Source organism: Martes martes, assembly GCF_963455335.1.
Source record: "Martes martes genome assembly, chromosome: 18".
Classification (NCBI taxonomy): Eukaryota; Metazoa; Chordata; class Mammalia; order Carnivora; family Mustelidae; genus Martes; species Martes martes.
In genome coordinates, this window is record NC_137906.1 from 11,918,797 (window position 1) to 12,137,702 (window position 218,906).

General features: G+C 54.2%; 4 protein-coding genes and 1 long non-coding RNA gene across 5 annotated transcripts; 2 read left to right on the forward strand and 3 right to left on the reverse strand.

Moving 5' to 3' along the window:
• Positions 1-31,083: 31,083 nt before the first annotated feature.
• On the reverse strand, positions 31,084-67,619 carry WIPI2 (WD repeat domain, phosphoinositide interacting 2). Its single transcript, XM_080829710.1, has 12 exons — positions 67,342-67,619; positions 61,028-61,110; positions 43,705-43,874; positions 42,095-42,191; positions 41,634-41,731; positions 41,146-41,238; positions 38,003-38,073; positions 35,515-35,622; positions 34,614-34,778; positions 33,691-33,798; positions 32,854-32,984; positions 31,084-31,770 (listed from the first exon to the last, which is right to left on the reverse strand). Exons 1-12 carry the CDS (start codon positions 67,413-67,415, stop codon positions 31,658-31,660), a joined length of 1,311 nt encoding a protein of 436 aa, XP_080685836.1. The 5' UTR covers positions 67,416-67,619; the 3' UTR covers positions 31,084-31,657.
• Positions 67,620-84,287: 16,668 nt separating this feature from the next.
• On the forward strand, positions 84,288-197,715 carry RADIL (Rap associating with DIL domain; the record flags this gene model as incomplete). The annotated part of the gene is given in 21 exon segments (XM_080829898.1): positions 84,288-84,334; positions 106,275-106,356; positions 107,768-107,928; positions 109,980-110,054; positions 112,714-112,735; positions 112,737-112,815; positions 113,542-113,611; positions 135,283-135,878; positions 173,677-173,909; positions 175,448-176,086; positions 178,194-178,231; positions 184,041-184,201; positions 188,311-188,423; positions 189,599-189,836; positions 190,552-190,724; positions 194,252-194,402; positions 195,312-195,502; positions 195,665-195,959; positions 196,628-196,767; positions 197,011-197,150; positions 197,431-197,715. Coding segments are annotated over 21 exon segments (3,750 nt in total). The 3' UTR covers positions 197,537-197,715.
• PAPOLB (poly(A) polymerase beta) lies at positions 146,445-148,373 on the forward strand (the record flags this gene model as incomplete). Its single annotated transcript, XM_080829899.1, has 1 exon — positions 146,445-148,373. The coding sequence occupies one exon, from the start codon at positions 146,445-146,447 to the stop codon at positions 148,371-148,373; it is 1,929 nt and encodes a 642-aa protein (XP_080686025.1).
• Positions 192,876-199,657, reverse strand: LOC308359155. The gene is made up of 5 exons (XR_013968385.1): positions 199,520-199,657; positions 198,800-198,966; positions 198,054-198,211; positions 197,352-197,574; positions 192,876-195,243 (listed from the first exon to the last, which is right to left on the reverse strand). It is a non-coding gene; the product is annotated as an uncharacterized lncRNA (long non-coding RNA).
• Positions 199,658-200,326: 669 nt separating this feature from the next.
• AP5Z1 (adaptor related protein complex 5 subunit zeta 1) lies at positions 200,327-210,570 on the reverse strand. The gene is made up of 17 exons (XM_080830704.1): positions 210,460-210,570; positions 207,783-207,920; positions 207,506-207,692; positions 207,065-207,209; positions 206,779-206,891; positions 206,151-206,319; positions 205,640-205,780; positions 205,312-205,349; positions 205,067-205,229; positions 204,427-204,605; positions 203,682-203,824; positions 203,212-203,352; positions 202,433-202,544; positions 202,113-202,210; positions 201,465-201,597; positions 201,173-201,387; positions 200,327-200,924 (listed from the first exon to the last, which is right to left on the reverse strand). The coding sequence occupies exons 1-17, from the start codon at positions 210,498-210,500 to the stop codon at positions 200,654-200,656; spliced, it is 2,427 nt and encodes an 808-aa protein (XP_080686830.1). The 5' UTR covers positions 210,501-210,570; the 3' UTR covers positions 200,327-200,653.
• Positions 210,571-218,906: the final 8,336 nt, after the last annotated feature.

Consider the following 218,906-nt stretch of genomic DNA (forward strand, 5'->3'; position numbering starts at 1 on the left):
TCCTCTCGCTCTCCTGCCTCAGTTTACCCGCTCCCAGTCTCCAGGCCTGACGTGCTTACCGACTGTCTCCCACTGGCCCCGCGTTCCCACCTTTCCCACTCTCCACAGAGTTTTTACTGGGACCTTGGAGCCCGGAGCTGTCCTGCTTCCAGGCTGGTCCAGGGACTGGCGGAACTGGCCCTGCCAGCTGGGGACTGCCTGGGCTGATGGACACCCACGAGCACAGAGAAGAGGGTCCGGGGTTCTCCGTCTGGGGGCTGGGAGGCAGGCGTAACCCCCGGTCGGCTCAGTGCTTATCCTGAGTGTCCCCCGGCCCTGGGCCTCCTGCCACATCTGGAGCTGGGGGGTGGGTACCAGGGGGGATTTAGGACAGAGCTGGACCTGGTTTGAATGACCGTGGCCTTGGGCAGGATCCCACACAGGAGGCTCAGAGCTCCCAGGCCTTGCGCTCCAGGCCTCCCTGGGCAGACAGGAAGGCTGGGGAAGGAGCCAGCGCCAGGCAGTGGTCTACAGCAGTTGAACACTCCCCCCCCGCAGTCCACGCAGGGCATAAGCCCAGCCCCGGAGGATGCCCGAATCGCAGACCCCTGACCCGTGTTCTGCAAAGCTTCCCAAGACGCAGCGCCCCGGCCGCGCCTGGCCACGCCACCCGGGAAGGCGGATGTGCTCAGCATCGAGCCCGGAGGTGGCCCCACTCCTCCCTCTGGCTCATCGGGGAGGCAGGCAGCTGCCGCCCATAATGCCAACCTCAGCCACTGTCCCCATGTGCTGCTCCGGGGCCCTCTTGTGGGCAGGGGGCTCTGGCTTCCCCTGTGACAGCCCCAGGCCCCTAGGCATGACCTCACTGGTGGCAGAATTGGGGGGAGCACTGAGGTGGCTTGTCTCCACCTCTCCCGGCCTAGGCCAACTCGCTCCCTCCCAGACCCCTCAGTCTCTACACCCACAGCCTGGAGCCTGATGAGCTCTTCCCCCTGCCCATTCCTCCTCCTCTCCTGTGCCTCTTTAGTTAAAATTTAAGAACATGCACGTGGGCTTAAAAATCCAAAACTGGGGGCACCTGGGTGGCTCAGTCATTAATTGTCTGCCTTCAGCTCAGGCTATGATCCCAGGGTCCTGGGATGGAGCCCCGCATCAGGCTCCCTGCTTAGCAGAAAGCCTGCTTCTCCCTCTCTCACTCCCCCTGCTTGTGTTCTGTCTCTCTGTGTCAAATAAATAAATAAATAAATAAAATCTTAAAAAAATAAAAATCCAATAGTGCACAGGCTCCTCTCTGCTCCCCCCACCCTGCCAGGACCCCTCCATGTCCACCCATGGGCCTCAGTTTCCCTACCTCCCTGTTGTGGACAAGGAAGGTGAGACAGTACTTCACAAATTGGGGTGGGGGGGTGGCTGGGGGGTCAAAATCCGGGCACTGCTATGGGCGTAAGCGGGCTCCTGACCCCAGTCATCATTAAACCCAGGCTCACGGGCCCCCAGTTTGCACAGAGAGCCAAGGCCAGAGGTCATGCAGCTCGCATTAGAGTCCCAGCCGAGTTGAGCACCTCTGGCACCCCCATTTCACCTGTGACTGAGAGGACACTGCTCCCGAATGTGTCTGCAAGGCCAGGCTGACCCCTCTACAGCGTGTCCCCCTAGATGGGCCAAGGAACCTGAATTCGATTTAGAAAGCCAGCCCGCTGGCCCTCCGTAGGCCTCATACTCATCCTGGGCCACAAACCCTAGCCAGCAGGACACCCTTGGATGTCCCTGGCCCTCTGTGCCTAGGCCCATTGAGTTTCTTTGCTGCTCCCCCACAGCCAAGCCCACACATTGCCCAACTACTCCCTGCTGGTTCTGCCCACAGAAAAGGGGGTTTCAAGGTACCAGGCTGCCCTCTTCCTGCAGTTGCTGCTGGCGAGGTGAAGGCACTGGCCACAGGCTCTGGGCGGCAGCTCCCACAGCCCAGACCCACCCCCTCCTCCCTGGCCTCAGTTTCTGCGGGTCCCAGGGCTGGCAGCACCCTGCATCCCCCAGGCTGCTTCCGTGTGGCCCTATCAGCAACAAAGTTGGTTCCCAGCCCTGCACCCCTAGGCAACAGACAGACTCCCCAGGCCACCATGAGGTGACCCCTGGGCACAGGCCCTGCCTCTTACAGCGGATTTTCCAAAAGCTAGGAGGGAGCTGGCCGGGGGAAGAGGCGAGATGGGGCAGAGGAGGGGGTCCAGGGAGGAACTTCAGGCGAAGGACCCTCTGGGCACGCCTAGGGAGGGAGGTGGCTCCCAGACCTGGGCACGGCCTGGGACCACTGGCCACTCTCCTGGGTCTGGGTCTTGCGCTCTCAAATGGACTGATGGGGTGGGGGGTGGGCGTGCTGGCCCGGTCCAGATGCTCGATGGGGCATCTGGTAGGAGTACCCTCTTCCCAGGACAAGGATGGGGTGGGGTGGGAGATTCGGGGTCCCCGGAGCCACGTGCCCCCGCTCCAGGACTCAGCTGCCCCGAGCCGGCGCGGAGGGGGAGGGGGCGCGGAGTGGGGCCGCGCGCGCCGCAGACAAAGGCTCCGACAGGTCTCCGCGTCCCAGCCCATCCCCGTCCCCGCCCGCCACCTCCGCGGTGACCGCTTACCTCGGCACGGCCGGGCCCCGGGGTCCTCGGCGCGCCCGGCCCAGCCTGTGCCCGCCGCCCCCGCGCCGGGACCCCTGGGCGCCCGCGCCCCACGCTCCGCGCTTCGGGCCCGGCGCAGCCGGTGTCCTCCGCCGAGTCCGCTGTCCGCCCGGCCCGGGTCAGCGAGCCTGTCCGGGGGGCGCAGCCGCAGCGGCGAGCGCGACGGGGGCTACCGCGCTCCGCCCTGGCCCGCCCCCCACGCAGAGCCCCGCCTGCCTGCCCCGCCCTCCTCGCCCTCCCCGCCCCCTCCCCGCGCGGAGCCCCGCCCCCGCCCTGCCCATCCCTGGGAGCCCGCAGAGGCGGGGGCGGGGCCAAGGTTGAGGTCGTCGCCCCCATACCCTAGGGAGGGGCGTGGTGGCACCCGGCCACCCCCGGGGTGCCCTGCGTCGCATGTAGCCCGCCACCCCCACTGATCTAGCCCACCACCTCCCCGCATGGGTGTGCAGGCCCACCACCCCCGTGCCCACCTTCTCCTGCCCTGGGTCCTCTGGGGAGGGGGCAGGCCTGCCGTGCCCAGATTAGTGGGTGCAACAGGTCACGCGGGTGGCCAGACTCAAAGTTTTGAAGGATGAGTAGGAGTCCGTGGGCTGGAGGCCGTGAGGTGCCCGGATTCCCGCCAGGTCGAGGGGTTGACTCAACCCCTGTGCCTCTCCCTCTCATGGTCCCCACCCCTGCCCAGTGTCTCCTACCCCCAGCTTGGGAGCCTCGGTTTTCTCCCAGGTCGATGGAATTATAACCGTCTCTCAGGGCTGAGGGTCCCAGCTCGCACACTTCTGTCTGAGCCTCAGTTTACTCTTCTATAACGTGGTTTAAGAGAAACACTGTGGAAGCTCAGGGGACATTGCAGAGAGGAGCCCGCAGGGTCCCTGGCAGAGGACATGAGCCAGTGATGGAGGGGGATGTCCATGCAGGGAAAGGGGTCCTACCACAAGGTGAGAACAGGACCCAGGTGAGAGGTGGACAGGTCCTGGGTCCCGCCGGGGCTGGGAACTGTGTCTGTGGGAATCAGGCAGGACTGGATCACCAGCACGGGGTCAGAGGAAGTGGCTGCTAAGGCCCCCGCCAGGCTCCTGCCTGGATGCCTCCCCTAGCTTCCCAGCAGATTTGCTCCTCCTGTTGGGGTGAGACCCACCTCTGCCACCCAGCAGTTAGCCCAGAGCCGCGGTTGGCACCGTTTCTCAAGGCCTTGCCCGCCCCTTCTGAAAGACCGTCAGCCCCCTGCGAGTAAGCCCTTGCTTGACTTCTGTCTGGATTCTCAGCCATGAGCCCTTCGTCTCGTGTTGTTTGGACCAGGAGAGATGGCCAGCTGATCGAAGTGATTGATCTATTTATTTATTTGAGAGAGAGAGAGAGAATGCAAGCAGAGAGGCAGGCAGAGGGAGAGGGAGAAGCAGACCCTCCGCTGAGCAGGGAGCCGGATGCGGTACTCGATCCCAGGACCCAGAGATCATGACCTGAGCCAAAGGCAGACGTTTAACCGACTGAGCCACCCAGGTGCCCAAAATGACTGATTTTAAAGTGCTTTCCCCATGGGTCTGGAGCTTTGAAAGGGCCTATGCAGGAAGCCATGCCGAGCTCTCCTGGGTGTAAATAAAAATTATTCAGTGTGTGTGAGACGCTGCCCTAGATACCGGGGACACGTTGGGGGGGGTGTCTCTGCCCCCAGGGGGCGTCAGTCTAATGGGGGACGCTGGCAACAAAGAAACAGACATTTTGGGAAGCATCCAATGCCGGCAAGACAATAGGACAGAATGGTAGCCTAGTGTGTGACTGTTGGGATTGGGGTGGGCATCATCGCCTAGTGGTCAGGGAGGGCCATTCTGGGAAGGTGACACCTGAACAGAGTGACGGAAAGGAGCCCATTGTGGGGTGGTTTGTGGTAGGAATGTTTTGGGCACAGGGAATGGCCAGTGCAAAGTCCAGGAGCCAGAAAAGGCTCATTATATTCTAGAGCAGAAAAAAGGTCAGGAAGAACCTTCCGGTGAGAGATGGGAGGTGAGGTCAGGGCAGAAACCCAGACCGAGGGGGGGGGTCTTGTTGTCAGTGGGAAGGAGTGGGGGCCCCCCAGAGTGGTTCAGCTGGAGGAAGAAGCATGACCCGACCTGGGTTTTTAATCCTTGGTTGCTGGTAGGAGTGCAAATTGCAACAACCCTTCTGGAAAGTAAATTGGCCTAAAAAACGTGCTTACCCTTTGATCCAGAAAATCTAGCCCAAGGAAATAATTCTAAATGCAGTAAAGGCTTTGTACCCAAAGATGTGTGTTGTAACAGCCAAGCTTTGCAAATACAGCCCCATTACCCTAGGAGAGTGGGTAAGTTAGAGTCATCGAGGCGGGGGACAGACAATGTGATCGTTATATTTGAAAGACCCAGGGAAGCCAGTAGACTTCTGTGTAACCACACTGAGGAGTCTTTTTTTTTTTTTTTTTTTTCACACTGAGGAGTCTTAAGTCGCCCCTGGGATGTATGATTCTGAGGTACCCCCAGACCGTGGAACCGGTGGGGGGAAAGTGGTTAGAGACATAGAAACAGGGAATGGGAAGGAATACAAAAGACACTTGGCATCTAGGCCACAATATTTTTTTTAAAAAATGGGTAAAATCGGGGTGCCTGGGTGGCTCAGTGGGTTGAGCCTCTGCCTTCGGCTCAGGTCATGATCTCAGGGTCCTGGGATCGAGCCCCACATCGGGCTCTCTGCACAGCAGGGAGCCTGCTTCCCTCTCTCTCTCTGCCTGCCTCTCTGCCTGCTTGTGATCTCTCTCTCTCTGTTAAGTAAAGAAATAAAAAATCTTTAAAAAATGAATAAAACATTAAAAAATGGGTAAAATGATATTCTGGGAAAATAAAAACGAGAAGGCAGCCTGCTCCCAGAAGAGAAAGGAATCTACCTAGAACAATTACTAGACAGGACCTAGAGGATTCTGTTGAAGATCGATGGTCCCCTCTGCTCGAAATCCCAGGCTTGGTTGGGCAGGTTCACAGAACTGCAGAATTTTACTAAACTTTTAAAAAAGGAGCCACAGCATGGGAAAAAAAAAAAAAAAAAAAAAAGAAGAGCTTCTTCGACCTGACAGGTTTCTCTAGGAAGACAACAGACCTGTCTCACCTGTGAATAGCCATATAAAATCCTCAATGAGATGGTAGCTAACAAAATCCACTGAATTTAGCAGGCTCGACCACGTGGTACATACAGGGATGATCTCGTATGAAGAATGGTTTTGCCATCACGTGTCTCGGGAACAGGTCAAAGAAAAAACACAGGGTCACGGATACGGACACTGAAATGGGTAAAATACCACATTTGGCTGGCCTTTGGTAAAAGACAACATCTATTCCTAATTATTTGCGGACCCTAACGAAATGGGAATTAGTGGGCTTTTGTGTGGACAGCAAGTCAAAGGCACAGGTCTTAAAACACAAGAAGCAAGATTCGGGTGACTCTGGTAGTTTGCTCGTCTGCCTTCTCCCATGTCCAAGTCCTCGCTGATAACGTTGGACAAGAGAAATAAATAAGACGTTTAAAAATCGGAAAAGAGAAGTCGAATGATTGTTCTTTGTAGGCGACAGGATTATATGGCTGGAAGAGCCAAGGGACCCAGATGAAAATCTTTTGAGGGATTTCTGCAGCTCTCCCACCCGAGGCGCGAGAGACCATCGGAGAAAGGAAACGAAAGAAACGATTCTTTGACATCGCCAACCCAACAGATAAAAATCCCTGGAATAAGGTTATTTTCTAAAAAAAGATTTATTTGTTTATTTGAGAGAAAGAAAGAGAGCACAGAGGGAGAGGGAGATTCTCAGGGGGACTTTCCGCTGAGTGCAGAGCCTTACATGGGTCTCGATCTTACAACCCCATGATCATGACCTGAGCTGAAATCAAAGAGTCGGATGCTTAACCGACTGAGCCACCCAGACAGCCCCTATCCCTGGAATAATGTTAATTAGAAACGTCCAGTACACATGCGAAAAACTTGTAAAAGGACATTGACAAAAAAAAGAAAAACCTTTGCCAGGCACCCAGAAGAAAATAAATAAACAGAAAGGCATGCCCCGTTCTTCCGCAGGAAGACTAAAAAGTGTGAACATGTCATTTCTCTAAATCGATCCTCTGATCTAACATCATCCTAGTAAAAATAACAGCAAGATGTCCTTCCTTTGGAATTAGATAAACTGCTTCTGGAATTCATACGGGAAAATGAATTTGCAAGAATGAGCCCAGAAAAGACTGAAGGAGAAGGAGGAGGAGGAGGAGGAGGGGGAGGCGTCGAGATAAACTTGCTAGATAACCGCACCTGAAACAAAGCTCTTGTCCCATAAGTGTGGGCTAGACTTCCACGAGATGAGCCAATCAAGGGGACAGAAGGCAGTTCCAGAAGTCAACCCAAATTCCTGCACTGACAAAGGCAGCTTGATGTATCCGTGAGAGAAAGATAGATTATCCTGTGAGTGGTGTTTGTCACCATTGGGTGACAAGCTGAAGACAAAATAAAATAAAATAAAATTGGATTCTGATCTCATGCCTTATACCAGACCTAAACCAGAAACTATGGGCTCTGTTTCTCTGGAGATCCTAAGGCAGTGTGAAAAACCATGGTGTTACAAAGGGAGGGAGAGCATACACGGGTGTGCTTGCCTGCACACAGATTGTTCTGGAAGGATGGTAGGTTGGCAGGTAACAGCGATGGCTTTGGAGAAAGGAGACTGTGGGGCTGGGGTCAGAGAAGGGACAGTTATTTTCACTGTAGCCTTTTTAAAAAAAATTTAAATTCAAGTTAATTAAAAATTTTCTGTAGCCTTTTGTAAGCTTTGAATTTTTTGTTGTTGTTGTTAAGTAAGCGCCAACATGTGAGGAGCCCAACGTGAGGCTCGAACTCATAGCCCTGAGATCAAGACCTGAGCAGAGATCAAGAGTCAGACCGTTGGGCGCCTGGGTGGCTCAGTGGGTTAAAGCCTCTGCCTTCAGCTCAGGTCATGATCTCAGGGTCCTGGGATCAAGCCCCGCATCAGGCTCTCAGGGAGCCTGCTTCCCCTCCTTCTCTCTCTGCCTGCTTGTGATCTCTGTCAAATAAAAAAATAAAAATCTTTAAAAAAAAAAAGAGTCAGACCCTTAACTGACTGTGCCAGGTGCCCCTAAGTTTCACATTTTTCAAGTGGGACACGTGGGATACACAATTACACACCCAGAATATTCCCTCCACATGGAGAAATGACTAGAAGGAAATGTAGCAAACTACGAACTGCGTTCCTGAATGTTCCTCTCTGTTTCTCCACCATTTCTACAAGCCCAGGTCAATTTGTCATGCTTTTTGCTGCGTACATGTTTCTCGTGGAAAATGAAACGTGTGTTTACATGCGGAGATAGACATCTTATCTGCCTCGCCTGCCTGGTTCCCACGCTCCCCGCATCCTGGCTCCTGACGACACCGAGTGATGGGAGGACTCGGGGCTGAGGGACCCCCGGGCTGGAATAACGGGAGAGCCTTCGGGGTCTGGATTAGGACCAAAGTCGCGGCCTGTGATTGATGTTGCCTAGTGTCCAAAGGATCTGAGCAGAGGATGGTGGTGTGTGGGGGGATTCAGGGCTGTTTTGTGGGGGCTTAAGGGGCCATCGGTAGTGGGGGGGTGCCTCTGAGAAGGTCTCAGAGCTGAGAGGTGCATCGCTGGCTGGGTCAGAAGACTTCCTCGGGTGCTCTCCAGCTGTGGGCTCTGCAGAGCAGGAAGGAACCTTTGGTGTCAAGGAGGAAGTGGGGCCGGGATTCCCCGGGTGGCTCAGTCAGTTAAGCATCTGACTCCCGATTTCAGCTGGGGTCCTGATCTCAGGGTCGTGAGATCGAGCTCCTCAAAGGGTTCTGTGCTGGGCACGGATTCTCTCTCTCTCTCCCTCTCCCCTTCACTGTGTGCATTCTCTGTCTTTCTCTCTCTTAAATAAACACAGAAATCTCAAAAAACAAATAAATAAATCTCCCAGCTCCCCTGTGACATGGGACCATTAGCGTCCTCGCCCAGGTTATGCGTGAGGCCCAGAAAGGTCCCCGGCTGGTAGGTCCACGCTGAGCCTTGTGGCTTTGGATCCTGTGCCTCTGCTGGGCTCCTCTCTGGGGGGCTCTGTGCAGCGCCAGGAAGGGGCTAAGTCTCCGGGCCAGGCCTGCTGTGGCATGGCAGCCCGTGGCATGCCTGTCCCGTCATCTGGGCCCCTGTGGCACAGCCAGCTCAGTGCCGGGAGAGGCGGTGCTGGGATCTGCCTCGGCCCCGCCAGCAGGGGTTTGCCTCAGATCTGCTCAGTCAGGCTGATATGATTCCTTGAAAACCTCGTGGGCTTTCTGTGTATCAGATTACAACACCCTCCAGTGGGTAAAAGCCACACAGGCACATCGTTCTGAGACATCCTCTTTCGGTTTGGGGCTCTGGGACATGGCACTTAAGAGTTTTCGGAGACTTCTAGTTGAGCCAGGAGGGTCCAAGTGTTATGATTCTCAGAAGCCTTCCCGTCTCCCCGAAAGTTTCGAGCCCAGCCTGCAGGGTTGCTCAGCCCCGTCTGTTACTCCAGACAGTGGCACCTTGGAGATTTTGCCGTGTCCACACCAAAACCTGGCCACAGCCCGGGCATCCCCCAGCAGGAGATGAGTACCTAGACGGTGGTCCTTCCAGACCATGGCTTAGTTCTCAGCAATAAGAGGGATCACACGACTGACACCCCAACAATTAGGAGGCATCTCAAGAGCGTTGCAGTGAGTGGAAAGGCGTCATGGGCACAGAAGGGCACACACGCACTCATATGAAGTTCTAGATGAGGCAGTGCGGCTCTAAAGCGATGACGATGGTGGTCCCCCTCGGGAATCGTGGGGGGCACAGGGGGCTACCTGGGGTGACAGCGATGTTCTCTATCTCGGCAGAGCTCACTGTACACAGTGTGTGCATCTGTCAAAACTCAGCCGGTGTCCCCATTACATTTGTGCATTTCATTGTTGGTAAATTCTGCCTAAAAAAAAAACCCCACCGAAACAAAACAAAACAAAAAACCCACCAAAAAAACCCCCCAAAACATAAAAAAACACACACACACAAAAAACCCAAACCCAAACCAAATATCGACCTCTAGCTAATGATGAGCATGTTTAGTGGTGAGGTTCTCTGCCACTGACTTAGAAATGTCTTAAAAACAAGATGGGTTGGTGGCTGGCGAGGGGGACCGGGGGGACGGGCAGCTGTCCCAGAAAGCTAACGGAGCAAACACAGACAGCGAGCATATGGGTGCTCTCGGCCCCATTTTTCCGGATCTTCTTTATGTTGGAAATGTTCATAATAAAATGTTGAAGGGGAAAGAAGAATAAAGAGAGCCTCGCGGTGCCCCAGCCTGCCCGGCACGGCTCCTGCGGGGCTCTTTCGGGCCACCACAGCAGCGCCATCTGCTTCCTATGGAGCTCAAACCTGATTTAGTCCCAACTTATTAACTTAAAGCCCATTACAATCTTCCCATCCACCGGTACTCGCAGCCAAGAGCCTGGGGCCTGTCCAGGACACAGCCTGGGGTGGGGGAGAGGGAGCCCCCCCAGGGCGGAGGGAGGGACGCTGCGTGGGCTGCTGTCCATGGATGTGCCTGGCGGGGGCCGGGCTCAGCAGATCGGGGAGGGACGGGGGTCTCTGCTCCTCCGTGTCCGCCTGATGCAGGAAGTGGCCTTTGCCGAAGTCACCTCCTCTAATTCTTGCACAGAAGGGGGTGCCCCCTGAGCCCCCTTTTAGAGGTGGAGAAGCCAGCAGGTGAGTGGCGAGGTGGGGCTCCCGCTGGGAAAGGAGGCTCTTGGCCACATATGCACCGCATTTCATGGTCACAGTGGCCCCAGGACACCAGATTACAGAGGCACCCGAGTCCCCAAGGACCATGGCGGCAAAACCTATTTCTGACCGCGGACAGAAAGGCCCCTGGAGTTGCCCAGGTGCCGGCCCCAGAGAGGAGAAGGCCCTTGGCTGTCATCCCCCGGCGAGGACACAGAGTTAGCCCAGCACACCGCCCCTGTCTCTGTGCAAGGACAGCGACGTCAGGCTTGGGAGAAGAGGAGACCCAGCCATCTGGGCAAAAAAGGCAAATCAAATAAACAAGCAAAGCCCATAATTCTCTCCTGAGAGGGCAGAGACACCCGTGCGGTGCTGAGCGGGGTGGGATGGGGGGAGGGGGGTGGACACGTAGAGACAGCAGCCAGCGGCCAGGCTCTGCTCAGATTCTCACCGCGACTCCGGGAGGGGAAGCTAGGACAGAGCGGGGAGGCTCCTCTCACACAGCCAAGCCAGGTTGACACGCGTCCCTCCTCGGCCACCCCTGTCTGTCCTGTGGGTTATGCCGTGCCCGGGACCCCTACACCCGAGGCCTGGAGCTCAAAGGGGTGGCACCCCCTGACCAGGCTCGAGGACCGGGGCCCCCAAGCCATAAGAGGGCTCCCAGGTCTCCACCCCTCAGGACACCCCAGGTCAGCCAGCGGCTGCGATAAAGGCTCCCGGGGCTGCCGCCGCTGGAGGCGGGCCAGGATGACAGAAACTGCCTGGCCTGGCTCCCAGAGCTTTGAGCAGGGAGAGCTCTTCATTATGGCTGCTGTGGGTGAGGTGGGGGGTGGGGGAAGCTCGGGGACCCTGGGACCTGCGGGGAGCCCTGGCGCCACCCTCCCCGCCTTTGGCCTTTGGCTCCCCTGCCCACCTGGCCCATGTGCCACCTCCCTGTCACCCCAGCCACACCCAGTCTTCCTGTGGCGTCCCCTCCCCCACAGGGAGGCGACTCCTTCCCAAGCTTTACTCACAGAGTTCCCTCTACCTGGAGGGCGCGTCTGTCATCGCAAGCTCCCCTCTACCCTATCAATATCCGTTTGTCTGCAAAGGTTCTGGGCCACCGTCCCCTCCTCCAGGGAGCCTCCCCTGACTTTGGTGAGGTAGGGATGACCCGGAGCTCTCACTGGGTATCCGGCATCATCGAACCCTTGCTGCAATGACAGCCTGATTTACAGGTGGGGATGAGGCCCAGAGAGGGGAAGGCATTTGGCCAGCGTCACACAGCTAAGCTGCTCTCTGTGTCTCGGCCCAGGGCTGGGCCTGGAGCGGGGCAGGGGTGGGGGGGCGCTCCAGAAATGAAAGGGGCTGTTCACAAGTGGACTCTTGTCCATGGGGGGCGGGGAGGGCAGAGTGATGCCAGCCCATTCCCAGAGTCCCTACACCCTGTCTCGCGTCCCGCTGCTCTCACGCCCATTTCACAGATGAGAGAAGGATGCCAGGGAGCCCCAGAGGCTGGCCTGGGCTTTCCCAGCTGGCCTCCGCAGAAGGGGCGGAAGCAGGGCTGGAGCCCCGCGCCTGTCTGCGCCTCGAGCTGGTACCCTGCTTGCGGCCCCGGGGCTCTGGGCCACACCTGCGCCACACCTGGGCCTTACCTGGGGCTTGGGGCGCTCCGTCTGAGGCCTCTCCGGTGGACTTGGAATTTGCTGGTCGGGCACGCTGTTCGCGGGAGCCTTTGTACTCTCTATTTACAAGAGGAGGCTTGTGAGCAAATTAGCAGGGTAACCAGGGAAAATGTTTGGCTTCCGTGGGTGGGAATTGGAGCCATCTGTTCCCAAGCGCCGAGAAAACACTGGAGCAGTCACGGGGGGCCGCGGGGAGGGCTCCCTAGAGCCCGCAGGCTGTGTGTCCCAGGGCGGGGAGTTCACCCTCTCTGGACCTCACTACCTGCCCTCTGTAGAGCCGATGGGGACCGCACAGCTGCCACGACCTCAGAAGTCGGCCCGCCCGCCTCCCCTCTCCGCCTGCACACCCCCAGCCCCTGTGGTGTAGACGCGGCCCCTCCCAGGCAGAGGAAACGCAGGAAGCTGACAGCGAGGACAGCTCGGGCCTTCCCAGCACCAGCTTCTGGGGGTTTAGCTACCATTGGATTCGTTTTGTTCCCAGACTGAAAATAGCTTTATTGTTTCCTCTGACTATAAAGATGGTAATTCACCAACCCAGGGAGGTCAGCCGAGTGAGAGGCGCTGCTCCTTGGATGGGGGACATCTGTTGAGGGGGCTATGGGTCTAGACGTTTCCGTGAGATGCTTGTCACGTCTGGGGGCCTCGTGTGCGGTGAGATCACCGACCGGGAGACGGCAGAGAGAGACGGAGGGGGGCCACCCCACCCAGGACCCTTTGGTTCCTCGTCAAGGTCCCTGGAGACTGTCCCTCGACGTCTTGTCCTTTCCTCCGCTCAGGTGAGCAGAAAGCTTGAGTTTGAGCCTTGTCATTAGACGAATCTGAGTTCAGCCCGGGGCTTCTGCCTCCCAGCCGTGGGACCGCTGAGCAGGGCTCACTTGCCTCCTTGGCCAAGATGAGATCCTGACAGTGGCTGGATCACAGGATCGTTGCTAACGACGTGAATGACACGTGCTGACCGTCGAGCCCGCTGGCACTGAGGTCAGTGCCCGGCGGCTGTGAGCCACACTCGGCAGGACCAACAGTAAAGTGCCCGGGGCGTCTTGCCAGGGGTAACTCTAGATGCTCTGGGCTCTGTGCCCGGCGTGCAGGGTTTCATGGTGAGGCTGGACCGCCCAGCCCAAGGTCCGGGCAGGTGGCTCTCTGCAGGCCGCCCGGTACAAGGAACAGCTCAGGCTGCAGACGCACGTGGAAGAACAGGTGACATGCCTCGTCGGGCAGTGAGGGATGCTTTTTGTCCCACGGTTCCAGAACATCCAGGCAACCCGGTGGGGAGATCAGCAGCCAGGGCAGGCCTGAACAGGAACTCCTGCGGGGCAGGGCAGGAGAAGAACGGGGGCCCCCAGAACACTTAGGGCATGCGGGTCTGGGTGCTGGGGGCCGATGCAGAAAGGGTCTCCACCAGGAACCTCAGCCTGCCCACAACGAGAGCATCGGGGTCTGCAGGTGTGTTCGGCACCTGGAGGTCAGGCTGTCCTCCAGGCGGGGAAGGGGGCTGGATGGGGCATTTGGGGGGCGGTGGGCACAGTACCTATGTCTCTGCACCCTGTGGGATTTAGTGAGGGAACATTCTAGATGCCTCAGCTCTGCCTTCCCAGGGCTGTGCTGGAGAACACAGCTGCCCCAGATCCTGCCAAAGGGACGCTGCCAAGTGTCCCCACGCTGGTTCCCTATCTGAGCAGTCCCGAGCCCCCTACTGGGGCTCTGCAGGGATGTTTCCCCGATGACCCGCTACATGGCTGGCGTGCAGCCCCGGACTGAGGGTGACCAAGGGGCGTGCAGGCGTGGAGTGTGAGGACAGAACTTGGCCTCGAAGGCTGGGATGTCCACACTCCTGCACGTGTGACGTTTCGCCGGTAGCAATGGGGCTGGCAGGGGTGGAGAAGAAGGGAGGTAGTGGACTGGGGTTGGCTAGGAGGGGGGACGAGAAGTCAGAGGTCAGCACTGTCATTGCCCGCCCCCCCCAACCCCATGTCCTGGAAGGGAGCCCAGTTCACGCCAGGTTGTTAGAGGGTGTGAGACAGAACACGTTTGTTCAACATGTTTGCTTGATTTATACCCACACCGGGGGTGGGGGAGGGGTGTCTTATGTTTGACCTTTGACCCAGTCCCTGCAAATTCAGGGACAGGTCTGAGCCCACGTTCCAGATGGGATACCTTCGTTCACGTGGTTGGATCCCCCCTCGGAAGCCTTCCTGAGCTGTCAGATGCCGCCAATGCCTGTGGTCGTTATAATCAATCACGGGCTGCGGGGTTAGGAGGCGGGGTGGTCTGGAGGCCCAGGGTGTTCGCTGTGGGGTCTCCTGCCTGTTCTTCAGGGGCGGGCCGTGGCTCAGAAGAAACGCAGCACTGCTGGAAGGCAGCTCTTTCGTCCCTGGAAGGAGCTTAGCTTGGCTGTATTTTCCTAATCCTCTTGGAGGATTAAAGAAACTCGGTCCTTGTCCCTTGATAATGCCATTTAAGGATTTACAGATCTCAGACTCTCCCAAGAGAAAGCCCAGACGACTTTGTTCTCGGCTTGCTGGGTGACCTTGATCTGGGGCTCTGCTCCTCCTCCTGTAAAGGAAAGAGGTTGGCAGTGGTCAGCGGCCGCTGGAATGTCGGATGTCTAAGGGGGTAGACTGTGGTTGCCACAGTTAGTGCTGGTTTGAAAAGATTCCTCATGCCACCCCACCCCGCAGCCCCTGTGGGGGAGGCAGGGCTGTAGGGCACGAGGCAGAAGGCCGGTCTCAGGACAGCATCCATGGGAACACAGAGGTTGGTCAGGGATGGGCACATGGCTTGTGCACGGCCCCCCAGAGCCTTCCTCAGAACTGTGGCTGGATTGAGCTCGTGGGCTTCTCCCATGGGGTCTCCTGACTTGGGGAGCCAAGATCAAGCTGTCTGCCATGTGCCAAGCACTGACACGTAGAAGGTGAAGTTCAGGATGACAAGCAAAGGAGAGAGAGGCAAAGCCCCAGCCATGCTGTGACCCTGGATCTAGCCTTACCTGATACCTACTCTATGCACCAGTAAATTCCCTTTCTGGGAGAAAGCTGTTCCAGCTGGTGTTCCTGCTGCTTGGGACTGGAGGAGATGGCGATGTGCCTAATGCCAGGAGGAGGAACACTTGGATTTCATCAGATGCTCAGTGAGGCCCCCGCTTCCTCCCAAAGACCAAGAAGCCTCCAGGGAGATTCCTTCCAGCTCTGGAGGCCCACACATCTCAGCAGCACTGGTAGGATAGCCATGGTGGGTTCATCATCAGACTTCAACGAACGTCTTCCTGTGTTTGCCTTTCGACCCCCTCTAGTCTGCTCTGTGCCCAGGGAGGCTGCCCCGTAGGGGCCACACCAGCGGGGTCCCTACCTCGGCTCCTGGTTGGGTTTGGTCAGTGGAAGTCCCTGATGAGAGACTAGAGAGACTAGAGAGAGGGAGGAGGGTGGGGTCAGGGTATGTCTTCGCTGATTCCCACCTGGGGACCTCGGCTGGCAGCTTCTCTGGTCCTGCTGTCGCGGCCTCCCAGGGCCCCTCTCTGCGTGACCCTCTCCTTTCAGGGTCCAGTGTCTGATGCTTCCCCGACTCTGGGCGGCTGCTGAGGTTTCTTCCCCTGCTCTTGGAGACGAATCATCCTGGAATTACCCCAATCTGAGTGTGCCGTCTGTTCACTCTGGGGGTCCAGGTGACACGAAAGCCGTGAAAACCACACAGGATTGGTTGAAACGTGGCGGCTCTGGATGGAGTAGCAAAGGGGGCGGCGGGGGCCAAGGGGCCAGTAACGGGCCCACGGTGGGTCTCACGCAAGCCACGTGCCTCTGGCGCTCTGCTTCCCCATGTGAGGGGCCAAGACTCCCCAGACAGCCGGGCCCCAGACGGCGCATCGCGGGCTCACAAGCTGGAGTCTCGTATCACTTACCAACCATCAAATGGTCACAACAGCGTTGGACGTGACGACACGCAGTGAGGGCGACGTGAGGGAAGAGGCCCTTGCTGGGGGGAGCATGACATGCTGTGGCCGTTTTGGAAAGTGGGGTGCTGGCTCAGGGATCCTCCCCGAAACCGAGGGCTGAGGCGACGGCAGCCGCTCATTCTGCTCACGGATCTGGAAAGCGAACCGGGCTCAGCCGGGCGGTTCTCACTCTGCGTCTCAAACGCGGTCCGTCCCGTGCAGAGGGTGGCTTTCCCCCTCGTGGGTCTGCTGCCTGGGCCACAGCTCAAAGCACAGGGGACGGAGGCCACCTCTGTATGGTGGCCTCGTACGTGGTGGCATGTCGTGGCTTTAATGGTGGCCCCCCAGAGTACGCCTAAGTCCTAAGCCCCAGCGCCGGTGAATGTGACCTTGTTTGGAAATAGGGTCTCCGCACAGGTTACGAGGAGGGCCGGATGGATGGACGTGGGCTCTATTCCAATGACCGGTGTCCTCAGAAGCAGAGGGAGATGCGGCTACAAGCCAAGGAATGCCCAGGATCGCCGGCTTTCAGCGGGAGCTGGGAGGGAGCCTGGAGCAGACCCGCCTCTGGCCCCTGCAAGATGCGGACAGGGCTGGCTTCTCTTGAGTACTCTCTCCTTGGCATGTAGGTGGCCGTCTTCTCCCATGTCCCCACATGGCTGTCCCTCTGTGCTTGTCTGTGCCCTGAAATCCTCCTCTTCTAAGGATGCTGGTCCTGCTGCATTAGGGGCCCCCCTCGGGACCTCATTTTACCTTAATCCCCCTTTAAAGACCTTTTCTCCGAAGACACATTTTGAGACCCTGGGGGTTTTGGAATGCATCATTAATTTGGGGGTCGCGGTTCAGCCCACAGGATGCTCTGAGTCGTTGGTGCGTGGAACGTGTTGCAGAAGCCACAGGAGCCAGGTCCACGGCAACTCCGGGCTCCCAAGTGCCTTTCCCGAGGGACCCGGTCACTGCCGCCTTGTTCTGTCCACGGTGGGTTTGCAGACGCCCTCTGACCCCCGCTGAGGGAGGCGTGGGCTGGAAGGAGAGGAGAAGGTGAGAAAGAAAAAAGGGAGATGGAAAGTGACTGGAAATCAAGGTTCGAGCCCGTGAGCCCCTGAAACATTGCACACACTGTGATGTTCGGGGGACCGTGTGCCACATTGTGAAGTCCGAGCGAGACCCGTGTAATAAATATTCATGGGGGACAAAGAACGGCACCCTTAACCAAAGGTTCACCTCTGGGCTCTTGAACATCTGTCCACGGAGCCCGTGGACACGGAGGATTCGGGCGTGTTGCCGACTGCACACCCTAAAGCATCACGGTCTCCAGCCCCCCAGCCCCCAACATGTCACAGGGATGAAGGACCAGGCCTGCCTGGAAATCCCTTCCCGCTTCTCAAAGGCCTGTCCTCAGTGGGGCTCAGACGTGGAGAGCTCTTGGCCTCTGGGGTCTGCAGCTTCACACCCACCCCAGACCTAATTGTCCCTTTGTGGCCAGAGGCTGTGAGGGGCCCAATGGCGTCCCCATCTCAGTTTTCCTGGGCTTTTAAGGGATTTTTAATAATTGATGGTAAGACTGCCTTCTGAGCTGATGGGAGCTGAGGGGGGCTCTGGATTTTTCCGTGTCCCTACATGGAGGGGGCCAGACTCCCTGACCTCCACGTCCCTACATGGGAGGGGCAGCCTCCCTGACCGGGGGGCTTGGGCCAGGGGAGGCAGGGCCTCGGAAGCACTGGAACCGGGGTCCGGCCTGCAGGGAGGTCCTTCGCCTGGTCACTCACGGCTCCCCACCCCCACCTCCCAGGAGGGCCTGACCCTCCTCTCTCCATCTCAGTGGGAGAGGCCCAGGGCAGAGTCCTGGTCGGCCACCCAGTGGTTGGGGGGAAGCAGTCTGACGGCCCCATGGCTGGGGGAGCTCATCCCAAGAAGGGGGTGCTGTTCCCGGACAGCAGAGGATGCAGCATTCATAGTGATGAGGGTCATGCTACAGCATCTAGAATATTCATCGGGAGGAGAAAGCCAGAAATTGAGGGAGAAAAAGAGTCGATGAGTTAAGCAGGAACCAGCCCTTCTATTCTGGTCCCTTTGATCCTTATCGGTGTTGTGAGGTGCTGTCAACTCTGTGACGACAGGGCACCTGCACTTTGAAGCTGCAAATGATTTTTGTAAGCAACCAAGTTTGTATTTTTATCCCCTACAAACCCTCCCAACAACGGCTTTCTCAGGGGCAGTGGTCAGGGCGCGGAAGGCTCTAGAGGGCTGTGCTGCCTGCAGGGCTGGGGACACTCGGTGGGGCCCCCCCATAGGGGAGCGGTGGGGGCGGGTAGCTTCAGATTCTGTCTTGTGACTTCATCGCGCCACCGGGCTGGGCACGGTGAGGCTCGGCTGGCGCCTGGGTCCCCTCCCCCTTGGCCGAGACAGCCTGTGTCCTTTGCCTCCTCAAGGACATTTGCAGGCTCTGAGTGTCTTCCCTCAGCCTGTGTTTCACTGGAAACCACAACCTTGAGCTCGAGAGGCCACACACAGTGACACAGACAAACACACACTCAGCAGACATCCAGACATGAGCACGTGTGCGCGTGCGCGCACACACACACAGACACGCACAGGCCCTCTCCACAGACCAGTCTCTCCACGCCGGTGCCAAGGTCAGCCTGGATTCAAATATTACTCTGCTGTGTGTCTTTGGTCACTCTTCTCAACCTCCCTGAGCCTCAGGTTTCTTATAAAATGGGGGGCCCCGTGCAGTGCTGATGCAGAGAACCATGCGCGTTTGGGAAGGTGCCCGTGCAGAGCCTGGTGCACCGCGGTCCAGTGGCCAGAGGCCCAGGGCCACGGCGGGCGAGTGCTCTCCAGCCTCAGGGCGGCTTGGGCTGAGGCGCCCCGCTGTTCTCGGGTGGGACTCGGGCTCCCTCCAGGGCTGCAGCTGGGGGCCTCGCCGGCTTCTGGAGCCTGGTCTCCTCCCTCCCTGTCTCTCATGCTCCCCAGGTTGCCCCCAACACACCAGAGATTTGCGTCTTGGGCCTTTGCACAGTCCGGGTCTACCCCACCCCCTGCCACCACCGGCCTACTCACCCCTTTGTGGGTCATCAAAGCCCTGTCACCAGCAGCTCCCCAGGGCAGTCATTCCTGATGCCACCTACTACCCTCACTGTGGGGCCCTAAGATCAGGGGCACACATTTTATCTGTCTTCCTGAGAAATTGCCAGCTCCAGGGGACAGAGGCTAGTCCTGGCTCTCGTCCCAGGGCCCGACAACGTGTGCGGCACATGGCAGGAGGACCGTGTTGTCAGATCGGGACCAAGTGGGTCCAGAGGCCCAGCGCCCCGAGAAGCGCTGGCCGGCATCGGTGCAGGTGTGGCCTGGGAGCAGCTGCTCCTGGCTCTTGGGGATTGCCCCCCAAACAACCCCAGAGCCCTGCCTGCGTGTCCCAGTGCCCGTGTGTCCCCGCGGTCTCCTCTGACTCAGGGGTCCTTGCTGGCAACCGCGCTCCGCCGGGTGTGCCCCAGAACTTTGGAGCACCCCAGCTCTGGCAGGAGGCCCTGGGAGGCCCCGCACGGCGTGGTCACACGCTCTCCATGCTGGCCGCCAGAACCAGGGCTGATGGTGACCGCCCCCCCGCCACCGCAGGCCAAGCCTCAGCCTCTGGAGCCCCACCTCCCTCCTGCGCCCCCGGACTGGAGGACCTGCCGGACTGGCTGGGGGCTGAGGCATTAAGGCCAGGGGTGGCCAATGTGGCCCCAAGATGAAGAAATTTAGCAGATTTGGACCAGGGTAAAAACCAAACCAGTAAGCCCGATGTAACCTGGTGCCGCCCCTTTGGAAGAGTTCGGCAGTTTCTAAATCAACTCCACATCTTTCTACCATATGATTAGGGGTTGGACCCCATGCTCCAAGCCCCCTTGAGCTCCCACAGGAGCAAAAAGCTCATGTCCCCATGAAAACCTCTGCATGGATGCCTACGGCAGCTTTATCCACAACTCTCCAAACTTGGAGGCAGCCAAGATGTCCGGCACGAGGTGATGGGGAACGCGCAGTCCCTCCAGACGGGAACAGTGCTCTACAACGGGTTCACGTTTGTACTACAGAGGAAGGAGCCAACCAGCTGTGAGCAGACATGGAGGAACCTTAAAGGCATATACTTAGGTGAAAGAAGCCGGTCCGAAAATGCCGTGGAATTCAGGATCCCAACTCTATGACGTTCGGGAAAACGCAAAACCGTAGGGACAGTGGTGGATCCGTGGTTGCCATGGGGTGGGGGGTGGTGGTTGAGGGCAGAGGAGCACGGAGGACTTGCAGGGCTGTAAACCTTCTCTGTGGGACGCTATAATGACGGCCGGCCGTGTGTCATCACATGTGTGCCCAAACCCACAGACCGTATGACCAAGAGCAAACCTGACTGTGCATTACGGACCTTTATGTTGTGTCCATACGGGCTCATGGATTGTAACAAAATGCGCCATCCTGCTGCGGGATGTCAGGGGAGGTGGTGCGGGTGGGGGGTGGGCAGGGGGATGCGGGAAGCCTCTGGATCTCCCCCCTGATTTTACTGTGAACGTGCGGCCTCTCTGGGCTGGCGATCCCCATAGGCCGTCGTTGGGGACAGAGCGGCAGCTTCTGGGCCATGGGCTGAGCATCCACTCTCTCCCGGGTCGCACCCCCTCCTGCCTGCTGCCAAGAGGCCTCAGACCTCTGCTGGCACCTGGAGAGTCACTTGGAAACCAGTAGTGCCCAGCACGAGAGCGTTTTAATAAACGGAAGAGTCTGGATAGAAACCAGGTGCTGAGAGTGGCAGGTGAGTATATCTGATGCTGTGTTCAGAGTGAGCAGAGCCAATAAACCCAACCCTGAGGCCAGAATCCAGCCTCTCTCTGACCCCCCCCCATTCCAGGCAGCAACCCCCCCATTCCAGGAAGTGTGACCTCCCAGGTCCTGCCCCCCAGCACGGGAAGCTGGCTCCCATGGGCACTTGGAGGCTGAGTGTTCAACCTTCAGAAATGGGGCAAGCCACTATTAAGAATTATATTACCTCAACATATGATTAAATAATTCTCAATGTAAAATACTAGTTTGGGAGGCCACCGTCAGGAGGAGAGGTCATTTGCGGGTGCCTGGGGAGCTCAGTCGGGTGAGCATCTGTCTTTGGGCCTAGGTCATGATCCCGGGGTCCTGGGATCAAGCCCCCATCGGGCTCCCTGCTCACGGGGTCTGCTTCTCTCTCTCCCTCTGCCCCCGCTCGTGCTCATTCTCTCACTCGCTCTCTCAAATTTAAAAAAAAAAAAAAGAGAGAGAGAGAGATGCCCTTTGGGGGTTTCACACAGTTGTTTGTGGGCTCGCCCACCGGGGGGGGGGGCTCCTCTAGGCCAGCTGTCTCCTCCTGGCAGCCTCAGGCCTGCGAGGACTCTGGGGGAGCCCGGGGAGGGGGAGGCCCTTGGCTTCCCTCACGTGGTTTCCAGTCACTCAGGCAGAAATGCTGGAGCGGAAGTGATTTCTTCTGAGATTTTAGAGGCATTGAGAAATCTCACCTTCCAGGGGGCCCCCTGGGGGAAGGCGGGGAGGGAACGGGCGTCTCAGGCCCGGGAGGCCTATCTGGAGACAGCTTCCCTGGGTGATGGGGTCCTGGCACGGCTCAGGGGAGAGGGTGGCTCTTCGGGCCCTGGGCACCTGGGGGGCAGCCCCCACAGCCTCTCCTGGGCAGCTCCCACAATGAGGACTCAGGAAATCGTCCTCCGAACACGTGGGACTCGATGACGTCTATAGGCTCCCAGAGGGAAGGCCTCCCAGCTGGGCGAGTGTGAGGTTTCCCGGTGAAGGGCTCTTACAGACTCTCCAGGAGGTCCCTGACCTCAAGGAGAGGCTCTTGAGCTCTGTCTTGGAGGGAGACAATGAACACGTGCTGTGTGCTGGGGAACGGCCTCTGTCCTCGGAGCCCGCTCAGGGGCACATGGCCCAGGAACACGGGGGTCAGCGGCCTGGTCCCAGCTTTGCCGCCACCCGCCCAGGGGACTGGCAGGAGGTTCCCGGGACCGAGTCTGAGCCCAGACCCGCTCCTTGGGCGTGTGTGCGTCTCAGGCCGCCGCAGGAGCAGGGCTGGCCGCTCTCCCTTCTTCCCCGTCACAGACTCTGAAAATCCGACGTCGTGTGTTACCCCCGTACGTCAGGTTGTACGTCTAAGAGAGGGCACTTCTGCAAATCATCATTACTGCACTGAGGAAGAGGGAACGATGTCTCCTTCACATCGCCACGGATCATCAGTGCTCGCGTTCCCCTGAATGCTTCGTAAATCTTCCCACCCTTCATTTTGAAAAGAGTCAGTCTTACAAAGGGGTCGGAAGGTCTGTAAAGGGGCACCGACAGACCCTTCTCCTGCGTTCGCTCAGATGGTCATCTGTCCTTACTGATGTCCAAAGTTTCATCCGTAGGCACACGAACATCATTTTAACATCCCGCACAAGCCATTATTGCCGTTTTTGTTTTTTTGTTACGGGTCTGTAGGTCTTCAGGCACCTGGGTGAAGCGTCGGCCTTCGGCTCAGGGCATGATCTCTGGGTCCTGGGATCGAGCCCCACGTTGGGCTCCTGGCTCAGCGGGGAACCTGCTTCTCCCTCTGGCTTCTCCCCCTGCCCTTCTTCCTCCTCTTTGTTATCTCTCTGTCTCAAATGAATAAATAAAATTTTTAAAAAAGATTTTATTTATTTATTGATTTATTTAATTTATTATCAAATTAATTAATTAAGAATAATAAATAAAGAAAATAAATAAAGAATAAAGAAATAAAGAATAATTTATTTATTTAAAATAAAAATTTTTTAAAAAGATCTTATTTTATTTATTTATTTATTTATTTATTTATTAATTTGGCAGAGATCACAAGTAGGCAGAGAGGCAGGTAGTGGCGGGGGGGGGTGGGAAGCAGGCTCCCAGCCAAGCAGAGAGCCCGATGCGGGGCTCGATCCCTGGACCCTGAGATCATGACCTGAGCCGAAGGTAGAGGCTTAACCCACTGAGCCACCCAGGTGCCCCAGAATAAATAAAATCTTAAAAAAAAAAAAATCCGTACGTCTTTATATTCATCAAAAGAATCATCGATGTCTTTGCTCATCACTGTTGTTTTTTCCCTCCCAAAACAGGATACAGTTTTTCTCTTACTCGTTTCTTTTTCATTTCTCCGGGGAAACAGGTTCATTCATTCCACAGGCGTTTCCTGAGTCGCTCCCTGTGTAGACCGGTCATTTCATGAAGCGCACTCTTCGCGTTGTAGACCTCTGCTACCGTGCGGCTGGATCTCTTGTTGCCCACTCCCACTTCTGTGTTTTTCCCACTATTATCAGCGCAGAAGACTTGACCTATGTGGTTTCATGACCAGACACCTAACTGAGCATTCTTCTGGGATCGGACACACTTTCATGGGTTTTCTTGGGCTTTCCAGGGAGACGATCATATTATTTGCAGACAATGAAATTCACCTCCTCCTTTCCACTATATTTTATTCTGCTTTTAATTGGGGTAAAATATACATACTATACCTATTTTAGCCATTTTTAAAAAAGATTTTATTTCTTTTTTATTTATTTGACAGACAGAGAGAGAGGGGGGGAAGCTCAGCAGAGAGCCCGATGCGGGGCTCGATCCCAGGACCCTGAGATCACGACCTAAGCTGAAGGCAGAGGATTAACCCACTGAGCCACTCAGGAGCCCCTATGTGAGCCATTTTTAAGCGTAGAAATCAGTGGCGTTCAGTACACGCATGGTGTGGAACCTTCACCACTAATTCCGGAACCTTCCATCATCGTTCCAGACAGAAAGTCTGTCCCTGTTCCCCAAACCTTCCTCACACCGCCGCTGCCGCCTTGGGCACAAGGCATGGGTCCCGGGTCTTCTTCAGGGCTCGTGGCCGGGGCTGTCCTGTCCCTTTTCAGCAGAGTTGCCTTTCGAGTTTCTCACCCTGAGAATTTCCCCTTCTTTCTTTGGAGCCCTGTTGGGCGTTTGCGTTTCTAGCCGGAGTGGGGGTGCTTCTGCGTCCACCAGGTTCGTCCCCGTTGCTAGAACCCTCCACGTTTCCCTACCAGCCCACACAGACTTCCATGGCAGGCTTTCCATTTCTGGAGCAGAAACCACGACGCCTGCCTGCCACCCCCGTGGGCTCTCCGGCGTCTCCTTTCAAAAGGGAATGCTCTATCTCGTCCACGATCGCTGAAGCACAGTCAGGCGAGCGCAGCAGACGAGTGGAGGGCTGAGCATGGGTTTTAAGTGGCAGCTGGGGAATGACATCTTCTCTTCACTGGCCGGTTTCTTTACCAGGTTTTATTTTAAGCTCCTCGGAGCATGTGTGTTGCTATTGCGAACCTTTGCTCAGAGCTCTCTGGCAGCCAAGCTCTCCCCCAGCTTATGCAAATAGAACCCCCCACGCGATGGCATAGAGCTCTGGGTTCTCAATCAGCGGAGCCGTCAAGCCCGCCTCTCCACGGCCCAGGGATCTGAATTTCGCTCTCCTGCCATGAATGTGGGGTGGCTCTTTGGACGTGGGGGGGCGGGTGTGCTCCTTCTCTCTGTTGCAAAGACACACGTGTGAACTAGGCATTCAGCGTCCCATGGGGTGGGAAGACACGCACGGACCTGAGTCTGCACAGGCTGCGAGGGGAAGTGAAAACTGGTCCGATCTTGGAGCGGTCTCTAAGCACAGAGGTCATCACCTCTCCTGTCCTGCGGGAGCGGTGGCTCCCCGCCCTCACGCCTGCCCCGACCCTCTGACCTCTTTTGGCCAGGATGATGAGGTCAAGGGAACAGTGTATCAGGTTTTGTTTGTTTTAAAGAGACCTGGCAGACGCCGGACGGCCAGCAAGCCACCATGCTGCCAGGAAGCCCAAGCAGCCACGAGGGGACAGAGGGGCCTGGGCGCCCTGGAGAGATTCCAGCCAAGTGAGCCGAGAAGCCTTCTGGGGAGCGGCGGGGTCCAGCCCGACGGCAGAATGGAGACCAACAACGAACCGTCTTGCACAAGTTACATACATTCAGATACCTCGTCCCCCCAGCAACCTCACTCCTGGGTAAGAAAGAGCCCCGCAGGAAGGTCCCAGGACACATGGGTACAGAGATGTGGGCAGAAACCCTGTTCGTCACAGCCCTGAACAGGAGATAAGCCACATAGCCAGCCCCAGGAGGAGGTGCAAACGAGTGACCTCCCTTGCACACGACGGAGAACGACTCGGCCACGAGGACACACGGGGATTTCTTGAAAACCCAGGAGGAAAAGAGATGTACGTGTCCTATTCTAAATATATCCTCAGGGATAGTGCGACTGTCGGCAAAACCCAACAGAAAGCCTTTGCATTCCTTCCGTCCATTCACGGATCTGCTGTGTAGCTGTGGATCGTAAGTGAAATGTGCTGTATTTGAGGGGGATGAAGGCTGTGAGTGGAGCCCCCCAAGAGGAGGCCGTGAGTGTGGCTGGGGCACTCAGAGAGTGGAAACATCCCGCTGGGCCTGCGGTGGGATTAGGGGGGAGACCCAGCCCACGGGCCCCTTCAGGCAACCACGACAAGTACTGAGGACCTGCCTGCCTTTGGGGCTACCGGCAGGGTGACAGTGGAGGTCACCTGCTCGGCCCCACGTCCAACCACCCACGAGAACCCGGAAGAGAGTCCTGGTGGCTGGGACACTGTCCACACTAAGCCTCTGTGTTTATCATTGGAAAACCGTTACCCCAGTTTCTGTTTGAACATGGAGGGGCTGGGATGTGCCTCATGCTGGGGGACCCCCGTACTCTCCACTCCTCCCCGGGCAGGAGGCAGTACTGGCCGCCAGGCCCCCGTGTCCTAGGCCCGGGGAATGGGGCCTCCGGCGCCCGCACCTCACAAATGCCCACACAGTCCAGCAGCTCAGAGATAGAGGAAGACAGCCCGGCACCCGTCCCCGTGGAGTGGCAGCCCCTATCCGGTGGCCGCTATGGAGCGGGTGGGAGAGCATTTGGCCCACGCCCCTGGAGGGAGGAGGGAAGGGACCGACAGCATCATCACCGGAGGGTGGCAACTCGGGCTGATGTAGGACAGTTATCCACCCCTCAGGAAAACCTTACCTTGAGGGTTTCCAAAAATGAGTCTCTCACTGGAGCGTAATTACAATCCAGAACAAGAGGTTTCGAGTTTTAAATAGATTTGCCACGTTTATCTGAAAGGAGCCCAGCAACCGAGGGCCCCTCCCACCAGACTGACCTGGAAGGTCCGAACCGTCAAAGCACAACTGGGAAGCTACACTGAGGTTCAAGACCAGGAAGCTGACGGTGACCTGTTCCCACCTCTCACGACCCTGCAGACGGAGGGGACGTGAGGGAGGGTGCCCTTGGAAAGCATGGCCAGCAGTGACAGAGCTCTGTGTGACCTGCCCCCATGACCTCCTAAACCCCCGTTCCCCTGAAGAGCCTTGCTAGGGGCCACAACAAAGTGCCTGGCCCTTCCTCTCTGGGAGGTCATGCGCAGAGCAAGCCTCGCCCCAGGGGCGAGGGGGGGGCGGGGAGCCAGGGACCCGGGGCAGCTGGGCCGTCATGGAAACGAGAGCAAGCGCTCACTGTAAACGTCATCAGTCTCCAGGACCACAGCCACTGCCGTGATGACAAGGGCGGCAGGGAGAAACTGGTAAGGGTTTCACTGATTTTACTTAAGGGCTTGCTTTAGGGCTGGTGCTCGGATTGGAATCAGGAGTCCCCAGGGAAGCATTTCAAAAAGGGGTCAGACTTGAGAACGCTCTCCGTTTACTATGCACAGTGCCTTCCGGCTTCAGGTGCCTCGTGCCCTGCAGGACTGGCCCCTTATGGACACAGCCCAGTGTGTGCAATGTCGCCGATCCCTGGCTCAGCATTCCTGCCCCCGCGGGCTTGCCTGAACCCGCTTATGTCCTGGGTCTGGCAGGCTCCAGCTAGCTCAGGGAAGGTCAAACGAGGGCAGTCGGGGGGACCTCCTCCAGGGACCCAGAGGGCGGCAGAAAGCCCCACTGCTCCGCTGTCCCCGCCACTCCGCCTCCCGCTCCCTGGAAACGCCGTCTGGCCGCTGTAAGGGAACTCAAGTCCATCTTCACGCTCGTCCACCAGAAAAGAGATACAGCAGGAAAAACAAAACCACAAATGCCCTCTGTAAAAAACGGGAACCAAAATGAGCCCATGGCAAGACAGAAGTAGCCTTATGTGTTTCCCCGAAAAACTGGCTGGTGCTTCCGTGTCCTTGAGCGAGCGGTGGGACACAGCAGGGAGGCCATCCTCAAGGACTTCAGGGACTCACCTGCTGGGGGCACTGCGGGCTCTTCAGAAGCGGAGCATTAACCAGCCCAGTTGGAGCCTTTGATGTAAAAGGAGCAAGTCCTCCCGCCTGGAGGGAGCCGCGTGGTGGCGCAGCCATGCCCCGCTCAGAAGGACGCGCTTCTAACAGAAGCCACCGAACTAGTCCGCCCCCAAGTCACAGCTGAGCCCAGGCTCAACGTGCACAGAGCTCCTCCCGGGGCCTCCCCGTCACTGGCAGGCCGGTGCCTCCAGCGGCCTCCACGAGGGACAACCCTCACCTGGCTGAGCCGACCCATCCTGCTTGAGACACAGTGTCCCGAGGACAACCTGTCGGGAGGCCCAGAATGCTGGTAGAAAGAACCGGATTATCTCGTTCACAAAGGACAGAAATCAACTCTGGATGAAAACCTTTATGAGATTTCAGTCGGACTGCAGGATTCCGCTATTTTGCCATAATATTCTAGGTAAGGATTACAGTGCGTTTAAATGTGGTAACAAAAGAGATGTACAGCCTGGGAGAGGGGAACGAAGCAACCAGGGGAGGAAAAGGACACCACAGGTTTCACAGTCTTAATGCAGTTGTAAAATGCAAATGGCAAGGGCTTCCCAGTCTGATTGGGTCTGGAATGTTACCAGTGAGCACATTTACTTATAGTACATGCGCGTGTGCACACATCGGCAAACACACGCGTGAGCACACATGCACACACGCTGCTGCCTCCCCCGACCCCATACACACGGGCAGCATGTACAACAGGTTCACCTGCAAAGGAAATGTGGGAAGGAACAGAATTAAATTACAACTCAGTAAAGACTGAAACGATATGGAGAAAACGTATCAAAACAGTCCCTTTAAATTCTGAGCTTTGAAAAGATTTAATTTTTCCAAATGAAAGACTTTCCTGGTCTGATACCAGCGAAGGAAAAGAGAGGCTGCCAATTTTTTTGTGTGCTTCACAAAATCCACAGGATGAAAAGCTACAATATGGGCCATGGGGGTTAGGATGTGGGTGGGAACTGGGATATGTATCAGTGAGCTCTGCTTGGCAATGAACTATTGTTACATATTTTCAGTAAGAAATCAGTTGTTCACAAAAGAGAATTCTATAGAAAGCACTCCTCCCCAACAGAACACCAGTGGCTTGAATGCACTGTCTTCTTACGTCTCTGACACCGCAGGACCCAAACCCCAAGTTCTCGACCTGTCCATCTTAAGAATTAAGTACACTTGTAAAATAACATATTTGGATTTCCAGCTGTGTTAGCTACAGTGTCGCAAAGGTATTTTAAATGAGAAGTCCTATCATTCCCTGCATGCAAAAGGTGGGACCTCCAGACATTTAGGATGGGGGACACACAGACCAACCTAGCACGGCTGGCGCAGAGCACGGAGGCCATTACCAAGGCCGCCACGGACAGTGGTGTTGACCCAGGAACACAGTTCCCGCCACGGACCGCCTCGTTTCCCTTTGTGAGTCTGTGACCTGAGGATGCCTAGTCTTTTCTGTATATGACCCCGTCTTCTCATCTGCTCCCTAAATGGATCCGTGAGGAGGCAAAGCCTGGGAACTCCATGGTTCTTGGTGGCCAGGGGGCGGACCAGCCACTGGTGGAGGGGGCTCTGCTCTGGGGCGACCGCAGACCCGCAGTGCTCTGGCTGCACGTCTCCCCACAGCCCTACCCAAGATCCACACAGGGGCCCTCTTAGGGGCCCTGGAAGCCGGGAGCGGGAAAAGCAGGGACAAAAGGGAGCCATGTGACCTCAACTGTGCCGGGTACGTTGTTATTTCCCTTTCCCACCAGCTTAGTACTCAGAGACAAGAACCGAGAACCACCATCGGCTCCGCTCTGTAAGACCCGTTTCTGTTCCGGGGTTTGCCAGGTGCCCCTAGCCCGCCAGGCAAGGATCGTCCTGTGGTCCTGCACAGGAGACCTGGGCCCCCAGGGGGCCCACGCAGGCCACGGCGACAGGAAGGCGCTAGAATTGGGGGCTGCGTGCAGGGGTTTTCAGCTCTGGCTTCAACCCACCCATGGCTTCTGCAGCTTTAGAAAACATGAAGGGTTTTGTCCCAATCCCCACGGGTCAATGAAGGAAGCGTCTGGATTTGTTTCCTACCCGATTCCTTCAGGACCTTGGAACACTCTGATGTAATAGAAAGTTAACGCTGGTGTACAGTGAGCAACCGAGGGCCACGTCGGGTTCAGCCGGGTGCATTTTCGTCTCAGGAGCCCCGCGAAGGGGCACCTCGGCAGCTTCTTCGGGTTCCCTCCTTTCCCGTGTCCCTGCCCACGTCTCAGGCTCGAAGCACCTGGCCAGCTCTGCCGGTCACAAGCCGCTCAGGTCACCTGTTCTAAGCATCCGCCCTGCCGTGGAGGAGATGGTGGCTGACAGGTAAGGGAGTCCCCAGGCTCCCAGGACAGACGTGGCCATGGCCTCTGCCAGAAGAAACCACGGAGCCGATGTGACTCCCCACACATTGCCGCGAGTGTGGAAGCCGGCGAGCAGATGCCAAGGTGGACAGTATTTAACACACACAGGAAAGGCAGTTCTCTCTTTGGTAATGAGGAGGCCCCAGCTCTGGGCCCCCCATCCACCATGCACACCTTTGATGCCGATTTTCGCAAGAACACTCATCCCGGCCACACGCGCCCCTGAGGACACCGAGTCCAACGCCTTGCTCCAGAGGGGACAGTGAGAGGACCTCCCAGGCCTGACACAGCGGGTCTGCAGCCACGGGTCCTCGGGTGGGAGGACCCCTGCTCAGGGCTCAGCTGACGCTGAGACGGAGGTCACAGCTCATCGGAGGTGCAGGCAGGTGCCGTTGAGGGAAGCTCATCTCTGACTAGCACAGCGCCTCTGGCGGCTGCCGTAACCAGCGCTTCTAGAAACTTCCGCCGCAGTCGGGAAGCCCTCTGCACAGAGGCTTCCACCTAAGCTGACGGCTGGACACGCAGCCCCAGAAGTGTGGACTGACCTCGAGGTCGGGCACATGGAGTGGGCCGTCTGCGCCACTGACGACTGCCCTTCCCCTTCTCTAGGCCACACGACGGCCTCAACCAACACAACCCAGAGCTCTGGCCCCGTCTGCTCAGACGCCCTACAAAGGGAGAAAGGAGAGCGGATCCAGTATTTTTTTTTTTTTTTTCACTCCCATCCTTAACGGTCACCATTCCAAAAAATCTATCATGATTTTTTACACCATTAACTCCACTTGAATTGCCTCAAAGCTCGGACTGCTAGATGTCTTGGTTTGGAATGCAGAGTTCGAGGAATCTGCGCTTGTGTAACTCTGTAAAAATGAAAAGGGGAGCTGGGCTAACACTCGGACCTGTGACCACAATCTCGCATCACTCTGAACAATTCTGTAAGGTGAAAATAGAAAAGGCACATATCACCCCATAAAGCAGGTGCTCAGAGCCAACGTCTGCCCTCACCGTGTTTCTGTCTCTAGTATCCCTAACACAGGTGAGAAGAGCCCCTGACAGACGGTGGGGATCAAGGTAAGAGGGCAGTTTGGGTGCCCCCCACACTCTAATTCTGTGCTCCATGGGTACAGGGAATGGCTACAAAATTCCCTAAGGATGAGCAACCTCCCCCCGCCCCCCCGTTTCTCACCAGGAAAATTAAAGACCAGGTCATTTAATTACACAAGTGGAGACCACTTTCCCTCGCTCTGGCCTTCCGACGTACTCTCTTCCATTGCACGTGCTGTCCGAGAGGAAGACATTGAGTACCAGAAAGAACGCCTCTGCTCCAACACCCACATGGAAAATAAGGCCAGAAAGAAGCTAAAAGTCCGGCAAGCAAGAAATCCCAGAATAATCCAATTTGGAAAGAATTTAATTAACAAAATAAAATGGGGAAAAGGGCCCAGGAGGGGCTGTAGGGAGAGAGGACTCCTCCCCACAGCGGACGCCCCCCGGCCTGGCAAGCCCGGAGAGGGCTCTTGGACCCGCCCAAGCAGAACCCGCCTCGACACCCAGAACCGCTCTGCACGATGCCGTCTCGTCCTCACGTGCGCGCCTCGTTATATGCAGGTTTTAGAAACCAAGCAACTGCAGTTGTCAAAAAGTGGCTTCTAGTTCTCCTACGCCGGCTTGGCACATTAATGCATGCAAAGCAAGGTTTCAAGGGCTTCACCAAACAGTTAATTTTGGCAAAAAGAGAAAACAAACAAAAAGCTAAGATTCCTAAGCAGGATTAAAAGCCACTGAAGTGAAAACGATGTATTTCTCAACAGTATGGAATGAGACTACAGCTACGATCTTTTTTTTTTTTTTCTTTTTAAGTCTCTGCCATCCTCTCCCCAACTCAGGTCAAAGTTCATAGCAGCATAACAAAGTCCTCCGTCAAGCCAGTGTTCTCTGCTTCGGGGGTCAGAGTTCACAGGTCAAGTTCAGTCCGTCCGAAGAATCATAGGAGGGTGCTCACTGTCCTCCTCCAGCCGCAGAGCGCTGGCCTCCTCTTCCAGACACGCGCCACCCACTGCTCCCAGCTCATCTGTGTAGGCTGCAGAGAGACAGTGGCCATACTCAGGGGCTGGGAGGCGGGGAGGCTGGGTGGCAGGGAGGCAGGGAGGCTGGGTGGCAGGGAGGCTGGGTGGTGGGGAGGCAGGGAGGCTGGGTGGCAGGGAGGCTGGGAGGCAGGGAGGTGGGGGAGGCTGGGAGGCAGAGAGGCTGGGTGGTGGGGAGGTGGGGAGGCTGGGTGGCAGGGAAGCGGGGAGGCGGGGAGGCAGGGCCTGGCAGCTGCAGGGGCCAGACCCAGACAGCTGCAGGCTACAGTGCACATCAAGACTGAACTGTGATCCCTCTCTGACTACAAGCTTTCTGCAGCCTTGGGCAGCTCAAGATGAAGTCCTTTATTTTTCAAAATTCGTAAATGTCAAAAGGATGGCTGCACAGTAAATAGGGGCTTCCCAACAGGCCACAAGTTTCCCTCAGTGAACAGAGAGAACCGGGAAAGTTCTCAAACTGGTGATGCCTGACGCTCGACACAAGACGTTCAGTGACGTTCGGCGCTTCACCTGATGGGAAGGGCCACCTCATCTCAGAGTCACGGTGAGTGAGCACAGTCTCTCGTGTGAGCAAACCTACAGGATCGCTCACGTGCGGTCAAGCTGACCAGGGGGCAGGGGGAGATGGCTGCACGGCCCATCTGTCCGTCTGCTCGCCGGCCGCCCAGCTCCCGCAGCAGGAGGGGCCCCGTGGCCGGCCTACAGCACCATCCTCCCAGGGCCCGAGCGCTGAGGGGCGTCCCACGTGGGCTTACTGAATGATGACACATGACCAAGGACGCCTGCTTGGCAACATCAGAATTTAGGGTAGTATTTTAGCTGAGCGGCAGCAACCCAAAGACAATTCTGTGTTCCAGAAGCAGCCTGAGTCGTCGTGACACTTTCTCCTTCGAAAGTGGACACAGAGGATTCAGCCTGAAATCCCCAGTTGACAAGAGCTCGCCTCTGAGCCCACCTGTCCCCTGCCTGCAGGGGAGGCGGCGGGCGGGCAGTGCAGATCAGGGGAAGTGCGCCAAGCGCAGACCGCAGCGGGAGGGCCTGGCACCATGTACCTTCCAGGCTCGGGTCACGGCCCTTACCAAGTCTGGTCGGAGATGAAGGCACGTGAGCACCTGTGGCGGCCGCTGTGCTGTAGGTCTGGGTCACTAAGGGGCAGTCGTGAGAGGCTGAGTCTAAGATCTCATTGGTTGTCTCCATGCTGCCATCCAACCTGGAGGAAGCAGAGAGAACACTGAGGCCACTTGGGGGTCCTGACCTCGCCACCTCGGGGCCCGCGGGGCCAGACGTGCCGCAGCAGAGGCCAGGGGCTGCTTGGGGTGGACACGCGAGCGTGCAGCTCGCCCGGTGCTCAGTCAGCTCCTTCCCCGCGTTATCTCTTCACGTGGAGCTGGCACCAAAATTTGTCCATGGGAAGTTGGATGAAAAAGTTACAGCCACTGAGATAATCTTACAGTTTTAAGACTGAAGATCATCAACAACTTACTACTAAAAAACACGCCCACTTTCTCCCCCATTACAATTACAGTACCGTAGTGTCATTTTTTGACAATTTCTGGGTAGTTTTAAAAAAGCAAAAGCAAACTACACTACTTCCCAATGAACAGATACTAACGCCTTCCTTTCAGAGAGGACACCTGCGGGTCTCAGGGAGACAGCCGGCACTCCAGGATGCGCGCCGCACCGGGGAGGACACCAAGAGCAGTGCCCCTTTCTTGCAACATGCCCAGTTCCTGGTGCAGTCCGCCTCACCCTGCACCAGCCACCTGTCCACTCTCTGCCCAGACGGCGAACGGGACGCCGGCAGAGAGGCGCGGGAGCGCGGGGAAGTGAGGCCTCCCAGCCCAGACCAGCTCCATGGGGACGCGTCCCTTCGCGCCCCTGGCTTCCGCGGGAACGGCCGGCGTGGGCCCACTTACTTGTGCTGTTTCATCAGGGTGCACTCGCCGCCCTCCTGCGGGTCCAGGTTGTACATGTACAAGTACCCGTCGGACGCCCCCACCAGTAGCCGGGGGATCTTCTGAATTCTAGCGAGAAGAAAAGGAGCCACGTTCCAGGACCACGGACTGCAGACAACGCTATTCCTACGCCCGCAGCCCTGCCTTCAGCGCGGCCGGGGAGGAAGCCCCTCACCCCTGCCCCACAGGAGCACAGGTCGGTGCCGTGCGTTCCACAGATCATCTACTCGAGACAAAGATCACACCCGCCGCGCTGCCTGAGGCCGCAGCATCGGAGCCGAGGGGGCACTTTGTGCACCTAAACACCGAAGCCCACGGGAGAACAGGTACAGACAAGGTCAGTCTCACAGCTTCTCTACTTGCTAACAGTGAGTGCTTTCATATGCTTTTTCACCTGAGTTATCAGCTGCACAAGAACGAAGTAAAATGACATTTATAAAATTCACGGAATCAGAGACATGCCATCCCAGGATTTTCAAGACCATACTTCCCCGCACGGCTCTGCTTCGGGCCATCCAATGAGGCTCACGAGACGCCACGTGCGATCCGTGTGCCCCAGAGCGACACAGACAGGGCCCCACAGGGGTGAACACTGCACCCTCCTACAGTTTCCACTCGCGGTGTTTCTTCATTACCATTACAAACATCCCAACAGTCGGAGGAAGACTTTTTGGATCAGAACACCGCAGACGAACCACCCGCGTCTAGTAATAGGGAAGCAGCACCTACGTGCTCCCTCCACTGCCGCTTTGAACCAAGTTCCTGGCCCAGGAGAAACCTAGCCCGGCCCTAGTGCCACCAGCTTCGGGGGGGTGGTCTGCGACCAGGCTCTCGACTGGACGGACAGCGGCGAACGGGAGAGCGGCAACCCCGGCCCTACTCACGTGGCCAGCGAGCAGATGTTCTTGTGGCCGCAGAAAGGCAGGCGGACTGTGGCAAAGGCTCTGCCCTGGTTGAACATCTCTGTCACCTGGGAGGGCAGATAGCTGGTGGAGGCCATGAAAACCTTCCCAAAGTAGCCGGTCCAGGTGGTGGGCTCCTCCTGAGGCCTGGGAAGGGGGAACCATCGTCAGACACGGAGCGACTCATGGGAGCCAGGCCTGAAACCCGAGGAGGACATCCCCATCCCTCAGGAAAAAGGGGTACAGAGAAGGACAACGTCTTGAGAGCCCGGGAGCACTACGGGCATGTCTTCCGGGAAGGTCACAGACCCGTAGATGATCGCCCCACCCCCCCACCACTTTGCAGCAAATGCGAGGATGTATGGGGCCAAATTCACGATCCGCCCCCTGCCCCACATCCTTTTAACACGAAGTCTCCAAAAACCTGATAGGCAAAATCTCAAATGATTTTCCCAGAGCCGATTTTTGTTGTTGTTCATCTTGCGCATATTTTAAGCCATGTGAAATGATCTCCGGGACAGCATACAGACGATGCTCACCCTAGAGGGTCTTGTGAAAACAGAAACTGCCTGTAGGCAGCTGGAGCCTGCACTTACTCCGCGGGGGTGCCCATACTTAAGTGCGTCTGTGGGTTAAGGCAGTGCTAAGAGGCGGATGGGTGCACGGACCCCAGGACGCCCATCGTTACCCTCCCGGCTTCATCTTTCAGGGAAGGCCATTACTCTGCCGAGCCCGGACCTGGTTACACTTACTGGAGAGCCAGGTCCAGGGCGTTTACTGGCAAAAATGACTGAAGGCGGGGCAGTGTCTGCACCGGGGTTCCCATCCAGGCAGGGGAGAAGGGCCTGGTGTTTTGTACAACAAACATGTCTTTGCAACTCACTTTTCTTTCACAGTCTCGAGTTTGAAGATGTGCACAGTCTCAGTGTTGCTGGACGCAGAGAGGAACATGCTGTCCATGCTGAACGCCAGGGAGAAGATGCTCACACACCTGGGGGCGAGCGGAAGGGGGCCGGGGTTACGCTGTCGCCCACAGCCCCTGGTGCCTGCGATCCGCAACCTCTCTCCAGGGACTTTAAAAAGTCAGAGACGTTCCCAGAATAGGACACTTGAGTCTACTAGTATCTTTCTTACTCCTCTCCAGACCTCTTCCCCCTTTTTTTTTCCTAAAAGATTTTATTTGAGAGAGTGTGAGAGAGGGCACGAAAAGGGGAGAGGGGCAGAGGGAGAGGGAGACGCAGGCTCAATCCGAGGACCCTGGGATCACGAACAGAGCTGAAGGCAGACGCTCAGTAGACTGAGCCACCAAGGCGCCTCTCCAGACATCTTTTCAAAAATTTTTCTGAAGAAAAGAAAATGTTTTAAAGGTAATACCAAGTTAAGAGCAATTCTTTGGTATTTTCTTAGCCCATTTTTCTTTGACATTCCTAACAACAAAGGGCATCGGGGCTTCACGAAACCATTTCCAGCTGTATTAGGCTGGATTTACAGCACTAAGGTTAGCAAAAGAAAAGCCAATAATTTAAATTACAGCAACTCTTAACGTGCAAGAAAGCAAACTGACAACCTTGATAATATTTAAGAATAAAACAAAACTTTCAACATGCTAAGACTCTACAGTTGATCCTAAGAATCACTGTAAAAATGCCAAAGCCTCCAGTAAGTATCCTTCCTTGCGTCCAGACAAGGACAGGGCACGTTTTGCCCTGAGGCCTTGGACAAAGCCCAGGGGATGAATGAGGGACGGCTCAGCAAGGCGTGAGTGCAGACGGGAAAGGCGCTATGAGTGAAGAAGGTGTGCCAGGGCTGTGTGAGAGGAACAGGGGCTTATGAGAGGGTCCGAAGGGCCTCCCCAAGGCACAGACACTCGATACAGACGTCAAGGGCTCAGGAGTTGGCCCCGTCACAGGCGTGACACCAGCCCAGGAGACCCTGTACGGACAGATCGCTCCTCCGCGGAACCACTGTTCCACGGTGGCTGGAGCTGGGAGCGAGCGGGAACAGAGCTGAAAAAGCAGGCTGTGGGAGGCCGGGCTTAGAGAGCAGGGCCGACGGGTGTGGAGTTAGCCCTACCGGCGGGAGGCGCCCTGAAGGCTCCACATGGGCTATGCTCTGATGAACAGACCAAATGGGCCAACGGCAGAGACCAAGGGGCACGAGAAGTCACACAGTGGGGATCCAAACCGGGCGGGCAGGAGTGCTGGGGAGACGGGGGTTGGTGGGACTGACCTGCGGCGCCAACACCCTACTAGCTAGCTGGAAGCAAGAAAGGGGCCAGTGTTGAGCCCCTCTGAGCCTCTCTGCCTCAGGTACTGGATCGAAGACAGTGCCAGTGTTTCCCAAGGTAAGGCCTGTGAGCAACGATGGGCAGACAGATGGGGGCACACTCTGGCTGGTGGCTGAAGGGCCAGCACCAGGAAACAGCTCAGGAAAGCAGCCTGGGCCCCACAGACAGGGGAGGGGTCACCGGCACACAGACAACACAGCGTGGGAGCTGGGGGGCTGCACAGGCCAGGATGAGAGCGGCTCTGGGGCAGAGGTGAGATATGGGAAAAGGAAACAGGGCAGGAGCAGCCAAAGAAGACCAATTCAGAATGGTGTGGTGTAAGGAAAACAAGGGAAAAAAAGAAAGAAACCCAGGAGGCCATGATGGGGAAAGACTGGGGCACGGGGGACAGGACCCTAAAACACGCGTGTGCCGTCTGTGGGAAGGACCCACAGATGAAAGACAGCAGTGAAACAGTGTGAGGTCCTTGGGGTGGGGTGGGGGGGTGGGGGTGGGGTTCTAGAACACTTCCTGACCCAGTTTCCGCCCTGAGGCGGGTGTTCTCAGCTGCCCCTCTGGAATGGGGACCAGAGCCCCCAAGCCAGTCCCGTGGAAGAGGCTCCAGGCCTCAGCAGGACAGACGATCCTTCCTCTCGAGCAGGCATCAAGGAAGGGAGGTTGTGTAGACAGACAGGGAAATAAGTGGTGACGGGGTGGAGGGGGAGCGGGGTGTAGGTTTTCGGGGGTAGAGAAGCAGGACAGGTGCAGGCTGGCCAGGTCAGGAAGTCACTGGCCTGCCACCTCGGAGTAGGCGGAGGGAGCCATGTGGCACCACAGGGCATTCCTTTCTCATTCCCGGGCTGTCCGGCCATCGCCCTCCGTTCAGTGGGACCACAGACAAAGGAAAACCACTCTGCTTTATAAAAACGTCCCTTTACCCCTCGGGAGGGCTCCAAAGCCTCCGTGGACCGTCCGGCTGGGCTGAAAGCACTTCCACAGTCAAGTGCGGTGCCCAGCGCAGCTTGAAGTCTCCACCTGACCCAGGGAAACGGAACTGCAGTCCAAACTCAGCGCCAGATCAACGGTGAAGACTCACGTGTCTTACCTCTTCACTCCTCTCCGGAACTCAAAGAGTTTTTGTCCCTCTGGAATGGAGAACACCCGAATCACGGTCCCCTGTGACAGGTGGAAAAGAAAAGAAAGAAGGATTTTAGCCAAGGAGAGCCAGCCCGTGTCTCCTTCCCACGAGACTCTGAAGGACAGACGAGGGGCCTCGCGCCGGCAGCGTCCGTCCCAGCGGCGCTCCTTCCTTTGGATGTGGCCGCCGTGACTCACTGCTTCTCCCCAGCACCAACAGCCTGGCCGTCACACGTGCGCCAGCTCTAGTCCTAAGGCCCGTGACATCTCGCCTCTCACGCACCAAGCCCCAAAGCATGTGCTGCACGTCAGGGGCACCACCTCACCCAGCCTAGGTCTGAGAGGTCCGCAGCCCCCAACATCCTTCCTTATACTTCAGGCTGAATTACTGACCAGGGTGGGGGGTCCGGAACCGGACAGAGGAGGCTACAAGCCAGCAGTGAGCTGCCGCACTTCCCGCGTGGCAGCGAGATGCTGGCACTCCCAGGGCCCGCCTCCTCCAAAGTGACAGGACTTGGGACATCTGGGACAGGAAGTCAAGAGAGCCAAGAAAGTGAACACAAATGGCACTTTCAACACTGAAACGTTAAAAGAATACTAGCAAGCTACAGTAATAAAACAGCACAAGAGAGAGACTCCTAGAACAAAACGGAAAACCTGAGCACGGGCAGTATTTCAAATCTGTGGGGCTGGAGAACTCCTCAGTGTGTCACCTGACACCACGCATCTTGGGAGGTTCAAACTGTTCAGTATTAAAACCGTTAATAATATCTGACCTGTTTATACATAGTAAAGATAAACTACAAACAACTGAATTACAGAACACCAGAAACAGTTTCCCTTTCCTTAAAATGTTATCTAAAAGGGGCGCTTGGGTGGCTTAGTCCGTTAAGTGTTCAACTCTTGATTTCGGCTCAGGTCATGGTCTCGGGGTCATGGGATGGAGACCAGAGTCAGGCTCCGTGCTCAGCAAGAGGACCATCCCTGCCCCGTGCCCCTCACCTGTGTGCGGGCACACATACACTCTCTCTTTCACTCTGTAAAATAAATCTTTACAATAAAATGTTTTTTAAAGACAATGATTCTCTCTGGATAAAGGAATACCAAATGAGTCTGTAATTCTTGAGACTTAGAGGGATAAAATAGCACAATCACATACAAAAATAACCACGGCAAAGGTTTGATTCTTTGTGGTCTCAACTTTCTTTTTTTTTAATATTTTTTTTTTTACTTATTTGACAGAGGGAGAGAGAGATCGCAAGTAGACAGAGGCAGGCGGAGAGAGGGGGAAGCAGGCTCCCTCCTGAGCAGAGAGCCCGATGCAGGGCTCGATCCCAGGACCCTGAGGTCACGACCTGAGCCGAAGGCAGAGGCTTTAACCCACTGAGCCACCCAGGCGCCCCTGGTCTCAACTTTCTGATTTAGAGTTTTTTGTTTTTTTTTTTTAACTGGCATACCTAGTGCATAAGACTAATTAACAAAGAGCTGCTGGCCCCAGCCTGCCTGCACCCCCCACCTGCACCCCTGAAAGCAGGATTAGGCACTCACCTAGGCACAGCCCCAGCACCCAGAATGATGGGGAGAGACACTGGGGGGTTAAAAGGAAATCAAAAGATTGCTCTTCCTAGCCCAGGAAAAAAAAAAAAGTCTATTCTTAATGACCTTGAGAGTACACAAAGTGCTTTAGGGAGCTTCCGGGACCTAATGAAAACTAGGGAGATGAGACTATTAACCAAGGGGGCCGCTTCCGTAGCAAGGGCAAGGTAACAGTGTCAACGGCCAGCGGTGTTTAAAAGCAAAGCCAGGCTTGGAGTCCAAGCCTCTGTGGCTGCCCAACCTGGTGACTCTGAGCAAATTATTTAAAGTCTCTGAGCCCCTGATATGAAATGAACAAGTGTTGACCTTGCTGACGGGACGGAATGCGGTCATGGAGATAAAGGATTCCCGAGGACTGAGTGATCCACAGATGATCTTACAGAAACTGCTTGTGAGCGTCAAGCACGGAGACGCACGCAGGAAAGTTCGAGTGAGCTGACTTTTCTCGGCTCTTACTCGGTTGCCTGGGCCAAGCAGAGAGGCAATGGGAGAGATGCTACTTTCAGTTTTTTGTGAGAAAGCATCAGAGCTCAACTAGGCAGCTGGAAAGCTGGGACTGGTGCTCAGAAGGGAAGAACAAGCCAGAACAAAGGAGATCGTCAAGAGCCAGGCCGGAGGATGGAACTATCGAGATGAGAGGGCCCGCAAAGGAACAAGACGTAGCAGCCACGCGAGCAAGAGAGCGAGGGCCCTTTGCTGTCATGGAAGCCGGAGGGAAGGTCACAGTCACTCTGTCCTGTGTGGAGAGAACTTCAAAAAGACCACACCCTTTTACAGAAAGTCTGCCCGCTGGACTCTTCCTTTTTGGGGGGAGGGGGGCAGAGGAGGAGAGAGAATCTTAGGCAGGCTCCTCGCCCAGTGTGGAGCCCAACACGGACCTCGATCTCACAACCCTGAGATCATGATCTGAGCCAAAATCAAGAGTCAGAGGCTTAACCAATTGAGCCACCGAGATGCCCACTCACAGCATTCTCTTAAGTGAATAAAGATGCACAAAAGATTCATATGTAAGAATCATTTATATTCTTAATCAGCTATGTTCCAAATGTTATTATCTTATTGCAATCTAAATATTAGGAAAAACAGAAACGTCCCTAAAGGGCAACGTTCCAGTAAACCAGGACTGAATATGGTATAGCCACTGAAGTGTTTTCCAACTTAGAGAACTCTAGCATTATGCAGAGTGAAGGAGAACGGTGAATTAATAACAGGAGGAGGAAAGGAAGCACACAGAAGCGTGTTCAGCCCTGCCTGGCCCAGCACGCGCTCGCAGCCCTGGGAAGCTTGCCGTGGGTGCTGCTGACGTGCGTTCGCCTCCTGCGCCCGACTCCGCAGCTCCCGCCCCGACCACGGGCGCTCCGACAGCAGGGAGCGCACCCCAAGCAGATTGTTACGTGTGGCGCTCTGGGAGCCGGTCAGCACAGAAACCCGTTTGCTACCTGGACCGTGTGCACGCGGAGTGAGACAGGGCGCCGACCCCCGAGCCAGTTTCCTACCGGGCCACGGCAAACGCACCTTCTCCGAGGCAGTGGCGAGCTTGGTTCCAGTGGAGTCAAACGCCAGTGCTGCCAAAGGACTGTCGTGAGCCGGGATCATGTTCGCTGCTCTCTGAAAAGCAAAACCAAAGTGATGCAGCTGCCATGCAGTGAGACAGGTCCTCAGGCTGAAGGGCCTAGTGGTTGTGGCTAAAACCCCAACCCGTTCAACACGAAAACCACAGGCTCCGGAATCACGGGGGCGGGGAGGGGGGTTGCTGAGGAAACGCTGCTCTTTGGGGCTCTTTCCACTCCCCCAAACAGCCAAATGGCCGGTGGCTCCGTGCCGTGGGAGCACGGACAGAAATCTGCAGGCAGAGGCCACGCAGCCCTGCGCCACCACCAGGAAGGCGGCAGTGAAACCCGCCTTGCCCACCCAAGGAAGAGTGGGTGCCAGCGGCACCACGGTGCTTGGGGCAGAGAGCGGGGCCGCTGGTGAGAGGGACCCTGGTACAGAAGGGGCCTCACCAAGTTCATGGTGTCGAAGACTTGCACCTCTCCGATGGTGGCACTGCCTGGGTACGCCAAGTAGCCGTTGTCGTTGTGTATGGACAGTGCGCACAGGCCTTCGGGACACACGGAGCCAAACATGGACAGTCAGGCCTGGGGGGTCCTGCTGAGCTGCTACCCTCAGGTCAGCCCCTATCAGAGGTGTGTGTCTCCAGACCCAGCTGTGGGATCCCCCAACCACCTCCCCCAGGGGCAGACTGAAGGCCACGGTGGGACCTCGTGAGCAGCTCCGAACTGGAAGCTGACAAAAGTAATGATTTCTGTGGTTGCCAGACCAGCGGCAGAAGGCCGGCAGCTTGCTTGGTTTAAGATCAATACTTTCAAAAGCTGTGTACCCAGGTTGGACCTACAAGGAGAAAACAGCTCATCCTTGAAAGGTATAATCAGAAAAGCAGATGATCCCACCCCGCTGAGCTTACCTGCAGGGTTGGGGGGCGTCTCCCTGATCGTGTGCAGGACCTTCATGTCCCGAATGCTATGTATATAGAGAGACTCCTCCAGACACACTATCAGCCTCTAGGAAGGGATAAGAATAGAACAAACATCAAGGGTCAATTCGATCCTTGCTCCCTCCTTTACTGAAGCGGTTCCTGGCCGGACACACGCTGGGTTCCCTCTTGAACAGCACGCGGACCCGACCATGACCAGGCGGCCTTCCTGGAGCGCCAAGTCCACAGCCAGCTGCGCCTGCCCCCGTGACCACTTCCGCCAACTGCACCAGGACCTCAACCTGTACGACTCACTGCACGGTTGCAGAAACCGGACAAATGCAGCTGAGGAAGGCACCGTCCGCGTTTTCAGTTTGTCTGTCCGGATCATCCCTCCCTTTGTGAAAATCAGAGCAAGTGCCTAGGACGGGTCTGGTAAAGGTCAGTTGCTTTCAGAAACCCATGCTGAACGGAGTCTGCCAAGACCCAAGTAAAAGCCTGGGGGTTTCTAAAGTCTCAGAACTCACTACCCGCAGGTGTCGAAGTCCACGCCCACAGCACACAGAGCAGGAACGTGCTTGCGGTCCCTGTACCCAGCGGACGGTTACATCGGTTGCTGCGTGAGCGTACACGTTTATGTTCCATGTTTAAGGAACGTTCGACACATTGTGCCTTGTCATTCCCCACCGTAACCACGTCCTCCGGTTCGCAGAGCAACGCCGGCAGGCCTCTGCCACAACCGTCTACCCGGTGGGCACACTGGACAACCTCCCTCCGGGGTGACGTGAGAGCCACACCGGGCGACTTTGTTGTTAACTTTCCACACGTGGGGTACATGATCGTCACAGAAAAGCTGGAGGATCTCAGCGGCTGTGTTGCATTTGGCGGGGAAGCAAAAGCCACAAGATGTTGTCGTGAGCTGAACTTGAGTGCCAGCCACTGAGTCTGCGCCCTGCGCCAGACGTTTTGTGAGTTTGGGGAAGATAACAAAACGAGTAAGTCCTTCATCTTTAAAGTAACCGTTTAAAAGGGAAACAAGAAGATAGGAAGGGGCGCCTGGGTGGCTCAGTGGGTTAAAGCCTCTGCCTTCGGCTCAGGTCATGATCCCAGCATTGTGGGATCGAGCCCCATGTCCGGCTCTCTGCTCAGCGGGGAGCCTGCTTCCTCCTCTCTCTCTGCCTGCCTGTGATCTCTGTCAAATAAATAAATAAAATCTTAAAAAAAAAAAAAAAAGATGGGGGAAAAAATGCCAGCAGACTTTTTAAAAGTAACATGTACAAAAGCGGAAGAAGGTGAATAAACCATGGCACAGATGAGTGTACGGTGTGTGGAGAAACGCTATGGGCTCGTGTCTCAACAGATGAAGGGCTCAACCTGGGGGACAGCAAGGGACAGTGTGCTCTGAGCAAACCGCTGAGGAAACGGAGCTGAGTCGGGGAGCTGGCGCGAGGTGAGCTGGTGCAGGGCCGAGGGCTGGGGCCCGGGACCGCCAGCTGTCCTAGACCACTGCAGGAAGCCGCGATGGCGGCGACAGGCACGAGCCACACTGAGCAGCAAGCCCTGGCTGGCACGCCCGGCAGTCTGGGCCGCATGTCACTCACCTGCCTGTTCAGCTTCACTGCCAGTATGGTGTTCGAGTAGCTGTAGTTGCAGATCTCGGTTCCTTTCTTAAAGTGGCAAACTTTGAGCTTCCTAGGAGCTTTGAGGCTGACAATGGCCACCAGGCTGCTTGAGAACAGCCTCTCGACAATGCACACATCTTCAGTATCAGCTGCAAGCAGGAAAAAAGCACGCATGTGTATTCGCGTCAATAGCTGCAATCCGTGTGCACACACACACATGCACGTCCAAGTGCATGCGCATGCCCAGGAGAGTGCCACAGGCTTACGTGGTGGCTGCCTGGTGACGGGACCGGGCTGCGGGGACGGTTCCAGAACATAGCTGAGGGTGGAGGTCACAGCCTGTGGGCAGACAGACTGGGGCTACACTCACAGCCTATGAGCTGCAGACAGACTGCTCCCCGGGTCTCCCTGCTCCCCTCCTTGTTCCTCTTACCATTCTGCTCACTGGGTGGCTCCTTATACACACCCTGGAACGTGAGCTCCGTGAGGACAGAGGCCTCATTTCCCTGCTCGCACCTGTGGTCCTGGCCCTTCCCCACTGGCACTGGACAAGTCACAGGCTCCAGGTAATCGCGACATAACCCGCTCTCTCGTCTTGTCCTCCTTGTGCGTAAAATGGGGATCACAGCTCCTCTATGTTACTGTTGAGGGGGTTGCAAATACTGGCCCATAGCCAGCACTCTACACCCATTACCTCCCCGCTCCCCACATCAAGTGGGGACACCCTCCATTCATAAGATGGCGAGTTAAATATGAGCACACATGACATCTTGCATACAAAGTCACAGATACAACAGAGCTTCCGAAGATAGTACCTTACACCCCCCCCCCACTAAATGCCCACAGGTCCCCCAATCTTTATTCCTGCCCTTGTTTCAGTGGTAAATATCTGGTAAGTTCAGACCTAGAAGCAAAGAGAAGACTGGACTGTAGAAAAATTGCAGAGGCAACAGTCCACGTTGCTTCCACATGTGGCCTCTCTCCGTGCCCGGTGTTTCAGGCACACACCTGTTCGTCAACCCAACCATGACCTGAGGCTGTACCCTCTCTCTGGACCAGCGCTGGGTACACAGAGCAGAGATGATGACCAGACAGGTCCAGCCCAGGGGGACCTGGCAGTTCGGACCATCAGAAGCCGCAGCAGCGTTTCCAGTGTAAATCAGATGCCCAAGCGTGAAAATGCACACAAAAGACAAAATACAAAGTACCTCGCAAGGATTCCTTTCCATTAGCTCTGGTGCTGGATTTAAATGGTGTAACAAAGACATGCTTACGTCAGTTTAGAAACCCAACTACTAGAGACAATGAAAGAACAAGCTTTAAGGGGCCTTATATTAAGACAAAATGATTTCTAGGAGCACCTGGGTGGCTCAGTCCGTTAAGCGCCCGACTCTTGATTTTGGCTCAGATCACGCGTGATCTCAGGGTTGGGGGATCAAGCCCTGAGCTGGGCTCTGTACTCAGTGAGGAATCTGCTTGAGGTTCTCCCTCTCCCTCTGCCCCTCCCCTCTGCCTGCTCTCTCTCTCAAATAAATAAACCTTTAAAAAAAGAGAGAAACAATTTCTAAGAAAATGCGTGGTATCAGCCATTTTGGTGTGGCTGTGACGGCCTGATGAGCTCCGCACGACGAGGTACTCCCATACAGGGTGGTAGCCAGAACCATATGTGTATGAAGTGACATGACACATGGCTGTGCAGGAGAACTATAGGATTTTGCTACTCCTTAGAATGGAACAGGTGGTGAAATCAAGTGTCTGATTCCCAGTCATGTTTACACAAAGCACAACTTCCCCTTCCGACAGCAGCAGGCTGAGCTTGATGCAGACAGAGCAGGTGTCAGTCGGCAGCTCCCAGCCCGGCAGCATCTCAGAAAGCGGCCAATTCCTTCTAGGCCCCGACTCTCGGCGGAAGGGCAGAGTCAAGGGAGGTCCTGCTGCCACAGGCAGACAGGGTGTTTGGTCTGTCCTTACTGACAAGAAGGTCTCTAGCCTTCACAGTGCTGTCTGGCACATGGCAGAGCTCCATCACCAGGGCAACCATGCTCAGATGAGAGTGACAGGAAACCAGACTGTTGGGCATGTGCAGTGAGAAGGCCCTTCAGTTCCCAATACTTGCTTTCCTGACCAACCCCTTCCCCCTGGAACCTAGTGGGGACACCACAATATGACCAGAAGTTTGTTTGGTGAGCATCGGGCCTGCTGGACCGGCAGATGCCGGGAGGGCTCCAGGCCACCCAACTTGGCTGCTCAGGCCCAGGGGCCAAGGGCACTTCCTCCATCCCTGCTCCCAGTCTCCCTCTTCAGGCTCCCCTTGCCCGTTACACCCTGCTCTTTTGTCAGGATTTAATGACAGTCTGGGATGCACTTAATCAATCACTTTCTATGCTTCTCATTCTGGCAGTTATCCCATTACCACTGTCCAGCCAGCCAGGTCATTACCAGTGACCCCAGCCAGGTCAGGTGCACCCCCAGGTCTGGCACCCTCTGGCCCAGGAGCAGCTGGTTAGAAGTTTGTCCGATGACTGATACAGACCTAGGATTAGATTCTGGGGTACGTCCCAAACCTTTCAAACTACCATTAAACAAAACGCAATCTCTTGAATAAGGACCTATCTAAAAATGGGCTAATGCTGCCCATGGTATTTGTGTCCATGGTGAAGGAGCACCACGCCCTTGGGTGGTAAAGTCCAAGTGCGTTCGTTCCAGCTTGAGCATCGGGCAAGTGCTGCCGGTACCACAGTGCTCACGAGGTCGAGGGTATGACGGGGACCAAGAGAGGCAGGAACCTCGTGGAAATCAGGCTGAGTCCTGGCTGTGCTGTTTACTAGTTAAGACCTGGTGTGGACTCTGAGAAACAAACTGAGGGTTTTGGAGGGGAGGAGAGTGGGGGGGTTGGGTGAGCCTGGTGATGGGTATTAAGGAGGGCACGGTTTGCATGGAGCACTGGGTGTGGTGCATAAACAATGAATTTTGGCAAACACACACACAAAAATTGAAATAAATTAAAAAAATAAAATTCTCTAAATCTTCCCCCACCCAAAAAAATCAAAACACCATATGCCAGTAAAAATTTAAAAATTTGATAATTCTAAAAAACAAACAAACAAATAAACAAACAACAGACAGACAGACCCGGTCCCGGTACCCATTTCCTCAATGGCGAAATAGGAGCTGGAGCCTCAGCTTCATTCACTGCACGACTGGGAAACAGTGAAGAAAAGGTGGCATATGGGATACCAAGTTCTTATAAAATAAGTAAAAGTTATTGAAATTCACCGCCCCCTAAATTAAATCAGTGGTGAAAACAACTCATTTCCAAGTACAGTCAATCCTCATTATTCAGATTCTGTATCTGTAAATTTGCCTGGTTGCTAAAGCGGATCCGTAACCCCCCAAAATTAATACTTGCGCTGCTTCTACAGTGATCCAGGGACACGCACAAGGCAGCAAGAAAATGTCGAGGTGTGGGACGCACGTGCTCCCATCAGAAGCCGAACAGGGTGCTACCCGCCACTTTCTAGTTTTCAGCTCACACCGTGAACAACTGTCCTTTCCACTGTCTGTGTTTTCACCTCCTGCGCTTTCGGTCAGTGATCCCACAGCTTACAACGGCCCCTGGCCACAGCGCCGTCTGATGCTCCCAAGGGCAAGAGGGCTGGGCCGTGTCCCTGGAGAATCGTGTGCGGCTGGTAAGCTTTGTTTAGCATGAGTCTGTGTTGTTGCCATGAGTTCATCCTTAATAAATCAACAATATGTATTCAAATCAGATGTCTTCAAACAGAAACACATAAAACAAGCTCATGCATTCATCATCTGATGAAAACACTGTGACCAGAGGCTCACAGGAGCCCCACGTGGGGAGCAGCTCTTCCGTATCCGCTAATCCACTATTCGCGGTAACTTGATAGAACCGGAAATCCGTAGTAAACAATGAAAACGGACTATTTTTCTTCAAAGAACGGATTCATACTCCTCTGTCTGACACAACCTTATTTCCTTCACCCATTCAACACATGCAATGAGAGGCTGCCAGCAGCGTCTGCTCCAGACACGAGGAGGGAGGGGTGAACAGGGGCCAACAGCCGGCCGCGTGGAGCCGAGGGCCCTGGGCGGCACCGAACAGTTCAGGGTCAGGCAGAGGAGGGGAGCCAGCAATGGAGAGAGTGTGGGGGAGAAAAACCAGGCCCCTGTGACCCCAAAGCTAAGGGAAGATGCTGCAGTACAGAAACAGCCACTGTGCCCAGAGTGGCTGCGCGGCGCGGTCACCGAATCTGGGGTGACCTTGACAAACCTTGACGTGGTTTGAGGTGGAGGCAGAAGGGAACGTGAAAGGCGGGGAGGAAGTGAAGAAGTCTGGCCACGGCAGGAGCCGAGCTATGAAGCGGGGAAGAAACACAGGGAGAGCCAGCAGCCCGTGTGTTGCTCACACACGTCACTATATGGTTGAGGCGTCTGTCCTCACACATGAGCTGCCCCGTGTGTCAGTGGAGCAACTGATGACGCAGTAACGACAGGATAAACGGACTAGAAGGGGGACCGCAACCTGGTCTGGGTCATATGCGACAATCAGCAGCTGACACGGCACTCACAGGTCAGCACTGAGAGCTTTCTCCCCTAAGAGCAGGAAGAGGACCGGGACACCCACTCTTGCCACTTCTATCCAACACAGAGCTGAAGCCCTGAGCACAGCCACAGGAAAGCAAACGAAGTAAAAGGAGGCAAGAACACCCAACGAGTAGAAAAATCTCTTCAAGACGGTGCTGTGAGGCCTGGACGGCCGCATGCACAAGGATGAGCCCAGACCCCTTCCTCACACCACACATCAAAAAGACTCCAGACGGACTGAAGACTGAGATGTGAGACCTAAAACCAAGAAACCACTCGGGGAAAACACAGGCAGTGACCTCTGTGACCTCAACCTTGGCAACATTTTTCTACATGTGTCTCCTCGGGGAAGAGAAACAAAAGCAAAAATAAATTATGGGGACTGCACCAAAATAAAGTGCTTCTGCACAGCAGAGGAAATGAACAAAACGGAAAGGCAACCTACTGAATGGGAGAAGATATTTGCAAACAACATATCTGATAACGGGTTAATATCATATATATATATATGTGTATATATATGTATATATATGTGTATATATATATATAAACAAACTTAGCTCAACCAAATAATCTGATTTAAAAATGGGTAAAGGACCTGAATAAACATATTTCCAAAGAAGACAGACATGCCCAACAGACACAAGAAAAGATGCTCAACATCACTAACCATTAGGGAAGTGCAAATTAAAACCACAATGAGATACCTCCTCACACGAGTCAGAATGGCTATCCTCAAAAAGAAGTCACAAATGCTGGTGAGGATGTGGAGAGAAGGGAGCCCTGGTGCACTGCTGGTGGGAATGTGAACTGGTGCAGCCACTCTGGAAAACAGTACAGAGGCTCCGCAAAAAATTAAAAATGGAAATACCGGGGCACCTGGGAGGCTCAGTGGGTTGAGTCTCTGCCTTTGGTCATGATCAGGTCATGATCTCAAGGTCCTGGGATCGAGCCCCGCATCAGGCTCTCTGCTCAGCGGGGAGCCTGCTTCCCCCTCTCTCTGCCTGCCTCTCTGCCTACTTGTGATCTCTGTCTGCGTCAAATAAATTTTAAAAAAGAAAAATGGAAATACCATATGATTCAGAATTCTACTGCTGGGTACTTATCCAAAGAAAATGAAAATACTACTTTGAAAAGATATACGCACCCCTACATTTACTGCACTATTATTTACAATAGCCAAGACCTGGAGGCAACCCAAGTGTCCACGGATGAACGGACGGATAAAGCTGCGGTGGACACGCACACTGGAGAGTATTCAGCCACGGAAGAAGAGTGAGATCCACATGGATGCACCTAGAGGGTATTATACAGAGAGAGACGAATACCACATGGTTTCACTTCCGTGTGGAATCTAAGAACAGAACGAAAGAAAGACATAAATACAGGGGACAAAGTGGTGGCTGACGGAGGGAAAGGAGTTGGAAGGATGGGCACGAGTGGGTGGAGGGGAAGGGAGGGAGGCCCCCAGGTATGGGGTAAGCCACGGGGATAGAAGGCCCAGCGTGGGGAACGCAGTCAGTGGCGGCGCAGGAGCGCCGTATGGAGACGGACGGTGGCTGCAGCTGCCGCGAGCACAGCACGCCTTCAGAGTCGTGGAATCACGACGTTGTACACCTGAAACTAATGGAACGTTGTGTGTCAACTATTCACCAGTTTAAAAAAAAAAAGGTAGGTAGATCAAGATATATAGATAGAAATCACTGCCCATCCTGCCACACGAGTGGCAGTTTTTTTCCTAGTTTGGAGAGAAAAATCTGTCCTGGTTTTCCAGTAGACTGACTGATATAATCTCCCTGGGATGTGCAAAGAGCTCGATCAGCCACGGGCACGGCAATGCTAGTCATGGGATTCTAACAAAAGCGGTCCTCTGGCCTCGCCATGCGACTAACTGTTTTCTTGAAGGCCTTAAAATGGGGGAGGGGGCACATCCACATTGGAAAAGAAGTAAAACGATCACTACTTGCAGATCCCATGATACTATAATATGGAAAACCCTCAAGACTCCACCAAAAAATCATCAGAACTTACAAATGAATTCAGTAGTCAGAGAAGACAAAATTAAGATGTAGAAATCAGCTGTGTTTCTATATACTAATAATGAGCTATCAGAAAAAGAAACTAAGAAAACAATCCTATTTACAACTGCATTAAAAGAATATCAAAATAAGGGCGCCTGGGTGGCTCAGTGGGTTAAAGCCTCTGCCTTCAGCTCAGGTCATGATCCCAGGGTCCTGGGATCGAGCCCCGCATCCAGCTCTCTGCTCAGTGGGGAGCCTGCTTCCTCCCACTCTGCCTGCCTCTCTGCCTACTTGTGATCTCTGTCAAAAAAATAAATAAAATCTTAAAAAAAAAAAAGACTATCCAAATACCTAGGAATAAATTTAACCAAGGTGGTCAAACACCTGTATTCTGAAAACTGTAAGACACTGATGAAAGAGACTGGAAAAGACACAAATAAATGGGAAAATAGTCCACGTTCATAGATTGGAGGATTCAATATTGTTAAATGCTCATACTACCCAATGCAATCTAGAGATTCAACACAATCCCTATCAAAATACCAAAGGCATTTTTTACAGAACCAGAAAAAAGAATCCTAAAATTTGTATGGAACCAGAAAAGATCCCAAACAGCCAAAGTAATCTTCAGAAAGAATTAGGCTGGAATTATGCTGATCTCAAACTATACTACAAAACTATAGGAACCAAAACCGTATGGTATTGGCACAAAAACACACACAGAGACCCACAGGATAGAGAACTCCGACAAAACCTCACCCATACATGGTCAACGGATCTACGACAGAGGAGGCAAGAATATTCAATGGGAAAATGGAGCCAGGAAAGCTGGATCACTTTCTCACACCACACACAAAAAGTTAAAAATGGGTTAAAGACTTGAATGTGAGACCCGAAGCCACGAAACTCCCAGAAGACACCACAGGCAGTGGCTCTCTGACATTGGTTTTAGCAACATTTTTCTGGACCAGTCTCCTCAGGCAAGGGAAACAAAAGCCAAAATAAACAAATGGGGTTACTTGAAACTAAAATGCTTTTGCCCAGCAAAGGAAACCATCAGGAAAACGAAAAGGCAACCTACTGAATGGGAGAAAATACTTGCAAACGGTATATTAGATGACGGGTTAATATGCAAAATATATTTAAAACAAAACAAAACGACACATAACTTAGACAACACAACACCAAAAAACCAAATACCCCAATTAAAAAATGGGCAGGGGACTAGAATAGACATTTTCCCAAAGACATACATATGGTCAACAGGAACATGAAAAGACGCTCAACATGACTAATCATCACAATGTGACAAGTGTTGGCAAGGGCATTGGAAAATAGGGAACCTCTGTACACTGTTGGTGGGGTGTCAATCAATGCAGCCACTTTGGAAAATTAGGGAGCTTCCTCAAAAAATTAAAAATATAGCTACCGGGCACCTGGGTGGCTCAGTGGGTTAAAGCCATTGCCTTCCACATTGGGATTGAGCCCTACATCAGTCTCTCTGCTTGGAAGGGAGCCTGCTTCCTCCTCTTTCTCTGCCTGCCTCTCTGCCTATTTGTGATCTCTCTCTGTCAAATAAATAAATAAAATTAAAACAAACAAACAAACAAAAAAACCAGAGCTACCAGGGGCACCTTAGTGGCTCAGTCAGTTAAGCACCAGGTCACGATCTCAGGGCCATGAGATTGAGCCCCTAGTCCGGCTCGTGCTCAGCAGGGAATCTTGAAATTCTTTCTCTCCCTCTCTCTTTGCCCACCCCCACAACGATCTATAAATAAATAAATAAATAAATAAAATCTTTAAAAAAAAAAACCCACAATGACTTATCACTATGTACACATCAAAATGGTTAATATTAAAAAGATTAGTAACAGCAAACACTGGTGAGGACACCAGGCCAGACTCCCATACAGCACGGGTGGAAATACAAAATGGGACAGCCTCCTAGAGGAGAATCCGGAAGTTTCTCATAAAACAGAACACACTTTGCACTCCTAGATATTGACTTAAGAGAAATGAAAACAGGTTCACAAAGGGATCTGTACAAGAATGTTCATAACAACTATATCCATAACAGCTAAAAATGGAAAAACTATAGATGTTCATCAACAGAAGGACAAACCCATGTATTCACACAGAGGGCAACTGAGTCACGCAGTGACTCAGAAACACTATGTGACTGAAAGAAACCTGACCCGAAGAGTACACGCTGCATTTTTTCGACGTTCTGTTACAGGCAAAACTCATCTACAGCCGGGAAAACCCACAACATGCCTTGCCTCTTAGGGGGCGAGAGGGAGCTGGAGTTTATGGGGGGCAGGAGTATGAGGGAACTTCCTGGAGTGATGGTAAACCTTGATATGCATGTATGACTTGTCAAAACACAGAATGTTTACTTAAAATTTATACAGTCCATTTTAAGTAGATATTGCCTCAAAATAAAACGAATAGCGCCCCCTAGTGAGTAACATTTACGGTGGCTTGTTTAAGGAAGTATGTACTGATGCCTGGGAAAATGCACACAAAAGACGGGACAGAGAGGACGTGTGACAGGATGAATACGGTGAAGTGTTAATGAGATTGACTGTAAGGGTGGACATACGGTGCAGCTGTACCAACTTCCCTGTGTTTGAAAATGTCCATGAACAAAATGGTGAGAAGACAGCACGTGGCATTCAGCTGCTTAAATCCGAGGGCACAGAAAGTGAACAAGTAGTGGGCTGGGGTGTTTGCTTATATTTTCTACCAACTACAAATCCGAAAAATTTTTGAAATTTTAATGGAGAAAAAAAAGTGGATGTAATTTTAGAATGTCTTTAAATGGGGGGATGCGGGAGGTCAGAAAAGCTTTTCTCAACTGCAAATACTCATAAAAGAGAACAGTGTAATAAACCTCCTATACCCATCGCCTGGAACACGTCTTATCTTTCTGCCATTTGGCTTCAACTGTGTTTTTCTTTTTTGAAGTTTAGAAAAGAGGCTCATTATTATCTTGGCATTTCACCCCAAATACTTCAGCAAGTCCCTCTAAATAACAAAGGACATGGGAAAACCATCTTTTCCAGCCCATGAAGACAAATGAAAGATACCATAACATCAAAATACATTCCAGGTCGATCGAGTATTTAATGTAAAACAATACCAAAGAACTAAAGACACCACCGGAGAATGTTTTATGCACCCCCGAGACAGGAAACGTCAGTCTGGAGCCTTTCCAGAAAGTGCTCCAAAGCATGGAAGCATTCAGAGAGTGGACAAATCATCTGAGTAGGCATAAACTCAAGACTCCAACCCAGCAAGAAGACCACAGACAAGGTCAAAAAGCAAACAATCCAGGGGAAATATTTACAACCCACAGCAAGTGGCTGATTTGCTTTAAATCAAATGTATTTATTTATTTTATTACCAGACAAATAGTCCAATAGAAAAACAGGGAAAGGAACAGTTAAAAAACAAGAAAGAAACAAGCAGTTAAAAAAAAAAAAAGCACATAAAAAATAGAGTTCCATTTCGGGTACCACTGAAGAAACGTAAAGGCAAATGAATGTATTTTTTAGATCAGACTCATTACTACGAAATGTTTGATAATGCCCAGTGCCGCAGCGAGAACACAGGCACCCAGACCCTGTTAGTAAGAACCCCTTTCAAGGGCAAGTCCACAGTATCTGCCCATTTACACACATTCTTCTGTTGATCCCGTCTTCCCAGCTCTGGTTTGCATGACCGCTCTACTCACAGTGGGCCAAAGAAAGATCTCACCTAGCAATCCCACTTGGACGGGCATCTCTCCTCAAGAGACAAGAAAACACGCGTCCACAAGAACGCTCACAATGGCACCATTTACAAAAGCCGAGAAACAAAAGCTCCCCGAGCATCCCTCAACAAAACATGGTGTGTCCGTGGAAGGGGATATTGCTGGGCAGTAAAAGAAACAAGGTGCCGAGACACACTCCCATGTGGATGAACCTTGAAAACATTTGAAGCGAGAAGAGCCGGTCGGTCACATCGGACTCCGCTTATCTGAGCTGCCCAGGGCAGCCGGCGCACCGCAGCAGAAAGCAGATAGGCAGCTGCAGGGAGGCGGCCAGTGGCCACGGAGGGACTCGGGGTTTCTTCTGGGGAGAACTAGGTCTTCAAGTTAGATTATGGTTATGTTGTACAACTTAGGAAATGTACTAAAACCCACTGACTTGTACACTTTAAATCAGTGACTTTTACAGCATGTAAATTACATCTTGAAAAAGCTGTTAAACAGCACAGATGGGGGCACCTGGGTGGCTCAGTCATTAAGCATCTGCCTTCGGCTCATGATCCCAGGGTCCTGGGATAGAGCCCCGCACTGGGCCCCCTGCTCGGCACGAAGCCTGCTTCTCCCTTCCCCACTCCCCCTGCTTGTGTTCCCTCTCTCGCTGTGTCTCTCTCTGTCAAATAAATAAATAAAATCTTTTAAAAATAAATAAAGAAATAAAGAAATAAATAACAGCACAAACGACTGCAGAACTGGGATTCCGGCCAGTATGTTAAGATGCAAGGTAAGAAGTGTAGGGCAGCAGGGGTGGAGGGCAGATGCGAGTTGTTGGGTGGCACCTCCTGGCAGGGGTGGGTGTGGGTGGGGTCTTCTCGGAAACTCCAAGGCCCCGAACTACAGAAACCTCCTGCAGGCCTCGGGGTCTCAGAAGCCATCATAGCTCTCATCAGACTTCCAAAGGAGACGGGAACCAGGAAAAGCCCAAGGCCCTTGTGCAAAGGGCAGATGAGTCGGGTGACCCTGCAGCTCACCTGCTCCTGTCCCCACTTGGGAAGCGGCGACCACACACAAGGACCGGCCTCAGGGCGCCTTTTTGTCCTGCACCAAGGGCCTCCGCCTTTTCAGGAGCACACCTTCACAATTTCAGGAGCACACCTTCACAACGCGCCCTGCCTTTCTGCGCTGCTGGTGGCTAGGGCTGGTTAATTTTCTACTGCAGGATTCCAAGAAGCTCTGTAACATTCTTACAGGATACCTCACTCCCAAGAGCACCTTTAAACATGTAAACACGGGCAGTCACTTCCCACTAAACCGAAGCAGACCCAACATGGCCCTCCCACGCAACTATGGCACACCAGCCATCAACCAGTAACCCAAGGGCCCCGCCATCCAATGAACGCGGGATAAAGAAGGCTAAATGTCTGTGATTCTTCAAGGTGGCCTGTCACGGAGACTCGGGCCCCGATAAACACTCCCCTGACCCACCAACCCTAAGAAAGTCTGAACGTAAACCTCAGTGACCTCAAGTGTCGCTGAAAGCTTGGCCTTCAAGGCCCATTCTAGGAGGCCTTGGCTACAGTTTCCGACAAATGTTCTTTCCAGAGATTACCCATCCAAAACTTCATTTAAGAACGCAATTACTTGATTTAAAAAAGAATGCTGTTTTGCTTCTGCAGGTGCTGCTTAGAGCTGACAAGGATAAAACTTCTAGAAACCAGGAAGAGACAAGACGCACATCCAAACGAGGCACGTCTGCCAGACACCTGCACCTCTACGGAGAGGCAAGAGCCCGCTCTTCATCACAACGGATTAGGCAGAGAAAGGCCGCTGGATTTCTCCCCCTAGGATCCAAAACCATGTTTCATGGAAATGAATATTCCAACCAGGGTTGTCGGTCAAATCAGAACGATCTCAAAAGCACCATTTCTCAGACCTTCAGGGGCAGGTGACGGCCTGTAGGGTCGACGACGGTGAGTCTTCAGGTGACAGGTGCTCTATGTCTGGATGTCCGGCTGGTGACAAAGCAGGTGCCGGTCACCTTTGTGCAGGTCAGAATAGTCTGCATAAGCTCGATTTCAGAGCTCAAGGCTTCCTGAGGTATGTTTTCTTAGCTCAGACACTTAAAAACTCAAACATAGGGGCGCCTGGGTGGCTCAGTGGGTTAAAGCCTCTGCCTTCGGCTCAGGTCATGATCCCGGGATCCTGGGATCAAGCCCCGCACTGGGCTCTCTGCTCAGCAGGGAGCCTGCTTCCTCCTCTCTGCCTGCCTCTCTGCCTACTTGTGATCTCTGTCTGTCAAATAAATAAATAAAATTAAAAAAAAAAAACAAAACCAAAAACGCAAACATACACAATGTAGAATGTGAAAAAGCCAACTCTGCCTCCCAACTTATGGGCTACTCTACAAATAACATCTACACACCCTTTATTTTGTCTACGGGGGAAGGATTTCACTGCAATCCTGTTTCAGGGAAGGGAGATCAACGTACCTGCACGTTATGTATTTATCTCCACACACACAAGGGATAGAGAGTGGAGAGCGAGACTGAGAGAGAGAGAGAGAGTGTGACAGGACAAAAGGGCACAGGCACAAACAACAGGAAATGCATACACGGGAGTTCCTGCAACCTCAGAAATTACAATATAGACGGGAAAAAAATCTTCCACTATTTCTGGGGGAAAGGCTTTTTTTTGTTTGTTTAAATCACCAGCAGAAGAATGAACGGTTGTTCATCCTGTTCTTCCCAAGACCAGTTCTGGCTCATTCTTTCTGTAACAGCAACAGTGACCGAGAGCAAAGATCTGAGTTTGTGACACGCAGCTGAGTTTATGAGCCTGCACGCAATCTCAAAGCATCACGTGTATTCTTTGCTCTGGGTCTATTTGTAGAAAAATTCCAGAAATCAATCTTGATTCGGTAGCTGACCTGTTTTGGAACAGACATTCTTTGATTCTTTGACCTACTCAATAAAAGTGTGTGTGGGAGGGGTGCCTAGGTGGCTCAGTTGGTTGAGCATCTGCCTTCGGCTCAGGTCATGATCCCAGGGTCCTGGGATCCAGCCCCACATCGGGCTCCCTGCTCGGCAGGAAATCTGCTTCTCCCTCTCCCACTCACCCTGCTTGTCTTCGCTCTCTCGCTGTGTCTCTCTGTCAAATAAATAAATAAAATCTTAAAAAAAAAAAGTGTGCAAGAGAGAGGACGGTTGGACAACGTTCCAGGAGAAAAACAATTTCATCACTTCCAGTTTAAAGTATTAACCCTTAAAAATTTTTTTTGTCTGTTTTCATCACCCATTTCTAAGGGTCAAAGTTCACTGAGAAGACCAAAGAAATATTCCACTTTACCATGTTGGTCGCTAAATACCCACTCTTTTCACAGTATTATCAAGACATCACATTTTGTTCCATCAAAAACCTTTAAAAAAAAAATGAGGCACCAAGAATCACTAAATAAAGTTCAAGGGAACAGACCAGTCATTGAACTGATTCCATCTGGGGAAGGGGAAAGACCGGGCTTTGGAATTCTTACACCCTTTCTCAGCACTGAGTCTCCAAATGGGGGCTGGGGGTGGGGGATTCTACGGATTTCAAAGCAGGTGACTGACCCTAGTCACTGTAGCCACACTTTCACTGCACAATTCAGGGGCTCACTGGGGCGGAGAGTCAGTAAATGTTTTAGTCATTCATAAAAGCCCGATGGAATCCAGAGATCAGGCTACCCTTCTTTGAAGAAATCCCCTGCAGGGAACAATCCTATGTGGGACCATAGGAAGGTGACCAGTTTGGAGATTTTTCAAACTACTGACAGCCACCTGAGATAAGCAAGCACACGAGTTCCCAGCCGTTTTATCATCCAGATCGCATCTTCGAGCTACATACAAGAAAAGAGGCTTTTTGAAAAGAAGATTTAGTAATCATCAGCACGCCAAGTCTGAGGACAAAAAAAGGAGTAAACTCTAAGGCAACCCACAGGAAGTATGAGTCAGAGACACTGGAGAGCTCCTGGAGGAAGGCCTGGGTGCTGGCCTTTGGGGCAGCAACAAACAACGGAGAGGAGAGAAGTCCACCACTCCACTGATAGAGGGGAGAGGTCACCCGAAGGACTACTGAGGAGAGGGGGCCCGAGGCCTGGAGGGAGGCTGTAAACCCTCTGCCCTAGTGGCGGACCACAAGAACTCCTCCAGCTCAAGCAACAGGCAGAAGAAGTGACATTTCCCCGACGTCTTCATCTTATGCAACAGGGGTGGGAGGTGGTATTTATGTCTGTGCTTGTCGCCATGTCCCCAGCCTAACACTGGACACAGATACATGTATTCTGTTGTCTCTCTCCCACTTAACCACAAGTGTCAAGAGGACAGGAACGTGGCTGCTACCGCATCTCCATGCACAGAATAGGGCCCGGCACACAGCAGGTCCCCAAGATGTGTTCATGGAGTGAATGGAACCAAAAACGAAGGAGAAGCCTGCTGGCCCTACTCGCCCCGTCTCCCCCTTCTTCAGAGCTATCGGCAGGCAGAGTAGAATTCCAGAATGGAACACCAGGCCATCAAGAAAGCAAAGTTGGCAGCACTGGAACAGTCGCTCAGGAGGGAGATACTGACGTTGTTAATAAGGAAGAAACCCGCCTGCACAACCGCACGCTCACAGAGCTGAAATACTAAGTATTCAATCTCTCCCTGAATGCACACCCATGTAACCAATTACAAGAAGTATGCTGTGTGGACAGAACTCCTAATTCTCTAACAAGGATTCTTAATGGAGGTCAGACCACAGGCAGGTTTCAGGGCTGCTTATCGTAGACAGAGAAAATACTTACAAACCACATGTCTTGGGGCGCCTGGGTGGCTCAGTGGGTTAAGCCTCTGCCTTCGACTCAGGTCATGGTCTCAGGGTCCTGGGATTGAGCCCTACATCGTGCTCTCTGCTCGGCGGTGAGCCTGCTTCCCCCTCTCTCTCTGCCTGCCCCTCTGCCTACTTGTGATCTTCCTCTGTCAAATAAATAAATAAAATCTTCAACAAAACAAAACAAAACACCCACATGCCTGACGAAGGACTAGTATCCAGAATATAAAAAGAACTCTCAAAACTCAACATCAAAAAGGAAAACCCAAATAATCCCAGGAGAACATGGGCGAAAACGTGGACATTTCACTAAAGAGAATATATATGTGGTAAATAAGCACACGAAAAGATGCTCGACGTCATTAGCCATTAAGGAAAAGCACATCAGAACCCACAATAGGACCGCACTGCTCATACCTACCAGGATTGCCACAATGAAAAAAAGTGATAACACCAGATGCCAGCAAAGACAGAGGAAGTGGATCTCTCATACACTGTCAGTGGGAAGGTAGAACGGTACAGCCACCTGGAAAATACTTAGGCAGCTTCTTTAAAAAGAAAGAAAAAAAATGGGGGGGTACCATATGGCCCAGCATATACTCTTAGGTATCTATTCCAGAGAGATAGAAACTTATGTCCACCCAAAGCTCTGTTCATGGCAGCTTTATCTGTAATAGCCAAAAACCGGAGTCAGCCCAGCTGCCCTTCAAAAGGGGACTGGTAAACTGTGGTCCAGCCACACCCACAGAATACTTCTCAGTCATAAAAAGGAATTACCAACACACACACATAACGGCTTGGATGAATTTCCAGAGAATTATGCTAAGGAAAAAAAGCAAACCCCAAAAGGTTATAATCTTCCATTCACATGGCATTTTTGAAATGACAAAATTTAAGAAACAGAGAACAGATTTGTGGTTAGCCGGGATCAGGGTGGGGGGACAGGAGGGAGACAAGTATGGTCATAAAAGCACAACAGAAAGGATCCCACCGTGTCGGAACTGTCTAGAGTCTTGCTTGTGGTAGAACAGGAACCTGCAAGGGCGTTAAGACTATAGAGAACTTACAAAAACTCACGCGTATACAAGCAGAACTGGGGAAACCCGAATGGGAGCGACAGGTCCCGTCAATGTTGCTCTCCTGGCTGTTGACACTACCCCGTGCTTTCACACAATGCTACCACTGCGGGGAAACTGGGAAAAGGGTGTAAGGCATCTGTATTATTTCTAACATTTGCATGTAAATCCAATCACCTCAATCTAAAAGAGGTCACGTTTTTAAAAACAAAAATAAAGAACAAAGCGTATTACAAGCTCACAGCTATAAAACAAAACCACATACAAAACCAAAAGTATACCTTTACGTGTATGTTACATGTGTGTAACTATGTAAGTGCATAGTTACACTATGCACTTATTTCCTTATTTCCTTATTTAGGAAATAAGTTATGTACGTAGGAAGAGCCCCAAGCTTTCTAGCATATTCACTCTGGGGAGGAGGGGTCTGTACCTCCCATGCAATCTCCAAGCATGACTTACACAGACACACACAAACGAAAACCAAAGAAACTCAGGTCTGAGATGAAGCAATCTATGTAAAGTCACAAGTGAGTGACTGAGCATGGAGTCAAAGCTCACACGACCCTTCCACAGTCCCGTATCGCCTCTGACATGTGGGTGACCCGACTGCCGGAAGACGACAACAGAAGGAAATAAATCATTCCTACGGCAGCTGTGAGGTTTTCCATTTTCTGGAAGCCCTTTAGAACAGAAACCAAAATGGTTGACATAATGGCATTTAAAGTGGGAAGGAATGACAGAATAATGCATACAACATGGTATCCTGTGTTAGAAAAAAGCCACCCATAAAACAAATGTTTCCACGTGTACCCGTGGAAGTACGCGCATGCACAGACCTTGGAGGACACGTACCATCTGTGGCGATCAAGGGACAAGAAGAGGACTGGTCAAGGGGTCTCGGGGCTTCAATCACAGTGTCAGAATTTGAGAATGCATTCCAGTTCAAGTATCATTTGTCTTTTTTTTTTTTTTTTTAAGAAGGGGGAAAAAATAAAGCAAACACTTACTGCATTCATAGATCTGTTCCAGCTTATCCACAGAAGAAAGGGAGAAAAATTTATAACCGGACTTACTACCAACAGCTAGGGACCTGCAAAAAAGCCAAATCAGAAATAAGAGCTGATACGTGTAGACAGTGATAATGCACAAACTAGCTCCAAGTTACCAACCAGCAACCATCATCTCTACCAAAAATTTGCACCAATCATTTCAGATAGTTTGCGGCAGGTGAGTGGTGGCTGAGCAGGAAAGGGGAAAGGGGCAGGGCGAGACGGCCCGGCTCACAGCCAGGGAAAGGTGAAGATCAAAGAAGTACAGGCAGTATTCTTGTCTAAAGCCTACAAAACCTTAAAGATAAATGTGACAAATGAATGGACGTAATCGGCCCTAAGTCAATGACCCCCTCCGAGCAGAGTGGGGTGTCTCAGGTGATCTCATCTACGTGCGAGTCCAAAGGCTAAACAAGCAGATGCCCCAAACTTTAAGCAAAGACAAGGACAGCGCAGGGGACGATGACACCCTTCGGCCTTTTGGCCAGGCCCCAGCAAATGCGGTTCGACCACCTGTGTTATCATGCCCGGGCTGGGCAGTGGGGTGGAAATAAAACAGAACAAAGAGCTAACTTAGAATCTGGCAGCAGACTGCACAGCTGACCTACGAAGAAAAGGTGAAGCCACTCACACCTGACACCAGCCCCCAGGTGTTGGCTGAGAGGCTTCAAGGGACCTCAAGGGCCCTCCAGGCCCCCAGCACAGGAGCTGAGGGACACTCCATGAAGGTTTTCCTCCTCAGACGATTACTACCCGCTGGAACGTAACTGACCGCAGGAAAAAAAACAAACAGAAGAAAGCACAGCTTTGAGACACAGAAGATGAGCCAAGGAAGTAGGAAGCGTGGGACATGCGAGGAAGTAGCTACTGGGACTGCTGTGAATTCAGTGTCTGGGAGGACGTGGAAACAAGTGGGGGCAGGAAACAAAGCAGAAGACGAGACCAGGAAGATCTACACACCAAGAGAAAAACCAGGGCCCCTCTAATGGCCATTTCACCTATTAAAAACTTGAGATTTCCAACCTCTCTTTCATACACATGCAGGAGAAGAGTACACTCTAAGAACGGAGTTGCTATAAGCACTATTAAATTTTTAAGCTGTAATGGGTTTATACATCTTAGATGTATAAACAGAAACAAAACTCCTTCTACCAGTCTGTTTTTGGGGGAAAATTGTATCAATGAAGTGATTAGGTACTGTTACCTGTAAATATTTTGAAAAGCAATAAATGTGCCAATAAAAAAAAATAGAATACCTAGGAAAGCTAAAAATAAGACAAACTCTCAGCAATCTACAACTTTTGGGAAGTTGGGTCTTTGGGAGAATGTTTTCCAGATAACTAATGGTTGCTATTATTAAGCACCAATATCTCCCCCCCCACCATTTCTGATTAAAAAAATGAGAAAAAGTCGCTCTCATACTGTATGCTTTCCTGTGTTCCTATCACAAGGGGATGGGAAATTCTTAACATTTTCCGGGGCTCCCATCATTAAACTTACCCTACTATTACAATACAGTGACCCTCTCAGACCTCAAGGAGTTGAGGGTTTTGTGTACTGACCTCAGATGGCCAGGCTGTAGTGCTGAGTTTCTAAATACATTTTCCACCTTTTGTTCTGCTGACAGGTGTCACTTCCTTGTGGCCCTGCCCCCAACACTAACAGCTCCTCTCCCATTCTAATTTCTTGTTGACTTAGGAACCAATCACCAAGCTTATCGGCCTTATATATAAAAGAAGCTTAGAGAGGGCTTCTTTCATGGGCAGAGTTAAGGAGCTTTAACTAGTTAATGAGAACCTGGATTTTGATGCTGTGCTCCTAACAGAAGAATCTGTCAAAACTGGGCTTTGGGTGGCTCAGTGGGTTAAACCTCTGCCTTCGGCTCAGGTCATGATCTTAGGGTCCTGGGATCGAGTCCCGCATCGGGCTCTCTGCTCAGCAGGGAGCCTGCTTCCCCCCCCTCTCTCTGCCTGCCTCTCTGCCTGCTTGTGATCTCTCTCTGTCAAATAAATATATAAATAAAATCTTGAAAAAACAAAACAAAAGTGGGCTTTGGTGATCAAACATCAGAACTTAGATGTTCTTACAGATATTCCGAAGCTGATTTAGGATATTAAACACCTTAGCTAGAATTTTAATTGTACGGTTTACAAAACCTCAATCAGCCAAAAATGTAACCAAAAATATTTCAGTTATTTCAATTATTTTTTGACATGCATATATGCTATAATACGAATGCATACTTTATCAATAAAGGTTGATGTTTTTAAAGGGTGGTAACACCAGCAATCAGGTTCACACATCCCTCTTTGGGGAACGGTCCTGTTTTTAATAAGTTCTCATGATTTGCCTGACCATACAATGGCAGACATATTAATGGGAGAGGCAGAGTAACAGAGAAGTTTGAGATTTCCTTCTTAAATAATCTTATTCCCCAATAAACATTTGTGTGTGTGTGTGAGAGAGAGATTTTTTATTGACAAAGGGAAAACCCAGCTCAGTATAACAGAAAAAAGGACAAATCTACTCAAGCCCCTACTTCACTACTACGCCCCTGCCTTCAGAGGCGCCTGCTGGCAAAATTGAGACCCCCATTATATACCCTGGAGACAAGGTCCAAGTCCTCTGCCGGGATGGGAGCGGGAGTGCTTCTGGAACATGCTTGGGGCCAAACCTCTGTATTTTCAACCCAACCCCTGTATCCCACTTCTGGAACTTCCCTAGACTGCCAATCCTGAGCCTGGGAATTCTGCAGTTTAAACTAGGCTGGCTCTCTGCTTTCTCCACTAGCAAGTTGGGAGCCACTTTCCTTCACTACTTGTTAGCTGCCAAAATGTTGTTGCTAGTGACTCCTCCCTTACCGGTTTCAACCTTTTAAAATATCTTTTGGTATTTTATTGGTTGACATTTGTAGTAGGGTTTTGGGAGGGAGCCAAAATAAATGCTTGTGTCTGACCCACTCTCTTTAACTGCAAGTCTGTCACTAAATTTAAACTTGAGTGTTCACTATCTAAAAGACAGTGATTGCCACTAAAAACAAAACAAAACAACAACAAAAAACCCTCAAATGTGAGTCGGATCTCTTTCTTAACTCCTTTTTTCTTTTCTTTGCCTTCTTATCAATAATCAGTCCCGAAAAACTTTCCCTTTCCCTCACCTTCTTACTTGATTAAAGGGTTGTGTGGCATCCGTCCACACCCATAAAAAGGAAACCACCTGAACTGCTGACCTTGGGCCCCAGCTAGTAAGCTAGTCGAGCAGCAGGCCCTTCCCTCAGCTCACAGGATTTCCACCCCGGATCTCCACCTGGATAGTCCTACGGCCTTGAAAATTCCACAGGAGCCAAAGCAGAATTCATCCTTTGTCCCCAAATTGAATCTTCCTCTAACCTTCCCCCCATAATGGAATCACTGTTCACTCCAAACCCAAACCAGAGATTTGGGAGTAACCTTAGCTGCCCTGCACTTTCCACATCCCACAGGTCACACCAAGTCCCAATGGCTGACCAGTCTGCTCTCCACGGGCCACTGCTGTTGGACGATATCCTCCTGGGTGACTGTCCTGCCTTCCTCCAACACACCCTCTACCCAGCAGGCAGAATGACCTAAGACTTTAAGGCCGAAGGATCCTTAGAATCCATCTACAATCAAGCCTCTCAATTTACAGATGAGGAGAAAGTGGAGACCAGTGACTTTCCCAGAATAATCTCTGTAACCTAGAAGAATCTCATTTAAACAAGCGTCTCTATAACTTTTCTGGACACTAACAACATCAATGCTACAAACGGAAAACTTAGAAAACCAAGTCCCTTTCTTTCGTCTGCCCCTTTTGGAGTGTTGTTTAAAACAGACGTTGCTGAACTACGGGCTTCCCACAAGCTGAGTGGGGTCCAGTGGAGGACTTCAGTCCTTGACATTTTCATTTAAGTGACACTCTGCCACTTATTAGTTTGTTAACTTCAATTTCAAAAGCCAAAAATCCCCCCAAAATAAACCTTCCGCACTGTTACTTCCAGAAACTAGGATTGGAACTAACCAGACAATAGGTGACTGAGATCAGCTGTTCCTAGTGCTTTCGCTGCTCTTGCTTAAAAACAAAACTTATTCGTACTTTCAGGGAAAGAATCCTAGAAAAATGAGCACATTTTCTGGACAAAAAAAGCAGGATATAGCTTGCTATACAAGGAGGATTCTTTGTTAAGACTTCCTGCGTAACATACACCTATTCTGCTAAGTGAAATGGCTTCCAGATTTTCTCACTCAATACATTGAATGTGGATCCCAGACCAATAACCTTTGTCTTGTGAAAAACTGTGTTCCTCTATAGTTTCTGGAGATGGATAAGGGAGGCAAAGGGGTAAATCGTGCAGCCTTTCCTCAGGAACTCGTGTGTTTCTTTAAGACAAATTACAGTCATTTCAACTGATAAACTTCTAGTATAATCCTAACTTACCCTTAACAATTTATGTTCATACTATATCAAGGTCTCTGGCAAGTCCAAATTAGGACACAGAAATCTCAGAAATCTCTTGAACTTCAGGACCCACTGAGGAGTGAGGAAGCACATGATTTTCAAGTGTGAAAAGGTCTAATTTCAAGCCAGATTGATACAGTCTATTATATATGGGATTTGTAGCCCACTTGAAATGAGAGCCAAAGAGAACACATTCTCATATTTTATTTACTTTCAAATAAATAATGGGTAGTGAAAACCTGGGAAAAAAAAAGGTAGAAAATGTTTTGGAAATTCACTAATTTATACAAGACATAAAAACAACCACGAAGCTACCACTTCTTACCGATCTCAAAATACTAAGGGCTGAAAAACCAAATCACAGATGGTTTGAAATGCTCTATTCGCTTCTTGGATGAATATAATATAGTCTATCCCAATTACAACCACGTGCAACAGGTTGTCCAAGATGTTTCTGTTGTACTGGTTTTTGGTCACACAGTATGCTTACATATCTGGCAGTTATAATCTTCAAAGATTGCTACAGTATGATTTCTAAATTCACTGTCCTCAAACTCCTACCTTTTAGGTAGAAAAGACACTGGAGCAGGGTGGGAAGATCACTGGAAGAGAAGTCAGTCCCATCCCCCACTCCACTATTGGCCAAGTGGAAGATCCAGGTACAGCTCCGGACCTCTGTGAACTTCAGGTTCCTCATCTGCAGTCCCAGAAGGAGACCGGCTTCCTTTCCACCCTCAGTGGGGTCCCCCTGCGGGACCCTCTGCACTAACCTCCCAATTCTGGGGAGATGCTGCTGAGCACCTGCTGCTTACCCTTCCACAATAAACTTTTCATTAAAAAAAAATTTTTTTTTTCTACTTTGCTGATACCATTCAGCCAGTAACAACTCAATCAACTACTTACTATGAAGCCAATGACCCATTCCTCCTCACTTACATCACTTCCTCTTACTCACTTCCCAAGATGGCTCTCCTCCCTTCCAGTTCCACAACTCCTCCTTCCTTCTCCAGAAACTTCATCTATTAACTATCCTCACAGGTCACCCACACAGCCTCCGAAGAATCAGCCTCAAACCCACATGGGTTTGGACAAACACCGTTCCAAACCATGGGTGGGCATCAGTGGCCGCTCTTCCCCCTTGGGATATCCCCAAGATGTCCCTTTTGGCTCAGTTTCTCCCCAGATCAGAGGCCAGGGTTATTGCTAAATCTGTTTCTTGCTCGGGCAGGACATCAAAGTCACCTAAAAAAAGAACAGCGAGACAAGAAGTAAAAGAAAGCAAAGAAGGGAAAGAGGCCCTAAGATGATGAGGCGATTGGAGAAGGGCCTGAAGAAGGGAAAGCGGAGGAAGAGGGCTGACGAAGAAGGGGAGGTGGAATACAGGAAGAAACGCACTCTCACCGCTCCGGAAGCGTCTGAGACAACAGGTCAAGCCACAAAGTTGTGCCCCAACTTTTGAGAAGGGAGGTCCCACAGGGTAAAGCAACCTCTCGGTGGGTGGGTGCAACACCTCCCTATCTCCATCACTTTCCCCGCCCAGAGATCGCAGCTCCAGCGCAGCGCGCGGAGGGTCCCCGAGCAGAGCGCCCCTCCCTCCACGCTCCGGGCCCGCCCCCAGAGGCGCCCCCGCCCTCCCCGGCCTCCACGCCGAACCTCCAAGGCCCGACCTCGGGCCCGGCCCCAGCCTTGGCCTGGGGGTCGGGGTCCCACCCGCTCCAGCCCCGGCCCCAGGCTCCCGCCCGTCCCGACCCCAGGCCTCGGCTCCCGGCCCCGGCCCCCCGATGCCCGCCCGGCCTTACGTGTTGTCCTGGTTGAAGTTGGCGAAGAGCAGCTGGCCGGCGCCGGCCTCGCCGCTCTGACTCGCCAGGTTCATGGTGGGCGCGCGGCGGGCGGGCCTGGCCCGGGGCTCGCGCGCGGGAGGGCGTGTCGGGTGTGCTCAGGGTCGGCGCCGGGCCCCGCTCGCCGCCTCGCTGGCCGCAGCTGGCTGCCCGGGGATCAACCGCCGCCTCATCCCGTGCCCGCTCTTGTTTATGCTCCGGAGCCGGGGCATCCTACGCGCCTGCGCGGCCCCGCCTCCTCGGCGCACGGCCTCCCCACGGCGCAGGCGTACTGCGGAGGTCCCGCCCCTTCACCTCTGGCCGGGGCCTGGGGTTCTGGTTGAACACGCGCACGCGTGGGGACGCGCCGGCCGGGCTGCTGGCAGACCCAGGGCGGCGCATGCGCATGGAAAAGAATAGGTGCTCGGTACACTCCATCACTTTATCAATATTAAAAGGGCCCGCCGTGTGCCAGTCGCGCTAAATATTTATGTACAGCATCTTATTTGATGCTTACAGCAACCCTACTTAGAGAATATTGCATTCCCATTTTATAGGTTTGAAAACGAGGGCTGGATCCGAGAACTGAAACCCCTTTCCTCAAGGCCCACGCCGAGGAGTCCACCTTATGTATATTCATACATTCAATAATATTTAGGAAGTACCTTCCATGTGAACTAAATAGGCCTCCTTTCCCTTAGAGAAATTACAGATTACTTGTAATTAAACACAATTACCAGTCGGGGTACAAGAGAGCTCATAATGAGGTCACTCAACCTAGACTTAAAGGATAAGGACCGTGCAGTCAGAGAAGGCTTCCTGAAGGAGGGGAGACCTGAAATTTGAATCGTAGGTAACCAGCCCAAGGAGATAGAAGCATTCTGTATCGCAAAGGTCCACAGATGAGAGTGTGTCCCGGGAATGCTGTGCTCAGTGTGTCTGAGCTCGGATGGGACGACGAACACGAGACAGATTTGACTTGTGAAATCGGAGGTGGCCAAACCAAGTTGGGTGTTGTTAAGCTACATTAAGCAAGAGACTGAACATTATCCTAAGAACAATGGGCTGCCATTGAAAATACTTAGGCAGGAGAACGGCACAATCAAATTTGTGGGTAGGGAAGTTAATTCTAGCCACAGAGTCAAGGGTGCACTGAAAATTGCTGAGGAAAGAAGGGTCTTTTCTATTAAAGGTGCTGACTCTCCTATCTCAGCCAAACTCAAAAACTAGTTTGAGATGGATTGTAGACATAAATGTGAGAGGTAAAACAGTAAGCCTTCCTGAAGAAAACATGGGAGAATGTCTTCATGACCTTGGGGTAAATAAAGTTTTCTAAGCAAGTACTTTAAAAAGTACTAACCACAATATAAAACATTAATCTTCATCAAAATTAAGCACAACTGGGGCACCTGGGTGGCTCAGTGGGTTAAAGCCTCTGTCTTCGGCTCTGGTCATGATCCTGGGGTCCTGGAATCAAGACCCGTGTTGGGCTCTCTGCTCCTCGGGGAGCCTGCTTCCTCCTCTCTCTCTCTCTCTCTGCCTGTCTCTCTGACTACTTGTGATCTCTGTCTGTCAAATAAATAAATAAAATCTTTAAAAAAAATTAAGCACAACTGCTTACCAATAGACTATCGAGAGACGTTGAGAAGGCAAGCCTCAGAATGTGTTACATATACTTGCAATACATTTATTTGCAAAATGAGTTTTGACAAAGGCTGTCTTTCCAGAATGTTCAAAGAATTTCTGCAAATCAGTAAGGAAAATACCAACTCATTTTTTTTTTTTTCTGGGCAAAATACTTGAGCACAGGCACTTCACAAAATAGCAAAATGGCTAATGAGCCCCTGAGAAGGTGATCATCATTAATATTCATCAAGGAAATGCAAATTAAAAGCAAATGAGATACTGCATGCATCTACCTGTTAAAATCAAATAGAAACAGACTAGCCAAGGGCATGTGCGTGGCTCAGTTGGTTAAACATCTGCCTTCAGCTCAGGTCATACATGATCTCAGGGTCCTGGAATTGAGTCCCACGTCAGGTCCCTGCTCTGCGGGAGTCTGCTTCTCCCTCTGCCCCTCCCACCTCCTCATCTTTTCTTTCTTTCTCTCTCTCTCTCTCTCAAATAAATAAATAAAATCTTTTTTTTAAAAAAGGAAGAAACAGAGGCCAGATTTGAAAATACTCTTGAGTAGACAAAACCAGTTTAGTCAGACAAGCAAAGTTTAATTTAGCTTATTTTGCAAGACAGGCAAGGCTAACTCGTCCTGGGTCACTTCTTGCTGGTGTCTCTGAAAATCATAAGCGAAACAAAGTCGTTCCCCAAAATTGATACATGATAACTGCTAACCAATTATCTTGCATTTGAGAAAATTCTAATATCGTAACCAATCACTGTGAAGAGTGAATAGTCACTGTAGAAGCTGCTGTATAATGATATACCTCTGAGGGGTGCCTGGGTGGCTCAGTGGGTTAAGCCTCTGCCTTCGGCTCAGGTCATGATCTCAGGGTCCTGGGATTGAGCCCTGCATGCATCATCAGGCTCTCTGCTCAGCGGGGAGTCTGCTTCCCCCCCTCTCTCTCTGCCTGCCTCTCTGCCTAATTGTGATCTCTGTCTGTCAAATAAATAAGTAAAATCTTTTTAAAAAATGATATACCTCTGAACCTCCTTCCATGTTTTGGTTTGAGTGCTCCTCGTTTGCAAACTGTCTCTGGTGTGTACACAAATAAACTTTTTCTAATTACTACTTCAGTGATTTGTTGATTTTCTTTCTTTTTTTTTTAAAGATTTTATTTGTTTAACAGAGAGATACACAGCAAGAGAAGGAACACAAGCAGGGGGAGTGGGAGAGGGAGAAGCAGGCTTCCCACCGAGCATGGAGCCCAATGTGGGGCCTGATCCCAGGACCCTGGGATCATGACCTGAGCGGAAGGCAGACGCTTAACAACTGAGCCACCCAGGAACTCCTGATTGTCATTTTTTATTCCAAACTTTTGACATCCCCTATTGGCTAAGATTAAGATAATTGACCTGGTCCCCGGGGGGCTCAGTGGTTAAGCCTCTGCCTTCCGCTCAGGTCATGATCCCAGGGTCCTGGGATGGAGACCCGCAGGGGGCTCCTGTTTGGTGAGGAGCCTGCTTCTCCCTCTCCCTTTGCCTCTGCTTGTGTTCCCTTTCTCGCTGTATCTTTTTCTGTCAAATAAATAAATAAAATCTTTTTTTTAAAAAGATTTTATTTATTTATTTGACAGATAGAGATCACAAGTAGGCAGAGAGGCAGGCAGAGAGAGGGGAAGGGAAGCAGGCTCCCCGCTGAGCAGAGAGCCTGATGTGGGGCTCGATCCCAGGACCCTGGGATCATGACCTGAGCGGAAAGCAGAGGCTTTAACCCACTGAGCCACCCAGGTGCCCTAAATAAATAAAATCTTAAAAAAAATTTTTTTAAAAAGATAGTTGACAACACGAAGTGTAGACAATAACTTTGGAGCAACTGGAACTTTCTTTCTTACACTGTGAGTCCAAGTCTAAATTCTTAGAATCAGGGCCCCCAACCGGCTCATTTGATAGGGTATGTGACCGGATCTCAGGGTTCTGAGTTTGAGCCCCACATTGGGTGTAGAGATTGCACGTTACTTAAATATAAAATCTCATAAAAAATTGAATCATTTTGGAAACTGGACCGTATTTACTCAAGGTAAACATACATATTCCTTATGACTCAGCCATTTCACTTCTAGGTATATCCTCAATAGTGATTGGTGTATATTTCCCCCAAAAGACATGTATAGGAAAAATCCTAGCTGCTTTTTCATAATAATCCTAAACTGCAAATAACCGAAACATTCATCTATGACAGAATGAATAAGCAAATTGTGATACATTCATACCAAAGAATACTACAGAGCAATTAAAAGGCCACACACATGTGAATGAATCTCACAGGTATTAATAGTGAGTGAGAAGAGTGAAAAGATAAAAAAGAACATAATACTGTATGAGTCCATCTATGTGAAGTCAGAAACAGGCAGAGTCGTGGTTCCCTCTGGTGGGGGATTGATCGGTTGGGAGTGGGGAGGAGGGAGCCCACTGGAGTGTGGGAAATGTCCTGTGTCCTGATTTTAGTGGTTGGGCATATACATATGTATATGGGCATAGATGTAAGTATATGTAAATATGTAATATATGTATATACATATATAAATATATGCAAATAAATAATATTTATATTATATATTATATAATAGTTATATTATATTATATTAATAATTATATATAATATAATATAAATATATAAATAAATATATGTAAATGTATAAATATACCTATGTGGCTGCCCATAGAGCCCACCTCCAATCACTGAAGTCAAGGAGTAGCACAGAAGCAATGTCTTTAGTGGTTCTGTCTTTATCAGTTGGCACAATTTCCTGTGGACCATTATTTTTGAACAAAGCCATGTAGGGAGGTGTCCAAATAAATCCCCTGGATTCTAGACACCGTCCTTGACTTCATTTTGAAAAGCCACCCAGTTTCCCCGTGCTCATCAGAATCTATTACTTCATCCAGGAAAATAACTTCTCTCTCCATCGGTTCAGCCAATGAAGATTTCCAAATGGTGGGGGGTGGGAGGGGTAGACTCCATTTCCAATTTACTAGAACCATGACTCTGTTCCCTGAAGTAATAGGTGTCCTTTTGGTACTAGAATCTCAAAATCCAGTGAACCCAGGGCTGTGGGGATGGAAACCAAAAAATTTTTCAGTGGATTATTAGTTGTAATCTGCAAGGAAACGCCACCATCTCTACTGCCAGTTGATGGCATGTCCTGACTGTTGTAGAATGACATCTCAACCCCACAGGGTGTGGCCTCTTAGCTGGCTAAGCCTTCGGGAGGTCATTCTACCATCTACGTGGGTAATAGGTTACATGAGAGGAATGGTGAATTCCAAGGGCATGAGCCCATTGTCAAGCTTCCTTCCCCTTTAATGTAATTTCTTGGCCAGAAGACATATGGTATGAACGTCTGGATAACCCTTTTAAAAATGGTAACCTCCAAAGTGTCTGCCTTCGGCTCAGGTCCCGGTCTCAGGGTCCTGCTCAGTGGGGAGTCTGTGTCTCCTTCTGCCCCTCCCCTCCCCCTCCAGCCCTACTAGAGCTCTTTCTCTTCTCTCAAAAGAATAAATAAAATCTTTTTTTTAAAAAAAATGGTAACCTTGGGGCACCTGGGTGGCTCAGTGGGTTAAGCCTCTGCCTTTGGTTCAGGTCATGATCCCAGGGTCCTGGGATCGAGCCCTGCTTCGGGCTCTCTGCTCAGCGGGGAGCCTGCTTCCCCTTCTCTCTCTGCCTGTCTCTCTGCCTACTTGTGATCTCTCTCTCTCTGTCAAATAAATAAATAAAATCTTTAAAAAAAAATGGTAACCTTGGGGCGCCTGGTGGCTCAGTGGGTTAAGCCTCTGCCTTTGGTTCAGGTCATGATCCCAGGGTCCTGGGATCGAGCCCTGCATCGGGCTCTCTGCTCAGCGGGGAGCCTGCTTCCCCCCCTTCCTCTGCCTGCCTCTCTGCCTACTTGTGATCCCTCTCTCTCCGTCACATAAACAAAAAATCTAAAAAAAAAAAAAAAAAGGTAACCTCCACACTTTCTCACATTCTCTATCCCTTTCCTTGCTTTATAGTTCTACATAGGACTTATCACTTTCCAGGGGACTACAAAACACCCCCTTCTGACTAGAACATAATCCTCCAGGAAGGGAGGGTTTCTGTCTGTCTGGTTCACTCTGAGCTCGGATTACCTAGAAACTTAGAACTTAGTGCATGAAGAACTTAACTCTGGCCTCCATTCGTGGTGCCCATAATGGGCTGGAGCTGAGGGCTGCTGCCCACTCACCCTGTTTTGGTCCCACTGCTCTCCTCTCTGGGTGGCACCGGGAACCACAGGCGAGTGTTGCTGGGGAGTAGTAGGCTGGATTGGCACCTGAGAGGTGACATGTGTGTGACTCAGAAGCGCACCCTCATGTCTCAGCTCACCTGGGGATGGCATGAGCTGACGTTCCTGATGGCAGGTAGAGCAGGAAAGATGCTCGGGACCTTCTCTCATCACTTTAGGAATCCTCCAGCTAACTGACCTGACGATGCCAACCCCATGAAGAAGAGGTTCCCTTCCTCCTTTCGACCTTAGAGCAGAACCGTCATCTGCTGGTGCTTAAAGCATTCCTCAAGCAGTCTTCTCATGCACCACATTCAGAGATGAGCAATCCTCCCACGGGCGAGTTTCTAAATAAACCCGTGGGTTGAACAGCTGGCAGAGAGGAGGGAACTAAGGGCTAAGTGAAAGGGCGATGGGGTGCACCTGGCGGGAGGTGAGGCAGTGGGAGGGAGGTCGGGACAAGCACAACACGGAAATCAGACAGGCATACTGAGGTTTAAATCCAGGTTCGGGTTCTCTGGAGGTATGTCTCCTTAAGTAAGATCCTACCCTCTCTGAGCATCTATTTCCTAAACAATAACAAGGGCTGGATAACTCGCCTCTTGGGGGCGCTATGGAGATTGGATGAATGGAAGCAAGCGCTACAGAAGAGAGGAGCAAGAATCTTGGAAAACATCCCTCGGTGCAAGCAATGAGAACACTGCCCAAAATGAGCAAAATTAACTTCTTTGGAACTCTTAAGGCTTGCAACCTTCTAAGAGGCGTTTATACAAGCACAACAGCGGAATCTCTGTAAAAGCAGTGAGATTGATAGCATTTTTATTTTTTCCTGATACCATCTCTCCCTCCGAACTCCATGGTAGTCTTGAATATCGGTAGCTTTGAACATCAGCATCCTTGCGATGGTGACAGGTGTAAAAACAAGCAGCCTAGCCGTCCCTGGAAGGGGCGGAAAGGGCTTGGAGCTCCCCAGAAGTCCCATCCCCAGAAAATGGTCACCATTCTGGTACAGTTTTTGCCAAAGAGCTCCATTTTCTTTTCTTTTCTTTTTAAGATTTTATTTATTTATTTGACACACAGAGAGAGAAATCACAAGTAGGCAGAGAGGCAGGCGGGGCGGGGGGGAAGCAGGCTCTCTGTTGAGCAGAGAGCCCCATGTGGAATTTGATCCCAGGACCCTGAGATCATGACCTGAGCGGAAGGCAGAGGCTTAACCCACTGAGCCACCCAGGTGCCCCAAAGAGCTCCATTTTCAAAGCGTGTCTTTATTTGATCCAAGAGTCTGCTAGTTCATCGCATGGATGAAGTTCCCTCCTTTATTCCTATTATTTCGAGTTGGTTGAGTTTCATCGTGAAACGTGGTTGGATTTTGCCAAAAGCATTTCTGTCTCTGCAGGATGATTCCGTTTGGAATTTGTTTATTTGGTCAGTGGTTTGGTCGGACTAATTCTGAGAAGTCAGCCCAACCCTCGCATCCCCCAGTCCCACCCTGCGCAATCTCTGATTTTTTCCTCTTCTTTTTGCCCCTTAACATGCCTACCTAGGGTCATCCCTGGTTCAGCAGGAGCCACTGATGAGTCCAAGCTTGTGCATAAGCCCCTCGGCCAATTAGATTTCTGCCTTTCCTTTTACATGTATGGGATAGACGCTGCTCTTGTAATTCGGAGAATTTACTTGTTTCTGCCATATTCAGCCGGAAACTCGTAGCTCAGTGTTCTTTCTCTGGTCTATCCCGAGAGGGTGTAGCCCTGGGCATGTGCACCGTCTTTCCTAAGGCCAGGTTGACTGAAATATCATTTGAAACCCTGGCTTGCTAGGAGGCACCACCGAGAAGCAGGAGCTAACTGTTCCGTAAATGCAGGTGTGAAGTTCTGGTAAGCTCCTCGTGCCAATGAGGTTTCCACCTGTTTTGACGCAGCTGGATGCAGCATGGAGAATGCCTTCAAGTGTACCCCATTTTTTAGCCGCTCTGAATGTTCTGGAGTGGTGCATTCTTCCTGGCTCCCAGAGCTATCCGGAATCCCAGGAGGGCTGTGGGAATCTACCAGATTTCCCTTCAGGCTTGGAGTTTTCAACTCTGTCTTCTGCATGAAGTCAGTCTTCCCTGGTGTAGCAGGAGAGCTCCCCATCCTGGACCCCCACATTCCAGATTTGGCTGATTACTTTCCTGTGGGTTTCACTTAACACGAGGATAATTGAGAATGTTCCTCTTGTCTCTTTTGACTTAGAACTAGAGGAAATAACATTTTGGGAAGAAGATATTATCTGTGATTCCCAGAGCTGGGGTCAATGGGGCAAAGGTCCGTGTATTTTAGAATTTGACACGTATTGCTGAGAAGGTTACTCTGATTATACCCTCGGGACGGGTTGGTGGGTGAGCAGGCCTGTTCTCAGCCCCAGACACTTCCAGATTGAGCCAGCTCGCAGGCTTGTCATTTTTAATGTGCGATAATGTGATAATTCTGCTTCTGGCCACCAGAGGCCAGCAAGGCCCAGACAGCGGACCCAAGGGGATTCTCTAAAGGCTGGATCCTGTGCTTTGAATCCTCTTGTTGGGGCTGGGATCTGGGGTGTCCAGTAATAGGAGAGTAGGGCAGACTGGACAGGGGTGAATGAGGGCTGAGACATGTCAGAGAGGCCCCGGAGAGAGAAGGGCTGAAGGCTGGAGCAGGCAGTCAGCTCCCGGAAATTCAAACAGTGAACATTTCTGTGACTGATGTTAATTAAAGCTTATAATTATTAATTATACCAAAACTGGTCCTATGAGCACCACACACTTGAACTTTATCTCTTCTGCATATATACACATGACAGGTACAAAGATACGGCCTTTTTAAAAAATTGCTATACAGGGGGGCACCTGGGTGGCTCAGTGGGTTAAGCCTCTGTCTTCGGCTCAGGTCATGATCTCAGGGTCCTGGGATCAAGCCCCGTGTCGGGCTCTCTGCTCAGCAGGGAGCCTGCTTCCCTCTCTCTCTGCCTGCCTCTCTGCCTACTTGTGATCTCTGTCTGTCAAATAAATCAATAAAATCTTTTAAAAAAATTGCTATACAGGGATGGCTGGGTGGCTCAGTTGTTAAGTGTCTGCCTTCGGCTCCAGTCATGATCCCAGAATCCTGGGATCGAGCCCCAAATCGTATTCCCTGCTCAGCAGGGAGGCTGCTTCTCCCTCTACCCCTCTCCCCTGCTTGTGCACATACACACTCTCACTCTCTCTCAAATAAATAAATAAATTCTTTCTAAAAAATAGAGAAGATTGTTAGCAAAGAATCCATTGTTTTAGGCAAGGTCACCCTTCTAAGGGGAATGGATGGGATCTATTCATGGATTTCCTAGAGCTGACTGGGGAACCCGCTTATTGACCTGTTAAAGGTTATGTTTCTGGGGCATTTGAAACTGCAGTTGGATTGGGCACTAAGTCTTGGTTGGCTGACTTAGGGCCTTAACCGAAGTGACACCATTTTGGTCCTGTGGTTTTCTCTTTAAACATTCGATTAAGTTTTGTGTTTCTTGTACGTATAAAACCAAAACAAAGTTTTTAAAATCTACTTACCGCATCATACCAGTTTTTATGAATATTTTGAAAATGATATTTTCCTCCTGGGGTCCCAGGGAAATTTTTTAAATAAAAAGCCAGAGGACAATCCTCTCATGTTGAGGGGGAATTCACCTCCTCCCCGAGCAAGATGTTTGGTATACATTCTTCTCATGACAATTCAGGTTATCATTACTGGTCTTACCTGCCTGGTTGTTTTTGCTTTAAATCGGAGGCCCCCAAGTCAATGGAGGGCCTGGATTTGAATTTGGCTTCAGCCTGTGTGGACGTGTCTCTAGGTCTAATGTCCTTTGAATGGTGCCCTAGGCATTTGGCAAATGCAGAGGTAACTTCCAAGTTCCTTTCCTCCTCCAGGATTTGGATAGTATGCTGAGATGAGGGGTGTCTGGAAGGCAGAGACCAGGTGCCCCAGGATCTGGCCCCCACACCCTTCCTTCCACAGTTCACTTCCTGCTCTCATCTCTGCTGGTTTGGAAGCTCAGGATTTGGATTCCTGGCTAAGGCTGGAGTAGAGCAGAAGGGAGAAGGGCGTTCATCTGGAGGTGGTGGGAGGCTGGGACAGTTCAAAGAGGGTCCGATGAGGCACTTGCCAGAAATGAGGAGGTACCCTCCAGGCTGTCAGGTCCCTTAAGGGATTTCTGTGCCCACCCCGTGCTCCCTTCCTGCAGCTGCACCCAGTGACTTGTGGATAGGAAGCGCCCCCCACCCCCACCTTGCCCCTGCTGTCCACCCCAAGAATAATCCCTTGATCAATCTCATTGCCTTAATCTCCTCTCAGAGCCTAGTTCTCAGGAACCCTAGCTGGAATAAACTGGTTCCTGGGAGCTGCTCCTTTGCCTTCCTGCAAAGATCTGAAGATGGCTCCGGGCCCGCAAAGCTGGAAGAGAGGAAAGTCTCCCTGACCCCGGTCACAGTGGCTTCCCCAGCTGAACTGATCAGTAACCAGGACAAACCCTGCTCCTTCAGGCTCAGAGCCCAGCACACAGTAGGCTGAACAAAGAATGGACAGTCAGAGTCCCAGTTCTGGGTGATGACAGGGGTCAGGGGATCCTGGTCAGACAAGCTCTCCAGCAGTTAGACAGACATGGTTAAAAAGAAAGCCATTGGCCCTAAATGGAGTCATTTGTGTTAAGAGCCTCACATCAGGAAACCAGGACTTAACACCTAATCTAACTATAGTTTTCTCCCTCTACTCTTGCCCCCACCCCCCTGGCCCCAAGGTAATCTTGAACCCATTAACCTGGAATTTCCTGGTAGGCACTAGGAAATTGACAGATAGACACTTTCCTGTTCCCCTTAGGAGGGCAAACTTGTCTAAAATAACGCATTCTTTGCTTATAGTGTTCCTCTTCCATTCTCTCTCTCTCTTGAAATACCTTTCCTTTCCTGCAGTGGAGTTTCCCTCTGCCTGCTGGATGGGATGCTGCCTGATTCATGAATTGATTAGTAAAACCAATTATATCTTTACTAGATTGAATATTTGTTATTTAACAACCTATATCAAATAAAATCTGAATATATATTATAAAATCTGATGTATACAAGTATATATAAATCATATGTGAGTGTGTGTATGTATACAGACATACATGTGTATTTTACACATACATGTACATAGGGATGGATTATAGATAAAACATAGATATAGATACCGATGTAGGAAATGTTGGGGTTTAGGAGCGAAGGGTCAAGAAAGAAGTCTTGAGACATCTTTGGTGCAAAAAGCTGGTTTTATTAAAGCACGGGGCCAGGACCCCCTCGGTAGAAAGAGCTGTGCCCATTATATACTTTCAAGTTGAGAGGAGGTTAGGGAGAGCGTAAGTCTCTTAGAAATTTGGAAGCAAGGTTTCCAGGACCTTGAGGGGCTAGCTGTTGTTAGGAAAAGGATACTTATTCCTGTCTCGTAAAACCCTAGTCGTGAGACCCTTCAGATGCATATCAGTGGTCCACATGCTTGGAGGATGATTGCTAAGAAAAATCTTGGGGGAGGGGGTAGAGATAAAGGAAGTTTCCAAAGGATTTTTTTGCGTGTTAAAGGAGAACTACAGGATCCTGGAGGTCAGGATAATGTTAAGCTAAGATTGCCTTTTGCCCTTAGCAAAGATTCACATGGAGGCAGTTTCTAGAGGAAGGTCACTCTGCCTGTCCCAGGGACTTGTCAATGGGCTGTAAGTTGGAAGCAAATTTAATTTTTTGTTTTTTTTTGCCTTTGTTCCCGGCATCAGATCCCATCTGAAACGACCAAGAGCAGCCAGAAACTGGAGAGAAGCTTGAAAGGAGTAACATTAGCAAGTTTGTAGCTGAGGACTGCTTCAGTGTGGATGTCTGAGCTTTCCGTGTGTTTGCTGTCATATCCTTAGAGGTGCAAGGGGCTGACGGAGGATTTAAAAATGTTTCCGTTTTTTCCGCTGAGTGCACTACACTTTGACATTGACCCCTATGGTCTTCGGTCACATAGATAGCAGTCTGGTGGGTGGTGTTTGGAGAAGAGCGTGGACAGTGAGATCTGGGATGGGGAGCCTCACCTCTGGGGGGTCGGGAGACCAAGGACAGACTTACACTCTAGACCCTGTCCGGACTTCACCCAGATTATCTGTAGAACCATACAGGTACTCAGTGGCTCCCCAACCAACTGACTAGGGGCTCTGAGAGGGGGCCCGAGGCGTCAGGACTGTGGCAAGCTTCCCAGGAAACGCTGGAAAGTGAGCACCCCTGGGCCAAAGTCAGTGAAAGAGCGTTCCCACAGCGCCCCTCCACTGCAGAACCGACCCGGGGCTGTTGTTCTGCCCCGATGCAGAGACCGATGCAGGCAAAGCACCTGTCGGCTTTGTGATTACCCTTTTTCTTCCCATTTTGCACACCAGGAAGATGTAGCTGGCTGGTGGCAAAGTCAAGGCCAGAGAAAACTTACGTGGGACAGCTGCCTACTGTCCACTCATTGTCTACCTACCGGTGGTGGGTGTTTACCTTGAACCTGGCCCTGTCCGTAGCCGTGGTCCCCGCAGGTTAGAAGAAGCTGATCTCACAGCAGAGGGCTGAGAGAGGAAAGGGAGCCCCAGCCAGCCAGGAGCTGTCCACCCATGTCAGACAACGCCACTCTGTGACCCTGGTATAGTGAGATAGAGACCAAAACCGGCTCATAAAACTTCTCTAGCCACAGGCGAAATTAAGCTCCCCGTGCAAAGCACAAAAATACCAAAAAGCCCTACTCTCCTGGCTAATACAAATGACAGTCTCGGATTTGTCAATCACAGCCCCACCCTCCCCCTGCTCTGTCCCCCTTTTAGGGAAGAAGATATGCCACCCAAAATCGCTTCTGCTTCCTAATAGTATCCAGTAAAAAGTACAACCCCACTTCCTTGAACTTCCCCGAGCACCTAAGGCAAGTACAAATTCTGCCCCGAGTCTTTCCTGACCCTTCCCGGAGGAGACCCCTACGGTTCCCCCATGGTGCGCCCTCTGACTTCTTGCAACCAGTCAGTAAACCTCCCCGAAGTCTTTGGCTGGTGGGTATTGACAGGATAATACCATGGGGCCCTGGGGCTGGTTTGAAGGTGGCACAAAGAGAAGGAGAGGCCATTTCCTTAAAACCTCTGGCAAAAGTGACCTTTGAACTGGGTCTGGAAGAATAACTAGAGACCTGCTAGCCAAACTGAGAGGGAAAGACCTTCCAGGTGGAACAGCATCTGCGTAGTCACAGAGCACGAGAAAGCTGTACACATTCTGGGAATCTGTTTGGTTTCATTTGCTGGGTATGGGGGCTGGGCAAGGCTGTTTTATCCTAACTCCAGGGGGGCCACTGAAGGATTTTAGGGAGAGGGACTTAATCAGACTTGTGTTTCAGAAAGTTGCTCTGGTAGGGAGGGTTTATGGGCTGGCGAGGCCCAGACAACGGGGACAATGGGGACTTTGTTGCTAAGCATATAGTAGATGCTCGTGTGGGATCTGTTCATTGAGGATGGAAGTCACCAGGAGGGAGGAGGAGAATCAGGTCAGGTCAGAAGGGGACATTGGGTCCTCGGGACAGATGGCAGAGGATGGCCTCATGGGAGGAGACTGGTGATGTGGTCAGGGCTCCATTCAGGGAAGGGGTGAAAAGCATGGGTGGTTGCTGGTTGGGGGCGGCTTTCTCTCCCACCCCGCTTGCCGCTCTGCCCCTCCAAAGAGCCAGGAAGTCAGTAGGTGCTTAATCAGTGCGCATTCAACAGTACAGGGCATTTCAGGGACAGATAGAAGTAGGTCTGTGTCTGCTTGAGCACAGCCCCTCACCTGTAAATTAGGAAGGGCACTCCTACCCTGTAGAGTTACAGAGGGGACGAGAGGGGTAATGACAGTGATGACATTGGGCCGGGTGGCCTTTGTTCCTTCAGTAATCCTGCAAGGAAGGTGCTGTTATTTCTACTTTACAATGGGGAAACTGAGCCTCGAGTGGGAAGCACCTAGGTTCAGGGCACACAGCTAGGTGGTGGCAGAGGCAGGTGATGGATCCTGGGAAGGCCACCTTCAGCGCTCCCAGCCACGGCTGGCCTGGCCAAGGGGGTGGCATGGGGTGGCCTTCTGGGTTGGGGGTCAGAGAAGGAGCCCCAGAATCCCAGGAAAGATGGGGTGGGTTTTGGCCACCTGGTTGTGGGGCCGATCTCTTAGGTGACCGTGAGCTGTCACTGTGGGAAGGGCTGCAGTTTGCATCTGGAGACAAGGGGACAGGCACCCCCTCCCAGGAGTGGTGATGGACAGGCCCGGCGACAAGGCTGGGGGAGCCCGAACCCACACAGTGAGCAGGAGGTGGGCTTGCACCAAAGAGACCACTGGCCACAGTGAAGTAGGCACAGGTGAACTTCTGCCATGGGGGGAAAGGACAGAGCCGGGGGGGGGTGGGGCAACGGGGATCCCGGAGGGCTCCAGGGTCAGGAGCCCAAGGACTGTCCAGTGGCTGCTGCCACTCCTGGCACCCACCCCGTCTCCTTCATGCACAGTCTAACCCTGACTCCCCCGCGGGAGTCAGGCCCTCAGTTGCCATAACAACTAGATCCCAGCAGTAAAAATAGTAACATTTCTTATTCAACTTTTTTTTTTGCTCTTTGAGAAAAAGAAAATCCAATTCGAGGTTTGTGTTTCCCTTCAGGGGTCTCCTCTGGGGCCCCGCTGAGCCCACTGCCAAGACCTGGGGAAGGTCGACCACAGGCTGGGGCCGGGAGGAGGCCAGCGGGCCAGCAGCCTGAGGAGCTCTGGTCCCACACCTGTGGCTTCCCTCAGCCTTTGGATGGCTGTGCTCAATGACGATCGATGCCCTGGGCCTGCCCTGGACTCCCCGGCGAAGAGGGGGCCACAGGCATGTCAGACCCCTGGGGGGGCTTTCACTTCTATAAAGTCAGCAGGGACCTTTTTGGAATTGAAGTTGGGGGCAGAAGAGGAGGTATGCCTGGCACCTGGGGACAGGTGTGTCCCAGTGGGGTTGACAATAAGGCCTGGGTGGGGGTGGGGTCACAGCAATGGTGGGGGAGGTTAAGGTCAGGGAAGAAGCCATGAAATACAGGTTCAGAGCTCAGATCCTGGGCAAGTTCTCTCGCTGTGTGACCTTGGGAGGGTCCCCTGGTCCCTCTCAGCCTCTTTCCATCCTCCCTTGAGAGGACGGTTGGTGTTGGTCACTGTACCCATGAGCGAGCCTCTCCCAAAATGTAAAGAGACAACTGAAACAAGTTTCCCGAACGTGACTTATTCTCTCTTGGCACCATGTACTCTGGACGGAATGTCTTTTCTGTTTCATTTCCAACAGCTGCTTGTCGCTGGCCGGCTGACTCCCTGATCTTCTAGAACCACGCTGCCCCCTGGGACTTCTCTGCGCTGTTGGGAATGGTCTGACACGCCAGCCACTGATCACATGTAGCTGGTGAGTGAGTACTTGAAATGTGGCTTGTGTGACCCAAGAGCTGCATTTCAAATTGCATTTCATTTTATTAAACGTAGAAATAAACAGACACAGGAGGCTGGTGGCTTTCATCCTGGAGGTCACCGCTCTGGGAGGTCCAGATGAAAGTTCAAAACCTGCAGCTCGCTCTGAGGAACCTTCCAGCTCACCTGGAACCTTGATCTCAAGTTCACCTGGCCAAAACCCAAATCACATCTTCCCTCACCTCCCCGCTGCTCCTCCCTTGGTCTCCTCCCCCTCTCTCCACACCCCCAAATGTCATCAGTACTCACCCAGCAGGGCCAGCCAGAAGCCCAGGGGTCACCCTTCACTTCTAATCCATTTGACCTTCTAAACATCCCCAGACCCCTTTTCTGGTCCCTATCTCCAGCCCTCCCTCTCCCCGAAGCCTGTGAATGCCTGTACCTGCAACCCTTCTTGTCCCCACCAATCCCAGGTGTCTCTGTGCCCATCCTGTGCCCAGCATTTGGGAGTGCAGAAATGAATTCCATAGAGTCGCTTTGCCCTGGGTGGGATTATTTCCTGAATGTGTACTAGGATCTCAAAGAAAGCCTTGTTATTTAAAATCGCAGGGAGCTAGGGTTTGGGAACCGAAGGGAAGGGAGAGGAGGGGGGAAGGAGGTGCCTGCCTTTCACTTTAGACACCTGTTCTTCCATGGTGAAGGCTCTTCTGCCTCCCTCAGTCCCCAAAAGTGTCATCCGCTCCTGTTGGTGGTTTCCCACAGCCTATAACCCGAACCAAGGTCTCCTAAAGGAGAGAGCAGGATTTCGTAGAAGATGGGGGGTGGGTGAGTGGGCAGATCGTGGGTACGCTGCGATCCGACATTAAAATGCGCGTGCCCCTGTCTGGGGGTCGTGAGGGTCCCTAGAGTCACAGTCTCTGGGAGTGGAGAGGTTCCGCCAGAGACTGCGGCCATTCCCGGGCGGATCCCCTGGGCCGTCGCGCCTCCCAGGCGCTCGGAAGCAGCAGGCGCTGGCCTTGGGGGAAGCGCGAGCTACAAGTCCACTCCCCGGGCCGGCCACGCCGGGGGCCTGAACGCCTGGCGCGCCAGCAGTGTCCGCTCCCTTTCCAGCCCAGTCCCGACCGAGGACAGCGGGGCTCCGTCTAGCAGGCCGTGACCTCGCTCTGGAAACTACCGGCGGAGGGCACACCGGGAGAGGGAGAGAAGGGGCTCCAAGGGAAAGCCCCCATCCCTCCCTATCGCCCCTCCTCCTCCCCCAGCCAGCCAGGGCAGGAGGGGTCTGCGGGGCACCGGGAGGGGGCCGCGGCCGAGGGGACTAAGGCGATTGGCCCGGAGCCCCCCCCGTCGGCTCCGCCCCCGCTCCATCTGCTTGGGATTTGGCGTCGGCGTCTCCGGCTCCGGCTCGGCTCGGCTCCAGCTCGGGCTCCGCGCGCCCCCCGGCCGGCCCCCGCCCCGCGCCCGCCTACCTGCTGCTCCCGCGCCCCGCGCCTCCCTCCCTGCCTCCCGCGCTCCCTCCTCGCGCCGGTTGTCGGAGCCTCGGGCTGGGTGCTGATGGAACCGCCGCGATGTTCGCTCCCCGGCTCCTGGATTTCCAGAAGACGAAGTACGCGAGGTGAGGTTGGGGGCGCGCGGGGAGAAGGGGAGGAGAGGGGGCGTGCGGGGAGGGGCGCGCGGGGAAGGGGACGCGCGCGTGGGGGGGGCGCGCGGGGAGCGGACCGCACGGGGAAGGGCGCGCGGGGAGAAGGAGAGGGGAGGGGGCGAGCCGGGAAGGGGACGCGCGCGGGAGGGGGGACGCGCGGGGAGGGGGCGCGCGGGGAGCGGACCGCACGGGGAGGGGCGCGCGGGGAAGGGGACGCGCGCGTGGGGGGGGCGCGCCGGAAGGGGATGCGCGGGGAGGGGGCGCGCGGGGAGGGGCCGGCGAGGCTCCCTCCCGGCCCCGCGCTGCCGGCCTCGCTCCCCCCCCCCGCGCGGAGAATTCGAGTTGACAAATGGACCCTAGCCTCGGCCGGAAGAAACCAGAAAGGAGACTTGGCGGTCTTTGTGAGAGTCTCGGCGCCCAGCTTTGCGCCCCGGAGCGGGAGGAGCGCGGGTTCGCAGCGCCTGCTCACCTGGGGGCGAGCCCTGAGGCGAGTCGCTTCACCTCCCGGAACCTCAATTTCCAGGTCTGCAAAACGGGGATAATGAACGTCCCCGTCCCTGGGGACCCCGTGAGGCACTTTGCGTGGCTCCCGGAGCAGAGTAATCGCTCAGTTTTTATCCGGCGTTTTTGTTAATGAGAAAAGGTGTTTGCACGCCCCAGCGGTGTTCCCCCACTGCCCCCTACACTGCCCTTGCCTTACCCTCACTGGTCCGGTCACCGCGCCCCCAATTCTTTTCCGCCCAGCCCCCCCCCCCCCCCACCAGCCTTCACCGCCTCCACGGCAACTGGAGGAATGAGTTTAAGTGCTCTTTTTAGGTGGGGAAACTGAGGCTTAGAACCCAGGGAGAGCTGCTTATCCATCTCTGCTTTTTCACAGTCCTGAGCCTCAGTTTCTCCTAAAATGGTGATGGCAGATACTCCCCCCCACTCCCCACCCCGCCGGACTGCGGAGTGGAAGCCAAGCTCCCCCTTGCACTGATTACAAGTTAAATGGGGAGGTTCATAACTGTTAAGTTTCTCTGAGATTTTTTGGGGTCTGCTTGCCTGAAAGCTGGCAAACCCTTCCTGGAAGTAGCCCTCAGCCCCTAGAGGTCTTGAGGGAGGACAAGCTGTTCTCGGAGTGTGGGCGTTTGCCTGTGCTTGGGCACCCAGGGGGGCACCCAGCCTGCCCTGCTGACTTTTTGCCCTCTCCCTTGGGTCTGCTGCATCTGGGTGGGGTAGGCAGGGGGTGAATTTGAGACAGAGTGGCATCTTTTTTTTTTTTTTTTTTTAAAGATCCCATTTATTTATTTGATAGGGAAAGACCACAAGTAGGCAGAGAGGCAGCCAGAGAGAGAGAGAGAGAAACAGGCTCCCTGCTGAGCAAAGAGCCCGATGCGGGCCTCGATCCCAGGCCCCTGAGATCATGACCCGAGCCGAAGGCAGAGGCTTTAACCCACTGAGCTACCCAGGCGCCCCCAGAGTGGCATCATTTTTGATATCCACATCTATGTGGCTCATTGTCTCCTGACAATTGCTGAGGGTCCCTGTCCCCAGGAGGTCTCCACAAGTTCTGGTCCGATGGCAGAGCTTGATCAGAGATGTCCAGGCTGAGCATGGCATGGGTACGGGGGAGGCTGTGCATGTCTTCTTCGTAAGGTTGGGGAGTCCCACTGGAAGGGGGTACGTGGGGAAGTTCTTGTGGTTTTTCATTTGGCTGGAAGGTGGGAGGTACTGGCTGCCCAAATCCATGGAATCCTCTCTGATATGGGCACTTGGATTTTCAAAGGCTTGTTCTCAACGGTCCTATATGCTATTGTGAGGTATAAGTTAGTAGAAGGTTTGCTGGAAGGAAAGGGAAGATTCCGGGACTTGAGGCCGCAGGTGCAAACAGGCACAGAATGAGCTCTGAAGCCTGTACCATGGGCCTTCGCCTGTCCTGCATGTGCTGTGTGGTCTCAGGTCAGTGTCTCAACCTCTCTGGATCTCCGCTGGTTGATTTGTAAGGACAGGAGGGTTGTTCTGAATGAGCTGTAGATTTGGACTCTGGTGCTGCCCTCCTTAGCTGGGTTAGAGCTCTCCAGCTGGGCCAGGGGCTGGACCAAGAGCTTTTTCCTTTCTACGGGTAATGAGTCCAGGGAGGAAGTAGAGGACATCGATTAGAACTATTTCTGTTCCCTTCCTCATGGCATGGCCCTTACCCTGGTGCAGCCCACAAGTTAGGTCCTTAATATAGGCTTCCTGATTGAGTGACTTTAATAATGTGAGCTAGCGTCATCCAGTAGAAATGTCACACCAGCCACATGCGTAATTGTACATTTTTTAGTAGCTATTCAATTTAATGTGACTGATTTAATGTGACTATCTCATTGTCATAAAAAGGCAAAAAGCAGTGAAATTAATTTAAAGAATGTATTATAGTTGATCCTTAATATGCAAAATGTTGCATTTCAACATGTAATCAATATGAATGGATCATTCATGAGATACTTAACATTCTCTTTTCATTACATTCTCTCAGCAAGTCTTTGAGATCTATTTGTGTATTTTATACTCATGGCCCGTCTTGGCTTGGACTAGCTATTTTTCAAGTGCTCAAGAGTCCCACATGCCCGGCGGCTGCCGTATTCAATAGCACAGGAATATCCTCCAGGATGAGAGATGTGCGTTTGTCTCTTTCAGTTCGGGCTGCTGTAAGGAAGCACCGTAGACAGATGGCTTATAAACAATAGAAAATGATTTCTCATAGTTCGGGAGGCTGGAGGTCTGAGATCAGGGTGCCAGCATGATTGGGTCCTGGTGAGGGCCATCTTTTGGGTTACGGACTACAGACTTCTCATTGTATCTTCATGTGGCAGAAAGAGAAGGAGCGGCTCTCTGGCCTCTTGGAAAGGCACTAATCTCATTCACGAGGGCCCCACCCCCTTGAACTAATTACGCCCTAAAAGTCCCACCTCCAGATGCCATCACACTGGAAATAAGATTTTAGCATAAGAATTTTTTGTCGGCGGGGTTGGGGGGGGCACCTGGGTGGCTCAGTGGTTAAGCCTCTACCTTTGACTCAGGTCATGATCTCAGGGTCCTGGGATCGAGCCCCACATCGGGCTCTCTGCTCGGCGGGGAGCCTGCTTCCCCCCTCTCTGCCTCTCTGCCTACTTGTGATCTCACTCTTTCTGTCAAATAAATAAATAAATAAAATCTCTAAAAAAAAATTTTTTTTTTTTTGTGGGGAGGAGGGAGAACACAACCATTCAGCCCTTAACCTTGTTCCTAATTAAATGCTGTGTGATACTGTAAAAGATGTTTTTCCTTGTTGAGCCTCTGTTTTTCATTGGGTGGCTGGACCAGCTCATCTTTCAGGTTCTAACCGGAACCCTTGAATGGTCTGCCTAGATCGAGAAATACATTTATCATGAAGCTATAGGAATTAAAGACTGTAGTGTTGGTGCAGGACTAGGCAGATTGGCCAGTGGAACAGAATAAAGAGACCAGAAACAGATTCATGCCTATAAAGACATTTGATTTTTGAGGAAGGTGGTATTGCTAATCAGACGAGGCAAGCCTCGTCCATTGAATAAACGGTATTGAGACAACTCGTTATCCAGAAACAGTGAAACTGGAACCCTACCGCATTTCTGGATGGATTAAAAATCTTAAAAGTGAAATTTTAAAAAAATGAAAACTTTTAGAAAAGACTGTCTTTTGGATTTCATGTTAGGTAAAGATTTCTGAAGGCACAAAAAGTTAAGGCCGTTACAGGGTAGATGGGTAAACCAGAGTGCGTTAAGAATTATGGATTTTTAAAAAATATTTTATTTATTTATTTGACAGACAGAGATCACAAGTAGGCAGAGAGGCAGGCAGAGAGAGAGAGAGGAGGAAGCAGGCTCCCAGCCGAGCAGAGCGCCTGATGTGGGGCTCGATCTCAGGACCCTGGGATCGGGATCTGAGCTGAAGGCAGAGGCTTTAACCCACTGAGTCACCCACGCGCCCCAAGAATTATGGATTTCTATTCACTGAAAAATGCCATGAAGGAAGTAGAAGACGGGCTGCAAACTTGAAGGATATATTTGCAGCACATTTACCCACCAAGATAATTAACGTCCAGAACATGTGAACAACTACAATGAGAAAAAGACAAACAAGAGGACAGAAAGTGTAAAAAGACCGATCGTTTTGCAGACAAACACAAAGAGAGAGAAGAGAGCACGAATGGGCAGTGAGCATATGAAAAGCTGCTCGTTTTCGCTGGGGGTCTGCCCTGGAGAAACCTGTGCACACGTGCATCACTGGAAACGGACAAGACTTTTCTCAGCAGCGTTGTTCGTGACAAGCAAAACCTGGAGACATCCCAGACGTCATCGGTAGCATGGTGGATATCCACAAAGACCCTGCAAGGAGAGTGAACTTCCCATTCAGGCAGCCACGTAGATAGATCTCACAGATGTGTTGAGTGACAGCAAAACACAAAGGAAGGTATGAATCCCATCGTTCAATGCTTAAAAACAGGCAAACCAACTGTTGTTTAGGAATGCGGAGGAAGGAAGGTATGTGGAAAGCCAGAACATGATTATTGCAAAATCAGCTCAGTGGCTACCTCTAAGGGAGCGGGGTGGTGGGGTGGGGGGGATACACAGGGTGCTTCTGGGTCCTGGCAGTGTTCTAACTCTTGACTTGGGAAGAAAACCAAGCTGGATTCTCCGTGTCCTACAAGATAGTTCCCATTCCCAGGGGGAGACTTACGCATGTGGCCATGCCTTCCTGCAAGGGAGGCTGGGAAGTGTCATCCCCGCTGTCTGTGCCCATTGTTGCCTCCCTGGGGCCCAGAATAGCACCTGTCATCTGAGTAGGTACCAGTTAGATGTGGTGAATGGCTAGTGGCTGTGCACCTTTGGGCAAGGAAATTAACCTCTGGGCATTAGCCAACTCCCGTGGGTCTCAAGTTCCCTGTGATGCTCACTGACTGACCAGTTCATAAGGACCAGGTCTTGGGGCGCCCCCAGGACTGGCCCCCATCGCGCTGTTCTTGCCACGGGTTTGAAGTTGCCACTAAGGCCACTTGAAGGTCAGGGCCCAGCTCTAACCACAGCGGTGTCCTTGGGGAGTGGGAGTGGAAGGAGCTTGGAGCTTGTGTTCTGATGCTGCTCATCTGTTTGCTGGGTTCTCTTAAGTAGGCAACTTAGTCCCCGAGCCATGGTACCCTTCTTGGACCGTGCACCTTCCTTTCACCATCTCCTTCGGCCCTTAGCTGTTGGGGGCAGAAGTTACCGTTTTTTTGTTTTGTTTTGTTTTTAGATTTTATTTATTTATTTGACAGACAGAGATCACAAGTAGGCTGAGAGGCAGGCAGAGAGAGAGAGGGGAAAGTAGGCTTCCTGCCGAGCAGAGAGCCTGATGTGGGGCTCGATCCCAGGACCCTAGGATCATGACCTGAGCCGAAGGCAGAGGCTTTAGCCCACTGAGCCACCCAGGCGCCCCGGAAGTTACTGCTTTTTATCCTTACATGGTTTGCCCCTGGTCCCAGAGCACGTAGTGAGGTTCACACCTGGACCGCGCTTTCCTTTCCTGCCTCCCACACGACGACGGGGATCACGATCCCTATGGTCACCTGTGTTTGTGGCGTAGGGCCAGAGCTCATGCGATGGTCCCCGCTGGACACGGGGACAGGAATCCCGAGTCCTCTCCGCTGCCTGCTCCCTGGCAGGACCCTCGATGCTCTCTGTGTGTGGCTTCTTTCATTTACCGACAGGCCGGCCCTGAGCATTGGTGGGGCCAGAGCAAGTGTCCCATGGGAAGCCCACACACCATATGTCTGAATATTTTAAGTTGAAAATCTAGCTAACAGGCTTTTCAACAAAACAGGTTCTGTCCTCTTGGGCAAATATACTTCTATAATGACAAAAATGGAACACACTGGTAAAGCGTGGCCGTCGGGTGGTTGAAGGCTGGCCGCGGGTGCCTTGGCATTTATGGCTGGGCCAGCCGTGCCTGGATGGGGAGTAAGATAGAGGCATGCATAATTTATTAATTGCTGTATATTTCATACCAGTTATTTTTCTCTTCATTGCAGCAAAATCATTAATTATGTTACTTCCACTTAAGATTTTCCCTTAAGTTGGGTTCTAGTGATCATCTAGAGTTGTGCAATCCAGGGCAGTCGCACTAGGCCACCTGTGGCTCTTTATTTATTTATCTATTTATTTAAATTAATTAAGTAATTAAAGTCAGCTCCATGCCCAGCGTGGAGTGGAACGCTGGGCTTGAACCCACAACCCTGAGATCAAGACTTGAGCTGAGACCAAGAGTCAGACACTTCACCAACTGAACCATCCACGTGGCCCTACCTGTGGTTATTTAAATTCAAATCTAGGGGCACTTGGATGACTCAGTCGGTTAATAAGCATCTGCCTTGGTTCAGGTCATGATCCTGGGGTCTTGGGATCGAGTCCCATATCATGCTCCCTGCTCACCAGGGAGTCTGCTTCTTCCTCTCCTGCTCCTGCATATGCTCTCTCTCCCTTTGTCAAGTAAATATAATCTTAAAGAAATAAATAAATAAAAATAAAAAAGACCCCACAACTCTAAAGTAAACCAAATATAAAAAAATTGAAAAAAAAAACCCTTATTTTTATTCTAGAGTATCCAAACTTTTCTTAAATTTGAAAGGCAAAATACAAATGAAGATTAATAAGCATAAAATTTGAAGTCAGAAAGTATGTAAAATAAAGTATTTGTATTTTGTTTATTTAAGTGCTTAAGTACAGCTGAAGTGTTGATTTATTTATTTATTTATTTATTTTTTGCAAATGTGATTGGGTCTCCCCTTGTGAAAAGGAAACTTCTCGCCTCTAGAGCCAAGGTGAAGAGTAGGTATCATGCCTCTGGTCGGCACACCGGGCCCCGACGAGGGCAAGTTCAGGGTTGATATGAATTTATTAATCGTGCATGGTGTTCCTCGGCTGCCATGTGCCCCTGTTGGGAATTCTGGGTCAGGTCTTGAGTGTCTCCAGAGCCTGGAACCATGGGCAGAGTGGGACATGGCGGCTGAGACCGCTGGGCAGTGACTCTAGGACAGGCACCTGTGTGCCGTGTCTGAGAGCAAGGCTTTGATGGATGGGTTAACGGGACTTCCCTCGACCTCAGCACTGGGGCTGCCCATGCCCTCCCCGCTATCTGGTGTCACCCACAGACCTCCACAGCATGTGGACGTGGTGTTTTCTTTCTTAATGTGATAAAGTATACCTAACATTACATTTACCATCTTAGCTGTTTTTAGGTGTCCAGTTCAGGGGCATAAAGCTCGTTCACGTCGCTGTGCGTCACCACTCCCACTCTGTTCCCATCCGATACTCCCTTCCCGCCTCCCCTCCCCCAGCCCTTGGCACCACCATATGCTTTCTGTCCCTGGGACTCCGATGACTCTGGGGATCTCTCGTAAGTGGAGTCATACAGCGCTTGTCCTTTCATGGCTGGCTTATTTCACTCTGCAGAACGTCTGCAAGGTTCATCCCTTGTGTCCGAGTTTCCTTCCTCTTTAGGGCTGAACAGTACTCCACTGTATGGGTTTGCAACTATCTTTGGTCTCGAGGACACGGGACAAGAGATGTGGAGAAGTCCTCTCCTGGGGCTTGCCTGGGTTAGTCATAAAGTGGATGGCTGGGGCGACAGCTTGGACTGTTGCCATTGATGAGCACTGGATCCCCCGTGACCCAGATGCACGAGGCTCCTTTAAGTTGGTTTGTGAGTGTTATCGAGAGTAGGACCCTCTAAGGCCGTTCCGCAGGGTTCTCCGTGGATCAGTTACGCTGGCGTCATCTAGTGCTTGTCAGAAACGCAGAATCGCGGGCTCCATCCCAGACCTATGGAAGCTCATGCTTTAGGGGAGGACTCAGTTTCCTAATAATACCATGTGAGTGAATGCAGAATTGAGATGTCGACAAGCATGCAGGGAAAGAGGGGCACGGTTTCTGCTGGAGTGCCCAGGGCGGGGCGGGGGGAGCGGGACTTGGGGGTCAGTCAGGTACTCTCAGTCGTAAGCAATAACAGAAAGCCTCAACTTGGACTGGCTTAGAGGAGAGAGAAGGAAGGAGGGACAGAGGGAGACAGAGAGAAGGGAAGGGAAGGAGGAGAGAGAGAAGGAGGATGAGGACAAGGAGAGGAAGGATCTTGGAAGAGGAGGAGAGAGAAGGGAACATCAGAAAAAAGAAATGAGTTTGTGTCCAGAACTGAAAAGTTCAGGAGTATCTGAGTTCAGGTGCAGCTGGATCCAGGGTCTCAAAGAGGACCCGGGCTGTCTCTCTTTGTCTCTGGGCTCTCTTTCCTCTGGGGGCTGCATTGTCTGGACTGCTCGCAGCCTTTGTGGACCCAGAGTTTCTCTTTCCTGACAGGATCACCACTGTCCTGGACTCGAGTGTCTGTGTCCTGGCTTGGATGGCATGGCCACTCCTGAGCCTGTCACCGGGGTCGGGGGAAGGGCTATGTCAAGTCTAGATCCTTTGGAGCATGGAGTTTTGGAGTCAGGCATGGCCTGGCGGGGGTGATGGAGTGTGGTTCCTCCTGAGCCCAATGGAGTGAGAGGAGGAAGGTGTGGCTGAAAAGGAAAGTGAGTGCCTGAGTGCCATCAGATAGGACTGAAGCTTGTTGCGTCTCCTGAGGAGGGGGTGGGGGTCAGTGTGTCCTGGGGACAGAGTCTCAGTGTAGGGGAATGGAATGTTCTGGAGCCTGACGGTGGTAGCGGCTTCTCAACAGGGTGAACGTGCTCATCACCCCTGAACTGGACCCTGAAAACTGGTTAAGACAGTAAATTCTACATTGAGAGTATTTTACCACGATGGAAAAAAAGAAGCTAAATAAATAAATGAAACCTAGCTGAAAATGGGGACACACGCAGGTCACTTATTAAATGCGAGGGGAAAGAGGGGAAAAAAAAAAAGGAATGTGAGCATTGATGCAATGTTATTTCATGAGCCTTCCAGATTCCGACTTCGCCACTTTGCCCCATCGCTGTCCCAGCTGCCAGGTCCGATTCGGGGTGCCCTGCACTGTTTCTTGAACCTCCTCGAATCCAGAATTCATTCCCTGTCTTCCTGTCAGGCATCCATGTTTCCGAGGTGTCCAGGCCGGGTGTTCCAGAGGCTGTCCCAGTGTGGGGGTCCCTGGGCTCTGTTCAGGGTCTCATGGTTAGACTGAGGCTCCGTGTTTTTGGTCTCCATGTTTTTGGTGCAAGCGATGCCGGTCCTTCTAGGCGCCTCATAACGGGCAGTGAACCCCGATCGCTTGCTCACGTTGATGTCCTCCAGGTTTTCTGTCTGTATAAGTTATTGTTGGTTTCGGTAATTGGTAGCCTTTGTGGGGAGGGATTACTTTGAGATTGTGTAAATACTCCAGTCCTCACGTGATGAAAACTTTCATTCATAAAAGCAGAGAGGAGCGTGAACCCCCGATGCCCCGTAGCCTGAACTTGACAGTTACCAATGTTTTGCCAAAGTTGCTTCTTCTCTCTTTTCTCTCTGCCGCCGTTTTTGAGGACAAATCCCGGAGGGTCTGATTTCAGTGCACATCTCTAGCTGGTGAGGACAGGTTTTCCCCAACCACTAGACCCCGTCCCACCTGTCAGCGTTGGCAATAATTCCCTCGTGCTACTGATGCGCTTGAATTGTAACTTTTACCTAGTTTTAGAGAAGGTGTATTTCCTTAACCACATGTGGCTCGTGCTGTGTTAGCATACCTGTTGAGGCTAGATCAGGTTCAGGATCACGTTCTTGGCCAGAAAGGCAAAAAACTTACCGTGTGTCTCTCTGGGGGGTATGAGACATCTGACTGCCCCATTTCCGCGGATGCCAAGATTGATCTTGGGGTCCCTTGGCTCCTTTTGAATATCCAGCCGCTCAGCACCGTTCCCCCCCAAACTTCTTTGCACTTAGTGTACCCAAGTGGTGGGATCTTCATTATTCATCCAAGAGAAAACCATGGTTCATTTCTTGGTAAGAAAGGCCTCCGGAGGACAGAATGAGTGAGTCTGTTTGTAGAGTAGATATTCTAAGATTATGAGTGTGTGTGTGTGCACGTGTGTGTGTATGTGTGCATTTGGTCCCAGAGAGGTGTAGATCTCCCAGCAGGCGGCCTCGGTGCTCAGGGATGGGTGCCTGAATCTTGGTCGTAGGGGATGGAACTGGGTGGAAATCCAGCTTCTGCATATCCCGGGGCCCTCTGCTTCGGATTTCCTGTGGTTCTGCCTGTCCCGGGAGGGCGCGCTGGACTGTTGGCCATCGGTGACACTAGGTTGGCAGGGCTGGGCGTTCCAGGGCCGTCACTATGAAAGGGATGTTTTCCATGAGCTCTCACGGGGGATGTTCTGGATGGTAATCCCATCGTGGCAGCAGGGAGGGTAAGACCGCCGAGATGGGGATGGGTCAGGGAGGCCAAGGCGGCCTCGTCTGGGGGAGGCTTCAGGCCACACGTTTTGGTAGCAGAGCCAGAGCCATGGTCCCTGAGGAGCCGTTGCATCCCAGCGTCCCTAAGTCAGGGTCTGGCTGTACTCTGCTGGCCGCCTTTATGAGCCTCATTTCCTTTTCAGAAAAATGGACTAGGAAGCCCCCTGCCCCCCTGCCCCTGCAAGCCTCCGAGGGCTTTGGAGGGGAGCTGAGAAGTGACTTCAGATTCATTTCAGGCTCTGCCCCAGGGAAAGCATCAGTGAACCAAGCAGGTGTGGGTCCCAGGCTCAGGCAGCTGTCACCCAGAGGAGCCAGGGCGTGGGTTGTGAGCGAGCCTTGTGAACCGTGGAGTGTTGTACAAACAAGCCTTCTGGTGTCACAGCAGCGTCCCCAGATGGGACTGGACGCACCGAGAAGTGATGGTGCTTGCTTGCCCAGGGGCGTTGTGGCTGGTGTCCTGAGAAGCCGACTCTTAGTCACAGAGAAGCTGCCTTAGTTTGGGTCTCCCCAGAAGCAGACCCCCAAGACAAGGACCCAAAGGCAAGCAAAGCAGCATGTGTGAGAGGCTATCCCAAGGCACATCAAGAGAGTGGGGGATGAGCCCAGGAAAGGGCACGCAGCCGCCAAGGGGTTTGTTAAGAAGCAAGCAGGTTCTGCTTGGGAGACTGTGTGGGGCATGCATTGGATGCTCCCCACTGGGCGCAGAGGCGTGGCACCCTCCTCGGCTCACTGTGTCCCTGGCAGAGGCCGAGTGCCACAGGCAGTAAACTGTTGGACACTTGGGTTGGGGGTGGGCTTGCCTCTGCCTCTTGTTGCAAGGACTGTGGGAGCCCCCCCCTCCCCCAACAACCTAGGATTTCTGGTTCAAAAGTTCTCTCACTTGCTGTCTTCCAGCAGCTTCGGTGAGGCAGGGGACAGGGGTGGTCCCTGCTTCAGAGATGGGGACTCTCATTATCCCAGAGGGGAGAACGTTCCCCAGGGAGCCGCAGGGAGGGTATGGGGCTGGGGCTGGGGTCTGTCCAGGTCTGTCCGGCCAGTCCTACCAGGTACACACCTCCAGGCGCTGTCCACATGGAACGCCCCGAAGCCTGTGTTCCCTCCTACAGACCGTGACAGAGTTCCCCAGACCCCCTCCCACCCCTTCCTCAGTTTCCCCTTCCTGTTCCCACTCGCTCTCCCCAGGGATTTTGATCTTGAGACCACTCTGGGGAGGCACTGGCCCAAAAACTCTCTCCCAAAGCCTGAGCCAAGATGCTGTCTGCACCCAGGAGGGGCCTGCATTCATGAATGGACACAAAGAAGTATCCTGGGGCCAAGCTGGAGAAGGGGAGGCTCTCAGGGCCCAGGGCCAGCTTGGCCCTGGGCTGCCCTGGCCTCTGTGGGGACAGACAGACAGACCCCCCTTTGTGTGGAAGCCTGGACGCATCTCTTTAGTCCTCTGTCCTGGGATCCCAGGGCTGCCCACTGCCAGGCACGGCCCCGTCCGGAAGGGCCGGCCGCTCTAGTTTTCCTGGGAGAGGAGGACTGCTTCTCTCTGGGGGCTACAGCCCTGGGCCCGGCCTGGGAGGAGAGGGAGAAACAGCAGCAGCTCTGAGGCTGGGCCTTACAAGAGGGGAGGTGAGCAGCCGGGATGTGCTGGGGGTCCAGGTGGTGGGGACCCGGCAGGTCAGCCAGCTTCAGCCCTGCCTAGGGCAGAAATGGTTTAGAAAGCAATCCCCCACCCCCCTTTATAAAAAGATTTTATTTTTAAGTAATCTCTACACCTAGTGTAGGGCTTGAACCCACAACCCCGAGATCAGGCATTCCATGCTTCACCCACTGAGCCAGCCAGGCACCCCAAAAAGCATCCCTTTTCAGACCCCACACAGACCTAGCTCTCGGGAGCATGGGGGCTGCTCTGTGGGCTTCTGCGGAATTATAACATACAGGAGAGCCTGCTTCTCGCTTATAGCTCGAACCCCAGACCCACTGGGGAATCAGCACCTAGATCAAGGTGTCAAACGGTGCCAGTTGCCAGACACCTCCCTTAGGCCCACTCCAGTCACTGTCCCCCACTCCCAAGGGTACCCATTGTCAAGGTTTTTATCACTAAATGCTCCTGTTGCTGATTCTTGTAGTTACTAGAAATAGAACCGAAGAGTGGTACCGTGGTCCAGCGCCGTGTCTGAGATGCGCGCCGGGTTCCCTGTGCAGCTGCCGGCCTGTCTCCACCCAGTCTGCCGTTCCGTGGTGTGGCTCCCTCAGTTTCTGTCCCTCCTGCCCTGGATGGGCATTTTGGGTGGTTTCCAGCCACTCTCCTTTCGACCAGCCTCTTCCCTCTCCCAACTCTGATGCGGCCGTTTTGAGAATGCCTGGTCTCAAATACGGATTTCAAACATGGACTTCCGTGTTTAAGATGTTTTTTTTTTTTTTTGATGAGATTTTAAAAAATTACTCACGTAGTAGATGGACACGGGAGCCGGTGAAACAATGCAGAAATATAAGGGAAAAAAAGTAGTGTTTCCCACCCTTCTCCCTGAGGTCTCCCCCCTAGGGTTCCCCATCACATCTTCTGCTTTTCCAGTTCAGCTCCCGGGCCCATCTCTTAGGTTGCATGACCTTGGACAAGCCTCTCATCTTGGCTGGATTGACCCAGATGTCTTGGGAGTCTGTCTGCTCCAAAATTTTTGAAAGATTTTAAAAGCCGGGACTGTTCCTAACTTGTTACCTCTCAAGTCGGAATGACTTCATAAACACTGAGATGATGGGCGATTCAGGGAGTTGACAGGCATTACCTGTTGCATGCCTGGCTGTGCCCTGGTACCAGGAAGATGAAGGTGAATCGGGGACAGGCCCTTGTTTGCAGTTTGGGGGCCAAGACCGACCCTGAAGCACTCACAGCCATGTCGCAGGTGCTATGATAAACATTGCAAGGGCAATTGTGGGAGTCCAAAGGAAGGAGCTACTGTCTCTGCCTAGGAATGCCCCAGGAAGAGAAAGAAGGGGTCCATGACTACAACGGTGTGTGCAGAGACCTACAGGTGAGAGAAAGCTGTTGACTCTCCAGTCCAGATGGGGGTGGAAGAATCAAGAAAAGCTTTTCAGAGGGGCCTTTGGACCTGGGCTTTGAAGGCTGAATAGGAGTTCTCCAGCTAGAGAAGAGGGGAAGGGATTTTTAGGCAGAAGAAAAGATATGTGGGAGGCCCAGAAACATGATGACTATGGGCCGCGGGGAGAGCTTTCTTCGCGTGGGGAAAATTGTGGGGTCTAAGGCAGGGATAGTAAACAAAAGAAGCAGGTCCCCCTGGGACACAGGCTCGTTTTGTTCTTGTTTTGGCAGAGGCCCTTGTGCTCTGGGTTGACCAGGGTTTTGCCCGGGTGCATGAGATCTTCGAGTCTTGGTGTTAGACTTTCCAAGATGGAAGGGACTGACAAAGCTGGGGCTTGAGGGGTGGCTGGGGATCATGGGCCACTTGTGGCCAGGGTTGCTCTAACCACTGGCCAATGAGGCAGTGATTTTAGGAGCTGGGAGAGGGCTCTCTCCCTTCCATTCTTTGCCTCCAGATTCTCCATCCTGGAGCGGATGCCCAGATATGTTATACTATCGTGTAAAAGACTGATGGCAGAACCATAGACAGGGCTGAAAGGGGATGTGAGTGCAGTGCAGAGAATAAACCAGAAGTCTGAAAGTCTGGGATCACATCTCAGTGGCACGACTTCCTAGTGTAGTTCAACGTCTCTGAATCCTTGTATAAGAGGACAGTCAGAATCTCGGACCTGCTCACTTTGCAGTAAGGCTCAGGCAGGAGGAGGGAAGGGAAAGCGCTTGCCACTTTAAGACAGGACTGGGACAGGCACCTCCTGGGACTCCAGTGCTATATTAGGCAGGATACTGAGCCTCAGCTAAGCATAATTTACTTGAAGGAAACACTTGAAAGTGATTTGGTGTTCATCTTGGAAGGAGGGAAGGAAAACAGATTTTCTGCTATCCATCCTTCCGTCCATTCAGACAACTTTGTGTCTACCTATACACTTCTTTTTCTACCAAGCTGTGTGCCTATCTCTCCTACTCACATACTCACCCACCCCTCCAGCCATCTACCCATCCATCCCCTTATCATCTGTCCATCTGTCCATCATCATCTGTCCATCCCCCACCCATCCATTCCCCATCCATCCATCCATCCATCCATCCATCCAACCATTCATTCCCCATCTTCCCACTTGTGAATCCATCCACCCAACCTTCCAGACAAATATCTACTTATCTAGTTACTTGCCTATCAAGCCGTTTGCCTCTCTCTCCGGTCTACTTACCCACCTTCCCAGGCAGCTAGTTCGGAAGTTGGAAACTGGAAATGTATTGGCAAGTGTGGTTGTTGTCTTGTGGACAGTGGGAGAGCCAATGAAAACATTTAATAAAGTCACATTATTTTCTCCTTTTCATGATCAGTTAAAAATGTTCAAATTTGAGATCTGTAATACCGAGGTGCATCGATAATGTCTTTAGGGAGTTATGGGGATAAGGCAACATTTTGAAGCCTCTGAGAAAGCTCTGTCAGCCCTACAAGAGTAGGGGGACATGGGTAGACAGCCTAAATCCAGATGTCGTCCTCCAGCGACTTCCTTTATTCTGGGCAGCCGTGCACTGAGCGCAGGGTCAGTTTCCTGGGGAATGAGTCAGGAATGGTTCTGGAGCATAGAGATGCTGGAACGCTGGGATCCTGGGACTGGGATTGCCTCCTGACCCCTGCCCCTGGCCCAGCTCCCACTCCAGCCTGGTGGGTTCCCCCAACCTTCAGCCTCTGAGCACTCCTCCACCTTCCCACTCCTTTCCTGCTGCCCTTTGGGCTCCAGAAGTTCCCGCTGCTGTCTTCCGTGTGACCATCCCATGGTGTCTGTGACATCACCTCCCAGCAGAGGACTGGTCTTCTGTTGTTGCAATCTTTACATCATAAAAGCATTGGCATAGTGACCCTAAGAGAATTTTCCCCAACTTTTGATTCGGAAAGATTTTGAATGTGTATCAAAAAGTTGCAGGAAAAGTTCATGAACGCCATTCACTTAGAGTCACTGGATATTAACCTTTTGCAGTGTTGGCTTTATCATTTCCTCTTCTCTCTGAACCTTTCGAGGATAAATTCCAGGCATCCGGACACTTATCCTCCAACATGTCAGCATGTGTCTCCTAAGGAAGGGCATTCTCCCCTATAACCATTATCTCTCCCAGCCCGTGATACAACACTGTAATCTGATAGGCATTCTTCCCTCCAAACCCTTAAATGAATTCTTTTTTTTTTTAAGGTTTTATCTATTTATTTGACAGACAGAGATCACAAGTAGGCAGAGACACAGGCAGAGAGAGAGGGGGAAGCAGGCTCCCACTGAACAGAGAGCCTGATGCGGGGCTCGATCCCAGGACTCTGGAATCATGGCCTGAACCGATGGCAGAGGCTTTAACCCATTGAGCCACCCAGGCGCCCCATTTAAATGAATTCTTAAGAAGAAAAATGCCATCAAGAGTGAATCCTATGGCCTCACCACAAATATGTATTTCATTTTTGTGCATTAACGGGACTTCTTCCATCTGTATACATATTTTGACCTTATTATAATCATAATTTATATATTCACTTTCCCACCTGATGATAGATATATGGCAAACATTTCCTATGTCATTATGCAGTTAAAAAAACTGACTTCTAGTTATACACAAAGACCTTGAATATAATCCCGTAAAAATTCAAACAGTATAGGGCAATGGAAAATCTCCTTTGATCTCCCACCCAGTCCTACAAGTTCAAAGAAATAAGGGGCAGCCAAAGTCCTCTGTGACCAGAAACCCCAATACCATCCATCTCTCCTCTTTTTTTCCCAGGCATCTTTGGATGCCTTTACCACTGACCTACTATTAGACATTCAGATTAACTCCTTTACTGGGATTTGTCCAGGTTGGGCTTTTCATGTACCTCACTCAGTGCTTCTCTGTCTTGGCGGCCCATTGATGTCCCAGCTTTAATACCGATGCCTGGGTCCCAGCCGTGGAGCTCTAGAGATTCCAGATTATTTGATGTGGGATGTAGCTGGAGGCATTGGCATGTTTAAAAGCTTCCTAGGTAATTTTTTTTTCTTAGCATTAAAAAAAATTAAGGTGAAATTGACATATGAAATTTCCTATTTTATTTCATTTTAAAGTAGGCTGCACGCCCAGTGTGGAACCCAACATAAGGTTTGAACTCACAACCCCAAGATCAGGACCTGAGCTGAGATCAAGAATCAGATGCCTAACTGATTGAGCCACCCATATGCCCCCCAAATTTGCCATTTTAAAGTGAATGGCAAATCCTCCTGAAAGGAGACCCTGTACCCATTAAGTGGTTTCTCCTTCCAGCCTGGGGCAACTACTAATCTCTCTGTCATTACAGATTGGCCTATTCTGCATATTTCATATAAATAGAACCATATAATATGAGACCTTTTGTGTCTGGTTTCTTCCACTCATGGGACAGCATCCCATGCTTGAGGTTTGTATGTGTAGCAGATATCAGAATGTCCTTCCCCTTTACCACTGAGTACTATCCTATCATATGGATGGATCACGGTTTTTTGATCTACCCGTCCTTGTGCAGCCGAGGTTGAGAACCACTGGCCTTACCTCATATGGCCTAACCTTCAGATTGGAATAATAATATCTACTTTGCCAGGATGTGTTGGGCTTTAATGGGAGGTACCTGGATGGTCAACCATCAGTAAGAAAAATGGTGCCTGGGCTCTTTGGGCTCTCCAGGAAGAGGTGAAAAGTATGCCTATTCTTGTGGCCTCTTGAGCCATTTTTTTAAGAAGACTTACTTATTTTAGAGAGAGAGAGAACATGAACAGGGGGAGGGGTAGAGGGAGAGGGAGAAGCAGACTCCACACTGAGCTCGAAGCCTGCCATGGGGCTCAATCCCATAACCCATGAGATCATGACCTGAGCCAAAAATCAAGAATCAGTTGCTTAACCGACGGAACCATCCAGGTGCCCCACTTTTGAGCCACATCATCTCATGGTACCTGTAGGGTTGGTAGTAGTGTCTCTTTTTACATACAAGGAAGCTACAGTCCAGAGAAGGGAAGTAATTTCCCCCAGGTCTCCAAGCACCTAAGTGACTCTGCAGAGATTATCCATGCAGCTATGCCCAGCTCCAAAGCCCTGACTTCATCCTGTTCAGAATGGGAATTCAGCCTCTGTCCTTGCCTCCCTGCTGGCGTGGACTCTGGATCCTGACTCTGTATGGGGAGCTCTCCACGTGGAGTTGCCCTCCCCTTCCCTCACAAATGCCATGGCCCCGCGGTTATCTAAACAGGAGGGTTGGCCACAGAATGGTGATTCTGTTCTTCAGAGAGGAGGCAGAAAGGCTCACTTCCCTCCTTTAGTTTAACTAGTGACAGCCTGCTGGAAATATCAACTCTTTGGAGAGGAACTTCCCACAATCTGGAAGGCTGCTCCCTTCATATCAGCTCTGTTCTAGAACATTCTAAATTTTATCTATATGCTTCATCTGTTAAAAATGAGTCCCTCATCTCTCTACTGGGAAATGGATCAACAAGCCATTGTAGGTCCAGACAACAGAATAACGCTCAAGCAGTAAAAAGGAAGGAGCCATCGGAACACAGTGACAACATGGATGGACCTCACATGCATCATGCCCAGTGAAAAAAGCCAAACTCAAAAGACTATGCAGGAAAAAAAAAGAGAGGATGGAAAGGCTGAGAATAATCACCAAGAACAGTAATGTGTGATTTAAGAAGGCCCACTTTCTCCTTGTATAAAACAAGTTTATCTTAGATGAATTTTATTTTTATTTTATTTTTTTAAGATTTTATTTATTCATTTGACAGAGAGAGGCAGCAAGAGAGGGAACACAAGTAGGGGGATCTGGAGAGGGAGAAGCAGGCTTCCTGCCAAGCAGGGAGCCCGATGCGGGGGCTCGACCCCAGGACCCCCAGATCATGACCTAACCAAAAGCAGATGCTTAACTGACTGAGCCACCCAGGTGCCCCCTTAGATGTATTTTAAATAGAACTAAGTAAATCCCTGCTTGGCATTCAGAGCCATTTCTTCCCACCTGAAAGCACTTTGACTTTATAAAATAAATTCTTTTTAGACATAAAAAAAAAAACCCAAAAACAAAACCGCTGCAGGCCAACCCTGTGATGGCATTTACACGTGGAAAGACAAAGCTATAGGGGCAGAGAACAGGGTGGTGGTTATGCGCTTGGGGAGGAGTAATCAGGGACCCCGTGTATGTGGGTGTTTGGGGAGGGTGAAGGATCTCTTATTAATCTTGATTGTGGTGGTGGTGACATCAGTCTCCATTTGCCTGAGCTCATAAAACTGGGTACCAAAAAAAGGCAAGAAATTATACTGCATGTAAATGCAAAGGAAAAGTGACAACCTAAATAAAACAATTCATTGTTCTCTTAAGAAATGTCTGCCTAGAGGCTCTGAAGGAAGAAAGTAGGCCACAAGGAGGTAAAGAAAAAGTTCTTGGTTCTGGAGGGTTGTGGGAACTCTGTTTCTTGGGCGTTTGCCCCAGGGCCCCGGGCCCTTGTCTCCCAGCCTTTTTCTCTGCCCGCCTTTCTCGTGTTCAGTGGTTGGAGCACGGGGCAGAGACAAGGAGGGTTTTGTGGAACCCAGAAACAAAAAAAGAGCTGCCCATCGTGGGTCGCCAAGGCAACGCGATGTCGCCCTTGAACCCGTGTGGCTGGCACCGTGGGTAGCTTACTGGTGTTTGTTAAGGGAGCAGAGGAGGGAGTGGCTGAGCCAGGCCTGGTGGCCCGTGGACAAGATCTCCCTCAGCCCCGGACTTGGTTTCCCACCTTGGAGAAAGGCGTCGGTCGTGTCCCTGCACGGTTGGCCTCTGCCCGCCCTCAGCCTCGTTGGCACAGCCCTCTTGGGGGCTTTTGGGCGGGATCTATCAAAATGAACACTTTGCCTACCTGTGTTAGTGTCTCTAGGGATATAGTACAAATGGCCATATACTTGGTGACTGAACACAAATTTGGTCTCCCAGCTCCGGAGGCCGGAAGTGCAAGACCAAAGTGTCGATGGGGCTGACTCCTTCCCGAGGCTCTGAAGGAGAGGCTTCTGTGCTGGTCTCCCAGCCTCTGGCGGTTTCAGCAGCCCTCTGTGGTCACATCACTGTGGTCTGCGTTTCCATTGTCTCGTGGGCTTTGGCTCTGTGGTTCTTTCCCCATAAACACCCTAATCACAGCATATTAGGGGCTCGCCCTCCTCCGGTGGGACCTTGTCTTAACTGAGGACACCTGCAGCCTCTGTGTTTCCAGATGAGGTCACTTTCTGAGGTCCTTGGGGGTTAGGACCTCCATCCACATAGGAATTTTGGGAAGACACCATTCAGCCCGTAACACTGCCCCGTACACACTGGGCTGCTTGCCACCCTGCTCTGCACACTCATGTCTACTTCTCTGTGGGCCAGCGCCCTTCCTTCTCCTACCTGTCTTTTCATCTGGTAAACTCACTTATCCCTCGATATCTGTTGGCCGGTGCCCGCTGTGGAGCTGGGTACTATGTGGGTGTGCCCGTGCCTTGGGGAGCCTGTGCCCTCTTGGAGGCCTTTGCACTCTGCCGTGTCCCTCCTCTCAACTCCAGCCAGCATGTGGTAGGAGCTCCTGAGCGTTTCCTGAAAGAATGGGGAGCAGGAATCACATGGTATTGGGGTTTCTGCTTGGATCTGGTGCCTTCTGGATTGTGAGCTCCTTGAGGACAAGGCTGCGTCACCCCAACCCACTGTCCCTAGTTCTCAGTGTAAAACCAGCATATAGAAGGTGCTTAACAAATGCTCTGTGAACTGTGTGGCACTGATCCGGCATAGAGTTGTTGACAAATCCTCAGTGAAGTATGCTTAAAACGGATCCAGCATACAGAAGGTGCTTAACAAATGCTCTATGAACTGTGTGACACTGATCTGGCATAGAGTTGTTGACAAATCCTCAATGACGTATGCTTAATGTGGATCCAGCATATAGGAGGTGCTCCATAAATGCTCTGTGAACTTTATTGGCACAGCTCCAACACACAGAAGGTGCTCCATAAATGCTCTGTGATCTGTCATGATGTGGTGCCAGCACCCAGAAGCTCAGGATATGCTCAATGACCTGCACCGGGCAGGGACTCAGCAGACAGAAGGTGCTTTGTAAATGCTCTGTGAACTCTACCGCACTGAGCCCTTTGATCTGAGCCATATGCCCGTCCCTTATGTCTGTGGGTCTTTAGAGTAATTACTGGAATCCTGGAGGGAAGTGTTTGATGTTGCAGTGGAGTTTTAGCCCCATGGTGATGGTCAGCAGAGTCCAAGGGGAACAGTTGAACTGCCTCTTTCCCTGATCCTGAGCCTGCGTGGTCCAGGGAGGGAACCAGGTGCTTGCAGACCTCACCCCCCAGCTCTCTGATGCCCCATCCCCACCCTGCCAGGGGACCTTCCCAGCCTGACTCGCACCCCCCCCCAACCACACACAGAGTGACACCAGCCTGGCCCGGCACTAAGTGTGTCCCACCTGGGGGGCAACATTCCTACACTCTGCACTCTAGACTCCCCTCTGCAAAATGGGTGGGGCAGTGTCTCCCTCTGAGCTCCAATGTGGTCAAAGGAGAGACTAGAGAGGGCCCCAGGAATGCCTACTGCTTCAGATAAAGCCTACTGGCGGTTCCACGTGTGGACCTACACCTGGCAGCAATGAGTGCGATGGTCATGAAAGAAGCGCGTGCAGATGCTTACGGACAGGGTTCTCCGTGGTGGCCCCAGATTGGACCGTCTGCCTCCAGGAGAGTGGATAACATAAATAGTGTCTGGAATTCTCTGTGGCGATGAAAACAGCCGATCCCTGCGTCCAACAATATGAATGAATCTCGCCAAAGTCACATGGGACCCAAGAAGCCAGACAAAGAAGGATTTGTGCTGTGTGATCCCATTGATGGGAAGTTCAAGAACGGGCCAAACTAATCAATGATGATAGTGTCACAAGTGGTTTCCCTTGAGGGAAGAGTCACTGGGAGGGGCCCTAAAGGCCCTTTCTGGGGCGCGGGCCATGAGCTCGGGCTCCTCCTGTGTGGTGGTTATGCGGGTGGGGGCACAAGTGAGACCCGATCAGGCTATACCAGCAGGGAGCCCTGCTCTATGTCGGTGAGACGGAAAGGAGAAGCAAGAAGTGGAGAGAATGCTTTATTTAGCAAAGTTTTGTAGCAAATACCACATTGGGGATCAGGCATTAAATACTGGCCAGTTCAAAAAAAGTGTAAAAGAAAGGTGGGGGAGAGGCAGGTGGGGAGAGGAAGGGAGTGGGACTTGGGAGGAGGGGTATAGGAGGAGGGGGGGAGGACAGGAGGAGGGGGATGGGGAGGAAGGGATCCTCTTTTTCCACCAGGAGGGACCCCAACTTCAGGTCTCCTGGGAATCCTGGGACCACCACTGCTCCCAGCTTCCTGGCCCAGCTTCCGGGAATTACGCCTCTCTTTCCAGGTTCATGAACCACCGAGTCCCCGCCCACAAGAGGTACCAGCCCACCGAGTACGAGCATGCGGCCAACTGTGCCACCCACGCTGTGAGTTGGCTTTTGGGGGGCTGAGAGCGGGGGAAACGTTCAGGTGGGAGGGGAGCAGACTCTTCACCCTTGGAGAGAGTCAACATCTCTTCCACAACAACGTCCCAACTGACGGCAAGTCCTCTGTGGCCCTTGGAAGAGTGAGTGGGATCTGGAGGGAAAGCCATCTGGGTACATTGGACTGTGGTACTGAGCGTGCCTCTCTTTTGCTCTGTGAACCTTCACTGGCTCCCTGGTTCCTGCACAGCATCTGGACCCTGTAGGAAGCTTGCGGCAGGTGTTAGCTCATAAGTCGGCCCAGCCTCCCCCCTGCCACACCCTTCTCCCAGCGTCTGAAGGTGCTGTTTCCTGGGTAGAAGGTAAACTTCCAGGCCTTGGCATATGCCGTTCCGTCTGCCTGGAGTACTTGTCTTGTCCAAGAAATCCTTCTCTGGGCAGTGGACCCCTTTGGAAATAATGAAAACTCTAGACCCACGTTGTCCGGTTTGGTAGCCGCTGGCCCCGAGTGGCCATCGTGTCCTTGAAATGCAGCTCGTCAATTGGAGATGTGCCGGGAGCGTGACCTCCGTGCCCACTTGGGAAGACATGGCAGGGAAAACGGGATGTAAAATATCTCCTTAATATGTTTGTGCATAGTACACAGTATTTTGGATATACTGGGCTGAACACAATATAGTATTCACGTTCATTTCACCTGTTTGTTTCTCCCTTTCAAAACACGGGTCCCAGAACATCCAAGATGATCTGGGCGACACACGTTACAGTTCTGTTGGCTGGGGCTGCCGTAGACGGTTTCTCCTGAAAAGGTGCTCCCGACACACAGAACTGGGCACACTTTCGGGGGGGGGGGTCCCTGAAAGTGCTTTGGAGTGTTCTAGACTTCTCCGGGGAAATGATGGGTTAACCAAGGTGTGAAGAGAGAAGGGTTCTCCAGGTGGCCCTGGTGGGGAGGGCTATTTTCTCCAGAAGGCGCTAACTACACGGGCAACCACACAGGTGTGGGGCGGCGTGGCATGCCCGGGGACCGCGAGGCTGGTGACCGGCGATGCTTCTTGAGGCGGGGAGCCTTTGTGTTTTCCACGACCTTCTCTAGAACTGTGCTGCCAATATGGTAGCCACGGGCTCCGTGGGGTGGCTGAAATTGAGACCAAAACCAATGAAAATGAAATAAAATAAAAAACTTCACGTTATTGGCAAGTCACGACTCAGGTGCTCGGCAGTCGGGCCCAGTGGTTCCCACGCTGGATGGTGCTGGTCTAGGACCTTCCCGTCAGGGACAGAGGTTCGGTTGGATGGTGCGAGTCTGGAGGAGAGGGTGGGCGTGTGCTCGGGGAAGCTCAGGGACTGTGTACCTCCCCGCTCCCCACACCCAAGCCTGGCCCTGCAGCACCCGTGCCCTCTCTGCTTTCAGCTCTGGATCATTCCCAGCATCCTCGGCAGCTCCAACCTCTACTTCCTGTCCGACGACGACTGGGAGACCATCTCTGCCTGGGTCTATGGGCTTGGCCTCTGTGGGCTCTTCGTGGTGTCCACCGTGTTCCACACCATCTCCTGGAAGAAGAGCCATCTCAGGTGCCTCTGCCTAGTCCACGGGAGGGACGTGGGCCGGGCAGGGTGACTGGGGTGGGGGGGGCGTGCCTAGCTGAACCAGGAGGGGTCTGGGGCGGTGACTGTCACACTGTCTGCCTTGGCTGGCCGCCCGGGATTGGGTCCCAGCTGGGCAGACCACCTCACCCACCATGAACCTCATTTGCTCACCCCCGAGAGGCCCGGAGAGCAAGCCCCCAGCTCCTAGTATTGTTACCAGGGACCCTTCTAACCATCATAACCGTCAGAATGACCTCCCCTTTCTGGGCACACCCCCCCCATCCCCGCCCCAGGTCCAGGCCTCGTACAGACATCACCCGTGATCTTTTCAATAATTCTGCGGTCTAGGCATTGTCTTGGATTTTTAAATTTTTGCTTTGCTTTCCATTTTTAAAAAACACTGGGGCAAATACCCATAACATAAATGGACTCTCTTCGCCAGTCTGAAGCGTCCAATTCAGGGGCTTTAAACACATTCACACTCTGGCGCCAACACCACCACCCAACTCCAGAACTTTCTTCCTCTTCCTGAATGGAAGCTCTGTCCCTTTTTCTGCAGTGACGCCTCATCTCCAGCTTCAGCGGCGCCCTCCTCCCCCAGGAGCCCCGTGACTCCGCTGTTGCCCCCATTCCCGTTTCCCATTCTTGCCTTCTCCGTGGGTCTCAGTCCCGCCCCAGTGTATGAGTTTCTTGTGGCCGCTGGAACAAAAGACCACGGACTGGGCGGCTGGAAACTACAGAATTCATTCTCATAGTTTAGGAGGCCAGAAAGCCGAGATCCAGGCGTTGGTGGGGCCATGCTCCCTCTAAAGTCTCTAGGGGAGGATGCCAGTGTCTCCAGGCTGCCCGTGTCTTCACACAGCCTTCTTCCCTGTGTGTCTCTTTGTCCAAATCTCCCTCCCCTTTTTCTCACTAAGAAACCAGTCATTGGGTTTAACGCCCGCTTAACCCACGGTGGGACTGTGCGGGCCCTTCCTGTCCTCACGTGTCACATAGTGGGTGAGAAAAACAGCACCTGTCTTCCAGGTGGGATTAAAAAGTTAATGCTCGTAAATACACTTAGACCAATGATGTGCTTATGGCCCACGCTGCACACATCACGCTAGCTGCTGTTGTCACTTTCATTTCTGGGAGGACACGCGATGAAACCACATGCAGGATCCCCGGTCTGTTTTCCCGAGGGCTGCAGTTTTCTGGGCAGAATCAGTTTATAGTAGTCATCTGTGGCTCTGTAATACGTTACCCTCCGTCACAGAGGTTTTATTTATTTTTAAAGATTTTATTTATTGGTTTACTGGGTGAGTAGGAGCGAGAGAGCACAAGCCAGGGGGAGGGGCAGAGAGAGAAGGAGAAGCAGACTCCCCGCTGAGCAGGGAGCCCGATGCAGGGCTCGATCCCAGGACCCTGGGATCATGGACTTGAGCCGAAGGCAGGCAGCTCAACCGACTGAGCCACCCAGGTGCCCCAGTCACAGGGGTTTTAAATAGCGGGAAACCTTGGAGCGTCTATGATCAAGCCTCAGAAATCACCATATTTCTTCAGCCCTCTGTTGGTTACATGTGTTTGTCTTATTCATCGTGGGAGGGGGCCACACATGGGTGTGGATACCAGCAAGTGGGGCTCTTTGGGCACCATTTTGGAGGTTGGCCACCACACTGGGCAAACACATTGACGGCTACCATTGACTACTCAACGTGAGGTCACGACAAAAATGGTGAACGTTTATTGAGCACGTCCTGATACGCACAGTGCTATGCTAAGTACCAACGTGCTTAACCCGCATGGCCGCCCTGTGATGGGCTGCTGGTGTCCTCCCCAACCCACAGATCAGAGAGCTGGTTCAAGGTCATAGTCCATAAGTGGTGAGGTTGGGATTCGAACTCGGGTCTTATGGCTCCAGACCTGGACTTGAACCAGAATGCTGGCACCTGAGCCCCCAGCCCAGTTCCCTCTGCACCTGTGGGCAGGGAAGCACGTTTGTCCCAGGGCATGGCTCTGGGGCCCTAACCCTGTCCCCTACCCCTTCTCTACCCCAGGATGGTGGAACATTGCCTGCACATGTTCGACCGTATGGTCATCTACTTCTTCATCGCGGCGTCCTACGCGCCCTGGTGAGTATCTCTTTATCCTCCTGAGCAGGGGTGAGGCGGTGGGGGGCCTGGCCTGGCTTCCTCTCTCTGCTTGTCTTCTCTTTGGCTGGGTAATCTGTTGACTCCCGCACAAAAGGGTGTCAGTAAAAAGACGCCCTCTGCCCGTTCTCCTTCTGGAAGCAACTACTTACGACCAGTTTTCTGGGTCTCTTTCCATAGTTATTTTGTGCAAAGAGAGCCCCAGGTGTGTGCCCATAATACTGTAAATGCATCTGTGTTCATACTTTTCCTCCGGCTTCTAATGCAAAAGGAGGGGCACTACACAAACTGTGATTTGCTTTTGCTCTCTTGGTGATGTCGCCGGGAGTGTCTCTCTTTATTAGTACATTGAAAAATGCCCAATCTTTTGCTTTGTTTTTCTACAACAGCATAACATTTCCTGGCTGTCCCCTGCTTGTGGATATTTCTGGCATTGGGGCGCTCTGTCCCTTGGGTAGGAGAGACCTTGCTGCAGTCACTCTCCTAAGTACCCACACGTGGATGTGTTGGCTCGAATCCTATGACGTTGCTAAGAGGCAGCCTTTTCTGACCTCAGAAACAGTTTCATGTGGCCGAGCGGGTTGATTGGATGTGCGGGAGGAGGTAGACAGACAAAGGGGCTTAGTGACCAGTTTCCGGGCTGGGTGCATGGGAAAGTGGGACATGGGTGTAGAATCATTTGGTGGGTATTTTTCTTTGAATGGCTCTGGTTTTCACGCCGTTTTCTGCAGGCCCTGGAGGTCCCCAGAAGACCATGGAGGGGTGGGGGTGTGAGTGACCGTGGGTTCCCCCATCCTTGCTTCAATCAGGAAACCCCATATTTTTATGTTTGTTTTTGATAGATTGGATTTACGTGTAAGATTCCTGAATACAATCTTAAAGATTCTTTTTTTTTTTTTAAGATTTTATTTACTTATTTGACAGATAGAGATCACAAGTAGGCAGAGAGGGGCAGGCAGAGAGAGAGGAGGGGAAGCAGGCTCCCTGCTGAGCAGAGAGCCCAATGCAGGGCTCGATTCCCGGACCCTGAGATCATGACCTGAGCCGAAGGCAGAGGCTTTAACCCACTGAACCATCCAAGCACCCCTATTCTTAAAGATTCTTGAAAGCCTCTGGAGTAGCAGAGAGAGAGAGGAGCAGAAATATTTGTTTGAAATGCAGCATACTTTTTGGGGGGTGGAGGGTCCATTTTCTTCTGTTAAAGTCAGGTGTAGGGGCGCCTGGGTGGCTCAGTGGGTTGAGCCTCTACCTTTGGCTCGGGTCGTGATCTCAGGATCCTGGGATCGAGCCCCGCATCGGGCTCTCTTCTCAGCGGGGAGCCTGCTTCCTCCTCTCTCTCTCTGCCTGCCTCTCTGCCTACTTGTGATCTCTGTCTATCAAATAAATAAATAAAATCTTTGAAAAAAATAAAGTCAGGTGGAGATTCAGTGTGATATTTTAGTAAGCAATGATCTGTGTCGTCGAGGCTCCCCCCAACCCCATCCGAGCCAGTCCTCCCATCCCTTCCTCCGCCCGTCCCCTCCATTCCATTGGTGCCATTTTATACTGATTCTCCTACCCATTGGCCTATTTTGTGTCTGTTTGGAAAGCCAGTTAGAATGATCTTCACTGATGGTTCTTCCAAGTAATGAGTCGGTTTATTTATTTATTTATTTTTTACCTTTAAGCTTTCCAGTTATACATGAACTTCTTCATAATAACAATTGGACTCGGAGCCGATTGCTTTTTGGGGGACACGGGGGTGGACAGAAGTTGTATATAAGGCATTTTCATTCAAGAAATTCACTCCAGGAAAAAGTGAAAGGATCCTTCCCCCCAACCACCGCCATCATCAACTGTCCCTTTCTAGAAGGGTCTCCCGCTCCCCACCCGACAAGGGGCTCCAATCGGTGTTCTGCAGAGTTACACATCTCTCTTCACGTGTGCAAATAATGCAGTCCTTTTACTCTCCCCTCGCTCTCCGCCGGCGCACCTAGCGACACGCTGGGAGATGTCCGCACCTAAGTACGGACTGGTCTCCTGTTTCCCAGCTGCTGTGACAATGCCACAGCGTGGTGTATCTGGCAGGGTGCCGTTGGGAGACAGAAACCATACAATGATTGGAACGCGGCACATTTGGTATAAAGGATTCATCATAGAAGATTAGAGGAGGGGAGAATCGATTAATGAGCGTCAAACACAAAATCTGGAGAAGCCCGTAGTGACAGATACAAGGGTACGGCTAAGACGAGGCCCGCCTCCATCCAGGGCAGAGATCCCCCCTCGTCGGAAAGGGCCTGGCCTTTGCCCACGGGGTGACAGAGAGGCTGCTGGAGGGGGCCGTGGGTGTGGCCTGCTGCTGTGGCCAAATGCTGGAGAGAGCTGGGCCCCTGCAGGTGCCTGCCCCAGGGGAAATGGCCTCAGCCCAGCAGCGCAGAGAGAAGCCTGCTCTCTCTCGGAAGCTGGTGGGAGAATCAGGAAGGAAGAGCCTTTTCCTCTAATCGTTGCTTATTGTTTCTGTCAGTTTCTCTCTTTCCACCCTGAGAGCCCACGTCCTACTTGCAGAGCTACGGGGCCCAGGGCTGCTCTGGGGTCAGTCTTCCTAGGAGGGGCTGGACCCCCAGGAACCCCCTCTCAGGCTGTGCCCTTGGCTCTCTCTCAGGCTGAACCTTCGGGAGCTGGGCCCCTGGGCCTCCCATATGCGTTGGCTGGTCTGGATCATGGCCTCGGTGGGCACCATCTACGTCTTCTTCTTCCACGAGCGGTAAGCCAAGGCTGGGGGCGGGGCAGGCGATCGGGTGGGCTGGGCCTCCTCCCTGGCCTTGGGGAGAGGAGGCCCCAGGACGACCCCAAAACATGAAGGCACAGCTCTGCCCGGCATCCTGGGGTTCAGGCCCGGGGATGGCCACCAGAGCCACAGCCTGTAGGGTCGATCTGAAGAGGTTTTGAAAAAGACCTTGTAGGTCCCGTGTTACCTGCGTTCCCTAAGCTGGGTTGTTAGATGAGGGGAGAGGCTCCATTCTGCCATATGAGGAAGGAAACAGCTATGGAAGCGAAAGGGAGTAGCTGACTTCTGGAATTTCCAGGGAGGGCAAATCTGTCAGCCCGTGCAGCCACTCGGACGGATGGAGGGCAGCTGCCTGGGCCTGGCGGGGAAGAGGTCCTGAGATCCCACGGTGATGATGGCCCCTGGCCTGAGCTGTGGCAGGGACCCGCACATGTGCTGTACCTAGCAAGGACAATCCTGGCCTGTCCTCCCACTGATGGAGACCAAGTCCCGGAGGGAAGGACAACCGCCCAGGGCCACCCAGCTCTGCCGGCACCTGCCGCGTGTCACGGGGTGAAGTCAGAGCCCGGGAGGGCTGGGCAGAGGGCGGCGTTCTTCTCACTCTTTTGGTTGGGGTGTCCCCTCCTACCCAGAACGGGGAGCTGTGTGCCGTTCCTCCTGGGGAGGCTGTCCCGAGGCCCAGATGGCTTGTCTTCCTGCCAGGTACAAGCTGGTGGAGCTGCTCTGCTACGTCGTCATGGGCTTCTTCCCCGCCCTGGTCATCCTCTCAATGGTGAGTCCCACCCGCCCGGCCAGGGGGCTCCCAGCGGGCTGGAGGGACCCCGAGTGACTCTGGGGATGGCCGTGTCTGAGCCCCTCCTCTGGTGCATGGGCAAGCAAAGGCCTCAAGAGGTACTCAGTAGAGCAGAGAGGCTAGCCCTGGGGGGCTCGACTCCCTGGCCTTGGAGGGGCTGACCCTGCCTAACCTCCAGGGAGCACTGCGACCCTCCCCACATCAGCCCCCGTCCCCCGCGTCAGCCCCCATCCCTGTGACAGGCTCCCTGTGTGTTTAAGGATTCGATGGGCAGATCCATGGACAGTGAATAGGACGGTGCCTGGGACATAGTAAATCCCAAGTCCCTGGAGATGGACATGAGGTCTTGTTCATGACAGCCTGGCTGGCCCGCACGCGGGGGCCGCCCCTGAGTGGCTGAGCCGAGATTGGCCCCCATCACCACTGACTGTGGGGACGAGGATCTTTGGGCTGCTCCGCCTGGGCCCGTGAGGGGCAGAGCCCAGGCAGAGAAGCAGCTGGGTGGGCCACACGTGGACGGCCTCACCTCTGCCAGCCTCAGTTGTCCCATCTGTCAAGTGGGCACAGTAAACTCACCTGTCTGGCACCCTCCCGAGTTTATTATCTTATACAGTGGTTATTGGGAGGTGGTAAAATTATACGTCGTCAAGTTTAGCAGGGGTTTTGTGTTTTTAAACATTGTATAGCTTTACAAACCTCAGCGGTATGGTTAGGAATGTCTTCCTTTCTCCAAGTTCATGTAAATATTTACCTGTGTCTTCTCCTGTCTTTCTTGTGGTTTAACCTTCCCACTGTGGTTTCTCCTGGACACGGTGATCCGTCCCAGAGCCCCTAGCCAGTGATGTCAATTATCTATTGGTTCATTGTGCTCCTTTGGTCACATGTTTAACTCACACGTAGATGTGGGTCTACCTTCGATATTTCAGTTCTGTTTCGCCTAGGGGCCCGTCTCTATCCTGACACCAAACCGTTTTACTTAATATAGCTTGATTATGTTTTAATCTGTGGCCCTGTCAGTCCGTCTGCTCAGCATTTTCCCAATGATTTGTATTTATTCTCACAGACTGCCTTTTCCCCTCCAAGTTCATTTTTATTTAAATATGTATATTTATTATTAGGCTATAAAATATTAAATATTATGTTATTGTATCTATATTAAATATTTTAAAAATTTTAAAGTTAAAAAATATTTAAATTTATTTTTTAAAAATTTAAAAAATCTTCTGAGGATTATTAAGTTAAACTTCACATTATATAATTTATAGTAAACAAATACTAAAGTTTAAAAAATTCTTTTAAATTTGTTTTTTTGATTTTTTTTTTTTTTTTTTTTTTTTTTTTTAAAGATTTTATTTATTTGACAGACAGAGATCACAAGTAGGCAGAGAGGCAGGCGGAAAGAGAGGGGGGAAGCAGGCTCCCCGCTGAGCAGAGAGCCCGATATGGGGCTCGATCCCAGGACACTGGGATCATGACCTGAGCCGAAGGCAGAGGCTTTAACCCACTGAGCCACCCAGGCGCCCCTGTTTTTTTGATTTTTAAAAAATTTATAACAAATATTTCTAACATTTAAAAAAATTTAAAACATTTAAATGAGTTTTTTAAAAAGTTAAAAAATCTATGAAGAGTATTTAAAAAATAAATAAAATAAGTATGCTGTCATTTAAATGAAAAAAATTTAATTTCTTTAAATTTTAAAGAGTTCACTTAAATTTACTTTAAAAATCTTATGAATTATATTAAACCAACTATTATATTGTAATATCTTGAAACTTTAAAGCAATTTAAATTTAAAAAACTTTAAAAAAATTTATGAAGTATGTTAAATATTACATTATATAGTTTATGTTACATAAATATTTTTAAAAATTTTAGATTTTTTAAAAATTCTTTGAAACTTAAAAAATGTATAAATTTTATAAATTGCATGAAATAAATACTAAATTATACAATATCCATCAAACGATGTATTACGTGTGTTTAAGTACATATATATGCTTCTATATAGTCAGGGTATAGTTAAATACACAGTCACTGCAAAAAATAAGTCTGAAAATGTGTGAAGGAGCCAAGCCTCCCATCCCCCTCCTCCCCAGTACGGTGCCCCAGCTGCAACCACCGTTCAGTTGGTGTGTCCTTTTCATTTATTTATTTATGTGCAAATCGATGTGGCCATGCAGACTTACGGACTCCGTTGTTCCTCTTCTCTGCGACCCGCTTTCCTCCCTTAGTGCATGCCGTGGGCGCGTCTCCATGACCACCACGTGCGGTCCTGCCTGCCTCCTTTGCTGGTGGAGTGAGCAGGAGCCGGGAGGGGCTGGGTCTCCTGGGTCATTAGCGGTCCAGTATGATGCTCTCGAGGACCGAGGGCATCCGTGTCCCCAAGGACCCTGAAATACCGTGGAGCTGTTCAGAAGCTGGAGGGGGCCATCACTGTGAGACGCGGACGGGTCCCCCCACAGGGCAGTGACCCAAGGTAGAGTTGCAGCGTGGGGGAGATGGTGAAGGAACCCCTTTGTCTGGAACAGTCAGTTCCTGTGCCTCGTACATCCACCTGGAGTGCCTAGCGTGTGTTTCTGGAAGGATACTGTCAGCAGTGGGAGCCTGTAACAGGTGTCTGGGTGGCCCCGGGGAGACGGGGGGGGGGCGGGGGGGATGGTGTGGCAGGTTCTCCTCGCTCAGCCTCTGCCATTCCCTTCAACCACGAAGCACTCAGGTGGGTGTTAACAGCTCTCATCTCTGACGGCTAGGACGACTCCTTTTTTCTTAATGTTTTTTGTTTGGTTTCTCTACAATTCTTCATCCCGGACCTGTATTCCTTTTAAGAAAGTTGTGATACAGTATACGTAAAACTTGGCTGCTGTGAACCCGGACTAGTCTTCGAGATTTTGATAGAAATGGTAACATCTGAGAATTAAGTTGGAGAGAATAGACAACATGCGTCGAGACTTCCCACCCAGGAATCTGGGCTGGCTCGCCATCCACGTCTCTTTTCGCTTTGGGGTGTGGGGGAGAGGCGGGAGGGGGCTCTCAGCCTTGGCGGCTGCTCCTCTGACCCGTGCCCCACCCCCTTGTCCTTTCCGACAGCCCAACACCGAGGGCATCTGGGAGCTGATGACCGGAGGGGTCTTCTACTGCTTGGGCATGGTGTTCTTCAAGAGTGACGGGAGGATCCCCTTTGCCCACGCCATCTGGCATCTCTTTGTGGCCTTCGGGGCTGGTACCCACTACTATGCCATCTGGAGGTACCTCTATCTGCCCAGCACCCTGCAGGCCAAGGTGTCCAAATGAGGCGGCCCAGACTGCACAGGGCCGGAGCATCATGAGAAGTGTTTCTATGAACTCTGGTCCAGAGCACGGCGCCCAGGCCCGTCTGCACGTCCACGGGCAGAGTTTTGATGGGTCGGAGGCTACTTCTGGGAACAGCCAGAATGTCCTTCGGGTCCCAGGTGAGGAAGAAAGCATATAGTCATTTTGGCAGAGAAGCAATTAACCCTGTAACGTGTTTCTATTCTAGGCAAGTGTTTCCTAATTCAACCAACATTAACATCCACAGAAAAGGGAGCAGACATTGTCCTGGCAGACTGGGGGACCCTGGGCCCATGTGGGAGTCAGTGGAGTGTTTGTACCCCACTGGCCAGGGCCTCCTCTGCGACCAAAGTCCTGGCTGGGGGATTGTGCCCTGTTCAGGGAAGGGGTCACCCAGCCTGTAGATCAGGGATGGTGAATATCCGTGACCATAGCAGACATCACCAATCAACTGCAGCATGGTGCGGAATTAGAATTCTCCTCCGGGAGGGGCTCTGGGCATCCGCGAACCTATAGACTCATCACTCACAATGGCACCCCTTAGACTTTCCTGTCCAATGTGCCCTGCCGTGGGAGCATGGCCAGACCATGTCGGGGAGCCTGCTTATCTCCTGCCATGACGCCCATCCCTGCTGGGGAAGCTCCCGGGGCGGGCCGTCTGGGCAGGGGGGTCAGTGAAGGGAGACCGAGGCAGACAGCCTGAGCAACCTGCTTCTCTGCAGCCCACATAGCTGCTTCTCGATACCGAGGAGGAGTGAGTGCTAGGGGATGAGGAAGCCGTTACTTGGCCATTTCTTCTGCTGAAAACATCCAGAGGAAGTATCAGAGCCATTCGTTCCGGGGGCAAGCCGATCCCAGGGACTTGCTCACCTGCTCCAGATTTAGGGCTTGTGATGCCAGCATTCGGATTCTTGCTTGGTGCCAAGCAGCAGCCCTTGGAGCCTCCTCCAATGATCCCTGGAGGGAAGGCCTGGCTGGTTTGATTGGGATTTGGGAAGAGCGTCCCCAGCGTTGGGATACCCCTACCTCTCAAGCCCCTAGTGGCCCCTTGACAAGGCTTCCAGCGACCTGTCCTCAGAGCGTCCCCCCGGGCCTGGGCTGGCCCCTCTGTAGCTGATGCTTGGATGTTTACTGGGGAAGAGGATCCAGGCCCAGCTCCTGAGCTGACCGGGAACCTGGGAATCTCTGAATCAAGCATCTCTCAAGGCAGACAGTCCTCAGCCTCCAAGACAGGATGCCTTGTGCTTAATTCTAGTACATTCCAAAGCATTTCAGGGTCCCTGAAATCCCATGTACCGAAGCCAGTAGGAAATCATCAGACATGTTCCTCAGAGAGGCGGGTTCTGAGCTGACAGATGCTCTCGGGGTAAGCTTTGTACACTTGTCCCGTGTGTGTGTGTGTGTGTGTGTGTGTGTGTGTGTGTGTCTAGACTGGCATGCCCAGCCTCGAGAAGCTGATCTCATCCGGTCTGCCCACCATCAGTTGGGGTCAGGGTTGGAGGTTGGGGTGGGGAAAGGAAGTTTGTAGGGGAGGGCCCCCTAGTGATGGGGGGACAGGGACACTGATCTGGGACTTCTTTAGTGGCCCCAGAGCTGAGCTCCTTTTGTGACACCTACATCTCCTTCTGCTCCCTCCTTTTGGCTTCTTGATCTTGGATTTTCCCCAAGACAGCCTGCCCCCTTATGCCCACCTTTGGAGGTGCTGGTTCACCCCCTCATCCACCCCTCTTACTCCTACTCATCCTCCAAAGCCCTGCTCAGGCATCAGTATCGAGGGACTTCTGGCCTTCCTCTGACTTAGGGCTTCCTGCCTAATTCCCATCACCCCTGCCCCCATGCTTACCTACATCGAGGCTCGGAACTCTATCCTTCATCACCCTGGTTTTTGCACCTGCCTCCCACCCCAGGATGAGCTGTGTCTTGCTGGACTTGACATCCAGTCTGGCTGCTTCTGTTTGTGAGTGCCTGTGAGGGCTTGGGCCAGTTCCTTAACCTCAGCTCTAAGATGGGGATAGTAAGGGAGCACCTTGCAAGTTTGCTTAAAGATTCAGTAAGGTAATGAATGTGAAATACCCAGCCTGGTATTCTGATTAGCTCCTTTAGCTGTCCTTGGGGAGCAGCCTTTGATAATGAAGATGACCCTCGTCCAGGAGTGTCAGCTGTGCTGGCCAAAGGAGTGAATCACTAATGGTGGAATTTCCGACTGTGGACAGGCTGGTGAGGACACTGCTGTAGGGCCGTGACCCCGTTCCTTCCCCTTGGTCCAATTCAGGATGTTTCCCATGAACCCTTTCTCTTCCTCAGCATCATTATGAAAGTGAGTTTCCCAGCATTCCATTTCACTCAAACCTAGGCCCTGGACCTCCCCCAAAGTGTGTCACCAGCAGTGCAGGGAAGGAAAAGATGTTCCTCAGGCCAGTCCCTCCTGTGGGTAAGTGTTCCAGTCTGTGCGCTGGGCAGGTCGGGTGGAGAGGGCAGGGCGCTGGGAACTCAGATGCCAGCTCCCTCTTCCTGGCCACCTTTGAGGCTGTCACATGCTAGAACGATCCTGCAGAGTGGCTGTCATGTCCCAGGGAACCAGGGAGGAGGTCAGAAGGACTCTTCCATGCTCCGGGCTCTTCTGTTGCTGCTCCTGAGTTAGGCGGGCTGGGGGACAGGCCTGGAGGTGACAGCCTGCTTAGCGAGTCCCCTGGCCATCGTGAGGGCCAGCCAAGGCAGGTGCGCTGGCTGGTGGAGAGACCTGCCTGCCAGTTGGCAGGCTATCCCTGACAGGCCCTGAGCGGAGCTTGCTGACGGCTGTCCCCGGAGCCAACAGCTTTCAGGCCAGTGGGCTTTAAGCCAACATCACGGACCAGAGCTGCCTTTTCCCCTTGATTGGAAATCGTGCATATGGTGGGAACAGGGCTGAGCTTCCTTCTTTCAGGCTCAGGCTGGGGAGGATCCTAGGAAAGCGCTGGGCAGGGATGGGGGCAGGATGGGAGTTGCGAGCGGGCCCGGATGGAGGGCCCAAAGCCAGGCTGGTGGTGGGCGGGGGCCCAGCACAGTGGGGTGGTCTGGAGGGCTTCCTGAAAATGCTGAAAATGCTGCCTTCCTGGGTTTTCACCGCACCAGGCTCTCCTTTCCAAATTCGTCTGCAAATGCTGCGGCGCTCCGAATGTTTTCCCACAGCTCCGCTGAGCTCCTGCATTTGGAGTCAGGCCCCTGCTGGGAAGCAGGGGGCCCGGGGACAGCTCAGGTGCTAAGAGAGGCAGGTAGAGCTCAGAGGTCTGGGAAATGAACCTAGAGACTTAATCAAGAAGGCACTGGTCACCTTCGCCCCCACACACTGCGTGACCAGATGCTGAAAGGTGGGTTCTGGGAACCACATTGCGGGGTCCCGAAAGAATCTGGGGCTGTCCCATGTGAATACGCAGACACATACACTCACAGGTATGGTGCAGCGCAGGTGTGAGGGGAAGGAGCAGGAATCTGGGGTGGCAGAGGCTTTACCCAAAGGGTGCCCCTCCCGGGGGCTGGTCTCTGTGCTGGCGGCTTCCTAGACGCTCTTGTCCATTGGTTGACATATAGTCCCTTCTGCGGGGTAAGGTCCATTCGCTGATCTTACAGAGCGGGAAGCCAGAGCACAGAGAAGTTTGGCGACTTCCCCAAGGGCACCCAGCGTCCAACCAGCAAAGCCAAGCTTTGAAGCCAGGACTATCTAATCTCCAAGTGTCAGGTCCCACCGCCGCACCACCTGTTTCCAAGGACACTCACTGCCCTCCAAGGAGGAATGCTGGGCTGAACATTCTTAAGAATTTCAGAAACAAAACAAAACACTGGTGTGTAGCATTTGCTGATTTTCGTGGCATAAATGTTCCCATGGCTGATTTCAAGCCGCTGAGGTGACATCACGGAAGAGGTCTTGGGAGGGGATGCCCCTGTCTGGCCCTTGAAGGCCCGCAGGGGCCCGTCTGGCACACCACTGCCCCCACGGCTTCCCTCACTTCCCAGAACCTCATGGAGCTAGCCAGGGGTCCCTGGGGGCCCTGGCAGGAGGGGGAGTGGGCCTGGCACTGGGCTGCCCAGATGCTCTGCCTGCGGGGTCTGGAAACTGGAGCCAGGCAGACCTGCGCAGGGTCCAACCCTACACGGGCCAGTATGCCAGACTCTCAACTCCCTCGGGTCTAGCCAGGGAGCCTCTGCAGGGGTTTGCTGGACCCCAGATCCCGGCTGCCACACGCCTAGGACTGCTGCTGAGCCAGTAGATCAGGGTCGTACTCTGGAGTCTGGACGCCGGTTCCAGAAGCCCGCCTCTGGAGCTCATCTACTTGGAGGCCATGCTCCACATGTCAGTGATGGGGTTCCCGAGTCAGAGTCCAGAGGACAGACTTGTGTCCAGGAGCGAAGGACTTAACCACGGCTCTTGCTTTGGGCTATCTCTTTCTCACTTCGTTTCCAACAATTCACAAGGTAGGAAATTCACAAACACCCCTTAGCAGCCTGTGTTTCTACACGGGCCATTCCTGAAGTTGGGCTCGATCCCTGGTGTTTCATAAGCTCTGTGCCAAGCCCTGGGATTTGTGTTGTCTTTACAACTCTGCGAAGTAGGGAGGATCCCCTTTCATCGACTTGGAGACTGAGGCTCAGAGAAGTTAAGTAACTCATCCAAGGGCACACAGCGAGTAAGTGGCAGCCGTGGGCTCTCCCCCACTCCACTGTCTGCTCCCTAAAACACTGGCAAGTCCGTTTTAGGGTTCCCAGCCTGTGGATAGCTGCTGCTGACATGCCGGTGGGCATGTCAACTGGTCTGTGTGCTCTGACCGGTTATACCGAAGGTCTGAGGCTTTGTTCACTAGCCCCATGTTCAGGTCCGTGTTGGAAGCACTGACGGAAGCTTCCACTCAGGCTTTCAAAAGAGGCTGATCTGGGAGAACGTGTAGCCATATGGCATGGCTCCTAGTGGCCGGGAGGCCGGCAGGAGTGGTGCCGCCCCCATCTCTGGGCTTACTCCCAGGACATTCTCTGGCCTGAGGCTTTCCTGCTCACCCAGAAACTGGACCCCTATAAAGAGCTCCAAGCCCCAGGTCCCAGCGGGACACCCTGCCTGTGCACAGGTGGCCGGAATCTGTGCTTCCCGGGCTGGGAGGCTGAGTAGCAAGAGCTTGAACATGACGCAAAAGGGTTGGGACAGCTCCGTTTTGTACCCAGAGTCGGGGGAGGGCCGAGGGGTGACCTGCCCGGGGCACAGAGCTGGGGAGAGCTGGAGCCGGTGCCTTCTCCTCCCAAACCCCTCTCTTCCCTTCCCCAGGCACCGTGACCAGGCTTGTCCCCCTCCAGCAACAGAATGTGCAGCCTGCTGCCTCCCTCACAGCCCAGCACAGGTGGCATGGGGCCTCTGGGTCTGGCAGGGGGAAGTACCAGCCCTCCCTCGTGGCCTGGTTTTCTGTGTGTGGATGTGGTGCACTTGAACTTCCCACATGCTGTGTGACTTGGGGCAGGTTACTTACCCTCTCTGGGCTTCCTTCGGGTCAGCCGTAAAAGGAGCTGGTGGTCTCGCTCGGCTGATTGTCAGCTGCTGGTCCGTTTCCAGACTGTGCATGTCCGGGGTGGGCACAAAGCCCATGTGGGGAGGGAGGCTGTCCCATCAGTGACAGTGCTAGTAGATCAGTGTTTCTCCGGCCTTTTCATGGTTGTGGAGCTCCTTTGTGCTCTTAAAAACTATGGAGGACACCAAAGAACTTTTGTTCATTATTGTTAGATATATCTAATATTAACATTCGCCATACTAGAAACTCAAACTGAAAGTATTTGAAAGTACCTATTAAACCACGCAAAGATAAACTCCCTGCACGTTAACATCAGTAACATTTTTTCTATTAAAAATAGCTACATTTTTCTAAACAAAAAGAGACTTCGGGGTGGGGGGGCCGTGGCATGGTTTCACGTTCTTGCAAATCTCTTAAACATCTGGCTCAGCAGAAGCCCACAGGACTCCCCCGCCCTGGGTTTCCAGTGAGTGTGTGAGTCACCTGTGCCATAGTCTCTGGGAACCATTTGCATGAAGGCAGGACGATGTCACAGTGTTATCATGAAAACAGCTTCACCTCGTGAGCCCCCGAAAGGACCTTGGGAGGCCCAACGTTGTGGAGAACCACTGATCTAGACTTTTTCCTCTGTTTTACAGCAGGTTACAAATGTCGCTCGAGGGGCCGAGATCCCAGACCAACACTCCCCTCATTTTAGCCCGTTTTCGCTGATCCTGGAGACATGGGCAGGATGGAGAGGCAGGACAGGTGTGGGCACTGGTCTGGGACACCCTCGTGGATGTGTTGGCCCTTTGCATCCAGGGCCGGGCAAGTTCCCAACTGTGGTCCTCGTGGACTCTGCCCTGGCCTTTACTCTAGGCAAGTCTGGACATCAGAGGACAAGCGGGAATGCTGGTAGCAGGCTCCCGGGCTGGTTTTTCCCAACTCAAGTCTGTAGTGGGTTTGACTCTGCCCCGAGTGGATCCTACCAAGAGCTGGTTTTTCTGGAAGGTTTAGAGCAGCCGGCTCCGGCCCTGGCATGGGGCGTGAGCTGTGGAGGGCGCGGTGGGGAGGGGAGCACGGCCCTGTTCTGCAGGTGGTCTGGTTTGTAGTAGGGATAGGGCAGAAGAGGGGGTTGCGGACCGGGGAGGGGTCCCTGCCCGCTGCCCGCTGCATGGCTGCTCAGGCCTACGGGGTCCCGATTGTCACTGTCGTCACTGTCCACTGCTCATGGGAGACAGGAGGCCGTGGTGGTCTTGGGGTGCTCTGCGTGCTTACGACATCCTGGAGACCAGCGCTTGAGTATCCCAGGGCTGGCAAGTCGTTAAACCAGGAGCGGTGTGAGATTGGCCTCGGTGGGAATCCTGATGCCTTGGGAATCGGCAAAGGCTACAGATCAGAGCCTGGTGTCTCTGGAGAGCTGTTTAAGCAGCATGCCGCGGCCTGCGGTCTGCGTACACGTCTCTGCAGTCCACGCCGTCTTATCGGCGTAACAGGCAGTATACACCCGGCTCTGAACATGTACACATTCCCATTCTTGTGTACTTCTCCCGGCAAAACTGGCAAGACGGGGAAACTGAGGCTGTTCAGGGAGGCTACATGACTTGCCCAAGGTCATCCATGGTGCAGGGCCATGCTGGAATCCACGTCATGGCCCTCGGCTGTCACATCATCCTCCTTCTGCCACCTTGCTCCCCGGGAGCTGAGCTCCGGGGCCGGGGACCAGGAATCTCCTTCACATCCTTCCGGGGTCCCGTTTCCCTGACTGAAGCAATGCCATCCTCTGGCTGCTCGGTTCCTGCTCTCAGTCAGTTTTGCCTGAGCCCTGCAAGGCCCGAGGATGAAATGTGGGTGTTCTCTGCTCCTGCCTTTGGGAACTGGCCGGGGTTGGGGCCCTCCCCAGGGGGTGTAGGACACTGGCGCCCAATGCCTCCCATGGGGCCTGACAGCCATGAAGCCCCGAGCTGTGGGGCGGCCCTTCATCACTGGGGCCCCGTGGGTGGTGGGGTGAAGCCACAGTGGGTTACCCCAGCTCTGCATGGAATCTCTCTGCCCACACAACCTCCGCTCGCAGGTGTCCGGACACCTACCCTTTGCAAAGCCGGCCTCCTGATGGGCTCTCAAACCCACCTGTACCCTCATTGTGGCATTGCCTTGGAGGGGGTCACCGTATCCCAGCTGCAGGCCCTCACAGGAGGCTCACCTATGTCTCACGGGATCGGGCTGCCCCATCGTGGGGATCAGGCTGCAGGCTGCTGGGTCAGCTGTCCTCCATTTATTCCCAGACATCTGTGTTTTCTAAAATTTTTGATCAATATCCATCGTAAGAAATGCATTTTACACTTTGATTTCAGTTTGTACATCCATCGCCGAAACAGACCTACCTGTGTGATGCACAGGGTTGTGTCCCACACTGCCCTATACATCCTACCCTTTGTCTTTCTCTCAGCTTGCCGGGTGCAACCTGTCACAGTGCTTGTATGTCTCACAAGTGGGTCTGGACCGTCAGCTCTGGAAATTGATCTCAGTGGTTCTGTCCCAGGAAGGCATGGGCGTTGGTATTACGTATTAAGTGCCTAGTTGCGTGATTGGCGGGGGTCCGCATGGGGCCACACCTTGAGAACTTGGGGGACCAGGGCCAAATGGGGACGGTTAAGGAGAAGGAAGTTAGGAGCTTTGGAGGATCTGGCTGCTCAGAACCCTGACCCCGCTAAGAGGAATCCAAGACCCGATTTTGGGGTCTCTTGTCCTGATGATGGCCCCAGTTTCGGGGGGGACCTTGGGGGGCTGGATGGTCATAGAGACCTCAGGAACGTGGGTCATCGTGCCTTCAGTCAGGGCTAGGAAGGTAGGAGGGAGATAGCGAATCCGACTGAAAAATGAGCAACTTTGCAAAAGCTATTGTGCGTCCAGAAGCAATTTCAAATCCCGGGCCCTGATCCCCGTGGAATGAGTCGTCCGCCAGTCCTGTTTACTCCCCCGGGTTTCACGAGGAATCCTTCCACTCCTGTTGTTTGGGAAGTCCTTTCTTTTGGGGGTGGGGGTGGGGAGCAGGAGGTCTGACTGCCTTTCACATGTGTTTTTCTAGACGTGTCGTGTCTACAGTGTTGGAGACTGGCATCTGTGGCATGACTTAAAAAAAAAAAATGTCCTGCTGGTATTGGACCTTCTCTGTGTTTGTGAAATTTCTCTTTTGTATTAATACGACCTTTGATAAACATTTGTAGCCAAGAGGAATAATCCTGCTGGTCAATGTTATTGTTTGCCCTGGAGTAGAAAGAACTTAAAAAAAATAAAAATTCAAGATGGGTCACGCTTGTCCAGCTGTCTTTTTAAAAGTAACATCTGTCCAGAGATGCCTGGGTGGCTCAGTCGGTGAAGCATCTGCCTTCGGCTCGGGTCATGATCCCCGGGGTCCTGGGATCGAGCCCTGCGTCCCGCTCCCTGCTCGGCGGGGAGCCTGCTTCTTCCTCTCCCTCTGCCCCTCCTGTGGTCTCATGCAACTGCTCTGTCTCTCAAATAGATACATAAAATCTTTAAAACAAATAAGACCTATTAAAAAATGACATCCGTTCATTCTTTTTATCAGAGCAGTCTCTGTTCACTGTAGAAGACTTGGAATATTCGGAAAAGCGTAAGGTAAATTAAAAACCTTTCTGTCTCTTGGTGCAAAATGAGGGACCCTAAAATACAGTGGCTTCAAACATCAGTAATCACTGGCGTCTCTCATGGCTTCTGTCATCCGGGAATTCAGAGTCTGGGCCTCAGCCCGAGGTGTGAAGGCCAGCGGCAAACTCCGTCCACTCACAGGTCCGGTGGGTGACCCTGGCAGCCGGGGAGGGCCCTGACTGACCAAGCAGCCTGTTCCAAAATGTAGATTTTATTATTCAGGGATGGGAAAGCCAAGAGATCAGGAAATGACTGACCTGGATAGGACAGTGTGTCCTTCACAGTTCCCGGGGTTGGGGGTGGGTGCGCACAGGATGCCACACGGGGCCACGAAAGAAGCTCTAGGGTCTGTCAGGAGACAGACAGCAAGGGAATTGTGGCTTCCGAGGGAAAGGACAGTTAAGGTTTAGGATCAGATTTCAGATTGGCTAGTTTGAAGAATTTCCGCAGGCTCTGGGGCAGAGGGGCTGTCCTTCCTTGTGTGGTACTTGGTCCTGGGGTGAAGAGGACAGGGGAGTATTGGTCTGGAGAAGATAGGAGCCCAAAAGGAAGGTGGGGGAGGGCTGGTCTTCACCTCTTTCTGGAGACCACCTGCCTCACAGGTGGGTTGTTGACTCTCTCCAGAGATCGACTACTCCCGGTAGGGGCAGTCTTCCCATGATCGGTGTAAGGGCCCAGCCATGAAAACGTCAAAAGCAAAGACATCTTAATCCACACCGAGTGACTTGCCTCTTGGTCTGAGTTTCCCTTTCCAACAGGGCGGCTGGGTCCCAAGAGAAAGAAAGAGCCAGGTACAAGACATGAGACATGACCTTTTTTATGACCTAGCTTTGGAAGTCTTCACTTCTGCTATGTTCTCCAGTGGACACAGCTAAAAAGTCCTTCCAGGAAAAAAAAAAAAAGTCCTCCCAAGTTCAAGGGGAGGGAAGGCAGACCTCCCCACCACCTGGTGATGGAGAGTCTGAGTTACAGTGGAAGAAGAGTGTGTGAGACGCAGATGTATCCACAGGCTCATCTTTGGCTACTGCCTCAAACTCCATCACCCAGAAATACTCACCATTCATAATCCTGGTCTATCCCACTGGCTCCTCTTCTTGAATGTGTTTGGCGACAGAGAAGCGATGTTATTAATAACATTTTGTGTTTTGGGGCAAGTCTGTTAGCCTCTTGTGGCTTCCGTGTAGACACTGAATTAGATTAAGGCTCTCACGCATGTCTCTCCTTGGGTGATAGAAAGATCTCCAGCTGGACCAAGCTCTTTCAGCCCCAATTGAAAAATGACCACGTGTTCCCAATTCTCATTTCAAAAAAGTTACTGCATCGTATTTTCTCAGTCTTAATTATTTGTGCTCATACATACACAAACCAAATGGTACCCTCCGTAAGAAATGGTCACAGGCATCAAACCAAGTAAACAAAATAATGAATGGAAATGTCAGACTTAGCCGAACATATTTGGTTTTAGACATGTGTTTCTTGAGGCCACCTGTGCTCATGTTCGTGATCTTATGTTGTGATCCTATCACATGGTCGTAGTTGATCCTAACTCCTACTTGGTTTGAAATACAACTTTTCAATATGTTCCCCAGCCCCAAGACTGGGACTAGAGTTTCCAGAGCCTGCCTCCCCGTGCATAGTTTACTGACCACAAAGGTGGGTGATTTCTTAAGTCCCACCGGCACTAAAATCTTTGACAATCGAACAAATGGGGTTCAGGTTTTGTAGCACAGACCAAGCAAGCAAGGGTCAAGTGACCTTGACCTCAGCCATTTTAACGGCGTGGAACGCTTTGTTTCAACTGGACACACCTACTCCTGGCTTCATTTCCCATGTCTGTGCTTGGAATCAGTGTTTTCCCATGAAACGTCTCACCTGAGCTGCAGATTGAAATGCCTATTAGACACCTACATTAGAATAGCCATATCAACTTTTAACTGAGTAATATCAAATATCATTTCTCCATATTCCTGGTACCCCATATGTTCCCAGTGCCAGGAAGTACTACACTGTTGACTGGAAGTTGATCAATATACAACACGGCAAGAAAAGTAACAATCACTGAGTTTTGACCTGGATTTGGGTTTTGGTGCCGAGTTCATCGAGAATGGAATCCCAGGATTCAATCCCTTGTTTGGACAGAAAGAAAGGCTGGGATCTAAGACCGTGCATGTGCTTGCTGCCACCTGTCCTTCCTCTCCTCTGGTTCGCCCCAGAAAGACAGGACCCCTGTCTTTCTGCCTCTAGACAGGTCATCTCTTGGGAACCCTGCACTTGGACCGCCAGCGCCTTTCCTTGATGATATCCCGGTCTCTATCGCCCTCTGGTGGCCCTAGTGGGGCAGCTCAACACTCCGTTTTATTCCGTGGATTTCCGAAGACATTCAACCTTGCAGCTCAAAAACTTATTTTGCTCACCTGCCCATGGGCCTGGTGCAGATGAATAAAACTCAGTTGTTAGCCCTTGATAAGCCTCCAGCTGAAGGGATGAGAAGGAGATGGGTGGCAATCTATCAATTCCTTTGTTTACTCATTTAGCCAGTATTTAATTGAGCACCTGCTAGGCATCTAGTATTGCAGTAAACAAGGCAAATGAGGGGCTTGCCTTTACAGGACATGTTTGAGAACAGAAGTTCCGCGTGGCTGGAGTGCTGGGTTGGAGGGGTCATGGAGCAGTCAGCAGGCCAGGTAGGTGGGGTTTGATATAATGGGAACCCGGGAGCACAGGAGAGCGGTGCAGGTCCAAGACTGGAGGACAGGGAGCCCTCCCCGGAAAAGGTATTAGCTTTCTATTCCCGCATAACAAACTGTCCCCAGACCAGTGGGTTAAATCAATAAGAAACTGTTCTCATCCTGTGGTTTCTGAGGGTTGGGAATTTGGGAGCATCTCTGCTGGGGTGGGTCTGCCTCAGGGACCCTCGGGAGATGTAGTCAGCCTGTCGGTCAGGACAGCATCCGTCTGAGGGCTGCTGAGGCTGGAGGGCCCTTTGGGGATCTCCTTGGAGGTTGACTACCCCATAAAAAACACCAAATCTGAGGGGTGCCTGGGTGGCTCAGTGGGTTAAGCCTCTGCCTTTGGCTCAGGTCATGATCCCAGAGTCCTGGGATTGAGTTCCACATCGGGCTCTCTGCTCGGCTGGGAGCCTGCTTCCTCCTCTCTCTCTCTGCCTGCCTCTCTGCCTACTTGCGATCTCTGTCCAATAATGAAATAAAATCTTAAAAAAAAAACGCACACCAAATATGAGTCCTAAAGGAAGAGTGGGGATTGGCCACGTGGGGATTGGAAGAGGGAGGAAGATGAGTGTGAGGGCTGAACTGGGTCCCTCTAAAATCCACGGGTTGGAGCGCTGACCGCCAAGGCCTCAGAACGCAACTGGATTGGCAGATGGGGCCTTTAAGAGGAGATTAAGGCAAAACGAGGTCATCGGGGTGGGCGTTAATCCACTATGACTGGCGTCCTTAGAAGATTAGGACACAGACACACCCAGAGGGCCGTCCACGTGAGGATGCGGGGAGAGCACAGCCATCCGCAGGCCAAAGACAAGAGGCCTTGGGAGAAGCCAACCCTGCCGACGCCTCGATCTTGGCCTTCTAGCCTCCAGACCGTGAGAGACTAAATGTCTGCAGGTTCAGCTGCCCAGCGTGTGGTGTTCTGCTACAGCAGGTCCGGAAAGCTAATACAGTTGAGAAACTTGAGAAAGTGTTCCAAGGCCTGAGCCAAGATCTAGATGTGCGAAACAGTGTAGTAATCCCATATAGTTGGCATTATGAGATCCTGGAGAACAGCGGCCAGCAAACTCCTGTACAGAACCAGAGAATACTATTTCCTTTATGTTAGTCCAGGCTGTAAAGTCTCTGTTGCGTGACAATGGTTATAGACAAGACATAAACAAGTGGGTGTGGCTGTGTTCCAATAAAACTTTATTTACAAAAACGGCAGCCCCCAGGGCATCGTTTGCCAACACCTGTTGAAGAGGGGTGCAGGGGCTGGGTCATGCAAGAAGTACCTTAGGAGGAGAACACAGAATTAACCCCAGGCTCTCCTTCCAGCCTTGATATTTACCTGTTGAGGGTCGAGGTTGGGGGGGGGCTGCGTATGTGGGGAGTCCTGTAAAGGGTATTCTATAATCCAGGCTCAGTTCTGGGCTCTACCTCTGTCTGGTCTCTCTGAACCTTTTTTTCTTCATCTGAATAGTGGCAGAAACAATGTCTGCCTCCCACGAGTCAACGTGAGCTCTAAGTGAGGTGACACAGTAGGTAGTCCATTAATGACTGTCCCCCCCCCTTTCCTCTTGCATATAGAAAGTCATTCTTATAAGACTTTCTACCCCAATGGCGAGCTGTTAGCAAAAATGTTCACTGCCAGGGTCAGAATTCTGCATCTACATTCAAGACCAGGTGAATGCCCCAGGTGTGGAAAAAGGGATGAGTCTTTCCCCAAGGTGAGACCCCAGCAGGAGGACTGATGCTAGACTAAGGACGTGAGCTTCTGTTGAAACACCTTATTCAAAGAGGGCCGTTGGGCCAGAGCCCCGGAGCTGACCTGGCCCCGTTTGGCATCGTTTTAAGCGGAAGTGCCATTATTTGATTTGTTATTTAAAACTCTGGCTGCTGGGTGGGGACAGGTTTTCTGGGAAATGGGACACTTTCAGGGTCTTAGCTGTTCATATATTGGGGCTTTACCCTTTTTGGTAATCGTTTGCTTTGCCTTTTTCCCTCCTTTTCCTGGGCCTGTCCATTGGGGAACTAAAAAGTGGGGACAAAACAGCCCACCGGTCCCCCAAGGCCTCAGACCAGCCAGTGGCACTAGAGCATAGCACAGCTCCGCCTCTCCTGCGGAGGCCCCATCCCTTGAGCTGTGTTCAGAGGTTGGCTGCTTTGGTCCTGGCTCTCAACGACCAGCCCAGCCCCCTGGGACCCCGCCCCTATACTCGAGGCCACGCCCACACCCATTAATTGGCCGGCAGGTGGCGCTGGCGCTCAGCCCACTTCCTCACGAGCCCCGCCCCTCCCTCGAGGCTCCACCCCCTCGAGGTCTAACCCTCGTTCATTAGGTAGGTGGCCGTCGGGGGGAAGCCTCGCTCCGCCCCACCAGGCCCTGCCCCGCCCCACCAGGCCCCGCCCAGCAGTTTGGGAGGGGGTGACAGGAGGCCCCGCCCACCCACAGCCCCCGCCCCGTCCGTTGGGCGGCCGGCAGGAGGCGCCGCGCCACGCGCGGGGCGTGGGGCGCGGGCGCGGGCTAACGGCGGTGTGGGAGCCGCGCGGGAACGCGGCGGCGGCGGCGGGCTGTGGCGGAGGTAAGCGCGGGTTGCGCGAGGAGCGGCGGCCGGGGCCCCGGGGCGCAGAGCTGGCTGGCGGGGAGGCCGCGGGGCGCGCGCTGGGGCAACGGGGCCCTCACGGGGCATCTCCCGGGCCGTTCCGGCCGGGCTTGTCCGGTTGTCATGGAGACCGGCCACTGCCGGGCCCCCGGCGCGGCCCCGGAGGGGGGAGGGGAGTGGGACCCGGAGGGGGTTGAACGCGGGCGAGGGCGGCCGGGCCCTGTGGGTTCCAGGGTTCTGCTGCGGCCACCGTCCCCTGAGACCCGGGAGTCTGGCCCTCCGCTGCAGGGCACCCCAGTCTCCCTGGTGGTCCGTTCGAGGAGGTCTGGCAGCGCGGGCGCTGCAGGGGAGCAGGGCATGGGGGTCCGCGCCCTCCCTCCAGGGTCGGCCTGACATACCCCCCCCGCGCACAGCCGGTCCTGGTTTTCCTGCTCACATAGCAGCGCGTTCCCCACTCGTGTGCCAGCTGAAAGCATTGTCTCCCAGCTATTTCTGTACCACTTCCAGCCCCTCGACAAATACTGCAGCTTAGAAAACAGATGCTGAGCTGGAGCTCGAGCCCCCTCACCACCCCCAGGAAGAAACTGGCTTATTTCCCATCAGGGGGCCGGTTGGTAGGACCAAGGTGAGGGGGAGCTGCAGACCTGCCTGCTCAGCGCCCCCACACCCTGTTAAGTGGTTAATCTGAATTGCCCAAAAGAATTTGCAAGTGGAGGGTGATTACAGGTGTCTCCAGTTAGTACCTCTTGTGCATTCCAGAGAGGAGCTGGTCCTTAATCCCATTGGTGGGAAAAGTCACCTCTCAAGAGGGTAGCCTGTCAGAATTACATCTGATTAAATTATTTTTGTATTTGACAGCACTGCTCTCGCTAGAGCTGTCAAGGTAGGATTTATGGAGGGTGGGGACAAAGCCGAGCCTGAGAGTCTACCCTCTTCCTTCCCTGTCCTGGTGGAAATTCTAATGAGTTCCACATTGCGGCGTTGGGCCGGCCGTGTGCCTCCACCCATTTCATCAGCCCAGCTCTGACCTCGCTCATTGCACTCACTGGTGTGACTTGAGCTTGTTTTCATCAGAAATTGGATTCTTTCTGGAGAACAAGAGAAAAACATCGCCCGAGAGAAGCAACAGCAAGTGTCTTACAACCTTGGGCCCGTGTTTCCCCCAAATGTTTGTGTGAAAGAGGAGTGGGCAGCAAGGGGAAGGATAGGTCATGCCTCCAAAACCCAGATCGGGTTACCCAGGGCACGCCCCGCTCTGGAGGGTGTGCCTGCGCTCCTGGCCTTGCTAGGGACTGTTCGGCGGCACAGGGGGACAAATAGGTCATCCTCTGCATTCTGCAGTCGGGGAGGACATTGGCGAGGGGACACGTGGCCGCCGTCAGGGGGGCTGCTCTCTGAAGATGGCCACAGAGGGAGTGACCGTGGGGAGAAAAAGGCTTCCTGACCAGATAGACCAAACAGACCAGGGTCTGTGTTTGCCTGGACTTCTTGGGGCTTAAGTAGACGCTCGTGAAGAGAATAGATCACAGTCTGTCCTACATTTTCTCTGCTCTTGATGTGATTTTGCGAACTTTGCCTTGGAATCCTGCTGAAGAGAAGGGAGGGGAGCTCACTTCTGAGGCCCTGGGAGGGGACCTAGCAGCTGGGTCAGTTTCTATTTCTTGTTTATTAAGGCAGAATTAATACAGAACCTGGCCCCTGTGCCAGGCACAGCAGTTCCCTTCTACGCCGCATCTGGGGGCCTTTCTTGCAGTCGACGGCATCGTATTTAAGTTCACATCAGACCCCTTCTCGAGAGGCAGCGGCTTCTGAGCCTCTGGGCCACTTTGGGTTTGGGCCGAGACCCTGGGGCCTGTGCTTGAAGGAGGCGGCCAGGTAAGCAGAGCGTCTGGGGAGGGTTCAGGTCCTTTGAGAAGGTGCTGACCCAGAGGCTTCTGAGCCGGGGTGTCCTGAGAGGCACGTTGTGTAACGCTTGTGTAACGCGGAAGGCTCGAGTGGGAATGGGCTGCGGATGTGGCGTATGAACTTAGCATGCAGGTTCTAGCCAAAAGGCCTCAGTTGTATCTGACCGGCCCATGCAGGGGGGTGTGGGCGTGGGGGCCGGGGCCAGCTCTGGCCTCCTTGGGATTTCACAAGGAGATGGGTCTCACATTCCTCAGGAGAGAACCGAAGCCTTTCTAGAGCCATTCACGGAGGCCAGAGAGAGCCCCAAAGGCTTGTTCTGCTGAGGACACTGACTGCATGTGCTAAAGAGCTTTGGGAGGGGACGTGGGGGGGGCACAGATGATAGGCTACAGGACAGGAGTGTCCCCCACCCACCCCCGAGGGGCAGGCGTCAGTGTTTGGAACCTCATCTTTGGCTCATGAAGCTGTCAGAAGGTTTTGAAGCATTTGGTATTCTCTGAGGGTGTGTGGTGGCTGACAGACCCAGGTTGGTCCTAGAGGAGTTGAATGGCAGGTCTGTTTCCACGCTTTCGTCCAGACTCTCCATCCCAGGCGGAGTGAGGGACTTAGAGAACGTGATGGAAGCCTAGTGCACAGCTGGCAGGAGGCCCAAGCGCAGGTCCTCTGTGGGTTCCCTTGGGGTCGGTGTGGGTCCTTTTGTTTGGGGGGGTCCTCAGTGACTTTCTCCTGCCTTAAGCACACAGCTTTGCTTCCAGAAAGCCTTCTCCGGTGCCCATGGAGCCAGGAGTGGGTCAGGACTGCAGACACCGGCTGAGTGAGTGCTGACATTTGTCCCAAAGGCAGCGGCCCACTGCTGTACTCACTGGGACCTGGGCCATTGTTTGCAGAGCCTCGAGATGGTAGACTTTTCTGGGTTAGTCTGCCTGCTGTTGTCTTCGGCGAGGACATGAGCACAGGAGTTGGATGTAGGGTGGCTGGGAGATGGGTGCAGTTTTTCAGTGTCCCCGACTTGTTGCAGTGCTTTGGTGTTTAGGAGGCTGAGGCTGCCTTCCTGCTCCCACAGCTCCTGGGCGGGGAGAGCCTGGTAAACTATCTCTTTAGAATCCTAAGCCCTTCGAGCTCTAGGTGCATGGAATTATGATTTTATGACACACCACAGCGTCCCAGAGCTGTCTTCTGATTTGTCCAGCGAGACTGCATCACTGGCCTGGACCAGGCCTGAATACCAGGCTGGAGGTGGTGGGTGGGATGCATACATTCCAATCATGCCTCCGCTGGTTCTGGAAGAGCCCTTTTGTGTCCATTGTGGTCGCGTGGACGTTGTAGAGCAGCTGTCCCAGGGAAGCAGCTCCTCCAAGCCAGGACCAGTCATCGAGGAGCCGCGTTTTGGGGGATCTGTGTTCTGAGTGTCCGATCACTCTGTTAATGCGTCCGTGTCTTTGCCTGTTTTCTTAGTTCCGTTGGTGCTTGTGATTAATTTCCCGTAGTAGAGGCTATGGTGTAGGAGAGGCTGAGCTTAAGGCAATGAGCGTTGCTGCCCTCTGTGGGCTGCCTCCCACGGGACAGGGCCAGCCCTGTCCCAATTCTGCTGGACAAGTCTGCTCATCCACGTGCCCACGGCCTGTTTCCTGGCTGCCTGCCACAGGGCGCATGCGCCAGGCTCTCCGCAGCCATCAGAACCCCGCGGCAGAGCGGGTCTTACCTCTTGGTGATCTCTTCATGCTTCCTGGTAATGGCTTTCCTTGAAGGGTACTTCAGGCTGTTCAAACCTGCTTTGTGCCCTGCGGTCCGTGTGACTTAGGTGCTCTGGTGGCTGGAGGGAGCGTGCCGCTGGCTGGGTTGGGACTCGGGACCCTGGATGGCCCCTTATGTCCGCTAGACTCACCTGAGCCTCGTTTGCTCTCGCCACTCGATGGTCGATGCTAACCTACCTGACGTTTTTCTCCCAGGACGCAGTGTTTTCCATGCCGTTGGTCAGAGCCACCCGCCCTCGTCCATGACTGGCCCGCCATGTTTTATGGGACCCACTTCATCATGTCTCCCCCCACCAAGAGCAAGCTGAAGCGGCAGAGCCAGCTGCTGTCCAGCATGCTGTCCAGGACGCTGAGCTACAAGTACCGGGACCTGGACGCCACCTTCTCCAGCCTGGGTGCCAGCGACGACCCCGCGGAACTCTCCACCCAGCTCTCGGCCCCTGGGGTCCTGAAGGTGTTCGGGGACAGCGTCTGCACGGGGACGCACTACAAGAGCGTCCTGGCCACCGGCATGTCCAGTGCCCAGGAGCTGGTGAAGGAGGCGCTGGAGCGCTACGCCCTGAGCCCCGAGTGCGCCAGCCAGTATGTGCTGTGCGACGTGGTGGGCCAGGCCGGCGGCTCGGGGCAGCAGTGGCAGGCCGAGTGCTTTCGGGTCTTTGGAGATAACGAGAAGCCCCTCTTGATCCAGGAATTATGGAAACCCCGAGAAGGCTTGTCCCGGAGGTTTGAGCTAAGAAAGAGGTCTGACGTGGAGGAGCTGGCAGCCAAGGACGTGGACACCATGACCGCAGGTGAGGAGGGGGAGACGCCTCAGGGAAAGCGGGGGCTGGCCTGGGGAGGACAGAAAGCCAGAGGCTCGGGGCTCCGTTTGGAGGAAAACTCAGGAAGGTATGTTTGCTCTGTCACGGCGTTTAAGGACTTCATAGATTTCCCACTTTAATCCAAGCTGCCTTGGAGACTGCGGTCCGTCTCTCCTGCAGGACTGGGGGCTGGTGCTTTAGTCTTGCGGTCAGGTGCCTGGGTGCCGAGAGCCGGGCGCACCACGTGCTCTGGGTCCGTGCGGGTGGCGGGTGCGTTAGGGAAGTCCGGAATCTCAGGGACTGGCCGGTGAAAGGACAAGGGAGGAAGTCGGGTCTCCAGAGAGGATGGGGTGCATTGGGTGGGCATGGGGCTGTGGGTGCCTGGGGCTGTTGGAGGCCTATGGGCCACTGCTCTATGTCTGCTTCTTGTTCAGTTGGTGGGAAGTTGGTTATGTTAATAGGTGAACACCATAAACAATAATTTTTTTCAAACGTGGAAAGACTCCTAAATGTATTTTAAGTTGTATTTGTTTTTTTCTTAATTTCCTGGAGAAAATGGTGGCTCTATGTAAAGGAGGGACTTGTTCTGTGTGGCCCTGCGTTGTCGTTAGATTTCATGATGTCCCAGTGTTTAAAGGGGCCTTGAGCCCTCCTGACCTGTTGTGTGTGTCCCCGAGGTGTTGCAAATGCTCATTCTCTCTAGCCCTGCTTCTGCTCCGGGGCCTGCTTTGTACTTTCAGTGTGTAGAGATGAGCAGGGGGTGGGGGTTGGTGGGTCTCCCAGGGGTTGGGGTCACTCGGGCCTGATGGGAACCTCTGAGTCTCACAGTCCAGAGGGGGCCATGGTTGACATTCAGCAGCAGTGGCCCTCTGTGACCTTAGGCAAATTAGTTTGCCTCTTGTGGTCTTGGTTTCCCAATCTGGAGAATGGGGCCATGACTTCAGCATCGTGGGCGTTAGTGATACAGTAAAGCGCTTAGCATGGTGCGTGGCAGACGTGCAGGGGGTCATAGTTGTGTATTATTAACATTTCCTGTATGTGGCAAGCAGTCTGTTCCGTGTGCTCCTAGGCAGAAGTGGGCTGAGGACAGAGCTGGGGGTCCTTCTGATGGTGGGGAGTTACCCCTGACAGCTCTGGGAGTTGCTGGCACATGGTGAGAATCACAAGCAGGCCTGGGTGTAGTTTGTATCATTGTTTTCAAGCCTCCCTGGACCAGCATCCTGAGTTCCCCAGCCCCCCTGTAGGCCCAGGCTTTGGTTTTTTTTTTTATCTGGTCCTGCCTTGCCTCCCACAAGGCCAGGCAGACCTGCTGCACGGATGTTCAGCTCCTGGTCACTGTCTCACCTGGTGTTTTCTCTGCTGAGTGAAGGGCACAGGGGTCACTCTGCCCTGGGTGCCCGCCAGGGCCTTCGAAAGCTTGCTCTGTGTCATACGGGTGATGGCTGGTGGGGGCCCCGGGGCCAGATGCCATCTGTAGGACACAGAACTCTGTCTCCTTCTTCACCAGCCCCTTGTAGATGGCCTGCCTTTTATGTGAGTCGAGGCAAGAGAAGCCTGATTGCCCACAGCCTATTCAACCTGGTGTTGGTTTTGCAAAACCTTTCAAATAAAGAATCTATTGACAGGGACCAGTCTCACTGACACACTTCTCCGGGCTGGAAGCGGGTTGTGTTACCTGCCTGAAGCAGGCCTCCTGGACCCCAGGAAGTCAGCCTTTGCTGCCGGCCTTCCCTTGGGATGTGGTCTGGGCGCTCTGGGACCCCTGACTATGCTGTACCCCCCACCTGTGATGGGCAAGACGGTGCAGTGAGGCATATGGAGGCTGTGGGTCGTCTGAGCCGCCCCCCAGGAGCCGCAGCGAACGTTCCGTGCGTGTTGACGATTCTGGGCCAAGTCCGATAATGAGAAGGAATCTCAAGCTTGTTGGTCCGCCTGCTCGGGAAGACTTTGCCCCGTCTCCTGCCGAACCCCACCTCCCCCAGCCCCTGCCGTGCCTGCCTGTCCTCTAGAGAGGGGGCGCCTTGCTGGCCTGTGTGTGGCCAGGAGGCTGCGGGGTGGGGGGACGTGTGCACAGGGGCAAGCAACGCCTGCTGAGGTGGGGTGTTTGTGTTCAGGACCCGGCTGAATTCCCCTGCACTGCGGTGCTCCGCGCTTCTCTGCCAGCTTGTCCCTACTCTTCCCGTGGGCCAGCAGCAGTCTACCTCGTCTGGGAAGAGTGGCGAAGAAGGAAGGGACCGCCTGCGTGTGCACATATGCCTGTGTGTGTGTGCATGCATTTGTGTGTGCCAGTGTGTGCAGTGTGCACGTGCACGTGACTTCATGCGGCCTGGGGGTCGGGGCTCGCTTAGCCAGTGCCCAGGGCGTGCGTCCTGGTGGCTCTTTGGAGCTAAGAAGCAACCGGGAGCGGGCGCTGGGAAGGCCCTCTTCCTGCAGACTCAGGGGGGTCCCCTCTGAATCAGGGTGTCAAAGAGGGTGCGCCGGGCGCTTCCTGGGGCTCCCCTTCACCGTTTGGACCACTGCTATGCACCCATAGTAATGCACTCAGGCACTCTGGGTTTTGTTTTCATAAACACTGTCTTTTCACAGCTGCCAGCTTCCCCCTGATTTCCAGAGTATCAAAATATTGTGCATCCGCTCCGGGAGAGAGGCGGCTGGCGTAGGCGGGGCAGCAGGGCCTCTCCCACTCGTGTATTCCCAGGAGGCTGGTGTTTCGGATCAAGAGCACAGACAGGGCTCTGGGTCCTGTCACTGACACAGAGATAGTGATCACTTCTGCGCACTTTGGGGTGGGGTGACAGCTGGGCCATGTGGTCTCTATCAGTGGCTTGGGAGGGGGAGAGTGAAGGTTCCTTTGTGTCTCTAGGACCGAAGGGTTTATTTAGCCTGGATTTCTCAGCCTTGGCCTCACTGACATTTTCGGCCCGCGGTTTGCTGCGAGGGCTGACCTGTACACTGGAGGGTAGTTCGTAGTTCCAGGCCTCTGCCCGCTAGGTGCCAGCAACACCCCTACTCCCTGTGGCAACTGAAAATGTCTCCTGGTATTGGCGGGTGTCCCTGGGGGCAAACTGGCCCTGGACTAGGAAGCACCAGTTTGGACCCAGTGGCCTGAGCTTAGTTTGTTGGCCACAGCAAGTACTTGACCACTGGGGCCAGTGGCCATGTGCCTTCATGGTCCTCAGGCCACGCTCGCTCTCTGTGGCTCACTAAGGGACTTGGGTGCCTCGAAAGCCCAGTGACTTAAGGGTGACATGCAGGGCTTGTTTTTCTGCCCGTGTTTATGTGGCCCTCAGGCTCGGCATTGTTCCATTCCCTGCAGGTGGGTGTCCTCTGTGAAGGAGGCGAGCTTAGAGCGGGTCTATAGCCTCTGACCTGCAGTGTGCAGGCCGTGCCCCTGCAGGGCCTCTCGGCCTAGGGGCTTGTGACCAACCACCGTTCAAGGGTCTGTACAGTGTGGGGCATACAGTAGGGGCTTGTTAAGTGCCTGTTGAAGGACTGCTGCCTGTAAGGGGAGCAAGCTCCTCCCTGAGTCCCACTTCCCATGTGTGTCTAAGACTCCCGAGTTAGAATCCATTTTCTTTGCCGGGGGTTGGGGACGGGGAGGAGAGAGGGTGGTATGCTGATGGGGAGGCGGTCCCTGGTGCAAGCTGTCGCTTGAGTGATGGGGACTGCGCCCCTTGGGCACCTGATGGTATAAGCTGCCCACCTCCCCTCTCCTTCAGGCCCAGTGTGAGTGGCCGGTGGTGGCAGATACATTGACTCTGAGCACCTGACTTCGGTGTGTGGTTCCTTCCACCTTTCCATCCACAGATGGGCAGATGGAGCCTGGAGCCCCCCACCCCCCTGCCAGTGACAGAAATGTTGGGGCTGCCCTCTGCTGTCTCCACTCATGGATTGTGCACCATGAATTCTGTCCTCACACGTCCCCCAACCTCCCCGTTCGTCCCCCAACCTCCCTGTGCTTTTGACATTTTCCTTTTGCAGTGAATCTGCTCTTTAATAACTTCTCTCAGGATAAAAGAGGCCATCTGGGTTTTCATCTCCTTCTGTTAGGGAGTGACTGCCTTGTGAGTCTTGAGTGAGACTCCTTTGAGCATATTCGCAGGGATAGAATCATTGTGGACAGAGTTTATTTTATGCGGTTTGGTGAAAAGCAAGACAACTGCTAACTCTTCTTATTAGTCTAAAGTCATTGAGCTTAAAAGACATGTTTGAGAATTTTTAATTCAAAGAGAACATAAAGTTGAATGGTTACTTGCTTGGACCCCGTCTCATCTTTAATTCCTTGTGTAGATTTTTAAAAAGTCCAGAACCTTCAGTTTCACAAAGAAGTGCAGTGTTGGAGGCGGCTTAACGGTCCTGTTCCCCTGAGCTGGGTGGCGCCCACCGGGGGCCCGGCCGGCAGCACCCTCACCTCCCTGGGGACTTCCGGCCACATTATACAGGGAGCCTCCAAAGCTTACCTCCAAACCCACAGTGGGAGGTCAGAACTGGTGTAAAATGTTGACAAGCTGTAAACTGTCAGAGGGATTGGCGAAGCGGCCAGTGTGGACACTGCAGGGCAGGAATTTAGGCAGTGAAAGGGGAGTGTGTGTGCGGGCGTGCAGACTCTCCCGGGATGCTGGAGCCAGAGGGGTTAGGCGTCAGTGTGGGGGGACGAGCAGGAACACCAGACATCTGGCAGCCCTCAGATCCACGGTTCCTCATCTTTCTTCATGTTTGGCCCCCAACTGGGATGCTCACATGGTGAGAGGGGGTGATAATTGCTTGTCACTAGTAACTAGGGATTCTATAAATAGCACTTAACTCATATCTTCTAAAACTTCTTTATAGTTTTACCAAAATTGATTTTAAAATTCTGGAAGAAGTATGTTTAAAAAAAAAATCCATTAGCCAGCATTTGTGCCTAGTATAACAAATCCACTGGTTGTCAATCCCTTCTGGGTTGTACCAAATTGCAGCAAAGCGGATCAACCTCTTTAAAGTTGTCTTGAAACGGGTAGACATAAAACCAAAATTTTGAATCTGGTTAAATGGAAAGAGAAACCTCATTTAGTCCAGCCAACCACATGAAGCATATCCAAGAAGTATTAACATACTAACAACTATGTTTTATTAACATTTAAAGCAGGTTGATATCTGTTGGTTCCCAAAAGGGTCTTATAATTTTGGGGAAAGATTGTGGGGGATATACTAAATCATATGGCATAGTGTCTCTCACTGGTTTTAGATAATAATAAGCAGAGAATGCTAGTCAACTCCTTTTTTGTTGAAGTGGCAGAAACGTCTCCAGAGATCTTGAACACATGTTCAGATGCGTATGGAGTGAAAGTAGTAAGTGAAGTCCAAGTTCACCTTGCACAGTTCTCCTTGCACAGACTGAGTCCATCTTTGTGAAAGGAGCCTGGTTCTCAGGTGTCCAAGATAGGTTTGAACAAGACGAGCATGGGTAGGGGAGATTGACCTCCTCAGCTCTGAGATGTGTTTTAAAACCATGGTAATTAAGACATGTGGTTTAGGGGCAGGAATGTCCAAGCAGATGGAGGGCACAGGATAGAGAAGGCAGATAAAGACCTATGTTGACTGATGCAATGGGAATTTGGTGCAATGTAGACTGCCTACTAGGTAGTGGGGAAAGGATTTTGTAATTGGTGTTTGGATAATTGGCTTCCGCTAAAAGAAAGAAAGACTTCACAGAAGGCTTACGAGGCACAAACCGCAAGGGGAAAAGGTAGATGGATTTGACTATATCAAAGTTTAAACTTTTTTTAAAAAAAGATTTTATTTATTTATTTGACAGAGAAAGAGATCACAAGTAGGCAGAGAGGCAGGCAGAGAAAGGGGGGAAGCAGGCTTCCTGCAGAGCAGAGAGCCCAATGTGGGGTTCGATCCCAGGACCCTGAGACCATGACCCAAGTTGAAGGCAGAGGCTTAACCCACTGAGCCACCCAGGTGCCCTATCAAACTTTAAACTTTCAAGGACACTGAATGATAAGATTAATATCTCCCTGTGGTGCTGTAAATTTCAGTTTGTTGCTTTTGACGGAGGCCTAGTTTTCCATCATTTACATGTATTTACATACACCACATTATGCATTCCCCAAATCACGGGCACTCAGGTTGCATCCAGCTTCATCCTACTACAAACAATGGCACATCCACCCTCTTAAGGGTCCATCTAGAGTTCTCTGATGGTCTTCTCCAGAAACAGAACTTCTGGCTTGTAGACACGTCCACTTGGTTTCCTAGTAAGCACTGCTGGACCCCAGCTTCTCCAGAGAGGCTGCTGTGACCGTGGTGTACTTCCTTGTGTGGCCCTTCCCCATCCTCAGGCACTGAGTATGAGCCCCTGACCCATGGACACCTCCCTCATCAAAAGGTGCTGTAGTGTCGTGGGCTCCTGGAGTCACGAGGCCGCAGGAACTCCCTGTAGCCAACTGGGATGAGTAGCTGTGAACCGAGCCCCGAAATGAATTGGGTTGCAAGGTGTAGATCGGAAACTGACCTCTACCTAATCAAAATCCAGGAAACGAGTCTTCTGGTTGTTGATTACCAGTGACTCAAAGGAGAAAGAATTTTCTTTTTTGTGCTCATTCATTAATTCGTCAGCGAATATTTGTTGAGTGCTACTCCACTGGTGCCTGACGGGGTGTATATATAGATAGATCATGTTGTCATGGAGCCGAGAGTCTAGTGGGAAGCAAAGGCAAAGAAACAATCACATGGAAAACGTAATTACAAACTGTGGTCAGTGCTGTGGAAGAAAAGCACATGTGCTAGTCGAGCGTGAAGGTTAGGAAAATTCTCTCCGAGGAGGTCAATTTTTTTTTTTTTTAAAGATTTTATTTATTTGACAGAGAGAGATCACAAGTAAGCAGAGAGAGAGAGAGAGGGAAGCAGGCTCCCTCCGAGGAGGTCAATTTTAAGCCAGGCTCAAGAATGACAACACGTTAGCCAGGTGAAGAGTAGTGGGCACCTGTGGAGCCAGAAGAGCTTTCTGGGTGGAGGGAAGAGCATTGTGTACAGACTCAGGAATGAGAGACAGTGAAGCAAAGGCAAGGCGTTGGAAGGCCGTGTGGCTAGAGCATGGGGGAAAGCTGTGGGCACTAAGGCTGGAGAGATGGTCAGGGGAAGACCAACCTGGGTTGTTGGGTATCTTAGATTTTAGACTAGTATAATGGGAGGCCAATGAAGAGGTTAAAACACCACTCTGGCTCCTAGTAGAAAATACTTGAAAAAGTCAGTAGTAGGCAATTAATTAGGTTATTATAGGAGTCTAGATGAGAGTTGATGGTAACCTCAAGTAGAGTTGTGAGGGAACAGGTAGAGAGAAGTGTATGAATCCCAAATATATTCTGGAGGCAGAATCAACAATATTTGTAAATGAACTCGATGGTGAGTTTGAGAAAGAGGGAGGTGTTGAGAACGACTCCCCAGTTTCTGGCATGCGCATTTGGGGTGGGCGGAGATGCCGTTTACTAAAATGGTGACCACTGAGAGAGAAACAAATTATGGAGGGAAGAGTAAGGGCTCTCTTTAGACTAAGTTAAGTTTCAGATATTCAATGGAGGTGGTAGATAGGAAGTCAGAGAATACAGATCTGGAGCTTAGAAGACAGTGTTATGCGGCATCTGGGTGGCTCAGTTGGTTAGGTGTCTGGCTCTTGGTTCCGGCTCAGGTCATGATATCAGGGTTATGAGATTGAGCCCCATGTGGGGCTCTCTGTGTGCTCAGGTGGAGTCTGTTTGGGATTCTCTCCCTTTCCCTCTGCCCCGCTCCCCTGTCCTCTCTCTTGAGCGCACTTTCTCTCATATACATTCATACATACATATGTATGTGTGTGTATATATAATCTTTAAAAAGGGTCTGTTACAGAGGCTTAAATTAAGCTGTAAATAGGTGATATTTAAAGCTGTGAAAATAGGGGCTCCTGGGTGGCTCAGTGGGTTAAAGCCTCTGCCTTCAGCTCAAGTCATGATCTCAGGTTCCTGGGATCAAGCCCTGCATCTGGCTCTCTGCTCAGCAGGGAGCCTGCTTCCCCCCCTCTCTCTGCCTGCTGCTCTGCCTACTTGTAATCTCTCTCTCTGTCAAATAAATAAATAAAATCTTTAAAAAAATGAAGCTGTGAAAATAGAGATCGAGGTAGTGAATGTATATACGATAAGGAGAAATGAGAGCTTAATATCGAAATGAGAGAAACACCAACTTTAGAGGCTAGGTAATGGAGGGGCAATCAGCAAATTAGGCTGAGGGGAGGCCCAGGATATACACGACAGCACAAAGAGCGTGGTGTCATGGAGGCCAAGGAGAGGCTACTATAGGTCAAAAAAGATGTAGACGGTTGGATCCATTGGATTAAGCAACATGGAAGTCACCAAAGACCTTACTGATAGCTGTGTTGCTGGAATGTTGAGGATGCAAACTATATTGAAATGGGTGGAAAAATAAGTACTTCTGTTTCTTGCAATATGGTGGGATTACTTACCCTAGAAAATCTTTCTATATAAAGTGCCTGGAAGTGTTGGTTGAAATATAAAAGAATCTCCTTTACGATGCATAGCTGAGTACCCAAGAAAATAAAGTAAATCAGCAGGGGTGAAAAGAAACCAAAAAGAGGTACTTTGAAACCTCAGAATCTTAGCTGGCTCTCTATGTTATGATTGCTCTGGAGGCATTTGCCATTCTTTGCAATCAAGAAACTTTAACAGCTGCCCAAGAAAGAGACCAAGTGGGTTAAAGCCTCTGCCTTCGGCTCGGGTCGTGATCCCAGGGTCCTGGGATTGAGCCCCGCATCGGGCTCTCTGCTCGGCAGGGAGCCTGCTTCCTCCTCTCTCTCTCTCTCTGCCTGCCTCTCTGCCTACTTGTGATCTCTGTCAAATAAAATAAATAAAATCTTAAGAAAAAAAAAAGAGAGAGACCTAGAGCTTCAGGACCTAAAGAGGCAGGGAGTGGGAACTGAAACCCCTGGATATGGTTGCAACTCTTGAAGGGCGACACACTGAATGAGAAGATGGGAGAGGAAGAATCTGAGAGCTGGTGAAAGAAGGTGACAGAGAGTTCTCCTGGATCTGGGCTCTGGGTGGGGAAAACTCTTCCCTCGAATCAAAAACCACTCTTCCTTTAACGTATGTTTGGGATTCAGAATCACACTACTCAGGTGATCTGGCTAGTCCTTGGAAAAGGAATTCAATTACAGCATACAATTTGATAGCGTACAAGGACATCTGATAGGGACGAAACAATTCCTCTTTGGAAGGACATCCACACAGGCATCCCCAGACTCACCAGAGATGAGATCACGGTCCCAAAATTATAAGACCCCCGAAGCAATGCCTGTCTGAGTCTGTAGAAAATAAGCTAGACTCAGATTCTCAAGAGTATTAAGAATTAATACTTAAGAGGATTAAGAATTGGGACCATTAGTTATAGTTATAACTAGTTATAGAATAATAAGTTTGAAATGTTTACTGAATAAAAGGTAGAAAGGAAACAGGAAGTAATAGAACGTCTTCCAAAGAGGGAAGATGTGGAAAAGAACAAGAAAACGCTTCCAGGAATTAAAAATGTAAGTACTTAAATAGATGCTTCCGTGATGGCTTAAACAGCCGACTAACTACAGCTGAGACTAACTGCAACAACTGGAGAATTGATCACCACCCAGGAGGAAACAGGAGGTAAGAGACATGGAGAGCCCAGTGAGAAAGTTTATCGCACGTCCACATGAAGAGAATCAAGAGAACGGTGTGGGGAGCATATTCCGAGGACATGCCTGAGTTTCTTCCTGAGGTCATGGAATAAAAAGCACGAATCTTATGATTCGGAAATCACGTGTGCCCCTTGACACCTAGTGGTGGTCATACTGCAGGACACTGAGGGCACAGAGGATTTCTGCAGCTGCCAGAGGAAAGGACAAGGGAGCAGGTCAGCCAGACTGCGCACTTCTCAGCAGAGACCGTAGAAACCAGAGGCGGCAGCTGGGAAGAACAGAACCGTCAGCCCGGAGTTGCAGACCCAGCTACACCACCGGCCAGGCACCTGGCCGCGGAGGACGCAACGCGAGGTGCTTTGCACCGCAGACCCTCACTGTGAGGGGCTTCTGAAGGATGCGCCTGAGGGCGAAGGCCACCCGAAGCTGCCCCTGGAGAGGAAGACGATCTGAGGTGTATGGGAAAATGGTGATCAAGGGACTGGACGGTAGGTGTGTGTAACCAGTACCGATGAAGCCGAGAGCAAGGCGTACCCCTGGCCACCTACACCTGTCGGAGTTTTGCGGCGGAACCTCGGAAACTACAACTCCCGTGAGGCTCCGCGCGGCACGCAGGTGCCGTGGCATCCGTGGTGTGCGTGGCCGTTCTAGAACGCCGCTCCGAGGGCCTGGGCGCCATGTTGGGGCCGAGGGGACTGCAGGGAGGCGCTTGAAGCGGCGGGAGTGGTGGGGAAGCGGGTTGGACCTGGGCTGGTAGGAGCCCCGCCCCTCCCGCCTCAGCGGATCATGACCCGGGCAGCGGCCGTGGAGGTCGCGGTGGCGGGGGACGTGGCGTGGCAGGGCCGGCGCTAGAGATGATGCCGTTTCCGATGACAACCCCGGGATCACAACAGACACCGCCGCCGCCCAAGCGCTATGGCATCTCCTCCCCCATCAGCTTAGCAGCCCCCAAGGAGACTGACTGCGTACTTACCCAGAAGTTAATTGAAACCCTGAAGCCCTTTGGGGTTTTTGAAGAGGAAGAGGAACTGCAGCGCAGGATTTTAATTTTGGAAAAATTAAATAATCTGGTAAAGGAATGGATACGAGAAATCAGTGAAAGCAAGAGCCTTCCACAAGCTGTAATTGAAAATGTTGGAGGGAAAATCTTTACGTTTGGCTCTTACAGATTAGGAGTACACACGAAAGGCGCTGACATTGATGCGCTGTGCGTTGCGCCGAGACATGTTGATCGAAGTGACTTTTTCACCTCATTCTATGACAAATTGAAACTACACGAAGAAGTAAAAGATTTAAGGGCTGTTGAGGAGGCCTTTGTACCAGTTATTAAACTGTGTTTTGATGGTATAGAGATTGATATTTTGTTTGCAAGGTTGGCACTGCAGACTATTCCAGAAGATTTGGACCTAAGAGATGACAGTCTGCTTAAAAACTTAGATATTAGATGCATAAGAAGCCTTAACGGTTGCCGGGTGACAGATGAAATTTTACATCTAGTTCCAAACATTGACAACTTCAGGTTAACTCTCAGAGCCATCAAACTGTGGGCCAAATGCCACAATATCTATTCCAATATATTAGGATTCCTGGGAGGTGTTTCTTGGGCCATGCTAGTAGCGAGAACTTGCCAGCTCTACCCAAATGCAATAGCATCAACTCTTGTTCGTAAGTTTTTCTTGGTATTTTCTGAATGGGAATGGCCAAATCCAGTGCTACTGAAAGAGCCTGAAGAGCGGAATCTTAATTTGCCTGTGTGGGACCCAAGAGTAAATCCCAGTGATAGGTACCATCTTATGCCCATAATCACACCAGCGTACCCACAGCAGAACTCCACATACAATGTGTCTGTTTCAACGAGGATGGTCATGATTGAGGAGTTTAAACAAGGGCTTGCTATCACACATGAGATTTTGCTGAGTAAGGCAGAGTGGTCCAAGCTTTTTGAAGCTCCAAGCTTCTTTCAAAAGTACAAGCATTATATTGTACTCCTAGCAAGTGCACCAACAGAAAAACAACATCTAGAATGGGTGGGCTTGGTGGAGTCAAAAATCCGAATCCTGGTTGGAAGCTTGGAGAAGAATGAATTTATTACTCTGGCGCACGTGAATCCTCAGTCGTTTCCGGCACCTAAAGAAGATCCTGACAAGGAACAATTTCGTACAATGTGGGTGATTGGGTTAGTGTTAAAAAAGCCAGAAAACTCGGATGTTCTCAGTATTGATCTCACCTATGATATCCAGTCTTTCACAGATACAGTTTATAGGCAAGCAATAAATAGCAAGATGTTTGAGATGGATATGAAAATTGCTGCGATGCATTTAAGAAGAAAGGAACTTCATCAACTGCTGCCTAATCACGTGCTTCAGAAACGGAAAACCCATTCAATGGAAGGTGTCACTTTAACAGCTTTGAGTGACAACAGCCTTGACTTGTCTACAGACAGTGAAGACAGCATGTCTGTGCCTTTACCTGCTGGTACTATGAAGACCGGCCCAGTGACTGGCACCTCTCAGGGCAGAAACAGTCCTGCTCCTGCTGTAATGGCAGCATCCGTGACCGCCGTACAAGTTACTGAAGTTTCCTTGCAACGAGGGACTCCCAGCGAAAGCTTAGGGGGTGCGTCAAGCGAAAGCATTCCTCAGACTGCCTCACAGCCAGCCCTCCTTCCACCACCAAAGACCACAGTTGCCAGAGTTGTTTCTTCAACACGTCTGGTAAACCATCCACCCAGGCCTTCAGGGAGCACTGCGACAAACATAGCTAATCCTATCGTGGGTGTCTAGTCGGCATTCTCACCTCATAAAGGACCAAGGAAACTAAAAGAAGAGGAACAGTCTCATAAAGAGACAAGTACAACTCCATTAGAAACTACTCCGACAGTGGCTGGCCTTGTGGCAAACATCCAGTACAGAACTTTCTAATATCCCGGCTCTCCCTGCAAATCCTGTTACCAAGAATTCGGGAAGACAGATTGAACTGATACAAACAACCTCAAAGGTCCATAAACTATATCTGCCAACTCAACCCGTTGTCTTCAAATGCTAAAGGAGGAGAACGAAGGGTACCAAACTAGATTTGACTCAAGCTAGATTTAGCCTTACTTGGTAACTTCCCTTACTTGGCTAATCTTGATCAGAGGTCCAGGTTAGTATATGATGCTAGACGTACTACTACAAATGCGTCAGCAGCGGTTACTTAACTATTTTAAAGGACGACTGCCCATAAAGAGAAAAACAAGAGAAAAAGCCCTCCAGCTATATTTGTACCCATGCTTGACATCCGGACTGGATTTATGTTTGATGCATTGTTGGGGAAAATTTGCAATACAAACTGGTATTGGAATTCCTTACACTGATGATGCACTTTATGTATATTTTTATTAGAAAGTAGAACTAATTTTAAGTTTTTCAACTTGATGAATTTTAGTTTTTTTCCTAAAGAGTTTTCTTCATTATTAACTGTCAACCCGGATGCCCTTGTGCAGTGTGTACTAAACTCCAGAAAAAGCACAAACATCCATTTAGCTTGGTCCCCATGACGTAGCTTTAACCCTTTAAAATGAAATGTCAGCTCATTGGGTATATATCTGACATTGAAACAGTGATCAGTAAATCTTTGGTTTTGCCGGGACGCCATCAAGAAATAATATGTTGGTTTTACCTGTGGAATTGTTTTAGAGTGCCTACAATTAGCAGTCACACAGCCAGTACTGTCTCAGAGCTAACAGAGTTCCATATTCTTGTGTCCTTAAGCATTTGTCCTAAACAAAAAAACTTTTACTACCCCTCCCTTCTCTTTGCTTGTATGTACGAGGTATGCTTGTATGTTAAGAGTCCTAAAAAAGACCCAGAATGCTAATGTATTCTTAACCATGATGTGAAACCCGCAATCCTGTGGCCACATGGTACAAAACACTGGATTTTGATTCCATGGCTAATATTTCATGAAAGCTTTACTGAAAGTAATGAATTGGGAAACAGTTATCGGTCTTGGATGGCTGTTTGACCTATACAGAGGAGAAATTTTGTATGCCCCACAGAGTATCTGCTTACAGTAAAGCTAATTTCCAGTTTAAACCTGTAGCAAAAAGGCCTCTTCTCCAAAATATTTAAGCCAATTTTTATTTTTAAAGGAATCGCTAAAATTTATCGGTAAATTTTATATGTGGAAACATACAAAATAGTTCCTAGCAAGCACTTGCTATCTAGTAGCTTCCGGTTTTTGTTTTATTCTACAAGAGATTAGGAATGCCTTCCTTTAAACTAAAAAAAAAAAAAAAAAAAAGACTACTTATACCTAAGTGGCAGGACGTCCATGTTTAGGACACGCGAATGGCAGCAGATGTAGATGAATTGAAGTTTTGTCTTAATTTGGACACAGCCTGACAGTTTTTCCGGTTAGCTTGGTCCTGATTCCTGCCTTTCTACCACATGTGCATTTTTCACGTGAAACCGTAATTTATTTCTTAAGCCCTTTCCCTATCCTTCTAGATTAACTTTCCAAAGTTGGAGTATAGTCTTCTTCCTTTTAGGCTCTGCAGTAATTGAGGCTTTGTTTTCACCCCTACTTTGTGATGTCAAGTACACAGTGTTCCTGTTGCCCGCATCTTTGTCCCGTGCAGTCACCTTGACCTTCCGCCACAGTAAGTCAGGTGAAGCGTGCACGAGAGCTGTGGGGTCTGCCTGGAATTGCCAGGCCCAAATGTAGTCTTGTCATTTTGTTTACACGTTGGTGGAAAAATTAGTTTATTAAGTGTTTTATGTAACTCTCCTTGTTTAACCACATTGGAAACTTGGAGCTTTCTAGTTTTAATTAACTGAATATCAGATGAGTTTTTTCACATGATGTACATACATAGTGTCTCATGACTGGAGTTGGCTTTGTTTTATAAAACCTGTACCCCTTGTATTTTTCAAGCGTTATTTTTGCAAACAGATGATGTATTTCTCCATTGAAAACACAATAAAAATAAAGAAGCAAGCAAAGGGGTTTAAATCTGACAAAAAGAGTTCAGATGCTTGGGATGCCTGGGGGGCTCAGTTGGTTAAGTGTCTGCCTTATTTAGGCTCAGGTCATGATGATCCTGGAGTCCCTGGATTGCACCCCATGTCAGGCTCCCTGCTGAACAGGGAGTCTGCTTCTCCCTCTCCCTCTGCCCCTCCCTCTGCTCCATTTCTCTCTCTCTCAAAAAAAAAAAAAAAAAAGTTCAGCTGCTCTTACATTGTTGCAGAGGAGGGTAAAGACACTGATGGAATTTTTGACTTTATTAAGTCTAGAATTCGTGTTTTAATGCTAGGGGAACATGTGAAATTGTTAAAACTTCATAAGGTAAAAAAATGGAGCGATATTTTTAATCAAAAGAAGGCAAGAGATGCCTGGGTGGCTCAGTCGGTTAAGCCGCTGCCTTTGGCTCAGGTCATGATCCCAGGGTCATGGGATCGAGTCCTGCATCAGGCTCCTTGCTCAGTGGGGAGCCTGCTCTCTCTCTGCCTCTGCCTGCCACTCTGCTTGTGCTCTCTCTCTCTCTCTCTGACAAATAAATAAAATTTTAAAAAAAGGCAAGAAAAAAGGGGGGCAGAGTATAGGAAAAAATAGATAAAAAGAAAATACAGTCTAAGAGGGTGGAAATGAAACCAAGTATATGTCACTGTACATAACAAATGGACAAGACTTTCTGACTAAGAAGAGTGCGTCGGGGGACGCCTGGGTGGCTCAGTTGGTTAAGCAGCTGCCTTCAGCTCAGGTCATGATCCCAGTGTCCTCAGATCGAGTCCCACATCGGGCTCCTTGCTCAGCGGGGAGCCTGCTTCTCCCTCTGCCTCTGCCTGCCACTCTGCCTGTGCTCACTGTCTCTGATAAATAAATAAATAAATAAATAATCTCAAAAAAAAAAAAAAGAGTGCGTCGGATTCCATGGAATAACTGAGTGCAACTGTATGCCACTTATGAGAGAGACACCCAAAAGTTAAGATATAAAAGAATGGAAATAATTCACGCTAAGGAAGAGAGACTGGTAGAGTGACAATGTCACCCAGGCAGATTTCAGAGCAGATAACAACTAGGGACAAAAAGTGACCACTGCTCTAGTGGTAGAGTAAATGACATACCATGGACATGGGACAATTTGAAACTTATTTGCGCCCAATAAATGAGCCTCAACGTGAAGTAACATAACAAGTGAGGATTAGCAGAAATTGCCAAAGTATCATTGTCATAAAAGATTTTAAAGCAGCTCTTCCATTAATTGATACCAAGCAGACCAAAAAAAAAAAAAAAAAAAAAAAGGACAGGGGGAACAGTTTTGAACACGAGAGGTTGGCAGGCTCCTTCCTATAAAGGGCTAGATAGTAGATATTTTCAGCTTTGTGAGGCCATACGGTCTCTGTCTCAACTACTTAACCCTGGCTTTGTGGAGCGCAAGCGGCCACAATATGTACACAGATGGCTGGGGCTGGATTTGTTACCCATCCCCCACTGGCTGGCGTTGGTCATCCCTGATCTATTGGACATGTATTAGAGTACCTTCCACCCAACTATTGGAAAGTGTGTATCATTCTCAAGTAAGCCCTGGACTTGTGGAAAAATTAGCCTCCTTCTTGATCAGAAAATAAGACTCCTCATATTAAAGAATGTCAGATTCATAGAGCATAGCCTCTGATTACAAAACAGGTTTTATTTTATTCAATAACAAATAGCATAGAGACGAGATTCCTAAAGAAGGCGCCAAAAAATGACTGAAACCATTAAAGACTGATGCGCAGGATCTCTTAATTGTAATAAATAATGAAGAGTGAAAAGTGAAAAACAAGCCCGCACAGGGAGATTGTAGAATCCATAAAGCTGCCAAATGATTACTATCTGGACTGTATCAAGGGTGCCAGAAACAGTCTGTTCAAGATGAAACTCCCCAGTAAAACATGGGCAAGAGAAGTGCATAGGCTTCTCAGAAGAGGAGCTAGGAATGCAGTCAGCACAGAAAGATGCCCCATCTCCGTAGCGGTGAGGAAACATGAATTAAGAGCATAGCAACTGGTCCTACAGAACGTCAGTCTGACAACATGTGGGCTTGTGGATGAGGGGGAGCCGAGGGAGCTCTAGCACGGGACTGTGAAAGTGGGAAGTGCCCCTCGGGAGACAGTTTGGACTTAACCTAGCACCATTGGGCCACTCATTTATGTCTCTGCCACCAGGCTGTCGGGCATTGCTGTGGTTCCTTTCACTGGTCCCCCGAACCTTGAAGGTGCCCTTCTGCAGGCCCCCTCTGCAGCTCCCTCCAGACCGCTACACGCCTCCAGTTTTCCTCCAGTGTGCATGTAAATGGCATTTTCTATATAAGCCATGGTGTCAGAAGAGTCGGGAAGCACTCTCCTAGAGACTCTGTTCCATGGATCACCAGGAGACACATACAGGAGTGTTGGGAGCAGCATTTTGTAATAGCTTAAAGCTTGAAATAACCCACAAATCCATAAATGGGGAAATGGATAGATGGTGGTGTCTTCATGCGATGAACAGCGTAGAGCGGTGAGGTTAAATGAACCATAGCTCCATGCATCAGCATAGAGCTAGCTCATAATCTGGAGTAAACAAGACAATTGCAGAAAAATAGTGGGATACAAAGTAAAGCAATATAACTTAGGGATACAAAACTGTATGATCCAATGGCAAATAAAGAATAAGGGAAAGTTAATCACAGAATCCGGAGTAGTGCTTCCCTTTGGTGAGATGAGAGGTGGGGAGAGGACAGGGAGGTATAGTTTCAAGAACACAGTGAGCCTAGAAATGTTCTACCTTTTTCAGGTTAGGTGGTGGAGGAAGCAGTGTTCGTTTCATTGTTGGTCTAAGTTATAAATGCTCTCAGACGTGTGACCATTCTGTGGTCAAAAACCCAATACCACAGTGGTTTCTTAGAAGTGTCAGGAGCTGCATTAGGTAACGAGCTGAGCCCGAGACAGGTTTCTTTCTACCGGCAGCGGTAGTCAGGGTCATCACAGCTGCCTCTACGTTCAGCCCCACCATTCTAGATCATGCCTGCAGTCCAGAAGGTCCCCTCCAGTGCAGGATGATCACAGGGCCACTGCCATCACATCAGCATTTGAAGCAGGAAGAGGGGGCCGGGCAAAGGTGTCCTCCTTCCGTGGAACATGCCGTCCTCGCTCACTGACTGGACATTTGTCGTGTAGCCTGCCGATCTGCAGGAAAGACTGGAAAAGGTAGTTTTTGTGAGCTAGGCGTGTTACTTCATCGTTGCTCACCGTGCTGCTGTTAGGGAGGAGGAGAGAATGAGTCCTGAGCAGCAGTGACGGCCGTCTCCCACACAGCACTCAAATATGTAGACGTTCAAACACTTCCAAGTAACTCAGGGATCAAGAAAGACTTCAGTGTGGATCAGAACTTGGGGGAGGCAGCTGATGTGGGATTTGGAAGGAGGGGGATAGCTTTTTTTTTTTAAAGATTTTATTTTACTTTTTTAATATTTTATTTATTTACTTGACAGACAGAGATCACAAGTAGGCAGAGACACAGGCAGAGAGAGAGGGGGAAGCAGGCTCCCACTGAGCAGAGAGCCCGATGCGGGGCTCCATCCCAGGACCCTGGGATCATGACCTGAGCCGAAGGCAGAGGCTTTAACCCACTGAGCCACCCAGACACCCCCAAGATTTTATTTATTTTAGAGTGCTAGCACAAGTGGGGGAAGGGGCAGAGATTCTGTCAAGCAGACTCCGTGCTGAGCGTGGAGCCCGACACGGGGCTCAGTCTCATGACCCTGAGATCACGACCTGAGCCGAAACCAAGAGTCAGACGCTCAACTGACTGAGCCACGCAGGCGCCCCCAAGGAGGGCCATTGCTTTACACGCGTGTACTGAATGAAGCCTGGACACTGGTGAGCTTCCCGCCTACTGCGTTAGGTACAAATACATGTCTAATAACCTCCGTGAGAGAAGCAAGTAAACAATACAGAGCAGAAAGCAAACAGAAAACGTACAGGGGAGAGGATCAATAAAAGGAAAAGTAGGTTCTTTGGAAAGACTGGTAGTGCAAGCTGGAAGTAGTGCATGAGCAAAGACTGGACGCCTGGACAGTCTCCCTGGCGGAAAGAGTGAGGGAGAGAGTGTGAGCGGTTCGGACGCAAGCCCAGACCCAGCCCACCGTGCGGACCCCAGACCCCTTGTCTGAACAGGCCAGTTCTTCCTCATGCTGAGGACAAGATTATTCCAATACTGCTCCCCTGACGGCTCCAGAGGACAGAGGAGAAGCAGCAGTTTATGAAGCCGGAGCCAGAGAATTTAAGGGTGGGAGAGCGGGGAGGGTCTCTCCGGCGGGCCCTCCAGCATGGTGAGCCCGGGGCTTTGGTTTCTCACCGCACCCCTGCTCTTGTTCCCTGGACGGACCAACGCTTTCAGGACCAGAGTAGCTTCAGAAACTCCCACCTCTGGGTTCTTATTGGTCAGAGGTTGGCTGAACAGTTTCTTTTTCAGTTGTGGACGCCCCGTGCGGCTGGTGTCTGTTGTTTTCAGTGGGAATGCTGTCCTTGTCCACAGTCAGCTGACTGGTCCCGATTAGATTGTTGTATTTTAGGGAACAAACACCTCTCTTGGGGCGCCTGGGTGGCTCAGTGAGTTAAAGCCTCTGCCTTCAGCTCCGGTCATGATCCCAGGGTACTGGGATCCAGCCCTGCATCGCGCCCTCTGCTCAGTGGGGAGCCTGCTTCCCCCTCTGTCTGCCTCTCTGCCTGCTTGTGATCGCTGTCAAATAAATAAATAAAATCTTAAAAAAAAATACCTCTCTCAATGCTAACAAATTCACTCATGTTTAATTTTACATAAATCTGCTCACATAATAGAAACTTTTTTGTGCCACGGAATTCTGCTGTCTCACATCAGTGCCTCCGCCGTTGTGATTCCTTCCGATTCCCTGGTAATAACGTGGTATGGGCCTGTGTTCATTTTCTCTTGCCATAGGGTAGAGTTCTACAAGCACGGCACCCAGTCCTCAGCTCCTGGGTTGGAAGTCTGTTGTGGTGTGGCTTGAATCTCCAGGCACCACAAGGTCAAATCCAAGATGTCACCCAGGCTGAGCTCGTGTCAGGAGGCTCAGCCTTACTGTTGGCAGACTTCATTTCCTCGCGGTCAGAGGACTGACGTTCCCACTTCCCTGCTGGCCCCCATCTCCTTTCCACATGGCCCCCCACCCCTGCAGGTCAGCAGTGTTGGACCAGCCCTCCCTTGGTCTTTGAATCTTTGCCTTCCTCTTGGCTTTTAAAGGCTCATGGGCTGGGGTTAGGACCCTCCCCCCCTCCGCCCCGGATAATCTCCCTTTAGATGAACCCAGAGTGAATTGATCAGTTACATCTGCAAAAACCTCTTTTGCCCTAAAGCAGAGCATCACTTGGGGCGTGACGGCTTCCACATGTTTGGGTCCCTCCGCACTCAGGGGAGGTGAAGCTACAAGGGCAAGGGGCACGGGGGGGTCATCTTCGGTGTGGCAACCTGAGATCCACTTCTATAACCGTAGCAATAGCAGAACATTCCACCCCTCCAGGCCCCACGGCCTCATGCCATCATGTGTCCGTTCAAGTACAAATGCTTGTCAGGTACATCATGGGAGTCGGGTGCGGAGCAGGGGCCCGAGTCCGTCCAGTAAGCGCAGCCCCCAGGGGCAGGGCGCCAGCCTCTCCACCTGCCGGCCCGTGGGACCAGAGGCCCGCGGCAGGCCATGGCGGGCCAGGTGCAGGACAAGGATCACGGTGCTCCGGGGTAGAAAGAGGGCCGTGGATGGCGAGGCGGAGTCGCTGGCGGCGTTTGAAATCCAGCCAGGCGGACTGCAGCTGGAGTCTGTGGTTCCGTTTCAAGGCCTGGGACGGCTCCGCCTGCCGTCCTCCGGGCTCCGAGCCAGCCTCGCGTTTTCCTGAAAGATGGGACTCCTCCGCAGCCCAGTGAGTGACTCCCTCCGGCCACAGCCTGGGTGGGGTCTCCTTTCCTGCCCAGCTTGCTCTGCCCTTGTCTGAGCTGCTTGTGCTCGGGCACCTGGAGGTCCAGCCCGGCCGGGACCCCAGGGGCATTCACCTGTCACACAGGCCCCCGCCACAGACCATGCTCCTGACATGGCCCTTCTCTTCTTCCAGCTAACGCTGAGATGCGCGGGTGCTCGCGAGCTTCTGCAGCACCCCTGGGTGGATGGGAAGAACGGCTGAGGGGCACCCCGAGTTGATCTCTCGACAGGGGCTTTGTGTGGCCCAGCGCTCTGACCTTCAGGTCTTTCCGAGGCACCGAGAGGCTTGAGCGGGACAGTGAGCCTCGTCTCTGTGCCACGCTCCCCCGCGGCGGGGTCTGACTCTCGGCCTCTTCTGTCTGCGGGGAGGCTGAGCAGTTGCTGTCCTGCAGTCGGGCTCCCTTTGGACTCTCAGCTCTTTGCTTCTCTCCTCTTGGCCTCTCGAGGCGGGTAGCGAGCCGAAAGCGGGTGGCTTCTGCTGAGTGGTCCGTTCAGGCCCTTCGGTTACAGGTCCTGCTTCCACACGACCAGGCCCCCTTCCAGGCTGCCGGGGGCACGTCCCCCGCGTCCTCGTGAGCCTCCACTGCCGCCCGCTCCAAGTCCGGATGCCTGGGACACGCCGCTCCCGGCCGTTTCTGCTTCCTCGGAGGCACTTTGGGGAAGTGCTCACTCTCTTCCGAGCCCTTACCAGCAGCGTCTTTCCTGCCCGCCTTCCTGACTAGCCTGCTGAAGGCCGTCGGGGCTCTTTCTGCCGTGCTCCCCGGATTCTTCTGGCTTCCACCCTCTGCCTGACTCTGGAGTACCTTCCCCGTTGTACGTATTGGTCACAGCAGTGCCTCACTTCGCAGCGCGCAAGTCCACTGTCATCCGTGCGACAAACAACCGCGCATCTAGTGCCTTCTAGTGTCTCACGGCGTCAGCGGGTCGGGAGGCTGGCGCCAGGTAGCAGGACCCTCCGCTCACTTGGCGGCTCCAGGCCCTCAAGCCCATGGGCTACTGGCAGCATGGAGTTCCTTGGGGTCGCAGGACTGAGGTCCCCATCTGGCCTCTGCCTTGCCTTCTGCTGCTGCTAACTGTCAACCAGGGACCCCTCCCAGCCCCGCAGTGGGGCACCCCCTTGTTCAAACCCTTCTCAGAGGTCAGGTCTCTGTTTTCTGTGACTGGCTGGAGAAAACTCCTTGCTTTGAAGGCACTCACGTTAGGTCGGGCCCGCTGGATTGTCTCTGTATCTTAAGATCAACCCGGTTGGGGCCTCACTTAGATCTACAGAATCTCTTGGCCCTTGAACACAACGTTGGGAGTAATCCCAGGAGGCGGAGGTAATGGGGGTCCTCTTAGAGTCCGGCCTCCCTCAGTGGCCTTCTGTAGTTTCTCTGTGCTTGGGCAATCCCGTGCAGACCCTACTCAAGCAGGTACACGCACGGGGTTTGGGTCAAAGTCTGTTGTTTTTAGGAATGGGATCGCATACTTGATTTTCCTGCCAAACTCCTTCTTCGTCTTTTTTTTTTTCTTTGAAGGTTTTATTTATTTGTCAGAGATGGAGAAACACCCCCCCCATTACAGTTCCCGTTCATTCACTTTAGGAATTAAAGAATATTCCATGGTGTGGATGGAGTGCTGTGTATGTTTTGGGATCATTAAGAACAATTTCACAATACAGGACTGTGCATGACTTACCACTAAAATAGATAATAATCTGTATTACTTACCACTAAAATGAAAAGGATTTTTAGTTAAATCAGACACAATGCTTCACTATTACTTAGGATTCTTAGTTTCGTACTTCCCTAAAGAGCTCTTAGTTTCGTACTTCCCTAAAGAGCTCTAGTAAATCTAGTGGATTTTCTTTTTTTTAAAGATTTTATTTATTTATTTGACAGACAGAGATCACAAGTAGGCAGAGAGGCAGGCAGAGAGAGAGGAGGAAGCAGGCTCCCTGCTGAGCAGAGAGCCTGACGCGGGGCTGGATCCCAGGACCCTGGGATCATGACCTGAGCCGAAGGCAGAGGCTTAACCCATTTGAGCCACCCAGGCGCCCCATTAAATGTGGATTTTCATCAATATTCATTTTGTGCATACGTGAAAAGATAAAGGCGAGTGAAATAAGTCCAGTGTCTGATTCTTCTTTTCAAGCCCAGACCATGGACGTACCTGTACGCACACAGTGGCCTCTTCCCTGACCTTGGGAGCACAGAGAGGGCCCCACCATGATCTCTGTGGTCTTCTTCCCAGCAGTTGGCATGAAATTCTGTGAGTTTTGTATGCGACAGTCTGAGCTCATGCTCCTTCTTTGAATAATCCATAATTGACTGAAATATTGTAGGATCTCCCCCGACCCCCGGCCCTGCGGGGAGTGACCACCAAGTTGGGGCAAGGCAGACCGGCTGTGTGCATACAGGACACCTTACCACTTTCAAAGATGCAAATAATGTCAAGAATTTAAAATGTTAAGAAAAGTGTATCTAGGAATGGATGACATGTCGACCCTGAGTGTGTACGTTCATTCATTCATTTAGTAGATTGAAGAGGATATATGTTTAAAAACATTGACTTATTGGGATGCATGGGTGGCTCAGTTGGTTAAGTATACAACTCTTTTTCTTTTCTTTTCTTTTCTTTTTTAATAAAGATTTTATTTATTTATTTGAGAGATATAGAGAACAGAGGGAGAGTAAGAGAGAAAAGCAGGCTCCCCGCTGAGCAGGGAGCCCAGTGCGGGGCTTGATCCCAGGACCTGAAGGCAGATGCTTAACCGACTGAGCTACCCAGACCCCCCAAAGCATACAACCCTTGATCTCAGCTGGGGTCTTGATCTTGGCTCGGGTCTTGATCTCAGGGTCATGAGTCCAAACCCCACATTGCGCTCTGTGCTGGGTATAGAGCTTATTTGAAAAAAAAATTATTTTCACCAAAGTTTCATAGGTGCACAGTTAAGGCAGTCCTCATTAAAAACAAAACCATAGGGGTGCCTGGGTGGCTCAGTGGGGTAGGCCTCTGCCTTCGGCTCAGGTCATGATCTGAGGGTCCTGGGATCGAGTCCCGCATCGGGCTCCCTGCTCAGCAGGGAGCCTGTTCCTCCTCTCTCTCTCTGCCTGCCTCTTTGCCTACTTCTGATCTCTCTCTGTCAAATAAATTAAAAATAAAAAAATTATTAAAAAAATAGAAAAATAAAAACAAAACCACAAAGACCACATGCCCCAGCCTGCCCTTCTCCCCAATTTTTCACTCCTCCAAGGAAATCATTCTCATCCGTGAACTCTTTCTTTCTTGTCATTTAATTCCATTAAATCCACAGCTTAAAATAACAAGCTTATCCTACTACTACTTGATTTTTTTTTTTAAATTTTGGGCACATGTAGTGACTTCCTACCGTGAAGGTGGGAATGGCTCTTGTTCAAATGTCCAGCTGCCGTGCATGCTCCCCGTGCCGTCGGTCCGAGCGGCGGTTGGATTAGGAACCAGGGTGCACTTTTCCTTCCTGCCCAACCTTTAGTTTCTTTTGAAATTAATTATTGTCATTATTGTTTGTTTTTTCTTGGTACTTTTCACTAATGCAGTATTCCCTAGCTCTCTGCCAATTACCTTATTTCAAGATGCTCAGGTATCTGGGGACGCCGGGGTGGCTCAGTTAGTTAATCATCTGTCTTCAGCTCAGGTCATGATCCCAGGGTCCTGGAATCGAGTCCCACATTTGGCTTTCTGCTCAGTGGCAAGTCTGTTTCTCCCTCTGTCCCTCCCCTGCCTCTCTCTCAAATAAATATTTTTTAAAAATAAAATAAGTATCTTTTAAAAAATCAAGAATATACGTATTAAAGAAAAAGATGAAAAGATGCTCGGACATATGGCATATTTGATCGGCTCCAGGATTTTGGAGTCTCCTGCCTTATTTCAGTCTGGGCTGGCCGCCCCTGAAGCCTGTAGCCATGGTTTGCATGCCTCTCCCTGGGGAAGGACCCCCTGTTTCTCCTGGTTCCCCCTTCCTTGTTCTAGGTTATACGCCCCTCTCTTGGTGGGGTGTCTCCCCGGTGGCTTCCTGAGAAAGTGCGCATGGGAATTAAAATTGCTTAAGACCCTGTATGTCTCAAAAGATCATTATCCTGCTTAATGCTTAATATCTATCTGGATGTAGAGTTGAAAACAACGTTCTTCCTAGAACTTTGATGGTGTTGGCCCATTTCTTATAACTTCCAGCGCCCCTCTGAGAAGCTGCTAGATACTGTGTTTCCTCACCCCTCATGCTCAGTGGCTTTCTTCTCCTTCTGGAAGCACATAATTTCTTTATGCTGCTCCCGCCCCAGCCTTGCCCTGAACAGTGACCTGTGTGCCTTGGGAGGGTGTATTTGGACTCTGGTGTTAGTCTTACCTTTTCATTTAAAAAATTATGGTTGCATATCTTGACCCTTCATGCATTTTTATTTTTTTTTTAATTTTTATTTATTTATTTGTCAGAGAGAGCACGCACAAGCAGGCAGAGCAGCAGGCAGAGGCAGAGAGAGAAGCAGTCTCCCCGCTGAGCAAGGAGCCTGATGTGGGACTCGATCCCAGCACCCTGGGATCATGACCTGAGCCGAAGGCAGCCACTTAGCCGACTTAGCCACCCAGGCGTCTCCCTTCATGCATTTTTAATCTCTCTTATGTGTTGGACTTTTGATGGGCCATTTTAGTCTAAAAACTCGTGATCTTCAGTTCTGAAAAGCTATGTTACTGCCTTGATGATTTCTTTTGGTTCTTCTGTTATTCAAGTCCTGGATCTGTTTTTCTGATTTTTGGTCTCCTACTTTCTCATCTTTGTCTTTTTGCTCTACTTTCAAAGCAGCAGCCTCCACCGTCTCTTCCAGCCCGCGGTGAGCGGTGAGCGAGGGGAGCTCATTCCAGGGCAGCAGTGGGGGGCGGTGGAGATGTAGAATTGGGGGGCGGCGGGAGTGACCCTTCTCTGGAGGCAGGCTTCCTCAAGAGAGATGGGACTGCTCTGCTCTGGTAGGAGGAACTGCTTCTGCCACTGGACCCAGGGGACGCCCAAGGGCTGCGGCTAGAGCGGAAGGTGGCCCGGGGTCAGCCACGTCTGTGTGTGCTAGCTGTCACGTGTCGCTCAGTCCTTCCTGAGAGAGGACTTAGAGCCATCTCGTCATCTTCGGGGAACCAGACAGGGCCTTGGGTTCAGCTAAATAACATTCTTGCTTTTGCCACAGTTCTGGAAGGCTCTTCACAGTCAGTCCGTCTGTGACTGATTGACAAATGGCTTGAGCATTTTATCTACTCGGTTACCCATTATCTTAATTGAGTAAGCCCTTCTAAAGAGGGGCTGTTACTTCCTCACTGAGACTCGAATTCATGTGAGAGGGTCCAGGTTTTACCACGGAAATAATGTTCATCAGTGCTTTAAAATGCAGTGTCTCGGACCGGGGGAGGGGGTAACTGGGTGATGGGCATGAAGGAGGGCACGTGATGGAAGGAGCGCTGGGTGTTCTGTGCAACTGAAGAATTCCTGACCTCTACCTCTGAAACTAATGGTATACTATATGGTGATTAACTGAATTTAAGTAAAATAGAATAAAATTTTTTAAAAATGCAATTTCTCTCTGCTTAAAAAATGACATTCCTATTGTGGAAAATTTGGAAAATAGGGAAAGTATAAAGAAGAGACTAAAAATTACCTAAATGTCCCCTCCTATAGTTCCAGGCTCAGTGTCATATTTACTTTCTTACACAACTAAATATACATAGTTATATGCCCTCTTTTTAAACTTTATTTGCTCATATTGGGAACATAATTTTTTTTTTAAGATTTTATTTATTTATGTGACAGAGATCACAAGTAGGCAGAGAGAGGCAGGCAGAGAGAGAGGGGGAAGCAGGCTCCCCACTGAGCAGAGAGCCTGACGCGGGGCTCGATCCCAGGACCCTGAGATCATGACCTGAGCCGAAGGCAGAGGCTTTAAACCACTGAGCCACCCAGGCGCCCCAGGGAACATAATTTTTAATGCTAGTGAATGATACCTGCCATATCCCTATTGGAGTTAAGAATAGTTCCCATTTTTGTTCATAAATAAGCTTATATAAACATCCTTGTACATAAATGTTTGATTCCTTTCTGATTATTTCTGTAGGGCAGCAGCCTAAAAGTGGAATTCCTTTGTGGAAGGATGGAGACGTCTCTAGATACTGCTTTGTCTCTATCTGATAGTGGTAGAGCTAACATATCTTGAGAGCTATTTTTATTTTTATTTTTATTTTTTTATTTTTTATTTTTAAAAAGATTTTATTTAGTTATTTGACAGACACAGCAAGAGAGCGAGCACAAGCAGGGTGAAGGAAGGGTAGAGGAAGAAGCAGGCTCCCTGCTGAGCAGAGAGCCCAACGCGGGGCTCCATCCCAGGACCCTGAGATCATGACCTGAGCCGAAGGCAGATGTTTAACCACTGAGACACCCAGGCGCCCCTCAAGAGCTATTTTTAAAGCTGGGGTGGATCAGGGCCACTTTCCGTCCCCACCAGCAGTTTCTGAAAATGCCCATCTCCGTACCCTCGGCTTCGCGTGATTCCGTCATTTAAAATCGTCTGCTGGTTTGATGGGGGACACGGTTTCTCGGTGCTGCAGTTTGTGTTCCCGGAGGATTTGCGAGGTCGACCATTTTTATGATGTTTACGAAGTGTTTATATTTCTCATTCCATACTGGTGTGCTTGATTTGAGATATTGCAAGCACATGAGAGCAGACACAGAATAATGTGCTGAACTATTAGTGTTCGTCTGACCCCGCTGAAGGGATAGGTCTGCTACAGACAAGAGTCCCGCGCGGTGGGGGGGGGGGGGGGCACGTTGTTCCTGTGGAAGTTTTCCTGGATTCTCCCAGGGCACATGGAGAGAAGGTCGGGGAGCTCAGGACATCTGCATTTTCCCTAGCAATCGAGTCCCTGGGTTGCCGGCAGGAAGGAAGCATTTGGCAGCTCCTTGGGGAGAGAGCTGGCGGTGTGCAGCGGAACGGAGCCGGTGGCAGCGGAAGCCGCAGGGCTGGCAGTGGACGGTGGGTGCCCACTGCGGACAGCCTGCATGTGCCCGGGAAAGAGCAGACATGATTCAGCCCCTCCTGGTGGCAGCCTGTTTTCAGAACCGCTGGGGTAGACTAGGCTGGTGTAGACTGCTACTATGAGTGGTCTCTGTGCCATGTGCCTGGCTTCTGGTGTCCCCAGGGTCTCCTGCAGGGCCCCCCACCAGCCAGGCTGTGTCCTCTATGCCCTGGAGAGGCCAGGGTGGGGTATGTGTGGCGGCAGTTGGGGAGGGGACCGTGTGCAGGTGAGGGCAGAGAGCACGAGGGCTGGCCTCGGGGAAAACGGTATGAGGCCAGCACTGCCCAGCTGAGCTGTGCCTGGAGGACAGGCGTGTCCCTGCATGTCCGAGGACATCCCTGCTGTCTTGGCTCCTGGGCGGGTCATGGTCTGCCGTCCCCATCAGGTCACTCTGACTCAGCCCTTGCCTTTCCCTCTCTCAAGTCCCTGTCCTGATTTCCTCACGTCCGCCTTCTCACTTTTCAGTGATAGCAGCCCTGTGGTTTTTCCTACGCAGTAGTGTCATTTCAGCTGTTTTGAGTGTGTGGGTCTTTGGGAAGAGGGTTTGTGGAGACCCTTCCTCAGCTGTCCCAGGTGTCCCGAGCACTGTGCTGTGTCTGTGGAAAGCATCGCACGGCGTAGGCTCGTAGTCTGGATTTGGTGCCTTCCAGTGATTGTTTTTTGTGTGTTAAATCCACCTTGCGTTCCTGGCATGAATCCCGCTCAGTGGCGACGTACCCTCCTTTTCATCTCTTGCCGGATTTGGTTTGCCAGTGTCTTGTTGGAGACTTTTTCGTCTCTGTCCTTGTTTTTGTTGTTTTTTGCTTAATATCCTATTCTAAAGACGTGCTCACGTTGCCGCTTAGGGAAGCAGGTCCCTCATTATCATTGCTGTACCGTACTGCGTCGTGTGAATGCGCACGGTTTATGCGGCCATTCTCTTGCTGACACACACTCGGCTTGTTTCCAGGCTGGGCTCAGTCGGGTGATGCTGCCGGGCGTGCGCTTCTGTCAAGTCTGCACCTGGGAGGGGCGCCTGGTGGGGGGCTCAGGCAGTCGGGCGTCTGCCTTCGGCTCAGGTCATGGTACTGGGGTCCCAGAGTCGAGCCCCGTGTCAGGCTCCCTGCTCGGCGGGGCGTCTGCTTCTCCCTCTGCCCCTCCTCCATCTCGTGCTCTTTCAAATAAGTAAATAAAGTGTGCACCTGGGACTGGAGTCGGGGCGGGGGCAGTGGGCGTGCGCACGCCCCGCGGCCAGAGATGCTGCTCAAGCTTTTTCTCCTAAGCGTGCCTGCTTGTTCTCCCTCCCACCGGCGGTGTGAGAGTTCCGGCTGTTCCGTTTTCTCTCTCACACTCGGTGTGGCCTGTCTTCTCCATTTTAGCTCTTCTCACAGTGGTACAGTGGTACTGCTTTGTGGTTTTAATTTGTAAATCTGATGACTAATGAGGCTAACCACATTTTCCTATGTTTAAAGACCATTCGGGACACTCTTACTTTGCAGTATCTGTTCAAAGCTCTCGTCTACTTATCTGTTGGGTTCTCTGCCTTTTTCATATTGATTTTGGAGACGAGTCTTTTTCCGATGTGTGTCCTGCAAATGTCTCCTCTTCTCTGCGCGTGGCCTCTGGATTCTTCTGAAGAGAAGTTTATAATACAATGATTGTGTCGGAAAAGCAGAAACCACCCCAGATGGGGAGGGGAACTCAGGTCCCCGGTCCTGCCATATCCCTTTATGAGACCCTCCAGGTCCCACTCAGTAACGGGCCAGGAGTTATTTCTCAAAGAAGAAGCCGTGCTCCGAACCCCAGAGTGGCCGCAGATTCTCCCGGGGCTGTCGGATCCCCAGGGTCGGGGCAGCTTGCCTGCAGCCCAGACTTGCTGCCCCTTCCTCTTGCTCTGGTCTCCACTGAAACTTGTGCATTTAGTGGCTCACTGAGGTGTGCTCTTAAGGGCGGGAGTGGGTGTTCAGGGAGGGAGGCCTCCTCTTATGGCTCCCACGTGAGGTTATTGTATGTTCTGGAAACAAGGGAAGGCCGGTCTTTTCAGATACAGGAGGACAGTCTACTTTTCTTGGTAAGTAAGGCTCAGATTGAATCAGGGGTTCAAGCTTCTCTGCGTCATTGGAGCCCACACTGCTTTCCCTGTTCCAAGCATTAGGGTCCCTCTTTTTCCCAGTCAGTGTCTTAACTTACACACGGGAAACTTGGTGAGGCTATGAATTCAGTTTTCGCTGTTATTCCACAAACCACACAGTTAAATTTTATATCTGATTTTTAGTTTGGTTGACAAAAGAAACATTCTTTTAGAGTCCCTCCGAAACTTTCTTGTTTCTCTGAGCAGTGTAAGCATCGTATTGGAGAGCTGTACTTGTCAGGGTCTGTAACCTCGCGGCCCCGAGAAGCATCCGCGGGCAGTCTTCCCTTTGTGAGCAATGCCTTCCCCCCACGTAAGAAGTCTTTGTGTGCCCAACGTCATGAGCATCTTGGCCTGTGTTTTCTTCTGACTGCTTTTCTTGTTCTGCCTCCGTGTCTAGATCTGTAATCCATCAGGAGTTGATTTTTGTGGATGGTGTGAGGTAGGGGTCGTGATTCATGTTTTTTCCATACAGAGATGCAGTTTGCTCAGTACCATTTATTGAGAAGACCTTCCTTCCTGTGGATGTGAGGTTCTGTTCCAGGACTCTCTTTTCTGTCCCAGTGGTCTGTTGGTCCGTATACCGGTGCCTCATTCTCTCAGTTCTCGTAGCTTAGAACAGGCTCTTATCTGGTAGTGCGAGTGTTCAGCATTGTCATTGGTCTTCAAGGCTACCTCACCCTTTGCATTGCCATATACATTTTACCAGTTTGTGTATACACACACATGCATGTACACACTTGCTCATGCACACGTGTGCCTGCACACCCACACACGCATGCACGTGCGTGCGCGCGCGCACACACACACCTGTCAAGACCCTATCTGCACTGCATTGGGCTTACACACCAATTTGGAGAGAACTGACATCGTACACTCCGTCAGCTTGGTATATACCTTTCTATATGTCAAGACTTCTATTTCCGTCAGCAGTGCCGTGCAGTTTTCAGTGTTGTGGTCCTGTACATCGTCTGGTGGACTTACTCTGCAGTGGTTTTGTGTCATTACTTTTGCAGATCCTTTTCTCATTGTCTCTTCCGTGTGAAAACATGATGGGACATGCACACCTGCCACGTCTCCTCGCCTCGCTAATTCTAGTAATTTGTCCATAGATCCTTCCGCAGTTTCTAGAAACACGATCACAGTGTCTGCAAAATACTTATAATTTTCTTTCTTTCTTTTCCATTCTTAGACCTTTCCTTTGTTTTCCCTGCCCTAATTATACTGGCCGGGGACCTCCAATGCGATGTTGAACATAAATGGTCACAGCAGCATCCTCGTCTTCTTCCTGCTGGGGGAGGGGGCTTAGTATACATTTTGTTGAGAATTTTCTCTGCCAGTGGTCAGACTGGTCCTCAAAAGCTGTGCTAACATATTCCCATCCACCTGCGGTATTAAACCTTTATGGGGTTTAATGTGAGAACGTAGTGGAATTAAATGCAAAATGCCCAGAAGAAGGCTGGCTATGCAGTAGGTAGGTGCTCCCCAAATTATCTGTAAGTTAATTGTTCTTTTTTGTGTATTTTGAATACAAAACATTAACTTTAAGGATTGCTTGGTACCAAGAACTCCATCCCCTGCCTTTGCTAAGGTCAAAAAGGACATTCTAATTCAAGAGGACTCACTTGAGCTCCCCTCTGCATTAGTTAAGGGTGTATCCCAACTGTTATTAGGGATTATTTAAAATAGTTTAATTCCCCCAATTCTAGTAAAATTCCCTTACGCAGGACCGTTTTGTTGCCCTGTCCATTGCCAGTGGTAACCACATCTGTGAGACCTCCAGCCCCGGCCGGCGGCGGGTGCACACAACACTAAAGTTTCCAGATCGTACATATTGTTTCAAACTCTTAGAGTCCCGGAGGGAAGAGCAAACAGGATTCCGAGGTAAAACCGGCAGGTTAAATTTATCGTCCTGAACTTAGTGACGTTCAGGAAAGAGCTGTGTTTTTCTTTCCAGTGCTGTTCTCGAGCCAGCATCAAGCCCATGACCGGAGCTCTGGTGACAGCTACCCACTGTTTTCAAAATTAATTTTGCCACCCCTGGTATGCGCAGTCCTCTCCTCTCCGCCAGCAGAGGGGACATCTGCTCCAGCCTGTTGTGGCAAGAAGAGGGGATACATGTCAAAGAGCTGTGGGGCCCAGGGTGTCACCCCCCACCTCGTCCTTCCCTGCCCGGCTGGCTGCCTCCCCACCCCCCGGCATGTCCGAGCAGGGGACGAGGAACCAGGGAGCCCTGCCCTGCGGAGCCGCACGCCGGGGGGGCTTCTCCCCAGGCTGGTGAGGGGCAAGCTAGGGCCGGTGGCCAGGGGAAAGCAAGGCCCAGAGCTCCTTTCTGCAGACGTGTCCATTCTGTCACGGTCTCGATCACGGTCACACCTGCAGATTTGGAGCCCCTGCCCAGGTCCTGGGTCAGAGGCAGACCGTCCAGGAGAGGCTGGCGGCCCCGTGCCTCCTGTTTGGGTTGTGCCTCCGGTTGCTTCAGAATCTCCTCGAGTTCAGGAATCCTCTCAAAACGTGGAAAGTAATCACTTTGCTTCTGGGTCTGGTGCCTGTGTGTATTAGCAAGTGTTAGGTGGCCTGGTGGGTCCTGTGTATGTGTCCTTGGTTGTGAACACGACAAGGTGGGTCCTGTGTGTGTTATTGGTTGTGAATATGACAAGGTGGCTCCCCGTTGACTGTGAACATGACAAGATTATGTCCCTTGTGTGTCGGTTGTGAACATGACAAGGTGGGTCCCGTGTGTGTGTCCTTGGTTTTGAACAAGATAAGGTGGGTCCTGTGTGTGTCCTTGGTTGTGAACATGACAAGGTGGGTCCTGTGTGTGTGTCCTTGGTTGTGAACACGACAAAGTGGGTCCTGTGTGTCCTTGTTTGTGAACATGACAAGGTGGGTCCCTGTGTGTGTCCTTGGTTGTGAATGTGACAAAGTGGGTCCCCGTGTGTGTGTCCTTGGTTGTGAACACAATAGGGTGGGTGCCTTGTGTGTGTCCTTAGTTGTGAACACGACAAAGTGGGTCCCATGTGTGTGTCCTTGGTTGTGAACATGACAAGGTGAGTCCTGTGTGTGTCAGTTGTGAACACAAGGTGGGTCCTATGTGTGTGTCCTTGGTTGTGAACACGACAAAGTGGGTCCTTTGGTCCTTGGTTGTGAACACGACAAAGTGGGTCCTGTGTGTCCTCGTTTGTGAACATGACAAGGTGGCTCCCTGTGTGTGTCTTTGGTTGTGAACACGACAGGGTGGGTCCCTGTGTGTGTCCTTGGTTGTGAACATGACAAAGTGGGTCCCCGTGTGTGTCCTTGGTTGTGGGCACAATAGGGTGGGTGCCTTGTGTGTGTCCTTAGTTGTGAACACGACAAAGTGGGTCCCATGTGTGTGTTCTTGGTTGTGAACATGACAAGATAGGTGGTGTGTGTGTATCCTTGGTTTTAACATGACAAGGTCAGTCCCGTGTGGGTCCCCGTGTGTTTGTTCTTGGTTGTGAACACGACAAAGTGGGTCCCATGTATATGTCCTTGCTTGTGAAGATGACAAGGTGGGTCCCTGTGTGTGTCCTTGGTTGTGAACATGACAAGGTGGGTCCTGTGTGTGTTGGTTGTGAACACGACAAGGTGGGTCCTGTGTGTGTTGTTGGTTGTGAACACAAGTTGGGTCCTGTGTGTGTCGTTAGTTGTGAATATGATGGTGGGTGCCGTGTGTGTGTCCTTGGTTGTGAATATGACAAGGTGGGTCCCCGTGTGTGTCCTTGGATGTGTACGTGACAAGGTGGGTCCCCGTGTGTGTGTCCTTGGTTGTGATCACGAGAAGGTGGGTCCTGTGTGTGTCTTTGTTTGTGAACCCGACGAGGTGGGCCCCGTGTGTGCCCTGGGGCAGCACAGGACCCTCCCCAGGTTCTGATTACCCAGACCCCTGCTTTCCCTCCTCTGCTGGGTGTTTCTGCTTTTCCACCGGGGTGGGTATGTCAGGGTGGGAGTGGGGAGCCCGTATCTGCCACCTTTCCAGGAGCTGACAAACACTTATCTAGAGAAAAGAATTGGAAATCCAAACTCAAGTTAAATTGGTAGGTGGTCAAGTAAGTTTACCAAGGGCTCCGTGCATCTCTGTAGACAGAGCTTTGGGGACAAAGGAGGGAGAGTGGCCCTGCAGGAGTTCCTCTGCCTGTCTACCGCGTTCCAGAGCCTTCTGGGTGCTTCTACGAAGTATAGATTCCTGGGTGTCCCTCAGACCTACAGAATCAGGCCAGAACCTCTGGCCCCACTGAGCTCAGTCACAGCGGAGCAGGAAACTATGGGATCAGCACGTCCGGCCCCCGTGGGGAGGGTGGCAGGTGTGATGGGAGAGTGGGCGTCCTCCGGCCTCCCAGGCCTTGGAGCGCGCCTCCACCCGCTACGCCCACAGGCCGGGGGAGGCCCTCTTCCAAAAGGTGAACCGCTTTCCACCTAGACTCCCTGTGGCCTGGAAGCTGTGGACCCTGCCACCCTCTTATTTCATTAGAACTCCTTTGCTGGAGAACAGTGCTTCCCGGTCCAGTCTCCCCCTTGTGAATGAAATCCCTGACCGGTGGGGGAAGGGGGGTACAGAGACCCCACCATCAGGCCCCAGACCCCGCCGGCCCCTGGCCCTTGCTCTCTGCTCCTTAGCTGCATCACAGGCAGCCTGGGCCCCAGGGGCTCAGCGCCCTGAAAACTGCCGCGCTGTGCAGGCCAGTGGCACGTGCCATGCTTTTGGAGGTTTCTAGGGGTGAATCTGGCCAGGATTCTGTCGGGCTGTGTGCCACCTGGCATCCCCCACCCAGAGCGGAGGATGACAAAGTTCGGCAGCTCTGTCCTTGTGCGCGGTGTGCAGACACATGGACCTGATGACGGCAAAGTTGAAGGAGAATCAGATGTCATCAGGGAAGGGGCTGTCCTTACAAGCCCCTGGGAAGCCTCAGGTCCTCCTCTGAGCTGCTCCCCGGGCGTGGGGCTGGGGTTCATCTTCAGCAGCGGCATCAGGCTGGCCTGACCCCGGAGCGCCTCACCCCGCCGTGGGGAAGCCATGGTCACACGCCTGCGGCAGGCCCACAAAATGTTTTTGGGTTTTACTTTAAGAAAGTTTAAAGAAGTGGGACGCCTGGGTGGCTCAGTTGGTTGAGCGGCTGCCTTCGGCTCAGGTCATGATCCCGGCGTCCTGGGATCGAGTCCCGCATCGGGCTCCTTGCTCGGCGGGGAGCCTGCTGCTCCTTCTGCCTCTGCCTGCCACTCTGTCTGTGTTCACTCTCTCTGACAAATAAATAAATAAAATCTTTTTAAAAAAAAAAAGTTTAAAGAAGTAACAGTTTACAGAATAATGTGACTGACACCCGTATCTTCTTCCCAGAACTGACACAACATCTTGAAATCATATTGATCTAGAATTTTCTTAAGTGAAAGCAGAGCGTTGTCTATATACAGCCACAGACAGGGCCAGGTTCTGGGGCAGCACGTGTGTCCTGCTGTCTGCGGTACCCGGTGTCATGCAGACTCCGCACCGCCCCTCGAGACAGCCGTTTCCTCAGTTTGCTGCGTGTCTTTTCTATCTGTTTTTAAGAAGAGCTTTCCGTGGGTGTGTAGGTGACCCGTAACCCGTGAGCAGCACGCAATGATGTTTCCCGCACTTCTGAGGGCTGTGACCGGGAGGTCCTCCTCCTTCCATGTTACGCTCTGGCCTGCTGCTTCCACCCCCCTTCTGGGGGCACGCTTGACCCCCCCCTTTCCCCCTGCAGCATCTTTATCCTACGATGACAGTCCCCCAGAGGGTCCCGTGGCCCATTCTGTGTCCTTGCATGGGTGTCTACGCATGCGTGAGGGTTCTCCCAGCGGTGCCACGGGCCGGGGGTATGCGGGGTCCCGTCAGGGTCATGTCCGCTGGGCGCTGTGGGCTGCTCTGCCCTTGAGCCATGCTGGCCTGGGTGCGTCCCTTCTGATGGCTGCTGCACCCCACCGCCCCTCAGCCCTGGCCCTTCCGTGCTCACATGGCCTCCCCAGGACCCAGTAAGGGGACCTGGAAGCCAGACCGAGCTGCCCAGGAGGGTCTGAGTGCAGGGTGAGAACCGCTGCTTGCCCCAGCGGGGTCAGGGAAGCCGGCTCTGGGTCCAGGGAGGGCCATGTGCCAGGGGCTGTGGGAGCCCAGCTGCACTGGAGCCTGGTTGGCAGGGGGCTCTCTTGTGGGCTGCAGCCTGGGGACACTGGCGTTGGTCTCAGGCCTCATCTGGGGGGCCCCTGGAAGCCCCTGGGAATCTAAGAGGAAAGGACCGCCGTCTCAGGCTCCAGACTCTTGGAAGGTGGTTCTGAAGCTCCTCCCGTCCTTTGGCTCCATCCCAGATGGAGAAGCTTCAGGCCTAGAACTTCATTTTGGGCTGGTTTTTAAATGTTTTTTCTTTTACGTATGGCCTCATGATCATACCGTGCTGCCTCAAGTCCTGGGGTCTGTCATCCTTAAGAGGGGCAGGTGGGACAGGGCAGTTGAGGCAGGGGAGGCTGGTTTCCATCTGCCCTACCAGCCCCTGCCGGTCCCCCCTGCCTTCCCCCCACCCTTGTCCCCCACCTCCTTCTGCCCCTCCCACAGCCCCCGGCAGCCTCTGCCTCCCCCCATCTGCTCCCATGCCCTCCTGCTCCCCCCACCCCCTCCCCCGCTCCCTCCTGCTTACTCTCCCCATCCCCGCCTGTCCCTGGCCCCCACTCCCTTCCCCCCCTCCCCTGCTCCCCCGCCCTTCCTCCCCCTGCCCTAGACGCTGGTGCCTGCCAGGGGCTGGGCTGGCCGGCTCTGCAGCAGGCAGGGAGCAGCGGGCGCCCGGGCAGACAGCCTCGCACTGCAGCTCTCCGCCAGCCCGGCCTCCTGCAGACTCGGCTTCCCGACTCCCGCGGGCTGCAGAAGCCGGCTTCCTCTGGGAAGGGCAGGTCTCCGGTAAGGCAGCACCTTGCTGCAGCTAGCCTGCCTGGCTTCCTCGGGCTTTGTCTGGTCGGGGTGAATGGTTGTAGGAAGGGAGGCTGCAGGTGGGGGTGGAGGGAGGCTGTGCGGAGCAGAGTCGGTAGAGGGCTGTGAAAGAACGCGGCCGGGGTCAGCCCTGCCGGTGCAGGTGACAAGAGCCCGACCTGGGCTCCAGCTGGCTTCTGGGCTTCTAGCGGCATCAGTTTAAAAGACCACTTTCTGGATGTATAAGACTCTTTCATTGGGAGGGTGTATGTGCACATGTGTGCGTGCGTGTTTGCATGTGTGTGTGTCCTTGCACGCATGTGCGTTCTGACCTGGCCCTGGCGGGGGCGGCCTCAGAGAACAAGCAGCCATACTGTCCTAGACAGACCAGCCAGCTCAGTGCACCAGGCCACGAAGGCACGGTAAAGAGGGGTGCAGGAAGACTGTGCAGGTGACGAGGTCACTGTAAAGGGGGTGCGGGGGAGGATGTGCAGGTGATGAAGGCACTGTAAAGGGGGTGTGGGGGGACCATGCAGGGTTCTCATCTCGGCTGGTCACAACACGCACTTGTGTACGTGCACATGGGCACTGCCCCCCCCACGCACACGTGTGCACACACGCTGGTGGGCCAGCAGGGCTCTGGGGACAGAGCAGCGACTCACATGAGCACGGTGACCTGGCAGAAGTTGATGCTGCAGTGGGTTTGGCATGGGGAGGGGAGGGGCTGCGGTGTGGCTGGTAGGGATGGTGTGGGTCATGGGCTCCTGCAGGGCATCTTGGGTCATGGACGGCTGGGCTGCCTGCTTTTCAGAGGAAGCCCCAGAGGTGTCCCGCCTGGCCGGGATGAGGTCAAAAGGTGGAATCTCGCGTGCTTTTTCAGCTCTGCTGAGCAGACGGTGCCTGGTGTCACGGGTGGGTCCGTGAGATCTGAATTCAGTGGTGCCCAGAGGCGGGCCTCTGACCATTTGCCCTGTGTTGCTTCTGTTTCAGGGATAAACGCCCAGGCCCGGAGGCTGCAGCGGCACCGTGCCAAGGGAACCCCAGTCCTGGCTTCAGGGGGCTCCCGAAGCCCCCCCACGCCCCGGCTGCGCCGCACTGTCAGTGAGAGCAGCCTGAGCTCGTCCGCCACCCAGGGCCCCGAGGAGCGCACCCGGGACACCATGCGCTTCTCCCTCTACGAGTCGCCCCACCTGCTCCTCCTGCAGGGCTACAGCCAGCAGCACGTGAGCACCCCTGCCCGCCGCCCGGCCGCCCTGACTCCACGGAGTGGTCCGAGCAGCCAAGTCAGCTCTGGTGATGAGGAGGCTATGGAAGCGGGGCCGTCCTTGATTCTGGAGGGAGCAGAGGCTTCCCCTGTGCTTGGTTTCCAGAGCATTCTCTTTCCAGGCCCCAGCAGGAGCCAGTGGGCGGGGGGAGCTCACCCAATACCAGGTTCCTTCTCAAAGAATCATCTGCCATCTTCCAGGCGGTGTCTCAGGCCATGCCGTGCCCTGGCTGTGGGGACCCCGACACGGGCCCGCCCCCTCGTCCAGATGGGTGCTTGGCAGGCTTGTGCTGCACCCAGCCCCGAGTGCACTGTGGGAAGCCACCTCTGAGGAGGCCCTGGCCCCCAGGCCCATGCTTCCCACCATGTCTGTGGGGGGCCCTTGGCTGGAGGGGTGGAGCCCCCAGAAGCTCCCGTCGGCTCTTCCTCCCGGCTCCTCTGCTCCCCGCCGGTTTGCTGAGCCCACTTCAGGCTCCATCGGTGCGGCTGTGCGGCTCTCCGAGCTCAGCTTAGTCCTACCAAACCCGGCCTGGCACCTGCAAGCCGTAGGCATCGACAGGAGGCCGGACAGGGTTACGGACGAGGCTTTCCTGGGGCTCCACTCCAGCCCACGGGCAAGAGCTCGAGGGAAGGCGTCCTCAGGCAGACTCCCCCCAGAGAGGCCAGGGGGGTTTCCTCGAGCACCAGGTGGGCAGGGTCCGAAGGGGAGGGCGCCCCCGGCACGTGCGTCCTCAGCGCACTTCTCCATACACGGCGCGTCTCACTAGCGCGCTACACCTTCAGTCGTGGGTGTGACTTGTCGCATTCCCGTGAGGCGAGATAAGTCGAGGGCCCCCAGTGGTCACCGCGCGCACATGGAGGCCAGCGTCAGGGGCCCGTCTTGGTGCAGGCTGGTGCGGCCCCGATCCCGCCGGTTCTTCTGGGCGCAGACTCGCTCTTTAGCCTGACATCTGCTTTCTGCACTGCTAAGACCTATTGCTCCAGAAACACAGACTCAGGAGTTTTCTTACAGGAAGTTTCTTGTTTATGAAACAGGGTCAGTGCATGAGGGTTTGGGGAGACGCTGTCTCTTGAGGAGGCATCTGTCCTCGCCGAGCTGGAGACACAGGGGAAGGAGTTTGCCCGCAGCAGGTCACAGATCACCGGCAGGGGCGGGGGGTGCTTGGTGGCTCTTCGCCATGCCTGTGTCTGTGCCCAGTGCGGCCCTTCTCGGGCCTCTGTTGTCTCCGAGCTGGAGTCATCCCTAGGTGTCCGGTGTGCCCCCGAGGCCTCTCTGGGAAGCATCCTCTCCTGGGGACAGCGTGGGTGCCCAGTGTGGGTCAGGCTGGGGCCAGCAGGGGCCAGCTAGGAAGGGCTCCAGGGCAGGGCTGGCCCAGGATGGCGGCCCTGGCCACGTGGCTTAGGTGACCAGAGATGGGGACACCTTTTCCTTTCTTTCCAGTGAGGGATTTGCCCGAGGTGGTGTCCTGCCCCTGAGGCCTAGTATTTGCATTTCAGGACAGCCTGGTGTACCTGCTGAACCGGGAGCAGCATACGGTGGGCCAGAGGACCCCGTCCAGCAAGCCCAGTGTCAGCCTCTCGGCCCCAGATATCCTGCCCCTGCACTGCACCATCCGCAGGCACCAGCCCCCGGGCCCAGAGCCGGCGGTGAGCAGGCTGGTGCTGGAGCCTATCCCTGGGGCGCCCGTCTCTGTCAACTTCGCGGAGGTCGGGGGCCGGGCTGTGGTGCTGCGCCATGGGGACCTGCTCTCCCTTGGCCTCTACTACCTGCTGCTGTTCAAGGACCCGGCGCAGGCCCAGCCCCTGCCTGCCCAGGCCCTGGCCCGTCTGCGTGCCATGCCACGGAGCTGCGGGCTCTGCGGAGCCGCACTCCGGGCCCGGGGCACCTTGGCCTCTGGCTCCGCACCGGCCGCCCTGCCCCGGCCAAGGCCGCTGCACCTGGAGTTCGAGCCAGAGGTGGAGGACGCGCTGCTGCAGCGAATCCTGACGCTGGTTGAGCCTGGGGGGGACGACCACAAGCTGGCCCCCGCCTTCCTTCTCTGCCTCTGCATCCAGCACTCAGCCACCCGCCTGGAACCCGGTTCATTCGGGCAGCTGCTGCTCAAGATCGCCAAGGCCATCCGAGAGACAGTCTGGGTCAGTCATGGGCATGCTGGGTGCGGCCGTGGCAGGTGGGAGGGTGCTTGTGGCTGTGGGAGGAGCTGGGTGGGAACTGGGGCCACCCGTGGGAAGTCTACGGGTCAGCCTGCCCTGCCTGTGCACATCCAGTCAGCCCGGGGTGTCCTCTCTGGCACTCTGTCCCTGTGCAGTCGGCTGTGGCATCTTGAGCTCTGGTCCCGTGTTCCTCCCAAGTGCAGGCCAGCCACGGCATGGCCCGGAGCCCTCGAGCCCCAGCACCCACTTGGCCTTCGTGCCCCGTGCTTTCTGCCAGGAGCAGGCTGGGCTTCCGCCAGCACTCTGGTGTGGAGCCCTTGTCAGCCGGTGGTGGGGGCACAGGACTGGCTGGCTTCTGTACGTGGAAACACTTCCCTCCGTCGGGGTCTCTAGAGCACAGTACCACGCATGTTTGGGCCCGGCTGGGGGGCCAGTCTGCATGCAGTCTGATGTCAGCCAGCGCCCCTGGGCTCCACCTGCTGCCCCCCAGCGGCTCCCTTCCCCTCCCGGAAACGGCTCCAGGCCCCGCCAGGCATCCCCTGGGGGCAAGTGCAGGCCTGTCCCTGCAGGGCCAGGGCAAGTGTGCTGCAGGCTGCCTGGGTCCAGCCCTCAGGGCCCCCACCAATTCCTGGCCCCCCACCCTCTAGTGCCTGGACTCCCCGGGGACCTAAAGCATGGCCGGTAGTTAGACGCAGTCCCTCCAAGAGTTGCCCATTCATCTTGGCCTGTAAACTGCGTAGATTGTAGAAACTGGATGGGGTCCTAAGATTAAAACCCACATTTAAAATGTTCGAAACCTTTTAAAAGCAAAAACCAACATGGGCCGTCACGTCCAGAGGTTTGTGTAAGTTACCCATGTGCATCGCGGGCATCTGAACCTCCCAGGGTTCCTGCGTGGATCGATGTTGGGACTGTCCTGGTGTGGTCGCTTCCCTCGTGTGGTCTGTGGTCGGGCCAGGTCAAGTCCGTGCCATGCGGGAACCTGACCACACCGGGGCCTGCGGTGACTGTCTACACAGAACACCGTCCCATCCTAAGACTGCTCTGGGGTGGACACTTCCTAGTGAGTCAGATGCTATGATGCCTGTACCGTAGGCCATGTCCCAGCTGGGGAAACTGAGGCTTGTCGCGGTGAACAACCTCATCCAAGGTCTAGAGCTCAGAAGCAGAAGACTCCAGACCTAGGCCATTCCCTGCGTGCTTCCCCACGTTTCCCCCTGTTTGTGGGCCTCAGCTCTGGTCTTTTGAGAGCCTCAGATGTTTCGTTTGTCCGTGTCTTGGGCATCAACCGCTCTCTCTCCCACTCACTGGAGGCAGATCCTAGAACAAGTAACGGGTCAGCAGCTAGGGCTCTGCTTAGAAGACAACTTGCTATGAAAGCAGGAACCATTTCTTTTCTTTTTCTTTTTCAAAAAATATTTTATTTATTTATTTGCCAGAGAGACAGAGAGAGATCACAAGAAGGCAGAGAGGCAGGCAGAGAGAGAGAGAGGGGGAAGCAGGCTCCCCGCTGAGCAGAGAGCCCGATGCAGGGCTTGATTCCAGGACCCTGGGATCATGACCTGAGCTGAAGGCAAAGGTTTTAACCCACTGAGCCACCCAGGTGCCCTGCAAGAACCATTTCTTGATTAAAAAGGACAGAAAATGTTGGTTAAGCCTGTGTCCCTGCCGGGATGTTTAACTGTACCGTGGACACCTGAGCACACGTCCGTCTACTCACTGTCCCGGCGGCGGGCGCCGGAGAGCCTGTGTGTGAGGCTCAACAGTAAGCGGCGTCGGGTGTTCATTCCGACGTGTGTGAAATGCGTGACCACTTTACTTCTCACCGCGCCGGTGGTTCCGTCAGTGAGCGGGTGTAGGTTCTGTCTGCTGCGGGAAGTACGCAGGTCACATTCAGGAACGGAAGGGAAACTTATCCTTTCCAGCCGCGCTTTGGGTAAACAGCCCCCACGGTACAGGATGTCTGCCGCAACGGCACCATGGTTTTTAGGTGGACGGCGTCCCTTGGATTTAGTGGTGTTCTCATGGAGCGCATCCTGTGGTATCCTGGTGTTTTCTCATGTTTGCTCTCTTGTCTTTGTAACTGTAGGAGAAAACCAAAGAACTGGCGGAGAAGCAGGCGCAGCTGTAAGTCTGGCTTCCCCGTGGGCCCCTAGATCCCGGGAGACCTGCACCACCCCATGGGGCCAAGATGGGCGGGGGCAGACGCCTTTGGGGTCAGCTATGGGCTTCTGTCGCATTGTCCTTCTGTCTCCGAGTGGCTGTTTCCATGTCTGTGCTCGGCCCCTGGGAAGCGCTGGGTTTGGGGAGTTTCTCCAGGGCGCCGGTTAGACCGAGTAGGCGAGAACCTCTCCAGAGCCTTGTCCTGCCTTCACTTCCCCTAATGACGATGCTCCAGCGAGCCTGCCCCTTCCGGAGAATGCAGACTCCCAGTGTGGAGCTAGGGCAGTCGGTGTCCATTGAAAGCCCTGCCGTTGCGTGCAAAGCGCTGCTGGGACTTGGGAAACTGATGTTAACAATGGGGACGGGCGCGTGCAGCCACCCAGTCATGTGCACACCCGAGGGGGCCCCGCCGAGAGGTGTTGGCACACGGGGTGCACGCGGCCCGCTCCTAAGTCTTCGTCTGTAAGCGCAGAGGCTAGAACAAGCCACATGCCCCCAGGGCAGCGTGCCATGTGGTTGTGCCGTGGACGCTTGGGCGACAGTGAGTGTGAACACCCCCACGTGCTTCACCCGCGTTAGAATCCCGCGCCGGTGCGCAGTGGAGCCCCACGATGTCACTGCGAGTGCACTTGGAGCCTGCAGCTTGGCCGTCTCTCCGGGCCGTGCGGGTGCGGCCGCAGCCAAGGGGCTGTGGTCACAGGGGTGGTTCCTGCCCGTCGCAGCTGGGTCCGTGGTCTGCTCGACTCTTGTGTCTGCCGCTGGTCTGTAGCGACCGTGCTGTCGCCATAGTGCTTCGGTGTTGTCCACGGTCCCACGAGGGGCAAGGAGGACTCAGCTATGTCCCTGTCGCAGGCACGGAGTGGAGCCTGGGGCCGCAGTCCACCCCGCCCCCCATGTACCAATGGCTGGAGGTGGAGTGCGGCTCCTGCCACTCCCACATGCGGGCTTTTTGGCCCGCGCTGACAATAGGGGATGTGTTCAGGGCCCAGTGCAGTGCCCGAGGCCGAGTCTGCTCTGGGAGGCCCGGGCTCTGCCGCCCGGCTCACCCTGCAGTGCTCAGTGTAGGCCAGGCCCCTCAGAGGGCGGTGGAGACAACAGCGCCGGCCACTGTGTGCTAGGTTTTCTGTGTGATGGGCTGGTCTTGGGGACCCAGGGGCAGGTGTGGCCACTTCACCCCTGCCCCCCAGCCTGAGGGACAGCCTGGCTTCCAGGTGGTGTTGGGTCCTGGAGGGGATGGAGCCGAGGATTTAGGGGCTCGCCCAGCCCTCACCCTAACTAGCTCCTCCTCCTCCTGAGTGCCCGCTCATCGGGGAAACTGAGGCCTCCCCCCAGCAGCTCCTGCCCGGTCTGCGTCCAGAACGCCTGTCGTTAGGGCCAAAAAACAGCCCCGTGTCCATCCCCAGGGAATGCTGCCTTTCTCCTTTTTAAACAGTTTTTGATTCACTGCCAAAATGTAGAAAAGCACAGACGACACCAGTCACCCAAGAACCTACACCCGAGCTCCACGTCATGAACATTGTGCCCCACGGGCTTCAGGTCCTCACGCACTGTGCTTCTTGTCAAATTGCGGGCGACTGGGGACCTTCACTGCGTGCTTTTTCTGCCCCTGCGGTCCTCGGCCTTCTCCCTGGGCGCCCGTGAGTGCCGGTGCGGCGCTAGCCGCTCTTTGGATCCAGATCTATGGCGGAGTCCCTGGGATTCAGGCCTTTGTGGCTACGGATTTGTGCAGGATGGTGACTGACAGTTTGTGGACATTTTAATTAGCATTTTCTCACCTGAATTCACACGTCGAAGCGATCTAGGACTTTTCACCCATTGTCCTGGTCTGACTTTAATAGCAAGGTTCCCAGAAAGCGAACAGGGCCGCCTGGTCTGTTTCCAGTTCCCTGTGTCAGGTCGTGTGTGGTGAGGCCGTGGGGGCTGGCGAGGTAGCCCGTGGGAGCCTCTGGGCGCCCCGGCCCGGCTTGCTTCGTCAGTGATTATCGGTGTGTCTGGTTCTCTCCCTCTGCTTGTATTGATTCTGGGGACTTCTGCTTTCGTCCTCCAAGTTACTTAGGATAAAATTGTTCCTTGTATTCTTTTGGGACTGTTTTCATCTCTCATGTATTTAGTTCCTGTTGGATTTATGTCTTTCCACTTACCTCCCTTCAATTTATCTTCCCAGGGATTTATCTGTCGTCATGTTTAAAAGGACCAGTTTTCTTGTTTCTGCTCACTTGGGTTTTGATTTCTGCTCCATTAACCTCTTTATTTTTTCCTTATTCTTGCATAATTCCTATTTTAATTTCTTCTTTGAATTTTGAATATTTTTGGAACTTCTTAAATTTTAATTTAATTTTTATTAGCAAAAATGCATTTGATTTTCTTTTTGGTAATAATTTTTCTCCCATATGCTTCCCAAATAGGTTTTTAAAAATTTATATTGGTGCAGTGATTTGGCTTATTTTTATTTATTTTATTGTGGTAAAAACCACCTAATCATTATTTTTATTTAAAAAAAGTTTTTTAGGGGCACCTGGGTGGCTTAGTGGGTTAAAGCCTCTGCCTTCGGCTCAGGTCATGATCTCAGGGTCCTGGGATCGAGCCCCACATCGGGCTCTCTGCTCAGCAGGGAGCCTGCTTCCTCCTTTCTCTCTCTCTCTGCCTGCCTCTCTGCCTACTTGTGATCTCTGTCAAATAAATAAACAAAATCTTTAAAAAATTTTTTTTTAATTTTTATTAAGATTTTATTTATTTGACCGAGAGAGTGTACAAGCAAGGAGAGCAGCAGAGGGAGAGGGAGAAGCAGACTCCCCACTGAGCATGGAGACCGATGCAGGGCTTGATCCCAAGACCCTGGGATCACGACCTGAGCCAAAGGCAGACGCTTATCCAGCTGAGCCACCCAGGCGCCCCAAAAACCACTCCTTTAAGTTCTGAAGTGCATATTCGCAGTTTCCAGTCTCTCCCTCCCTCCAGCCCCTGGCAGCCACCATTCTGCGTGAGTTGGACCTTCTCAGATATCTCAGCAGAATCTTGTGGTATTTTTCCTTCTGTGGTTGGCTCAGTCCGCTTCGCGGAACGTCTTCAGGGCTCATCTGTGTCCTAGCATACTGCAGGGTTTCCTTGATTTTTTAAAGGCTGAAATACGTTTCATCAGACCATGTACCAGATTTCGTTTTTACCCTGTCCTCTGTCCGTGGACACTGAGTGTGACCCGCATGTCCTGTATCGGCAGCCGTGCGGCGCTGACCCGAGCACCGCTCGGCGATCCCGATCGGTCCCTTCGGGTGAATACGCAGACGTGGACTTGCTGGGTCAGACGGCGGCGCCATTGTCCGTGTTCTGAGGGTGTCCGTCCTGTTTCCCACAGCGGCCGCTCCCTTTTGCACCCACCCCCCAGCAGTGCACAGGGTCTCCGGTCTCTCCACACCCTCTCCGACACTTGTCATCTCTTGTCCTTTCGACGACGGCCACTCCAACAGGTATGAGGCGAGCGTGCATCGTGGTTTTGGTTTGCGTTCACCTGGCGGTTGGTGAGGCTGAGCACCTCCCTGCGTGCCCGTTGGCCATCTGGAGATCTTCTCTGGAGAAGTCTCTCTTCAGGTCTTCAACCCATTTTTTAACCAGGTTGTTAGTGTTTTTTGCTTTCGAATGATCGGCGTTCCTCCCGGGTCTGGAAAGTAGCCCCGCTCTGATGCATGGTTTGCAAGTGTTTCTCGTGCGCCGTGGGTGGCTTTTTCATTCTGCTGTGGCTTCCTCCACTGTGCAGGAGCTTGGCAGTGTGAGGTCATCCCACTTGTCTGCTTTTGGGGTCTCATCCGTGAAACTGTTGCTTCTGCTCGGTGCTTGCTTGAAGGGAGGGCCTGGGCCCCCCGAGTTCGTGCGCCGCTGCGTGTGGCCTGCGGGGGCAGGTGTGCTGCGATTCGACTCTGAAACGCCACTTGGCTATACCTGGTGGTTGACTTGTCAGGAGAGGCCCGTCTGTCCCTTTGAGTTCTGGGTGAAATTGAGAAGGGCCACGGATGTGGAAAACACAATGGAATTCGGCTCCGAAGAGCCCGATTGATCCTTTCTTACTGACCCGCAGCACTCGGGGCTCTGGAAGATGAGTGGGGGGCGGTGGCCACAGACCTACCTAGCAGTGAGAGCAAGGACACCCGGCCCAAAGCCACTTCCTTCCCTCGCGGGGAGCAGGGCAGAGAGAGGGGTCACACCGTGGTGACATGAGCGAAGCTACGTCAGAGCACCGAAACTGCAGGCACGAGAGGAACATGCACATGGGAGCCTGAGGTCCCCACCAGGGCCCACGGGGGCTGCCTCACAAGCTGGCCACTGCGACCCTGGCTGTGACCATCACGAACGACAGGAAGTCCCTGAGCTGCTGTGATGCCCGCCAGGCAGGACGAAGGGCCCTGTGCCCTGGCCGGGCCCGGGGACAGCACTGTCCTCGCAGATGCCGCCGCCTGGCCTGCCCCTCCCGGTCCGCCAACAAGATGCTGCTCTGGCGCGAGGTCGCTTGCACAGCTGGGCACCCAGGGCGCTGTCCCTCACAGACAGACCCGAGTCACGTCTGGGTGGTTTGCTGCTCAATGGATCTGTGCTCACCAGTCAGGAGAGTCCTCGGGCGCAGTCACGGCGGCCCCAGAGACCGTGTCCTGGCCCTGCAGCCACCAGGCTCAGGCATCCTCAGAGGCCACCACAGCGCAGCCCGCTGACCTGCCTCCGCTGAGTGGGTGCGACAGGACAGGACATCAGGCCCAGAGAGACTGGCCCTTGACGCTTGCAGTCGAGGAAACCCCAGAGCTCGGCACGGCCTCGCCGCCTCCCCCCGGACTTCTGGAGAGTGGCTCGGGACAGTGCTGGGGGCTTCCTGCCACAGGCATAAGGTCCTGGATCCCAGGGGCTGGTGCACGGGAGACCAGAGGCGAGGAGAGGGGCCTGGGGTGGGTCTGGGCTGGGCCGGACCCCGCCGGACCCGGGAGACAGGTGGCCCTGATGTCGCCATCGTCCCCCCCCAAAGGGAACATGGAGTCTCAAGGTGCTGGCTCAGGAGGGAGGAGTGCCCCCAGGGCTACCTCCAGCCCGAGCTGGCTGTCACCCAGGCTTGTAATGGGCATCAGAGGGACGGGGAGGTTCCAGCCCTGTGCCCGGTGCCTAGAAACTTTCCGATTTAACGAGCTGCAGCGACACATGTGGCCGGAGCAGGGGAGTCCGTGTGAAGAGCGTGTGTGGGCAGCACCAGGCCCGAATTGGGCAGCCTCTGGTTTCCTGACTGTTAACCCTAAATCTCCCAGTGACGCGCTCTCAGGGCCTTGTCTGACCCATGGAGTCTCCACACCATCTTCTGGTTACAACCAGGCGTTCTTAGCTAATCCCGCCTGCGCACCTCCCACAGCAGTTTGCTGGTGGTTTAGCGTCAGCCACAGCCTGACACTCGCACTGCTGCTCCTGCCCCCTCCGGCCGCCCCCTCCTGTGCACACCCACGCGCTCCTCGGCGCTCCCTTCTCGTCTTAGTCCCAGAAGAAAAGATGCGAGAAGAGTTTACGAGAGCCCTTTCGCAAGGGCTGTCACCCCTGATGGCCCTTCCTGCGCCGTCTGGAGGGCGTGCGTCTCCAGCCCACATGTCCCGCGGCTTTTCTGTGTAACCCCTGTCCCGGCCGGGCCGCGGTGGGTTTGCTGGGGTCCCACTGGTGTCCCGTTGGAACGAACGTCCTTGTGTGCACAGTGCCGATCTGGCCTCCCTTCCCGGGGGCCCGTCCAGGACTAACTCTGGGTCCTCTGTCTCGGCAGCCAGGAGCCCCTCTCCCTGGCCAGCTTCCCCATGGCGGGCCTGGTCCCGGACCTGCAGCACATTCTCTTCTGGATGTCTAACTCGGTGGAGCTGCTCTACTTCATCCAGCAGAAGTGCCCGCTCTACATGCAGAGTCTGGAGGAGGAGCTGGACGTCACAGGTGCGGGCTGCCGCTCCGGGGCGAGTCGGGGGGCAGGCCCCCTGGCCCCTCGTCATCCCAGGCTGGAGTTGGCCACTCAAACCAAGGGAGGTGGCGCTGTGTCAGGGTCCCTCTGAGAGGGGGTGACCCTGGCGGTCAGGCAGACCCAGCCTCTCGTCCCCCGTCGTGTCATGCACTCAGCGTCTTCCGCTGCGTGTCGCCTGGGGAGGCTGGTAGAAAGCACACGGTGCCTCGGCCCCAGGCTCTCCCTTACTGGGGGCTCTGGGGTTTCTGAGAGGAGACACGGTGCCCCGGGAGCTGGGTGGCTTCGGGGACTCTGCAGCAGGGGATGCGCCCGCAGAACCTGAGATGGCAGCACTGGGAAAGACTGCCTGGGGCAGCCGGAGGTGGGGGCTTCCAGAAGAGGGTGGCTTCGGCTGGGCCCTGAGGCTGGCTGGGACTTTAGTTGCTACGTGTCTGCCTCGTGGCCCCAGGAACAAGCGGGGAAGGGGGGGGTGGCCCCAGGGGCTGGGGTCACTGCATCCCGTGGGAGAGCCTGGTTTTGATCCCGCTCCCTCACTCCTGTGACAAGACCAGAGCCGCTCACCCCCCTCTTTCCCTGTAAGTGGGGGGTGGGGGGGGCGTCCCGGGCAGGCGTGGTCAGCGGCCCTGCCCCTGAAGGCTGCCCCCCCTGCGCTCTCCCCTGGAGCTGGGAGGGAAGCCAGGCAGGCAGGCCAGGGCCTAGCCAAGGCTCCCCCGTGGGCTCAGTCTGCCGGACGCAGCTAGGCATCTGTGTGCTTAGCCGTGTCTCCCGGGGGGTGGCCCTGGGCTCTGTGTGGGAGAACCCTGGGCAGATGGCCTGGGGCCCTGGACCCGGCTCTGGACCTTCCAGGTGGTGTGGGACCCTGCTGAGCCCCCAGGAGGGGCTAGATTCCCAGAGCTGAGGGGCTCCTGGTGGCTGACGGTGAGGAGCAGTGGTCTGCACAGGGCAGGCTGTCCTACTGTGTGCTGGCTCGGCCGCCTGGGAGCTCTGCAGACAAGTGGACCGGAGGGCCACCAGGGCTGGTGCTGGGCCACGTGGAGCCAGTGGAGGAGGCCTGGCGGGGACGTGTTGTGATGGGACGCAGAGCCAGCTGCTGTGTCTGGGTCCCTTCTCATCAGTCATGGCTTCTTTGTGTTTTCTTATCCCCTGCCTCACAGTGAAAGGGACATTGGGAGCTTCCTTGGGCTTCTGGGGCCTGGGAATTAGGGCTTCTGGGGAGACGTAGAGGGACATACTGGAACCTTCTGTGTCCCAGTGGGCATTCAGGCCTGCTGACCTATTATTGCCCCCATCCCTGTTGTCCTTGGGTGAACGTTGTGCAAGGCGTCCAGTGAGACCTCCTGGGACAGGCTGCTGTGTGCTCTGTCCACAAGGCCTGGGCCTGAAGCAGCCCATTACCTGGTTTTTTCCCCCGAATGTGACATAAACGGCCTTCCCTGTGCGTCTCCAAAGCCAGGGCACTGGGCTATCCCGAGCATGGTGCTCCCAGAACCTCGGGCCTCCCTCCTCCGAAGCCGGTCTCCTTGGGGCCTCCAGCGGGTCCGAGCAGAGGGGCCCATCTTCTGGACGTGGCGCTGGCCGGGGAGCACTGGGCCTCTGGCTGGTCTCCAAGCGCCGGTGGCCCTTCTGAGCTTGGGGGTGTTGACAGCGAGTCGCCCCATTCTGGCCGCAGCAGAGTCAGCGGGGAGAACTGCTGCCACCGTGGCTTCTGGGCGCAGTGTTGGCGGGTGAGTCCCGCGGCCACAACTCGTCTGCCCTGGTTTCATACGCTCTGCGGAGAGGCTGTGGTCTTTGGGCCCCGTCGGGCCTGCCGCCCAAGCACAGGGACCCTGCCTCTGGCTGCGTTAAACGGGCTACTTGGGGCTGGTGGGGGCTCCGCTTCTGTAGCTGCTGCCTCTGCTCTTGGAGGGAGTTATTTTTGGTCTGCCCTGGAGGTTGCTTAGGCTGGCTGATGCTGGGAGAGAGAGCTGCTGTGTGGCCCGGGCCCCGCCTCTGTCCACCCTGGCGGGTGCGTGGGCCGGGGAAGCTGTGGCAGGACCCGGGCGTCCCACAAACAGTGTCCTGTGTGGGGCAGGCGCTGGAGAGCTTGGAGGAAACATCACATCAGCAGAGGCCAGAGGCCAGGTTAGAGTCGCCTCTCGGCCCCCTGACCTTCAGCAGGAAATTTCTGTGGGAAGAATTCTGAAAACAGATGTCACGTCCTGAATACTGGAAAATCGCCTTTGCGTTCCGCAAACAATCTTGGTTGTTCCAAGCTCTTACCCAGGACTCCTCCCTCCCATGGGCAGCCGGGAGGTGGGCCCAGTGGGGGTGGGGCACTTTATCCACGGAGAGCTCTCTGGGCACCTTCATGGCTTTGCCTCAGGCATTGTGGATCTGGGGGCCTCAAGTACAGGCCCCTGACCCCCAGAAGGCTCGTGTGAGCGTCAGCTTGGTCGGAAACCGAGCACAGGGACCCTGCATCTGGGAGCAACCCAGCAGAGCCCGCACCACGGGAGCAAGTGTTTCAGCTGGTTTTCCCGTGGCGTCAGAGAGACCCATGTGGCATCTGCCGGGAGCCTCCCCGTGGCTGTGCTCCGCAGAGTCCTGGCTTCCTCCTCTTTTTGCCGTCCCTCCTCTGCCAGAGCCCCCATGCCCATGGGTGGGGGGTAGAGGTGGGCTTTCTCAGACAAGCTGACTGCCTAGGAGGTCCCCTGGTCTGGGCCCTGCTCCAGGGAGAGGGCTTGGAACTGGTTTCTTGGTTCGGGTCCTGCTGCCTTTGGTCGGCTGGGGGTCATGTTTGATCTAAGGGGCTGCGGTCAGCAGTGGGCACCTTGCGTGCTTCTGTAAACCTGGGGCTGCTACAGTCCAGCAGCCTAGTAAGAGCCTCTTGCTCCCTCAAGCCATGGGACCCCCGAAGTTGCCTGATTTACCTCTCCTCTGAAGGCCAGTGGGGCTGCCGGGAGCAGCCGGACCCCATCAGGGTTGGTCCCAAATGCGACCCCATAGCTGGGCTCAGGGGAGGACCCTAGGCAGGCGGGGCAGGCCTCTGGCAGGTTCCTGGGGAGTGAGCCCTTTCGGGGTGCTCTGTGGGCCCAGGGGCAGGAGAGCCCCGAGCCCTGCAAAGAGAAGGGCCTTGAACAGTGGTGCATCCAGATGTTTGTGGGGTGGGGGGCACTCTGTTTCCATTCTGTGCTCCTGGAGCCCCATCAGACCCAGCACCTCCCTCCCAGCCCTGGGAGGAGAACCCGAGACTGTGGGACCCGCGCTGCGTGGGAACGAAAAGGCCGTAGCAGGATGAGCAGCGCCCGTCTCTGCGGGACACACACGTCCCAGCTGCCTGCCTGCAGCTCCGCATCGAAGCGAGTTGCTGAGAGGGCGAGAGACCAGGCCGCGGGCGCTCCGGCTGAGTGCTGCTGGGGCGCCGTGTGTCTCCCGTGTCAGGGGGGCCCTTCAGGACATCCCTCCCACCCCTGGGCTTCTTGCCTTTGCAGAAACCCCTCCCAGAAGGAAGGAATCACCGGGCATCCACGGGCACCCCCTCACCCTGCTGGGCAGGCCTCCCTGTCAGCCGCTCAGGCTCAGCTCCAGCCTGATGGGGGAGGTGGACGCCCCTGGGCCTATGGTTCTGGGGGACCCGCATGGAGCCGAGGTTGCCTCCCTCCGTGGGACTGTCGAGATTCCGGGCAGTCTCTCCAGGGTGCTGGGGGGAGAACGGGGCACATAGGCCACTTGGTCTCTCTCTTCTTGGAAACATCACAGTTTTGGGGAGTGACGGTCTCCTTCCGAGCTCCGGCTGGTGTTTCTTTGACCTGTGTGCAGAGTGAGAAGTGGCCGCAGAGAACCTGGGTCACAGTCTGCTCTTGCCGGGGCTGCTGGTTCCAGTAGAAAACGTGTCCGGAGTCTGTTCAGTAACGAGCTGCGGATGCACCTTGCGTGGCTTTGGCATCGCTGGGCCTGGGAGTACAGGGCCCTGGGAAGGCGCGGCAGCCGGGCTGGGGGTGCAGCCAGCCGGGCTGGGTGGCTTTGGCTCTCGCGGCTCCAAACCCCGGATGGGGACGTGGCCTGCGCACCCCGGGGGTGACTGTGTGCTGCCGTCTCCCCGCAGGCTCCAGGGAGTCGCTGTTCTCCTGCGCGCTGACGGCCAGTGAGGAGGCCATGGCGGCGCTGGAGGAGGTCATTCTGCACGCCTTCCAGCAGTGCGTGTACTACGTCTCCAAGGTGCGGCGCGCTGCTGGCTCCCACGTGGCGGGGGGTGCTCCTCGTGGGCCCCCCCTGGGCTGGGGGCGGGGCGCCGGGAAGGAGACGGGTGCTCGTCCCACCAGTGCTCGAGGATTTGGGGCTCTAATGGCTGCCTCTGTGCCCTCGAGGGCCTGCTCCCAGCTCCTCAACCTCCTGCTCGCATCGCCCTTGTCCTGGGAACCGGCCGGCCGTGCAGGGCCCGCGGTGCTGGCGGGCTGGAGGCTCTGGGCAGTGATTCGGAAGGTGGAGCCTGGGCTCCGTGGGCATTGGTGGCCATTGCGGTGAGCAGAGAGGGCGTCGGAGCCTCCGGGTATGGAGAGGGTGCAGGCAGGTGGAGAGAGGAGGGGCCCCTGTGGCAGGTGGTCCTGACTGGGGGAGCCCAGGGGACTTGCCAAGACTAAGTGTGAAGTCAGATGGATTTGCTGGGGCGCGTGGCGTCTGGCCCAGCTGCTCTCCAGCGGGAAGCAAGAGGGGTGGGTTGGGGACAGTGCGCTGGGGACAGTGCTTGGAGAACCGATGGGGTTAAGACGGTTGAGTCAGGCAGCCCTGTGCTCAGTTGCTCCCAGCTGCGTGGAGCCGTGTGTTGAGGAGAACACAGCCTCAGTGTCTCAGCCAAACGGGGAGAAGCCCCCAGCCCAGGTGCCCGGGGGTCCGAGTGGGGATGTGCGTGGCTCTTGACCTGTTGTCCCAGGATCACCTTGAGGGGTGGTGGCAGCAAGGACTCCCCAAGGAGGTGTGCGTTCACCTTGTTTCTGGGGAGCAGCCGATGCTGCCCTGTCACCCCTGAGACGAGTGTGGGTGCCTGCTGTCCCCCCGGCCTTCCGCCAGGGCTGCTGCCTTGGCCCCCAGGCTGCTGTGCCTGGATCGGCTCCGCGGAAGGGGTGCACCAGTGCCGGGGGTGTTCCCCGAGAGACCAGCTGGCTGCCCGCTGGCCACTCTTCTGTCTGCTAAAACAGGAGGGGCACAGCTTCCCTCTCCCCCAAACCTGTGGGGCGTCTCTTTCCCAGCCCTTTGGCCGGGGCTCTCTGCCCCTCCGGTGTCCTCTGCACCTTCACCTGGGGCTGGCCCTAGGCAGCTAGGGCCTGTCCGGCAGGACGCGCACTCGGGCCCAGGCAGGGCCTTGTGTGCAGCTGGTGTTTCCCTCTCGCCCCCAGTCCCTGTACGTCTGCCTCCCGGCCCTGCTGGAGTGCCCCCCTTTCCAGACGGAGCGCCGGGAGAGCTGGTGCTCCGCCCCGCAGCTGCCCGAGGAACTGCGCCATGTCGTGTCCGTGTACCAGGCCACCATGGACCTGCTGCGGCAGTTCCGGGTGCACCCCGAGATCGCCTCGCAGGTGCTGGCCTACCTCTTTTTCTTCTCCAGCACTCTGCTCTTCAACCAGCTCCTGGACAAGGGTGAGGGCCGGGGGGCCGGGGACCCCTACCCCTGCTGCAGGAGAAGCCAAGCGGGCGCTGGGGGGGCAAGGCATCTCACTGCCTGGGGGTCCAGGCGGCAGGTCGAGGCCCAGGAGAGCAGCTTCCGCGGCAGAGTGGGTACCTCTAGGAGCAGGACTGTCTGGTAGGGTCTGCAGAGTGGCCCTGGGGTAGGGGTGGGGTCTGCACAGGCCTTTTCTGGTTCTTTTTATCTCCACACAGCCCCAGTGGGGAGCGAGGAGAGACAGGCTCAGAGAAGGGGCGTGACCTCTGTACCCCTGGCTCTCCTCCCTGCCAGGGGCTTGGGGTGCCAGTTCCTTCCAGCCAGGGGCCCCGCTGGACACGGGGACATGACCATGCCTTGCTGCAGACCCATGGCACATATCACCAGCGTGGCCTTCCTGGGCTGGTCGGGGCAGCCCTTCCATGGGCAGGATCTGGGTGGTGGGAGCAGGGGTCCTCGGCTGTAGGTGCCGACGGTCTCTGCATTTGGGACTCTGTGGCTGTGTTCAGCCCTCCCTCCTGGAAAGGGGTCCAGAAGCAGGCTAGGGGCCTTGGAAGCCCTTGTACGGTCGTCAGGCCTGTTCTCAGAGGCTTCGCATCAGGGAGAACAGGCATTGGGGAGCCCCCTGGGGAGGGTGGGCGGAGGGGGAGGGGGCGGCTGGGCGTCAGGTGTGACCTTCTGTCCTGTCTCCAGGCCCCTCTCTGAGCTGCTTCCACTGGCCCCGCGGCGTCCAGGCCTGCGCCCGCCTGCAGCAGCTCCTGGAGTGGATGCGGAGTGCTGGCCACGGGGAGGCCGGGGAGCGCTTCTTCCGGAAGCTTTCCTGCACACTCAACTTGCTGGCCACGCCCCGTGCACAGCTCATCCAGGTAGGGGGGCGCCCAACAGATCGGGCGAGGGTCACGGCGCTGGCTTCTGGGGCCCCGAGAGCTTGCAGAGGGCTTCTGTCCCACAGCTGTGCCCGCCTGCAGGCAGGAGGCCCCGGCACCGTCTGACCCCACACAGCCGGGGGCTCTGCACGTGTGATGAAGGTCGGGGCCCCAAGATGGGGGCCTCCTTTGCTTGTCCACTGGGCCCCGTCTAAGCACGTGACGCTTAGAAGCGGAAGGGGGAGGCAGAAGCCTGGGTCCGAGAGAGGATGGGAGGAGGAGGGACTCGACGGCCCAGCCGGCTCTGCAGAGGGACCGTGGGCCGTGGTGGCCTCCAGAAGCTGAGCACGGGCCTTGGCCGGATTCGGACGGCCCAGGTGTGCAAGGAGGATACAGCTGTGCTGGCTCTTTGGCTTTGGCCCCGTGTCTGCTGGACGTCTGGCCCCCGGAACTATCTGTGTGTGGTCACTTGTCGGAGGCACGACAGGAAGCTAGGACCCCCCCCCCCCCACCGCCAACTCCCCGGTAGCTACCTGACAGTGGTCACGGATGATCCATGAAAGTGAACAAGTGGTGTCCCTTTTCCAACTGGCAGTAGTGCCCCAGGAACCATGGGGAGAGGTCCGCAAGGCTGGCACCGCCGGGACAATGGGCACCTTGGGTGTAGCCAGCAGGATGCCCCTGCGGGGATCACGGACCCACCTATCTGGTGTCAAGTCTGAGCCTCTGTCTCAGCCTGAGGGTCACCACACAGAATGTCTCACGTGCTTTTGGGTCACCGGTGCTCTTAGTAACAGCGGTAGCTGCTGGCTGAGTGCACACCCACGGGGTGTGACCAGCTTCCCGCACAGCGACCTCAGCCTCATGCTGGCCATGCCAGGGCCACAGATTGCTCAGTGGGTACAAACAGCGGGTACAAACAGCCTCCCACGTGCTGGGGACTAGATCCTGCTCAGGTGTCAAAATGTTAAGTTACTGGATTGTTTTATTCTTAAAGTGACACACGGGTTCCCCAGAGAAAATTCAGAAACAGGACATGTGGGTGCAGATCACGGATGGAACCTGGGCATTTGGTGGGATTCTCGGTGGCACGAGCCCCCAGGGAGAGAGAACGTGGAGGAGATGCGATGCGTCGCGTCAAGCTAGGAGGCGGGTGACCGTCTGAACTGCGGAGAAGGCCCGAGAACGTGTAGAGAATCGGCCCGAGAAGGAAGGTCCTGGCCCGGGAGCTGAGCAGCCAAACCCAGCAGTGTGAAGAGACAGCAGAGGAGCAACAGGCCAGGAGCGGCTCTTTGGAGAGCGTAATGGAAGCAGGAAGTCACCAATGGCCAGTGTGGAAACGAAGAAGGGGACATCTTCAGCACGGACGTTGACGAGTAGTAACGACTGCGTCTTTGTCAAACTGTGGAAAACATTTAAAACTGCTCACAGGAATGGGTGCGTGGCTGCCCGCTTGGAGTTTGCCGTGGCTGTCCCGCCACTGGGGCTGCGGCCCGGACATCACAGATGCGCGCACGGAGGTCACAGGGCCACCAGCGCCCCACTCGGCGCCCAGCTACCCTCGTCAATGTGAGACGCACAGGAAGAGGACGGAGCAGTGGCGCTGGGTCCTACCGCCCCTTCCTGCACGGCCGGGCACCCGGGCTGAGTTCTAGAGCGCAGACGGCAAGGAGGCTTCCTGGGGGCCAGGGAGCTTCGGAGTGCTGGAGGCGTGACTGCTGCCCGCTCGGTGGGGCCTGTGCCCTCCCCGTGGCAGGAGGCTGGCCTGGCGGTGCTGGGTGGTTAGTGACAGCCTGGGGGGTGCAGACCTGTGCAGACGGGCAGACTCAGCACCCTCTCTGGAATGGGAGGGAGCAGGTTCTGACACGAGAGATGGATGTGGGGAGAGGAGTGGGGGACACAGATAGGGTTGGCAGACTTCTCTGTGAAGGGCTGCGTGGTCAATATTTCAGCCTTCGTGGGCCATGGAGAATTTGGCCATCCCAGGTTCTTTGTTGTTGTTTTAATGCTTTTATAAAAATCTGAAAACCATTTTTAGCTTGAGGGCCCTATGAATATAGGCCTCAGGCCACAGTTCACCATTCCCTGAAACAGACTTCAGGGAGAAGAAACTTAAAAAAAAAAACCTTCATAAAGAGAAGACTTAGTGTCTGTAAAATAACAACAGGACTTTAATAAAGAACCAAAAGGATTCTTGGAAACTAAAACCATGGCAGGGGAGAGGAAGGACTCAGTGGCGAGATTGGGAGACAAAGTCCAGGAAGTCACCCAGAAAGTGTCCCTGCACTCAGGTAAGGACACGGGAGTGTGCTGGGCCCACGCGGACACCGGCCCTGGATGCCACACGGCCATGGGACGGAAGCCGGGATTCTGGGAACTGAGCAAAGCCAAAGGCACCACCTCAGGCCAAGAGAGGCTGTCCTGGGCTGGGGGGGCAAGGGGGCAGCTCCCAGAGGCTGCCCCGTGCCCCAACAAGGTAGCCTCAGGACACGGTTGTCCCTCCGGCTGGCCACCCACAGCCCCGGCCTCTTGGCAGTAAACCCAGAAGAGAGAGCAGCAGAGGAATGAAGGGAGGGAAGAGAGGACCCACCGGCGAGGCCCAGGCTCCAAACACTGAGTCAGGAAAGAGCAGGAGGGGTGGCTGCCGTGGCACGGGGTGGGGGGCCAGTACGCCCCACCCCCTTCCCTGAGGCTCCAGAGCGTGCAGCCGGGAGCCGAGCTTGAAGGTGGAACAGGCTTGCGGGGGGACCGAGCGCCGCAGTGTCGGGACCACGGCCATGAGAAGCCTGTGAATTTTCTGGAAGAATGAAGGCAGGACACATCCTGGAGATCTGCCATCAGGGTGCTTTCTGACTTTCAAGAGCCATGTCAGAAGCTGGGGGCCACAGAGGGCACGAGTTGGGCCAGTGCCTTCAACGGCAGTCATGAGTGATGGTGTCACAGAGGTGGATTCACCCGCAGAGAGAGGGACCCAGAAAACGAGAGAGGAGGGGTGTCCCCGGCCAGAGGAGACCAAGGTTGCAGGGGATGGTGCAAGCTGTTGGATTTCATGCACAAGTTCACCTTCTTCTGCACAGCTTGGGCTGCTGGTCCCACCTGAGGGAGCCTCCCTGTCCTGTGCCCACAGAGCCAGCCTTGGGGGTCCCAGGTAGTAGAAGGCTTTGCCGTCACGCTTTCCTTCCACCTGGTGGGTTGGGTCTCTTACATGCTATGAAGCAGGAATCCCACTTCTCAAATCCCTGGGACTCCTTCCCTCCCTTCTCAGCCCCGGGGTGGGGCGGTGATGTGGCAGGAGGCATAGTCAGTAAACAGAGCCCTGGGTGAGGTGCCTGCTGGCTGCCCCCTGGGCCCCTCAGTGACCTCACCGGCCCCCAGGGGCACCAAGGCCTGCGTGAGCGAGCCGGGAGCCTGGGGCCAGGCAGCCCAGGCCCTCCGCCCCTGCCCCCAGAGTGCCTAGAACACCCCTCCTGGGGGTGTGGCTATGCCATCCGGGAGCCTTTGACCATGAGCCGCTTCTTGTCACACAGATGAGCTGGGCAAACCTACGGGCCGCCTTCCCCACCCTGAGCCCCGCGCAGCTGCACCGGCTGCTGACCCAGTACCAGCTGGCCTCGGCTGTGGGCCCCATGAGTGCCTGGGAGCCAGGCGCCCAGGACAGCCCCGATGCCTTCAAGTCCGGTGAGCCGCCTCCGGGCCAGGAGCTGGGGGCCCTGTGCGCCGTGTTGGGGCACAAGGGAGCTTCCTACGGGAGCCTGCAGAGCCTCCGGGACCTTCACCCTGGCCCACCTTCCTCTAGGAACACCCTGCCCTGTCCCCCACCTGGGGACCTGGACACCCTCACAGAGGGGGGCGGGGGTAGTCAGCCCACAGGCCATGACCCAGATCCAACCTCCGGGTCAGGCTGGGTCCTACCCATTGAGGAGCCCGAGGCTGCGGCCTCGCCTGGGGCATAGCCGACCAAGAGGAGAGCAGGCAGGGTCTGTGGGGAGACGGTGTGCTTGCCACGTGTGCGCACACACATGGCCTACGTGGGCCTGTGTGTCTCACAATTAGGGACACGTCTCTTGGCTGCATGATACACTGTGACACACAGAAATTATAAGGAGATAGAAACTACAGTTGGAAACTGTGTCCCTGTCCCCCAGGGGCTCAGCCTGGATGGACCCGCTGCTCTGAGCAGGACTGTGGGCTCCTCACTTCGGAGGCCTGCCACATGGGGGTTGCTCTGCTGGGGGCCCCCACGGGGTGGGTCTGTTCTAGGGCAAACATGCCCCCCACTGTCTGGGTTCCAGGGCCACATGCAGGTCACAGTGGACGGGGGGTGGTGGGGGGTGGTGCCCGGAGGGGAAGTGTCAGGGGCCCACTGTGCGCAGAGGTTCCAGCCGGCAGCTCGAGCTTTGCCCTGGCGGCTCACTGGACACAGACGGCAGAGCGCTGGTCTGGGCAGGTTGCCTCTGCACGGATGCCCCATGGCAGCGTCCCCAGTCCTGATGGTGTGGGGTGGGGGTGGCTGGCACACCTGGGGAGGAACAGGAAGCCTGGTCTTGCTGGGCCGGTCATGCGGTCCCCTGCTCTTTCCCCCAACAGAGGAGGTCCTGGAGTCGTATGAAAACCCCCCCCCCATTGTGTTGCCGAGCGAGGGCTTCCAGGTGGACCTGGAGGCCGACTGCCTGGACGACAGCATCTACCAGCACCTTCTCTACATCCGCCACTTCCTCTGGAGTCTGCGTAGCAAGCCCAGCCCCGTTGGGGAGCATTCCCAGCCAGGGGGCCTCGAGGTACCGGGTGCAGCTGGGGTGCGCGGACTCGCATAGCAGGGCGGCCGGGGACAGCTAGCTCAAGGCCTGGCTGCTGCCCCTGGGAGTGCCCTGAGCCCCTCTAGTTCTCCCACCACGCCCGGCCGCCAAGTCCCTGAGTTCTTTCTCCCCCTTGCCCCCCAGGGCCCGCACCACACCACCTCTGAGGGCCAGAGCGGCCCGCTAGTTTGCAGGGGAGCCCGTGAAGCTGGCCAGGGGCGCACTCTGGCTTCTGCGGGGGCTTCTCGTGCACTGGGCCCTTCAGGAAGGCAGAGCCGTGGGGGCCCCCAGGCTGGCCCCCTGCACGTAGACTCCTCGTGCCTCCTCACGCCTCCCAGCACCCCACTCAGCCTCGAGCCCGCTGTCTCTGACTGGCCCGAGCCTAGAGGCACCTGTGGGAAGGTGCTCCTGGAAGGGAGGAGGAACGCAGCTCCAGAAGGTGAGACATGCCCCCAGGCTCATGCTCGCACCCCAGCCCTGCTGCCACCTGGCAGAACCCCTTGGGAGTCATGCCACCCGTGAGGTCCTGGCGGTATGTCCACCTGGGGCTCACAGTGCCTGCCCAGGATGCCAGAGGGCGGCTGGGCCATGCGGAGCCATCTGTGGGACGAAGTCGCTACCCTGAGGATAGATGGAGGCAGGGAGGGATGGCTCAGGAGACAAGCACAGAAGATGGGAAGGCGGGGAGGCAGAGGGACCGGGGTCTCTAGGCCATGGCAGCGCCAGCCGTGCTCCTGCAGATCTCCAGAGTGCTGGGGCCACAACCACAGGTCCTTCCGGGTGGCGCTCCAACTCAAGAAGGGGACAGGCTCGCTCGGAGCCCTGGTGCTGGGCTGCGGGGGTGGACAGAGGTGGAGTCAGCACGTAGAGGTGCAGAGGGAGGAAGTAGGGTCTCAGAGCGAGCCTGAGCAGAGGCCCCTGTTCGGCCCTGAAAGGGCCAGCCACCAGGGGGATGGAGGTGCCTCTTCCAAACACACGGGGGTGTGGCCTGGACCCCTTACCCTGACAGTAGTGGGGGACTTGCTAGAAAACAGTGAGCACCCTTCCTGGGGACAGGCCGCCACAGCAGTGGAGACACAGCTCCCCCCCTGCTCCTTGCCCACCCAGGGGACAGCGTGGGTCCCTCGGACGAGCCCCCTCCGGCCCCTTCCAGCCGCAGCTCCAGCACGGAGGATTTCTGCTACGTCTTTGTTGTGGAGCTGGAGCGGGGCCCCTCCGGGCTGGGGATGGGCCTGATCGACGGGCTGGTGAGTGGCCCTCTGGGCTCCGCTGGGCCGGGCCCTCTCTTTACCGGCCCCCAGCTCGTGGGGAAGGCCGGGACCAGGGTCTGGGCTAGGCGTGTAACGGGCGGCTTGCAGGCATCTGAGAGGAGGGAAGGGCCTGCAGGAGACATGACGGTGTCTGGTGCTGCCCTCACGGCCCCACGGCAGAGCTCATGAGGGAGCCGGGCCAGGGCGCACAGAGGCCTGAGACGGCCACTTCTCCCCCAGCACACGCCACTGGGCGCCCCTGGGCTCTACATCCAGACCCTGCTCCCGGGCAGTCCCGCGGCATCGGACGGCCGCCTGTCCCTGGGAGACCGCATCCTGGAGGTGAACGGCAGCAGCCTGACGGGTGTCAGCTACCTGAGGTACCCCCTGCCCTCGTGCTGCAGCCCCCAGGGGAGCCCCTGGCCCATGAGCAGGTCCCATCCTGACCCCGTGCTGGGGATGAGGGAGCGGATGTGCAGCTCTCAGACGGCTCCTTCAACCTCTGAGCACACCAGTGTGTCACACCAGGGTGACAGAGTGGGTCCCTATCCCAGGTTTCTCCAAAGCCCTGCCTGCCTCACCTGTCCCAAGGCAGGGCCTGCGGGGAGTCCCCGCGACGCGAGCCTGGCTCCCTCCTCCTCCCCCTGTGCTGGGTTTCAGAGCCGTGGACCTGATCCGACACGGGGGCAAGAAGATGCGCTTTCTGGTCGCCAAGTCCGACGTGGAAACAGCCAAGAAGATCCGCTTCCGCACGCTGCCCCCCTAGGGTGACGGCCACCTCCTGCCGTGCCGTTCCCGCGTTCCCTGTTGTGGGTGACGTACATCTTAGTGTATATTTTATTTATATGACAGAGAACACTAAGTTGGGATGTTTGTTACAGAGCTTTTATGTGTAAAGATTTTAATGGAAATGTACAAATTCAATAAACTATCTTTCGTATTCTAAAGGGGTGGCCGTGTGTGGAATGAAGGTGGGTGCGGTGCCGGGCTCCCCGGGAGGACACGGGGTCCCAGTGCTGCCGGTGGGGGTCTTACCTCTGCCCCCCGCCCCCACCCTGATGCACGGAGCTCCTGCTCAGCACACACTCAGCATAGTTCAAAGAAGGTCTAGAACTGCCTGCCCCAACCCCCGCCAGGCTGTAGTTCAAGCCCTTACCCCACTCAGGGCACCAGGCCTCCTCTCGATCACCACAGCCATGACTGGGCCTTAATACCAGCTGGTAATCTGCGGCCGGGCCGGCGTCCCCCGGGTCACCCTCCCCTCACCCCGGCAGGAGACTCACCTTGTCCACCAGGTGGCTGGCTATGGTGGGGGTCGCGGCGACAGTGGGACTTGGGCACCTTCGTCAGGCGCCTTCAGCAGGCTCGGCAGCAGTGGCCGCAGCAGGGAGCTCAGGGCTGGGCTTGGGGCCAGAGTCTCTTCTTGGAGAGGAACAGAGACCTGGAGGAGGAGGGGCCCTGGCTCGTCAGCTGCTGACACACCCCTCACAGGGAGAGGGGTCTCAGGGAGGGAGTCCCCCCTCCCCAACCTGTGATGTCCTCGGTCAGTCCCGAGCACTAGGCTTCCCGCAGCCCCACGCGGCTGGCTGGTGAGTGCAGGGGAGAGGCGCACCGCGGCTAGATCATGTGTATTTTTTAAAAAATCGTGTATTTTTTTTTAAAAAAAACCTCATTTTAAACACGTGATTGAACCCAAAAGGAAAACGCTTAGAGCCCCAAACTGATTCCAGGGCGCCAGTTCCGAAAGGCCAACAGCAGCCCAAGGGAGGCCTGCCCAGCTCCTGGTCTCTGCGGCTCAGCGCCAAAGGAGAGAAACCCCAGGGGCCGAACGGGGGCCCCATGTAGCTCAGTTCCCAAGGGGCTGGAGCCCTGGGAGTGGGGACACAGGCACAGTCCCCAGCAGGCCCCTTCCAGGCAGTAACCGGTTACTGTGCCCAGCTCCCGCCCACTTTCCCAGACGCTGCCGTAATGTCACCCTGTCACCCTGAAACACTAGGATGGCGCTCACGTCCCAGAACAACTCCCTCACCTGCACTCACCGCAGCTGCAGGGGACTCCGAGCTCCAGGTGGGGTCCTCCCGGCCTCGCAGGCCGACTGGCCGGCCAGGAATGCTCTTAGCCACGGCAGACGCGCCCACGGCCAAGCCGGGCTCCCCAGCACGTCCGTCTCAAGCTCCGGTCCCTCGCGTCCACAGCCTGTTGGCCACAGCACAGGGGACGGAAGCCCGCGGTTAGTGGGCGGTGACCCCACGGTCAGTGGGGAGCTCTCCGCTCCCCACCAGGCGGCAGCAAGTGCGTGGACTGCAGACTCAGAGAGTGAAAACCCCCGGCTTTGAACTCGGGTAGCTTCCGTCTAGACTCTCAGGCAACAGGGCGGTCCGCCAGGCAGAGAAAACGTAAAGGCAGCATCTCTGGACTGGCCCTGGCTCGCTGACAAGCGGGGAAACGTGTCTTCTCGAACCCACGCTCACCACCTAGTTCGCGCGCAGCTTTGGGACCCAAGTTTCCAGCAGGTGGAAACGCCCCAGGCCGAGCGCCCACTGAAAACACGCCCTGAGACCTGGCAAAACTAGCACCTCCCTCTGGACCGACCATCTCCTCAGGCCTGGCCTGCCTGCCCGCCTCGGGCCCGGGCCGCGCGGGGCGGGGAGGGGGCGACGGAGCCGGGTCTGTCCCGGCCGGCGAGGACCAGGGGGCCCCAGGCGCGCCCCGCCCCGACGCCCACCGCTCCGCTCCACGGGCACGTCACCTGTCGTCTGCCGGAGGTCCTCCGGGGCCCGGGACGCCAGGCGGAGCCCAGGCGGACACACTCTGCCTGCCGGAGCCCGGCTAGGTCGGCTCCGCGAACCGCGTCCGCCAGCTGTCGCGGCGCAGTTCTGGCGTCCGCAAGGTCCGGCGCCCGGGGGCGGGGCCAGAGCCGGCGGGGCGGGCGGGGCCAGGGAGGCGAGCCGGCGGAGACTCGCGGAGCACCAGCGCCACCTGGTGGCCCGGATGCCTGCGCGCAGCCGGCGGAGCAGAGGGGCAGCCCTGGGAGCTAGTGTCCAAGGCAGGAAGCTGACCTCAGTGGAACTGGGGCAGGACGCACTAAGGGGTGGGGGGAGGAACCACGACACCTCTCTTGCGCTCCCACACCCGGCGAGTCTCCCCCACTCGGCATAATACCAGCGCGATCCTGGCTTGGGGGTGTCCCTGCTGGGTTGGCCCTGCCCTCCCTCCAGACGGCAGGAGACCTCAGGCCAGAAGAACCGGAAGAGCCGCAGCCTCGGCGTCTTCCATCATTCAGTAGCATCAGAAGGCGGGCTAAGACAGGACACCGAGCAGAGGCCCTTCCCAGTGGCGGCTGCGCCAGTGGGAGAGTCACACGGCTCCCTTGCTGATCGCCCACATCCGTGCTGTTATTTCTGTAACGTCTGGGACACTGTGGGGAGTTGGTGGGAAGGAATGGCCCCAAGCATCTGGCCCAGCGGGGCAGGGGTCCCCACCTGCCCAGGGCCAGGCCTCCCAGCCCAGCAGCACTCCCCACACCTGGCCCTCTCCCCTGCCTCGTGCACACAGGGACTTTCTGGAAGAGGTTTATTACACTGCACCTCCTTTTGCCTCCCAACAAGAAGCTGCCAGAAACAGACCAAGCAACCCCCACCCACCACCAACGGGGTGAGAGCTCCAAATCAGTGTCACCACAAATCTCCAAATCTGTGTCACCACACAGCTCAGCATGGGACAGAGACAAACACCCAAAGGCTGAGGATAAGACAGCCTGACCCACACAGAGGGACCCAGACCCACCCGGGGCTCCTCCCTGGGTCTCACGCCCCTGCTCGCGGCAGCCGCAGCTTGGCTCTCATTCTGCACCCGGGGCCGGCGTCCCCCAGGTCAGCAACCCTCAGCCCGGCAGGAGGCCCATTTCCTTCTCCACCAGGCGGCTGACCATGCGCAGGGCCAGCGGCAGGGCGGTGTTGGCGTCACGGTGGTAGCGGGGCTCGGACAGCTCTGCGCTGGGCGTGAACACAAACTGGGCCACGCTGGGCATCTTCAGCAGCGTCAGGAGCTCAGTGGCCCGTGTGCGGACGGCTGCCGCGCCCTCCTCACGGTGCTCGGAGCTCGGCACTGGGCTCTGGACCAGGGTCCTCATCTTTGACAGGAACAGAGAGACCCTGAGGACGAAGGGATCCCGGTCAGTCAGCTGCAGGTGCACCCCTCACGTGAAAGCTGAGGCCCCACGGGGGGGCCCAGCGCCCAAAGCTCTGGGTCGGGGGGCATTAGCTGGGAGCAGCGAGGCCGTGGGGACACTGCCGCCACCGGTATCCGACCGGAGCCCTCGTGCTGTGAGCCACATGCAGACCTTGGGGACGAGGAAGGAAACCGGCACCAGCTCCCCTTCTCCTTCTGCCCCAGCTGGTACCTGGGAATCAGGTCTTGGCTCCGGGAGGCCAGCTTGGTCAGCGTGGTCACGAGCACGGCGATGACTTGCGGGGGGCACTCGGGGAGGGCAGCAGATGGGCGCGACTGGGTGAGCTCGAACAGCAGGGCCTCCAGCGCCTCAAAGAACCTGTTGATCTGCTCCACGGTGCACCGCCGGTCCCAGGACACAGACAGGTACTCACCGATGGCCCAGGCCTGCATGGGGACAGAGCCTTAATCCCGGCAGGCGCCCCGGCGTGGGAGAGGGGCGGTGGTGCGGCGGCTGGCCTTACCACAGAGGCGAGCATGGTCCCCCGGTTGCGGACGCTGCTCACGCTCCCCACGAACTCCAGCAGCTCTTTTGCCAGCTCGACCACCAGTGACGGGTGCAGCGCGCACAGGGCCAGGAACTGGGAGCTCAGCACCCTGCCCGGGGAGGACACTGCTGGGCCGCTGCCACCCCCAGGCCTCAGACCGTGCCCCCTATCACCCCATGCAGAACCAGAGCCAGGAGGGGAGGGGGAAAGCCTCTGAGCAGGTTCAGATGCTTTCAGCCCCTAAAGAAACCCATGGCCCACTGGGGAGGAAGCTGGGGCTGGTGAGTGGTGTGGACACAGGCCTGTGTGGATCAGGCCTTCGGAAAGGGGCACAGATGGTCTGGGAGGCTCCATGGAGAGGAACCGGGGCCAGCACTGGAGATTATAGACCTGGGGGAGGAGGAACGGAGGCGGGGGGCGTTCTGGACCAGGGAGAGGAGTGTGGGCAGTGGCTGCCCCAGGTGATGCTGGGGACCAGGGCACATGCTGCAGAGGGCAGCTGGAAAGGGGCACAACGCAGGGGAGGTGGGGACTCAGAGCCGAGGCAGGCTGAGCTGGAGGCAGTGAAATGGGGCTGGGTTGGCAGGAGGGGTGACACTTCGTGGGGCCGGCAGGAGGGCCCACCTGTGCACACGGGCCTCGTACTGGGGCACCTGGTAAAGGGAGTCACATCTCTCCAGGAGCGACAGCGCCAGCTGGTTGGCCAGAACCCCGTCAGCAAACTGGGGATCAGGAGAGAGACACAGACTCAGCCCCACCCCGACATCACCCTCCCCCACATCCTGCTCCATACCCGCCAGTGGCCGCCAGTCCAGGGCTGCTCTTGGGGGCGGTCAGGCCACCCTCCCGGTGCCTCTCGCTGATCCAGAGCGGGATCTGTGTTCAAGAGCACCGGCTCTGCCGAGGCCCAGGGCCACCCCCTCCGAGGGAGCGGAGCAGCTCACCTGAGTCACTGCGGAAAAGAAGGCCTGGAGCAGCGTGGGCACAGCCTCGGCGCACTGGACCACCCGGGCGCAGCTGGCCATGGGCTGCAGCAGCTGGTGGAGGGGTGCCAACCTGGAGGGCAGGCCGCACGTCCCACTGAGCGCCCACACCCGCTCCCCCGGGGCCCACAGACATGCCACTGCCCGAGGGGACAGGGCACGGGGTCGCAGTGCCACGGCCCGGGCGAGTTCTGAAACCACCTGCGTTGCCCTCCTCGGAGGAACCCCCCCTGCCCCCTGCCCACCCCCCTGCCCGGGAACCATGCATGCCGCCTCCTGCTGAGCGCTGTGCTCCCCGCTCCCGCGGGACACAGGGAGGACGCATGTGGGGATCTGTGCTCAGGACGCCTTGCTCCAGTCCTGGCCCCCCACCTGCTCCTGGGGAGCGCCACCCCTCGGTTGCTCCCTCTGGACAATGGAGCCACAACAGCGCCGACTTCGCACGGTTGTGGGAACCGAACTGGCGCACTGGTAAGGGGCTGAGTGTGAAGCCTGTGCCCGGCAAGCACCCGCAGCGTGGCTAGCGACTGCCAGGGGCAGGGGGACAGGGGGCGACAACAGGGGCCTCTTCAGCTTAGAAGGTGCGACACGCGGGGCCAGATGTCCCCAGACGTGTCCCACCCACCCTGGGAACAGGCTCTGACCATGTGCAGTGCTCTTCGAGCCGACCCAGGGCCGTGGGGCCAGGGACCCCCACAGCCAGGCCCCACCCCAGGGCCCCCCGGCCTGAGCAGCCCTACCTTTCTATGGTTCCGCTGGCCTTGGCCCGCAGCAGGTGCTGGAGAAGAGCCTGGAACTGTGGGTCCCGGGAAGCCTCCAGGCAGCTGGGGTTCCTGAGGGAGGCGTCCCACAGCGGCCTCTCAGACGCAGCCGGTGACAGCCTGCGAGCAAGCAGATTGCCCGAGACCAGGCTCAGATGTAGGCTCTGGGCTCAGGCCACCAGAGGCCCGACTCGGCCCCAGCCCTTGTGGAGATAGAGCAGGTGTCATCCCGCGCCAACGATGAGCCTCAGAGAGACTGGAAGGGACCTGGGGCTCGGCACCCGCAGGGTGAGGCTCTCCCGGCGAGGGACACAGGCCAGGGCCTCTGGGGCCCGGGGCTGAAGAGAGGAGCTCTCATGCGGGCAGCTCGCGGAACAGCAGGGGACGGGGAGGGACCCAGTTGGCAATGGGGAGGGGACCCAGGGACAGGCATCATCCCTCAGGCTCACCTGAGCTGCAGATCCAAGGCCGCGGTCAGACAGGGCAGGTCCAGCAGCGCGTGGAGCATCTCCACAGCTGTGCCGGGGTCCACCAGCCACGGCAGGAGCGCCACGAACTCGGAGGTGAGGGGCGGGCTGTTCCAGGCCAGGAGCTGCAGGAACAAGGGCGGCGGCTCGGTGCGCACCAGGAGGGCCCGTGCGGGGCGTGCGGCCCAGCGGCTGGACCTGTGGCTGCCTCAGGGGAGTGCACCTCGGTCCCGGATGGGCAGGGGTGTCGGCGCCCGCCCCCCTTCCCTGCGCCACCTTTTCCACCAACAATTACAGCAATCGCTTTGCACTTGTCACTGTTTTTCCTCTAACGGAAGGACCGAGGCTCCAGTTAAATTTGCAAAGACCACACGGAGACCACGGCCGGTCACAAACAACGCGTTGAAAGGTAACAGCACAAAGAGCTGAACACAGCCGGCGAGGCTCCCAGACGACAGGAACCTACCAGCTGCGACAATCGGGACAAATTCTAGAATGAGCCACGGTCCAGCCCTGTGGCTCCTCTGAAGGGGCTCAGCCTGGGGTTCTCCCCGGCAGGGACGCCGTTCCTATGGGACGCATGGACCCCCACCCCAGGCTGTCGCACGGCCCTCTGCCGGCATCCCAGGCCGCTCCCAGGAGGCTAGCGACCGGTGCTAATCTGGAGGACGAGCGGGGGGGCACTGTACCCCCCACCCCCCACCGGCCCGAGGACAACCGAGCGTGCCTTGAAGAGGTTGGGGAAGCTCTGCTTGAGAATGTCAAGGTTCCTGCCGAACAGGGGCAGGCTGTCGCTGCAGAAGCGGATGAACTCGAAGGCCAGCGTCGGGCTGTGGAAGAGCTCGCAGGGGACCCTGGTAAACAGGTGCTGGAGGATGGCTTCTGAGTCCACGGCGGCCGCCTCCCCTGAAACACACTGGCCTCGTCAGGGCCCCGCCCTGGCACAAGGGACCTCACCTTGTCACGAGGACACCCCTCCTGCTCGGGGGGCGGGGGGGTGGCGCTCAGGGTTCCGGACACCAGGGGCCCTGAGGTGTGCACACTGCTCGGGGAACCCCGGCCGAGCCGCACCCGTCCCTCCCCAAGAGCCTCCGGCGACCGCCCCGTCCCTCTGGGTCACACGATGAGGAACGCTCTTTGGAAGGTGCTGGTTTCACGGTCCCTCTCACGAAACTCCCGCAAACTCCCATGGCAAAGAGCGTTCCCAGATCAGCGTAAAGGTGCTCGGCTTCAACGAGCCCCCCAAACCCGTCTAACAGCTCTCCCACGGGGCGCGAACGGCCGCTCAAAGCCACGGTTCTACAGATTAAGGAAGCCTCCGACGAAAGAGGGGCCTGGGCCCCCCCACGCCCCCGCGCGAGGCTCACCGTGGCTCAGGAAGAACTGCGCGATGGGCAGCAGCGCCCGCGCCCGCGCCGGGTCCCCGCACAGCCGCGTGTGCAGCGCCTTCAGGCAGGACAGCGTGCGGTACAGGAAGGACGGGTCCTGCCGGCAAAGCACGTCCAGCACCAGCACAGCCTCCACCAGGCACTGCGGAGACGCGTGGGGGGCCCGGATTACAGGGAGCCGCGTGGGGGGCCCGCCCCGCCCCCCCGACGCTGCAGGCACTTACAGCTTTCTGCAGGTCCGCGTCCCCCTTTCTCAGGGCTCCTGGGGAAGGAAAAAAGGCCCCCCGTCTCCATCAGAGGCAACACAGTGAGCGAGAAGCACCCTGTTCTAGAAGCTGGAGGAGAGGGCAGACAGCAACCCCCCCAGGGGGGATGCACGGGAGGCTGGGACAGACGCCTGGGGCCTGGGGACAGGTTCTGCCCCCTGCCCAGCTCCCGGGGTCTCTGCCAGGAACACAGAGTCCCCGGGGACACAGAGGCTGTGCAGGCCCCGGCCCCCCAGGAGCAGCCAGGGACGCCCCCTCAGGGAGGAGATGCGACGACGAGACTCACGCCGCGTGCTCTGCTCCACCAGGCGCTGGCAGTACTCAAAGGCCTTCTCCCTCAGCCGCTCCTGAGGCGGCAGCAGGTGGCTGGCGGTGGACGTGGCCGACAGCACGGACAGGGTGGAGCCCTCTAGCTCCGACCTGTCATCTGGAAAGGAGAATGAGGTGCTCGAGGGGCACGGAGTCCCTGCGGCAGGCGGCCGAGGCCCAGCCCCACCGTGGCCGCCTTCACCCCCACCGGAGGCCACAGGCAGGGCGGTGTCTCTCCCGGAAGCCCAGTCTGTCCCCACCACTGGCCAGTCTGCACAGGGGAGGGGGTTCGGTGAAGCTGTCAGCACCCGTGCTGACGTCGGCCCTCCGTGATGACCGCGCTGGCTTCTCCTGCACGACGGGGACGGGCCTCCCGGGGCTGATGAAGCTCAGCCAGTGCTCCCAGCGTCACCTGGGGGCCACACCTGGTGCCGTCCACCTCCTGCCTGTGTGACCCCCCCCATGTCCCCCCGACCCCCATGTCCCACCTGAGTCTGGGGCGCTGGGGCCCTGGGGGCCGCTGGCCAGCAGCCACGCCCGCAGCATGGAGAAAGCCTGCACGTTCAGCCACTGGTCCTCCGTGAAGTGCTGGCCCGTGGACAGCACCGTGAAGAAATCTGTGGCTACCGCCCCGTCCACCTCGGTGACAGGGCCCGGCTGCGGGAGGCAAGGAAGGACAGGCTGTGGGGACGCAGGCCGGGGAGGTGCTGGGGTCTGAGGCTGGGTGGGGGTGCGGCCAATGGGCTCACAGATACCAGGGAAGGCGGAAAGGGGGCTGCGTGCCAGTGGGAGCCCCGCCCTCATGCTCTCGAGGACCGGGGGCGGCCCCCAAAAGACACATAAACACTGGCACCTGAGTGGATGTGGTCTTCTGTCAGGTAAGTGACCCCTGCCAACGGGTTTGGCGCATGGCATTACGGGCTAGGAGGGCTGTGACACCAGGGACCCAAAGCCCCCCCACCTGAGTGTAAACACGAAAGAGGGATCATTCTGGAACTAGGGCAGGTGGAAGGACAGGAGGAGTGGACGGGACCCGGGGGGTGGGGGTGGGGGCAGGCTGGCCAACGTGGCGCAGGGACGCCCAGGGACAGGGAGGTCCTGAGTCTCCATGCTCACCTGCCGGGCTCTGGGTGTGGAGAAGAAGCCTCCAGAAGCGTGTGGGACCCCTTGCTGGATGCTGGCGTAGCGAAGCCAGTCCACCAACCTCTTGCTGAGCAGGCTGGTCTGGTCTATGGGTGGGAGGCAGGCAGGGACAACATGTGGGAAACAGTCAATCCCACAGACTCGGGCTGCCGTGGCACTGGTAGAACTTTCTGGAAAACACGCTCTGGACAGAGTGCTGGGCCCTCAGGGCGCGCCTCTCCCTCTGTGCCCACAGTGGCCTCCCGGGAAGGGTGGCTACCTTCATGGAGGGAGTGCGGGGCCAGGCGCGTGACCTTGGACACGACTGGGAGCAGGTGCCTCAGACTGGGCCCCTCGGGCTGCCGGCTCTCGAGGACTCTGAAGGCGCGCTGGCCCACGCTTCGGACCTCCTCCTTTCTGTCACCCTTCAAACAGAACACGGGGGAGTGTGAAGCGATTACCTGCCTGTGTGTGTGAGCGACACGGCATCTGGTCTGAAAACACCGGGGAAGGGACAGCCGGTCCTGAAGGCCGCCACTCCGCCAGCACGCCTGTGTCCCTACCGCCGCCGCTTACCACGTCCGGGGGGTCACCGGAGCAGCCGGAATCGGCCTTCCCAGGGCCCTGCCCTGTCCCCGGGAACGAGGGGCAGGACAGCAGGAGGGGGCAGGGGAGGCTGGCGGGCGCCCCAGGGCCACCAGGGGCGGGATGGGCACATCACCTGGGCCAAGAGCACGGAGGCCACCAGGCTCAGCTGCTGGCTGCTCTGGACATGGTCACAGGACAGGCTCAGGTCGTCGGAGGGCGACCTCTCTCTCAGGATGGCAGCGCACAGAAGCTGGAGCTGCTCGGGGCGCTTGGGCGAGCAGAGGGTGGTCTGCAGCAGGTCCACGCACGTCTTCTCCAGCCTGGGAAGGCAGGGCCGCGTGCACGGGGGGGGGGGGCGTCACTCAGCACCCCGCCAACGCGGCCTCACCCCCGAAGGTCGGCACACTCACCGCCTCTTGTATTTCGTGGCTGAGACGATGAGGAACAGCCTCTGCAGCGCGTCCGCCGCGTCAGGCCCCGGGTCGTCCTTCTGCAGCAACTTCACGACCCGGGAACAGAACTTCTGCAGCTCCTCATCCTGGATCTCCCTAAATGAAAAGCGGGGTGTTGGCGACCTGGAGTTGGGGGACCTGTCCGCGGGAGCTGGAAATCCCACCCTGATCTGTGACCCATGGTCCTGGGGCTGAAAGGACATCCCCACGGGGCAGAGAAGCCAGCATCGCGGGCTTTGTGTGGGAAAGCGAGGACACCACCTGCGGCTCTGCCCTCCCTGGGATGCAGCGACTGTCCCCTGTCACCGTGGGGTCACCCCCCTCCCCTGCCTGTAGGGCTTTCAGGAGAGATGCCACACCTCCAGGATTTTTGTTGTCCCAGGAGTGAAAGAACTAAAACCCATGGATGTTAGGAGTCAAAATGAAAGATAGTCTGAAATAAGTTGCTTTTCAAGAAGATTCCTTCAGTGGGCCTCCCAACTCCTGGGAACAAGAGTGAAATCTGCTACGTTAGAGGACAAACACTGGGTCATGTTCTCAGGTATGACTACCACGGTTCCTAGTATTTACTCAGCTTCGTTAAAAAAATATATTTTCAAGCATCAACAGAAACAGAAATCAAAACAGAAACCTGGTTTTCTGGGTTTCTCTTCCAGTCTGAAAGGCAAGGCAAGCCCAGGAAACAGTACTAGGGACCTCTGGCTGGGGGGGGGGGGAGCCGTGCTCTCAGAGGAGGGCCCCCTCCAGCCCCCTAGCCACAGCTAAAGTCCACCGGATCTAGGCTCAGCTGATCAGACGCTCGAGCTCAGAAACCTGGGATTTTGAACCAAGACGGGGCAGCTCCAGTCTCGGGCTGACGAGGAGGGCGGCCGAGCATGTGGGGCAGGGGGCCTGGGGCTGCTTCCTCTGTTTCCTGTTCTTCCTTGAAGGCTGGCCGATGAACCTCCGTGAATTCCCCACCACTTCCCATCTCTCCCCTACCTCCTAACCCGTTTTCATTTCTTACAAACACAACAGTCACGTGTGGGATGAGAATGTAGGAAAAGAGGCCTGGTCAGGTGTGTTTCTCCCCAGGCTAACAAGACCGAGCGGGAAGATACCAGGCTGCCTCAAACTCACACAGCAGACTCCTTCCTAGAATGGTGGTACCCCTCATTCCAGTGAATCCCTTCCAGTATATTCTCTAAATCCCAGGATTCTAAAAGGCCAATTTGCTCAAACCCTCCCACAGCTCCCCAGTGCTTTCAACCCCGAACTCCTGCTGACGCTAACAAGGCCGACAGGGTCCTGGGCTCGCCTTCTGAGAACCACGAGTCCTACTTCTCTTGTGCCACCCCGAATCACAGGCTTCATGAGGGTAGAATACAGTGAAAAACTAAGACCTAACTGATCATGACTAGCTTTCCTCAAACCCTAATGGAGAGAATTCACGTAAGTCAAGCATCTTGCTTTGGGATATTGGAAAATGCGCTACCCTCAACTCCCCCACTGCCCTACCTGAGACAGAGAGAGAATGCAGAGAGTGAGGACTATTCATTTTGCAAATTTATGACCTGAAGTCAAAGGTGAGCTGGGGAGAGGTGACCCCCATGAAGTTCTGAGTGGGTCTCAGTTCTTACATGCCTCTTGGCGAGAACACTAGAGTGACTGTGTCACATGTTGAATGAGATGCTATCTTCATGTAATACATCCCCAAAGTTCAGGTGAGCTCGATTTCTAATGCTTGAGCTTGAATACTGGAGTATCTGTCCAACAGTGAAGGAGACGCAGACGGTGCTATGAACCCACAAGGCACCTTCTGAGCAGATTTTTAAGGGTTATTTTGACCACAGAAGATTTTTGCCCTGTTCCCAGACTTCAAACCTAACTGGTATTCAAGATCTTGTTCCCCTAGATGGCAGCAGCCTCAACCATCCCAGTCTTTCCCACCAACTGGTCCAGCTCCAGATCCAGTTTAAGGTTTTTCGTTTTATTTTGTTTTTAAGTTTATCACCGCCCTGTGGTCCCAAATGCATTTTCTTCCAAACAAGTGGCGTCAAGTCTTACACCGTCTGATGGACTGTGGGGTTTCAGTCCTAGCCGGCATTCCGCCTTCTCCCGTGGCTGGTTAGGGGCTCGGGAAAGGGGCTAAGGACTAGTCAGTGGGAGTCCAGGGCCAGCTGGGGGCCAGAAGCCGATGGGTAATTTCTCCACCCTATCTAATGCACCCTGAGGAGAGCGAGTTTCTAAATCGCGGATTTCGTCCCTGGCTCCCCAGAGCCCTCGGACGGTGTCAGATTCCCGAGGCTGGCACGCAGAGCTCGCCGGGCCTCGATGCCAGCAGGCGCTCCAGCCTCTGGGCGGCTTCATGCTCTTGCCCCTGAAGCACCAAGACAGCCTCTGGCTCCCCGCCTGGCTGCGGGACGTGCGGGTGTCGCCGCCAAGCCTGGGGGCCCCGCCCCGCTTCCCGGGCACGCACGCTTCGCCCCGAGGCTCGGGCGCCGCCGCCTCCTGGGACCGGACGGACCGCCCCCGCCCCCCCCGGCCTCTAGAGCGGGTCTATGTGGGCTGCTGCAGGCCGCCGCGCGCGGGCCCCGCTCTGTAAGAACACCCCCCCCCGCCCCCGCCAGGAGCCCCAAGGGAAAGGCCGGGCCACCTGGCCTGGTGGAGCAGACTCTCGGCCCCCGCCGTGAACATGCCGCCGCCGCCGCCGCCGCTGCCGCAGCCCGGAGACGCAGCCCCGCCGCTTCCGGGTCGCGTCACGTTCTGCGTCACGTGGACGGCCGTCGGCCAATGGGCTTTGGTGGAGGCCTTTCCCTCGGGGGCGGGGCCGTCAGCGAGCCGGCCGCCGGTCCAGGTGGACTGGGACCCTGAGACCTCGGAACCTGGGCATCCCGGGTCCCAAGACCTAGGACCTCGGCACCTCGGGATCCCGAGCTCCCAGGAGCCCATGACGCGGGAACTTAGGGACTCTGGGACCCTAGGATCCCGTGATCCCAGGACCTTGGCACCCCAGGATCCCAGGCCCGCCTCTCCCCCCATGGACTCTGGGCACCCGGGTGCCGTCAGGAGAGGGCCTGTGGCCAGCCCCCGCACCACTGCCCCATTTCTGGGTCGTCTCCTGACCACCCACGGCACTGTCCTGTGGGGGTCCTTGGCTCAGTATAACCTGAGCGCACGACACACGCTCCGTGGCTGGGCTGCCCTCGTGTCCAGCAGTCTGCAAGGGCAGCCGAGCCCCTCCTTAGTGCAGCTTTGCTGTTCTGAGGCTCTCACATATTGAGCGCCTATCATGGGCTGTAGCGCTGCTTTGAATAGTCTTGTTCCCTGCCCGCCATAACCACGGACCATAGCGGAGACAGGCTTAGAGAGGGAAACCCAGCTTCTAGCCCTTCCGAAAGACGTGTCGGCCACAGTATTCCTGCCTGCAGGCTGCGTGTGTGGTAAATGCACGTACAGCCTGGACTGAGCAGGCAGGGTGCCCGGGAGGAAGACTTCCAGGGGGTGTCAGACCTAGGGCGGGGAGGCGCCGCCGGGAGCCAAGGTCCTGAACAGAGCGGTTCAGGCCTGCTTCCTGACGCTACGTGCACCTGACCGGGAACCTGACCTCTGGCAGCAGGATAGACAGCGCATGGGGAGGCTGCCCAAGCTAGGTACAGGCCATGAGGACAGGAAGTAGGCAGACTCTGTCACCATTCATGACTAGGATTTATAGGACCTGGAGATGGACTGGGGACGGGAGGAGGAACAGGGCAACAGCAGGTTCCTGGCTTTCCGTGTGGTCCCGTTCCCTTGGCACTGGGGCAGAAGAGACGTCTGGGGAGTCATTCGTTCAATGAGCTGGCAAGGACCGAGTCCCTTCACGTGCTAGAGAGTATTTTAGGTTCTGGGGAACAGTGAACAGGGGAGGCCAGGCCCCTGCCCTTGGGGAATTTATAGCCGACAAGTGGACAGTGATCAAATATGCAAACACACACCGACCGCAGCCTAATAGTGGGAAATGCCACGGAGGGAGGATGGTGCCGAGTGCCAGCAGGCGCTGTGGGCAGTCAGGTGTCTGGGCAGGGTGGAGGGAGTCAGTAGCGAGGAGACGCCTGATGGAGAGGGGGCGGAGAGAGGACAGGCCAGCTATTCACCTGCCAGAAACCCGGACTTCACAGTTTTGAGATGTCCTGATGGCACCCAGGAGGCGTGGAGGGCAGCCGGTGCTGAGGAGTTAGAGACGGGAGCAGCAAAGGGATGCAGAGGGGGAGCTGAGCTGCAGGGAAGTCTGTTACAGGGGGTCCCTGTAACACCGTGCATCAGTGATCTCATTGAACCTGTCAGTCAACTCCGAGCCAAGTTTTATTACCATTTGAAGGACGATTGGACTGAAGCTAAAACCAGGTAAGTTGCCCGAGGTCCACACCTGTCAGGGGAGAAGCATGATGAGGCAAGCAGCCATGCTGTCCCCCACCTGTCACCCACTGAGGAGTGGCCGGAGCAGCGGGAAGACATCTGGGAGGATGCGGGGCCACAGAGGTCAAGTCCCAAGGGCTGCTGGGGCAGCACACCTGAAGGGGAGCGGGGAGTCGCAGCTGCTGCTGGGAGAGGGGTGTGGGAAGATTGCAGGGGGGTGGCGGGAGGGTCCCAGGGCTAGGAGGGGTGGCCCCTGGGGGTGGCCTGAGGCGCTGGCCCTGGCTGGGAACGTTCTGGGAACAGATGACCGTGGGGACTTACCACCACTCAGCCATTCCATTGTCGGTGAAATCCTGGTCGGCCTCCAGCCTCGGCAACCGTGAACACGGCTGGACGTGCAGGTGGTCTGTGGCGGGGGCTGTGCCCTCTGCCCACTTCCATACCAGCCCACCACGGCCGGCTGGCTTCACTTCTGAGAACACAGCCATGGGCCAGGATCATTCTCTCTGCACACGCACAGCCCAAGCCTCTTCCCAGAGGTCGTGACACACGATGGTTTCTCACAAAATTCATGTTTGTGCCAAATATTATCCGAAATCTTATTTTTATTATCTATTTTTTAAGTGGGCTCCTTGCCCAGCATGGAGCCCAGCGCAGGGCTTGAACTCACGACCTTGAGATCACGACCTGAGCTGAATTCAAGAGTCAGTTGCGTAACCGATTGAGCCACCCAGGTGCCCCTGTCTTAAGCTCTTCCGAGTGAGAGATGGTTGTCTTACTCAAAACCAAAACTGAAAAAGCCACGCATTTCAGGAAGATGCTAACTGGCCATCAGAACCCTCGAGACTTACGATCCTCACTCTTGCTTGCTAAAATCCTCCAACACCCCGTTATTGTTGTGGTGAGGCTGACCATTAGGATCATACGGTGTCCGCGGGGTCACGTGAGGGACCGCCGTGGTCAGATGTCAGCTACAGCTGCAGGTGCCTGTAAGACCCTGGAGAAGACCAGTTCCTGAGCTCAGAGCGGTGACGAGTCACGAGCCACAGGCACATACACCAGAGAACCTGGACCAGAGGTGCGGGTGTGTGACAAGTGCTCGCTTCTCGGAGATCCCGAGCCAGGGGCCTTCTCAGCAGAGGCACCCTGCTTCCTGCGATGATGTAACCGTAAAGCCGGTGGGTGCTACAGAAAGATTTCACCGCTGCCGATGGGCCCTGGCCCCCGTGGTCCGCAGAGCACCGCGAGGCCGGGTGCCCGTTCTGCGGATGCAGAAATGGAGCTTCTTGCCACTTAGACCTCCCCCTGCGCCCCTGGCCAGACTTTGAATCCAAGTCTGACCTCGGCGTCGGGGCCAACCACCTTTGCTAACGTCACCCTCAACTTTGTCGCCTGTACCCGGAACACACGAAGCCTAAGAGACAAAGTGCGCACAGGGGCAGAAAGGCTCACGCAGCCGAGTGCCGGCAGGAGGGACCCCCAGCTGTCCAGGGTCTGCTCCTGGTGGGTGCACGGGTGCAGCCGCAGAGGCAGCTGTGGGCACCGGGGGCATCCCCAGTGGAGCTGCAGGTGCCCGGGTGCAGGGCGAGCCTCCGCCAGCTTGTCCATGTCTGGGGGCCGACCGGAATGGTCTTCCTATCCCTGGGGTGCACAGTCGGATTCAGGGAACTCGCTGGGGCTCTGTGAGGCCAGGAAATCACGGGCGCTTCCCCTGACAATCTGCGTCTTCCCCGGAGGGGGCCGCTGAGCACAACAGGCAAACGCGCACCTTCCCCAGGCGCCCCCCTCCAGGAAGCCCACGGGGGCTGCGTGTCCAGGCATCTGCCCATCCACCCGTCTGCCTCCAGGAGCCACTCCCAAGGACCACATGGAGCCCCGGGCTCGTTTCTGTAATATATAATTTTATTTCTGGTTATAGAAACAAATGCTAAGGGGAGAAACAGAACTTCCCCACCCACATACAACAATTTAATAGATAAAAGGACAGTTAAAATAAGTGGAAAACAAGTAGAAATTTTAAACTTTGTTATAGCTTTAAAACATTAATGTCTGATACAATTAGAAATCACATTCAGATCTCAAACTTTTAAAAAAAAGTATGGCTCCTTATTAAAAAAATACTGTATCCCATTTGAAATGAAAACGCAGGCAGGCCCGGCTGCTGTGGGCCTCTCGTCTTTCTGAGGACGGGACCACTGGCTCCCTGCCACCGCCAGGGCTTCCCGCGGGCCCACGCGCGCACGGGTGGCAGAAGCCTGCAGCACGGCGGGGCCTTCGATCCCGTGAGCTGGTTTCCACTGTATGGGTACCACCGCTTTTAAAGCACTGATTATTACACGTACTGTGGAAAATACTTTTATAGACAGCCACTGTAAAAAAAAAAAAAAACACGCTCCCACACGCGCACGCACACACACCCCTCACACCCGCCCCCCAAGTTATCTTTACAGGAGAATTGCCAGCAGGTAAGAAAACAAAAAGTCTCAGTACTGGTTTAATCCCTCCGCCCGTGGGCCGAGCTGCGGGGGGCGGGGGTTTGTGGGGCACGCGCAGCTCGCGGGGCTGAACTTGGCGGACCCAGGTGAGAGCCGGGGTCACACTTTTGTTTCTTTCCTCCCCGACCCCCATCCTGAAATACAGACCGAGCCGTGTAAATTAAGAATATGGGTATCCAGAAAGCCTTCGGAAAGGAAGCTGGGAGAGAAGCACGGAAGGGCCAAATTTTAAATGTTTTGATTTTAAATCCCATTTTTAAGGATTATTAAAAAAAAAACAGAAAGAAAGAAAAAGATGGGGGTCAGTTAACACAGAACTTAGAGGCCAAGAGCTTAGGAGGCCACAAGCCCATTAACTTCACGTGGGAAAACCCAGCTTGGAGTCACAGACTCCTTCCTGCCCAGCCCGCTGGCTCGATGTTCAGGGGCCAGGTCTCAACGCACCTTGGGACTCAGGGAGACAGCTCAGAAGGGCAAGGCCCTTTACTGCGGCTAAGAACCTTCCCCCCGGGCACTTTTTACTATTTCTGACATGGAGTAAACCATCAATAAGTATTTGGAGAAATCAAACAAACTATTCCAGAAAAAATTCCCAGAGAAGGAGCCAGGATTCTTCCAATTGTATTTGACTCTTTTAAAAAGTAACAGGGTTGGAGCAAAGAAGAGAGGCACCTGGAGACTCTCTGGCCGGCCTGGGACGCAGGTGGGAGACTAGAACCCACAGGAAGTAGGCCGCAGACGCAGCTCCCATGCAGCGGGCTCCCCCCCCCCCACCCCTGCGGCCCCGGATCCCTGCTTCTCCCATCTCCCAAGTGCACCCCAATGACAAGCAAGTGCCAGGACTGGACAAAGTGCTTTGTGGCGTTTGTCCTTAGAGACAGCGCTGCTCCGCTCACTCCTGGCTAAAACAGCGAGGGCCAAACCCAGCAGTTAGAACGGACACACAGGAGCCCCCAGTCTAATTCCAAGCCTTTCAGTTCCGTCCCGTGTAAAAATGCAGCAGCGCCCCGCACCCACCTGGCCACGTCCTGAGCATTTAAAACCTCATGGGGGGAATCGAGGTCTTGGGAAAGAGCTCCTAAAATTAAAGGGCTTTATAAAACGGGGAAACAACTTGAAAACGATGGACAGAAACAGGGTGAGGGGCGGCGGCCCGTCCGGAGCAGCCCATCTGTGAGATTTCATCCGAACACGGTCACTCCGAGGCAGAAGGATCGTCAAGGCGGCTGGGGAGGGGCTGCGGGAAACGGTCTTTCCTTCCGGCCAAACCAGCAGTGGGGCCGAGGTCAGGCGGCCTTCTGCCTCCCAGCTTCTAGAACCTGGTTCTAGAACAAGGAGTGCACTTACAGACTCGCGCGGACGTGTCCGCGCCCACAGGCTGGGCTGCCCTGAGGCCCCTTTCAGGGGAGCTGCGTCCTCCCAAAGACAGGGAGCTGGGCCGTGGACCCCCGAGGCGTCCCGCGCCCCACACAGTTGCTCACACTCCCGGACTGACAGCTGAGCTCCAAGAGCCCGGGGAGCCGTGTTTCTTCTCTGACACGTTCTCACGTTCGACGACGCGCTCCCTTCTTTGCGTGAGGCCTGTTTCTGTTCTACGAAGAGACTGGCCCCAAGGCCAGATGCAAGCCTGCTCTTTCTCCTGAACTCTGGACCCAGGAGAGAGCTTCCACCACGGGGGCTCGCGTCACTCCCTCCGGAGAGGGTGGCGGCCTCCCAAGTGCTCCACGGAGAGCCAGAGACCTGTTCTCAGGAAAGCGAGCGTGCGGACCCAGTGATGCTGGAGGCCTCAAGCCGGTGAGCAGCAGGAAAGGGACCAGGATGTCCCCACTGGACCCTGTATGGTCAGGCTGCTTGAGGCAAAGTGGGGACCCCCACGCTCCAGCGGTGCCAACACCCCCACCCTGAACTTGTTCCCTCCCAGCTCGAGAATCACGGATTACTCATTTTATCAACCCAGAAAACCCCCCTCATCTTCTCAACTTTGCTCGGTTCTTAAAGAGAAAAACAGCAAACCTCAAACATGAACCCGCCAGAGAGGGAAGCCGACGGGCCTGGCCGTGGGCACACAGACCCCGTTGCTCCAGGGTGCCCTCGTGTGGCTCTGCATGGTGGACCCGGTGAGGGGTCCTGCCATCCCCGGAGCATGGGGCAGGGCCAGGACGGCCACGTCCCAGGACTCGGGGCTGTTCCGGCATCTGTCGAGACCCCTCGAGGGACACACGCCATGTAAACGTGTCAGAATTTACAGAGCTGGTGGTAAAGGGACAGTCTGTCCGATTCCCCACGGTGCCGTCTGGCCGGTCCGCGGCTAGCACGCGGTACTCGGGAGGGCGTCAGAGTGGACAGATGCAGACAGCTCAGGAGGTCCACCCCGGGGCGCCAGGAGCCACGTCTCCACGGCCTTCAGTGTCCCACACTGCCCCGTGCACTGGGCCCTGTGACACCGCCGTGACCTTGGGGTACAAGCCTCTCCCTTCCAACACGATAGCAGACTGTCTTGCTGGGAAATGCCCAACTACTGAAAAGGGGTGACGTGTATGACTTCCTTCCTGGGCAGAGAGGGTGTTTTCCCGTCTCTGGTGCTGGTAAACATGGTGACCGGTCCAGCAGGACGACGAGACGAGGCACCTGGTACCAGGAGCACAGGGCCTGTGTGCCCCGGGGCACGGCGCGGGGGAGGTGGGCTCATCCCGAAGAGCATACACCTTTGGCCTGGCTGACCTCTTCACACGCACGCGAACCCCGGGGTGATCAATAAGGTCCTCGGACCCCTGAGGCCACGGTGACACCGCCTGATGCCAGAATGGACCTATTTCTGCTTCTCCCAATCCTGGCCAGGTTGGCCTGCTCTCTAGGAGGGCGGGTGTGTTTGTGGCTTGTGGTGGGTCCCAGGCAGCCCCAATTCGGAGGGCCGCAGTCCTCTGGTGACATCTGGCCTGGTGCCCTTGCTTCTGGGTTGGGGGAGGCTGTCCCTTGGTTGGCTCTGAGGGCACAGAGGCGGGGGCCGTCCCGGGCCGTCAGGTATCCGTCCCAGGACGTGCGGCAGCATGAGACGACCAGAAACCCATGCAGAAGCTCACTGTCTGTGAACCCAGAGTGGCTGTTCCCCCAAGGCCCAGCCTGAGCCGACCCCACAGGGTCCCCTTCCCAGCCCCAGCAGGAGCTGAAAGGGCGTGAGCTCTCCGTGTGACGCAACACCAGCCACTGACATTCTGACCTCTCCGCGCTCCCTCCTCATGGAACCCCTGCCCGGACAGTGCGATCGTCACCCACAATGAGCAGAAACCCAAACATATTAAGAGCTGGGAAAGCAAAGGGTCAGAGCCAGACTGACCCGATCAAGCAAATGCCTGATGCGCGTCCGTGGCTGAGTGTCCTGAGTTCTCTGCAGATGGTGTGACAGCTTTTCCACGGTAGACAAACCTGGGCAGTCCCCCTCGCAAGGACCCCGTAAACGATGACCACGGGGGAAGCAGCAACAGGCGAACTGAAGGCAGGTCCTGGGGTCAGACCCTTAGAGGCAAGGCCCAAGGCAAGGACCTGACTCGCCCGTGTGCGCGCCTCGGCCTCCGCCCAACCCGTGTGCCCGCTCATGCACACGCCACACGCCACAAGAGACCAAGTTTATAAAGCAACGGAAAACGTCGATGTAGAACGGAGTGCGACTTCTCATCACTGAGGACGGCACACTGGTCAAGTCCATGCCCATGTCACTGAAGCCAACAGGTGTGGATGTCACAAGAGGGCTTTTCCCCCATTTTAAGCTTGGTGCAGTAGAAATGCCTCATTCGGGCACTGAGGACGCCAGGGCAGCCGTCACCACGGGGCCAGGGAGGACAGGCCGCACGTGTCCCCAGCAACCGGCAACTGCGGGCTGTGGTGGCAAGACGGCTTGTCACACCCAGCCCAGCCGCGGTGCCACGGGTGGGGTGCATGGTCCTGCGTGAACGGCCTGGAAGCAGAGTTCCACGGTTTTCCTCTCGTTCTGAAGCCAGTATCTGACGTGGCCCGTGAGGCCTGCTCCTCCTCTCAGCGGTTTTCTGGGGACTGTGTGCTCTCACGGCTGCTGCTGTCGGGGCGGGTGGGCGCAGGCAGCTTTGCTGGGAGGGGGAGACCAATGCTGAGGACAGGCTACTTCCAGGAAGAAAACTGTCCCCGCCGGACTTCGGTGCAGGGCCCGGGGCTGCTGTGCCACACGGGGCCCAGTGCC

Coding starts and splice junctions, on each gene's coding strand:
- AP5Z1 (XM_080830704.1), bottom strand. CDS start 210,500: ATGTTCACGGCGGGGGCCGAGAGTCTGCTCCACCAGGCCAG. Junction 205,781..206,150: donor CCCCAGCGCCCCAGACTCAG/GTGGGACATGGG, acceptor TCTCCTTTCCAG/ATGACAGGTCGGAGCTAGAG. Junction 202,545..203,211: donor GCCAGCGGAACCATAGAAAG/GTAGGGCTGCTC, acceptor CCTGCCCTCCAG/GTTGGCACCCCTCCACCAGC.
- WIPI2 (XM_080829710.1), bottom strand. CDS start 67,415: ATGAACCTGGCGAGTCAGAGCGGCGAGGCCGGCGCCGGCCAGCTGCTC. Junction 42,192..43,704: donor CAGTGAAGCTGAACAGGCAG/GTGAGTGACATG, acceptor ATCCCTTCCTAG/AGGCTGATAGTGTGTCTGGA. Junction 34,779..35,514: donor CTCGAGACTGTGAAAGAAAA/GTGAGTTGCAAA, acceptor CCCCCTTCCCAG/GCCTCAGGAGGAGCCCACCA.